The sequence below is a fragment of the Lampetra planeri genome, chromosome 21 (assembly GCF_965212315.1).
Source record: "Lampetra planeri chromosome 21, kcLamPlan1.2.h2, whole genome shotgun sequence".
Lineage (NCBI taxonomy): Eukaryota > Metazoa > Chordata > Hyperoartia > Petromyzontiformes > Petromyzontidae > Lampetra > Lampetra planeri.
The window spans coordinates 11,701,028-11,989,385 of NC_136127.1; the positions used below are offsets into that span (position 1 = coordinate 11,701,028).

The 288,358-nt window shown below is 51.2% G+C and overlaps 10 protein-coding genes and 1 non-coding gene across 16 annotated transcripts in view; 5 read left to right on the top strand and 6 right to left on the bottom strand.

Moving 5' to 3' along the window:
- Positions 1–4,569: 4,569 nt before the first annotated feature.
- Positions 4,570–30,157, bottom strand: ABITRAM (actin binding transcription modulator). The gene is made up of 6 exons (XM_078604017.1): positions 30,014–30,157; positions 25,682–25,733; positions 9,300–9,429; positions 8,795–8,871; positions 7,790–7,859; positions 4,570–5,531 (listed from the first exon to the last, which is right to left on the bottom strand). Exons 1-6 carry the CDS (start codon positions 30,114–30,116, stop codon positions 5,208–5,210), a joined length of 756 nt encoding a protein of 251 aa, XP_078460143.1. The 5' UTR covers positions 30,117–30,157; the 3' UTR covers positions 4,570–5,207.
- Positions 30,158–31,546: 1,389 nt separating this feature from the next.
- Positions 31,547–39,941, bottom strand: SARNP (SAP domain containing ribonucleoprotein). Its single transcript, XM_078604018.1, has 11 exons — positions 39,809–39,941; positions 38,410–38,509; positions 37,761–37,816; positions 37,442–37,497; positions 37,040–37,097; positions 36,741–36,814; positions 35,868–35,902; positions 35,489–35,514; positions 35,261–35,329; positions 34,015–34,101; positions 31,547–32,491 (listed from the first exon to the last, which is right to left on the bottom strand). Exons 1-11 carry the CDS (start codon positions 39,863–39,865, stop codon positions 32,450–32,452), a joined length of 660 nt encoding a protein of 219 aa, XP_078460144.1. The 5' UTR covers positions 39,866–39,941; the 3' UTR covers positions 31,547–32,449.
- Positions 39,942–52,017: 12,076 nt separating this feature from the next.
- On the bottom strand, positions 52,018–107,127 carry LOC144724695 (signal transducer and activator of transcription 5B-like). Of its 3 annotated transcripts, none has more exons than XM_078604020.1 (19): positions 106,993–107,127; positions 80,041–80,182; positions 79,112–79,268; positions 76,541–76,630; positions 74,390–74,561; positions 72,481–72,629; positions 71,506–71,657; positions 69,437–69,592; positions 68,873–69,052; positions 67,691–67,778; positions 67,050–67,172; positions 66,333–66,425; positions 65,127–65,333; positions 64,744–64,838; positions 63,523–63,665; positions 62,999–63,154; positions 62,288–62,351; positions 61,246–61,356; positions 52,018–60,626 (listed from the first exon to the last, which is right to left on the bottom strand). In XM_078604020.1, exons 2-19 carry the CDS (start codon positions 80,166–80,168, stop codon positions 60,509–60,511), a joined length of 2,382 nt encoding a protein of 793 aa, XP_078460146.1. In that variant the 5' UTR covers positions 80,169–80,182; positions 106,993–107,127; the 3' UTR covers positions 52,018–60,508. The 3 variants fall into 3 exon arrangements, with proteins under 3 accessions (XP_078460146.1, XP_078460148.1, XP_078460145.1); XM_078604022.1 differs by having other exon boundaries at positions 72,481–72,626; positions 80,041–80,185; XM_078604019.1 differs by having other exon boundaries at positions 80,041–80,185.
- Positions 107,128–116,685: 9,558 nt separating this feature from the next.
- Positions 116,686–143,468, bottom strand: TIMELESS (timeless circadian regulator). Of its 3 annotated transcripts, none has more exons than XM_078604025.1 (30): positions 142,899–143,468; positions 141,293–141,455; positions 139,812–139,965; positions 138,768–138,882; positions 137,984–138,046; positions 137,742–137,843; positions 137,086–137,241; positions 136,581–136,714; positions 135,902–135,989; positions 135,144–135,320; positions 134,230–134,447; positions 133,300–133,403; positions 132,769–132,938; positions 132,116–132,241; positions 131,341–131,492; positions 130,102–130,199; positions 129,638–129,779; positions 128,379–128,580; positions 127,867–128,015; positions 127,657–127,745; positions 127,002–127,131; positions 126,254–126,336; positions 123,921–124,069; positions 122,528–122,813; positions 122,303–122,371; positions 121,602–121,720; positions 120,866–121,319; positions 119,525–119,603; positions 118,874–118,953; positions 116,686–117,746 (listed from the first exon to the last, which is right to left on the bottom strand). In XM_078604025.1, the coding sequence occupies exons 2-30, from the start codon at positions 141,381–141,383 to the stop codon at positions 117,547–117,549; spliced, it is 4,179 nt and encodes a 1,392-aa protein (XP_078460151.1). In that variant the 5' UTR covers positions 141,384–141,455; positions 142,899–143,468; the 3' UTR covers positions 116,686–117,546. The 3 variants fall into 3 exon arrangements, with proteins under 3 accessions (XP_078460151.1, XP_078460150.1, XP_078460149.1); XM_078604024.1 differs by having other exon boundaries at positions 116,686–117,749; XM_078604023.1 differs by having other exon boundaries at positions 116,686–117,752.
- Positions 143,390–143,471, top strand: TRNAS-CGA (transfer RNA serine (anticodon CGA)). The gene has a single exon. It is a non-coding gene; the product is annotated as a tRNA-Ser (tRNA).
- A 14,482-nt stretch (positions 143,472–157,953) lies between these two features.
- Positions 157,954–164,838, bottom strand: LOC144724697 (caveolae-associated protein 1-like). The gene is made up of 2 exons (XM_078604026.1): positions 163,841–164,838; positions 157,954–159,918 (listed from the first exon to the last, which is right to left on the bottom strand). Exons 1-2 carry the CDS (start codon positions 164,294–164,296, stop codon positions 158,839–158,841), a joined length of 1,536 nt encoding a protein of 511 aa, XP_078460152.1. The 5' UTR covers positions 164,297–164,838; the 3' UTR covers positions 157,954–158,838.
- A 20,009-nt stretch (positions 164,839–184,847) lies between these two features.
- On the bottom strand, positions 184,848–199,064 carry PMEL (premelanosome protein). 2 transcript variants are annotated; one of them, XM_078604028.1, is made up of 11 exons: positions 198,853–199,064; positions 196,203–196,328; positions 195,397–195,525; positions 193,991–194,113; positions 192,894–193,055; positions 191,988–192,530; positions 189,852–190,067; positions 189,039–189,147; positions 188,059–188,288; positions 187,464–187,551; positions 184,848–186,622 (listed from the first exon to the last, which is right to left on the bottom strand). In XM_078604028.1, the coding sequence occupies exons 1-11, from the start codon at positions 198,926–198,928 to the stop codon at positions 186,412–186,414; spliced, it is 2,013 nt and encodes a 670-aa protein (XP_078460154.1). In that variant the 5' UTR covers positions 198,929–199,064; the 3' UTR covers positions 184,848–186,411. The 2 variants fall into 2 exon arrangements, with proteins under 2 accessions (XP_078460154.1, XP_078460153.1); XM_078604027.1 differs by having other exon boundaries at positions 188,059–188,291.
- A 4,278-nt stretch (positions 199,065–203,342) lies between these two features.
- On the top strand, positions 203,343–244,531 carry LOC144724798 (uncharacterized). The gene is made up of 26 exons (XM_078604185.1): positions 203,343–203,682; positions 207,747–207,977; positions 209,490–209,705; positions 210,650–210,877; positions 212,091–212,312; positions 212,587–212,802; positions 213,585–213,806; positions 214,083–214,301; positions 221,802–222,020; positions 222,134–222,352; positions 224,055–224,273; positions 225,076–225,294; positions 227,800–228,018; positions 228,817–229,035; positions 230,375–230,593; positions 231,392–231,610; positions 232,950–233,168; positions 233,967–234,185; positions 235,525–235,743; positions 236,543–236,761; positions 238,101–238,319; positions 239,118–239,336; positions 240,676–240,894; positions 241,693–241,911; positions 243,251–243,469; positions 244,269–244,531. The coding sequence occupies exons 1-26, from the start codon at positions 203,586–203,588 to the stop codon at positions 244,529–244,531; spliced, it is 5,637 nt and encodes a 1,878-aa protein (XP_078460311.1). The 5' UTR covers positions 203,343–203,585.
- On the top strand, positions 214,442–220,290 carry LOC144724775 (uncharacterized). The gene is made up of 9 exons (XM_078604161.1): positions 214,442–214,487; positions 214,953–215,174; positions 215,399–215,620; positions 216,271–216,492; positions 216,717–216,935; positions 217,586–217,807; positions 218,032–218,250; positions 218,902–219,123; positions 220,061–220,290. The coding sequence occupies exons 1-9, from the start codon at positions 214,442–214,444 to the stop codon at positions 220,288–220,290; spliced, it is 1,824 nt and encodes a 607-aa protein (XP_078460287.1).
- Positions 244,532–245,203: 672 nt separating the features above from the next.
- Positions 245,204–248,235, top strand: LOC144724799 (uncharacterized; the record flags this gene model as incomplete). The annotated part of the gene is made up of 4 exons (XM_078604187.1): positions 245,204–245,533; positions 246,433–246,484; positions 246,839–247,057; positions 247,857–248,235. Coding segments are annotated over 4 exons (864 nt in total), but the record flags the coding sequence as incomplete, so codon positions are not given.
- Positions 248,236–248,843: 608 nt separating this feature from the next.
- Positions 248,844–288,358, top strand: part of LOC144724800 (uncharacterized) — a 43,572-nt gene continuing 4,057 nt past the window's right edge. Inside the window, exons 1-22 of the mRNA XM_078604188.1 lie at positions 248,844–249,093; positions 249,207–249,425; positions 250,303–250,521; positions 251,415–251,633; positions 252,532–252,750; positions 253,648–253,866; positions 254,740–254,952; positions 255,760–255,813; positions 269,991–270,074; positions 270,567–271,394; positions 272,163–272,276; positions 274,898–275,008; positions 275,995–276,104; positions 276,476–276,692; positions 276,815–276,955; positions 278,069–278,341; positions 279,593–279,889; positions 280,447–280,488; positions 281,032–281,141; positions 282,245–282,443; positions 286,869–287,006; positions 287,489–287,555. Coding sequence (XP_078460314.1) covers positions 248,844–249,093; positions 249,207–249,425; positions 250,303–250,521; positions 251,415–251,633; positions 252,532–252,750; positions 253,648–253,866; positions 254,740–254,952; positions 255,760–255,813; positions 269,991–270,074; positions 270,567–271,394; positions 272,163–272,276; positions 274,898–275,008; positions 275,995–276,104; positions 276,476–276,692; positions 276,815–276,955; positions 278,069–278,341; positions 279,593–279,889; positions 280,447–280,488; positions 281,032–281,141; positions 282,245–282,443; positions 286,869–287,006; positions 287,489–287,555 — 4,343 coding nt within the window. The remainder of the gene's footprint in view (positions 249,094–249,206; positions 249,426–250,302; positions 250,522–251,414; positions 251,634–252,531; positions 252,751–253,647; positions 253,867–254,739; positions 254,953–255,759; positions 255,814–269,990; positions 270,075–270,566; positions 271,395–272,162; positions 272,277–274,897; positions 275,009–275,994; positions 276,105–276,475; positions 276,693–276,814; positions 276,956–278,068; positions 278,342–279,592; positions 279,890–280,446; positions 280,489–281,031; positions 281,142–282,244; positions 282,444–286,868; positions 287,007–287,488; positions 287,556–288,358) is intronic.

Consider the following 288,358-nt stretch of genomic DNA (forward strand, 5'->3'; position numbering starts at 1 on the left):
GAAATTAACCTGGCCGATTTAGGAGAAATCTTCAAGGGCATTTTCTGCTCTCGGGACGAACCGTGAACACGTCTATGGCCGCACAGCTTCTCTAGCGGGGGCAGCAGCAGCAACGACGTCTTAACAGAATCCGCGAAAACGCAAGCGGCGAGCGCCTCTCATCTCGCAGCTACGCGCCTGGGCCGAGCGCCCCGGGTTGCCCCGCGCCAGTCCGACCAAGCAGTCACAGGTGACCTTGCGCAGCGGCGCGCTGGTGACATCACCAGCGTGACCCTTTAACACCCGACTGCGGTGACGTCACTCGGACGCATCCGAAGGTCGCCCGACGGAGTTCACGTTTCTCGCCGACAAGCGGTGCAAACGTCCAGCCGGACGACCCCTGGGTGCGAAGCTACGAGAGAGGCGCCTCTAACGACAGCGGCCGCAGCGGCCGCAGCGCCCGTTACTCTTTTTTTCTCGACAGCGCTCCCACCGCGCTCGGGCCGGGACCGCGTGGTCGCTCGGCACGACGTCCGACGTTTCGTTCCGCGTGCTGGGGAAGCTTCCTACGGGGAGAGCCGAATTCTGCCGGGCCACGTGGAACGGAACGCCGGGCGTCGTGCCGAACGGCGCGCGGTCACGGAACCCGCAGCGGCGAGCGTGAACACCTACGCAGAGTGAGCTGTCGTTTAGCTCGCGTTTTTTTTTTTTTACGACAACGCCAGAGCCCGACAATACCACGCCGAACAGGTTAACAACGGGGTACAAACTAAAATCCGCGGTCATCTATCCCGGCGGAACCACACAAAACGGGATGAAAAATAAGGGAAATGGGGCCCGTTGCTCGCTCCGTTGTTGTTGTTGTTGGGGTTGCCTTTCAAGCAGAGGGTGAGAACTCTGCAGCCCAGGGAGAGAGAGGAAAGCTCAGGCAGCAGCAGCAGGCTGGAACAGCGGCGTCGCCACCCACTCTCGCAGGCACGCGGGGGGGTGAACATTTAGCCGTGCGACCCTCGGCAATCACAAATGACACGCAGCAGCAGTAAGCAGCGAGATGTGGCACGTAACCACACAGCAGCCCTGCCAATCCACCACGTACACACACACACACAGCCCGCTTGTCAATCCACCACGTACACACACACAGCCCGCTTGTCAATCCACCACGTACACACACACACAGCCCGCTTGTCAATCCACCACGTACACACACACACAGCCCGCTTGTCAATCCACCACGTACACACACACAGCCCGCTTGTCAATCTACCACGCACACACACACACACAGCCCGCTTGTCAATCCACCACGTACACACACACACACACAGCCCGCTTGTCAATCCACCACGTACACACACACACAGCCCGCTTGTCAATCCACCACGTACACACACACACACAGCCCGCTTGTCAATCCACCACGTACACACACACACACAGCCCGCTTGTCAATCCACCACGTACACACACACAGCCCGCTTGTCAATCCACCACGTACACACACACACAGCCCGCTTGTCAATCCACCACGTACACACACACACAGCCCGCTTGTCAATCCACCACGTACACACACACACACAGCCCGCTTGTCAATCCACCACGTACACACACACACACAGCCCGCTTGTCAATCCACCACGTACACACACACACAGCCCGCTTGTCAATCCACCACGTACACACACACAGCCCGCTTGTCAATCCACCACGTACACACACACACAGCCCGCTTGTCAATCCACCACGTACACACACACACAGCCCGCTTGTCAATCCACCACGTACACACACACACAGCCCGCTTGTCAATCCACCACGTACACACACACACAGCCCGCTTGTCAATCCACCACGTACACACACACACAGCCCGCTTGTCAATCCACCACGTACACACACACACAGCCCGCTTGTCAATCCACCACGTACACACACACAGCCCGCTTGTCAATCCACCACGTACACACACACAGCCCGCTTGTCAATCCACCACGTACACACACACACAGCCCGCTTGTCAATCCACCACGTACACACACACACAGCCCGCTTGTCAATCCACCACGTACACACACACACAGCCCGCTTGTCAATCCACCACGTACACACACACACAGCCCGCTTGTCAATCCACCACGTACACACACACACAGCCCGCTTGTCAATCCACCACGTACACACACACACAGCCCGCTTGTCAATCCACCACGTACACACACACAGCCCGCTTGTCAATCTACCACGCACACACACACACACACAGCCCGCTTGTCAATCCACCACGTACACACACACACAGCCCGCTTGTCAATCCACCACGTACACACACACACAGCCCGCTTGTCAATCCACCACGTACACACACACACAGCCCGCTTGTCAATCCACCACGTACACACACACAGCCCGCTTGTCAATCCACCACGTACACACACACACAGCCCGCTTGTCAATCCACCACGTACACACACACACAGCCCGCTTGTCAATCCACCACGTACACACACACAGCCCGCTTGTCAATCTACCACGCACACACACACACACACACAGCCCGCTTGTCAATCCACCACGTACACACACACACAGCCCGCTTGTCAATCCACCACGTACACACACACACACACAGCCCGCTTGTCAATCCACCACGTACACACACACACAGCCCGCTTGTCAATCCACCACGTACACACACACAGCCCGCTTGTCAATCTACCACGTACACACACACACACACAGCCCGCTTGTCAATCCACCACGTACACACACACACAGCCCGCTTGTCAATCCACCACGTACACACACACACACACACAGCCCGCTTGTCAATCCACCACGTACACACACACACAGCTTGTCAATCCACCACGTACACACACACAGCCCGCTTGTCAATCCACCACGTACACACACACACACATAGCCCGCTTGTCAATCCACCACGTACACACACACAGCCCGCTTGTCAATCCACCACGTACACAAACACAGCCCGCTTGTCAATCCACCACGTACACACACACAGCCCGCTTGTCAATCCACCACGTACACACACACAGCCCGCTTGTCAATCCACCACGTACACACACACAGCCCGCTTGTCAATCCACCACGTACACACACACAGCCCGCTTGTCAATCCACCACGTACACACACACAGCCCGCTTGTCAATCCACCACGTACACACACACACACACACAGCCCGCTTGTCAATCCACCACGTACACACAAACACACACAGCCCGCTTGTCAATCCACCACGTACACACACACACACAGCCCACTTGTCAATCCACCACGTACACACAAACACACACAGCCCGCTTGTCAATCCACCACGTACACACACACACACACAGCCCGCTTGTCAATCCACCACGTACACACACACACACACAGCCCGCTTGTCAATCCACCACGTACACACACACACACACAGCCCGCTTGTCAATCCACCACGTACACACACACACACACAGCCCGCTTGTCAATCCACCACGTACACACACACACACACAGCCCACTTGTCAATCCACTGCTGGATGAGGGCCTCCCCCCGCGTTGCGTCAGAACGCGCGGGCGATATCTGACCATACTTCACCGCGCCGGTCAATGCGGCTTGGCCAAGGCGGGGGGGGGGGGGGGAGTTGTCTGTGCTCCTCACTTCACTTGACGCTGGAGTGAAACTCGCCAAGTCCCGGGGCTCTCCGCAGTAAAAAAATATAAAACACGGAATGCGGCTGCCATCGTCACGGCCCAGCGCTGTGCCCCCCTCGCCCGTGCCACTCTTCATTCGGTTCCCGGGAAAAAGAGGGGTGGGGGTCGAGGGGGATAGAGGGGGGGGGGGGGTGCGACCCGTGGCAGGAACGCGCGTCTCCTTTGCCGTGGCAGGGTTCCCAGTCGTGCCGTGGCACCGTGGGGCAAAGAGCACGGGGGGGGGGGGCAGGAGCGGAGCGAGGCCCTCCCCACCAACTCTGCCACGGCCTCGCCGTGAACAACAACAGCAGGAGAAGCAGCAGCAGCAGCAGAAGCAGCAGAAGCAGCAGCAGCAGCATCAGCAGAAGCAGCAGCAGAAGCAGCAGCAGCAGCAGAAGCAGCAGCAGCAGCAAGCACCAACGCCTTCAGCCCTGCAGAGTTTTACACTCCTCCTACCCCCCCCCCCGCTTCATCCTGAACCACTTGGGGTACCGGTCACCAACGACTCACGCCGAAAGACACTCGGGGTCCGTGTTCTCAGCCGTGGCTCTGGCTGAGCGAGTCTGGGACCGTGCTCGGAGCCGGCTCTGGTAAAAGCACGGCTCGCTTGAGCCGGAGCCGTGACTGAGAATACGTGGCATGAGACTCGTGGGGAGAGCCACGGGCTCGCGCAGAGGGGAGTTGCGATTAAGCGAGGTTTTCTAAAAGCATAGCGTGTTGATGGTCTCGTCCCGTTCACCGTGAAGCAAAACACACAAAAGTGTGACGAGCGTAACGAACGCCGGCGAAATCCTCACGTATTTTCTCTGCCGCGCAAAGTTCACAAACGCGATAGATACCGGGACATGTTTCAAGGAATGCGAATCAAATTGTCTCTTTGCACAAACAGTAAATGACAAATGGGAGATTTTTTTTTAATAACATTTCAGATGCAGCGAACAGCTAATTCACTTGGATATTTCTGTGGTTGTGGCCGGCTGCCTCGGAGGTCAGAGGGCGACGGAGCCGGCACCGCCGGGAACCTGGGTTCGAATCCGGGTTCCAGCCGTTGCCTCCCGATGAAACCGGCTCCTCGATTGCAGCGAACCGATGCACTCAGCACCGGTCACGGTCGCCTAAACGGATCTCGGAAGTAGTTCTGCGACATCCGCTTTTGCGCGTTGTTCTTCAACAGGAAGGGGGGTTGCATCGCTGTCTGCGAGAGGTCCGAATAGAATCTTCGTCCCCACGATGCCGAAGTATTTAGTGAAATAAACCAACAGTAGATATATCAATGGAGACACGGCCAGTGCATTTTTTTGTGAATGAGCCAGAACAATGGGGGGTGGGCTGTCTTTGGCAGCAGTAACAACACCGTCGACAAATTTAAACGGAAATAAAAAGCTCCCTCGATGCTCACGGAAAACACGATGGGCGACGGCCGGGACGATCTCATCGTACTGGCGGCATCGTCGTCACAGACACCGGCGGTCACAGGCGTCGCTCGCACAGAGGCAACAACAGCGGCCACCGCAAGACGTCGGTCATCTAGACACCGATCTTACAGGCGTCAATCTCACCGCCGTCGACCGTACACGCGTCGGGCTTAGACACGTCGCTCCGAGAGACGACGTCTTGCACTTCCGTCTTGGCTCCATCGGTTTCGCAAACTTCATCGTCGGTCGGACCGTCGGCGCTTGGGGTCGCGGCGGCGGCGGCGGCGGTGACGTCGCCGTCAGCAGGGACGGTGGCGGCGGCGGCGCGTGTCGCCACCACCCGCAGGTACTCGGCGTGGTCGCAGAGGCCGCTCGTCACGCTCTTGCTCTCCTCAAACTTGGGCAGCACGACGGCGATGTAGCCCTCGCACGACGGCTGCCGGGGGGGACACGCGGGCGGTCGTCAGCCGTCGGTTCGGGTGATGGATGGTGGGGGTGGGGGGAGGTTAGGGTTCAAGGGAGTGGCACGAGGAGGAGGAGGAGGAGTGGGCAGCAGCAGCAGCAGCAACACGGGGAAGGATTAATTGGAGCCGTCAGCTTCGGCAAGATGCAGCTGCTGGCGTCACACATGGCAGGGAGCTTTGACCGGCGGCCCACGGGCCGCATCCGACCCCTAAAGGCCCCGGCAGTGGCCCTCCCGAGTGGCTCGCCGAGCTACGTGAAGAGCGACAGCTTGCCGCTCTTCTAATGTGCAACTGTGCAAGGGCAGGCTGTGCCGTCTGCTATCTCGCGGAGAAATCTGGGCAAAAATAATGGCACGTTACACCCCGCCCCCACCCCATTCATTCATTGCACAATGTTTACCAAAACCTCAACCGGCACGGGTTACAGACTTATCAGTAGAAGTCGTCTCTTCACCTACTGACACGCCCTTGTGCGGAGGGGCTTGCGTCTCACTATTCTGGACGCACATTTCAGGCGTTGCGCAATCGCGGGCATTATTATCACAAACTTCGTCATGGGCAGAGCTGAGTGGAAGGAAAGCCAGGATCACGGCTCACGAGAAGAGAGAGTGTTACATGGCCGCGGCTTGCAGAGTCCTTCATCCAGCAGTGGATTGAGCAAGGATTGCCGCCGACAACGACGGCGTAGCATTAGTGCACCTAGGCTGGCGCAAGCGCCGCGGCGACGTCACCGCCACTTACGTGGCGAGCGTCAGCCGGTGCCGTGGTAGTCGTAGTAATAAAATGACTGTCGTCATCGTTGTCATTTGGAGAGGTGGCCAAGAGCGCAATACCGCTGACTTCATTGGACTCCCCTTGCCCTGGCGCCGACAGCGGGCGCGGGGGGTAGCTGCCAGCCGAGCACGGGGGGTTGGTCGTACGCACGGGCTAGGAGCAGGCTAGAAGCGGGCTAGGAGCAGGCTAGGAGCAGGCTAGGAGCAGGCTAGGAGCAGGCTAGAAGCGGGCTAGGAGCAGGCTAGAAGTTGGCTAGAAGCGGGCTAGAAGCAAGCCAAGAGCAGGCTAGGAGTGGGCTAGAAGCGAGCTAGGAGCAGGCTAGAAGCGGGCTATGAGCGAGCTAAGAGCGGGCTAGGAGCAGGCTAGGAGCGGGCGAGGAACGCGCTAAGAGTGGGCTAGAAGCAGGCTAGGAGCGGGTTAGGAGCGGGCTAGTTGTGGGCAAGGAGCGAGGTAAGAACAGGCTAGGAGCGGGCTAGGAGCGGGCTAGGAGTGGTTTAGGAGCGGGCTAGGAGCGGGCTAGGAGCAGGCTAGGAGCAGGCTAGGAGTGGGCGAGGAGCGGGCTAGGAGCGAGGTAAGAGCAGGCTAGGAGCGGGCTAGGAGCGGGCTAGGAGTGGTTTAGGAGCGGGCTAGGAGCGGGCTAGGAGCGGGCTAGGAGCGGGCGCACGCGCGACTTGGCGTTACATAATGAGGGTCAATCAGATGCAGCCGTCGTCATCTGCGCGCCTGTGTTGGGTGCGCGCTGTTGTGCAACGCGCAGATCCCGTTACCCGCTCGCTGGCTCGCTCGCAAACACAGCGGCAGCAGCAGAGCCGTACATGCGGCTCTGCTGCTGCTGCCGCTGCTGTTTCTGCTGCCTTTGCTGATACCACTGCTGCTGCCGCTGCTGTTTCTGCTGCCTTTGCTGATACCACTGCTGCTGCTGCCGCTGCTGTTTCTGCTGCCTTTGCCGATACCACTGCTGCTGCTGCCGCTGCTGTTTCCGCTGCCTTTGCCGATACCACTGCTGCTGCTGCCGCTGCTGTTTCTGCTGCCTTTGCCGATACCACTGCTGCTGTCGCTGCTGTTTCTGCTGCCTTTGCCGATATCACTGCTGCTGTCGCTGCTGTTTCTGCTGCCTTTGCTGATACCACTGCTGCTGTCGCTGCTGTTTCTGCTGCCTTTGGTGATACCACTGCTGCTGCCGCTGCTGTTTCTGCTGCCTTTGCTGATACCACTGCTGCTGTCGCTGCTGTTTCTGTTGCCTTTGCTGATACCACTGCTGCTGCCGCTGCTGTTTCCGCTGCTGCATTTATTGCTACTGCTGCGACTGCCACTCGTAATGCTGTCACTTTCGTTGCTTGCTAGCGGCGGTACCGCCGCTGCCGCCGCTTGCAACCGTTGTCCTGCACGACCGCTATTCGCCGCTGCCGGTGCGCGTTTTGCCAGGCCCCCCCGCTCCCCGCAAATGAGGTGGCACCTTGTCTCTGACGAGGTGCGGATTTGCGATGAGGTTCTCGTTCACTTCCACGAGTCGCCCGCGGATGCAGCTGCAGCGGGGGAGACAAAAGCGCATGCGGTGACGTCAGCCACCGCCGCCGCCGCCGCACAGCCCCGCGCTCGTTTTCCAAGAAAACGGATTTTCAACGAACAAACGCTTTCTCCACGGGAGCACCCGGGCCTCGCGCCCCCCATCAAACTTGGGCCAGGGGGGGGCGGGGGCGGAGTGGGATGCGGGTGGTGGGGGGGGTAAGGGGTGCGTGTGGTGGGGGGGGGGCGGCCGCGTGTCACCGAGCTGCGCTTACACAAGCGACGGGACGCACGGATGGGATGGGAACACGACCCGCGGGCCCGGCACACGCGGTTCCAGATGTGCCGCTAACCGTCGCCGAGCAAAAAAACAAGTGAACTAACGTGACCCCTCGACCCCTGGACGCACGGCTCCCTCGCCGCCCCTGCCGTCCCCTGATGCAGCCGCAGCAGCGGCACAAGGGAGGGAGGAGGACTCAAGCGAAGCGAGAAGCCGGCACGCCACTTGTTGACAGGCCTAACGATGGAGGCCGTAATTGTGCGTGCGCCTTCACTGCCCAGGTCAGGGTTAGGTCACGCAGAGGGCCGGGGTATGAGCTGGGGAATTGCTGCGCTGCTGCCCAGTGGCATGTGGCCGTTTGTTAGCCCGTGACCCCCACGACCTTGCACCTCTCTCTCTCTCTCTCTTTCGCTCCGGGTGGACGCGGTGACGGGAAGACGGGAAGACGGAGGCTTTTGCCGGGGAGAAGAAACGCGGTGGGTTGCGCACGCCCCGTGCTCCCATGCCCTCGTGCGCTCGTGCGCTTTGGATTCTTGGCGGAATACATTTTTTTTTTTATGCTTTCGTCTTAGGGTCCGGGCCAACTTGTAATTAAATGGGCAGGATTGAAAAGCTGCGACAATCGTGACGGAAAAGTAAATAAACGCCCCGAAACGCCGTACACGGAGGCGGTACCTGTAGATCGTGTACTGCTCCCCGTCCGTGCAGGTGATGCGGCACAGAGGAGAGAACTCGGTGAGAAACTGCCCGCCCTGCGGAACAAAAACAAACGGGGCCCGAGCGGTCGGATCGCCGCCGCTCTCCGGCGACGCGCCCTCCCGGCCTGTGCCGCGTGGGCAACGGCGTCCGTGACGTTTCGGACGTCGCGCCTAAACGGCACGCGGGACGACGACCCCCCCCCCCCCCCGAACCCACGAAGAGCGGGCGACAACTCAGAGCAAGGGGGCCGCGGCAAACGGAATGCGGCGGTGCAACTCGAAATGGGGTCGCGCCACCGAAACATCGACGAACGTTTGCTGTGTTTGGAAAGCAGAGCGCCGAGGTGGTGGGGGGGGGCTGCGGTTGTTGCGTGGTGCGGGCTGCAGCGGCGGTGCGGGGGGGGGAGGATGGGGGTGGGGGTGTGCGGGCTGCGGGGGCAGAAGGGGCGATGGAGAACGGTGGGAGGGTGGGGCTTGCGTACCCGCTTGCTCTTCCCGGAGACGCGGTTGTCGAGGCGGCTGCACCCGGCGCTGATCTGGTAATCCACGGCGGCGACGTCGCGCCCCCCGCCCAGCACGGGATGCGACTCGGCCACGGTGATCACGCAAATCCTGGGCGACGCGCCGGAACCGCCCCGTTAAAAACCCCGCGGCGGCCCGCGCGACCACGCGTCTTTATGCGAGAGAGCGGGGGGGGGGGGTGGGCTTTGTCCGCCGAAAGCCGTCTCCCCGCACGCCGCTCCCGCCGTGCACAAAGGGGAGCGGCCGCGCCTTTCAGCGGCAGCGCAGCGCGCGCCGATTGTGGGTCGATCACTCAACGTCGCCGGGGCTTTTGTGCCGCCGAGGCTCTGGGGCGAGCGTTGTCCGAGGGGATTGTGGGAGCCCGCGGCCTCTGTTTTGGCGATCGCCGCCAGCGAGCGCGCGAGCCGCCGTGAATGGAGCGAGGGTTTTTTTTTTTTCCAGGTAATCTGACAAATTAAAGCAACGTCAGGGCGCAGGTCTCCCGCGGCACCCCGATTCCCCCAGTTAACCCGACGTGGGATGTGCCCCCCCCACCACCATCCCCCACCCAAACCCCCCCCTGTCACCGGATGGCTCAGGCCACGGCGAGAGGAATGGAGAGGCACATGGTGCCACCATCATTACCGCCACCGCCATCATCATCACTCTTCCATTGCTACGAACGCAGTCGCCGTTCCCATGAACTTCACTCAACGGTTCCTCCACCCGCGTTTAGGAGCCCATCCACCACCGGGCTGACTTCGCATTCTAACTTTACCCATGCCACGTTTGACTGCATTAAACCCGAATAAAGCTTAGAAAATTGATTGTGATGAAGGCTGCAGGCAGACTCGTTACATCCAAGTTACACAGACGGATTGTTTCGTCTCAACCACTACCACCACGATCACAACCACCATCACCGCACTGCAGGTCACCACCTCACTTCTCTTTCTGCTTCTTCCCTCGCTCTGCCGCACTTCGAAATTCGCCTCTTCTCCCAGGTTCTTACAACCTCCCTCGATCCGAAGAATCGTGGGAACTCGCGTTACACCCAACGCACTTCGGTCGCGTCGCGAGACCGCTCGGCACTTCGTGCCCCTGGTCCCGTGGCTCGGCAATCGTGATAAGAAAAAGTAAAAATAACACAACCCATCGTCGCACGATCGTTCACCATCGCAAAACGTGGCAGCACGCTGGCGCTCGGCCCGGCCGCTACGCACGAGGGCAAACAGCAACCGCCGTTTGAGCTACCGCTGCCACCAGGGCCCGGAGCGAGCGGCGTTTTGTTTGCCGATTTCCAAATTCTTTGGACGGAGGAGATAAGGAAGCGATAGCTCACGCCGCCCGCCGTTCTTGGAGCGCCGCGCTCTCCCGGCGCCCGCCGGTTCGGACCGGAACGCCGCAGAACCTACGCCAGGCTCGGCTCTCGGCAAACGTGCGCTTGATCGGCCCGTGCCGACACAGTGTGCCGCGGGTCGGGACGTGGGTCGCTACAACACGGACCGGTGACAGAGACGCGCTCACGGAGACGCGAGCGGAGGCAACGCGCAGGAGCCGGCTCGTCACGTTCGCTCACGCTTCCAAACTGTCGAGCACCAGCACCTGCCCACCCCCACAAACTTGTTAACACCCAGCCATCCACCTCCACCTGTCCACCACAGCCATCCACCTCCACCTCTCCACCACAGACATCCACCTCCATCTGTCCACCACAGACACCCACCTTCACCTGTCCACCACAGACACCCACCTCCACCTGTCCACCACAGACATCCACCTCCACCTGTCCACCACAGACACCCACCTCCACCTGTCCACCACAGACACCCACCTTCACCTGTCCACCACAGACACCCACCTCCACCTGTCCACCACAGACATCCACCTCCACCTGTCCACCACAGACACCCACCTCCACCTGTCCACCACAGACATCCACCTCCACCTGTCCACCACAGACATCCACCTTCCCCTGTCCACCACAGACATCCACCTTCACCTGTCCACCACAGACATCCACCTTCACCTGTCCACCACAGACACCCACCTTCCCCTGTCCACCACAGACACCCACCTCCACCTGTCCACCACAGACATCCACCTCCACCTGTCCACCAGACACCCACCTCCACCTGTCCACCACAGCCATCCACCTCCACCTGTCCACCACAGACATCCACCTCCACCTGTCCACCACAGACACCCACCTTCACCTGTCCACCACAGACACCCACCTCCACCTGTCCACCACAGACATCCACCTCCACCTGTCTACCACAGACACCCACCTCCACCTGTCCACCACAGACATCCACCTCCACCTGTCCACCACAGACATCCACCTTCCCCTGTCCACCACAGACATCCACCTTCACCTGTCCACCACAGACATCCACCTGTCCACCACAGATACCCACCTCCACCTGTCCACCACAGACATCCACCTTCATCTGTCCACCACAGCAATCCACCTCCACCTGTCCACCACAGACATCCACCTCCACCTGTCCACCACAGACATCCACCTCCACCTGTCCACCATAGACATCCACCTCCACCTGTCCACCACAGACATCCACCTCCACCTGTCCACCACAGACATCCACCTTCCCCTGTCCACCACAGACATCCACCTTCACCTGTCCACCACAGACATCCACCTGTCCACCACAGATACCCACCTCCACCTGTCCACCACAGACATCCACCTTCATCTGTCCACCACAGCAATCCACCTCCACCTGTCCACCACAGACATCCACCTCCACCTGTCCACCACAGACATCCACCTCCACCTGTCCACCATAGACATCCACCTCCACCTGTCCACCACAGACATCCACCTTCACCTGTCCACCACAGACATCCACCTCCACCTGTCCACCACAGACATCCACCTTCCCCTGTCCACCACAGACACACACCTCCACCTGTCCACCACAGACATCCACCTTCCCCTGTCCACCACAGACACCCACCTCCACCTGTCCACCACAGACACCCACCTCCACCTGTCCACCACAGACATCCACCTTCCCCTGTCCACCCAGACATCCACCTCCACCTGTCCACCACAGACACCCACCTTCCCCTGTCCACCACAGACATCCACCTCCACCTGTCCACCACAGACACCCACCTTCCCCTGTCCACCACAGACATCCACCCCCGTTATCCACCCGCTCGCCCGCCTGCCATCCCTTCACCACCCCCATCGTCCGTCCTCCCCCTGCGCTCGTCGCCGGCTCGATGCGAGACGTCGGGCGGCCGAGGGGGGGTGCAGGGGGGGGGGTGCAGGGCGGCGCGGGGGGGGGGGCGCGGGTGGGGGGCAGGGGCCATCGTGAACGCACGCGACTGTTACGTAACCCCCCCGGCCGGCTTGTGTTACTCGTCGCCGGCGGGGGCCAGCGCGCCGAGGCAGCCTCGCCGCGGCTCAGCGGTCGCGAGATTTGGCAACGCGCAGAAGAGCACCGGGCGCAGGGAGCCCGGCAGGGATCTACTGCACAGGTCCCCAGAGTTGCACCGAGAGCCACAGCCCCCGCGGAAAACGCGGCGCGCTTGTCGCCATCGTCACCGCGTGCTGCCCTCGACAAGGAAAAGCAGACGGCACGTAGCCTCGCACAGGAACCCGTAGGCAAAGGAGCCTCGGCACGTACATAGAGACCCATATAAACAGACGTTCACATACGCATTTGCCAACAAACCTATAGGCTTGTCTTGAGACCGATGGGCTTACAGAGGAAAGCGGAGAAAAAGAAATGCATCGACAGATATTGAAACCCATATATTTATATATGAAGCAACAGGGAAACCAATAGGCTTACATACAGACCCCTACAGACCGATAGAGTTAGAGATACCGAGAGACTTGCATAGGGCCCTAATAACTTTTATGGAAATCTCTATAATTACATAGAAACTCATAGACATAAACGGGAATCCATACTTAGAGAACCGGCCCATAGTCTTACACAGAGACTACTAAACTTACACAGAAAGCCATCGGCTTGCATAAGACCCAGGTAACAGACGTAACCGCTCGCACACAATAGGTATGCTCTAACACTCAAGCGTGCGTTCTAACACCCATACGCGCATTCTAACACGCTGTGCCAGTTCACTGAATAACATTGTATTTACCCAGCATGCACTCTCCGTGTGTCTTTAAGCAATTATTTTTTTAGTTTCTCCGTTTGTGGCGTTAGAACGCGAGCGCTCGGGTGTTAGAGCGACCCTTAATGTGTGTGTACATAGGTCCCTATGTAACTATAGAGGTTTCGACAGAAGTCTTTGGGGCCCTATATAAGCCTATGGGTATCTTTTAACTCGAGGAGGTCCGCCGTGTAATCTTTGCCAGGCTACGTAGGGGTCTCCAAGCCCGCGGATCGTCGAGTTGTACATTGCGAGTGCAGGTCACGTGACCAAATTTTAATTTGGTAAATTTCACAGTGCGCAGTGCACCACCTCGTGTTGCGGGGGGGGGGGGCGACGACTCCAGAAGGCGACGTCATCGTCGTCGTCACAGAGGCATCGGTGGAGTCGCACGTCCACGAGCAGCGTTGCCACGCACAGCGGTCGCGCCGACACGAGTTTGTACCTCTGTCACTGGGAACGCGCCGAGTGAAGCGGGAAATTATCTGTGACGTGGAGGGTTTTTTTTTTACCGTACAGCCGTTATTTGCCGTTAATTGGCCAAATAAAATTAATATAATTTGCCGATAGTTTTTTTTTTGCGTTTGCAGTCATTTGCTGCTGCTGCTGCTGTTGTTTATCATCGCGGGCGGCCAGTCCGGATTTGAACCCAGGCCTGCAGCGGCCGGTTGCCGTCTCTCGGCGCATTGTGGCACATTGTGGCACATTGTGACGCATCATCATCATCCCCCCCCTCCCCCACCGCCGCCCCGACCCCGCTGCCCTCCCCGCGCCACCGGGCCCAACTCTCGCAAAACGCCTCTTAAACGCGTCGTTGACGAGATAATTGAACGAGCATGTGCACACGCGTGCGTGCACACACGTGCGCTTACACACACACACGCGCTTGCACACACGCGCTTGCACACACACACACACGTGCACACACACACGTGCGCTTACACACACACGTGCGCACACACACGTGCGCTTACACACACACACGTGCGCTTGCACACACACACACACGTGCGCGAGAGCGAGCACACATGCGCGTGCGGGCCTCCCGGCACGGCGGCGATCCCGCGGAACCCAGTAAAAATTCCTTCTCTTGTTCGGCGGTCCCCAGTGCGGGGGCCCGAGGAGCGCCGGACCCCCCCCAGCGCGACACTCAAGCGCGCCGCTGCCCTTCTTCTTTACAATGGCCGGCCCCACGGCGCACACAAAGTGGCCGGCGAGTCGGCAAGATTAACGGCAGGAACTGCTCCGCCGCAACGCTCTCCGCAAAGTGTCAACCCGGCACCCGTTAACGGCACAGAAGCCCTCGCTAAGTAAACACACGGCGTGTTGAGCCTGCGAGCCCCCCCCCTCCTCCTATCTTCCGCAACCCCCCCCACCCCCCACTTATGCGCCAATGCCCGATGCGCTACCACTCTCTTGCTGCTCTAAAACAATTAGTTTTTAATTTGACCAGGTAAGGGCCCATTGAGCAATGTAGCTCTTTCTCAGAAGCGACCTGGCCACAAATGATAGCTCAACAAAGTGGCTTATCATCATTACGCAGCAGCCAAATACTCTAACACGCGCTACGTTGATTCTAAAGGTGGTAAGGAAAAACTGGAGGACCCGGAGAAAAATCAACGCGACCACAGATAGAGAGAGACACCGCAGACTCCAAATATATAGCAGGTGCCAGGATCGGGATCAAACCTACGACCTCCTGCATACCAAGCGAGGTAGTTAACATCTCCTACCCACCATGGTGCTCTGGGGGGGACAAGGGGGGTGGCGGGGGAAAGGGGCAGCAGCTCCACCACCCGGCACAATATTTCGATGGCCTAGTTGTGGTTTCAGACAATCTTTGGAGATTTAAAGAAATAACAGGTAATTCATATTTTTATTCTTGACGCGTATTTAATTGGAAGTGCCCTAGGCTGCGATTGGCTGGTGCGCACAGGGGCGGGACGGTACAGGAGGGCGGCCACTCATCCAGCAGTGGTTCGGCCGCGGCACCCCGGCCGCTGACGATTTCATTCCAGATGCAACGAATACGATGTTATGCAAACCGCAATCCGCAGTGGCCAGTGCGTGGTGAAGTATGGTGAATAAAATCACGAGCGACTAGGCGTGGGGGATAGCCCTTCCTCGATTGGCAGACAAAACATATTTGGATATATATATATTTAATTATTTAACGGAACTCTAATGTATTATATACGCACACACGCAATTTAGTTTTCCGGAATGGTTTTCCACCGCCCTATGCCACAATCCCTCCACGGAACGTTCGGCCGGGTGAGCGCCAACGCTCGGCACCACGGTACCACCTGCTTGCCCCGCACGGACCTCACTCTACGCAACCAGCTGCTCCCCGCTCTGTTCGGTTTGTGCCACGTGTTGTTCAGCGTATAGCCAGCTGCTGCTGTTGCTGCTGTTGCTGCTGTTGTTGCTGTTACTATTGCTGCTGCCGCTCATGTTGCAGGTTCAGCATCAAGAACTGGCAAAAGCAACAGCAGCAGCAGCAGCAATAATAGCAGAATACAGCAGCAATAATCACAGCAGCAGACAGCAGCGGCATCAGCAGACGGCAAGAACAACAGCAGGAATAAGAACAGCAGCCAGAACAACAGCAACAGGGTTTGGGGCGTACGAGTGAACGATGGCACACCACCAAGAACAAGACGATGTGATTGTTGCTCTCACCGCGAGCGTTCCTATCAATAATAACGGAGTGCAGGTTCAGCTCCAGGGGGTCAGGTGACGTGGAGCCAGCAGGGTCGAGCAACTGGGTTCGAATCCGGGATCTCGGACGTAGCCACATTATGGTGCGGTGATCTCACTGGTGACCGAGCAAAATAGCCCCATCACATTAAAAAATTTGAACAAATTCCAGCTGTGACAATTTTAATGTCTGGTTTGGCCCGCATGCGTTTAAAAGGCGAGGGCATAGACGACCGAAATCGTCACATCCGACGCATTACAGAGCAGTCCTCTTAGCACACAGTAGTGCACTGCTTGCTCGCAGAGTTCCAAATGCAAATTTAATTGTGCTGTTGACTCGTGCCACCGACACAATTTGGGAAAAAAAAGGCAACACGGTACTTTTACGACAAAACAAAACGGGAGCAGAAGTTGACACGTGGCAGATATCTGCCTTGCGAGAGTTCAACCTGGAAAATCATCACCATCAGCTGTGACCTCTCCACTGCTGGATGACTAACTCTGGTGTTTTAGCACTCGGGAGAGTGGTGGCATAGTGGTTAGCACACTGCGCTGAGTATTTCCCCCCCTAGGTAGCACGCTGGGTTTTCTCTGGGCACTGCGGATTGTTTTACCGTTCGTAAATATCTCTTCGCTAAAAAAAAGGCAGGTGGCCAAATGTATCGCGATACCGGAACCGTGATAAAAGGGCCAAGCCAAGACTCGGCGCGGTTTTCCTGGAGAGATGAAGACCCTAGTTCACATGGTGGCAAGATGTTAACTACCTCGCTTGGTGTACAGGTCGCGGGCTCAATGCCGACCCTGACGCCTGCTGTATATTTGCAGTTTGCGTGTCTCTCTCCCCTCTGGTTTTTCCCTACACATATACAATCGACGTGCGTTTCGAGCATTTGGCCGCTGTAAATTTCCACGCGAAAAGCCACATCGTCGGGCTATCATTTGTGGGAACGCCTGCTGGCAACCGCGCTCGCACTGCTACTGCCGCCACCTCGATCGGGAAGCCATCGCTCGATCGCCCTCCGCGGGGGACCAATCACAGCGGCGTGGCGGCGCGCTCACGACGTCCGCCCGGCCAAACGTGCGAAACCAAACGAACCGGGAAAAAAAAAATTATCCGTATAAAATTCCAAACATGGCTCATAAACGTCACCTTGCGACACCCTATAACAGGAGGCAATAAATTTCGTTTGTGTGTGGGGATGTGTGGGGCTGGGGGGGGGCAGTGTGGGGAGGTGCGGGAGAAGTGTGGGGGGGGGGGTAGGAGGTGGTGCGTATTGCGATGTTAAGGACACAAAACGCACTTAGCCTTATGTTTCCTGCTGTAAACCGGGGCACTAAAGCTTTTATCGTGCGACAAGAACGCAAGGTCATGGGCAATCACACGGGTGTCCGTTATAAAACCCTTAAGGCGGCCGTTAAACTCCCAAACGCTTCTCTTTGTGCTTCGCCTTTGGAGGGAGCTGCCGCTTCCTACACGAGCTGCCGCTGCCCTTTGAAGTGCTGTTCACTTTGAACAATTTGTCCGGCATTCGCGCGGGGATGCAACATCTGTCCCCGCTCGTTCGCTCACTCGCTCACGCACACACGCACTCGCTCGTTTGCTCACTCACGCACTCGCTCACTCGCTCACTCGCGCACTCGCGCACTCGCTCACTCGCTCACTCGCGCACTCGCTCACTCGCGCACTCGCGCACTCGCGCACTCGCTCACTCGCTCACTCGCGCACTCGCTCACTCGCTCACTCGCGCACTCGCTCACTCGCTCACTCGCGCACTCGCTCACTCGGGCACTCGCTCACTCGCTCACTCGCTCACTCGGGCACTCGCTCACTCGCTCACACGGGCACTCGCTCACTCGCTCACTCGGGCACTCGCTCACTCGCTCACTCGGGCACTCGCTCACTCGCTCACTCGGGCACTCGCTCACTCGCTCACTCGGGCACTCGCTCACTCGGGCACTCGCTCACTCGCTCACTCGGGCACTCGCTCACTCGGGCACTCGCTCACTCGCTCACTCGGGCACTCGCTCACTCGCTCACTCGGGCACTCGCTCACTCGGGCACTCGCTCACTCGCTCACTCGGGCACTCGCTCACTCGCTCACTCGGGCACTCGCTCGTTTGCTCATTCGCTCACTCGCTCGTTTGCTCACTCACTCACTCGCTCGTTTGCTCACTCACTCACTCGCTCGTTTGCTCACTCACTCACTCGCTCGTTTGCTCACTCACTCGTTTGCTCACTCACTCGTTTGCTCACTCACTCGTTTGCTCACTCACTCACGCACACACGCGCTCGTTTGCTCACTCACTCGTTTGCTCACTCACTCGTTTGCTCACTCACTCACGCACACACGCGCTCGTTTGCTCACTCGCTCGTGCGCTCGTTTGCGCAATCCTGCGCGCTCGTTTGCGCACTCCTGCGCGCAATTGCTCACATAATCGCGGAAGCCCGTGGGCAAAATTCACCCTCAGCGCACTCGATCTCGGGAGCCGAGCAGGATTTGAGCTTGTTTAGGAACTGGATGGATGGGTCGTCTGTTTATGACTCTTTTATTGCTACTACGTGTGCAGTACTTGCCGTTTCACGCCAACCTCACTCATCGATTCCTCTCCACCCACTACTGAGGACCATATTCACTGTGGAGTCTCATCACTACTTTGTTGGACCACAACCACACTGCAGGTCAAAAAGATAGGTAGCAGCAGGTAGGAGGGAGAGTTTACAAGGGCCAGATGGCCGCAACTTTGTCACCGTTTGCTGTTCGCGAGCACCTATGAAGGCCGGCACGATATACGAGGGGGTGGGTGGCCAGCACCAGGCGCACGCGCACACACACTCCACACACACACACGTCAAAAATACAAAGATCCCCCATGTAGCCTTTAACAGTCTCTTGGGGTAAGTGGTGGTGGGGGTGCAGCTGAGACCACGCTCGATCACCTTTGTTTCCCCAGTGCTGATGTTCACACAGCACCAGGTTCCCATTTGAAGCCGAGAGTCAACTTTGTGTAGGAGGCCCGGGACCGGATCAGATATTCGTCACCGATGTTGGCTGCGAGCGGGAATCGAACTGGGTTCGCCGAGTTCATAGCGCAGTGCGCTGACCGCTACGCTCCCGCACTTCACACACTCACAATGCCGCATCATCGTCATCATCATCGTCGTCGTCGTCATCGTAAATATCGTTGCGAACGCACGAATCTGCGGTCACTTCCCGTGTTGAATTTATGGACGGCAGAGACGTCACTGGCTCACTGGCGACCTGGGGTTTTTGTCCACGAGAAGAAGCCAATCTCCTTCCTAAATTCACCGCTTTTTAAGAAAAAAAAACCGCATCCATTATTCGAGACGCACGAACCGATTCGCCTCGCGCTCCGCGAGCTCGAAACGAATCTACGCGGCGGAGTTAACGATGCGTCGTCGCAACCCCCCCAGGCAGGCGGCCGCATGCGTAGCACCAGCACTGGGAAACGCACGGACAGACGCACGCACGGACGCACAGACGGACGCACGGACGCACGGACAGACGGACGGACCGAGGGCGCCGGTAGTGGCACCCAAATCTCGCTCCCTTAGCTGCAGTGCGAGTGGGGGCCCCGTGTTTACACGAGCTGTCATGGGGGGCCTTTCAGCAAGTGCAGCGCCGACCCCTTGGGGCACCGGGAGGGCACCGGGGGGGCACCGGGGGGGCACCGGGGAGCACCGCGGGGCGACGCGGGCCACCGTGGGTGACTTGGTGGGGGCGCTGGGTTCGGGGTCAGCGATCGCCGAGACCAGGGAGAGCCGGGCAAGTCCTGCCCGTCCGTGGACACTTGGCTCGAGATGACTACGCACGCGCGCACGCACGCACACACACACACGCACACACGCACACACGCACGCACACACGCACGCACACACGCACGCACGCGTGTAGCGACAACAACAACAATAATAATACAAGTTATGTAACGATGTCAAACGGCGCGCACGTTGACGGTGAGGTCGCGATCAGGGAGGAGCGGGGCCAGGCCCGGCGGTGCCTCGAGCACTGCGCGGGGCAGACGAGATGAGCGAACGAAGCCTTCAACCGCCGATTCAAAGACGGGGATGGATTGGACGCTGCGAAAGTGCAGCGGGGATGGAATTCCAGATGACTGGGGGACGGCTACGGAGCGACGAGCATGCAAACACGCACGGACGTTCATGACAAACACGAGTTCAAGCCCGCACACACGTACACACGTGTGAATATTGTCATTCACTCATCCAAACATGCATTCCTACATGCGGACTTTCAGGATACACAAGCTAAGCACGCGTAATTTAGACAATATGGACATTCATGACAAACGCCCGATTTGATACACACACACACACACAAACGAGATACGTACGCACGTTATGAACCCCCACGACCTGGGATCGTGCGAATGAGCCGATCTCATCGCTCCATCTCCGCAGCGGTGGAATTCTCACTACGTAATCTGTCTTATTGCTGCCAGCATCTTCCCTATCATCCCTTTATAGCCGTCATCCAGCAGCGGAGAGATCACACCACCCGAACCACCCCATTCACCACAACCCCTCCCCATCCACCACGACCATCCCTAACCACCACGTACCACCCCCCCCCACCAACAACCACCCCAACCTCCCCAATCACCCAACCATCCAACCACCAAACTCCCCTCCACCAACACAACCCTTCAACCACCATCTCCCCCCCCCCTCCCACAATACGACCAGAGATTAAATAAAAACACAATGCTCAGGCGCCCACGCACACAATGGCGGCGCTGTATTATCAAACTCCGCCGCTCTGGTGAGCGTTAGCAGACAGAGGTCGCCCCGACTGGCTCAGAGGTCAGAGATCCGAGCTGTCACGGCCGAGGCCCTGGGTTCGAATCCTGGCAGGCGGATGCGATTGAACCGGGTTTGAGTGCGCCGATTGAACCGGGTTTGAGTGCGCCGCGAGTTGACAATCTCAGTCCGGTCACCGATGACCGTGCAACAAAAAGAAAAAATCAACGCATTCACATTTCGTTCTGCGCTTCATTTGGCTCTCTTCCATCTCTGAACGTCACGCCACAAATGTTCCTCTCGCACGCAGAGCGGGTGGGGAAAGTGCTGCCCTCTTACGGAGGTCGCTCGAGAAGCAGAGGGGGAGCAGAGAGGGAAGATGATGGTGAGCGAGAGGGGGGGGGCAGAGTAGGGATCAGAACGGGGGAGTCGAACCACGGGAGGAGGAGAGTCACTGGAAGGGGTTCAGGGTGACGGCCCGGGTGGGAGCCGGGCGGCAGAGGGAGAGCGTGTCCCTCCCCACCCACCAACCTCTCCACCCAACCAACTCCCCACCAACCTACCCCCCAACCTCCCCACCTCCCCACCCACCCACCCACCTCCCCACCCACCCACCCACCCACCTCCCCACCCACCCACCCACCTCCCCACCCACCCACCCACCTCCCCACCCACCCACCCACCTCCCCACCCACCCACCCACCTCCCAACCCACCTCCCAACCCACCCACCCACCTCCCCACCCACCCACCCACCCACCCACCCACATCCCCACCCACCCACCCATTCACCCACCTCCCCACCCACCCACCTCCCCACCCACCTCCCCACCCACCCACCCACCAACCTCCCCACCCCCCCAACCCACCTCCCTACCCACCCACCAACCTCCCCACCCACCCACCCACCAACCTCCCCACCCACCCACCCCCCCACCCACCCCCCCACCCACCCACCCCCCCACCCACCCACCCCCCCACCCACCCACCAACCTCCCCACCCACCCACCCACCAACCTCCCCACCCACCCACCCACCAACCTCCCCACCCCCCCAACCCACCTCCCCACCCACCCACCAACCTCCCCACCCACCCACCCACCCACCCACCAACCTCCCCACCCACCCACCCCCCCACCCACCCACCCCCCCACCCACCCACCCACCAACCTCCCCACCCACCCACCAACCTCCCCACCCACCCACCAACCTCCCCACCCACCCACCAACCTCCCCACCCACCCACCCCCCCACCCCCACACCCACCCACCCCCCCACCCACCCACCCCCCCACCCACCCACCCACCCCCACCCCACCCACCCACCCACCTCCCCACCCACCCACCCACCCACCCACCTCCCCACCCACCCACCCACCTCCCCACCCACCCACCCACCTCCCCACCCACCCACCCACCTCCCCACCCCACCCACCCACCCACCCACCTCCCCACCCACCCACCACCGTGCTGCCCGGGCCCCTGTCAAAGACGCGGCGGAGGCCGTGCTGACGAGCCAAAAGGCGGGCGACCTCTCGGGCGGCCGCTCTCACAGAGGTCACGGGGTGGGTGGGGGGGGGATGGACGGGGCAGTCATCGGCAGCCTGCAGCTGCAGAGGGCGTGGGGTGGCGGGTGGGCGGGGGGGGACGGAGAGACCGCGGCAATGATGGGGTTGAGCGGGCGATGGGGTTGAGCCGGCGATGGGGTTGAGCGGGCGAGGGGTTTGGGGGAGCGGTTGGTGCGGCGGGGGGGGGGGCTCCGGGCCCACGCTCGTCAACTCGCACTCCCCAGCTCCACAAACAGCTGAGGCAGCATTTTGACATCCTACAGGTGTCGAATTAAACCCCCAGCTGCACGGGTTTATTTGGGAAAAATGTGTCCTTTGTGGGAATGTTGCCCGTCACCTGCTGCGGCTCCGAATACAGCCCCCCCCCCCGCGGCCCCCCCTTGACAGCCGTAATTTTAAATAAACCCAACGCACGCATTTTTTCGTTCAGGGACCCCTTGCGGCCTGGGCGATGTCATCGCCTCGCTGAAAAAGTTTATGTTAGGAAAAATAATAATAATGATGATGATCGACGTTCGCAAGCAGCGCTCGCTGGACAAAACACCACTTAATTAAGCTGTTTGTGTTTTGGGACGGTGGTGAAACAAAGGCTGAAATGAGGACCCCCCCCATGCGTCGTTCAAGGGGGTTCTCATTAATGCAACGGGGTCCCCCGCTGCATCGCACACGGAAACAAAGGCTCTTTAACGAGCCTGCAGATTTTCTGGGCCATCTCTGTGCGTGCGCTAAGTGTGTGCGTGTGTGCCGTTTTTTTTACCCAAATAAAAACCTGCCAAAACAAAGAACCCCTCTCCCCACCCTCCTCCTCCTCCATCCTCCACCCTTGCTCCCCACGCAACCCCTCCGCTGAAAAGCCGCTGCTGCTTTGGCTGCTGCTGCTGCGTATAATCCAGCCCTGACAAGTCCAGGGGACTCAGCACAGGAATGTTAACAAGATATAAGCGAGAGTGAAAGCTTTGCAAACAGTGTAACCCGAATCAATATAAATAGCGCAGCGTGCCTGCAACAACGCGCGCTCTCTACCCCCCCCCTCTCCCCGTCACTGTGGCGGCACCACCCAGCCCCTCGCAGTCCGGCCCAGGTGTCCGCTTACCTGCTCCGTGACCCCCTGCTTACGTTACCTGCAGCCGCCCGACTTTTTTTTTTTAAACCCGAGTAGCCTCAGCGTCACGCGCGACCTTAAATAGATCGCGACGGAAATAGACGCGCACACGCGCGCTCCGTCGACGCGTTTCGGCGATGGCGCGCGATCGTGTTGGCGCCGTTGAGCTAAAAAAGAAACCGACATGCTTTTGGGGGGGGGGGGGGGTGAGGGCAAGATAGTAGAATAAATATTTGCGTAACGATTAGCCGTGGTGCTTATCTAACGGCAAGGTGGCGTGATGAGGAAGCACGCAGGTGTGAAGTGTTGACCGCCAACACAACCACACAATCACTGTCCCTTGGCGCTAACCTGGGCATTAGAGATTGTAACCCCCCCACTCCGCCCAAAAAAATATTTGCTCTCGTAGGCACGAATATTCATTCCCACCCCGCCCCTTAAGAACCAATTCTCAGGAGGTACAAACATTTGAAAGGGCAACACCGCTCCACCGGAATATTCCCAAATACTCGTACCGCTTCACGAACGTTTGTTCACGGTGAGCGCAAGTGGTCACGGTGGACGGAGTAACTTGCCGACGGTTCCACGCGCATGCAAACTTGCGCGCACACACACAGGCATGGTATGCATGCACGCATGGGCTCTCGGATGCACGCACGCACGCACACACGCACGCGCGGCGGTCACAGCAAGTGGGCTCAGGCAGCTGTCCCGACACCAGAGTTTATCAACTCCAGCGTCCCAAACTATCAGGTGCATGCATTGTGCAGTGGCCCGAACTAGCGCAATTCCACGCTGTAATGGCCCGTCGCAGCGCAGGTTGCGACACTTTTCGAGCGCCCCTGAACTGTTGAATTCCCTCCCATCGTCTCTTTTTCCAACTTCCTGTAGCGACCCAAACGCTCACTCACTCTCGTAACATCCACCACTCGCTCACAACTGTGAACAGGAGATGAGTGCCACGTTAAGCAACATTGGCCGCTCGGTGTTTTGGGCCTTTGGAGTTGCGCTCCGAAAAAGATTGCGATGGGGAGGGGGTGGGAGGGGTGGGGTGGCATGAGCCTGGAATGGAGAAACGCCGGTCAATCACGCGGTGCCTTTCAGCTGCAGCGAACGCAGAGCGCGGAACGTGGGGGGGGTGAAAATCTGCAGGTGACACGCTTCGCACGTTTCACGCCTCGTAACCGCGCCAGCAGCAGCAGTAGGGCCAGCAGAAGCAGCAGCAGCAGTAGGGCCAGCAGCAGCAGCAGCCAAACATCTGCATCGCAGAAAAGGACCTTCAACAGAGCCAAGACCAACAGTCACCCAGGGCCAGAGGGGTTGGAGCTCGAGATTTATATATTTTTGCCATTTCCCCCCACTCGCAATTATATTCCGGCCGAAGAGCGTGTAATGGAAAAACTGGATAAGCCACAAAAGGTCATTGTCCAGGGAGCAGGGCTGGCACCTGAGAACCCGGTCTCACAGTTTCGGACCCTACTGGCTGCAGCTGTCGTCTGCCGTTGTTAAAACGCCAATTGCCACGTACCGATTATGAGAGCGTAAAATTGCTGAATGTTGTTCGCTTTCGACCTCGTAGTGCGGTAAAAGGGGCTTTAAAAAAGTGGCAGCTTAAATCGGTTCGGTTGCCAAGCAATCACGGACAGCCAAAACCCGGATTTGAACTCAGGTCCCAGTGGTGCTGGTTCAGTCCCTTAGCATGGCCCACATGAGGCCCCTCCAAACCACGATCCGCCCGCCCCCCCTCTAACCCGAGCCACCTGGCCACCACAGCAGTTTGGTGATTTTTAATGGCTCGTCTGCTCGTTTACCCTTCAGCTGAATGTTAATTAATTGTGAATGACGATCGGCGCAAATTGCTCCGCGTCATTTCCATCAATCAGGCTCCGGCCACTTTTCCCATCGGACGGGGCCCGGGCACCCGCGAGGGTCGTGCGCGATGGCGCTCGTGGGTTATTACCGGAATGAACCAAACGAGGGTTAACGAGTCGATTCGTTAATTGGCGACGAGCGAGCTCGCGTGAACGGCGTGCCGCGTGGGCGGGTGGTGCACCGCTTGCCTGTTGGAGTGCTGCAGGACGCAGTGGTCTTCGCAAGCCTTGCCTTTCATATCTGCACGCACAGCACAAACGCACACACGCAGCACGGAGCACGCACGCAGCACGGAGTACGCAGCACACCGCACGCAGCACACCGCACGCAGCACACCGTTAATTAGTTTTGTCATTCGACACCGACCGCAGCAATGTTAGTCCTGACAAGGCGGCGAGGACACGACGACACGACAGCACGGGGCGTCGAGCGCAGCAGCCCTCGGACGGCGTTCGCAGGGCGGGGGGGGGGTGCGGTGGGGGGGGGCAGCGGGCAAAAAAAAATCAATCAATCATTTAAAATAAAATACTCTCACCCTCGGAACGTAAACATTTGCACGGGCTCTTTATATTCTTTTAAAAAGGTCTCACAATTAGTACTTTGCCGATGTTGGAAAGGTCAAAAAGTCAGTATGTACAATGTCATTAAACAGGGCACTGGCAACTGCAGGGCTGTAAAGCCAAGCCACTGGCCATAAACCAGCAACTGTAGCCCTTAATTAAAACCAAACAGAAATAATAATGGGAATGGGCTTCGGCTTTCAACATCAATTTTGGATTTACTGTAGATGTGCGAGCCTCGGTCAAGCAGATTGCGCCGAAGAATTTCTCCTGGCGCCAGCGCCCGCCGGAGCCTTAATCAGCATTTTGTGGCGGCCGAGGAGCGAGCGTGGATGGAGGAAGCGGCGACGGCGTCGGTGCCCACCCGCCCGCCTGCCCGCCCGCTCCGAGAGAGGAGGCCTGCCTCTCTCTCCGGCAGGAATGCTAACAACAGTAAATCCTCGGGCCAGGGGTCTCTACTCGCGGCCATAAAAAATGTCAACAGTGACCTGCGAAGCTGCACCGTCCCGACCCCTCGTTAAATGACTTCATTCAACCTCGGGGGCCCCCCCAAGCCATCGGCCGCTCCTTCCTGTGCCTCCATTTCCCCGGGACCTGCTCGACAATAATGGAGTTTAACTGCCACCGCCGCCACGGACTGCCGATGCCACCGTCACAACCGCAACCGGTGGTCGCCACCTTGCCGAAGCCGCCATCCCATCGTCACCGCCTGCCGATATGACCACCACCGCTCCCTCCACCACCAACACCAGAGGCACACGGATAATGGGAGGGTGGAAGACGAGCTATGATTTCTGTAAATAAGGGAGCGTTTAGGGCGCCCGGTGTCTCCCGCGGGGGTTTCTGAGCGAACTCGTCCGAGTCGCTGCAAGAATACTGCCGGGGGGCAGGACGGCACCTGTAGGACCCCTCCTCCCCCCCATCCACTGGGAAGAGGGAGTGCTCTCGCTCATAACATCTGGCAACAGGGCAGCGTTTGTTTAACAGGCCTGTCTATGCTGATGAGACCCAGAAGGTGGAAAAGCAGCCCAGAGTTTGCTTGTTTAGGCAAAGCCTGCGGGGATAACATTGGTCTGCAAGGTCAATGAGCTGCATGACCTTTCAAAACACAAACGTGGAGCAAAAATGTTTAAAAGTGCACAAAGAAGCGCGGAGAAGGGCATTCGGGGAACGACACCGAGAGAGGAACACGTGCATCAGAGGGCATATGCCAGTTAGCAGCATCATATTGACCGTTGTGGACATTGTGACGATGTCCAGTGGTCGAGACTAATGATGGCGGAGTAGCAGCCAAAGTAGTGAACACGCATGAGGATACGTAGATTGGGGAGACGCAGCAATGCAAACCAGCTCGTGTGTTCAATGCAGGACCGTGACAAACCGTCACGGCTAGGGAAGGCCTTTATCCAACCTTTGATAGATCATGGCCAGGGTCTGTCTGGATCGAATCTAGGACCTCCTGCATACAAAGCGAAGTAGTTAACATCTCGCTACCGCAGCACCACAGTACCTAAAGAAAATCCCATGCAACTCTGCACAGATAGATTCAAGAACCGCCACTTGCTCTACAGACTCGCAGATCGGTGGGTTTGAGAGTTTTACAAATTTGGCGAATGCGGTTCACAAACTCAGTGCCCTACCTTATTACAGACCAAGTCAGACCTTATTGGTCCACCCCGTGCCCTTATAAATCTCAACGTTCATCCCACAAAGTCCCATCAGAAGGGAGAAACACAAAGACAAAAATTATGTTACTAAACAAAAACTGTTTTATGTATTAATTTTGATCATTAGTGTCAATGATGCTACTTATCATGCTACTACCGTCTGTGATCTTGCATGCTGCTGCTTGCTTGATATGCGGATGCACAACACTCGCATACCTGTCAACAGAGGTGTGGACTCGAGTCATGTGACTTGGACTCGAGTCAGACTCGAGTCATGAATTTGATGACTTGCGACTCGACTTGGACTTGCATAACAATGACTTTGTCCCACCTATGAGATGTGGACTCGAGTCATGTGACTTGGACTCGAGTCAGACTCGAGTCATGAATTTGATGACTTGCGACTCGACTTGGACTTGCATAACAATGACTTTGTCCCACCTCTCCCTGTCAACCCCTTATCAGTGCCGACCTTATTACAGACCAATTCAGACCTTATGGGTCACCCCGTGCCCCGATAAATCTCAACGTTCATCCTATAAAGTCTAATCACAAGGCACAAACACAAATAGACAAACTAAATTATGTGCCCGTATTGAAACGGCTGTACTCCGTATGAACCTGGAAACTCCCTGTACAAGAGCACGGGTTAAACCGTGTGGGTTTGGCAGCTTATGCGTTTACTCTGAGCGTTTGGCTTCACGTGGGGAAGAAACCTGAGAACCCGACCCCACCATGCACACGAAGCGTGGATTCGTGAAATCCATCATCGCTGTACCGCCAACTCCGTCACCCCCTAAACCCAATCCTACAAACGCGTGGAATTCCACGGCAGACTCCCGTCAGAAATATCTGAACCCCTAGGCTCAATCCCGCTGAGCTTCCCAGATCCGATGGAGATCGCCTCCAAGCAAGATGATTGGGCTCCCATAATGTGCATGCATCATGTGCGTTGATTACCACCTAAATGATGCAGTACGTCTACTACGCCTCTGGTTAAGGAACGAAACAGGTGGACTTCTGCACAAATCTGCCTCATTAAGCCAGTTGTAATTACCGGCGAAACGTCGTACTCAGATTGGCTTGGCTTTGCAACACACTGGTGTTGCTGCTCTACGAGTGACGAACTGGCCACGTTCTGTTTAGGTGACACGAAACCTTACTAATTGGCGGTGTCGGGTGGTGGTGGGTTTAACGACACATTCATTTTTTTACACGATCTAACACCCAAAGAAAAAAAACCCCTGTATTATGGAAGGTGATCATGTTTGCAGCGGGTTTAAAAAAAATTAATCACATGCCAGCGTATTATTAAATAAATACAATTACAATTCCTTATAAGGGAAACAAATACCAATGAATAGCAATTGAATGATTACCCTGATGCTGCTCTATTTAAGACCGGGAGCAACAGGAGAGCTTCACCATTCTTGCCCGTTGAAGCTGATTGTAATTACCAGCGAAACGTCGTACTACTCAAATTTTAAAATGCTGTTGATTCTCTCTGTAACATACCGGTGGGCTAAAGAAGTGAATTATTTTGTCCTTTGAAAAAAAAAAACGTGACACTTTTTTACTGTTTGGCCGTGTCGGGTGGTGGAGGGTTACGACACATTTATAAATAACGCGATCTGACCCAAAAAACCTATATTATGAATATTGATCGCGAAAGCCTACTACGTGTTAAATTCACATGTCAGCAGTTCATCCCGAACGACAACCACACGATCAAATCCTCCCTGCAAGCCGATCAGGGGGTTCCCGCTTGACCATACTTCACCAGCCCCGGCTCGCTCGGCTCGCGGCCACCCCAGCGACGTTTCACGCCCAGCACCGCCCGCAGGCCACGACACCGAGAATCCCGCGGCGCGGCTTCGGAGAGCCCCGCGGCCGCCGCCACGTGCGCCCCACGTGCGCGCCGTGGGGGGGGGGGAGGTGGTTGCTGCGTGGAGCCCGCGATGGTCACGGGCTGACAGGGCGGAGTGGCAGGCTACAAGGGGGGTGTGTGGGCAGCGAGGAGTAGGCCCGAGAGGACGGGATATCGCATTCGTGCGGCAAGGAGGCCGCGGTAGATGGCGGCGGCGGCCGGGGTTGGGGGTGGGGAGGCCTTCATCCAGCAGTGGATTGACCACGGCCCGTTTTGACCCGCGCACAGCGGCGGCTGCGTCGCGGTAAACAAACGCACGTGGGCCGGTCGGGCGGGCGGGACATCGCCAACCCACACCCCCTGCACAAGCCTCTCAAGGCCCGGCTCTCCCCCCCCCCCGCCAAAGAGAGGATGTGGGGGGGGTACCTGTCTTGTAATAGCGGGTGAAGTATCGCTCCAGCACGGTGGGGGGCCGTGACGACCCCAGATCTCTCGCGTCCCGGTTGGCGTCCCCGGCCCGGCTCTCCATTGTCGCCCTTCACGAATCCCCCCGCCGCACCCCTCCCCCCACCTCCTGCAGCCCCCCCCTCCACCGCCGCGACGGGCGCTCGCCCATTGGTCGTAGCGGCGAGGAGGCCGGCGGCCAATGGGAAGGCGGCGCGAGGAGCAAGCGCGCGCGCCCCTGCGGTGAGTGGTGGGGGTGGGTGGCACGCGTGTTGGGGTGGCACGCGTGTTGGGGTGACACGCGTGTTGGGGTGGCACGCGTGTTGGGGTGGCACGCGTGTTGGGGTGGCACGCGTGTTGGGGTGGCACGCGTGTTGGGGTGGCACGCGTGTTGGGGTGGCACGCGTGTTGGGGTGGCACGCGTGTTGGGGTGGCACGCGTGTTGGGGTGGCACGCGTGTTGGGGTGGCACGCGTGTTGGGGTGGCACGCGTGTTGGGGTGGCACGCGTGTTGGGGTGGCACGCGTGTTGGGGTGGCACGCGTGTTGGGGTGGCACGCGTGTTGGGGTGGCACGCGTGTTGGGGTGGCACGCGTGTTGGGGTGGCACACTGGGACTTCACTGGCACACGGGACTTCTCATAGGGGGGGTAGACGGAGCGGGTGAAATCGGCTCGCGTGTGGGTGCTGCTGTGGAGGAGAGACTGACTGACGCGGTACGAGAGGATGTGGAGCTGAGTGGACTTGCCGAAGACATTGGTACCAGTGGTAGCAAGATCGGCCTCTGTAGAGGAGGCTCGTGAAGGACGTTACTCGGCAATTTATAGGCATTCGCCCTCCAACAACGACCGAAGGCAAAGGAGCAACGCTCACAACAACGAGCGGAGCGCCGGGTGGCTAAAGTGCAGCAAAGTTGGCACAGTAGGGGGTAGAGCTGGTACCATCTGCCAGTCATCTCAGCCAACTCATGGCACCCACGGGTCCTGTCCCGTGGACCTGTCTGCAGCGAGCCTTCGGACACTTCACGTGGTCTTAAAGTGCACCTGGCCTGGCACAGGCGCCGTGGTGATGTCACCGTCACTAAAGTCGTGAACCGCGGGTATTGGTATATGCCTTCACAGTCGATTGATCACGGCTGATCGCCACAATGCGCCAGAACTCGGGAAGCTAATCAGAATGTTGTAGCCTTGAAAGTGCTTGGACGGGCGACTATCACGTGACGGGCAACCGAGGGTAATGCAACATTATGCGTTGTACTGTACTTCCCCACCCACTCCACCCCATCTATGCTCCCCGCCTTCACTAACCAACTGCAGTGGTTGTGGTCAAATAACTGACACGCCCGGCAACCACGCGAAGTTTGGCCCTCGCTCATCCAGCAGTGAATTCAAGTTGATTTTCTTCAACCTTCGCAACTCGAGATAGCAGTGCACCCTCATCTACAAGGGTGACCCTCACCCAACAAAGGTGTTGCACTTTACAGGTGCAACATCAACAAAATCCAAGCACTCGGTTACGTTTCATCCGCAGTCAATTTATTTTTTTAAAAATGTTTATTTATCAATCGCCACCTTTGGAAACGATACAAACAAAAGAGTTGTCGCGTCAGCTGCGTGGTAAGACGAGGTAAACGATGACACGCCATGTCATACACGTGGGTGGACAATGTGGATTCAAATAAGACCGCGTTTTCACTCTTAATTCGAGCAGTGATCGGACTGATAAAAAATACACCTACTTTTTTAAAATCAGGATACTTGCACAACTATATAGAACTAATACACGTGATACATTTTACTGACATAAATGCAAACTTATTTCAAGAAGTTTAATTGGGGAGGGGGTTTCCTCGAGGATACTTGATAACCCACAAAATGACACTTTACAAAGAGTAGGCTTTTGTTGGAGGTAGGCATATTGAATTATAAATTTTACTGGAGATCTCAGCCGAGATTATACAATAACGATCTGATTAATTGTGAAGCTTTCCTCGGGGTTGTATAGTTAAACAAATGTGGGTTATCAAGTTTTCCCTGGAGACCACCTTGACAATTTCGTCGAGTTGATTAATTTCCCCTGCCTATGAATGGAAAGCCCCAAGTGTCAAGCTGTTTCCTTCCTGTCAAACTCTGCTCGTTAACAATTCCACGTGGGCACGCATTACATTGCTAGTGAACACCCCCCCCCCGGCCGCAGACACACACACACCCCCACGTACAAATGTGATAGTGTAACGTTTCCCAGTCGCTGCTCGGACGACGAATGCTTTGTGTGTGTACAAGGCAGCGCACAGAAGAATGCGTGCCAGTGAATACGAATTGGTTGTATGAGGCAAACAAAATCACGATCCACAAACCAAGACTCGACTCGTTTGCCTTGAGGGAGAGAATATAAAACCCGAACAATAGAAATAATGCTGGTTTATGCAATGCCAAAACGCTCCGCTCTTTTCAGCTTCTTGATCTGCAAAAACGAAAAGACGCAGAAAGCCAGCGTTTCGGTTACTTTACAATACGAGTGAGCATTACCACGACGATCCACATGGCACTCACAAATACAATTTAAATCGACATTTCCTTTGCAAAATACTTATGGCCGCAATACCCTTTATTGGTAAAAAGGTACGAAATATTCCACCTGAAGACAAGAGGTTTGTATTTTTGCATCACAATTTATGAGCACAGGGCCAAAGGTCCCAACATGCCAAGCGTTCAGTAACAAACAGAACCAACTTGCAGGTGTAATGGATACAAATTGTTCCTTTGCTTGAGTGCAAGGTTATTATGAACTTGGGAAAAGAGACGATGGGAGAGAATTCCAAATTTAAGCAGCGCAAAAAGATGCGTGTTTTGTCCTGCAGCGTGGTCGCACAGTGTGGACGAGTTGAAACAGTTATCCTGGTAGACCCGAGTCTTCAGCATGGGTGGAGGAATCGAGTGAAGTTCAGCTACAAGAACATTGGCTGGAAGCCACTGCACAGCGATTCACTCAAGGCACAGTATGGAGAGTGCTTTACACGACTCGTATTTACAGAGCCAAAAAGGTTGACACGAACACAGCACACGAGCTACGGAGATGGGGTTCAGATGAATCTTAGTCACCTAAGGATGTATTGCATCCGTAGGTGACTAAGGATGCAATGCAAGTCTTCAGAATATACCTCTAGTCCATGTAATCATTCTAATAATATCATTGCTTGTTCATGAAAACCTCACTGAGTCTCAAGGCTTTTCCATGAGGGTCCTGCTATATTGGGATGTTTACCCGATTCCTTCTTACGGGGGGGGGGGGGGGGGGTGTTTCGTGTGCAAGAGCTGCGCAGGGGATGACCCTTCTTAATGAAACACAACCAAAGAAAACAAATATCCCTTACCAAACACCACCATCACCATCAGAGCAGGAGTTGTGGCGCTTGTGATGGCTTCGTGCACGCTATCTCACACCACCGCTCGATCTGCCCAACTCCTGTTTTTGTTGCTATTGCTGTTAAATTTAAATTTTAATGTGTATTTTTCATTTGGGTTTCGGTTATGCAGGTCATTACACGAAGTACCTAAAGTTGAATGTGGATTGAAATGCTACACAAATTCAAAATATCACCATCACCCTTTTCTAAAATATTACTGCTTCGATAAACCAAGGCACAAGAGTGACATTAAACGGCCATGTAACGAGTGTGATTAAGTACCACGGTTTAAATCCGGCGTCCGCCCTGGTCAATACTGCGGGCGTCTCTTTCACAGAGGATGTTCATGATCCCCTGAAGTCATTCACAAGCGTAGGCCATTGTGTGCCAGCGTCATTGTCCAATCTTTCCAGATTTAAAAAATTACCCACAAATGACTGAATTGCAATCTACACAATAATCATCGGCCGAAACTGCGAAAACTTGGCAGGACCCTCCATAAAAAGGTGTCATGAGACTCAGCGAGGTTTCCCTGGGTAAACGAGCATTATAATAATGATGAAAAGGCCACGTCACCCACCTCCGTGTCTTCGGTAGCGACAGCCGCAGCTGCAGTCACCACCCCAAACCGTTCCTTTCTCTTCTTGAGTTTCCCCTCCACCTCAATCTGCGGAAGGGACGCGCGCGCGCATATACACACACGCAAAGTGTCGTGTCGCTGGCGACAGCACGGACAAGAAACACGATGCAGCGAGCGATCTATCGCACGCGCACGCCTAAAAACAAGCCCAACGGAAAGAATGTTCAAAAAGAGCCCAACTATTTTAAAAACAAGTTTTTTTGCAAACGCGTTTGGTATTCTCATAATTTCAACAGTAAGCATTCTATTTTTGCGGGGTTACATTTGGAAGGGGGGGGAAATGTGAATCTATTTACCCGGTAAGTTGAGCTCGAAAACGTACACAACTTGGTTGCATTCTACAATTATAGTAAACCTGGCAGCGGCTCAAAGAACACATTACCAATATAGTTTACTAGTTCGGCTTCCTCTGCAAGAATGTTCCATCCACTGACTCCTCTGACCCTCCCACCCCAACTCCCCACGATCATTAAAAATGATCCCAATGCGCGCGGCCTGGTTCCAATTAGCCGGGGTCAGAGGGCATCTGCTCCATTAGCCTACGGGGCTGTTATGTGGCCCGATGGTGTGAACAAATTCATCTGGCGTGGCGGCAGCCTGCGGCTAGCCATCACCCCCCCCTGGGCAGGCAGCAACAACGAAGATCGCGTCCGAGGTGGCTATACCTCAACCCAGCGCTGCTTTAAACGAAGGAAAGTTGTATTCCACCGAGGGAGAGAGAGAGATAAATCGTGAAGGAGACATGGCACTTCGATCGGAGATTACTTTTCAAGAGGCTCTTTTTGAAGCTGGGCCCTATTGCACCATCAGCAACTGATTTAACAATCCGAGGCTTTCAGTTGAATGCGCTTCACTTTAAACACTCTTCCAAGCCTTTGTCAAATCATGGTGGGTGACAGCATCCCCACACCATGACAGTTATGGCGGTTGTCTGACCACACTTTAACAGGCTGGTAACTGTAGATTGGTCAAGTGTGGTGGAGCCGAAAATACTCGCCACTCGCGGTAGCCATGGCGGGGAATCAAACTCGGATTTTCGAAGTTGCCGAGTTCATCGCGCAACGTGCAAATCAATGTGCAACCACTCCCCCCGGGTTGTGAATACGCTGTGGACACGTAGCCCAACATCAAGAGAGGATGCTGCACTCCAGAATCTTCTATTTTAAACCGCGAAGTGAAAGCCAACCTTTTGAGCCACGGTGGAGACATTGACGCCGAATCGCTTGGCACGCTCCTGCAGCTTGGTGGTGTCCACCTGAACAGAGGTCATGCGGTGACTCACTTAAATCATTACAACAAATGTGCGCAAGAGTTATTAAAACTTAGAAATACAATATCAAACGTAAAATTGTGTTCTTTATTCAATGTACGATTTAGACGTTTTGCCCATTAATGATGAGCATTTTAGACCTACCGGCAGTTTGGTAGCGCCAACAACACCTGAGAATGAGACACGTTCATACATTAGATCAGAGAACATAAAATGACTTAAGAAAAATAAGTGGTCTCGGGCACGACACATCGCTAGAAGGGATGATGGCCACTGGCAGAGACTAATGATGGAATGGCAGCCGAAGGAGACACCCTGGAGATGTCTGCTCGTGACGGAACGATTACATTGGCTGTGTTCAGGCGCTAGATGGATTTATCATCATAAGAACACAAGAAATATTGACAGCAAGGGGAGGCCCTTCATCCAGCAGTAGATGTATCATGGCTGATGCCATTAACAGCTGTTTACATATAGGGTATTTCATATTGGATAGAGGAGACTCAGGATATGGGATCAATACCTGCTTTGTTCGTTTCGGTGGTTACAATCCCAAACCTGAAACAGGAAAAAAACCGTGTTAATTCAAGGTTCACACACTTGTAAAAAGCAGCACCTTTTAAAGCGAGGTACTACCCAAAAAATTATATTCTCTCGTAGATAAACACCTAGCGTGTGTCGCAGGCTGTCCGATTAACTTCATTCATGAAATAAATACCGTAAAGTTGCAGTCATGGAGGTCACTATGGTATTTTGAATTGGGGTACGTTAAATGACATATTGGTCAGTCACCAATAAATGGAACAATTTGAAGAATGCACAACAAAGCCATGGAGAATAGTATGGTCACACTGACTGTTACGTAATTGGGCTAGGGCAGGGCATTAAACTAAACTACTAAACTGTTTTTATTTTACCAGGTAAGGCTCACGGAGCTATATAGGTCTTTTTCAGAAGTGACCTGGCCACAAATGATAGCTCAACAAAGTGGCTTATCATCGTGTGTGTATATTTGTAAACGCATGTTTCTAAATGTGGAGGGAAAACCCAGAGGACCCGGAGAAAAATCCACGCGACCACGGGGAGAGAGACATGCAAACTCCAAATATACAGGAGTCAGGGTAGGGATCGAACCCACGACTTCCTGTAGAGATCAGGCGAGGTAGTTAACACTTTCGCCACAGTGGCATCCAGGGGATAACGGGCGATGGTAGAGACATGACGGTGACAGCTAAAGCAGGGTACACGTCCGAGAGGACATATGCGATGGAGGTGAAGTGACGAAAATCAGCTCGTGCACAGGGACATGGACAGATTGTTGCATCACGAGGCTGTGAGCGACGGCTTTATCGGGCCAATGATGAGCGACGCGGATTGGGACGCTGCGGGACCTCACCGGGCTGCGCGGGCTGCCTTCTTGGCCTGCTCGTTCATTTCCACGTTGAAACGCTTCGCTCTGGTCTGCAGCCGCTAAAAATAAATAAAAGAAAACCACGCGAGGCTGAGAGCGCAGTTTTAAACAAAGTGTGAAACCAATAAATCCACCGTTAAAGTAAAACGCATGTATAATAACCAGCTCTTCAAGGTGTTCTTTCCTTACACAAATGTGCGAACCAAACACACGTTAAACTAAATAGCGCCTTTAAATTTTTTTACATTTGTTTTGAGAGGGGGAAAAAAAATGTTTAAAGTTACCTCTGCTTCTGAAGTTAGCACCACGTCCTGGACCTTCTTTACTGCTGGCTTCTCAACTCTATGACAACAGCAGTGGCAATCAAACAAAATGTAAAGAACAAGAATCATGTATATAGCTATTGAAATGCTTTCCTCAACTGTTTTATTAGTAGCACAGAAACCGAAGAGTAACTACGAGGTCAACAACATTTTCATATTTGCAAAGTTACTTTTAGCACTGGTTTGCATCTCCAGATGTCGGTTTTGCTCATATTGGATCATCTTTATGACAGTTATTGTGACCTCACGTTACCAATGGACGGATAGGGCTAATGCATTAACACTGTCGACCGAGTAAGCAGTAAAAACTAAGCTATTTGAAGTGCAAAGCACGTGGCGGCAGAGTGAGGGAAGCTCTCGTACGGTTTTGGCAGCTCTGGAGGAGCAGGTGGCTCTTCTGTTACTTCAGATAGCTCCTCCTGTACCAACAGACAGAAAGCAGAAGTCCCATTGGCACAGAATCAAATACGTGCGGCAACTTACACACTGCGACATCACAAGGGTGAAATATCATGGTTATGAAACGTTTATGAGGGCGTATAGTCTATCAGTTTAATTACCCTGACCTGTGAGATCAGAGTTATTTGGTTGTAGCTTACTTTAACAGTTGCTCATAACGTTGTACACAGTGGACAATCGCAAGCAGAGCCTAGAGACAACGCAGTGGTGATGTAGTCAATACCTCGGTTTCTTCACCCAATGCCTCCTCTTCATTCACCTCTTCCACACCGTCATCACCTGGTAACACGAAGCAGTGAGATCAATTCCACGCTCGCCACAAGCACCCACTGAATGGACCAGTGTGCAAAACATGGGATAAAGAGGTGCTAGCAGTCTCAAAAAAATATCTATTAAGACTAATATCTGTTGAAGCTAAAACTGTTCAAGTGTTCACTTCAAAGTGCTTAAGGTAAGAATTTAAAGTGCAGTGTCTCTGTCAGACAATCTCTTTGCAATCGACTCCACTCTGAAGGAGGTCCCACTGCCCAATTTCAATCACAAGCATGGTGACATCACCTCCACGACGTCTCACAAGGGGTGGAGAACATCCAGCAGTGGATGTACAAAGGGACTGCAAATTATCTCAAGAACTTGGCAGTGTTCAAAATTAAGGTACGTTCAACTTATTTCGCACCGTACGTAGCCAACCGTGCTAATCGGAGCTGCGAGACGTCTCGCATTTTACTCGCGTTTATTTGTGCACTTCTGCCAATGCGGCGACAATTTAGCATTTTTTGCGAAGTCGCAGAAATCAGGCAAACCCCCCCCCCCGCTGCATACTACGCGCTGTTTCCAGTCGCGCAGTGCGAGCACTCGCGCCCCCGCTGTACCGTGCTCCAGGAGGAAGGACTGCAGGCGCTTGAGCAGCTCCTGCTTGTTCCCCTTCGTGTCCAACCCGCGCGTCGACAGCTCCTGCCGCAGCTCGGGCAGCTGCGAGCGCAAACGAAACAGAGCGTGTTCAAAGTGTCCTGGGCAATTGGTTTCGCGATTTCACGCGTATGCATTTCACGATTAAAACTACGGGTTTTTTCTTCCTAATTTTACCAGGTAAGGCCCACTCGGCTATATAGCTCTGGTCACGAAGTGGCTTATCATGTGGAAATGTATAGCAGCCGCCAAATACGGGAAAAACCGGAGGACCCGGAGAATAATTCACTCTACCACGGGGAGAGACACGCAAACTCCAAATATACAGGTGTCAGGGTATGAATCGAGCCCACGACCTCCTGTCTACCAGGCGATGGAGTTAATATCTCCTAATTCTAGATTTGAAGCTTTCGTGACTGCAAGGATTCATACTCTTAGGTGTTTTCGGTAAAGTCAGTCAATCTGGCTGTGACCGTCCCACCTGATGACGGAGACTTGTGTTGCCTCCGAATCGTCGTGATTTATTATTTTATTTTTTATTATTACTTTTATTAACTTTAATTTTATTATTTTTTTACCTACGTGACTTTACAGAAACAACCTAAGAGTATTAACATCTCCTAGCCACTTTATGACCAATCGGAATCATCCTCTGAACGGACAATGAGTCGTCCATGAGCTATTCACGCACAACCAGATTATTGCTTGCCGAGACTATAACTTGTCTTGTCAAGGGAGACCTGGACCACAACAAAAACCCCACAGTGCACACCGCGTTGCGATCAGTGTTTGAATCATTCGCGTGGCGGCGTTGTGCGTGCGTTGCTGTGTGTACAAGTGCGCGCGCACACGCGAATGCCATGCTGTGTGCGCCACTTAAGGGCTCAGAGGCCCAAGTTGACGCCTGTGAACAAGAAGCCGTCTTTAAACCCCTGCAGCGAAGGAGACGCGAGCCTGACCACGAGTCGCGTGTGTGCGCGACCACCACAAACGCACGGACGAGGCCGCCCTTCATCACACGCACTGCATCGTGGCCAGACGCACGGACCGGCGTAGCAAGGCCCTCGACCCAGGCAGTGGCTCTCTCGAGCGACCCACGCTCGCACGCCACGAGGGGCCAAACGTCAGCGGGGGGCCACGGCGCTCAGAGCAGTCGTGAGTCGCGGGCACGACGCGGAACTCAACAGACGGCCCCGAAGCGTCCCAGCCAACACCTCGCCTAGCGAGACCTTCGCTAGGCCGCCACCACCACCACCCCAAGGCCCGGCCCCTGGACCCCCCGTGACTTCCCCACCGTAGCGCGTCTCCTACCCCACCAACCCACCGCCCCCACGCGTCTCTGTGTCGTGCTCCCTGCGCCACCTTGAGCTTGGCGATGTCCACCACCGCCTCCACCGCGTCCACAGCCTCCTCTGCCATGGTCGTCGAGAGCGCGTGCGGGGGGGGAAATCGGATCGGCGTCGGCGGCGACTCACAACCAATGAGAGGCGAGGACACTGGAGGCGCGAGGCAAGGTCGCGCGATCCCATTGGTCCTTGGTTTCCCCGGGGGAGGGGGAGTGGGTGGTGAGTGCGGGGGGTGGGGGCGCGATTCTTGGGTTTCATTGCTGCGCGCGCGAGATCCTTAGGTGTCAATCGATTAGCTGTAAAGCCGATGAGCTGTAAAGCTATTTTTAACACAGATGTTTTACGATGTTGTTGTGAAGGACTGTTGGCCAGAAACATCGTCTTTGTGTGTGTCTTTTTTATATTAATTTAATAGTTTTATATTCACTAATGTGTTGCGTTTCTTACGTTTCACGGTGTTCTAGATTTGAAGTTTTCGTGACTGCAAGGATCCATACTCTTTGGTTCATTCGGTAAAGTCACGTAGGTGAAAATAAAATAAAAATAACTAACGAGTATGTTTCACGGTGTGTCAATGCTTTAAAGGACACGCTTGAATCTCAGGTTACACGGATCCTTGTGATTCAGAAGCTTGAACGATTGTGTGTGATTCTCGGGGTTGTGTGTGAGTCTTAGGGTTGCGTGTGAGTCTTGGGGTTAAGTCAGTGACGTCCGGGGCAAAATTAATGGCTGGGAAGGCACTGGCTCGTGTCAGAGCCAGATTCACACACGGAGGGGGGCGTGGCCTCACTGAGGGGGCGTGGCCTCACTGAGGGGGCGTGTCTAACACGCCCCCTCAGTGAGGCAGATGTGATAGCTGCCTCCCCTGGTGCTTTTTTATTGCAGTTTCATGACGAGACCAGCGAGCCTAAATATCTTTATACACATACGTGAAATAAGTTAGCTGGAGTATGGAAGGCGAGGACATGAAATGAAGGGGTCTACAAACATTACATTGGTGACATACTGAGATGGTAACAGGCACGCGCTTATTGCCCGCGCTCCATCCAGTTACTGAGGGGTTGCGCAATCAGAGGGGAGGCTGAGCTCGTCGCTGCCTCACCTCTCGTCTCTTCCTGTATTTGCAGCGGAGCTCCGCAAATTTGGCGATTTTGACTATAAAAATGATTGGAATCGTACAGAAATGACATTTATAACACAGAAGAGTGGAAAAATCTTAGTATTTATTTTATTAGATTCTTTTTTTTACTTTTCGTAACAGCTACTTTCATTGGAGTATGACAGGCGAGGCTCTGCCTCCCCCGACCGCACGCCCCTGGGTTCTAGCGTCTTTGAGTCTCGGTCGCACCGCACTGACGTATCCATCGGATTTCACAACTCCATCGTTTTGCCTTCGGTTCCAGCAAATCCTGCGACGAGTCGATGGTGTCAGTGCGAGGAAGGGATAAGAGAGGTTGGTTGTGTATTCATTTAAATCCCGTTTGGTTACCCAGGAATGCCTCGCTCAGTCCATTTATTTTTTTGCAGCAGGGGGAGCGATGTCGATGTTGCTGCTTGATGTGGAGTCCCAATTGAATCGTTTGCGGGTAGATTTTGCAGCATTTAGACAATACCAGTTGCATCGCATGGTGTTTTAGGTATGGGAGGAAACCGGAGACCAGGGGGAGAGGGAACCATACAGACTGCACACACAAAGGCTTCTTTCGCACCGTACGTAGCCAACCGCGCTGATCGGAGGCGCGGGTGTACGACAAGAAATTAAACGCTAAAATCAGTTCATAAGAAACGAGTTTTCAATCTCGATGTAAAAGTGCATGGGCCCGAGTGTTATCACTGCCTGCGCCACCAACCCTGTTCTTAGAATATTGAACTTGATCATGAAAAGCCACACAAACGCACGCACACACACACGCGCACCAAAGTGCTGAACGCGCGTGGTCTTCGCAGCCGATGTGACGCTTCGTCACGTCTTGTTTTGAGTGGAGGCCAAATAACGAGCTGACCAAATGTGTGCCGTTAAGCCCCTCCGCCACCCGACACTGCCAAACAAATTACATCGTCACGTGTACAGCCTTTTAACACGCAAAACACATCACCTGCATCTCATTGCTATGCTTAGTTGTGAGAATTGTACTCCGGCGTACGGGTGAGCTGATACAACAGCGACCGAGTACGTTCATCGCTTTGTGCACATGCCAATGTAAGTCGTTTGGCGGGATCGGATGGTGGAAGATATAATAAGCGCTCTCTCTGCCCCTTCTAGAAACATCGTTAGCATTTACGTGGCTCGATCACTCGATGAGCCGGCCTGCCTGTTTGTGCACAGCACGCGAGGCACGCGAGGCACTAAGTGTATTAATTGTAGCTTTAATGAGCCGGGTCGGGCTGGGTCGGGCTGGGTCGGGCTGGATTGGTTTCATGGGAACGGGCTCTGGTTTCACTGCTGGCGATGTAGCGCCAACAGGGGTTATCAACATCAGCTTCGCAGAGGGGGGGGTGGGGGGGCATTTACCAATTATGCGAAACGCGTCCTTAATTATGCGTGAGAGTTGCACATGGAGGAGGAGGAGGAGACGCGGGGAGAGTCATCCTTCTCCTCACATGAACCTCGCCCCTCATCCCTGCTCCCACCTCGATCCCTTCCCCGTTGTTCCCTCCGGCTCCTCCCCAGAGTCGAGCCCCACCACCACCACCACCCGACCCGCTCCCCGCTGCAGGTGGTACACGTTATGCAGGGGGACAGGCACGCGTGCGTAGGTAATTACGGTGTATAAATAGAAGCGAGTCGATCATTTTCCTAGAACCCCGTGCGCGTATTCGTGGCTTAATGGCACACGCGCCACGTGTGGTTCATGCAGAAAGTCTGAACCGAAGGTTTGTCCGCAGTCGTTACATTTAAATGCGGCAGTCACCCAAGGGCGATATCATTAACGCGCCGTGCAATGCCGTGGGGTTTGCTGCCGTAGAGTAATGGATATCACATTGGGCATTGCAACCAAGAGGGTCGCCGGTTCGATCCAGAATCGGAATATTTGTTTGTACTGGAGGAATCCGATGAGCTACAAAGCTTTTTTTTACTCCGCACAGATTTGAGCTCCCGGCGCGGTAGTTGATACGATGGAAACATTTCTTAAATCCACCCACACACCCAGGCAGGTCGCGTGCGGTGGGGTAAACCGTGGGTACTCTCTTGCAAGACTTCCTGCGAGCGCGGAGTGGCTCAGATAACCTCTAGAGCAGCATCTCCAGAGCTGCCTCTTGTGGAGGGTCGCTTCCGTGGCGTTGAGCAGGCGATTGCAGGGCCGCACCTTTACTTTTTCGACTAAATTATTGTGCTGCTCTAAATTTCCACGTGATAGGCCACTTTGTTGTGGTGAACATTTGTGGCCAGCTCGCTTCTGAAAAATAAGTTACTTGTTCAGTGGGCTTTACCTAGTGAGATACAAAATAGTTGAGTTTTATTTGTATATATTTTTTTTAAAGTGATTTGTTTACCATTCTTCGACTTTGCACTCCTACCGTGTTGTTGTATTGTTTGTTGTTGTTGCTGTTGTACCGTTCTGACCCCGTGCCCCGACTGGACATCTGTGATAAAGAGCTTAATAGCTCGTCGGATTCCTCCTGCAGTCTAAATACATATTCTTGATTCCGATGTTCCAATACCGTACGCTGTTTGTGCTTAGTGAGGGTTGCTGGATCAGGCAGAGATTGACGAAACTTCCAAACCCTGGCCAGGCAATGACTGCAGTATACAAGCGCATTCATGAACCCGTCTGTGCAGCGCAAATGTTTTGAGTGTCACCCCACCGCGGATGCGCGCGGTTTGGGACTTCTCAGGGTTCTCCGGTTTCCTCCCCCAAGGGATCGGGCCAAACATCTCAATGCGGCAGGACCTTCCCCGAGACTCGGCGAGGCTTTCCAGGGATCAGTAAAATGAAATTGCAATGTATTGAGGTCGTTTGTCAATATTTCGAGTGTCGTTCTCGAAACATTCTGACCGCGCTGTCTTCGACGCATTCGTCGCGAGCGTAAGAATCGATGTTCTTCGAACATCCTACTTACGAACTTTCAGAGATACCAACTAACCTCTCCGTATGCCCAAGTTACCTGTTCGGACCGAGAGTAGTAAGTTCAACCGCCGTGCAATAGATGGCGGTGGAGGCATCTACATCTGCAGAACGTGAAGAACCAGTGGCATCTACATCTGCAGGTGATTATACAACGTTAAAAGCCATTTTGCCCGTGATTAGTGTACACGCCGTACAACATGTTTGGAATCGACAGGAGTAAAGTTGGACTTACGAACAAATCGACTTACGAACAGACTTCTGTAACCCAACTCGTTCGTAAGTAGAGGAGTCACTGTGATGTATGTAATCGGGTGGCCGATCTAGCCAGCCACTGGAGGCCGCTACATTCACCACGAAGTAAAAAAAAACCCCTATCGATTCTGGAGTGGAATAGTAAGACACCGAGTCCGTGGTCGAAATGCAATTGTCGACGTCCATGCATGAAAAGGTAATCGTCCTGCAGCCCATGATCACTCGAATAGTAATAGGACCTCTTCTGATTAGTGTCGGGAATGGCTTACTGTTGCATACCGACCCATGTTGACCAACGCCCCGAGTACTCAAGCCAACATACGCGTCCAATTTCAATCACCTCTTCTCAAAACGGCGGTCGTGTAAAATCAGGTTCTCCTACGAATACGTGCTGCACACATGGACACAGATATGTATGTGTATATATAGATCTGACCGCAAGCATCATTAATTCAAAATGTAACATCATGTTTCCACTCATTTCCCCAAAGCCCCTTCATTCCGTGACCGGCGCCCGGGTCAGGAGTTCAACTCGAACCCGAGCTCCCACGGGTTCAGTTCGCGAGCTGCGAGTGCGCACGTGTGCGTGCTCGCAGCTGCGGGACCCAGTTTCTTTCCAAGAATTCATCCGCGCTCTCCTCTCTCGCTCGCTCGCTCGCTCTCCCTCCCCTCCCATCACTCTCTCCATCGCTTCTTCACTCTCCCTCCCTTCACTCACATCACTGCCATCTCCATCTCTTACATCACTCGCAGCACTACCAGCACTCTCTCGCACCCCCCCATAACCCCCAGCTTTTCACATATCTCCTTCGTCTCTCCCATCTCCCTTCGTATCTCCCCCCCCACTTCTCTCTCAATCCCCCTCCTCTCCCCATCTCCCCCCCCCCACTTCTCTATCAATCCCCCCCCCCCACTTCTCTCTCAAGCCCCATCCTCTCCCCCCACTTCTCTCAATCTCCCCCCCCCCCACTTCTCTATCAATCCCCCTCCTCTCCCCATCTCCCACCCTCTTCTCTCTCAATCCCCCTTCCCCCCACTTCTCTCTCAACCCCCATTCCCCCCACTTCTCTCCCCATCTCCCCCCATTTCTCTCTCAACCCCCCCCCCCCCATTTCTCTCCCCATCTCCCTCCCCCCCCACTTCTCTCTCAATATCCCCCCCACTTCTCTCTCAACCCCCCTTCCCCCCACTTCTCTCTCAATCTCCCCCCCCCCACTTCTCTCTCAATCTCCCCCCCCCCCACTTCTCTCCCCATCTCCCTCCCCCCCACTTCTCTCTCAATCTCCCCCCCACTTATCTCTCAATCCCCCCCTCCCCGCCCACTTCTCTCTCAATCCCCCTCCTCCCCGCCCCCACTTCTCTCTCAATCTCCCCCCCCCCCACTTCTCTCCCCATCTCCCTTCTCTCTCAACCCCCCCCCCCACTTCTCTCCCCATCTCTCCCCAGGGCACACAATTAGCGCCGTTACTCGGCGGTGGCGGGTGGCGCGTGAATGCGTCGCGCGCTGTTTACACGGGGGAGGTTGAACTCGTGCCAATTGGGCCACCGGGGGTGGGGGTGCGAAGGGGGGCGGGGGAGACCCCTTCTGGCATCACGTGCAGAGGCGTGGGTGCACGGGAGCAAAGGAACATACACGTGTGTGCACAAAGACAAAGATCCCCCGTATAGCATTAATATACTGTTGGGGCAAGTGGTGTCATCCGGCAAGGCACACGAGGGGGTGGGTGGCCAGCACCACGCCCGGCCGACTTTGTCTCCCAATTGGCGATGTTTACACACCGCACCAGCTTCTAATTTTGAGACCGAGTCGATCTAGGGGAGGCCCAGGACCGGTTCAAATAATCGTCACCGGTGTTGGCCGTGAGCGGGAATTGAACTCGGGTCGCCGGGATCGTAGCGCTGCGCTTCGAACGCACACTCACTCTTATACACACACACACGTGGACTCGACACACTCAAACTTACACTCATACAACATGACTGTTGGGGCAAGTGCTGTCGGGGAGCGGCATACAACGGCCACCATTGACCACCGAGTGTCGGTGACGTCACCACAGCCACTGTGCCAGGCTAGGTGCACTTTGAGGCGATCACGTGAAGCGTGGAAGGCTCGCTGCTGGCAGGAAGTCACGGCATCGACCCAGGCGACTGACAGAGATTAATGACATGTGCACCCCCTGAGATTCCACTGTGTCAACACACAGACACTGCGCACCTCGGGTATCCGACACGTGGCATCTCGGTCACCTGACTGCAGCCCTGCAATAATTACTATAATTATCAACATCTCCGATATGGAGATGTTGAAGTCCTTTCGCACGTAGCCAACCGTGCACATCGGAGATGCGACTGTTGGGGCAATTTGTAAGCGAGCTTACATTAATCCCGGCCACGGACATTCACGCGCTCACACACTCATTCGCCCACACAAGCACACACACACACCCACACCTCCATTCATTCACAAACCCACAATCACACGGGCACACCGATATACATATAGACCCACAGAGGCAGAGATCCCCCGACTGTTGGGGCAAGTGCTGTTAGCGAGTACCACCTATGAAGGCCGGAACGGTGCACGAGAGGCGATGGTGGGTGGCCAGAACCACGCCCGGCCGCCTTTGTCTCCCTCGTGGGGATGTTTTTTCACACATCGCACCAGCTACTCATTTGAGGCTGAGTCGACCCGCGGGGTGTGGCGGACGTGAAATGGTTGTGGCTGACACCATGCCCAGCCGCCTTTGTCTCCCCCCCCAATTCTGATGTTTACACACCGCGCCAGGTGCTCGTTTGAGGCTGAGTCGACCGAGGGGAGGCCCAGAACCGCTTCAGATGTTCGCCATAAGCGGGAATGAATCAAACTCGGCTCGTCCGATATCGTAGCGCAGCGCGCTAACCACTCGCAATTCCGCTCCCAACAAAGACAACGATTCCCCGCAAAGCCTTTACCAGACGGTTGGGCAAAGTGCTGTTAGCGAGCACCTATGAAGGCCAGCACGGCACATGAGGGGGTGGGTGGCCAGCACCATGCCCGGCCGCCTTTGTCTCCCCAGTGGCGATGTTTACACACCACGTACTCATTTGAGGCTGAGTCGACCTAGGGGAGGCCCAGGACCGGTTCAGATAATCGTCACTGGTGTTGGCGGTGAGTGGGAATCGAACCCGGGTCGCCAGGTTCATAGCGCAGCGCGCTAACCGCTACACTACCGCTCCCCAACACACACACAGACACACGTTAAAACACGCACGCACGCGCTCACACACCGCCGCAACACAGGGCTTCCACTGGGCCCTCCACACCTGATGCGTTTCTTGACACGTGGCTCCCTGCGCGCAGCTGCAGCAGTAATTGTGGAGTCTCCCTCCCCTCTCCCTCCCCTCTCCCTCCCCTCCCCTCCCTCCCTCTCCTCCCTTCCCTCCCTCCCCTCCCTCCCCTCCCCTCCCTCCCCTCCCTCTCCTCCCTCTCCTCCCTCCCTCCCCTCCCCCTCCCTCCCCTCCCTCCCCTCCTCCCTCTCCTCCCTCCCCTCCCCCCTCTCCTCCCTCTCCTCCCTCCCTCTCTCTCCTCCCTCTCTCTCCTCCCTCCCTCTCCTCCCTCCCCTCTCCTCTCTCCTCCCTCCCCTCCCTCCCTCCCCTCCCTCTCCTCCCTCCCTCCCCTCCCTCCCTCTCCTCCCTCTCCTCCCTCCCCTCCCTCTCCTCCCTCTCCTCCCTCTCCTCCCTACCCTCCCCTCCCTCTCCTCACTACCCTCTCCTCCCCCCCCTCCCTCTCCTCCCTCCCCTCCTCCCTCTCCTCCCTCTCCGCGTTGTTTTCACAGATGTCCGAGTGAGCTGCCTCATTTAGCGCGAACAGGCGCGCGGAGAGACGCGCTTGGACCACGTCCAGAGCAGATTCAAGTGCGTGAATGCGCGCATTTAGTAGCCGCATCGCCACCTGCTCCAGGGGGTGAGGAGGGGGGGGTAAGGGGAGAGGATGGGTGGAGGGATGAAGGACCCCAGTTAAACCCCCCCCCCCTAGCCCCCCCCCCCAACCATCCCCTCTCCACTGCCAACACCTGACTAACCCCACCTGGTCACAAACACCACCCCGCTACCCCCGCCCCCCAATCGCCTCCCACCAGACCCACCCTCCACATCACTGGGGAGCAGAGATTCCAAGAAAAGCGTGTTCAGCCCTACCGTGACCTACTGTCGCCATCACCAACGGCAACCCCATCAACATCATCGCTATCTACCCCCCATTAACAGCAACACTGCCGCCATCACCAACAGCGACATCATCAATATCACGATAACCATCTCTGTGATCATCATCAGTAGCAGTAACACCATCGCAATCCTAAAAACAGTATTCGCATCATTATCCCCAACAGAATCATCACCACCACCAACACACAACAACCGCCATTCGCCACTAAGTGGCGGTGACGTCACCACGACGCTTGTGCCAGGCTAGGTGCACGTTGAGGCCACGTGAGGTATCGAACGCCCGCTGGCAGGTCACGGGCAGACCCAGCGGGTGCCACGGGTCGACTGACCGAGATGACCGAGAGGACTGGCTGATGCACCACCTGTGCCCCCTACTGTGCCAACTTGCTGCGCTTTAGCCACCCGGCGCTCCGCTCGTTGTGAGCGTCGCTTCTGCAACGCACACCAACGCACACCAACGCACACCAACACTACCGCCACTCTCAAGGTAAAAGATACCCCGAATGGCCTGAATATATTTTTGGGGCAAGTGCTGTTAGAGAGCACCGATAAAGCCCGGCACAGCACATGAGGGGGTGGGTGGCTAGCACCACGCCCGGCCGCCTTTGTCTCCCCAGGGGTGATGTTTTTTTTACACACCGCACCAGGTACTCATTTGAGGCTGAGTCGACCTCTGGGAGGCCGAGGACCGGTTCAAGATAAATCATCGTCACTGTTGTTGGCCCGAAGCGGGTGACCCTAACTTGGGTCACCGGGTTCGTAGCGCAGCCTCCTAACCACTACACTACCACCACTATCGTCATCCACGCGAACGCGATCACCACTTAAACGTTTTCTCGTATTCACCCTGAGCCCCGCCTCCTGTGTAAAGTCCTTCACAACTCGCTCCCGATGATCGCGGCGGTGAATGTCCTCACAGCGGGGTGACGATGACCCAATTTCACATTTCCCACATTTCAGGCGGCGTCTCACTCGGCGAGTGACTCCGCGCATCTCCTGGAGCCACCGACGGATTCAGCGCTCCCTCCTTTCGCCTCCTCCTCCACCCCGCCCCGTGTCTTCTCTCTCAGCGCCGCCTACTGGTGACGGCGGCCGGTGCAGTGATGTCGCCCCACCTCGCCCCGCACTGCGCGGATTTTAATGAATGATGCCACCGCCAGCCGATGGTCGTCGTTGTTTTGGCCAGGAAAACGTCGCCGAGTCGCAGGACTATTTCATGAGGGTCGTGCTACAGGAGGACCCGTGTCTGACAGCGAAGGGTATTTGCCTAGAAATATCTGGAGGTTCACCAGCATTGTGTCGTCCTTTCCCCGCGCCTCCGATTAGCATGGTTTCAGTGCCGGACTAAGTTAGTGCGGGGCCTGTAGCATATGTTATAAAGGGGCCCTAAATAAATTAAAAAAACACAAAAATATTCAAACACAAATGTTTCACTTGCATAGCAAAGTAATTGTATTTTTCATTTGCTATACTGCCAGATAATACGACAAATCGCTAACCTTAAACACCCAGTCGTTCATAAAAGTCAAAGGCGGGAAAGTACTATAGCAATAGAGCAAGTGCAGAATCACTGAACCGGAATTGATAGCTTGAAAGCATTTAGCGCGGGACCCTTCAAAGTTCGGGGCCCGTAGCATATGTAGCTACTTTTGCTACTACGATAATCCGGCACAGCACGGTTGGCTTCTTACGGCTCAAAATAAATTCAACACAGCTACGGACATTGGTGTATCGAGTAGCAAACAGGTTACACTTTCTCTGCAGGAAGAGGACAGCCATCAGCACCTTGCATGGTCGGGACCCTCCCTCCCGAGCGGCGAACGCTCTCAGAAACTGGCCCGTGGACTGGAGGCAGTCAAACAAGAGGACTCGCGTCTGACTGTCCGGAGATGACGTCGCTACGGTTGGATAATCATCTTATTGTGGGGAGATCTTTCCGAACCCAGAATCGTTTATATGTTGTCTAAATTCCAACCGCCGTCGTGAATGTTCGAGTGGGCTGTGTCCCGGATAACCCCTCCACCAGTTTTCAATGGACCAGGAGAAATTTGAAATCCAATTATGCGAAAGTAAAATTTTCGTTTTAAAAAATGTTGTGTTGCCCATTGGCTAATACAATTTGGGGCAAGTGCTGTTATCGAGTAGCAGCACCTACCAAGGCCGGCACGGCACACGAAGGGGTGGGTGGCCAGCACCACGCCCGGCCACCTTTGTCTCCCCAGTGGCTGAGTCAGCCTGAGGTCGAATTGGACCCTGCACTGCTTGGCCAATCAAATTGGCCAATTCGGTGTACAGCCCCTGCACTGCTTATCCGAACTACCATACACAGGAGTGGGCAAATAGAAATAACAAGAATAGCCATTTGTTTGCGAATTCGTTAAACAAAAAAACTACTTCTTAATATTTCTAGATCCGCAATGCACGTCACTACGAAGCGGTTCTTACAGAGCCGCAGGCTGACGACCCCTGCCCATAGGCGAGTGGTCGGATGCATCTCTAAACTAAAACAATCTTTTTGTTACCAGCTATGGCCCACTGAGCTATGTATAGATATTTTTCAAAAGCGACCTGGCTCTCACAAATGATAGCTCAACGAAGTGGGCTTATCGCGTGGAAATGGACAGCAGTCAAATACTCTAAACGCGTGACGTTGATTTTAAATGTGGAGGGGAAACCCGGAGGACCCGGAGAAAAATCCACACGACCACGGGGAGAGACATGTAGACTCCAAATTTCCAGCAGGCGTCAGGGTCGGGATCAAACCCACGACCTCCTGCATAGCAGGCGAGGTAATTAACATCTCCGAGCCACCGTGATGATGACGATGAGAGACACGCAAACTCCAAATTTCCAGCAGGCGTCGGGGTCGGGATCAAACCACGACCTCCTGTACACCAGGCGAGGGAGTTAACATCTCATAGCCACCGTGATGATGATGAGAGAGAGAGACACGCAGACTCCAAATTTCCAGCAGGCGTCAGGGTCGGGATCAAACCCACGACCTCCTGCATAGCAGGCGAGGTAGTAAACATCTCCTAGCCACCATGATGATGATAGAGAGAGACACGCACTCCAAATTTCCAGCAGGCGTCAGGGTCGGGATCAGACCCACGACCTCCTGCATAGCAGGCGAGGTAGTTAACATCTCCTAGCCACCGTGATGATGATGAGAGAGAGAGACACGCAGACTCCAAATTTCCAGCAGGCGTCAGGGTCGGGATCAAACCCACGACCTCCTGCATAGCAGGCGAGGTAGTTAACATCTCCTAGCCACCGTGATGATGATGAGAGACACGCAAACTCCAAATTTCCAGCAGGCGTCAGGGTCGGGATCAAACCCATGACCTCCTGCATAGCAGGCGAGGGAGTTAACATCTCCTAGCCACCGTGATGATGATGAGAGAGAGAGAGACACGCAGACTCAACATTTCCAGCAGGCGTCAGGGTCGGGATCAAACCCACGACCTCCTGCATAGCAGGCGAGGTAGTTAACATCTCCTAGCCACCGTGATGATGATGAGAGAGAGAGACACGCAGACTCCAAATTTCCAGCAGGCGTCAGGGTCGGGATCAAACCCACGACCTCCTGCATAGCAGGCGAGGTAGTTAACATCTCCTAGCCATCACCGTGGCGCCCCTCTGCATCTGAACGGGCTTGCGCCATCGCGACAAGAACGCGCGAGGACGACGTGACGTGTTAAGAAAACGAAACCAAAAAAAACCTTTATTGGCAGAAAATCGTGTAAACTAGAGTCCATGATCACGAAGCATAAACCAGAGGCGCGCGCGCACAAATGGAGCAAAATCGACGGCGGCGAAGCGAGACGCCTCATGCACAGCGGGGGCGCGCGCGGGGGGGGGGGGGAACGGCGACAACCACAACTTGGGATGCCGCGAGAAAGCGAGGGCGACTCGCAAAGCACGGAGTTGCGACAGACGACGACGACGAACGAACGGCAACACGCGCGGCCTCCTGCCCGCGCCAGCCACATTCAGCGGATGGATTGTGTGTGTGTGTTAAGATGAAGGGCGTCGCCTCAAAAGCTACTCCCCCCCCCCCCCACTAAATATAAAGCGCATACAATCTAGTTCATAATATCGCGTACAATCTGGACAATGCAACTCCCTCACCCCACCCCCTCTGAATGAATACTTAACACACCTCCCTTTCAGTATATGTACTGTTGAACTCTTCTTACTGCTCACAAATAAAATACAAAATGAGAGCGAGAGAGACCCACCCCCTGCAAACTCCCTGGTATGCACACTGTAGCAAAACGCCCGGCCTCCTGTGGACGGTGCCGTGTGTGTTCCTCCACACTTCTCAACAACAACAAAACATGCAATCAACCTGAAGTGCTTCAAGGCTGCTTAGGGACAGCTCGAAATTGAGTGCTCTTTGTTGCTGGCCGCTTGGCGTTTCCGGCCTTCAGACCTATGCTCAGCAACGTCATTTACAAAACAATAAGAATCAGGTAGAATCCCTGACATGTTGCGCACCGCCTGGAACATTCAGGCGGTAGACATTCCGACTGCCTGAAGATTCGAGAGGTTGGATCGCAAAGTTCGAGTTGTCCCCGAGTCACCTGAAATGTTACAGTGAACCCATCCACGCTAAGTTTAGATGCAAGGTGCACCCATTTGAGGTTCCACGGCGGTTTCGCAGAGTGCACCCAAGTAGCACGGACAATTTAACGTCCTCCAGCCCCATTGGCATGGTCCTCGCAGTTCTAGCCGAAACTGTCTTGGATGCACTTTGCAAAAAGGGTTTCATGCGGTCAACTCAACAACACAACCATCACCCACCGTGATTCGGTTCAAACAAAAGGAGACAATCAAAGAGAGCCCCCCCCCCTACACTTTGTTAATTCCAGCAAACACAAAAACCCAAATCGAAATAATCGGTAGTCGAGGCCGAGATTCGGCCACGTGCGAACAACAAGCGACGTGAATTCCGAACGGAGAAGGGGGGAAGGGGGGAAAAACAAAAATCACAAGCGAGAAATCGCAGTACCCGCCCACCTGTGTCAGCCGCGAAGGTCAATCAAGGTTAATGAGCGAACCCAGCCCAACGAAGGCACCGTTCTGCTGGGGGGTCATTAACGAGCTTAGCGCACCCACGACACCAGCTACTTTGCTCGGGGGGAGAGGGGGGGGGGATTAGGGGGGTTCACACACGCCCCTCGGAATCAGCAGCACTCAGCTAATAATCACGATAATTATTAATCAATTAATATAATCGCAGGCTAATTCACTTGACTGGGCGATAGGCGATCTGGATCGCCGGCCCAGTAACGCATGAAGCGGTTAGTATAATAGTACTGTCTAGTCGATATGCGCTCTAAGCCTTATCTACACACGTGCTGTTGATTGTTCAGTCGCGCGATAACGTCAACAGTAACGCGTATATTACTGTGATTTTGGCATGGAAACACGTCGTCATTCGCTGTATTACTACATTCATGTGCCTATGAAGTTATGGCTTATCTCAGTATGTTTTATTTTTTATATATATAGGGCCTACTAAACCTAACGAGAAAACGCGAACGTCTCAACAAAAACAAGATTAAAACGACGACGACATATCCGTGAACAACCAAGGCGTAGACGCGCGTTGAAGCGAAACACTCTTAAATAAATGAGCGTTAGGTTTCTCTCTCTTTGTTTTACGAATGACCCCCCCCCAAAAGTGTAGCCAAAAAACCCCAAGCGATGCACAATCACATAAGAGGGAGAAGTTCATAGTAAACGAGACACAACCAGTGACCCACAAATGTGTCGTAACGTAGACCGTCACACACACGCGAAGCGCGGCCATTTATTCAGTAGAAATGTGAGGGTAGAATGGCTCAGGACAGTACAAAATTAACAATCCGTTGGCTGCAAGTTACACCTAGAGATCCTACTCTACTAGAGGCCACAGTTTTGGTGAGATACATTATACACTGGCCAGAGAAATATTCATTTTTATTTATTCAGAAGGGAAAATAGAAATTAAAACTTAAGGGGGGGAGGAGGAGGAGGAGGGCACCGCATGGGATACCACCACCCCGCCTCTCCCCTTTCCAGGGCCGAGGGAGAAATACGGGGGGATTCATTTCTCACGGAATATTTTCCGGGACACCCCCCCCCACACCCACCCACCCCCACGAACTCCACCCCACCCACAGACCCTAATATATATTTTTTCCGGAGTTCAGTCCCGGACAGCTCCAGCTGAAATTAAGCCCTGATGATAGAACCCACAATCACCATGGATGAGTTGGCAGTCGAGTTTAAAAACTAGGAGTTTCACGTAAAACTGTGTGCAAGGTTCAGTTAAAATGACGGATCTCTGTTCAGCTCTCCATTCCGAAACAGAAAAAAGCGACTCAAGGTCACGTGGTTTTTTTCTTTGTATCGGTTCACTTCGTGACAGTCAAACTTGTTTGAACGTTTTTTTTGTTTTGCTGAAATCAAACATTACTTGTTTAAACGCCCTCCAACTTCTGTGAACTTTTTCGAAGTCGGCCAATCTCTACTCTCCTCGTGACCCGCCAGCTACCCAACATCGCTCCCGTCCACTGCGTCCCGTGTAGTGAGGGTGGACATCAAAAATAGAAAAATCTGTTCCGACATGAAGTGTCCCAATCATGACGCATGCTAAAACAGAACAGAACGATTACTCGTCTTTTTTTGGCGATAAAACGTGAAGTACTGCTGCGTTAGAATGCCCTTCAAATGAGGTTAAATATAAAAATATTTAACTACAACTACATGCTCCCCTGCGGTACTATGTGGGGCCTTGAGAGCGCTCCTCAATCACTGAAGCAGGATTGGCTCCTAGGTGGCGGGGGTGTGGAGGTGGTGGTGGAGGGGGCACGACACAGGCCGCCCCCCCCCCGCCCGCCTCCACGTTCCCCATAAAAGTCGTGCGGACGGGACGGCAGATTTTCCCTCTACATTCCTAAACACGAGCTCCGCTGCGAGTCTCCTCGCAAGCACAGTATATGCCCCACCGCCACGTCCAAATCGAATCATGGCCTTTGTCCTCTCACTTCTCTCAACAACAACACCAACAACAAAACAACCTGACTGCAACTCTTGAGCAGGTCCCAACCAAAAGCCTTGCTGCTGGTGCCACACACACACACAACGGCGACTTGCGGACGCGAGATGGCGCCACGAACGGGCACTGCGCCACTCAAAGTTGTCGACGCTCGACAATTGCTTGAAATCGATGCTCCCCTGTGGCGAGCATCGTGGGTGATAAAAGCTACACCTTTAATGCATCGCCACATACAACAAATGTTTATAGTCTCTCGACCAACTTCTTGAGTCTTCCTAAACGTATGGGAAGTCTCGTCTGCCTGATGAGAGCTCCCACAAGTGATGAAACCGGTTTTTTAGCGCATCAACACATGATTCTGAACCACGCGCCTGGGAGGCTGAACAATACCGTGCAGGCTTCCTCACTTGATGTCGGCCAACTTATTTCGACGCAAAATTCGCGATGCAGTTACGCGTGTTTTAATTCACTCGGATGCGGCCCGACGTGGGGACGGGACAGCGTGCGCGCTGGGTGCGTTGCTACTCGATATGCAGCTGTCTCGCGCGAGGCATTGTGGGTTGGGGGGGGGACTTTGCGACCTTTCCAAATCGAGATTTCTCGCTTTTTTTTTTGGAACGCATCTACCGCATGGAGCGAGGGAAATCTGCGTCGCAACTTTTACGTGGAAACACCAAAGCGGACGGCGATTTTTTTGTTGTAATCGAGTGCGGGACTTTATGTTTGTCGGCTATGTTTCCATTGAATCCTCTCGGCACAATTCCCGTTCTGCGCATCTACAATTAGACAAAGCGGTAATGTGGTCGCTTCGCGTGCGCATTTCCCCGTGAGGACTACATTAATGGTGCAAAGAGCCCGATTCAACATTCGGTAGCAAATAAACAACATTTACTCCAGAAATATGCCAATGTTTCACGAATTCCATAACGCACATATTTTAACAATGTCCCACTGTTTGGTATGAAGGACAGACGACGCAAGGGGTTCATCATCTGGGCATACATCGACAAAGCTCTTGACCGAGAAAAACGTAAAGCGGCTTTTTTTGTGTGAGAGTATGAATCGGCTTCCAGGGGCGCGTGCCCTCTTCCGGAAAGAGAAGTCTTGGTCACGTCCACAGGTGTAAACGCGCAGTCCGGAATACGCAGATATCAAACAAACAGGAGGAAGAGATAACGTCTGCGGTGAGAAAAAAAAACGAATTCCGAAAGCAATCTTCTACATGTCATTTTACCGATACGCTTTACGTCTTCTGGAAGATCTTTGTGATTCGCCATGCGTTTCATCGAGCCACACAAGCGAGGTTGGGGGGGGGGGGTGCAAGAGAGATATGGGGGGGGGGGGATGGCTGCCCACGGGATCGTGAGCTTCCTGCTAGTTTCCGAAATAGCAGACGGGGAAAACGCACGCGCGACTCACGCGCATTAAGACGTGAGCCCACTGCACTTTTGTCCAAATGCGTTGACGGGCTAAACACTCGCAATGGAAACATAGCCGATGTCCGTTCGGCGTCCGTGAGCACGGTGGATGTGAGTTCGATCCCTCGCTCCCATCATTCACAAACGCGTTTCCACACCCCCACTGCCCCCCCCCCCCCAGGGAGGGCCGCGGTGCTGGAGTTCGCGTCTCGCTCCTCCGACGGCTGACTCGGGGCGCCGTGAGCACCAGCACGGGAAAAAAACGAACAAAGAAACGAGGGGCGGAACGACCCTATCCTGGACTCAAAAGTCAACCAGCCGACATCATCCTCAACACACTCGGGGTCCAAACGCACTACCCCCGAATCCACGAGTGAACTAGCGTCAGTCTCGCTTGCGCCCTCACATTGGACAGCTGACACTGGACTGCAGCGTGGCCATTAGCCCAGACCTGGTGCAGATACGGGCAGCGGACATTATTAACACTACACATCGTTTGTTGTCCTTCCCCCGCACCTCCCGCTTAGCACGGTTGTCTACGTACGGCGCGAAAGAAGTTCAACATACATACGGACACAGCCGCTAGCGCTAGGAACTACCCCCTCCTAACCCGAACACCCAACCGAACAACATCCCGACATCTAATCGTACTAGCCACCTACATCACGAGCCAACAAGACTCAATAGCCGCACGCGGCGCTAGCGCTAACCCCCACACGCCGACGAACCTCTCGGCCCTCTGACCCCTGATCAACGAGTGAAAGAGCCCTTAGCACCACTCCTGACCCCATTCGTCAACAAACTGAACTTCACACCTGACCCTATCCAAAGCAGTCGCTAATACCGTCTCGAACCACGAACTCTATCCCCTGCACCCTCTTTTCCTTCCCGTTCATTTTTTCCCTTTTGTTGCTTACGGCCGAATCCGAGTCGGCGTCAAATCTGCCGCCCGGACCTCCGACCTCCGCCCAAAACTGAAGGACGTCAATGAACAAGAAAAAAAACACCGTGCGTGACCCGGGTTGTTTTGAAACGATGTGCGACGTTTAAAAAAATAAAGGCCGGTAGGTAGGAACCGACGAACGTGAAGTCCTTAAGAGCTTGTTTTGTGTTTATCTGAGCTGCCCGAGCGTTCCCTGATACTTGAAGGTATTGAAATACTGTAGTGAGTGACACGGCCACTGCTGGTGACACCAGCACCATGCCGGCCGAGCGGCCCAAAGGCACGCACGGACCGGTAGGCCCGGCACAGGCTCAACACAGCTTGTACCAGCGCTGCGAGTCACCAGGCGCCGATATGAACAAGTATGGCCGGTAAAAACCCCAGTGTGTGGCCCAGTGTGTGGCCCAGTGGGGGCCAATGTAGGCCACAGTAGGCCAGTGTGGGCCAGTGCAGCGCCGCAGGCACGAGTGGCAGAGCTTACGCGGCGCGGCGGCCCGAGCGGGGACGGACCGAGTGATGCAACGAGTTGACTGCAGGGCGGCGGATGAGCCGGCCGCAGCCTCCGTTTTTACTGTAAAAAATTGCTTTAAAAAAACCTAAGAAAAGAGTCCCTCCTGCCTCCCCCCACCGCAGCGGTAACATTCACCTGGCACCGAAGCCGGCGGGGTTACGGACCCTGCGTGCCGCGCGAGGGAGGGCCCCCACAGTCGCAGGGTCCCCGTCCACCCTCCCTCTCCCCCCACCCCCCCACATCGTGGCGACGAGGGAGTCGATGCCGCCACCCGCAAGTGTCGGGCGAAGGTATCCGCAGGCGTAGGTCCAGGTGGTCGGCGTCGAGGAGGTCACTTGTAAGGCGTAATCGGATGAGTACAAAAATTCATTTTGAGGTTGGGTGCATGTATACAGCACGGGCTGCTTACACTCGAATGTAGTGGCTGTTCGGAAGCCAGCTAACCGGTCAGCATGAGATTTTTTTTTCGATGTGTGTAAGAGCTTGCATATGTCTGCTGAGGAGTCCTGCTTGCGTGGACAACCTCAGGCAAAGACACTTGGTAGGTACGCTGGCTAGCTCAGGATAAGTAAATGCCTGTTGAGTGGTTTTGTAAGCAGGGATTGTTTTTTCATTTGGGCCCAGCCACACCCGTGCCTAAAGGAACCCGGTCGCTCTTTGCTACGGCCCACCCATTCACATTTCTAGTAGGGAAACCCTGGTCGCCCGACAATCTCCTATGCTTTTGAACCTCGTCCCCTCTTCCCCAAATTATGCTCAGTCGAAGTGCCCTGTGCAGTCAAAAGCCCCAGCCCCAGTGTAGTCTATAATCCCCAGCCCCAGTGTAGTCTATAATCCCCAGCCCCAGTGTAGTCTATAAGCCCCAGCCCCAGTGTAGTCTATAAGCCCCAGCCCCTGTGTAGTCTATAAGCCCCAGCCCCAGTGTAGTCAAAAGCCCCAGCCCCAGTGTAGTCTATAAGCCTCAGCCCCTGTGTATTCTATAATCCCCAGCCCCAGTGTAGTCTATAAACCCCAGCCCCAGTGTAGTCTATAATCCCCAGCCCCAGTGTAGTCTATAAGCCTCAGCCCCTGTGTATTCTATAATCCCCAGCCCCAGTGTAGTCTATAATCCCCAGCCCCAGTGTAGTCTATAAGCCCCAGCCCCTGTGTAGTCTATAATCCCCAGCCCCAGTGTACTCTATAAGCCCCAGCCCCAGTGTAGTCTATAATCCCCAGCCCCAGTGTAGTCTATAAGCCCCAGCCCCAGTGTAGTCTATAATCCCCAGCCCCTGTGTAGTCTATAATCCCCAGCCCCAGTGTAGTCTATAATCCCCAGCCCCAGTGTAGTCTATAAGCCCCAGCCCCAGTGTAGTCTATAATCCCCAGCCCCAGTGTAGTCTATAAGCCCCAGCCCCAGTGTAGTCTATAATCCCCAGCCCCTGTGTAGTCTATAATCCCCAGCCCCAGTGTAGTCTATAAGCCCCAGCCCCAGTGTAGTCTATAAGCCCCAGCCCCAGTGTAGTCTATAATCCCCAGCCCCAGTGTAGTCTATAATCCCCAGCCCCAGTGTAGTCTATAAGCCCCAGCCCCAGTGCAGTCTATGTATCACTCCCAGCCTAAGCACCCAAAGCGGTAAGGGTGGAACGATCACCCCCCCTCCGACCCTGGTGATTTGACAAATTGTCTAGGTTCAGGGTCCGGATTCGCTTCAAGAACGGACCACAATTTTTCGTAACATTGCGCTGAATGTTGGCGGCGTTGGTGGCTGCAGAGGGAGTGATGTGAACCCATTATGCCCGATGCACTCGAATCAGAAAAAAAAGTCGATTCTTTCGCACGCGATTCGATGTGTGTGTCGTGAGCTTAAAAATCTAAATTTTATCGGATGCAGCGACGAGTCGTTCCACCCCTACGAAGCGGTAATCCCCTAAACCTGTGCAGCCCATCCCCTCCCTCCTCAGGCTAAGGCCATCTCTCAAACCCTGCTCAATCCACCTGTTAAACCATTGCTTCGGTTAAGGTGCGTACATTTACAAATCTGCGGGTGTGCAAGTGTGGTCAGCTCGCGGGCATATGCGTGGGTGTGCGAGTGAGCGTGCAAGTCTGCGAGGGTTTGAGTGCGAGCGAGTGCGAGTGAGCGAGCGTGCACTGGAGTGAATGAGTGCGTAATTGAGCGTGCGTGTGAGCATGCATGCGAGCGCCGTTTGCATGCAAGTATGCGTGCATGAGAGCGAGTGAGCGAGTGAGCGAGTGAGCGAGTGAGCGAGTGAGCGAGCGGTGTGTGCCTGGCTATCCCTGGCTCGGCCACTGTGAAAGAACGGGCCGGTTCAGCAGCTCCTCCATGTGACGCGCCACATCCATCGAGTCCAAGTCGAAATCCGTGTCGGGCTCCAACATCATCTCCCCACTGCACGTGTAACACGCGCACACGTGCATACACACACACACACATGCGTGCACACGCATTCACAAACAAGCATACACATACATGGACGCACACAAATATCTTAGACAACAATCTTTGACCGTGAAAGACATCTAATAGAAATAATACGTTGTCATCAATTCCTGCATTGGGGATTTTGGAATGTTTCATAATACAACTTCTAAGGGGTGAAGTGGCGACACAGTGGTGAGCACACTGCAATATGAACCCAGCGACCAACATCAATGGCGAGCGATACATTCACTGGTCCTGGACCTTTTGCGCCATTCATCAGCTTGGTGAAGTGTCGTCAAGTAACCCTAATGATTGACAGGATGTGGAGGGGGGGGTCCTTCATCCAGCAGTGCAGTGACAAAGGGCTGCACATATAATTTACGAGAATGCTCTCATATCCTTTCACCGACGTTGACCTGAACCAAGAGGCAACTCTTCGAAACAACAGATTTTTTACCATGCTGCAGTCAACAACACCGCCCACTAAAAAAACACTCCTCCCAGTAGTGGATATCGGCTCTCGTGTTGTACTTCCGAGTCCAAGACTTCGCGAGCCGACGCTTCAGTCAGCGGTGCCCACACTTGCCTGGGCGCGTAGGTGGCGAAGGTGGCCTGGGTGCTCACAGGCGACATGGAGGAGTGGTCCAGCGTGTAGGGCGTGTTGGGCGCCGAGCTATCCGAGTACGCCGTGGCAAAACTGCGCCATAACAAAAACAACGCACAGCCGCTAACCTCAGCTCTCCGCGACGCACACTCGGGGACTCGCTTTCTCCACGTCGTCGGTTCGTGCGTTCAACCCGCACACCTGCATACTCCTCCCGATGTTTGTTTTACTTCCGGCCCACCACGGAAGTGGATATCACACAGCTACCTCTGAGATCCCTTCGAGTGACATGTGGTACGTGCACTTATCACTCGCTCTGCATATGAGAGTAAGATTTGTCGCTTGACAAGTCAAGCCGGCATAGCAGAACAAAACCACATTGAACGTGATGGTTTTTATTGTGCAGTCAATGGTGACCGGGCTGAGACCATGGACTCGCTAGACCTTGAGGACGCGGTTTGATCACAGGCGGCTGCCTGGATTCAAACCAAGGACCTCAATGGTGCTGGCTCAGCGATTAAAGCTCTGATCCAACTGATCACTCCACCCCCCTGTGACCTCTTCAGTTTTTGGTAGAATTCCCATTTTCTGGCAGGGTCCAGAAATATTTTCCGGATTGCTGGTTAAGACTCCAGTACGTGGCATGTGACTATTAGCCGCAGCCACAGCGAAGGAAATACTGGATGTGGTGTACCGGGTGCGGAAGTATATCTGGGTCGCCTGCAGAGCGGATCAGTCGGCACACGTGACTTAGTAGCCACAGCCGTAGCGAGAGGCACGATGGACGTGGCGTTGCCGCGTGCGGCAATGTTTTTCCGAGTCATTGACGCAGACAGGCCCCGCGAAAGTAAAGCGCTGACGAACAACATTTGTTTGTACAAATTCAGCGGCTGTAGCGAACCGCGCTGTGTGTGCGTGCATGCTTGTGTACGCGTGTGCGTGCTTGTGTACGCGCGTGCTTGTGTGCGTGCGTGCGTGCGTGCTTGTGAGAGCGGTGCTTGCCAACAAAGCCGAGGACACTTACTCGGGCACCACCTGCTTTATCTCCGGCTTCACGTAGCCGTCGTCGTTCACCTCACGCCCGTTGGCTGTCGGGAGTAAAAACAGGCACATTGAACGTTAATTTGACTAAATTCCAGCAAACGCTCTCCCTCTCCCTCTCGCCAGGTGGGGGGGCAAGTGCTGCTCCCAACCGGCGACTGGACGTCGCGTGTAAGCGTCTCGTAAGTATCTCTGTGATATCATGTTCCCTTCGGCTGCACAACCCCACAAAGGTCTGTACAGCTCTGCCGCTACGACGATAATCACAATACACCGGTATGTAGGTCCATATATTGAACTTCAAACGTGAGACCGTTTTAAACTCCTGCCGGTCCACGGGCCAGTTTCTGAGCATTCAGTGCTGCTCAGGAGGTCCCAACCTTGCAAGGTGCTGTCTGCGATGTCTGTCCTCTTCCTGACTGGTTGCCACTCACTTCAACCAATTCGGGTTGGGCTTGTTAGAACCAATGTACGTATCTACGTTGAATTTCTTTAGCGCCGTAAGTAGCCAACCGCGCTGATCGGAGGTGCGGGGGAAGTACAACACAAATGCGTAGTGTTAATGTACGCTGCACGTATATCTGCATCAGCTCTGGGCTAATGTTCCACACTGCTGCCCAGTGTCAGGGCACCACGCCGAGCGGGCGACGCCGAATGCACCGTGCGGGATGGGGGGGGTGGCGGCGGTACGTACGCATCAGCGGCGTGTAGTACTTGGAGAAGGCGTCGTCCTTGAGCCGGTCCGGGTACAGGAACTGAAGGTGGCTGAGATCGCTGATGCGATCGGCCAGCGAGCGGATGCTGAAGTCCTTCGCGGTGTACGGCATGAGGTTCCACACGAGCCGCTCGCCTGCACCAAGCACGCGCAGGGACAGTGAACTCGCACGGAGCCTACGCGGGCGTCGTTAGCGAGCACACAACGAAGGCCAGAATGGCGCGAGATGGGGATGGTAGGCACCGGGTATTCGTAACAAAACGGATTTGACCCACGGGGGGGAAGGACCGGTTCAGATATTCACCAACGATGTTGGAAACGAGGGCAGGAATAGAATTCGGGTGGCCGGGATTGTTCTGCAAAGCAAGCCGTAACACTCGGTGACAAATTGTTGCTTTAAAAAGAACCCGGGGATGCGGCAAGAGGTTACGAATCACTGGTAGCCGACCACTTTATAGAGTGACGTGGTTGGCAAGGGCGTGCGTGCAACCGTCAATATGCACCCCGGTTGGTGGGGTTGTCGGCGACCCATGCGATGGTGATGCCACCGATCTCGGAGTCGCTGTAGCGCAGCAGGAAGGTCCCATTGGGCTTGGACAGGAGCATGTCCGACGCCTGCTGCTTGTTGGCGAACCCCAGGATAGCCCTGCGCACGGAGGGGGAAGGTGGCGGAGGCGACAATTAAACGTCGTCTCTGTACCAGACTCGGAGACGCGTTGGGCTCAGATATAATGTCTTGGACGAGCACAAAATAAATTCTGCTCCAGAATCATCAGGAAAAAGTGTGCCGCTGCAGGAGGCGACACAACTCGCCGTCACTTTTGCTGCCAACACTGCCGTAAGTTGACGCCACTTTAGCTTAAACGATTGAAATGCAAACAAAAGTTGACATGATGAATACTGTTTCACTGATGACACTTTACAGTCAATAGTGTGTCAATGGCTTGCGTAAGATTTATAATCTGTGTGCTAATTTTACTATCTCAAACTGTTATCCAGGAACATTGGTATACACACAGACTTTGGACTGATTTTAAAACTTTCTAGGTATCATCAGTAGAGTCAGGCTTGTTAAACAAATAATCATGTGCTGCGAGATGTTATTGCCAAAGTTAATTTCATCTTCACAATTGGCCTGTCACTGCAAAATACAATATTGTAAAACATGATACATTGGACTCGACTCTTTCAGGCTCTCACGAGGGCAATTTCATGGAAATCATTACTGCCAAAAAGAGTAGTTGTCAAAATCTGGACAAGTCTGATCACTGTGGGCAACTGGGCATGGCAGTTTTCAATCAGAACATAGAAAGAATGCCACATGACTACCCGATGGCGTGTGCTCTTGTAGACCAATCACTGCTCATCAAGCACACTTTTCAACACAATCCGTGTTCGTTTGGCAGGCAGAACGATAAAGTAACTCTATGCCACTGCTGTATGGAGTTGCTCGTAGTTAAATGCATTGCGGGCAACGATTGCCCAAATATTTCCCGAGAATACCGTGCCCTCGACCGTGGTATGTACGTACGTATCTCGAACTGTGCTAATGGAAGGTGCGGGGGAAGGACAACAAAACGTTCAACCACGTGGTTGAACGAGTTTCAAATTAATGGCCCGTTTTCCGATGCAGGAGTGTACACAGCGACCATGGTGGTGTACACAAGGTTTATTTAGCCCCCCGACCACCAAAGAATATTTCTTTCTCTGCCTCGGCCACTAACCCGTCGTTCCAGTGCTGCTTGAGGTGCTTCTTGGTGAGCTCCATGACCCCGTCGAACCACTGCCAAAACGTGAAGTTTCGGCCCTGCAGGCTTTCCTGGTGTCAGAAGGCGCACGCGCACAGCACAAGCGGGCACAGTCTTCAGCACGCGATGTACGGCAAAGCGAACCATTTGATTGCAATACGAGTTCAGCCTAAAGGCCACTTTAAAGACTTTTTCTCCCGCGAACAAAGTTTGAACATTTAAGTCGGACAGCCTGGTAGACACAAAAACCTACATACGTATCTATTTCCCATAGACACGTCGCTTCGACGCATCGCTGATATTGGTACGGGACTCGTTTCCATCCTAGCCCTGGCACGGCTCAGCCTGGGGGATCCTACCCTGTTGAACTGCGCCCAGGAGATGGTGAGGTTGCAGTAGTCGTCGGCGTGGGTGGACGTGCTGTTGAAAGCCTTCTGCGCCAAAAACACGATGTTCTCCTCCGAGAGGCCCCTCTGGCTCTCCACGCTGGCCTTCAGCTTCATGTTGAGGGCATCCACCAGCTGGGGCCATGCCACCTTGTCCGGCACCTGGAACGGCACGCGGCCCTGCCGGCGTGCCGGAGGGGTAGGGGAAGGGGTCCAAACGAACGTACGTATGCGTGGGTCAGTTGCGATGCTATACACAAGGGCGAGTAGCGATCTTGCTTATTGAACTTCCTTCGGCAAGCCTTCCCCGCTGATAATATGTACATTCCAGATCTTTAGCCTTCTCCGAGTTGCTCTAATTAGACCTAATCTCCTCCTTCCTTCTGAAACAGGGGTGAGGAACCCAAGGCCCGTGGGCCATACCGGGCCTGCGACTCTGATCCATGCAGTAGGGGGCAGCACCTGCCCACCAACCCCGCTACACAGCAATGATCATGGCACCGCAGTCACAGTGACAATTTTCATTCTGAGAGCTGGAATTTAGCCAAATTAAGTGCAGAAGGCAATTTCACGTGGCCTTATTTTTGTACAGTCATTGCTGACCAGGCAAAAATCATCGACTCAATAGACTTTGGAACCTGATTTAATCACAGGCAGCTGCCTGGATTTGTACCAAGGATCGGAGGCCATGCCAACTCAGCTCTCTGACCTCTAAGCCACCCCCGGCCACCTCTATTGCGCATGTTTTGTACGTCACCGCAGTGATGTTACTAGAGGGCGCCTGATACTCGATGATTTTCTCTTACCGTAAACACAGCCTCCTGCTCATGTTTGACAGCCCAGAACACACAGCCTCGTTAAATGGCAAAGCTCCAATTCACATTCGGCATTGCATTCTGTCTCAGGTTATCTAATTGCAGGTGACATGAGCCAGCGATTAATTAATTAGATTATAGGGAGAGAAGAGGCAGCACTTAATGCTCCAGTGGGTTCTGCTGGGCCATCGCCAAACCACGGAGGCTGCGTGGATTTCTTGGCTGGGAATCCAGAGGCAGGCGGCGTTCACCACCTGCCAGAATTGGAGCCGTGGCAAGCCAGTGCAAGCCTATATCCGTGCATATAAGAGATCAGAGGCTCGTGGTGGTGTTGGTGGCCGTGAGCGGCACGTGCGTTGCGCACCGGTTCGGCAAAGGCGTTGTCCCACAGGACGGTGGCGGTGGCGTTGTTGTCCTGGCTCCCGTGAACGATGACCACTACGGGCAGGGACAGCGTCTACACGCAGCACACACGCAGCACACAGGCAGCACACGAGCAACACGGGTGACTCCTGGGTTTGGCCAGCCCATCCACGCAGCGGGTTTGGAGGTCGACAGTCAACACGTGCCAGCAGTTCCTCTTGGCACAAGCTCTCGCAATGTTTAAATTATATCGTTTCATTATTTTACAAATTCAGAAATCGCTAAAACAGACCACAAAGAGGTTTCAAAGTGCTGTACGGCATAACAAAACAGCTTTAATTAAAGGTCATGAAAACACAGTTTGGAAATTACACTGCACCCTAATATAAAAAACCCCCCAGATTTCTCCAAAATTAGTAAAGATATCTTACGAAATAAAAATCTATTGAATTTAATTCTACAAGGCGAGTATCTCAGAGGTCAGTGGTGAGCTGGGTCCACTACTTGTCACCCTATCCATCCCCACAATGTCCACCTTTGTCTTCATATTACCCTCCCGCGGGTCGATTTTTCCAAGATGGAGGAGGTACAGCATAAGGACTCCCAGCGAGTGTTACAGGCCTGCAACATGCATGTGCCGGCGCGTGCATGCCGAAACCGGTAGCTCGGGGTGTGTGTGTGTGTGCGCGTGCGCGCGTGTGTGTGTGCGAGTCCTTACCCGGACTTGAAACACAAGCTCATTGCCCCCGATGCTGAAGTGCGACTGGAAGAGGATGGTGAACTTCTCCTCTGTGACCGACTCCGCCCCACGCCGGTCTGAGCGTTTGATCTTCTTGAGAGACTGGACAAAGACAAGAACACAAAGATCCTCTGTGTAGCCTGCACAGGCTGTTGGGGCGAGTGCTGTCAGTGAAGCACCCATGAAGGTCGGCACGGCGCACGAGGGGGTAAATGTGTGGCCGGCGCAATGGCTGACTACCTTTGTCTCCCCCGTTCTGTTTACACACTGCACCAGGTACTCATTTAAGGCTGAGTCAACCGAGGAGAAGCCAAGGAGTAATTGAAATCATCACCACGGGTGTTAGCCATGGCCAGGAATCAAACTCGGACCGCCGTATTTGCAGTGCAATGCGCAAAATCACTACGCTCGCGCTCCCCACTAAAACACGCACATACAAACGCACACGCGCCGGCGTGCCTGCATCAGGATTAAACCACAGAGTGTTTGACTCACCCTCCTAGCTCCGCATCTGCCCTCTCCGACAAGGGGGTGCCCCCCCCGCTGCCTGCGAGGTTGCGCGGCCAAAGCCAGAACGCCGCGTGCAACCGACGCATCCAAGCTCTTGCCGGAGCGCTCACCATGTTCCTGAAGTTGGCGGTGAGAGTCCCTGTGGCCTGCTGGAACTCCATGACGCTGCAGTTGTTGAGGATGTCTCCACTGCTCTCACTGTACGAGCGGACAAGGAGACCATTGGTAGGAGTTTAGAGCAAAAGTGTTTTGCAAATGTAAAGAATAATGAAGAAGTCCGGCGGACTCCGACGTATACACATATGACTTTAGGAAGCGCATTGTTGTATTCCGTTCAAGCGCGACTAACTTCCTCGCCCCATTAAAATAACGTCGTTGTTTCATGAACCGCATTTGTTCCCAGAAACGGTGAAGTCTCGACACCAAAGTGGGAGTCTACCAGTGTTGTGCTTTGTCAGTTTTGTTGTATAGGTACGAGGGCCTGCACATTGCTACAAGCCGATTTGGATCAGCTGCAGTCCTCCTTCCACATGCGATGGCAAAGATGCCTGTCATCTGACGGTTCGACTTTGTCAGAAATGTCACCATTGCATCTGCGACCATTTTCCTAGCGATCGAGAGCTTAGTTTGAGGGAGACAGCTGTCACTGTGTGGACACGTCGCTCCGTCTTGATGTGCAAGCTCCTGCAGCAAATTGCGCACTTCAGTTGGTGGTTGACGTTCGAAGTGGACTGCGATCCTCAAAGGAATGGCGCCACCCCCGTGGTCACCACCCACCCCCTACCCGTGATCCGTGGATCAAACAAATCACTTGAGACGCCAGTGTATGGCAGCAAGAGCAGCTTTTGCAAATACTGTCGCAAGAGGTTACACGTTTGTCCTTTGCCGACTATGCGTGATGGAGCAATTTCGTGTGACACAGATCAAGGAATCGCGTTTGACCTAAACTGAGAACCACAACATGGTCTATCAAGATGCAAGATCTCAGATCAAGAGATGCAAAGCCGTGACACAACCGCATCCGGTTCTGCCGCTCACCAACAACAAAACGGACAACACGCCCTCCTGGCTCGTGGTTGTCAAAGGCTGTGATGCAATGGAATTAACACGGGGCTGGCCCTCTGTCGAATTTCCTTTTTCGTCGCCCGGTGCTTGGACCCCCCCCCCCCGCTCCAGCCACCGATGATTACCGGCACAGACGCACCCCCTGCGTACACTCGATAACTACTCCGTTGCTCTGGCTCCCGCCGACGTCACGTGGGGCCCCGGCGGTGGCGGCAGGAGCCACTCACTTGCGCGTGTTCTCGTTCTTGAGCAGGGCTTTGGCCTGCTGCTCGCTGATGATGGTGGCCACCACCTGCGGCGGGTTCATGTGCACGTTCAGCTTTCCGCCCACCAGCAGCCGCACCGTCGCAGCAAACTTGGTCTGCGTCTTGAGCACTTGCGGCGGCTGCTTCTCGATAATGAACGTACTGCGTGGGGTGTGGGGTGATGGGGGAGGGGGATTACAGGTGCAAGCATCTCAGTCGCGTGTCTACTTCGGAAACCGACGAACTGGCATGAGCGCGTTAACGAGAGCAAAAAGGCAAGCGAGAGCATCGCGTTAGCGCGCTAAACGTGAAGCCGGAACATTTTCCGCGTGAACATTGGATGACGATAAGGTACGCGTTAACGTGTTGTCACCCAATAGGCGTTTCAGGGTGAGGAAAAGTTTCCTTACCCCTCGGCCTATCCCATAGATTCTCACGCACACGGTTCGATGCGCGCATTGCGATTGTTCAAGATAATTAATTTCTAAATCCTCGACGACTCGTTGAGAAGCGCGGCGGTGGCGGCAGGCTTTGCTCGGTGGGTACCTGGTGACGAGCGCAGAGAGCAGGGCGGTGATGGTGGAGTTGAGCTCGGTGAGGATTTCCTGGCACTGCCCCATGATGGGCAGCTGCTGCAGGTGCAGCTCCACGCGCTTGATCTGCTGCCGGTTCTGCCACACGATCTCCGCCAGCTTCTCACACCTGGCACAGCCGCGCAGGGACGGGGTCCCACGTGAACACTACGGCCGCAAAAGGCGAGCACGGGCGCACATAGCCACGTATACGTGGAAACACGTGTACACGCAGCATGGACACAGACACAAGCGTGCGCATGTACACATGCAAAGTCAAGATTCCCCCCATATAGGCGTGCAGGCTGTTGCGGCAAGTGCTGCTGGGGAGCACCTATCAAGATCGTAATGGTGCACGATGGAGCGATGTGGTTATTACCGTGGCTGGCCACCTTTGTACCTCCAGTGTTGATATTTACAGCGTGCACCAGGTACTAATTTAGGCTGAGTTGATCGAAGGGAGGCCCAGGACTGGTTCAGATAATTTGTCACTGGTGTTGGCCGTGAGCGGGAATCAAACTCAGGTCGCCAGGTCTGTAGCGCAGCACGCTAATTGTTACACTACTACTCTCCAAAAATACACGGGGATGCATACACATGAACACACAGGCCTACACAGGCACACACTGGTACACACAGACACGTATAAACGTAAACAGATGTACTCAAGAAGACAGACACACGCACGTGAATGGACATGGACGCAAGCACGCCCCATGTACACATACAGACATGGACAAGTTCACATTGATACATGTGGACTTACAGAGTGACACACTTACAGAGACACGCCACTGATGCTGGGCATGACCGGGAATAAAAATCAGGTCACCGGGTTCGGAGCAGGATTACGCAAACACATGAGAGCACATGGCAGCACACACACATCAGCATGCACACTTGCACACAAAGACAAAGATCCCCCGTATAGATTTAACAGACTGTTGGAGCAAGTGCTGTTAGCGAGCACCTATGAAGGCCGGCACGGCACATGAGAGGGTGGGTAGCCAGCACCACGTCCGGCAGTCATTGTCTCCCCAGTGGCGATGTTTACACACCGCACCAGGTACTCATTTGAGGCCGAGTAGACCCAGGGGAGGCCCAGGACCGGTTGAGATAATCCTCACCAGTGTTGGTGGTCGTGATCGGGAATTGAACTCAGGTCATCGGGTTCGCAGCGCAGCACGCTAACAGCTACACCACCGCTCCCAAACATACACACACACATATATACAAACGAGCAGATGCGCACACGTGCACGCAACCCCCAGAGTACTTGTGGTGTCAGTGAATTTGCTCAGAATAATCCAAAGGAGGAAGAGCTTGAGTTGACTTAAGTTTATTGGGGAGCTTACACGATAAATATGGCTTAAGTTTAAATGAGGGTTCATTATCAAAACCAGCTTTAACGTAGAGCGCAGGTTACATTTAAATGTGGATTACAACCTTAATAGGTGGCTCGAATTAAAAAAAGCAGCTAAACACGAATATTTGGTGACATCAACAAATGTGAATGTAGATGTGCGTGTGAATGTAGATGTGCGTGTGTATGTAGATGTGTGTGTGTATGTAGATGTGTGTGTGTATGTAGATGTACGTGTGAATGTGTGCGCTATTTTGGTATTTGTGCGAAAGGTTAACGTTGTGGTTCTAGTGCTGCACTCTCAACTGGACGATCTGAGATTCTCCGCCACAGCTAACATCGGTCGCAAATGTGTGAACTGGTTCCGCGTGTACATAACACCCGCACTGGGGAGACAAAGGTGGCCAGCATGGCGTTGTCCACACCACCCCCTCTTGCGCCATTCCGGCACTTACTAATAGACTCTGAAAGGCTACAGAGGGGGTCTTTGTCCGTTTTATGCAAGATGCAAGTGTACACAGCGTAATAGGTGCAGGAGTGTGAGCTTCACGGGTGAGGCACATGTGAGCACGTGCAGGAGTGCACAGGTGTGTGACCACAAGCAGCGGCGTGTGGGTGAGAGGGCATGCGTGCGTGCGTGCGTTCGTTCGGAGAGGAGGTAGGGTACGGGTTCTGCCCACCAGCCCTGCAGGCAGTCGAGCCCCCCCTCGGAGGGCCCCCCGTTGCCGGCCAGCTGCTGTCGGCGCTTCCACTGGATGAGCTCGTCGTCCAGGATGGTGGTCTGCAGCTTGGTGAGCAGCTGGAACGTCTTCTTGTGCTTCTCCGCCAGCGCCTGCAGGAGGATCGCGCGCCCCATTCCGCGGCAAGCGGGCGGAGGGGATGCACGAGGTGAGGATTAACACGGCGTCGCGCAGAGGGCGGGTCTCACGTGAAGGTCCGCAGTGTAGCAGTTAGGCGTCTGATGAATTGGCACGATTCAGAGCCATGTACTGTGCATCTCATTTGTATTGTTTGTTCTTACGTAGTCCCTGTTGTCGGTACCATCACATTCTTATGTCTGTACCATGCACTTTGTTTCGTCTCATTTGCACTGTCTTTTCTTTTGTCTTGTGCCTGATATACACTTTGATTGGCATGCCTCAAACTCCATTATTTCAAATTCATATCTATTACATGCCATCAGTTCAAGAAAACAAACGGACCACCAGAGACAAAATGGATCGATTCCTGAATCAAAGCAAGACCCCTCAGGGTGACAATTCACCGAACCACGGAAGGGAGGAAGGGGGCGTGGGGCGAGGTTAATCCTCACGTGCCTTTTATCAACGACGCAATTAATAAACCGTCCAAAATCACCAACACTCAGTCCCCATGGCGGCAGCCAAAACCTCTGCCGTGGACCCAGCTCATTTGCCGACGGTGGGTTGCTCTTCCGCCACGCGGGGAGAGGTCACCTTGCCGTTCACCCCACAAGTGTCAGCGAGGGCAGATTAACGAGACCCACGGCTATGTCAGTACCTGGGGGACATTTTACACCTGCCACCAATGCTCAAGCCTGCCTTAAAGCACAATGTCGTAAACAACAAACGTGCGTGCGTGTGACCCAGTGGCACTCCGAACAAACGTGCGTGCGTGTGACCCAGTGGCACTCCCACCAGGCGCAACTTCTGCAGCTGCTGAGCTTCTTGCTGCAGGATGCTGTCCATGTTGACGCGGCGCTGCTGCAGGCTCTGCTGCATGCTCTGCACCGAGCTCTGGTCCTGGGGTGGGCGCGCCGGCTGGGACAGTTGGTGCAGCTGCCCTGCTCCGCACCACACACACGCACACGCAGCCGGGGTTAGCCCTCTGCCCACAGCTTACCTCCGTGGTCCAAGGAAAACGGACTGACACCGCTGGTCAGAGGTCGCAAACGGGTTTTGATTCCTTACCCGTACCCATATTCGGCCGCACCAGGGTCGCAAACGGGTTTTGATTCCTTACCCGTACCCATACTCGGCCGCACCAGGGTCGCAAACGGGTACCCGTACCCGGCCGGGTACGGGTAGGGTACGGGTATCGGGTACCTGATTGCGACCTCTGGGATGAAGCCATGTTGCAGGCGCGGGTGGGTTGATTCTAGGAACTTGAATTGTGAGAAGAGACAAGACGTTGGGAAATGAGTGACAAACAGTTACTCACCAGTGACTCACGGCCTACCCGTACCCGTACCAGGCCGTACCAGGGTCGCAAACGGGTACCCGTACCCGGCTGGGTACGGGTAGCTGGGTATCAGGTAGGGTACGGGTATCGGGTACCCGGTTGCGACCTCTGCCGCTGGTGCTCAAGTGTCCCTGTGCACCTGGCCTGGCGCGGGCGCCGTGGTGACGTAACCATCGCTTAGTGGCGAATGGCGGGTGTTGTATTATTATTGTTACTAGCTTGTTTGCCCGTCCTAGAACGGAAGCAGTAATATTTACGAAAAATTTGTCCAGAGTATAATTGTATCTTGTGTAAATTTAACGGCAGTGAATCTTACACAAAAGTTCGTCATCAAACACTTCACTGCATTTTGCTGTAGCACTGTATTAATGGCAGTGAATCTTGCACGAAACTACGTCATAAAACACCTCACTTCACGTCACTGTAGCACTGTATATAACTGACCTTCAAATTGTTCAAATTCACTGCTCTGATACTTTATTCTCTTCTGCTTTCGGTCGCTGGGGTTGAAATAAATTTGAATTCGATACAATATCTTGAAAATCACCGAGAAATGTCTATTTTACCATAATGTAGAAGCATACTTACTTTAAGAAATAAAGACACCAAATCCACTTTGTTGCCGCGTAGAATTATTTATCTTACTCACTTTCAATAAAGAAACGTCAAACTTAAAGCGAAAATGCGAAAAAAAATGTCTTTCCGCTCGACCTTCTTCTGCCTGAGTGTAAAAATCCACCTGCTCATGAATATTAATGACGGGGGGGGGGCGGGGTTGCGGCATGTGGAGTGACGTCACGCGCATTACACACAAACAGATATTCTTGGCTCATTATAGTAGTAATTGTGAGTGTGCGTGTATATCATAAGTGGTCACTAACAGCACTTGCCCCGTCAGTCAAAGTAGATTATCTGACGGGACCTTTGTCTGTTTATATGTTCGTCAACAAAGTCATGGGACGGAGAGGTGGCGCGCATTGGAGTGGTGGCACAGTCATTGGTGCATTCACTACGAGCCCGATGATCTGAGTTCAATTCCCGGCCACGGCCAACATTAGCTGCGAGTGATATCTCAACTTTCCTGTCGCTCTCCAACCCCAACACGGTGAAGTATGATCAAACAACTTGTCCAACAGTGAATCGACAAAACATTGTTCAGAATTACTATCATCTGAATGGCAATCCCAAACAAGCCTGGGGTGACTTTGTCCGGACGGTCAAGCATCGGGATTCTTTCGTAAAATATCCACGGGTGAACTGACATGTGGGAAGAAACAGGATTTACCCGGAACAAAACTCATGCATGCCAGAGAGGTAACACTTAAAAAGGCCCGCACAGATAGACTCGACTATCCACGCACATACCTTGAATGCGCAGGCTCTCCTGGTAGTGGATGATGAAGTACTCCTGGCTCTGCTGCAGCATGCGCAGGTCGGTGTCCGTCTCGTTGGTCATGGCGCGGAGCTCCTCGAAGGTGGCCGTGATCTGCGCCTGCTTCTGGGACATGCTGTCCACGGGGCTCAGCGGCGTCCCCGGCTGAACATCACAAACACAGAGATCGCCCCCCACCCGTGAAGCCTTTAACACGCTGTTGGACCAAGTGCTGTTAGCAAGCAGCCAACAGGGCCGGCACGGCGCACGAGAAGGTGGTGTGGTGAAGCGTGACCTCTAAATAACATAAATACAGTGCTCTTATTTTCACAATGCAAAAGGTAAACATCTCTTCATTGAAGATGGAGAAAAATCTTAAAATAAGCATTATAGTCCTGATAATTGGTTGACATACTATGGCTCAGGTGAAAAGCGACATTATAATTATACTCACGATCATTCATATCCTCAAAGGGAAGCAAAAGGAAACCACCGTTGACTCTCTGAAACAAGTACGGTGCCTGAATGATTTCGATTTAAAGCTTTCGTGACTGCAGGGATTCATCTTCTTGGTTCTTTCGGTAAAGTCACGTAGAAGGGAAGTAATAAAATAATAAAAATAAAACATAATAAAACAATTCTCACGACGTTTCGGCCACAACAGCGTCGCCTCGACAGACCTGGTCTACACCTGAGGACGGCTGCTTGCGTTGTGGCCGAAACGTCGTGAGAATTGTTTTATTTTTATTATTTTATTACTTCCCTTCTACGTGACTTTACCGAAAGAACCAAGAAGGTGCCTGAATGGTTTATATAAACAGTTAAAGAGGCGAGTACGTCTTCCGTCACCAAGCCTAACGTGTTATGATATTACAATAACATGCACATTGCAATGACTAAGCGAAAAAACTCGCTGTATATCTATTAAAGTTTGTTTGAAGGTAAACAGAATTAAGATAATGAAATTAATATCTGTCCTCTAATCCGCTGTTCTTTGAAGGCCTCTCCAAGCAGCGTCGGTTACGGGAGGGTTGTTTGATCAAACTTGACCACACTGGTCAGTACGTGTCGGTGAAGGCAGGGGAGCACAGATGTTGTTGGAGAAAGTTCCAACCAATGGAGTTTCGCTGCGCTGTCCTCTGCCCACAACTTAGCCCCGCAGAAGCAAGTCGGGCATGGGACGGTGATGGGGGAGGGCACTGTACTGGGCGCCAAATGCGCAAGTCACACCTCTGGCAGCAGCTGGGCTCGCAAGAGCATGTTATCAGCTCCAACGAGCGGATGATTATCGGCACGGAAATCGTTTAAAAAAAAAAAGAAACCCGTAACGTGAGGCTTTGCAGATGTTTCACGAATGAAATCAAATTCCCAAGGCCACAAAGCGGAGCCTGTTTGCGAGCGCGTAACGCCGAGTGCGGAGCGCCCTGACACGGAGGAGCGGGCTCGATTACCGCAAATCCGCGGAGGCAATTAATGCGCAATCTCAAACGGTCTAATTATGTCGATTAATTGCACCGTTATAAAAAAAAACACAAACGTGACGCAGTGCCATGGTGGTAGCACGGCGCAGTGGGTTTACAAATCCGTCGACGCCGGTTCGATTCCCGGCCACGGCTAACATCAGTGGGCAAGTGGTATCTGCGCTGCACAAACCCGCCCACACCAACCCCTACGGACAAGTATTGTGTACAGCTACTTGCTTTTGAGGCAGGGGTTGGTGAGTCACGGAGAGATGTGTGAAGCTCCCAAACCTGCTGTGTCGCCATGAGGTGTCCACGAGATGGCAGTATAGCAAGTGGGTTTGTGAACCTCTCTGCGTGGACCCTTGCATACGATCCTCTCGCGTGTGTTGCGTTTCTATTTTTTTAATTCTATTTTTGTCTCGCATGCAAAGATGCCTTCAAATTGAAAATGGCCAAACATTGCAATGTTGGACGCTCCTAAAAAATTGTCTTTGAGACCGATTGCGAAAGAAGTTCCAACGTACATACATACGTGATGGTAATTGTGACAGTGGTGGTTATGGTAGTTGTGTCAGCAGTGGTGATGGTGAGAAGAATGATGATGGTTGAGATGGTGTTAATTGTGCCAAGGGTGGTGATGATGACAGTTGTGATGGTGGTGGTGGCGCCGCGCTCACTCACGTTGGCCGACTCGCGCACCAGGCGCTGCTCATGGAACAGGATCTGCTTCACCGTCTTCACGAGCTCCATGGGCGTGTGCTCATAGTGAGTCTGAGGTGGGCGACAAGGATGCGGCAGAGCGACACGGATTACACAGCGGAAATAAACAAACATACGCATACGTACCAGAGTACGGTAATCGAAACACACAGGTGACTCCTAAAGCAGCAGAAAGCACGAATCTGTCAATGGGATCGGTCCTCTGATCATGAGCTGCAGGTCACATGACATCAACATACCGTGTGTATAATGCACACAGCCTTGTTTTAAACACCAACTCAAAAGAGTCAAAACTGTGGCCCATATTATTCCAGACAGCAGCAGAACAATAAGATGGCTGCATACCGGTTTCATTATTTGACGAAATTGTCAGTACCGGAGAGCCATCATTGCCCACCGCTGGTTTTGCTAAGGAGGCAAGCTGTGGACAGGTTTCAACTTCTCTGAATCTCCATCAGAAGATTGCTCCCGGTTATGAAAATAGCTCCTTGATTGCCTGGTGATATAGGCAAGAGATCTGCATGTATAGTGTGGGGCCAGTTAAAAGCAGAACGTAACATTGAACAGTTATTACAGGTCGCCTTGGCGGATTGTGGCCATTTAGCTGATAAATGAATTGCAATTTTACGGCAATTGTTGATGGTCAAATAGAACATTGCGTGCTTATTTATCACCTTAATACCCACACAACACCAGAATGGCACGTAACAATTTAGAGCACCGAGGGAGGCGGTTCTAATAATAATGTTCGTTGTTTATCCAGGAAAGCCTCACTTTAGTCCAAAGACTCTTTTTCAGGAGGGTTTCCGCAGTGGGACGTTCAGCCAATTCCACTCACGAGTACGTGGCTGCACTTGGGAGGAAACCGGAGAACCCGGAGAAAACTCGCCACCCATACTATTTAAACGATAATTTGTATTTTTGTATTTTACCATGTTAGGCCCACTGAGCTCGATAGTAGCTCTTTTTCAGAAGCGACCTGGCCACAAATGATTGCTCAAAAAAGGGGCTTATCACCTGGAAATTTACATCAGCCATATATGCATATTGATTCTAAATGTGGAGGGAAAAACTGAAGTACCCGGACAAAAATCCACACGACCACGGGAAAAGAGACACGGAAACTCCAAACACACAAGCGTCAGGGTCAGGATCGAACCCACGACCTCCTGTATACCAGGCGAGGTAGTTAACATCCTGCCACTGTGGCGCCCATACGAGGGGGGGTAACACTCCAAACTCCGCACAGATGGTTTCAATCGACACGCTCTGCCGTCATCTCGTGGGCATCTCAAAAAACCGGCGAGGTTTAGGAACGCTGGAACGCACAGGTGTGCGTCACCACGCACGCCTAGCGATCACCTGAATCTGTGCACTCCCACACACTTCCATGTAACCGATAGCTCTGTAAGTTACATGGAAGTGTGTGTGGGAGTCAGGTCAACTCTGGCTGCATATAAGGCATGCACGGAGCGGTTGTTAACAAGAATTCGTCACGTGTAGCTCGGTTAACATGACCCTGTTTCATTGACTAAGCCACGCTGTTGGGATACAATCACAGATGGCTGCGACTGGGTGGTGCAGTAGTAAAGCTACAGCAGCAGCAGCCACAAGGCAAAACTCACAGCGATCATCCAATCTGTAAGGGGTCGCTCCTTCTTCTCTGCCATTAAGTTTCCACTACTACACTGACCCAGCCAAGCTGTCCGGGTATATTCACCGGTGACTGCGACTGGGTGGTGTGGGTCGACATGCAGCTGCAGGCACGTCTGCGTGCAAAACTCACAGTGAGGGGTTGCCCTGTCTCTTCTGCTGCCTGCGACTGTCCAGAAACCCATCCCACTAATCGTCTACATTGCTGCCTCTGTCCCTCCGTTAAAAGTCCAGGGTTAAAACATTCCCTGAGTCCTCCACCTTTGACTGGGGACGTCTGCAGTGACATCTTGGCTCTGGTTTCCCTACCACTACCTCCTGTGTTCTACAAGTGTTTGGTGATAGGGTCGCATTTCATACCTTGACAATCAAAACTGTTACTCAACTGTAATACGGCACCACACGCATATCTTAAAGAACACGTGACGGGATATAACGTGTTGTGCATTTTACAGGTTTTTATGGCTGATATAGTAACACCAGCATCTGCAGCGGTGTTTCAGTCATAACAGCAACACCTGCATCTGTGTTCTACAGTAATAACAGTGTCACGTGTACTATCTGTGTGTTCTACAGTAATAACAGCGCCACGTGCGTATCTGTGTGTTCTACAGTAATAACAGCGTCACGTGCAGCTGTGTTCTACAGTAATAACAGCGTCACCTGCAGCTGTGTTCTACAGTAATAACAGCGTCACCTGCAGCTGTGTTCTACAGTAATAACAGCGTCACGTGCGTATCTGTGTGTTCTACAGTAATAACAGCGTCACGTGCAGCTGTGTTCTACAGTAATAACAGCGTCACGTGCGTATCTGTGTGTTCTACAGTAATAACAGCGTCACGTGCGTATCTGTGTGTTCTACAGTAATAACAGTGTCACCTGCAGCTGCGTGGCGTAGCTATCAAGCTTCAGCTTGAGCACGAAGACGTCGTCACCCACGAGCTGGCCGGCCTTCCTGTGCAGCTCCTGCACCAGGTTGTCGAGCAGCACCTTGGCGCGGAACTCCTCTTGAGGGTTGTCCACCTCCACCTCATCCCTGCACATGCGCGCGGCAGGTGGGAGTTAGGTTTCGCTGTCCACCTCTATTCCCATAATCAGGGGATGATCGGTTTAACGATCAGCCCGCCCACCCACCCCCATTCACATGGAGATTTGATGGATTGTCGCGAGGCTGATTAGTGATTCAAATTGAGAATCAATATATTTTTGTTAAACATTGGGGTGAGTGGATAGTATATCGGTGTAACGCCGATTCGATTAATTGATTGAAATCTATTCTTAAGCTCACAGTGCATTGTGGGTGAAATTATTCACTTTTACAGCATTCCGAGGAAATCTTCCGAAACAGTCGTGATTCCATTAAAACATTTTTTGTTTGTTACATTATGGTGAATGGTAGCGTCTTCAGTGGCTGCAAGTATTGTGTGAATCCACCGATACCGGCCTCCCTATGCTGAATTGACCATGGGGTTGTTTAACCACACTTGTTGTTTAACCATACTTCACCATGTTGGTCAGTGCGGGTTGGAAAATAGACAGAGTTCCGAGCGCAGTGCGCTGAATAGAAATGGGTTAAAATGCAAAATAATGCACGGCACTTTGTCAATCCGCTGCTGGATGTAGGCCTCGCCACTAACGTCAACCACGGCGAGGAATTTAATTCACGTTGCCATGTGGGTATTATTTGAACATCCGTCATTGAAGCCCGATAATATTATAAAATCCTGCTGCTGATGGTGATTATGCTGACGAAGCTGACGATGATGCTGATGTTGATGATGTTGATCGTGCCAGGGTCGTGCCCTCACCATCTCTGCTGCTCCACCCACTGGCACACGTAGTGGCGGACCTCGATAGGGAAGTGCTGCCCGTAGAGCGACTGCATCTGCCGAAGATAGTCTCCCTGCAGCTGTTGGGCCTGGCTCCACAGTGCCATGGTCGCCAGCCTCCCTGCTACATGGAACAGAGCAGCAGCAGCGGCAGCAGCGGCAGCAGCAGCGGCAGCAGCAGCAGCGGCAGCGGTAGCGGCAGCAGCAGTGGTAGCAGCAGCGGCACGGTAAAACAGAGTTCCCGACGCGAGCAATGTGAATGCCTGGGGCACAGCGAGAGATCGCCATGCGCGCAAAGCCACGAGTTACATCGTCGAACGTATCACAGGGTGTCTATCGTGCGCACCTGCACTGCACCGTATCCACAAATGCATGCGCCACACTGCATTGCACATGCACGCTGCGTCACGTGACGCACGACGCACTCAAAAGTCAAATTGATTTCCTGCTCAATTGAGCATTGAGGTTTTGGTGTCCATCGCCTATCTACAGCCCTGAGTCCTGCGGCAAGTTTATCTATCGGAAAACCCCCCTCTGATCTTCGCACCTAATAGACTCACAGTGATAACATCTCCTTACTATATTTGGGACTGGAAACAGGAGGATTTCTTCACAATTCTGGAAAAATTGCCTGATGAAGCTGGTTGTAATTAACAGCGAAACATCATACTCAAATTGTAAATGTTCTGGATTTACTCTCCAACACACTGGTATGCTGCAGTTGTAATTAATCGCCACGTTTTCTTTCCATGACAAACCTCATTAATCGGCTGTGTCGGGTGGTGGTGAGTTAATGACCCATTTATATTTCCGCGATCTAACCCAAAAAAAACCTTTTTTATGGAAAACAACTGTTGACTACCCCACAAAGTTGTACGTATTTTATTAACGCTGGAGAAATTATGGGCTGAGTCGGCCCCCAACCACGATTTGAACTCTCACATATTACATTACATACACGCTACATTTCACACACACCCGCAGTACAATGCATAACACTCACTCACACACACATGCTACATATTATACACAAGCCACATTTCACACCAGCACATAGAATGCATAACAAGACAAAGACAATACACATGCAAGTGCTATATCACAAATACACAAGCTGCCTTTGTTCACACATGCATACACTACATCAAAGACAACGATTCATGTGTTTGCCACACAGAGACTGTTGGAGCAAGTGCTCTTAGCGAGCACCTACTAAGGCCTGAACAGCACATGAAGGGGTAGTGTGGTCAAAACCAGGCGCAGCTGCCTCAAGTCTCCCCTGTGATGTTGTTTAAAGACTGCACCAGGTACTCATTTGAGGTCAAGTTGACCTAAGGGAGGCCCCGAACAGTTTCAGATATCACATGCCAATGGTATTATCCATGGCCGGGAAATGAATCCAGATTGCTGGGATCATAACCACTGTGCCACCACCTTTCACACACACAAATACTGCTAACATTAATCCCATGCATGCAATTTGGTTCATGATTAATAAAGAAATGAAAATATACAAACACATGCTCCATCAACAACAATTGCTTTTCGCCACTAAGCGACGTCACCACGGCTGTTGTGCCAGGCTAGGTGCACTTTGTGTGCACATGCTGCGTTACACACACACACGCACAGCTACGCAAGTTGTTATTGTACGTTACGCAAATTGTAAAGCTACTCTTGCAGCTCTTTCCACTACTACCTCCCCAAATCCCTCATCTCCAAAATCCATATGATCCAGGATACCGCTGCCAGACTCGTCACCCGCACCCGCAAACGAGACCACATCACCCCAATCCTCCAATCCCTCGCGTCCAGCTCCCAATCCAAGCCTGGCTCGATTTCAAGATCACACTTACTGTCTTCCACATCCTCCACGGACTCACCCCTGCATACCTCTCTCCTCTCATCTCACTTCTACTGCCCTTCACGCACTCTCCCACCTCACCCCTTTCATCTCACTCCTACTGCCCTTCATGCACTCTCCCACCTATCCCCTTCTCATACTCTCCTACCCCTTCCCTCTCACCTTACTCTAAACTCCCCTCCATGCACACTCCCGTAGATCTCCCTTCTCATCTTGCTCTACTCCCTTTCGTGCCCTCTCCGCTCCAACAACCGAGGCTTTTTGTCGAGGCCCCCATTCAGTGTTCACAAGGAGTCAGGTAGCTCATGCTTATATGCTGCAAACAGTCGGCAACTCCCTTCCCCCAGCCACCCGTGCTGCCGACTCCCTGCCTTAGTTTTTAAGAATCAGGCTCAAGACCTTCTTCTCTTCTGTCTAGAAATTACTGCCTCTCTCTCTTTCTCCCTGTATATACAATGAACATGTTCAGGTTCAGAATCAGAATATTAATTTAGACTGGAGGAATCCGATAGAGTTATTTTTCACAGATGTCCAGGTAAAGCCCACTGGCGTCTATTTTTCAGAAGCGACCCGGCCACAAAATGAAAGCTCAACAAAGTGGCTTATCACGTGGAAATTTATAGCAGCAAAATAATCGACATAATCTCAATGCATGTTTCTGTAAAGTGTCGTGAGATGCGGTCGCATTTGGGCCTGGTGACATGAATCCACGTTGCATTGTGTGGTTTGTGCAGATCCTTTCCAGCTTAGAAAACGCGTCCACAAGCGACCGCTTGTTTTTTTCAATGCCCGAGTACTGAAATCAATTCGTATTGTGGTTGATTTGAGATGAAATGGAGGTCACATGTGGCTACTCCACAGGAACGGAATTGTAATAATAAGATCAAACAAGTTTCGAGTTTATAGTCATCTATCAGGCGAGAACTCAAGAGGGACCAGCGTGGCACCATACGCAACAATGACCACAGGCTTTAGTCGGCCAGCAGGGGAAAGTGACTGCAATGTACAATGCAAATTGAGTGATTTGCGGGGTAATTATCGAATAAGGCAAATTTGGACCCCGATAGATGCCGGCACTCAGTGGCCTACCTAACCGTGAAGCAGATGGCGCGTAGTGTTACTGCGGTTGCGACACCGGCAGAATTGATTAGGGCGGCCGCTGGATTAGAAACTGCGAACCTCTGAAACGAGCGGCGAAAGGTGCTCCCCCGCTGGGCCGTGTCACATCCCCCGTGGTAAATCAAATTATCAAATACGAGACGTGGCGATGACACTGGCTCTTTCGTGTATCACACCCTGGCCTGCTGTGTAAGAAAAATGCGTACGAACCATAAAAACCCATTGCTAGACTCCCGCGAAACTTTGTGGGTATCAGGTTTCCGTGTCCCACGCTCTAATTCCTTTACCGTAGATTTGACCGAGTGAGGAAAGGAATATATTGACTCATGTGTCAAATCCATCGGCACATCGGATTGTCCGTGTAACAATCGATTATTTACCATTCACACAAACTACGTGCCGGACATTACACTTTGGCTCGCGTGACTTCTAAAGAGATGGAACAAACGACAAAGTACAAACGGAATGGTAAAAATGAGATGATAAAAAAAGCTTCTATTCTTAAAGAGAATCGTGACCATGAATCACGACCATCGCCAGGTGGTGGTGGTGGATCGTCGCATGCCCAATGCATGTATGTTGGTTGTGTGTTAGACACGACAGGCGTAGTGAGCAGTCGCCACCCATTGACTCGCCGGCAAGATAACGTAAAAAAAAACATACGGCAAAACTATGACGGTAAATGAACACCAGACAACCCAGCCGGGTACCAGACGGACACACCTTTGTACGCAGTGGTACGAGGAATGCCCGCTCTCTCCTGTGTCTGTAATTAATATTGTGGTAAAGGGCACTTCGCGTGAGCAGACATCTCTTTACAGCGATTTACTTTTGCTGCAAAGACACGCAAACGTGCTCTTGTTTCACTTCCCCGTGGCTCCGTGCCAAGTCAATGTCAAGTGGCAATTTCTTATTCTTCTTCTTCCTGTTTGGCCTGGGGTCCTTAAACAGGGGTCCTACAATAAAAAAAATGAATCCTCAGCTTCGTGAGATGACGCGAGTCGCCCTCCACCGCCTTCCCCAAAACGCCTGCCTTTTTCCGTCTCCCTTTCATTGGAGGCACAAACCACACCGGCCCCAGGCCCAACCAGCCACCCGGTCTAGCGCCAGCGGCTAGGGCCCTTTGCCCCCCAGCATAAAGCTACTCGAAGTTGTAGGCGTCCTTTATTCACATTTTACATATGATGATGTCCGTCGCATGACAGTCAAACCGACGTTTAATACTCGGAGCTGGAATTTAGCCAAAGTGCAGAACCAAATGGTAATGTGTTTGTTTTTGGGTGTGTAGTCATTGGTGACACGTTTGAGGCCGTCAACTTACCACAACTGTGAAAGCTAACTTCCATCACATGAAATGCATTTAATTCAATATTAATGTATGATGTATGTTTTCGATTTATTTTTTAACGCCTCATCGTTGTAATTGTATTTTAAGTCATGGCTTTTGTACTTCTGGTGACCCAGGCTTCTCTTGCAAGTGGAAATATGCTGCCTCGTGAGCTCTCAGATGGCTAAATAAAACAAACTTGAAACTGTAAGCCGGTCCCGATCTGGATTCGAAACCCGGGATCTCAGCGACGACAGCTCAGGGCTCTGACCTGCGAGCCACCCAGCCACCTCTAATTTAATTGGCGCGTGTTACTCGGGATTCGGTGATGGCTACACGAAGCAGAAGCAAAAAAAGCGCACGCTGGTGTGTGAGCGCGTGGGGTCATTTCCTATGTTCCGGGGAACCGAGCTACACTTCTCGGTGGTGTGTGGCAGCAGTGCTTTTCCTGTCCGGTCCGCACCATTATTTATTTACTGCTGGCTACCACACACTCGGCGGCGACACAACCCAACGACGCTAAAGCGTGCATGTCACTGCCGTTTTTGGACGTCCTCTTAAGCTCCCCGCATTGTGATGGCGGTGGTGGGGGAGGGCAAGCACCAACTTGAATTTGGGGTTCTTAACGATGCAGCGGCTCTCTAACGATTCGATTACATTTTCATAATTCGAGGTCGCGATTTCTTTCGAGTGGCGGTTATTTTTTCGGCTCGTTTTTTTTCCCCGTCTCATCTGCAGTGGCGTAGTCACTGGGTGTGCCGGTGGTGCACCTGCACTGGGGACCAAGGCCCAGGGCGGGCCCCAGTTTCCGGGCTATGATGAGAGGAAGGAATTCAACAAGGGATCCCCCCCCCTTTCCATTTCTTGCACCAGGGCCTATGCCAACCACGTTACACTACCGCTTCTCTATCTGAATGGTCTTTTCCACTCATTAACCTAAATATAGCAACTGCACACCCATTTTGAGGTGGCCTAGTGGCAAAGTGGTTATTGCACCGCTCCGTGAACCCAGTGACCTGAGTTTTTGATTCGCAGCCTTGGATTACATCCGTCGCGAGCGATACGAGAAATGATGACCACCCCTCACCAAGCCGCACTGACCAGTGTGGTGATGTACGGTCAAAAAGCCCCCCACGAGCCATACAGTGTGGAGAGATGCTCATCCAGCAGTAGAATGTGCATACATGCACAGGGCAGCTCACTATGGCTGAAAGTCTCTTTTTGAAGGGAGGCCTGTGCCAGGCAAAACAATATAGTTACCACGTGCTAAAGAAAATTCAAACAACAATGCATAAAGTTCAAAAATAATGGATGAATGGAGCTTACTATGATAGAGCATTGGTGCTTTTGGTGCTAGTGGTGGAGGATGTGATGCTGCTGGTGGGATGGTTGTTGGTGGTGCTGGTACAGACAGTGGTGGTGGTGCAGCTGGCAGTATTGGTGCTGGAGGTGCTAGCGATGGCGCTGGTGGTACTGCTGCTGATAGTGGCGATGCTGTCGGTGATGATGATGGCGGGGGCGGTGCTTGCGGTGCTGGTGGCGGTGATGCAAACGGTGGTGGTGATGGTGGTAGTGGTGATGGTGGTGGTGGTACTGGTGGTGCATTGTCAAAGTGGCCTTGTCGAAAAAAAAAAATTGTGCGCTTAACAAAAAACTCAATCTCAATTTTAAAATATCTATCGACTCTCCAGGGTTCCAAAGGTTGGGTCACAAAATCCTTCGGGCGATAATGTAAACGCTCCTAGGAAACCCAGTATTATTAGGTTTCGTTTACCGTTCAGATTATTATTGCCGTGCCTTTTTCTTTTGGTACAGGGGTGTAATTTGAGCGCCAGCGTGGGCTCACAGCTTGTACACAGAAATCAAAATCGATACAGATAACAACACAAATTGACGGGAAAGAATAATATTACGAATAATACGAATAAAATGACGAATCCACTGCATTGAACGGCATCTGAACAATCGGCTGAAACTGTACAAAGCCACAATCGGACGTTTCAAATTCTTCGTCAAATATTTACTTAACATTTTTTTAGGCTTTTTATATATTTGCTATTGCTAAAAAAAAGAAGGCAGGACAAATGTTTTGGTGAAGGTTAAAACCCATCCAAACGAAGGCGATAAAAATGAAAATGTAATAAACAAAGGTGGTGCTAAAAAATGCAGGTGCTGTTGAAGCGGATTTTAGGTTTATGTGTGTGACATATTAAATATGTAAGAGAAAATAGTTCTACGATCGCACTGTCGAAAGCTGTTCGATTTCGGGGGATGATTGTGAAAGACGGAACTTCCACAGAAAAATGTTCCTCGAAGATTTTTTGGTGAAAACCACTGGGACTGCATCAATTCACCGATTAAAACTACATTCGTACGCACTCAACAAGTGCTTCGAATCATGCTCGTGAGAATTAATCACTTGTAATTTGTACAACATATAAATCAGTTAGTTATCTAAATTTCTGAGTCAGCTGGCCAGGATTGGGCACAACTTAGCCCACGACTTTTATCCCAGTCCACAGGACAGCACAGACTAAGTGTTTCAAACCTAAGATTAACACTAACAATGACATATTTAAGAATCACAGTTAAGAGACAAACAATAAGAGTTTAAATGAGACGCTATATACCAATGTTACATTTAGGCTAACAGATGCGATACAACTTTAGCACACGAGACAACAAAAACAGGAAATTAAACGAGATGGGGGAAAAAAACAAGGCAACAAACGTTCCCAAGTACAAATCGCAACCCCGAATCATCGTAACAATGAAATCGCTGCCAGGTGGGAAGATATGGACTTGTGTGTCTCTTAAGCAAAAAAACGCCACGGCATCGCGACGCGACTCGCAAAACACACCGGAAGAGAACAAAGCACATCGGGGCACGAATAGGGGAAGCGAGAGAGGTGTAAATAAGTAATATTTAAAAATACGTTCTTATGAAATGTACGAGTAGTGGAAGAACTCCACGACTCCAGGAAGTGGGCCCGAAGCTTGTCATAACGTAAGGGACCGTGGCCAATTACAGCCAACGTCAGTTGAGCGTGGACAGTTAGACCGAAGCCGAAGCATAACATATAAAACATTATTTTAAAAATTGAATATTTTTAATGATAGAATATAGTATTGTCATCAGTATGACATAAGTATACCAAGTTTGCAGTCGATACCACATTGGGAAGTGGGTTAAAATTGAGTTACAAGATTTGAGGATACAACAACGACAACAATAGACAGATTGAGTTAAATGAAAGCTTATAAAAAAGAGAAAAACTAAACACGACCGCCGTACGGACACAACAGTGACCCAGACGTGCACAGTAGGGGACACGGACGCTCAGCCGAGAGTCCCAGCACCAGCAAAGTGCCAGGGAAGGCCCGAAAGCTGTCTTTTGTTTTGTTTAGACTGCCTTAAAAGTCAGCAAAATATACGCAGTATAATTAATCATGGTTAAACATGGTAATTGAAGAGTGTGAATCATCACGTGGGTAAACACGTAAGGAAATATCATATCAAGCGTACGGATTTGCTCATGCAACGCTTTCCAACATGCGTTGTCTTACTGAGCAGTTTGGAAAGCGATGGGAAGCTGTCAGGGCAAAATGTGTTTGCATATTTATTGCCTTTTTCATTCTGGTGTTTAGTCTCTAAAGTTTTGAGAAACACTTTAATCAATTCAGCCGGTTTTCAATAACAGTGATCTAACCTTATGTTACGGGTTCGTTCACACTGGATCATCTTTCAGAAGGTTATCGTGCCCCCTTGTTACAGACGGGCGGAGCTCATGCATGAAGGCCTTTCGCCCCGTGCTAGACAGCGTCAAAAACAGCGACTTGCGGTCCCACCTGCCATAAAAGTGGCTCAACGTGAAAGCGACGGCTGCCATTCAATCATCTGGTGGTGGGAAAACCATTTCGAGTACTCGATGTAAACAACGTGGCAACGCTTCCATCAGGCGACGGATCGCATCGTACAGGGCAATGAATCACACAAAGGCTCGGGGCAGTCACTCACGCACGGTAAAATGCCCCCTTGCTCGGTGGCCAATGTACATATTTTGACAGGTACTTAATGGATTGTGGAAAGTGAATCGCCGCGCTCTGCCCGAGCGGCGGGGCTGGGGTTGATTTCGTACATCAATAATATTTTATTAATGTTGCCTCGCAATGCCGCACGCTCGGGGTTCATTACGTTTGTCTCCTGATGGCTACGTGGGACGCATGCGTCTCTCCCCCTGCTTCTCCGCTGCGCGCTGCCCCTGATGGCCACCGCTGAGATTTGGAGCAAAGGAAATATCTAACGGCAACGATAACAAAACGGAGCGGTTTCCTGCTGCTCAATTGCGCAGGCTGCGACCTCCTCGGCAAAAAGCCCCAGAGCCAGCTCGGGAAATTCCAAGTTTCGATTGTGAGGATGAGTCTCTCCATACAACAGCCACTGCTGGGCTTGCCCTACAAAGTGATATTCACTTTACTGCCCCCCCCCCGGCTTAGGTATAGGGCTGAGTCAACTCTCGCGCGGGACTTAAAAACTTGACAGAGTTATTATCTCTATAAAATATAAACACGTCTTCCTTGTGTCTGCACAACATCTTGAGATGCGATTACATTTAGACACTATGTAACATCCAATCTGTCTTCCACTAAGACAGTTTGGATGGTTCAGCCCTGCAAATGCTTACTCATACCACTGCTGACGGGAAGGGCCTGCGCTAACCACTTCCTGCGGAGGGAGCTGGTAGGAACGTTGGGTTGCTCGGTCAATGGCCAGGGTCAACGGCGGCGTGGTGTATTTCGCAAATATGCCCGACTGTGAGGGTGGGCACAAGCCGGCGTGAGTAGATTAAACGTTGAGTTTTATAAGGGCACCACGAGGTGACCAGCCCCTCCCCACCCCAGCCCCTCCCCACCCAGCCCCTCCCTGCACGATGGACGGACACAATAATACCCTGTGGGCTGGTGGAACCAGGAGGTTCCTACCAGTAAAAAGCGTTCCAGAGAAGCTCTCACCATGCTCGCGATCCTATGGTAATGTGGTGTCACGGTTCGACTTGATAACAGACGAAATGTAATTTTGTTGACAGGAGGTGGATTGCGGAGGATGAAAAGCATGAAGTGTTAAGTAAATTGTACCGCCTTCTGTGGGGAGATGATCCAATAAAAACTGTGCAAAGTGGCTTGTAAAGTGTTCCATGTGACCATGGGTTATATAAAAGATTTTAAAAAAAACATAGTTTAGTTTTATTTGCATATATAGTGATTTTTTACCTTGACTATAATTTGCACTGCTATCCTGTTTTTGTATCATTTGTTGTTGTTGTAACATTCTGACCCGCCCTGACTGGACATCCGTGAAAAAGAGCTTTATGAGAATATTGATTTACACTGGAGGAATCCGATGAGCTATAAAGCTCTTTTTTACTGATGTCCAGTACACATTCAATCTCCGGTTGACCCTGCCCGCCAGGTTCTCTCTGTGCGAGAGCACCTGGAGGAGGGGAGCGAGACGAAGATGACAGTCACGGCGCTTCCTGGCTGCAGCTGATTGAGAGCTGCTGTCGAGAGAGAGGGAGACCGCTTGGGGGTGGGAGGCGATTGTGTCAGGAGGAAACCCCTCGGGGTTTGCGGAGAAAAATGGATGTCATTACGTGCAGTCGAGGCAGGCGGTGCCACACCTCACTCCGCTTCAAAGTTCGCGTGGCGCTCCACGTGTGTGGAATCGCATTCGCACCGACGCCATGTCCACACGCAGGGCGACGAGAGGCGGCGTGGAATCTAACACGCGGACAATTCTACGTGACTTTACCGAAAGAACCAAGAAGATGAATCCCTGCAGTCACGAAAGCTTTAAATCGAAATGTAATGCTAAACAAGTGTAAAATTAGGCTGTTTCAACTTTTGAAATCGCTGACTCAAGTAGAGTGGAGGTGAAGATGTATATAACGCACCGTCTGCTTTAATTTCTGATTAAAAGTAATCGATTCTTACTTGCAAATTTGCTGTCACGCGGGCTTTGAGTCCAAGAGCCCCAACGAGTGAGGAGCAGTTAATAATGAAACCATTGTTGTCATGCAGTGCAAAAAAAAACAATCGCAGTTATGTTTAAGTAGGATTCATAAGCTTCAAATCTAGAATTAATGTTTAAGTAGGCTCAGTGAAAATGTTTGTGATGGGTTATCTGCTGTGTAAACGGGGCCAATGATTAACTGCGTAGCAACCCCCACGGACAGACAGAGCCAAACATTAACGGGTTTACAACTAAAACAGTAGGCAGTGTGTCCACGTGGCTTTGTGACCACACCATAATTTGGGGCCATCTCTAGAAATGCAATCCTATTTGTTGGCAAAGGAACCCCGACAACGCGGAAATGGAAACAACTCCGCACGTGAATCTTTGGCCAAATTTATGAGAGGGAAACAACGCAAGGCTGTCACCGTGAACACACAAGACCGCTAGAAAGGGAACTATCAACCAGCCAGTGCTGATATCTCAACGCTGTGTAGGAGTCATTCTTACAAATTTGGCCCCAGAAGCCTGAAAGCAAATGAACCGTCAAGATGAATGGTAAAAATGCAATGTTAAACCGAAACCATGATGCCAACTGCCCCATCGCACAAAGTGTGATTGCATAAATCTAATTAAATGAGAAATTACTTTCGAGCAGTATGGGGGGGGTTCCTGTCGTGGTGTAATGGCGAGCATATTGGAATTGCAATCTATCGGTCGCCGGTTCAAAAGTTGAAATAATGGTGCAAGTTTCTTAAAACCGCACTATTACCAGCCAGCACATTTGGACGATTGGCAGGTCGCCTGCGGTGGATTATACCTTGCCTGGCATACAGGATGTCGTGTGTTCAATCCCGACCCTGACGCCTGTATATTTGGAGTTTGCGTGTCTCTCCCCCGCCCCGTGGTCGTGTGGATTTTTCTCCAGGTCCTCCGGTCTTTCCATCCACATTTAGAATCATCACGAGTGTAAACTATTTGGCTGCGCTAAATGTCCACGTGATAAGCCCACTTCGTTGAGCTATAATTTGTGACCAGGTCGCTTCTGAAAAATAGCTACATAGCTCAGTGGGCCTTACCTGGTTAAATAAAAAATTGCTTCGTTTTAGTTGAGTGAACAGGTAACAGTAGTGCTGCACCTCCACCTCTTACTTCCTTGACATCTGTGAAAAAAGCTTCATAGCTCATCGGATTCCTCCAGTATAAATATTCTGATACTTCTTGGCACCAGGATGTATGGCAACTTACCCATGCGGCTATTATGTTCCTGGCAGACACAACGTAGTTTATTTAAGTGTTTATTTGTTCGCTCGTTAGCTCCGGCACGAACTCTTGCCGCCGGTACAGCGAGAGAGCCGTCGCGTCAACGTGTTTCTCTACGCAGGAGGGATAAGGCTTGACCAGCGAAGATGCGTGTACATAATGGTCCTAGAGCAGGGCTCCGTGGGGAGGGTAGTGGGACCGGACCCCCTTACATGGTGGCCTCTCAACTCCCACGTGCGAAGCCACCAGAGGAAGCCCACGCTTTGCAGCGACCACAAACGTAACAGACACACACACACACAGCGCGTGCACGCACACATACACAGCGCGTGCACGCACACATACACAGCGCGTGCACGCACACACTCATCTGGTGTGTTTACGACAAACGCGCTGCGGAATTCAAAGTGTATTTTGAGATAGCCCAAAACTGGCGACATGTGATTGCCGTGCGAGGAAATGTATGTAAAATGTGATGTCAAATTATAAAAAGCCATCTCTCTTCTTGCTGGACAGAAATTGTGATTGAATTTGATGGCTCCCGTTGACGAGAGCTTTGAACTGAGATAACCCCAAAGTGAGGGATTTGCAATGGAGTAAAAAGCTAATCTAAAGAGTCAACAGGGGCAGATGTAAATGCAAACAAGGGTGGTGGGGGGGGCTGCCCAAGTCAGGCTCAGAGAGGGAGGGAAAGTGTGGAGTCTTTTTTTTACAAAATAAATCAGAGCCCACATTATGCATGGGTGATGGAAGCTGAAAACTGAAACTTGTCAATCAAAGGCTGGATGAGTGGCGTCGTGGTGGCGAGATGTTAACTCCCTCGCCTGGTATGCAGGAGGTCATGGGTTCAATTCCGACCCTGATGCCTGGATATTTTGCACGTGGATTTTTCTCCAGGTTCCTGCGGGTTTCCCTCGACATTTTAAATCAACACGCATTTAGAGTATTTGGCTGCTATAAATTTCCATGTAATAAGCCACTTTGTTGAGCTGTTATTTGCGGCCGGGTCGCTTCTGAAAACGAAATATATAGCTCAGTGGGCTTTATCTGTAAAAATAATAATAGTTATAGTTACTTGAGTGAGACAGGACGTCGTCTTACAGCATTACTCTCATTTCAGGTCTCAGTGCGTGAATAATAACCACATGCAGGATACGCGACGAAAACATCTTCTGTTACATTTCAGCCCTTCAGGAGTCTGCAGACAGGACACGCACAATGACGAGTGGGTCCGTGTGGGTCGAGTCGACTCGAGGAGGCGTAATCAGGCCGCGCCGAGCGGATCTCAGGGGCTGAGAGACTGTGCGTGGACGGAGCAACAAGATCCCACCGTGTGTGTGCTCGTGTGTGGAGAGCCAGGGGAGTGGTCGTGTAACGGGTTAGCGCTACGAACCTGTCGACGCGAGTTCCATTCCCGCTCACGGCCAATACCAGTGACAATAATCTGAACTGGTCCTGAGCCTCCCCAAAGTCGACTCAGCCTCAAATGAGGACCTTTGTAAACATCAGCACTGGGGAGACAAAGGCGGTCGGGTGTGGTGCTGGCCACCCTCCCCCTCGTGTACCGTGGCGGCCTTCACAGCTACTCGCGAACATCACTTTGCCCCGACAGCCTGTGAAGGCTAAAGCGGGAAGGGATCTTGGGAGGCTGTAGAAAACGAAAATCACTCCACTTTGAAAATACCACTCTCTTTGTGTAGAATATCTTGTTGTAAACGTGCGTGAATCATAGATTCCTGCTGTGCGAGGAGTGCTGTTGTGACACCCGTGGTTATTGTTTAAAGTCAAGTACCGTTGGCATGTTGCGACGTGATTATTGTGGGCTCCTGGATATCATTTCTGGGGGGGGGGGGATTTTGAGCGATTACAACTTTCTCAAAATCTTTAAACCTGCTGCACTACTTGCACGATTGCTCTGAACTCGCCCATAGTTACAACAAGCAACCGCTGTTTAAATATTCACTTCGGTTGGGACATACGGACCGACGACGCTTTCCGCCGTGACAAGATAAGAGGAAGAGAAATCCCCCACCACACCCCATTGTCTTGTCGACGCATTATCTCGATCCGGCTCACTCATTCAATGCGTCTGTATATGAACACATTGCTTGTCAAAAGCTCGCTGGCAGTGACACACAAATAGAACGAGAACTCAACGTAATCGTCAATGCCGCCGACTTGGATTTAAAAAAAAAATTGGTGACATTTCAGAGGAGGGCCATTCCCCAAAACGTCACATTTTATATAAAATGTAAACATTTAGAGGCGTGGAAATGGTGAATGCGATGAAGTTAATTTGAGTCTATTTGTCCACTCTGGGGCTGCGGGGTGGAGGCTACATTATTCCTATCAAAGGAGCTCCAGACCTACGAGCCCGGCGGCGGTTCAACATAAAGACAAAGATCCCCCGTGTAGCCTTAACAGACTGCCGGGGCAAGTGCTGTTAGCGAGCACCTACGAATGCCCGGCAACCTTTGTCTCCCTAGTGGCGATGTTAGACATTGCATTAGGTACTCTTTTGAGGCTGAGTTGACTGAGGGGAGGCCCATGACCGGTTCAGATAATCGTCACTGGTGTTAGCCGTGAGCGGGAATCGAACTCGGTCGCCATGTCCATAGCGCAATGCGCTCCCCACGATATTACCTCTCCCCACGCGGTAGTGCAGCAGTTTAACATTTACCCTTATTTCATTGTCAATACATTTTATGATTTTTTTTAAACCCCCCAACGCCACCATGTTTTTCAAGTGCACGCACCCACACGCTAAATGGACAAAAATAGCTGGGCTTGCGGAAGCGTGTTTGCGTGTTTTCCCTCGCGCCACCGAGCAGTTCAAATCACCCCTCAGCCAGCGAGCACTCATCCCTGTTCCCTCCTCGTGACACCACAGCTTTTGTGAGAGATCTGCACTTCAGGTGTTAAACTAAAATTAAACTATTTTTATTTTAAGTGATAAGGCCCACTGAGCTATATAGCTCGTTTTCAGACACGACCTGGCCACAAATGATAGCTCAACGAAGTGGCCTATCTGGAAAGTAAAACAGCAGCGAAATAATCTAAACGTATGTTTCTGAATGTGGAGGGAAAAACCAGAGGACCCGGACAAAAATCCACGCGACCACGGGGAGAGAGACATGCACACTCCAAATATACAGGCGTCAGGGTCAGGATTGAACCCACGACCTCCTGCATACAAGGCGAGGTAGTTAACGTCTTGCCACTACGGCGCACCCTTAAGATTCTTCCAGCAGACGATCGTGTGGCTCAGACGTCAGTGCGGCACCCCAGAGAACCTAAGTTCGAATATAGATTTCAGCCAACTGTGATGAAACCGGTTTCTCCAATGTAGTTAGTTTATGGTCTCAGCCGGTCACTGAGAACTCGACTAGAGACCCACAAACTCAAATTGAGGACCCATCGACTTACATAGAATGATCTGTAATTAAACGAGGTACTCATGTATAGTTAGTTGATGGTCTCAATCCAGTTAATGATGACCCACAGAGACTCAATGCCAAACACAGAGACCGGTAGACTAACATTTAGACCCATACCACTTACACACTGCGTTGGGATTAAACTGGATTTTCAAGTGGAGTGAGTTGATGATATCATGCCAAAAAAAACCCACCACAATTCATTTGGTTTCTGCTTTCACAACTCAAAGCGCCTTACATCACGTCTCATCCCAACCATCGCAATGCCCAGCTACAGTCTATCCAAGGGGACCCCCAGCGACAGCTATCGCCGTGTGGAACAGCACCAGCCTGCAAATGGGCAATAGTCTGCCAATAGGGGGGGGGGGTCGATGTCGTTGTAGTTTTCTCCCAAATCAGTAATTTGTGAGTAATTGATAAAATTTGGACCATGACGTGGCACACAGACAGCGTGTATTTAAAGTTCAACTTCTTCTTCTCCTTTGGTATGGCAGGAGGGAAAAGCCAAGAGTTGTTAAAGCACACGCAGCATTAACCGGGGCAGCCACTGGTGCTTGAATCGCTGCAACGAGCGGCAAACACGCGATTGCTCGCTTGTGACACCGCGCCAAAAATTATGAAATTTTTATAAAAATACCATTCTTAGCAGCTTATGACTAATTACAGCGAGAGAAAAGACGGATATACACACCGGCTGAGAGGCGGTGGTCGAAAGTGCTTTTGTCTCGAAGTCCCGCGTGCCAGCTTGCAATTTTGCGGCTATGAACTTCTGTTTTGTTCATGACCAAGTGGTTTTTTTTGTATAAAAATTAAGCCGTGTGCCTGATGCAAACTTTCCATGAATGAAAAGCACAAATGAACCCTTCCCGTGGCTTTTTAGAATTTGTGAATTACACAACATTTTTCTAATTAAGCGCCGATAATGATCTCTTCTCGGTTCACTCTCGTGAAAACGAGGCTGTTGCAGTAAAGAGTGACACAGGCTGTATCGGGAAATCACCAAAAGGGTTCAGGGAGCCAGTACACCAGATTTTGGGGAAAAACAAGACCATGATTTTCCCTGCCTGCTCCGCCCTGATACTCTGATACCATGTGGTCACATCGGCAAGGCAGTCAGCCCCTCGATCGCACAACTTCAGACGATAAGCCGAGTGACCACGGTAAAATGAAAGCTGCCATGACGGGACTTGCCAGAGAAAAGGGGAAAGCATATTCTCGCAGTTGATATTTCATACTCTTTGACAGAAAATAACATTGACACGAATACCACCAGTGCCCGTGACATGATACACAGCAGTGGCCACTCGGCAATGAAGAGTATAAGAGTGCTTTCTCTGTTGCAGCAGAGATGAGAGATCGGAATTCCGAGGAGCGACGCAACAATGTTGCGGCTATGTCGAATGGAAATGAGGAGGAATGAAGCTATAAGCCTTAGTGTAAGTACTAATGCTCTCCAGAATGTAAGTGAGCATAGAGATGGATATTATTATTCTGGGTTCTTTCGGTAAATCTTGCTTTAGATTTCACACCTGATGATGAGTGCTTGTGTTGCAGTCGAAACGTCGTGAGAATTTTATTGTTTTATATTTGTATTATTTTCCTTCTACGTGACTTACCGAAAGAACCAAGAATATGAATCCCTGCAGTTACGAATGCTTTAAATAAAAATGTATGGACATTATTGTTAAGCTTGTATCCCCGAGAAAGCCGAACTGATTCTGAAGACTGTTGTCAAGAAAGTCCTGACATGTTTTGACAGTAGGGAGCGATGTTGATGTGCGTAGATCCAATTGAGCGAGCTACAGGTTATTTTCCTGAATTGAGATGTTTTGGCGAATATCAGTTGTATGTTTTGTTCGTGTAAATATTTATGACGACAATGACAAAACAGGTGGAAAATGTCTTATCTTTTAAAACAGGTGGGAAAGCATCACCACCCCCTGCTAGAGACATTTTGAAGATGCTCTGCCCCGTTTGGATGTCTGGTTGAGGTTGCCAGCAAAGTGGCCACTTGACAGACACGAATAAGCGGGACAATATCAGGGTTAGAGGAATATCTCTCCAGACCGGAAGAGGGAGAACTAAATGTGTATGCATTGTCTTGAGTGCTGTATTAATACGATGACGAAAAACCAGGACTTTTACTATTCCAAGAAGATTTGCACAATTCCCAGGACAGCAAATTCAAAAGCGGACATCCTGGGAAAACTCTGCTGGGACAGGTGGCAAATATAGTTGTGGGAGAGTGCTATAGCCAGTTATTTCATGAGCGCAGAGCAGATATTTCACTTGTCGGTACCACTCGAGTTGTCATAACGTTAATGGTTCCAACATATTTATTAATGTGATGTCCATTTAATAATAGTCTTGCAACCTTATATGGGTACCAATTTCTGCTCTGGCCCATGGCCCTAAGTGTTCTCTGCCATAGCTTTACGTCCAGGCAGCGGATGCACCACCACGACCTGCTATAGACACCCTGAATGGGCTCCACCCTGCGCGCACGTCTGGTTCAAGTCGCGAGAGAGTGCTTTAGCCGCTCTGCTCTGGCTGTAAGGTTCTTACACATCCCCTCTGTAGTCAGAGGGCACTGATCACGCTGGAACAGCGGGCTCCGCTAAAAAGTACTTCATTTATTTTTAGTCCATGGCCACTGCATTACAGGCTTCTTGGCGGATGTACTGAGCAAACGTAATATATATATTTTTTAAATACCCAGACGCATAATGGAATTAATCGCGTTTGGGCCACGCCGATCTGTAGATCTCGGCAAGGCAACGGTCGGAGCGTGGTCGGGAACGACGGTTCGCGCGGCAAAAGCAGCTAGGGGTCGCCGAGGTGGCTACAACGCACCCAGAGCGTCCACCACCAACCGCGCACGTTGTTTGCCAGAGCTGCCGCTGGACGGGGCTTACGAGCGAAGTGACAAAAGCGGGAGAGCCATGGAAACAGCACGCACTGCGCCGTCACTCCTCACGAGGGCTGCATCCCTGCTTACACAGCACCCACCCCACCGGCCCCCCGCCCCCCACCGCAACGACTAACATGAAAAAGATATTGAATAGGCGGGCAACGATTCGGGGCTGTAACGATTCACTGATTAATATGGATTGTCGAGCTCACGAAAGATGCATGATCCCGATGCATGCACATTTTCCTTAAATGATCACGATACGCAGAGGAGGTATCATGCTTGTTAACTCAAAGCAGAAAATCGCGTGCAAGAATTTTTCAGCGAGTGCTTTCAGTATGTAATGGGTTCTCGTGACCCTTGCATCCGCTGCATTCACTGCATCCACAAAAAAGATAAAGAATCGATTCTAGAATAAAAATCGGAAAAATGTATTGTGGCAAATGATCGAATTTCCACGCAGGTGAATTGTTACACCCACAATTGACAGGTTTCAGATTAGGCGCGTACCGATGCATCAATTTATCAATTAAGAGGCATTCTTACGCACACGATGCTGCAGAGACAAAAACGTGACGAATAAGAATCAATACTTGAATCCAATAATCACCCTGAACTGTTGAAATTCATCAAATCACTGGGAGGGGGTAGGGTGGGGATGAATCATCGCATGCCTCGTAATGACCATCCAGCACAGCAGACTGGAAAAATGAGAAATAAGACCAACAGGATGGTAAAAACAAGCAAATAACGAAAAAAACACATAAATATTCATCGAATCTCTAGGGGCAGGGTTGAACCATAACATGCTCAAAACAAAATTTTCCATAGACCAGCACAGAACACACTCCACGGCAGGCCACATCGCAACACAACTTCTAATGGGCAGCGCCACACTGGACTTTCAATCCAGAGGTCGCCAGTTATATCGCCCTGGACGGCAGTTGAAACAATGCTGCAGGTTTTTTTTATCTCCCTCGTCTCCAGCCACACAGCAGTATTAATAGGGCTCACCGCGGCTGTCCAATCGGCAGGTCGAATGCCGTGGGTTCAAGTGTGGATGCTCCCACCTCTTCGAAGACATCTCGTTGGCGTGTTACATCCGGCTCAAAATTACACTCCCTCGAATGAAAATCCCTCCACCGGCAACAGCGATAAATTTCAGGGCTGCACCTTTACTTTTTTACTTTATAAACAAAAGAAAGGCACAACGCACTTGCACTAGGAAATGCTGAGGGGGGGAGGGAAGCGTTGAGCTGCCCGTTGCAGAAGGTGTTGCGCCGTGGCCTGCCTTGGGTGGTAACCGCTGGCCGAGTAAACAAAAGAGGGAAACGCTGCACATGAACTCACTCACAATGCCGTGTCAGTACATTTTTTTTCTGCACCACCGCTAACCAAAATATCACGTGACTTACCGAAAACGATTTCAGCTCGCGCTCGGTGACATTTAACGTTCCAACAATGAAGCCATCGCCTTCATGATTTACATAAAAAAATCCCACATCATCATCATCAGCAGCCATGATCAATCCACTGCTGGTTGGAGGGGTCCCCATGCCGTCACCATTAACCAGAATCCTGCTGTAAGAATCCACCTAGGACGTATATACGAGCTGGTTTCACCATTCCATCTCCACAGTGGACGTACTCCTCTCGGACAGCAGTGGTTAGCGACGAGCACTTTAAACCTAGTCACCTGAGTTCAATTGTAAGCAACAGGTAATGTAAGTAGCCCCTGACATCTGAACTGAACTTTGCTTCCAACCACTTTCATCAACTTGCACTGGGCAGCTTAATGAAGATACGAAAAAAGAAGACTCCTTATGACCTTCACAGCGTGGGGGAGACCCAAACACAGCAGTGGATTGTCAACGGAATTTCAATTATTTAAAGCTATTGTTACGATTCCAATAACAATAAGATTGTGTTTTTTTATTACCACAACGCTGTAAAGTACATAAACAAATCATGCGTGCTGTGTAATTCACAAGAACATTGACTCAGCAGTAGATTCTGCATCATTAATCTACGCCGACAACAAGTAACCACTACCTTTTATGCAATGCAGACTTAATTAATGAACTCATACAAACAAATCGATATCGCCGGAAAAATAAATCAGACGGTCCTTAAGAGCATGTCAGTTTCTAAAGCACTTTGGTTGAAAGGTTGGCCTGTGAATGTTTTTCATCTCATCTCAAATACCAGTTCTGATTCTTGTGTACAGTGCTTGAAAAACTGCGCTGATTTTTGCCCACTACACTACTCCAAAAAAACGTGCCAACTCATACACTGGTGCCACGCAACATCGGCACTCCGGAACATAATCTACGCAGCTCACCCGCGTGATTCCCTGAAGTGCTCCCTGTTTGGCACCTCCGCGACGATGCCGATGATACGATGCCGATGATGTGATGCCGCGACGAGCGACACTGCGCAGCACAGCACCTACACCAGCCAGCCTTGCACTGCGGTCTACTGGAGGAGTACTTAGACTGTCTGGCACCGTTCAGGGTTTTTTGTGATGAGCTAAGCCAATGTTACCGTGACTCAGACTGACTCACGAGAACGGGCTTTATTTTTGTTTAGGATAAAGTTTATGCAAGCTTCAAGAGAAGAAGGCGAGAAAAGACGTCGATCCTCCAGATGCCACCCACTGGATTTCCTATCGCAGAAGTCAGCAGACGGGGCAAAAACAACAAAAAAACGCATGCTCTTCATAGCTCTGTCGTGACTACCGCTGCTGGTGCTGCTAACCAAGCGGGCATGTGTGTGGGGGCGGAGCGATTCGATCACATCGTCAGGGGCTCAGCTCAGTGGGACAGAGCCCACGCTCCGATTACGGCGCTAATGCACGAGCCACTTTCATTTTGCTAAACTTTTGCTGCGGCCGAAAAAATGAGCTCCAGTGTTTAGTCTGAAGCCCCGTGGTGTTTATGCTGCTTCAGAGGAACAAAGTTAAAAATACTATTTGCTCAACATCGTTGGTATTTACCACATCTGGGATTTATTTTTCTCTTACTAAAATGTTTCGCTGGTCGAAATATTTTATGTGCACATCTAACAGGGGGCTGCAGACACGCATACCGAATTACATTACCACATATGACAAGCCTATTAATTTCAAACAAAGGTCAAAACTTGAACTCTGGGGAAAAATCTCATAAGAAACAAATTGGCTATGGAATACTTTCTCGTCGCACGTTAAAATACTAAGCCTCAAATGGGGCCCCCCCTCACCACAACTCAATTTAGTTACTTCACGTCGGTCTCATTTCGGTAATTGTTAAAAGAAAATTTCGATTATACCTGCACACACACCGCATTTATTTCCATGACGGATAAAACAAGTGCAGTAAATTAAACCCGCAGACACGCCTCGCCATGTTTTTTAATATTTCGCCAGTCATCTGAACAATGTGAAAAATGTGTGTATCCTTGGAAACGTTCAGAAATCCCGTTGTTTTCAACCGGTCGCCCGACATCCTGAACTGAAATGGGGATCCGTATCGCCGGGCACAAATCTGACCAAAACCTCAAAAAGAGCGGTGTTCATTTCATCAACGAAACGAGTGCCGAAAATAGTCGTCGACGGAGCACGTTTTTGTTTTGGCCGGCCGATGACTACGAGGGGGCGAAAGTTATTCAGTGCGATGTGTGACTACGACCGCCTACCACCGATAAAGGTGGGCGACTATTAAGAGTCTAACTTAACATGAGTCAATGAAGGTGCAGGTTGAGATCATTTATATTGCAGTTCACCGAGGAAGACCAAATATGGCAAATATATATGACTTAAAGCTTTCGTGACTGCAGGAATACATATTCTATGGGTCTTTCGGTAAAGCCATGTGGCTTTACCGAAAGACCAATAGAATATATATGCATGTTAATGCCCTCTTTGGCTGACCTAACAATATCGGTATTGGGGACGGGGAGAAAAATTCCGCAGCCCTCGCCACGAACATTTCATGAGAATGGGCGGACTAAAAATTTGACTGCTTTCATCGACTAGGCTAAGGGAATGACTAAATGAAAATCCGCAGGCGAGAAAAAAAACACTTGAGTAAAATTCCACAGGATGTTGTTGGAATATATTAAGACTACGACTAAAATAATATAAATGCTGACTAAATTAACTGCCTTGGCGGGCGGCGCGGGGGTCCAAGGTATACGTCGTTTTGTTTCGTTTAAGATCCAAAACCCAGAATACACCCCACACCCGTTCCCATTCAAATGTAAAACTTACATCACAAAGGCACACTTAGCGCCGCCAGACCATGCACTTACAAGGAAGCACTTATCCTACCCCTAACGCAAATAAAAAAGCCCTCCGTGTAGCCAAGTACAGAGCATCGCTGGACCTTTCTTTAACTTACCCAGGTAACCATGGAGCATGGCAAAGCCCATTAGCCCGAGTATGTGCGTCAGGCTGCTGCGTAGGTTATCGTGGTTGTACTGCATAGCTCTCCAATCTGTTTTCGGGTTGTACCGTGCTTATGTTGTTCTGCATTATGTCTGAAATTCGCTCTATGCTGGGAGTTTCTTCAGGAACTGAATTCAGTTCTGCGTGCTGGGGAGCTTCTTAAGGCAGTCAAGCGTGGTGCTAAACACGAAACATCAAACGTCGAACAACGCACGGCATAACCAAGGAAACACAATGGAGAGGTCGTCTCAAGCTTGTTCAAGGAGGCAACACAACACCTGCTGACTAATATTCCAACCATTCTCGCTTGCCAAAAGGGCTCAAGCACCGGGGGCAACTGTGGCGAGTGGCTTGCTAGTTGCACATAGCAGATAATTACCAAGGCCCTTCATGTGTGAAAAGCTCAATCATGCCCCCTTACCAATGCTTTCCGTGGCAGAAACTACCAAAACATAAAGCATTTTTTCCTGCAGTTATGCACAGGTTCTGAGATTGCACCACAGGTTTCCGGTACACTTAAAATACTTAAAATAACCAAATGGACCAAAACAAACGTAAAACAGTTACCGTCAAGTGTACGGTTAAGTTTATGCAGGAAAAAAAAACCCATGACATTTTTAATTGACCGTAACGACTCAAAAGCGGTGAATCAGTCAGAAATGAACCCACAATCAGTTAAAATGTTGGCAGATCGATGGTTAACTGTGATGGGATTAGGGACGTGTGGCCAGATAACTGGGAGATGTTTTTGGAGGTCAGCTTTAATAATAATTGTTTTGTTCACAGAACCAACACGTTGTAAATCACATACGTTAGTGACGACTCGTATTTGGTAAACAAGCAGCAAGCTCACAGTCGTCTTGTAATCCTGTTTAACAGACATCATTACTACTGCGCACACTGCTTTGTAGCTCGTAACTCTAAAGTAATTATTCTTTCAGCTCCGTTGACATTACTTTCAATCATGTTCCATCGATGCGGCGGGCATATTTCACACGCAAGGTCCCTTGCACTCAAAATCACGGGCGTGTGCCTTTTAAAAATTCCAGCAGAGCAGCAACGAACCTTTCCGACTGCATTAAAGCAGACAGATTTCAGATTACGTCCCAGGGACAACTTTGCGGTCTCCATCGGGCGGTGCAGCTGGCATCGCTTGCTCGCCGTGAATACGAAACGCAACCTCGTGTCTTTACGCCCCATCTCAGCTCGTACGGCCGACGGCGGAAAACAACAGACCGAACGATAGTTAGCCTGTCCGCATTCCCGACAGCCACAGGCATGCAGTGACCCACTTATTCGAGAAGCCTACTGAGGGGGCGTGTGGGGCAGGCTGTGTGCCTGACCCGTGGCCCGCGCCCGTCACCACGGACCCCGTCTCCTGCTTCCCTAATTGCCGCCTGCGCCGCCACCCTGCACATGTTCGGCAGCCGCGCCAGGTTGTCCTGAGCTGCACTTGGGCTTTTCCACATGACCACACACTGGCGCGTAGCCGTGGCTGGAGTGGAGAAAGAAAGATTCTTGCTGCGCTCCGCCAGGCGTTAACAAACTAATTTTGTACCTGGCGCAAAACAATTTGACGGGGTTAAGGTGAACAATTGATTGTTTAGCTCGGTGTGCGAGTATAGTTCAGGATTGGTGTAAGTGAACAAGGGTAGGAGCAGAACCCCGGTGGCGTGCGAGGATGGAAATGTTTTAATGGAGCACGTTGTTTACGGCAGCGGAGGAAACTGCAGTCCTTCAACTGCAGTGGCACAAATTACAATGTCGTTGTTGGCTATCGTGTGGGATAGAGTTACAACTACATTGCAACAATCAATGAAACCCCGTGTTTTTATGGTCTTTGCTAATCCAACAATCTTTCACTATGTGCCAGTACTCAAACAGAACACACCTTTCCCAAGAGATAGGTAGTGGGGGAGGGAGAGAACGGAACTTCTGAATGAGGAAAATATGAATAAAAGTTGCACACTAAAACTTTACAAGTCTTTCTCTGATATTTAAATAAATATAGTAAAGGGAACGGTAGAATTGTGGTGAAAACACTGTGAATAAACCTGGCGACCCGAGTTCTATTCCTGATCAAGTCTAACATCAGTGGCCAATAGTATCCGAAATGGTTATAGGCTCCCCCATATAACCAACCTGCACTGACCAGTGTGGTTAAATATGATCATTCAACGCCATAAGCAATGCGGCATAAGGTGTGGATTATCAGGGGGCTTCATAATATCACATTATTATAAACACAGCAAAGAGGTAAACAATTTATTATAACACAGAATTCTGCAGTGTCAAGAGTTTACAGTATATTTTACACAACAGTTTATAAAAAGGAAACATTTGGTATAGATTACCGTGTACATACTTAGACATGCAGTATATGCAGTCTACACTTATAAATATACACATGCGTGTATTTTTACGACTGCACTCCATAAGGATTTCACTGTCCCCGTGATCAAAATAGCGAGGGTTATTACTCATCCCTGTTGTCAGACCTGCATGATAAACATTCCATGTTCCTATGACAGATTCCACTCTCCTCCTCAAGTAACATTCCGTACTTAAGAAGAATCAAGCCAGTCTCACAATTTATCGCAAAATATAACTCCCCAACAATGTTTATTTACATCGGCGGTCCAGAATCACTGCTTGAAATTCCACGTTAACATTCCGAAGGACAGTGTGACCACGTGAAAACAACAGTTGCCTTCTGACCAAGTGGAGAAGACGCATAAACATGTGGATGTGTACATGTACAGCCCTTTGGTCAATCTACTGCAATGACACACGGACCATCGGATTAACCAACAATGTCGTCACGCTGGTCAGTGCGAGTTGAGAAAGGGGGACAGCCAAAGACTGGATTAGCTACCACTCAGCATTGATGTTAGCCGTGGCTGGGAATACAACTCTCATTGTGTCAGAGCTGTACTGTGGTACTAATTGTATGGACCAATGAAGGATAAGGCTGACAACGATCCTGTTCTGGATTTAAATTCGCAATGTCATCACCACTCAGTGGATCGGGAAATCCCCTGCCATTCCAACTAAATTCACGACGTGCAAACACAACACACCTACTATATATACTCTTTCGAGAAAAACCCTGAAAACCTAAATTCACTAAACATACATGTAGAGGAAAACAGAAACAACGATTATGGAAGATACAATGCAAAGGGGAAAACAACCCTTAATCTTGTAGATTACGTGCGTGCCAGGGCTGTGTGTTCCGGGCAATATGACACGAGTTCGGTGATTGAAAAAAAACGTTCAAGTGACTCTCAAGACACTCTCCAGTGACATCACGGCGGTCGGACTTCCTGAAATTCAACGTCAAATGTCGTGACATCAAGCGCACGCCAAAAACTTCCCCCAAAGTACATTTTGTTCGATTTAGAGAAGCTTCAAACTAGTGTATGACTGCTCTGGAGAACACATTACAGGCTTGTTGCTACTGGAGAAGATCTGTTTGGCTTATTGATAGGGCCGCTTAAGGGAGGATGATCGGGGACAGGTCGCGCATTCCTGCGCCATGGAGCAGTGCCACGTAACGGTCAACCATAATAACAGCCTTAACAAACAGAGCAATACCAAGCATAACAATAACCACAATGTTCACGATAACCACAATAATACCTACAACGATAGCAATAACAACAATAACCGTAACAACCAAAACAATTATAACAACAATGACAAGCACAACCATAACAACAATAAACATTCACAAGGGCAGCCAGCCGCTTACAGCTACACCAATCTCAACCACAAAAATAACAACAACAACACAACAACCAAAACAACTGCAACCACTATAGGCACGACAACGCCAGTCGTAACGATACGCCGACCACAACAGCAACCACAATAACACCCACCACCACCACAATAACAACAACACGATTCACAATCACAACAACCACGTAAAGGGCAGCCAGTGGCTCTGAGCCACAATCTTTTGTAACTCCCTCAAGTCAACCTCGTAGATTCAAACCCTCAGTCAACCAACCCATTTAGCCACTCTAAAGTCACCTCCCAGACACTCAACTCGTCACCTTTGAAGCCACCCCTCCTCCGCATCACCTCAAATTAGTTACCACCTCACCCCCTTCAAGTCCTTAATCTCGTTACCTCCCGAGTCACCTTCTCCAATCGTCTCAAGTCACCCCACAAAGTCGCTCGTCTTCGTCACCCCCACCAGGTCACCCTCTGGCTCTATCCGGGGGCAACTGCACCTCCGCGGGCGAGCGCGTCCAGGCGAGCCCGAGGCTCCAAGGCCCGAGGCCGCGATACCCCGAACCGCCTCAGCAGCAGCTGCTGCTGCGGCTGCTGCAGCAGCAATCCCGACTGGGGGTGGCGGGGCTGGGGAGGCTTATCCCCTTCACCTCTCACGGCTCTCACGGACCGTGAGAACCCGGCAAGGAACGGCAGAACGCGAGGAAGGTAACGCCGCGTGAGAGACTGAACCCAGGGGCGGATGGTTCCAGTCCTCGGCAGCAACCAGTTTCCTCCTTCTGCCTCACAGCCATCGCCACCATCACTGTCATCGTCGCCATCGCGCGGCTTACCCGAGTGAGCGCGCGGTCGGAGGCGAGGAGGCGAGCGAGAGGCGCGCGGGAGCTGAGGAGCCGAGGTCCGGGGTCGCCTCCTCCTCCGCCTCCCCCCTTACTCACAAACCTCGCGCAGGAAACCGTAAACACGGCCGTGACGTCACCGCACACGCCTGTCAATCACCGCCGAGCCACGCCTACCACCGTCGGGTTTGTGTGGGGAGGGGCGGGGGAAGTAACGCCCCTGAAGACGACGTCATCACGCGACACCTGTCAATCTGCAGCCGCGAAGCCTCGCCCACTTCGCAACTGCGTGTGCAGGGGTTACGAACAAGGGCCAGGTCTCGGAACGTCGTCTGTTATTTGTATTCCTTTTAAGGGCCATACAGTGTTGTTGACGAACTTGTTGAGTTTTTTGTTCTTTTGTACCTTTGCATCACTGCCAATTTAGAGAAAAATAGCTTTATAGTCTTAGGTTTTTTCGGTAAAGTCACGTAGGAAAAAAGTAAATAATAAAAATAATAGAAATAATAATAGAAATAAAATAATAATTCACGACGATTCGGAGGCATCAGGTGGGACCGTCACGGCTAGATTTACTGTATCAAGTGAGGCAAAATTCCAAGAGACAAGCTCTTATGTACAAGCTTTATAACTCATCGGATTCCTCCAGGATAACTAAATAGGCTGATTCTAAATTTGTTTGACTGGAACAAAAATATATAACAGGCGACGTTTCGGGGAATGCCCCTCAATAGCACGTGAATATAGACACCCGATTGATATAGCGGATAATACGAGTTGCAGACTGCGCCTTACATCGTGGGGCCTTATAAGAATGAACTTTTAAAGTCAGAATCTTTATTTTTCCTGGAGGAATCCGATGAGCTATGAAGCTCTTTTTCGCAGATGCCCAGTAGGGGCGGATCAGCAAGTTACGACGACAAACAATGCCGCAAAACGATGGGAGCGCAAAGTACTGCAGAGGAAGCGGTCGGCAAGTCACTAAAAACAGGATATAAGTACAATTAAAATTTTGATTTAAAGCTTTCGTGACTGCAGGGATTCATATTCTTAGTTCTTTCGGTAAAGTCACGTAGAAGGGAAATAATAAAATAATATTAAATAATATAAATATAAACAATTAATATACAACTTTTAAAAAAATGTTTTGCTGTGGATTTCACACCTGATGATGATTGCTTGTGTTGCAGTCGAAACGTCGTGAGAATTGTTATTGTTTAATATTTGTATTATTGTATTATTTCCCTTCTACGTGACTTTACCGAAAGAACCAAGAATAAGTACAATTTACATGAGTACATAAACTCCTGTCGCTTTTTGAACACTGAAATGCAGCTAGGGCAAGGCAGCAAAACAACAACAATAACAACAACAGTCGCAGACCACACCAAGACAACACACGGCCCCTCAATAAAATTGCACATTAATAAATAATAATGATATTTATAACGCGCAATATTTTGCTAAATTAAACGATCGATATACGGGTAAGGATCAAAGACTCCCGATAAACAATTTTGAATGAGCATACGAATGGTTAACACCGTGGGTTTCTACTGAGTAACAGACAAAGTGATTTCGAAAAGTTTCTTGGTTTGGCCATGTTTGTTTGTTGTAGTACGGATTTAGATTGATGGCCTTAATCTAAGTTGTTTTGTGGTTGTTGTTGTTGTTTGACTTGCATCCCACTGGGATTTTTGCACACAGCGTTGGTGTACGGTGTTTTTCTGCAATATTTTGCTGTCTTTTCTTGGATTTTCTGTTTGCACTTAGTCACATATTCACTTTAAGATGCTTTCTTGTTCATGTTTTTGTTTTTGTTTGTTGCGGTTACACCCGATTCAAGAGCCGAATGGCTCACAAGGCTATACCTAATAAATGAACTTGAACTAAATAAAAAACATTAAAGCTACAATGGCCCGCTGTGACGTCATCACGCATCTCTCAATTGTGATGTCAAAACGCCCCAAACGTGACGTCTAAAACGCGTCAGCTGTCTATCATCGCGATAAAGCCACGCCCGCGACGTCGAACTCGTCTGGCGATTGGCCCCAGGATTGCGTCACTAATTTTCGGTTTAAAACGCTCTCAAGATAGCAAAGTTATCCAGAATGCGACGTTGCAAGCAATAGATTTAAAAAAAAATTATACAAATGCGTTTGCATTCTTGGTTATTTCGGTAAAGTCACGTACATAGAAAAAAAACATTTTAAATTTATTCTTTTTTATAATAAACTATTCGTATGCTCATTTTTATAATAAAATTTAATAAATATTGCAGTTGTATTTTTCTATCTACGCGACTTTACCGAATGAACCAAGAATATGAATTCCTGCAGTCACGAACGTTTTAAGTAATCAAATGCGTTTATTTCGTAATCATTTTTAGTTTGTTATTGAAGGGTTTGTCTGTTGCTCACATTCATAAAAACATGCATTGAGATTATATGATTTTGTTGCTATAAATGTCCAAATGATGGGTCACTTTGTTGAGCTATCATTTGTGGCCCCGTCGCTTCTAAAAAAATATGTTCGTACTTCAGTGAGCTTTACCTGGTAGGATGGGAATTGTGTAGGTTTATTTGTATGCGTTTGGGTGATTGGTTTATTTGTATGCGTTTGGGTGATTCGTGTACCTTTCTTGTACTTTGCGCTAGTATTGTGTTTCAAATCAATATTCAAATCAAGATTGTTTTTGTACTGTTTGCTCTTGGAACGTTTCTTACTCGGGCTGAACGATTAATCGATTTAAAATCGAAATCGCAATTTTAAACAATGCGATCAGCAAATTGCAAAGGCTGCGATTTTTTGCAATTTGAAAAATCCTATTACTTTCTTATTGGAATTGTTTAATTTTTTATTATTATAACTTTATTTAACTTAACAATTGTTCTATGTTTGATTGTTCTATTCCAATAAAAACATTTTTATAAATACATCTTGGAAGCAATTCATCTCTTTTAAGTTATCATCCTAGCATTAGAATATATAGAGCAGTTCATATGTTGATGGTATCATGTGGTAATGCTCCATCGCGTGTTTAAAATCTATTACACAGTGAATATTGAACTGAAGCTTGACTTAAATTTTTTTTTATCGCAAATCAAATCGAGATATCTGTCAGAAAAATCTCAATTAAATATTTTCCCCAAATTGTTGGGCCCTACTTCAAATCCCGTAGTCGACGTCTGTAAAGAAGACATTTATAGCTTCATCGGATTCCTCCAATATAAATACATATTCCGATTCTGAATGTACCTATTCATATACCAATTTAAAAAACATTCATCAGGACACATTTAACATATCTTACCTGGTCTCATGTTGCGCAGTGCATTCTCCAACTCTTATCCACTCTATCTCTTAGATCACTCTGTTCATGTGATATGTATAAGGGCAATTGCCCGAAACGTTGCCTATTAAAAGTTTTTACTTCAAGGCAACACCGTGTTTTTTTTAATGTATGTAGAACTTTTTTCGCACCGTACGTATCCAACCGCATTAATCGGAGGTGCGGGGGAAGGAGAGCAAACTAAACATCAACATAAGTTGTAAAGACATGAGTTTCCAATCTAGAACGTGTTGTTGCTTTTGTTTGTTGGGCAATGAACGAGACTCGGCCCCAATGTGACGTCAATACGCTCCTGTCAATCATCGACAGATTTTCGCCAGGATGGGCCGTGGGGGGAGGGTGTAAGCTGCAGGAGGAATCCGATGGGCTGTAAAGCTCTTCTTCACAGATGTCCAGTGGGGGCACGGGGTCAGAAAGTTACAAAGCGTGGAACACGCTCGGTAGGTGCGTTCACCGTGGCAGAGACGGGAGTCATGAAATCATCTGGTGTGCATGAGCCATCTGGATTGCTACGTCGTAAAGACTGTGAGAGATAGCAGATGGCTTTCAAGTGGCCTTCATCCAGCTATGAATTGACAAATTGCCATAGTGTAGAGGATTGGTAACGCAGTGGTTCGCGTGTGCTGCGCCATCAATCAGACTACCTGAGTTCGATTCACGGCCACGGCTAGCATCAGTGGCGAGTGATATCTGAATCGGCCCTGACTCACCTCCCACACTTCACGGACTCGTCTGCGTTATGAAGTAATGAGTATCGTCAAACAAGCCACCACGGCCGACAAACAACATCGTGGGGGGGGTGGGAGAGGAATCATCCAGCAGCGGATTGACAAAGTGGAGAGGGAGTCTGTAAACATTACATTGACTCGGCGACCCCGTGTGAACCGGGGAAGGGAACGATTCGTAATCTTTGGCAGTGCGAGCGATACGTCTCCATAACTGCGCGGTGGAATGAACGGACACTCGTGGAGAGACTTCTTATCCCCAATGAACCCGGCACGAAATGTTTGTTAAAAAACATTTTTTTTAAATTCTTTCTTGCCAAGAAACCTTCCCCCCTCCACCACCACCACCAGTCCCGCCTCTCTCGTGTGCATGGCAGTGCGAGGCTCGAAGCGCGGCGGCTGTTTTCGTTGGAACGCGGCTCTCTTTCTCGCTCCAAGTTCTATAACGCCGCGACTACTTCTTGCACGCTTACAGACGCCGCGGATTTAATATTCCAACGATTAAAATTAAAAAAGAGACTTGGGATTATTTTGTGGACGATCCGTGTAAAAAATAAATTAAAATAATCGTGGGTGCAATGGGCAGTTATTTTCGTAATTATCACCAGGGACTAATTTTATCCGGAGTTGTTCGGGGATAAGCTCCGGAAAATATTACAATGTTTAGTCAACCAACACCCGACAATTGGTGGGTGTGTGGGGTCCAGGAGGCTGGGTTGGTCCACAAAATATTGCATGAGAAATTAAGCCTTGATCATCAGCAGCCATGGCCAATCCACCACTGGATGAAGGCATTGCCAAGTCGCAGTCACCTCTCACGATCCTGCAATGTTAATAATCCACCCAGTGCCTGGGCACGATCTTGATTTAACTCCCCTCTCCTTGCTGGACGCCTTTCTCAGACGTGTCCCGTTCCTTGGCTCCCCTGCCCCCCACCCCATCATCATTCTTGAGCATCGTCCATTCTCTCTTTTAGCGACGTGTCCTGCCCAAAGCCACTTACTTATATTAACATTTACCATTAAAAAAACCCACAACGGATCTCTACAGCCGTTTATCAATCTACCGCTGAATGAAGGATATTCTCCCAACGCAGTGTCGGTTATGGTGTCGCTGGACCGTACTTTACCGCATTCATAAGTGCAGTTTTAATGAAGGGGAAGGATGGTGTTGGTGTTCAGGACGAGTGCAGACATCACCCGCACCAACTGCTGTTAGCTGTGGCTGGGAATTGAACGCTGATCGCCGGGTTCATAGCAGTGCGCTAACCCATTGTCCTCTTACCCAGTTATAGAGGTCATATATCTTCACGAAAATAAATCATTGCGGCTACAGGTGGCTGCCAAAGTCATCTTAATAATCTTGGCAACATGACATAGTGATGAATGCGTGGTATGATTGAACTGCCAAAACCTACATTTTCTTAAATACACATTCAAGTCATTTTATAAACCACGTGGTATTTATTTATTGAGAGAGTACTCGATGGTGGTGTTCATGGAATTTCACATTGTGGGAGTGTAGAATAATGCTTATATAGTACATAACCAGTGCCTACACATACATGATGGTCTGGCTACTTTATCATCATCATTGCTCAATGTCCAAATAAACAAAACGCATGTGAATTTTTTTTTTAATCAGCGACTTTTTTTAACAAGACAAAAAAGCATCGATTTTAAAACCCCTACGATTACGGAACCAAAGGCTACAAAAGCAAACAAAGCCAAATTAAATTGAATAAAATATGTAAGGGGGGTCGGGGGAGTTCAGAGATCAGAGCACTCAGCGGAAATCGCTGAGATTACAAAGCAGCCGCCTTCGATTACCCGGGTCCTCAAGTGGAGTGAGTTGATGGGCTTATGCTCGGCATCACCGATTACACAAAAACATCTCAATCGCATTTAATGCGATTCTCCCATTGGTTTTGGTAAATTTCCACCTCTGACAATTGAAATTATCGGGTATGACTGTCACGCTACGAACATTATTACCATTATTGGCAGGCCGTGCAAGCTCCCCTACTTTGTGGAACAGAGGTAACTTGAAGGGATGTCGGGAGCACGCCTGTGGGGCAATTCTCCAACACGAAGCGTCGCACTGCTATGCGAGAGATCCGAATATATATTTTATCTTATGACACGGCGCCGGAAGCACAATCAGGATGAAATTGGTAGGAAAGGATAAAAATAGATAGATGATGAATATGAATCCAGACTTGTGATGTATCTATCTGGCCCTGTGACCAAAAATCAGAAGCACGTCTTGTCTCATGAGCTCTGAACATTCATAAGCTGTCCGCTCTTCTCAGTGTCAGTTGAAGGGGAAGAGCATTCCAAAAAACACGATTCCCAGCGTGTGTCAGTCATCACCCGGGATACATGCAGGTGGTGGGGGTCACGCCATTGAAACTTTACACGCATGCTGCCTTGGTACCCAATGGCGCTCGTGCATACACATGCACTCACACTGCAGGTCAAAAACTCCTCTTTCTGATTCTTTCTACTTTGAAATTCCCTCTCCTGTCGTTTGTTTCATTGAGTGTCTTATAACTCTTGTGCAATTCCAGAAACATCAATTGACCCTTTAAGAGTGATATTTGTTACTACGATAATGAGCCAAGAATGTATGTGTGTAACGCTCGTGACGTCACTCCACGTAGACCAGCCCCCCTCATTCATAATCATGAACAGGTTACGTCCTCCACATGGAACCCCCCTCATTAATAATCATGAGCAGGTGCCGTCAATCCACATGGAGCACCCTCCTCCCTCATTAATAATCATGAGCACGTGATGTCACTCCGCATCTGCCAGCCCCCCCCCATTCATAATAAGCGGGTGACGTCACTCCACATGGGGGGCCGAGGCACCTCCTCCCCCCTCCTCGGCGTCAACTTACAACCCTCACGACAAAGGCAGAACCCTCACGTCACGTGATCTCCGTCACGCTGTTGAGACATCAAAGTAAAAAGGACGTCGTGATGAACAAGGGATTTTAACCTTAAAATGAAATAGGTCTGTGTCACCGCGCCCTTACAAATTGCACACGAATGGATGCAATGGATATCACGTCGGGGTCTGCTTTTCGCTTGCAAGTTTCAGATTTACTGCAATCCTTGGGCGGGCTAAAGGCGAGTGATAAAAAGGATCAAATCATGTACACAGCTACTACCAAGCAAATTAAAACCCAACTACCAAGAAACCACTAAACTGAATAAACAAATAAAGAAATGGCAGCAAAACACTCGTAATTTTTTTTTTAACTGTTCAGTTTTTCTCCAAAATAACTCCCAGTCCGCCATCTTCTGCAACAGTAAAGTCACGAGGGAGCACGTGTTTTCGCCGTTTCGTGAAGATGTAAATCTGCCCCCACCCCACCCAGTGGTGTCGGCTGCACCGGACATCATACACACGCTGCTCTCTGGCTGACCGCAACCGTTGGCGCTAATTAATGTCTCGTCTGCCCCAGCACGGAACTGGGCTGGGGCTACATGATCCTTGGGTGTGATGCCGTGCACTGCCCACACATCATTTCAAGGAAAAATTAAACTCGATAAAGACAAATAGCTCTTATCTACGAGATAAATGTCCAGGCTGCGTCCCGGGCCATCTGACAAAAATTTGAAGCTCCATTACTTTATTTGTTTTTTTAATTGATATCTAACGGTTCACTGAACACAACCCAAAGGCCTAAGAACAGCGGAGAGTAACAGGCAGCAAGATGAACGTTATAATGCTTGAGATAACAAGTTGACACTTTCGTGAATTGAGCAAGGTTTCAAGAACATGGGGGAAAAGAGACGATGGGAGGCAATTCAAAAGTGCATCTACATGAGGACAGAAGTAGAAACAGAAGTGTACCTTTGACCTGTAGGACACAGCATGGATGAGACAAAACCGTCAATCGTGCCAATTGCGTCCCATAACGCTGTACATTAATAATACAGAATGACCATATCATGTACACAGCTACTACCAAGCAAATTAAAACCCAACTACCAAGCAACAACCAAACTGAATAAACAAGAAATGGCAGCAAAACACTCGTAAATTTTTTTAACAGTTCAGTTTTTCTCCAAAAGCACTCCAGTCCGACATCTTCTGCAACAGTAAAGTCACTCCAAGGGAGAACGTGTTTGTGCCGTTTCGTGAAGTGTATCTGCAGGAGGACAGAAGCAGAAAGAGTAGTGCACCTTTGACCTGTAGGACACAGTATGGATGAGACAAAACCGTCATTCCGGTAGACCAAGTCCTCAAAACGGATGGAGGAATAAAAAAAAGATCTCTATATGGTGTGGCACTGCTCAAGTAAAACAAAAGCAATCAGACGAAACAAATGTGCATAAACGTTTTACATAGAGCCAGATTAAAAGGATTCCTTTCAAAACGTAGAAAATTAGAACCCACCTCAAGGTAGTTAATTCTCTAAAGAATGTTGGTCAATGTGACAACATTCATGGGTATTACTTCGAGCGGATAAGTGGTGCCACTGTTAGCACAGCGCACTATAAACCTGGCTTCCTGAATTCGATTCCCAGTCATGGCCAACATCAGTGGCGATCGATACCTGAACCAGTTCGGCTCTCCCCGTTCACCAACCCACATTGACCACGGTGAAAAGATTTGGGCAAACGACTCCTAGAAATCACACTGCGTGGAGAGACCTCACATCCAGCAGTGGATTGACAAATCGCTCTAAATGTATGTTTATTCGCACTTGCACGAAAGGGCATGTTGTCTGCACGACCGCATTGGACTAGTTTGCATGCGAAGTAAACTTACGTGTCATTCCAAAGGCAATCAAGAAGACAGCGGAGGCGACTACCCCAACCTGGTCGCCACCCTTGGCATAAGCCCCCTTTGAAAGACGTGTCACTCGACCGGGGCAACAAATGCCCCTTCATATAGCGTCAGCGGGAACCAAAGGAAAAGAAGCCAAAAAAACGCCATTAATCAATCGGACACGCGTTTCACTGCACGAAGCGCTGCCCGAGATCCTGAGATGACCTGTATTTACAATTAGTCATCCGGCTTAAGGAATCCAGATGCGCTGTTGGGTTTCATGCACGCATAACATTAAACGTTCGTTTTTAAATGTAATTTATACTCGCGTTCATCGCGCTTCGGTGATGTGTAGATTTTAGGGCATGGTGGTGCAGGCTTGTCATCCATCACTTTAGAGGCAAGAGTCATTGCACTACAAGGTGACAGAGATGGCAGTACAAAAAATTGGTTTGTGAGCCCATCTGTTTGGATCTTTGTGTGTTATCCCCTCATATGCACGGGTATTTTTTTTCTGAGTGAATAAGAAAAGACACTGGCGAAACATACCAAAGCGGGTCCCCTCCTGAAATAATCTTAAGACCCAGTGAGGCTTTCCCAGATAAATTACATTATTATTTGAACACAGATGAAGCGGGGGTGCAGCGGTGTTCAATTGTAGTTAAAATATTTGGGATGGGTTCTCCAATTTTAGATCTTGAGCTGACCCACAGTCCATTGCTCCACGTTTAAGAAAAGCCATCCAGACACTTTGTACGACATCTTGATTCACTGCAGCCAACTCTTGCTTGGTAAAACTGAACACATCCAGAGTGTGGACAACCTGAAAATTACCAAGACAATTTTTTTTATTCATGTAAAGTTATTAACACGGGCAATTTCACACAATCCAGACGAAAAACAGGCTTAGTTGAACTGAACATTACCAAACTTTCCACACACGACCCTCCAACAACAACGGGTGAAACGCTGCAAAGCACTTAAGCAATTGATGAAATGAAAAATGAGAAAATTCCAGCTGCATTAGAAAGAACGCTATACCAGCAGACTATTTGTGTTGGCTGCAAAAGACTTAACGATAATGAATGCAGCATGGTGACTGGTCGATGGCTTGATGAGAACACAGTTGCTGGTGTTGATGGCCTAAAATGACCCCATTAAACAAACACATGCGGTGCAGTAGTCCAGCTGTAGGCACAGCTGGAAGGGAACATGCAGATTTCATACATGGCCAAACCGATACACGGTGAAAATTTCCATTACCTCATTGACTTTATTGAAAAGCAATAACTTAAAAAAAAGATTCTAAACTGTATCTCGTTGCAGAAGAGTTCCATCAACTGCACGTGCGAACGCTTAAAATGCACGTGGGGATTTAACGTGGAAAAATGTAACACTTGAGTTGCATTTTTAGGCCGATGGAAGGGAGCACAGATGATTTACGGTCAACCAACCCCCACGAACCGCACATCTTGTGCAGGCCTTCAACCAGCAGTGGATGATCACAGCTGATGATAATGATGGAAAGGAGCAAATGCACTCCAGTGAAGCTTCTTCACAACTGTTTTGGATGTTCCTCGGGCGGGGGTCACTCTTCCAAGTCCTCGTTAAGACCATGACGAGCCTATGGATCACGATGCCACGACATCACCACGCGACGACGTCTCGGCCATCAGGATCTCGCTCCTCACTCGTCCTCGTCATCATCCTCGTCGATGATCACTCGCTGCCTGGGCCGGCGTCTCGCCGGTACGGCCTCGTCGCCCGAGCTCGAGTCGTCCAGACGGGTGACGACGGGACGACTTCCTGGGGAGTCCTCCACCTCATCTTCCACCTCGTCCTCCATTGCCTCCGCCCCCGGCCCCTCAACCAGCACGCCTGCTGCTGCTGCTGCTGACGCACGGAATCAATCCCCGCAGGGCCGCTCAAAGAATTAAACGCAAATAGCAGAGATAACACCTGCACGGCGCTGTCAAACACGCATGCGCTGCGTACCATTAAAGGCTCTCAAACCTGATGGGAATAATGATGATACGTGGGGTTCATTTTTCACACTGCTGCACGGGCACTTAATGAGTCAGGCCCCTGTTGCCAAGGCAGCTGTATCTGATGTGTTTTATACAATTAATGTAATGGCATGACTGGGTCCGTTTTTCAACAGCACGCATTATGGATGGATCGGTCAAAGTTGACGCGAAAGCGCGGAAAAACCCACGCAGCCTCATTTGGCTTCACGCTGTGCAGCCCGAGTTGAACCACGCGGTAAGAAATGTTCGGCGTGCGCCAGCAGGGGATGGGGTGAGGGAGACGATGCAGGGATACAGCAGACAGAGCAGACAAATAGGACTGACGGTATGCGCTCTATTACACAGAGCAATGGTGGAGCAAAAAGGTACAACACCACAATCGTCAAGAATACTGCCCTAAAAGGAAAACTAAATAGACAAGAAGTGACTTTTGTGCAATAATCCTTTGTCAGAGCAGAGAGCGACAGAGACCGGAGAGACGGAGTGAACAATAGTTGGAGATTGCATGGTACACCACGGGACCCTGATGAAAATCAGTTTAATAATGTTTATATTGGAAAACTCTTAAAATTTACATATACATTTTGCCATTAGCATATATTTAGTTATAGACTAACCCTTCAAAGGTCAAAAATGCATCTATAAACTAATTTTGTACAGAGTCAAATTATCTTGTATAGAAAGGGATTTCTAGGGCAGATAATTTCTCTTCATATATTGTTTCCTATATTCTTATATAGTTTTGCGTCGAAAAAGGACACCTCTAAAGACAGCGTCCCTTGCCTGTAACATCTGGCTGTTCACCAGCATTTGTTTAAGCAAGACTGCTGATGAGACCCCCTATGCCAAAACCGCTCCAGTCTGTTTGTGTAGAACTGACATTTCCAAAATGACGAACTCCCCAGAACGCCGTGCGACTGATGGGATGTGTAAACAAGAACAAACTTCAGATATGACAAGGAGGCGTGTTGTCTGCTCATTAGATACCCTCCGTGTCGTTGTTGTCGTCGTCGTCGCTGTCGCGCAGCAGACGGGTACGCTTCGCCGGTCGCTTCTCCCCTCTGCCCCTGCGGATGAAAGCTCGCTCGCATGAGAGGGCCGGCAACCCATTTCCCCGACTTCTGCACGTCCACATGTCATCTCGTGGCCTCAGCGGGGTAGTGCATTTGCCGCTTGTCGCGGGGTTCAGGCCCGGCAGCCGCCCTGGTTGTTACCGCGGTTTTAATATCCACAGAAAATCCACTGCGAAGCCGTCTGCTTCACCGTGGATATTTTGTTTCACAGTGGACGTCAAAGATCCCCTCTCAGTCCAAGTGATTATGCCACTGTGTGCCGGCGTCATGGTCCGAATTGGCTAAATTCGAAAAATGAATGTGCAAATTATGCACCGGGGATTACACATAGCAGCAATTATCGCCCTCTACTGGCAGACCAAGTCCTGTTTGCTGGCAAAGTGCTGAGTCCCCTTATGCCCAGAGGGATAGCTGCCACTGAGGGTGCCCTTTAAAATGTTTGACAAGAGATGTAAGTAATGCGAATCACATGCAGAGCGCTCCGAGTTTCCCCGGTGTTCTCTCAAAACAAATCATGAAACTGTAGTATTATCTCGTATGCCCAGGTTCGACGAAAACTCTTCACCTCTTCTGCTCCTCCTCCTCCTCCGAGTTGGTGTTGCGATTCCTTCTCTTCTTTTGCGGCTTGTCTACTGGCACCTTTGCTGGATGTAAACAGGGGTATAAGCAAAGTATATTTACTGTATGCCGATGGGTTGTGTGCGACAGCATGCAATGACGCGTTGAACCGTTGATTCAGAGCCATTCTCACGCTTACGGTGCATTCACCTCATCGTGCGTGTGACAATCGATTATTTGAAATTGTCTACGTTACATGCAAGTGGTTCACACGATTCCTGTAGCCACAAAGAGGCGCTACATTCACAAATACGTTAAAAGGGGAATCAGTTCTTGACTTAAATTTTATCCACGATTGTGTAAATGTATGCAATTGCAAGGCAGGGAAATCGTTACATGTCCTAGTGAAAAAATGTGGATATGCAAACAATGTGCTATGCATGACTTGCTGACCTGCCCATACTGGACAACTGTAAAAAAAGCTTCATAGCTCATCGGATTCCTCCAGTCTAAATAGAGATTCAGAATGTTCTGAATACGTGGCTTACATTCCACATTACAAATATTCTAAGCATGATAGTCTTGAGACAAGGTGAGGCTCTCCGGGTAAATAAATGGCATTATTTATGCTTATTATCACTGCAAAGCTGCAATGCTGCAGTCACATTTCGAGGGGTTCCTACCACTTCTTTTGCACGACATTTCAGCACCGAGAGACAGAAAGATGAACCCAAGTCAGAGACACCATATTAAGAACACATTGTCCTGCGGAGGGAGCTGGTAGGAGCGTTGGGTTGCTCGGTTAATGGGCAGGGTTTACAGCGGCGTGGTGTATTCCGCAAATATGCCCGACTGTGAGGGCGGGCACAAGCCGGCGTGAGTAGGTTAAACGTTGAGTTTTATAAGGGCACCACGAGGTGACCAGCCCCACCCAGCCCTACCCAGCCCCACCCCACCCTCCCCACCCAGTCCCACCCCTCCCATTTTTTGATGCACGACGGACGGACGGATGGACACAATAATCCCCTGTGGGCTGGTGGAACCAGGAGGTTCCTACCAGTAAAAGGCTTGGGCTGAACACATTTGAAAGAAGAGTTGATAGTCTATGATCGAGACTAACAATGGAGTGTCAGAAAAGGAAACTCACCCGAAACCAAAGAATTTCGATCTTGTGTAGGAGCTAGATATATTGTTCCATCACAGGACCATGGAAGACGGTGATGGCATGGGGTGACCTTCATCCAGGTGTAGACCAATCATAGCTAATTATGATATCATGACTCTGCCAAAACTGATTATAATTTGAAAAATAAACCGATGGGCTGAAAGAAAATCTGGGGACGCTTACCACGGCGTGATCGCGGTTCCCTCTGTTTGCGCCGCTTCAGGAGGGCCTGCAGGGCCTCGGCACGTCGTCCGCCACTCTGCGATATGACGCCATGTCCCCCGTCATCATCATCCTTGTCGCTGTCATCGTCGGGGACGCGGGCATGAGTGGACAGCGGGGGTGGGGACGACACTCGGCTGGTGTCGCTGTTTATCCCGCGTCGTACGGGGGACGGCACAGAGTCCGCCGCCGCTCCCCATGAAAGCTCCTCTTCGTCGGAGCTCTCATCTTGCGCCTCTCCTTCAGGGGCCGAATCGTCACTGACTTCGTCATTGTCTCCGCTGCCGGCGCCGTCGCCGCCACCAGCGTCAGCGTCGTCATCATCGCCATCATCATCCGTGGGGGCGCTCAGGCAATCGGAGATCTCGCGCAAGCGGCCAGGAGTCAGTTCTGCCGGTATTCTCCAAAACGTCTCCTGTCCATACGCACAGAAATAAGCACTTTAAGTGTGTTTAAATTAAGCAGTTGACAGCTCAAGAGACAAGGATAGTATCATATGCAAAAGAGACCTGAATCACCAAAATAACAAAATCAAATAAAAACCAGGCAAATATAAATCATAGCAGATGCAATAATTAAATGCATTTGCATAACAGGGAAGACAATTTACAGATATTATTATTGTATGGGATATATAAATCCAAACCATATTGCAATGTATCGCCATTGATCACCGTGACAGGGAGGAACAGCGTACTTCGTGATTGGCCGGCGAGCACACGCCCAGCGCGCGCAGCAACCGACGGAACACCCGGTTCTCCATGGCGTCCTCGTTCTCCTCCGAGAGCGGCACCATTGGCACCGGCAGGGAGATCCCTGCATGTCAGTGTGTGTAGGAGTGGACGGGGGTTAGAGAGATGTCACCAGTGAACCACTCAACATCACGTAAGAGCTTCGCAGGGGACGGCTGTCTGAACGGTCTCTGCTGTCTTTTGCAGCTTGGATGCCAGAGAGCCGAGCTGGCACCGCTGAGTTCCTGTGTTCAGATCGGGGTTTCAGCCGCCCAACTTGCGGTTTAACAGGATTTTAAGCATCGTGAGTTGATGGGTCTCAGCTCAGCTACCAATGACTGTATAACAAAGAAAAACTCATCACGTTAAATTTGTTTCTGTAGTTAATTTGTTTCAATTACAGCTTTGAGATAAAAAATTTGTATTTGTGTGAATGTCATGTGGCAAACATTACTCTAAGTGGCACCGCAGGTGGACCAGAGGTCATATGAAGGGATCTCAGAGTTAGCTTTGTGATACCTGTGCTTCTGTAGGTTCTTCTCTACCAAGAAGGGTGCTACTGCTCTACAAGAGAGCTGAATGCGTACTTCGTGATATGACGCCGTTTTCAGAATCGATATACAATTGGGGAAAATGTCTAAAAAGCAAATGGACTTTGGTGTCCCACCGTCCTCTTCCCGGTCATCAGCCGTCCGTCTCAGGCAATTTCCAAGCCACAGTACCGGCTCCGCCAGCCCTACCAAAGAAATTCACACACACACAGGGCATCCGATAAGTCAGCAGAATAACAAATCTCGTATTAGCTTCTATGTATCCCAGTGTTTGGGCCCCAGAGCAGTTACACCGCCTGCACGCTCATTAGCTACGGCACCGACTCGGGACGCAATAGCACCTCCTTTGCGAGCCTTCGCCACCAGCTTGCGCAGCTCAGCAGGGCTGGTCTTCACAAGCGGCCGGGATTTTCTGCGAGCATTCCGGTTGCCTCCCCGACTCTTCCCGGGGCGGACGGGCCCTGCCCGGGCGGGCGCTGCCTGGGCGGGCCTTGCCCCGGCTCGCTGGATAGGTTGATCGTCATCGCTGCTCCCTTCGTCCTCGCTGCTTTCTTTCTCGTCGTCGGAATCCACATCTAGATGATCGTGGTCATCGCCCCATGGGTCGGCATTGTTGTTTGAGTTGGCCTGTAGGTGCAATGACAAGACAACAAATGCAGTCACAGATGCACACACACATAATTGTCTCAAGGCCCTAATGTATGCTAGATAATGTCCGACGAAGAGGGATATAATGACCGATTCATTGATATAAAATAATTCGTAACTTCACAATGGATACGTCAAATCTTAAGGGCGAAGATTGTTTATATTTGAGTCACGTGTATTGCTTGTAATTGGTTCTTAGAAAACATGGAGTGAATATAGGTAGTAATCCATCACAAGCAGAAAGTAATAAGATTTGTGTATTGAATGTATGGATGTAAAAAGGCAGGGAATTCTAATAAATGCATTCCTAAGTAAAGAAATTCTAAAATAAAATCATCATCATCAGTATCGCCATGAGCCATGATTTATACACCTCTGGATGAAAGCCTCCCCAAGTTATCATCATCCCTCACACCCTGGCGCTACAAAGAATAAGAAAATACACACACACACACATGCCCAAAGAAATGAGGTGCACAGGACTGCAATATCATGGGAACTCCTTTGCCAGTACCAAAATATGAGAATAGGTTTTCCCCTTTTTTCTGGCAACAAAACAGGTGTTAAGATGTTAAAACACCAAACTGAAACCATTAACAAGGAATCACATCTACATTAACCACAATACTTGTGGTGAGAATGCAAACAAAAAACATACTCTGATAGTATATGCATTGTTTTTAAAACTGATTGGTCCACACCAGAGACAGCTTTCTTATGAGCCTCGTCTAAAACGGTGTTAGACCAGAAGACGCCAAAAGGCGGAGCTAGACCAGAGCACGCCTTTTGGCCTTTTGGCCTTTTGGTGTCCTCTGGTTGAACACCGTTTGAGACTAGGCTCGAAAGAAAGCTGTCTCTGGTGTGGACCAATCAGTTTAAAAAACAATGCATATACTATCAGAGTATGTATTTTGTTTGCATTCTGACCACAAGTATTGTGGTTAATGCAGACGTGATTCCTTGTAAAAGATTTCAGTTTGGTGTTTTAACATCTTAACACCTGTTTTGTTGCCAGAAAAAAGGGGAAAACCTATTCTCAGGACCGCAACAGCGCTGCATTTGTGTGCAAGCGGAATTGCTGCCAACCTTGCCAGAGGACTTTCCGGAGCTCTTCGATGGGCGTTTCCGGCGCAGCTGTGCCCGGTCAGATACCAGGCCCATGCTCAGCAGCTTGTCCGCCACCTTCTTGCGCGACCTCTTGGCCGTCAGGTTGCGCACGATGTTGTCCAGCAAGTCTGTGGCAGGTCAGAAGAACACTTACCACCATGAGGGCCGTCAAACACCCCCCCCCCCCTCCCGCGCGACCAGGCACCACAATCAAACGGAAGCTCCAGCAACAACACGCGCATTTGCGCGTTTAAATTCAAGTATATGTGCAGTACAATGTGTTGCACGTCCAACAGATCCATACCTGTCTTGACCATTTAAGCGGCCCCACCAATCGCAGTGAAACTGTGACACTCTACATACATTCACAAATTCGACCTTTTTCACACACAGTGATGAATTCTTAATCTTACGTACATCAGCTTACTTATATCGTACAGTGGAGCATTTTTCCATGTTCGAACCGGTTTGCAAACACATTTTGTCAAGTACTCATTTTCTCTACATGTTCACACATATGCCTACATCTAAGTCCCCAGCAAGTTGGATATGTGACATTATACTGTACAACCTGTTAGTCCGTTGTTGGATGCAAGCCTCCCCATGCTGAGCGGGTATTTGGCAATTATTTGACCATACTGACCTCTGCTAGCCTACAACACCTGTGAGGCATGGTGATGGCCCATCCGAGAACTACTCAAGTTCAAACTTGCCTATCGTCGGACACATTACAAGACCAAGCGCATTCCAGATGATTTAATCATAAGCAAATGACAGTGTTTGAATAAGGAAAAAAAAATAATTTGATGAAGAACCATAATTACAGTTTAGAGTCTTTAATCACTTCCTCTGATCATAGATACATAATTAATGCTTATTCAAAATTAAGATGGAAAATAGCCTGGTCCTAATTAAATGTTCAAGCTACGCAAAAAAACTCATTAAAAACTAATCGGCCAGTGCCGGTGGTGGACACTCCTGACAAGTCACGAGACTCGGCGAGGCTCTCCCCCATGAATCAGAATATTTATCTACACTGGAGAAATCCGATGAGCTGTAAAGCTCTTTTCCACAGATGTCCAGGAGGGGCAGGGTCAAAACTTTTAAACAACAAACGATACAAAAACACGATAGGAGTGCAAAAAATATACAAAACTAGGTAAAGCCCACCGAGCTATTAGCTTCTTTTTCAGAAGTGACCTGGTCACAAATGATAGCTCAACAAAGTGGCTTATGTGGAAATTTCAAGCAGCAAAATAATCTAAATAATCTAAACGTACGTTTCTAATTTACTTGTTCACGTCACCGTTGGCGGAAGTGGCTCTACTAGGGGCAGCATTGATGAGGCCCTTTCGAGGATATTTTGGCCTATTCTTCCATGATGGCCAGACGTCTTGGGAAGAGTATGCAGTACCCACACTTTACACCTACCACACATGACCTGCCGATCGACTGTGGTGAAACTATTCATGGATGGGCAAAGGCGGGGGCGGGCTTCAGAAACGGGGTCAATGTTGCCACTGCTGTGCCAAGAGAGAGACCCACAAATATCTGGTTTGCAAATTCAAGTCTAATAACCATGACACCACAATACATCCCTCAGTGAATAACTACATCATTCTTATTAAATATAATACCAGCTGTGTGCAATTATAGTCAGAGGCATGGTGACTTTTGAAACTACTCAATGAAAATTACTCTATTATGTGTGGTGTGTGTTTTTTTCAACACAGTTGCCATGCAAATAACCCAACGGTGCAAATACGTCAAGCAGACAGCAACAAACAGCACTTATCCTTTCAAGTTGTGATAGGTAAGCGTTAACATGTGTCTTGAATTGAGAAAGGTTATAAGAGCTTGGGGAAAGAAACAATGGGAGGAAATTCCAAAATGGAGCAGTGCGAAGGAATCATCATACTCGTTGGTAAAAAAAATGTACACACTTAAGCGGTGTGCTTTCGCTAAGTTGTCCCCGTCTGAAGAAGGACGCTTGTGTTGCGCCCGAAACGTCGTGATTTAATTTATTTAGATTTTTTACCGACGTGACTTTACCGAAAAAACCAAAGAGTATGAATCCTTGCAGTCACGAAAACTTCAAATCTAGTGCAAATCTAGTGCAAAGGATGAGAAAAAACAATCCAATTGGTAGACCGAGTCCTCAACACGGGTGGAGGAATCAACGAGTGAAGTTCATGGGAATGGTAACTACGGTAGTCGCGATAGAAGAGTGGTATAGAGACGAATGAATGCCGGTAAGCCAGTGACTGCAGTGAGAGCGTGGTTGAAGCCAAGTGCTTGCGCCAAGCGGTCACCATCGGATTCGTGGAATTCCTCGAAGAGACGTTGCAGCTCCATCTCCTGCTCCTCGCGCCACAGCACCAGCTTGGCGCCCTTCCTGCCAGGTGAAGAAAACACCTGGCGTCAGCCCACCGCACAGCATGCGTAGCATTCACCCTGCGAGATTGAGCATCCCCCCCCCCCCCCCCCCAGGTGGAACAGCTATTGAAAGACGCTTGTGCCAAACACAGTGCCACAGCCCACTGCAGGCCAATCCCTCGCCAGTTCATCATCAGGGATTAATGTCAGCTGGGTCTCAGGATGGGCAACCCAGAAAACACTTCTGCACCCGGAACACCACAATCAGAATGCCTCTTGCCATGAACGTGATTACTAGTCAGGTTCCACCTACTCTAGGCACCAGTTACTTGGGAAATATGCAGTGAAGAATTAAGGCCCCGATTGTCATTAGCCATGATCAACCAAATTGGGTGAAGGCCTCCCCAGCAGTTGCCATTTCTCATGGTCTCATGATAGAACATCCAACCAGCTCCTGCACTTGAGCCGAATTAATTGTTCCATCTCTACAGTGGACAAACTCTCGGGCATGTTCCCTCCTTTGGCTGCAACTCCGTCATTGGTATCGATCATCGACCATCAAACTTTCAAGTAACATGTCCTGCCCAAGCCCACTCTCAACCACCCAAGTGGAATTCAGCTAGGGGCATGGGTGATTTACGGCAGGGTGTGGTTGGTGGGTGTGATGTGGTGCTCCCAAGCGACCTGCGCTTGAGTTCCTTGGACGAGTTGACCAGACCCTGCCGCACCAGCTGGGTCACAATCTGTTTGCGCGTCCTCGTTGCATCCACGATGCGCTCCATGATGTGGTCTACAACATCCTTATCTTGACTCCCTGGTACACAGCACACGAGAGAAATACAGACACACATATGAACAAAGATACACACAGGTACACAACAACAACAGCTGCCATACGCTGCTAAGTGACGGTGACTTCACCACAGTATTTGTCCTGGGCGAGGTACATTTTAAGGCCACATGAAGTGTCAAAGGCTCATTGGCAGGTCACACACAGATCCAGCTGTTTTATATATTCTCAGATATGACAGGCATATGCACCACCTGTGTTCACAACAGACACACGAACAGATTCACGTAAAGTTCCCCCGTGTAGCTTTACAGACTGTTGGGGCAAATATTATTAGTGAGCACCTATGAAAGCTGACACGGCATACAAGAGGGTGGAGTATGACCAGCAGCATGCGTGGCCACCTGTCTCTTAAAAATATAATTAGACAATGCATCAAGATGTTAAAAACCATGTAAAAAGTAACACATTCTTCAATAGAATCTTCATAATTGACATTATCACAGCAGAGGTGGGCCAGCGAATCGTTAATAACATCCCACAACTGACCTCCAATCTGGTCCTGGAACTCTGAAAACAGCTTGTCAAGCTCTGCCTGCTCCTCCTCCGTCCAGCGTGGGCCCTTTTTGCTCAAGCCACTGCACACACGCGCGCACCAGCACCAATTGGAACGCGCATACAGACATTCGTGGTGATGAAATTGGGAAAATATTCGCAATATTTTTTTGACAAATACCGAGTTTGACGACTGCACCTCACCCTCCATCATGAGCAGATCCGTAACCCTCGGTCATCTCGTGCACATTGGCCGGCGACTTCCAGAACAGTAGCTCCACAAAGCTCTTGTTGTTCTGTGCCGCCACTTCGAAGAACTTACGGACAATGTGACGCGCAAACTTGGACAGCTCCTGCGACAAAAAAAACACACAATGTGCCTGAGTGTTACATGGACATTTTATCTCTGTAGAAATGTTACTGTGGCTCATGCACTGCCTATATGTTCACGTTTAATGCCATGGGACTCATCAGTGAAGGTCCCCCCATGAGAATGACCTGTGGCTCGTTGGTGCTGGCCTGGCTGTGCCAGCTATCTCTAGTGCTTGTTGTTAGTGCTGTGTCTGCCATGACGGCCCTCCCCTTAAACCCGCCCATCTACCCAACAAGTTGGTAAAAACGCAGCCGAAAAATAATCGATGTGAATCGGTTTGCCACCAATCGTGAATTTGTTAACAATTTGTTGCTGGATGGTTGAGCTGTCATGCAACTGTTACCTGGTACACGTGAGCGGCGGGGTCCGCCAGTATGGCCTGGAAGACGCGGAACGCGGAGAGCTGGAAGAGGAGCCCCTCCATGTGCAGCCCCACGGTGACACGATGGAGAATGACCACGATGCAGTGGTTGGTGTGTGTGCTGTTCTCACGGTAGCCCCGCAGTAGAGACATGCATGCCCTCATCACGGGTGCGCTCGCAAACCTGCAAAGTGCCAACATGTCAGTCGTTAGAACGGGTGACCACCGCACACCAACGATCAAAACAAACTGCGCATCCGCGCGGGATATTTATTACAGCCCTTTTGTGAAACCCACTGCTGGAGGAAGGCCTCTCCACGCCAAGTCAGCCATGGTGGTTTTACAGTGTGGGTTAGTGAAGGGGACCGGTTCAGATGTTGTTTGCCGTTGATGTTAGCCGTGGTCAGGAATTAAACTCAGGTCGTTGGGTTCGTAGCACAGAGCGCTAACCACTGCATCACAAATCTTCCCAATGGCCTCTCACCCGGTTTTAGAGGTCATCTATCTTAAGAAAAATAAATCAGTGGCCACAGGTGGCTGCCAAAGTCATTTTAATAACGTTGCCAACATGACATAGTGATGAATGTGTGGTATGATTGAACTGCCAAAACCTACATTTTCTTAAATACACATTCAAGTAATTTTATAAACCATGTGGTATTTATTTATTTATCGTGAGAGAAATAGATGGTGGTATTCGCAGAATTTCACACTTTATATCCCATGTTTACATAGGACATACAGTGTACCTATACATACATGATGGCCTGGCCACTTTATCTCCATTGCTAAATGTCCAAAAAACAACAGGAGGTGAATATGTTAAAACCAAGTAAACATTTTACAAGAAACAATAAAACATCTATTTTAAACCCACTACAATTGCTGGGTAACCAAAAGATACAAAAGATCCTCTGCACTATCGCTTCCCTTTTTTTGTTTTAAAAACTAAGAACTCACGACCTTAAGATGTAACGTGTAATAATGAGCATCACAGTATTTCTGCGCAGTTCGAGTTCGCTTGACAGAAAAAAAAAGCGCCGTGCACGCGGTGACGGGGTGGTCACGTGACCCTTGGTGCCTGCGAAGGGGCGTTGAGCAACGTGCACCACTCAAGTACAATTGCATCACTTCACTTCATAAGTCCCAGGAACATTTTAATAGGGGAAAACTGCCATCATTTTTCAGTGGAGGAATATGTCATTTCGCCCAGGTGTGTTGCAATGCAAATGACCCCGCACCGCTTAATGTATTCCGTGAAGTTGAATTCCTTCTCACTGACGGACACGGCTTCTACCTCCTCGTTCTCCTCCTCCTCCATCTCCTCCGGCCCAACGTCATCCTCCACCGGTACGTCTTCAACCACCGATGCCGAGAGGGCAGCTGGCACACCAACAAACCGCGCACGCCCACATTGCACATCTACCTCTCGACTTTGAAAATGAGTTCCTGAGCACAGGCCGAGAGGGCCCACACTGCCGAGCGGCTTCCTATAAAAAAAATATTGTGATGTACAAAAGTTCGGGCCAGGCCAGGAAGCCAAGTGGGGTTGACCAATAAATAGATAAACCTGCTGTCAGAACGGCAAAATCGAGTTTATATTTGAGTGATGTAGCTCATTAAAACTCGTACATGTGCATTTGCCTGGTTACGATTGCACCTTATGCACGCACATGTGCATGCAGGTGTGTGTGCAAGTACGTACAGGGCAGCTTTGCGGCATGGATCTGTCGCAGGAGTTCCAGCTCATCCTCCGGGGTTATCCCCACCGCCCCAAACACCTCGCCCTCGGGCCAGACCTCCCTACAATAACCAACAGCACACAAAGCCCATCCCATATCACACATACAGAAGCCACTTGCTGGGTTCTAGATCAGTGTTTCTCAATTCCAGTCTTCGTGACTATCACGATCTGCCTTTACCTGATTACCAATATTTTATATTCATAAGAAAGTTGTGCCAGTGTCTACTGCATGCAATGTATTTACAATTTTTTTACAGTTAAGGCCCACTGAGCCATAGAGATTTTTTTCAAAAGTGACCTGGCCACAAATTACAGCTCAACTAAGTGATTTTTAATCACGTGGTTCAGATAATCGTTACTGGTGTTGGCTGTGAGCGTGAATCGAACTCCTGTAGTTGGGTTCGTAGCGCAGGGCGCTTACTGCTACACTCCCCATATATTTACCGTTTTTTTACCAGGTAAAGCCCACTGAGCAATACAGCTCTTTTTCAGAAGTGACCTGGCCACAAATTATAGTTTAATGAAGTGGTTTATCATGTGGAGGACCAAGAGAACAATCCACGCGACCACGGGGAGAACATGCAAACTCCAAAATATACAGGCGTCAGGGTCGGGATGGAACCCACGACTTCCTGTATACCAGGCGATATATTTAACACGCCTAGGCAGAGTCCTGGGCTGTCCGACAAAAATTTCAAATTTCGTAAATGAGAAATTACGACTGGAGTTAAAGTCCAGAGCTTTTGTAACATCACTGAACCAGTCCAAGTGATGCCAAAGAGAAATCACTAGAGCTGAAAAGGGACTTTAAAATCTCTGTTTCTCATAAACGAAGCTTCAAATGCAAGACATACATTCGGGGACACACAGGCATTAGACAAGTAACAATTTCAAGTAGGTTGTGGTTCAAGTCCAGAACTAATGATTTATTTTGCCTCATATGTACCATCTCACAAGTACAATTGGCAAAAATATAAAAACTAATCAGTAATTTACTTTCACAATTTGATGCATACATATCACGAGCATAAGAATACACGTCATATAATGTATAGACAAATGGTTATATGCTACATATTAACTAAATAAGAGCTCCTGTTTTGGCGCCTTTTTGCCTTTGACCAATACCGCTCGCAAAATGGGAATGCAGGAGTAAGCCGACTGGTGGTGGCGACGATGGAGGGGGGGGAGTACACGCACCTCGCGGAGCGCAGCAGGCCGACCGCGGTGCCGGCTTGCCCGGCGAGCAGCGCCGCCTGGATACGAGCGGTGGCCTGCCCACGCTGCTCCTCCACAGGAACCTCCGACGCCGCATCAAACGGCACCGCGCTGTCCGGCACGGCCTCCGCACCCTGTGTGATTTCACCCTCTCGTAACCTTGGTGGGTTACTATAGCTGCTTGTAAATGTCCACAACAGTTTATATACAAAATTGGGGAATAAACAATTCGGATGGTACTTATTATTGTCACGTCTCAATCGTATTGGTGAATGAGGGCCACATCACCTCGATTCTAAAATCTGTCCAGCAGTGCCATGAGCTAGTGAACACAATTGTCAATAACATTGCCTCAAAATAATAAAATGTATAATAGCTGACTTTTTGGGCAATGGCCCTTCTTCACAGCAAGACCATCAGCCGAACACGGGGAACATCACGGGACCTTGTGCCGAGAGGAAGAAGTTCACGCATAGGTTGAACATTGACCTCCAAAACCTGGAGCTCACGCCACTGCATGGATTACGGTGAAAGGTGCCGCCCTACAATTGCTTGCTCACACTTCTGGTGGAAACGCCTCTATTAAAGGGAAGGCTATAGAGCCTCTCTTGAGGGTTTTTGGCCTACTCTTCCATGCTTGGCAGACGTAGAGGTTACCCACCGTTAACTCCACCACAAACAACCTGCCAATTAACTTAATTTGATGGATTTATGCAATACCCATCCTGCCTGTGTGTGTGTGGCCCCTTTGGCTCACCTGTGCATAGGCGATGAGCTGCTGCGACAGCTGCTGCCACTGGGCCTCGCACTCCTCGGGGCTCCTCTCACTGCTGGACGGCTGTGCCTGCGCTCTGCTCTTCTTTTTGCGCTTCACTCGCTTCTTCTGCAATGCGAGCAGATCCCAGAGAAACAGCAGCAGCGAGCCAGTGAGTGAGAGGGCAAAATGGTCCAAAGTTATCAGCCTCCAGGTCGAAGGTACTCAGGGAATTGTGTTTCTACATTCGCCGTTTTGATGGTGTATGCCTGTGACCCAGCAGGACCTTCATGAAAAGAACCTTGAGACTTTGCTGGATAAATAACTTACATTACTATTATTAGTTTACGATTTCTAAGCATTGGCAAACATGAATATGAACATACAGGCCGCGGCTAACATCAGTGGTGGGTGATATCTCAACCGGTCATGACCACCTCTTCACCAACCCACATTGACCATCCTGGTGAAGTATAACCAAACGATCCGCGTTACAAACATGACATGCGGAGGCCTTCATCCAGCAGTACATTGACAAGTCGTAAATCATGATTATTAACAATAATACATTTTCAATGCATAAATCATTGGATGGCCATGTTCCGCCAAAACGTCTGCACACGTGAGCAGGCACACGCTCGCACGGGCCCACGTGCCTGCACGACCACGGCTTTGCGGCCGCGGCAGAAGCGCTGTAGGAGGCGCAGGAAGGTGTGCGTCGTCTCCACGAGGTCGCGCAGAAACGAGCGCGGCTGCTTCGTCTCGTCGAACTTGCGGAAGAGCGTCACGAACAGCTCGCGGTACTCCATCACGTAGAACAGGTTGCCTGCGTGTCGCCGACGACAATGAGCATTGCATTATTGCAGCGTCGCCTTGGGATGAAGGGAATGTATGTGGAACTTCTGTTGCACCGTACATAGTGAACCACGCTAATTTGAGGTGCAAGGAAAAGGACAACAAACTAAACACAAAAAGCAGTTCAAAAGAAATGAGTTTTCAATCTCAATTTAAAAGTGCATATCTCCAGTGGCTTCCTAATATCGGAAGGAAGAGCGTTCCAGACGGCTGCAAAAGCGCATCTGAAAGCGCGCGATGCAGTAACCGAACACACTGCCTCTCTGACTAGCACGGTTGACGACATACGGTGTTGAAGAAGTTCAACATACATAGACTGCCGAGCGACTCACTCTTAATGACCTTGGCGCTCTCCCGCACGCTCTCCTCCTTGGACCTGTCCATCTCCTCCAGTGTCATGATGAGCTCCTGGTAGGCTTTCAGGGCCAGGTGCATCCTGCCACACACACACACACACGATCCCAAAGCAGCCACACCGTCACGACACAGCAGGAACCTCATGTGCTCCCACATTCACTTCTCCGTGCGTATCAAGATTCACGATTGACTCTCATATCAATGAAAAATGTACAAGGGATGCAGCAATTCAGCCACTACCATTTTAAAAATGATCACGATTCATGGTCATGATTCATTTAGAAAATTGATTTATGCTTGGTTGATTGTGCAGTATGTATAATCAATAGTGGCTGTAGGGTTTCCATAAAGCAACCACAATCAACTATCAAGACTGTATTAAAGAATTTTAATCAACGAATTCAAATCTTGTGGAAGCACTGACGACACCATCGTCTACATAGCAGTGAACCACCGTGAACTCCGAAAATGCGATGGAGCCATCGAAGCAATCCAAGGCACATCAACTAAGCCTTTGTCTGGCTAACTAATATGTATATATAGACTTCTACCATCAATCAACCAGACAACCTGGAGCAAGTTGATTGATGATCCAGCACTCACTGATTCACTCAAGTCATTTGCTCGTTGCCAGTCAGTCGCTTTATCACGACAGCCATGGGAATGGTTCCCATGAACAACTCATTGATTTCCTCCACCCATGTTGAAGACCCGGCCTACCACTGTTTTGTTTCATCTATCCTGTGTTCAACCACCAAACTGCAGATCAAAACCCAAATCTTTATAGTTTTCTCACACTACTCGACTTTCGAATTCCCTCCTCGTCGATAAAAACGTGTTAATCATCCCGTCATACACACAAGGAAGATATGATCATTACATGCGAGGAACAAACACACACACACCTGCGGGACCACGGCAGGGCGTCTTTCTTCTCCATGAGCATCATCTCGTAGCAGTTGGTGAGGTTCTTCTCGATGAAGTGGAACGTGCGCACGCCCACCGTCTCGGACACCAGCTCGGGGCGGAACCCTCGCAGCCGGTTGAACTCCATGAAGAAAGCGAGCGCCCACATGTAGTAGCTCTCGTCATTCTGCTGCCCCTTCTCGAGCAGCAGTGTGTCCTGTCGCCCACAGCAGGACAGCGTGATTGTGTGGATGCGCTAGTATGTATGTTGAACTTCTTTCACAGCGTACGTAGCCAACTGTGCGCATCAGAGATGCGGGGGAAAGACAACGAACTAGGTAGCAGGCTTCCTTCCACATGGCTCTTTTTATGTACATTGCCATATTTACTTTTGGGGTGAAGCACTAGAAGGGTCAATTCCCAGCCACAGCTAACACCAGTGGCGAGTGAGATCTGATTCGGTCCTCAGTCCCCACTTCACCAACCCGTGCTCATCAGCGTGGTGAAGTATGGTAAAATAACCCCTACGCCCCACAATGTGGGGAGGCCCTCATCCAGCAGGAAATTGCTAAAAGGGCTGTGGTGCACATATTACCAATGACCCACTAAGTATTGATTAGAAAAAAAATATTTTCAGTTAGTTTGAAATCTTCCCAACGCTGCATTTTCAGTTTGCCGTGCAATTAACAGGCCCCATGGATGGCCGTGTGCAGCACCCCGTGTGTGGCAAAGAGTCAATGGAAGGGACCTCAGAAGTAGTTCTGTGAAGTCTCTATCATAGGCCGTTCTCTCTACCGCGGCACAGTTGCATCACGTCGTCGCTCGTTGCAGTGTTTAAAACGCCTCTGTGCCCGAGGTGCCGCACACATATTCTAAAACATTGGTGGCTGTGAGCACGCTACGATGGCCGCACCTTCACATTGTACATGAGGCGGTTGTAGCAGGCATCCAGGAAATCGATGCAGAATGTGCGCAGGAAGAGTCGCACGTTCATGGCCGAGCGGCGTCGCTCTTCGGCCTCGGGCGCCAGCAGGCGCCGTTTGGGTCTCCGCTGGGGCTCCTTGCCGATGTCGTGGCTGTATCCCGCCAGCTGCAGGAAAACCGCCAGAGTGGCACGGGCAAAGACAATGGTTTTTAATTAAATCCTCATCAATTGTTCTACTCGTTACCAAGCATCCGTGACCTCGATGTTAAAGCTACTCCACTCTGCAATTTTGGGTTTTTGATATAACTTTGGAGAACTGTCCTTGTTCAAATTATAATACTTTCTGTTCATCTCATTCTATCTATCTCAGTTCCTTTTTCCTTCCATTAAAAATAAAATCTACATTTTTGCAGGTGTCCCCAACACACCGATATCTCTGTTGTCAACTTTATAGTTTCCCAATATCTGAGCTCCATCTAGCATTTTCACTAATCCCTGGTCGTACACTTTCATAGCTTCTACGTGCTGTCCAAGAATGCACAGTAATCTTATGCAAAAGCTGCAATCTTCCTCCTATATGCTGTATTGATCATCTGTTTCACAACCATTACAATCGCACAAAAAACTGTTTTATTGAGCTTGATTTTGTTGTGACTTTAAACAAATAACCATAACCTTTTTCAATATCCTGCCAAGGCCCGTGGTGGAATGCGATGCAAACGTGTTGTGGCCTTGGGATATCTCACCTTTTGAACGCCCAGGTGAAACACCAGGTCGTTATCGCTGATGGATTTGTGTCCTTGGACCACGTACGTGCCCACAAACCGAGAGTGCCTGCCAACACAAACACGTGCAATTTTGAATCTAGAGGTGGGCAGAAGGGACTAATGAATCCCAATGAGTGTTGAAGTAATTGTAAAGTTAATACTTAAAACTTCTGTGAAAAATGTGTGAGTTAACGCAGAAGATACTACCTGGCCCAACAATTAAAGACGATATAATCAACGCAAATATTGCTGAAGGAAGTACAGTTGGATGTGCTGGGTGATTTTAATACTTTGTCTTTTTCCACAATTGTATCGAGATTGTGTTATCGGCATCATGTCACGAGACCAAAAACCCATGCGGAAATCTCAACCCGATTGATGTGCATCAATTAATCGACGCATCGTTACAAGCCTAATGTTTCACACTGTGCGCAGTGACCGAGCAGGTTGACCGCATATGTTTTGTGGTTGCGCTGAACAACTTTCCGACGCGTTTCCGGATTGCACTGCGCGTTGCTGGACAGGATGTCCGACGTGCGTGTCGCTCCGGGTGCAGCCCAGCCCGTTAAGCAAAGAAGCCGAACCATTACGCGGTACAAACCAAAGTAACGCGGGACAGCTGCCCGAGCTGTCGCCCGCAACCACGCGCGCGCCGCACCTGGAGCTCCGGTGCCACATGCGGTTGCGCTTCTCGGCAAGCTCTCTCTGCCGCAGCAGCTCCAGCTCCGTGGTGTCGGCCTCCTTCTCCCGTTCCGGCCTCGCGCCGCCCGTGCTCACGAGCTGAGATGGGGTCTGGAAGACGGGGAAAACCGCCGACACGCGATGTCTCGCACCGGTCGGTGAACGAGCGTGCAACAATGCTGGTTTGTTCACGAGGCGAACACAAAAATCTTCGCACCTCTAGTAAATTAGTTGTCAAGACGACGGACAAACTCTTGCACTTTGAGATGCATTGACAAATGTACGTGACGTACTTTTAGATGCGTTGGCCACATTTATGTGACGTTTAAAAGTGCCGCAGTAAATATCTCTTTCAAGGAATATCCCGTTACATCTATGACAAATAAATGTATCCCATTTACATATTAAGCCGCTTTTATTTCACCAAGGTTATCATTATATATATTACATAGGCGTAGACACGCGTGTGCACGTGGCAGCACCTGCATGCGGAACATGAGGCAGACGATCTCCAGCACATGCATGCACCACTGCTGCTCGCTGGGCGCGCTGCACAGGAAGCGCAGCAGGTCGTCCATGCCGCTCATGTGCAGCGCCCACAGCACGCGGTCGTGCAAGCTGGCGTCGTCATCCACGTTCTGGGGAACACGTGCAGTCGAAACGTTGTGAGGGAGGCCGCAGCCCAAAATGTTCTATCGTAACAGGTTCACCAGAATCGGCTCACACAAGCCTAACTATGCCGATGAGATGGTGTATGACAACACTGGTCCATTGTGTGCTTGTGCTGAACCAATGATGCTAAATGTATGCATTCCAAGAAGGCTGTGTGGCTGATGGGATGTGTGAAAAATAAATATTTTCATATGGAGGGACCAAAATTAGCACGGTTGGCTATGTATGGTGCAAAATAAGTTCTATATGCAAACATTCAAGCACTGATTATTTTAAATGCACGTCAATTGGTGTCAATTATTCTTCTCAGATTGGCGACGTCTAGGGAAGGCCTTCAACAACCAGTGGACTGATCATGGCTGATAATGATCAGAATGAAGAAGATATAACAGAAGAGGATCAAATCTCACTTAACTCACAATCCGTAACATTCATTGTCAAAAAAACTATTTTGGGACATACGTACCTTCTCCAGTGTAGGATCTGGAGGCACGTGCATGACATTTCGGACAAGCAGGAGCATACGTTCTATCAGTAGCGTGTCTTCCTCTTCCCTCTGCTCCCATTCCTGTGCACAGTGAACATAGCAATTAGTGGAAAGAGGCCTTCACAACCATTGTACAGCATACGGCCTTGTGTTCAGTTATGCAGGCTACGCTACGCCGTGAAGATGTTTGCGTGAGCGAGAGTTAGTTCATGTGAACTGACCAGCTGAAGTAAGTTGTAGAGGGTCTCGCTGAGAACGGTGAATACCTTCTCGTTGGCGAACGCCTATGGAAAGCAGACACACGAGGAAGTAAAATTCACATGTTTTCTGTTTCAGCAAGCAAGACCTGTTAAAGCCCCCAGTCAACCTCCGTTAAAAGGGGGGGTTTCTTCTTACTCTTAGGTTTTTTCGGTAAAGTCACGTAGGTAGAAAAATTAAAATAAAAAATAATAGAAGTAGTAATAGAAATAAAATAATAAATCACGACGTTTCGGAGGCAAAACAAGTCTCTGTCATCAGGTGGGACCGTCACAGCTAAATTTACTGTATCAAGTGAGGAAAAATCCAAGAGACAAGCCCTTAAATACAAGTTAAGGGAGGATGAGCTTATCTGAATGTGGTAGCCAGGGAATGGAACGTGGGGGCGGTGGGCGGGGCTACAAGCGAACAATCGGTGATTGTCGACCTGTGCAAGAGAACAATCGGTATACCTCGACCTTCTTCTCCACTGCTGTCTCCACTGTCTGGAACTGCAATCTTACATTCCACAATGCTGACTCTACCCACAAGTTAAGTCCAGGCTTAATACCTCCCTCTTCTCTTCATGACAAACAATGTTCACCTTGCCAAACGTCCTATTTAGAATAGTAGACTAACTTCTTCCATACCTAAAAGTGCACAAAGGGATGTAAGGCTGCAACAAATATAGAAAAATGGTCCCTTATTTTTGCTTTGACTCAAATGTGATACAATTCTTGTACAGCAACTGCAATGCTCCCTTCCCACCTGCTTGTACGCCTGCAGGTGGCAGGTAACCGCCAGGTAATGATGGCGAGTGGTGGGGTCGGTAGGGACCTTTCCAAACAGCACGATCGCTGGCTGAGTCAGGTTCACCAACAACCTGCACACAGATACGCACGCTCAACCACCGCAAGCACGCGGACACAGGGGCACGTGGTGCCACTGCTTGTACGCACTCACATCAACGCCACGGTGTAAAGGTGTGTGCACACCTAGGTGATCTTTTGCCCATCATGGTTGCATGCAACTTAATCGCTAGGGGTTGTTCAGGGGTGCCTGTGGCACCCCTCACAACCATTTACGGCCTTCGGCCAGGAAAGTCACAAAAAAATTGCACACGAACGACGCATTCACGCAAGCATCCGATGCTCCGTTTTGAAGTTTTAAAATTAAACATTATTGAATTGCATTATGTTTTGAATGAGATCATTGTATTTCTTTATTAAAAGCTTATATCATTTTACATCTGGAAGACTTAATTGAAAACAGACATTTCGTGTGAATTTTCTCTCGCCGTTAAGAAGATGGCCTTGCTGGGGGTTCGGTTTGATGCGGACTTTCACTTGTTTGGGATTGCGGGATCGAGATAAGGTGACATAGAGCTGGCCGTGCGAGAAGACCACCATCTGCAGATCGATTCCAATGTAATCGAACATCTGTCCCTGCGCCCCCGTCATTCATGCAGGGGGCGCGTAGGTTTGCAGCGCCCCCTGCATGAAAACGACTGAAAGTGCAGCGTTCATCACAGATAAAGTTGTGCGCTTATATAAGAGTATGTCTTTGTTGCCAGTTGCACAACCGATTTCTTGATGGGGAGACAGACTCTACCTTCAAGTGATTTGCCCAGTGATTTGTAGTGACGTAGTTCATCACATGCACGTTCGTGGCGAGACAGATATATGGATATGTTGTCTGCTTATCTATTTTGCTACTGGTATTCCCCACAATGACGCTGATGATTATTTCGTGCCATGGTTAGGCAAGAGATCATTCAGGTGTCGACGTGACACAATCGGCGGTCACAGTCACCTCATTATTGCCTGGAAGAGGACCTGGTCGTTGTGGTGGTAGAGCAGGAGTGGCACCAGGTCGTTCTGCAGGATCATGGCATCTCCCAGCTGCTGGCGTATGTCCTTGCTGTCATCCTCACGGCGCAGGAAGCGGATCAGGTCCTTGACAGTCTCTTCAGCATGTCGGGGGAAAGTGTTAGATACAGAAATTGTATTTTACTCTGAGATTCAAGAGCAAAGCCACATGCACTGGCAACGCATAACTCGAGACAAAGGTAAAACATTTTTTTACATAAAAGCGATACAACAAAAGCAGTCTTTCTCAGAATTCCTTGCAGGTCATAGGTCAATATAGCATTGCTGCCAATACAAAAATTACAACAGAAAGACTGAAGTTTAACAGTTGGCTTTCACGACCAATATTATCCGTAAGAGGTTTTTGGGTAAGATCGCGTGAATATAAATGTGTCGTTAAACCCACCACCACCTGACACAGCCAATTAGTCAGGTTTGTCACGTAAACAAAACATGCTAATTCGTTACCAGTACAGCACACCTGTGTGTTGGAAAGTAATCCCAATTGTAAATATCTGTGGGTTTACTCTCCAACATACCAGTGTGCTGTACTAGTAATGAATTGGCATGTTGTTTCCGTGACAAACCCTACAAATTGGCTGTCGGGTGGTGGCAGGTTTAACAACACATTTATATTTACGCGATCTAACCCAAAAACTTCTATTATGGATAAAGACTCAAGTTAAATGTTCCCACCACCTACAATATTAGTGACTGACATGTTTGGTGACGTACTTCCGCGAGGACATTTGGCCAATACCATTTACATTTAACTTTTTTTTGCTGTGGGTAGAAACCTGAGAACCCAGAGGAAGCCCATGCAGAACGGAGGGAGAGAACACACTAACTCCACACAGAAAGGCTCCCAATGTAGGTATCAAACCGAGGAATGTCTTGCTGTGTTAACTATTAACTGCTGTGCCAAAATAATCCTAATACAGTATAACATATGAGGTATACATTTGAAGGTAATTATGCATAGCTTCATAAAATATTACTTATTTATAGACTAGGTCGAATGGTTTGACACATACATGAAACTGAATGCACCGTCTGAGTACATCCAACACCATGGCATTTGTACCAGCACATACATTTAATTTCCTTGTAACTAAATCTGGCTCGGACAAATTACTTTAACAAAGCATTAACAGTAAAAAAAATTACTTACAGTCACATCAACATAGATATAGGGTGACCATTGCACTGGTATGTAAACAAAGAAGGAAACACGTCAAATGATGTTGTAAAGTAACTGAGATGTCCATCTGGCATGGTGGAACCACCGCCCAGTAAACACGGAACGTTAGGCCGACGTTGGTCCAACAGTTCCAACCACCTCGCCCCCAACGTTGGCGCAATGTTGAATGCTTGCCGGATCAGGACCCAAAGCTGCAGGATCAATGCAAACGATCCGCCACTGACCCAAGCAGTCCGGCTCCTTGTGGTAGGTGTCTCCCTCCAGGAACCCCAAGGCGCTGCATGTGGCCAGGAGCTCACAGTTCATGGTGGCCATCCCTGCAGCAGGTTCACTGGGTGGCCCGTGGCCGGGTGGAGGGCTTTCAGCGGCTGTGTGCACGCAGTGACACTGCGGGGGACACACAAAACAAACACACATGTTTATGGTACAGGAGCCCGGAAATGAGAGTTGTTTCGGTAAAGTCACGTAGGTATAAAGTAAAATAAAATAAATCATGACGTTTCGGGCACACTTCAGCAATTGTTTCTTGCTGTGGTTGTCCCACCTGATGACGGACGCTTGTGTTGCACCCGAAACGTCGTGACTTAATTTATTTTAAACCTACGTGACTTTACCGAAAGAACCAAAGAGTATGGATCCCAACAGTCACGAAAACTTCAAATCTAGAATAAAAGTTGTTCGTACGGTAAGACCTCGCTTAACGTGTGTTCAGACTATAACGCGTTTTCGCTGTAACCTGGTTCTTCCATTAGGGTAAAAGTTTGGCCATTACAACGCGGAACGCGCCCGTTATAACGCGATACGTGCACCGTTACAACGCGGAACGCGCCCGTTATAACGCGATACGTGCACCGTTACAACGCGGTACGTGCCCGTTATAACGCGATACGTTTACCGTTATAACGCACACGCCCGTTATAACGCGATACGTTTACCGTTATAACGCGGAACGCGCCCGTTATAACGCGGAATGTGCCCGTTATAACGCGGTTTCTGGGTGGTCGAACTAATTTCTTGAGCTGCGGGATACAATACCCTCAGTTATTTGTCTCGACATCTTACTCTGTACGTTACGTCGTATCTCGCCAAACTCTATGGTTACATTATTTATAGCCAAATTGTTTTCAGTTAACGCGGCATTTTTCAAGAACGCATCTACCGCATTAAACGAGGACTTACTGTAAATCGAAACGCATGCATTTAATTTCGAGTGCTGCCATTAGGGTTCACACCATTGTATTTAACATCTCTCTCACACACACAATCTGGGACGATGAGGCGATTACTCAACTACAAGTTGTATCAAGACTACGTTTAGCGGTCGACTTTGTGGGTCACCTTTAAACATGTTCATGAATATTTTTTATTCTTCTTGGTTCTTTCGGTATTTTATTATTTCCCTTCTACGTGACTTTACCGAAAGAACCAAGAATATGAATCCCTGCAGTCACGAAAGTTTTAAATCAAAATGTTCATGAATGATCCGTATTATTAGCTTTGTTTGCCTGAGGGAAATGAGGTTATGTTAATCTGGCCACACACACACGCAGCTACCTAACTGCTACGTTATAATACGATGCAAGGGAATAATCAAGTACAGGATTAGTACACGGAGCATTGGTAAAATGTTCCCTTTCACAAACCAAGCGTTGGCCGAACGTTCCATGTTTATTGGAAGTGCGTCGTATAATCCAGTACAAAACACGCCGCTTCTGAGGAGCGCGGTGAACGTAACTCAACGGATTCGCGTACGACGATCCACAGCGACGACAAACAATACAAGTGAGGAAATAATGAGGAAAAGGTAATCATTTTAATCGTCATGTTTACCTGAAACCCGATCGACGGATCGAGTCTCTGAGGAGAAGCGACTCAGATCCAGGAACCACTTCCCGCCAAAACTCGACTCCCGGCTCACGTGGGTGGGCGAGTTCACCGCAGTGATCAACAATAAAACATGTTTTTATACCGCAGTATCATTCGGTTACAAAAACAAATTAAATTGATATAAATAATTACTTGAAATTGGGTAAATACGAAATGTTTGATTGTTTGTAATTACTGCAATTAGGATGCTGCCTGAGACAATTAAAATAATGGAATGGTCCATTCGGCTGCGTTTGTGTGGGGTCCCTTCGCGTTTGTAAACGTTTATGACCGTCAAGGTTTAATGTAACGCCCTTATTACGAGTAGGATACAAATACGTATAAAGTATAAATGTAAAACAAGTATAACATAAATATAATTTTACATACACATATGGGATCCATGTATTGGTTAAGGTATAACTATCGCTATGCACCCTGGTTTCTTCAACTGCGTCATGGTGGCCGAGTGGTTAAGGCGTTGGACTCGAAATCCAATGGGGTCTCCCCGCACAGGTTCGAATCCTGTCCATGACGAGTATTTTTTGTAACTGAAAAACGTACATTTCCAGAAGCATTCACTTGCGAAGGTTGTTGTTTGAGGATACATTAGCATTTTTTTGTAAAAAAAAAGATGCCATGTTATTGAGCAAATTAAATCTTAACCTAACGTGGCCTGCGGCTGCAGTGCACATTGGCTGCCGCAATACATGTGACCGCCAGGTGGCGCAATGGTCTACCTTTCTATTACGTCGTCTGTCCGTCAACTAAATAATAAGAATATAAATAAATAAGAGCCTTTCAGGAGGCCTGAGTTAAAAAGTTGTAGAAAGTGCACCCCCCCACAGAATTGGGGGTAAAAGTTTGATTCAACTGGTTTCCAAAAATTGTCGAGCCCCCCCAAAATGTTTTCACTCCCCCCGCCCCCACATATTTTTATTTTGTAGGCATATATTCCTACATACAATAGAGTCAGTAGTATCTACATGCCTACACACCCTACATACAACAGAGTCAGTAGTATCTACATGCCTACACACCCTACATACAATAGAGTCAGTAGTATCTACATGCCTACACACCCTACATACAACAGAGTCAGTAGTATCTGCACACATGGGAGGGGACATCAGTGGGGACGAGGCGTCAAGCCCTCCGCAGGAGTTAGAATAAGGCAGGAGGAGGTCGGCCACCTTGTAGCAGGTTTAAACGCTGCTGCTGGGATGTCACGCTTATAATTCACATTTTATACAAAACCATGATTAACAACGAGTGGCAGAGAGACGTTGATTGCTCGTTCTCTACAGAGTCTTGGGACCGTTTTAAGTTTGTCCAAAATTCAAAAGCAATATTTCATGCTTGACAATTTTCATTCACTCGGTCGGTCATCCTTGAATATTTTCGTGAATAATTTCGTAAATGAACACGAAATTGGACAGGGGGGGGGGGGTCCATTTCGTTCACTGCGCCATGCTCCCACGTTGCACCGCGCCGCAACCCATTGGTCTGTAACACGGTGGCACCTTCGCCCCATCATCCCGCGTCCGGCATCGTAACTTCACGAGCCAACACAACCGGCTGGATGGCGGACGGGCGAGAGGGATGTGGGCAGGCCTGGACGACTGGCCATTCGGGCAGCAGCCCGGGCAAGTGCTCACTGGGCCCGTCCATTCCGAGGGCCGGTGGGCCGGTCTGTGCGGGGAAATTGCAAATGAGATCAGAGTAAATAAATGTTGTAATTGAAATGTTTTATTACCTTTCACGCGTACGCCTCATTGCTTATTTACGCTCTCAGTTGGGATTAAAGTCCCCATATATTCGGCCGCCAAAAGATTCTTCCTCACCGGGCCATTTGTTTTTTTGGATCAGCCCAAATGGGCCAATGAGGATCGCGTGGCAATTTAGGCCGCTGTGTTTACAAATGCCTGGGCCGATTTTTTAGTTCACAGTCCGTCATTGGATTTGGGCATTGGTGGCACCCGGCTGAAGCAAAGGAGGCAAAAAAGCCTAAGTTGTTCCAGGGGCCTCGTATTAATTTATGGCTGCACCGTTGGGATGAGTTTCCGATTTAATAAATACATCGTATTTCAGATCTCTAAGGAAAATGTTGGATCTTGTTCAGAGTTTCGGATCGTTTACACGACGTGCTCATGTCAAACGCGGTTGTGCTTACACAAAGTCAGGACCCGGTGCCACGTGCCACGTGCTCTTGATGGGAATGGTTATGCCATGAGATTGGCCTCACGGTGACGCCACGATTTCAGACTCAATAAAAAAAAATGTTTACCCATCACCCAATATTTCAGATCTCGGCTAAATTTTCAGACATTTCAGATTCATATGAAAAGCAGTCAAACGTCCACAGTGCACCAAACATCATCTATAACCAAAATCCTTAAAAAAAACATTTGTAGAATATCACCGTAATTATTTCACACAACTGTGATGCTGTATAACCAAGTTACGCCGCTTGTCCGTTCTAAAATGTTTGTTGTCAGGCGACGCACCCAAAAATAAGTTCTGCTTCGGGCACCCAGTGGGCCGGCACCACCAATGGATGTATGGGCTGGCCATGGGGGAGGGTCCGGGTTCACCATGGTGATCTGCACCCCCTTGGCAGCAGCAGCAACAGCACCGTATAGTGTGACTACGTTTCTAAACGAGGCTCGCACGCACCATGCACCGTCTCACTTTCACCACGCACGCCAATTGCATTCGCGCAAACAACCGGGCACACGGGGGAAATGGTGCCTCCAATTCTTGCACGGCCGTGGGAGGCTCTGATGGAGTGACTGACGTTGCTGCTGCTGCTGCAACTGCAGCAGAGGAATTGGACGCTGAAGAGGTCACCAGAGTGTGGATCAGATGCACTTGCAGAACGTGAAGAGCTTATGACTAATGCGCGCACACACACACACAAAATCAGCAGACACGCAGTCAACACGCCATCAGCACATACATCTTCACACAGACGGCCCAATCGATATTTTGCCATGTGTACGTTTTCTAATCAGTGTTCCTTTTTTTAATTTGTCAATCCAATCGAGCATTTATCTATACTTCTTAGTGCACTCGTGAGTTTTTGTTCCAACTGATTCATCAATGTCCATGTTTTTGATCATTGTGTCACAACAATTATTTGGGCTAAGCTACGTTGGCAGTGACGCACAAGCACACATCGCAAAGCAATTCAACACATTCCTCAAGAACGCTGCCTTAAATTATGTAAGAGGTGATGTTTCGGGCAATGGCCCTTCTTGACAGCACACAGAGAGGCCAGGGAGATAAGTAACCTCTCCGAGCTCTCGATGATTCACCCAGGACATTCGGTCCACTGCCTCATCGCCGACCCCACCGCCTTCCTGGCTTTGACCTGCCACGCTCGTTACGGGACTCGCGAAGCAGGTCCCATACCGGCCACCCCGCGGCAAGCGTGACCAACATCCATACTCTTGATGTGGTCAGCGAAAGACCCAGTCATCGCAAATTGCCCACGAATGCCTCCCCACCAGTAATCGACGGTAGACCCAGAGACCTCCGTCCACGCTACTGATGAAGCGGCTGTCGCCTGGGTCGGCAAGATGAGCAGACGATGATAATGAATCATCATCATAATAAAGGTGTCTAGCGGATGTGTCTTTATATACGGAGAATGTGTTTATATCGCAGATACACAACATATAACCCCACGAGTCACATGTGGCAATACTCTGGGCTGTAATTATAGTTGCTGATATATTTCCACAACAATTACATTCATAAATGGGGCATCAGCGCTTCAAGTGGCACGCATTATTGCTTCTCAACCTCACCCATAAACAAGACCACGTGGCGCAAAATTTCACATCTCTCGACTCGCTCCATCACTCTACTCCCCTCCACGCACTCTCCTGCCTCTCCCCTCTCATCTCACTCTACTCCCCTCCACGCACTCTCCGACCTCTCTCCTTTCATCTCAATCTACTCCCCCCTACGCACTCCAGCTACCAAGGCCTTCCATTGGAACCCCAAGTCGAGTTTTGCTCGTGGGAGGTCGCTCCTTTCCCCAGCTGCTTCCATTGTTTTAAAGTTCCATCCACTGGTAATCTCCACTGCAGAGCGCCTCTCCCTGTTTAACTTCATGATAAACACCTCCACCTTCCTCTTCTATTCTGCCTATGCTCTCGAAGTGAATTTTAACCTCTACCATAGTTATATTTTATCCCACTATCTTTTTGGTCGTAACTTTGATTTTTATTTACCATTTCTGGGCAGTAACTAACCCTAACTATCATAAAGACTTTACCATAACCAAACCTAACGAACCTTAACAATAAAATGTGCGCTGGTGGGAACAAATCTTAATTTACATGGGGGCACAAACGACGCTTCCTTCCTTCCGTCCTGGCAGAGGGTAGCAAGCGTTGGCGAGGTGCGGTGGCATCAATAGCTTTGAACATGTGAGTGACATCTTGATCTTGACAAACATTCACTGAATGTTCATTCCGCATAGGGAGCAAGTATTCATCTGAACCAATATCAATTTACGCCGCCTCTTGGAGGCTATGACGGTGGCTGGCTGCGCTAAGGCCATATCGGACGACCGCGCAACACGCGTTTGAACGTGACTCATCGTAAACCTTAACCTTGAGCTAAAGTTGGGCTTTCAGTGGCGGCAGACGCTGCCACGTGCTCTGGCACATTTGGCTGTGGCAGGGAATGGCCCGTGACCCCACTGCTGGGAGGATAAAAAAAAGATCCTGGCAGAGCTCCGCTTGAATCTCCGGCTCGCGTCCACCGCAGCCTCAGAGGCATGGGCACGGCGCTGCGTTTTTGTCCGCGTGGGCAGTGCTGCGTGTGTAGAGTCACGACATTGGGCACGGAGGGCGATCGGTCGCTGCGAATTCCTGGTGTTGAAGCGTGCACCGAGAGAAGAGGCAGATATGCTATTACGTGGATCGGAAACGTGGACATTGGCAAAAGTGACGGAACAAAAAAATACAAGAGTGCACACAGCAACATGGAGGTATGCGTGCTTAGATGTGCATTGCGAGACAAACAGATGCACACATGAAACATTATATATTTTTTATTTTACCAGGCTAAGGGCCCACTGAGCTCTGTCTCTCTTTTTCAGAAGCCACCTGGCCACAAATGATAGCTCAACGAAGTGGTGTATCGTGTGTAAATGTATAGCAGCCAAATACTCTAAACGCGTGACGTTGATTCTAAAATGTGGAGGGGAAAACCGGAGGACCCGGAGACAACTCCACGCGGCCACGGGGAGAGAGACACGCAAACTCCAGATACATGGATGTTAGGGTCGGGATCGCACCCACGACATTCTGCGTACCAAGCGAGGTAGTTCACATCTCGCCATCGTGGCGCCCTCGGCGAGAAAGCATGCTCAGGTTAGAGAGAGATCCTCCTGCCTGTGAGAAAAGTAAGTGGGCTTGGGCAGGACTGATGGCCGGTGGGCGAGACGAGCGTTGGAGTGGCAGACAAAGAGGGGAGCACGCTCGAGAGGACATCCATTGCGGAGATGGAACGATAAAACCAACGAGACGCGATCCTTGGCCAGGGCGAACAAACCTCGTGCCAGGTGACTGGCCGGGCGCGCGCGATGGTCGCTGATGGCCACCGCCGCTATTCATAGACCCCGGGGCCTCTACTGGGGCCGGATTAAGGCATGGGGGCTTCAGGGGCTTCAGCCCAGAGGGCCTTCGCCAGCTGGAGGGCATCCAGAGATTAAGTGAAAAGTTATTTAATTTGTGAAAGCTGAATTTTATTTGTTGTTAGCCTTTTAAAAATAAATTTTCTTTTTCTTTAACTTTGTCCAGAGATGAAGTGAAAAGTTATGTAATTTGTGAATGCTGAGTTTTATTTGTTGTTAGCCTTGTAAAAATACAGTTCATTTTTCTTTAACTTTGTTTTCCTTTTGAAATTATTACTGGGGGCCTCACAGTATCTGTAGCCCAGGGGCCTACACAATCTTAATCCAGCTCTGCTCCTGGCCCACCGCCGCGCTCAAGGCTCTCCGAGGAGTGGCGGGGGACACACGCATCTCGCTCTGACTCAGCAGACGTCGGCAAAACCTGCGGCGGCTCCCGGAGCCGCATGCGGACGGCTCTTTTGATGGACTGCTTCCTGACGTCACTTGTTAAGGACCACCTTCTCGTATTCACCACCATGGTGGCATTGCGGCTCTTGGAGTATTCGAGTTTTTTGTTCTTTCTTGATTTGAAGCTTTCGTGACTGCAGGAATCAATACTCTTTGGTTCTTTCGGTGATGTTTGTTCTTGTTTTACCGAGCTATCATTTGTGGACAGGTCGCTTCGGACAAAAAGGAGCTAATATCTCAGTGGGCTTCAACTGGTAAAATATAAATAGTTTGGTTTTATTTTTCAATTTTCGTGTTACTTGCTTAACCTTCTTATACACTGCACTCATATCGTGTTTTTGTCTTCTTGTCCTATAGGACATCTGTGAAAAAAGTTTTATAGCTCATCGGATTCCTCCAGTGTGAATACAGATTCTGAACTTCGGACCGTGTGTTTATCGTTGAAATTGTACCGTGCTTTCGGTGCCACGTAATAATATAAAGGATTTAACTGAGTTTGGGTTTTCTCGTTTGCGCTGCGTAGCTCCCCGTTTGGTATCTCCGATTGTGCGGCGTGTGGTGGCGTTCAGCGTGGTGTCCGACGTTTCGCTTCACGTGCTCGGAGCTTCTTGAGCATCTGCACGTGAGGAGTTCCGTGAAGGTAGCTCCCAGCACGTGGGGTAAAACGTCGGACATCGCGCCGACCAAAACACGACGGGAACAGCCACGCAGCGCAGCGCAGAGGTGAAGACTCCATCCAGGTCCTTCCTAGAGAGGAGCGCAACCCTCTCCAACTGCGTGTGTGTTGGAGAACGTCCCACGGAAATGGATATGCCGGAACTGCTACTGAGAATAGTTTAAGTGAACATCCACCGTGGACATGTGGCGAATGACATCGTCTCGTGCGCACGGTGGCAGATAATTGGATTGCTACATTGTAGGACGACGAGAGGTGACGAGGATTTGGCGGTGGCTTTGATCCAGCAGTGGATTGAGCGTGGCTGCTGCTGCTGATGATGATGACCACTGCTGGTCGACACAAGGGTGGGGTGGGATGGGAGGGGGCAGCACCTGCTCTGCTAAAGAGAGTAATGCCCGTCGCATGACAATCAAACCGATATTTATACTTCTCAGAGTTGGAATCTAGCCAAATAAAGTGTCAAATCGACATTGTTACGGTCATCAACATCGGCTCGCTTGGCTTTGGAACCTAGTTTAATTGGAATTGTACGATGCTTAGCTTGATATATCTATTAGGATTTTAATTTAAGTTAATATTCGGTGGCTGTATGATTGTTTTGTCCGGAATCTGGGACCCCTTGAGCTTTATGGACCCTGAGCTTGTTCTTAGATGACTTATCGGGCTGCCCCTCCCTCCACACTCTCCGTAGCCTCACCCTCTCACCTCTAAACTCACCACACCCTGCACCTCTCACCTCTCCGCTCACCACAGCTTGCCTTGTGGAATTGGAGCGGGGAGAGAATGCCGGGCGCGTGCCCACGCTGCCAACTACCGGGTTATTTTTGAAGGCGAAGTCCCTAGGCCATGACTCTCACCTCTTCCACCTCGTCTCCACCTCCTCAACACATCTCCTCCACGCCATCTCTTCTCATTGATTCCATCTCCTCCGCCGAAACTCACCTCATCTCCTCCCTCCACTTCATCTATTTATATTCACCTCATCTCCTGCCCTCTATCCCACGTCCTCTGCAAGACGTCATCCTCCACTCCGTCTCATCTCACGTCCTTGGCGTCTGATCTCCTCCACCGCCTGCCTTGTCCTCCATCTCCTCTCATCTCCACCTCCGCGTCTCCTTCCAACTCCATCGCCCCATATCATCTCCTCCTCGCATCTTTCACACCATCTCTGCTCATCTCCAACTCGTCTCCATTTACACTTCCTCATCACCACAGAACTCCTTCCTATCATTTCATGCGCACCTCTTCACAGCTCCTCTTCCTCCCATCTGCGCCACATCATCGCATCTTCGTCCTCCTCCCTCCTCCTCTCCATATCTCCCCCACTGACCTCTCCGCCGCGGAGTCGAGCCGGCGACATCACTCTCAGCCCACGCACGAATATTCTTCTTTCGCTTCGCATGGCTGACGTGCACGCAGAGCAGCAGCGGCACTCTGACGTGCAGGCGCTCAGGCCAGCGGCGGGGTTCATCGCTGCGACGACTCGGGAGGGGTGGACTCCACCAAGCCGTGTCCACCTCCAGCCACTCCGCATGCATGCACACAGCGAGACGACAATGCAGACACACAGACGCACGCGCGGACACCACACACACACACGCACGCGCGGACAGGTAGCATGCACATTGTACAGCCTTCCCAAGCGCAAGTGCTGCTAACGAGCAGCTATGAAGGCCAGAGCACTAGGGGGTGGTTCGGCTAGCACCACGCCCGGCCACCTTTGTCTCCCAATCGGTGGTGTTTACGCACCGCAGGCTGAGTCGACCTGAGGAAGGCCTCGGACCGGTTAATAATGGAACGAGTGATACTAGCGAGCAGCTATGAAGGCCGCCACGGCACACGGGGTGGTGGGTGTCCAATACCACACACAGACACACTCGCACAATGCGTATGCTCACGTGGGTGAGTGTCAAGGCTGTAGGAACGTCACCTGTGTCAGCAACACGTGGCATGTCCACACACGTGTGTGGATTCGTGGCATGTCCACACACGTGTGTGGATTCGTGGCATGTCCACACACGTGTGTGACACGTATGCAGCCCCCCCACCCCCCCTTCTCGATTCTCTAGGACTCTCCAGGACTCCCTCCAAAAGATCTGCGCTCTCTGTGTGTTTGTGTCTTTTGCTAATGGTGTCTCTCTCTCTCGTCTGTCTCTCTAAACATACTCTTGCGATATCCCTCCCCGTGCCGCTTGTGTGGGTGTGTCTGTCTCCGAGACTCCGTGTCTCTCTCCCTATCTCCGTGTCGCGCTCTCTGTCCCCGTGTCTCTGCCGTTCTCTGTCTCTCCGTGAATCTCTCCGCGATTCTCTGGATCTCTCATTGACTATGGCCGCCCCCCCCCTCCTTCTCTCTGCGTCTCAGTCTGGATTCTGTGTCTTTGTGTGCGTCTCTCTCCCCCGTCTCTCCGTGATTCTGTGTCTCTGCGTGCGTCTCTCCCCCCGTCTCTCCATGATTCTGTGTCTCTGTGTGCGTATCTCCCCCCGTCTCTCCGTGATTCTGTGTCTCTGTCTGCGTCTCTCTCCCCGTCTCTCCCTGATTCTGTGTCTCTGCGTGAGTCTTTCTCCCCGTCTCTCTGTGATTCTGTGTTTCTGTCTGCGTCTCTCTCCCCGTCTCTCTGTGATTATGTGTCTCTGCGTGCGTCTCTCCCCCCGTCTCTCCGTGATTCTGTGTCTCTGTCTGCGTCTCTCTCCCCGTCTCTCCGTGATTCTGTGTCTCTGTGTGCATCTCTCTCCCCGTCTCTCCGTGATTCTGTGTCTCTGTGTGTGTCTCTTCCCCCGTCTCTCCGTGATTCTGTGTCTCTGCGTGCGTCTCTCTCCCCGTCTCTCCGTGATTCTGTGTCTCTGCGTGTGTCTCTCTCCCCGTCTCTCCGTGATTCTGTGTCTCTGCGTGCGTTTCTCCCCCCGTCTCTCCGTGATTCTGTCTCTGCGTGCGTCTCTATCCCCGTATCTCCGTGATTCTGTCTCTCTGTGTGCGTCTCTGTCCCCGTCTCTCCGTGATTCTGTGTCTCTGTGTGTGTCTCTGTCCCCGTATCTCCGTAATTCTGTCTCTGTCTGCGTCTCTCTCCCCGTCTCTCCGTGATTATGTGTCTCTGTGTGCGTCTCTCTCCCCGTCTCTCCGTGATTCTGTCTCTGTGTGCGTCTCTCCCCCCGTCTCTCCGTGATTCTGTCTCTCTGCGTGCGTCTCTCTCCCCGTCTCTCCGTGATTCTGTCTCTGTGTGTGTCTCTATCCCCGTCTCTCCGTGATTCTGTCTCTGTGTGCGTCTCACCCCCCGTCTCTCCGTGATTCTGTGTCTCTGCGTGCGTCTCTCTCCCCGTCTCTCCCTGATTCTGTGTATCTGTGTGCGTCTCTCTCCCCGTCTCTCCGTGACCCCCACTGTGCCTGTTTCCCGTCGTCTCCGTGCCTACGTCTCTGGGGTTCCCCGTCCATCCCCACCTGCGATTTCCGCATCCTTAATGAGCTCGCCAATTAGGCTGATGGGAGGTGGAATGGAGTGGGCGAGGGGCGGGGCTGCCTCCGCGGGGTGGGTAGGGGCGGGGTTCACCTGCATGAACCCGCCCCCCACCCCCCACCACACACCTGGGCCCACCACGTGACCCCGCAGGAAAGAGTCGAGTCGCAGAGGGGTCGCGTGAACACGTGTTTATTGGGATTTCGTTGCGCGACAGTCGTCAAGAGATAATTAGTTAATTAATAAACACGTCCATTCATTAATCGTGTAGACAAGTTGACACGACACCGCGGCGGTCTGGAGCACCGAGCGTCAGGGCGTGCGACGATCCACACAGAGCCGACACCGCGAGGCTCACTCCTCGCGATGAACGGACCGCAAATTGGGTTCATCGCGATTCGATTATCGCGACTTGCCGGCGGAGATTCGATTAAATTCTCGATGTGTGTTTGAGTGTTTTTTTGTCTCGTTCGTATTATCAGCCGCGATCGCTCCTTTAGCCCAAATGCGCCATCAATTTTCACGCAGTTTGCGGTGCAGGCGCTGGGTCAATCCGGATTGTATTGCATTGTGCAATTTGCATAAATCTCTGATAATAGATTAAATAGACAAATCGTTACATGCCTGGGGCGCGGGAGGTGGGGGGAGGAGGTCGAGGACAAGTGAGTGGGGGGAGAGAAGTATTTAAAAGAATACCAGATAAGGCTCACTGAGCTGTGTAGCTCTTTTTCAGAAGCGACGTGGCCACAAATCGTGGCTCAGCGAAGTGACTGAGCACGTGGACATTTATCGCAACCAAATACTCTCAACGCGTGATGTTGCTTCAACATGTGGAGGAAAAAACCGGAGGACCCTGAAATACACAGACGTCGTGGTTAGCATCGAACCCACGACCTCCTGCATACCGGGCGAGGGAGTTAACATCTCCTAGCCACCGCGGATCCCAGAATTAAAACGCGAGAGGGGGAACGCGCGGAGGGAGAGGGGAGGGTGGGGGGAGCCGAGATGCGTGGGGGGCTGGGGGGGTGAAGGGGAGAGGCAGAAGTCAAGATGCGGAGAGAGAGAGTGGGGGGGGTAAATCGTAGATGTCGGGAAGAGGGGGAGGAACGATACCAGGAGTGGGGGGTGAGGCAGCGGGGTGGTGGGGGATTAAGGAGCATGGGGGAGGGGTAGTCAAGATGCGGGGGGTGAAGGGAGGAGGAGGGGAGGGGCAGGAGGGGGGCAAGCAGCACCACGCTCTACGTCATCTAAAGCCACGCGTCACCTCGAGGTGCCACATCTGCTGACTCGGCATGCATGCTGCAAATGAGGCGTGACGCGGACGAGTCAAACCCCCGCTTGAAACCGCGGGTACACAAACACATCAGCCAACTCGAGTCAAGGCGAAGGGGCGGTGCTCGAGGGCAGTTCTCGAGGCGCTGCGGGATTAGGGGAAGACGGGACGATTATAGGGGTCGGAGGGGGTCACGCGACCCCATGCAAACCGTACGCGAGCTGCAGGGAGGGGCCGTGGTTGGACATGACAGCGCGCCGCTGCTTATCTTACAGACAGCCAAGCAAAGCCGAGCCTTCGTTGCACATACGAGACATCGACATCGTCATCAGCTATGGTCTATCCACTGCCGGATGCCAAAGCCGACACCTATCCCTCACACGAATGCACGCAGCACTTGCGCACGAGTCGATCTCATCACCATCGTCATCATCATCGCCAGCATCGTCATCATCATCATCGCCACCTGCGTCGTCGTCTGGGACGCGTTCCGCACCCCGACCGCTGTGGTCACGCGACACTGCTGGATGAAGGCCACGTGTCGCGACCGCGCTGGATGAAACGGGTTATGACTTCTCGTACAAAGCCGTAATGGATTCATCGAGCCCCAGAGGATGACGGTCTGAGTCGAAGTCGGCCAGAAATGTACATCTCTTAAGATTATCACGGTGCTCATCATCTCTGCTGGTGGCCCTGAGCAAAATGATGGACATTCCACGTTATCGTGGCGGGGGGCACGTTCGTCCATTATATTATAGCAATTGGTGTCGGCTTAAATGGTGCTATGTTGTTTGATGTTCTGATGCTCACGGGATGGTCAGGGAGGAGAGGTTAACACACTCCGCCCCTCCACTCCCCCCATCATCGCATTGGAATAGTCCAAACCGCGTGACGCAACGCAGGTGCACGGTGAGGGTGGACGATACCAGTTGCGCGCTGGGGGACGACTGATAGTCACAGGTGCTGCCCTTACACTTTTATTAACATCACGAAAAAACCCACACTCAATAAAGGAAGCAGCCAAACATCAATAGCAGGACCCTCCTGCGAAGGGGAAAGTAGACAGAAGCAACGCCCCGTACTGTCTGCACTTATACAATTAAAAAAACTCGTTGTAGTCCATCGGCCTATTGGCTTCACAGACCAATATCATCCAGCGGCAATTTGTTTAAACAATCTCTGGAGCGGTTTCAACCTTCTCGGTCTCATCAGCAGAGTCAGACTTGTTTAAAAAAAGAAGTGCTGCTGTGTTACCAAATGTTGTTGGCGAGGGCACTCCCTCTAAACCAGTGAGTGGTTCTTATTCTTCTCAACCTGGGGTGCACGCATCTCGCACCCACTGGAGATGCCCTTTCTGGGGGATGCGAGACACGGCCAGATTTTTGTTTTTTTAAAGGTAAATAATCGAAAACACAAATTAAGCGCGGGCACGTAGGAACAACTGACTTTGTTTCATCAACCCCCGATGCGTTTATCAACTTTACACATTTTTTAATGATTGAGCACCAAAGGGATACAAGGCTGCAGTCAAGCTTAAAAAGCACTGCTCTACACTAACGGGTATTGAGACTCATTGAGGCTTTGCGTGGCAGCGATTCGCATCGGCGATCTAAGCACTTTGGAGCCTAAGGGTCGGTGGATCACGAAAAGATCGGTGAGATTTCCAAACCCGCTGAGCTGCGAGGTGGCCATGAAAACGCGCAGCGCAGCAAAGTGGGTTTCGTGAACTCGCCTGTTCAGCTGTCCGAGTGTCACCCTCCTCGTACGCGTGGTGGGGTTTCTCCCGCGGTCCCACTCCCCCCACCCCAACACACACACACACAAACCAAACGCGATTAACTTACAAAAGAAATGTCCCATTGTCGCAGGGACCCTCTTGAGAACTAGTTTTGAGACTCAGTCGAGGCGTTCCGGGGTAAATCAACTCCATCACAATCATCATCAGTGGCGGCTGGTGGGCAAGTGGATTGTTGGTTGGGTACAGATTCTCTCGGGGGGGGGGGTGGGGGTAGGGGGGTGAGGAATCGGTGGGGGGAGGTGGCAGTACGTGGGGGTTGTAAAGGATAAAGGTGCAGCCCTGCAATTTCTTGCTCGCACCACTGCTGCCAGAAGGGCCTCTACTACTATAGAGGGTATTTGGTCTACTCTTTCACGCTGACCATGTATGTATGTATGCTGAACTTGTTGTTGTGTCGCAGGAGCGTGAGAGATGATCACGGCACGGATAGGTCTTCATCCGGCCAGTATCACGTACGGTGGCTGATAATGTGTCTACGCTGAACTTCTGTCGCACCGTACGTAGCCAACCTTGCTAAACCAGACGTCTTGGAAGAGGTGGGGGTACCCACACTTTACCCCACCTGCCAGATCTGCTGTGGTGAATCCACCCCTACTGCTACCAAGGGGCGGGGCTGAGCTTAGCGGTGGTGGGTGGGGGGGGGCTGATTTAAGAAACTGGCACCATTGTTTCAAGTGCCGCGCCCGAAGATCGAATCTAACTGCCCCTGAAAGTTCAGCGTGCCCACAATTACAACCAGGGCAGTCGGAGAGGGTAAAGATGATTATTCTTGTTTAATCATTTTGATTTTGGCATGAATAAAGTCCCGTAGGTTTCACTGCTCAACCCGAAGCTACCATCATCATTATTGTTGTCCTTGTTGAATCTTCATGTGTTGTTGTCGCTGCTTTGATACGTGCATCGCCTTAGTACAGTTCGCCTGTTCGCCTGTTCGCCTTCTCTGGTCTAACACTGGCGGTGGGACAAGGCAATGGAGGAGGCTGGTCTCTGCTGTAGTAGGCCAATCAGTTTCAAACACAATGCCCATATTATCAGAGCACGCTTGTTTTAATGTGTCGCCACACGTACGTGCGTGGTTCATGCAGACTCGGTGCCTCGCTATAGGTGTCTATTGGTGTTTGAACATCTGAACGCCTCCTGCGGTATTGGCCATGAAGGGGTAAAAGCCAATTCTTCTCATTTCACCATTTTGATACTGGCAATACAGGTCCCGTAGATACATGTAAAGGTTGTGTTGTTGTATTTTTGTTGTGTTGGTGTTGTCTTGCCGTAGTTGTGTTGTTGTTGTACTGTTGTCGTGTTGTCGTGTTGTTGTACTGTTGTTGTTGTGTTGTTTTTGTAGTCTTCCTCGAGTGGCGCCCGGTTCCACCGGCCCCCTAATGGCGAGCCGCCACTGAACCATCAACCTCCACCAACCTCCACCACCACCTCCACCACCACCATCATCCCTATAAACAAAGCAGCGTCGTGATCACCATGGCTCACTGCTTGGAACTTTTGCTTATAAATCTCACGCAGCACGAGTGCTGGGCCACACCTGCACCAGCCTGTTGCCTTTTGCTCAGCGGAGTAGCCCCGCAGCCTTGGAAGCTCATTTTCACATCAGTGAACATTACATCACCCCGACTCCCATAACCCTCCCCGCGGCTGTTGTGCTGCACCCATATCTGCTCCCCCCCCCACCACAAACCATCTCGACTACCCTCACCGCAACCCTCAGCTCGCCTCCGCACCCCCCCCCTCCACCTGGCGAGATTCACACTCTGCTAGGACGTGTGCGCTGCTTGCCAATGTGCGCTCGTAGGCACATGAAAGACGAGCAGGAGCCGCCGCGGCCGCCGGCAATGAGACAGAAGCGAACATTTGGCTCCATAGGTCGGGCGGATTGAGCCTCCGCGCACGTGCGAGCGCGCGAGCGAACGATGCGGAGATCATTAATGCCGACGAAGGATTTTGTAAATCGTCGCAAATCTCTCCCTCGTCCTCATCACCCTCCTCGTCCCACAGCTTCATCTCTGTCCATCCGCTCCGCGTGATCTCCACGGCGCCGCTCCCCTGCTCGACGTCACCCACTCGGCTTCTGCTCCAACCATCTGCTCCACGCGATCCGCCTCCCGGTTCCACAACCGCAGCTCTGACCCGCGTCATCCTCCACGGCACCCGTGACCCAGGCGATCCATTCAGCTCCATCTCAATCCACGCGATTCTTTCACTTTCTGATAAACCCATCTGTTCCGTTTCATCCCGACTGATTGAACCCATCCGCTCATGCCATCTCCGCATCCCTCTGATCCACGCGTGATCCAAACAGCTTCGGCTCCAGATCCATCCCGCCGCTCCATGTAATTCCCACGGCTCCCGATCCACGTCCGCGATCCTCATCACCCCCCACCTCTTCCTCCATGCCTCCATGCCACGTGACTCAGTTCACTTCATCCACTCAGATCCCAAGTTCTAACGTCATTCTCAAAACACCACTCAAAACACGCCCCCCTCCCCCCCACTCCGAGCGCGCCACGGATTCTCCTGACGGCCACGCCGCGTCGCGCGACCCAGGTCAACGTCTCTCGCTCCGTCTCCTCCGCCTCGGCGCCGGCGCCTCCTCTCACGCCTTCTGCTCCACGGAGGCGAGCGCCGCCGGAGCCTCGTCGCCGCTGCCCGGCGCCGGCGGCGCGATCCGAACCGCGAAGGTGGGGGGCCCCGCCTCGCCGTGCGGCTCCTGGGAGTCAGGCGGAGGGGTCTCCCCGCAGTGGCCGTGGTCGTCGGGCAGCGCCTCGCTGCCACTCAGGATCTCCACGTTGTTGGGGTCGATCTCGAAATCCTCCACCTCCACGGCTTCGCCCTCCCTGAACTTCTTGACGGTGAAGCTGAAGGGCGGCACCTTGAAGGACGAGGTGTTGGAGCGCGCGCCCTTCTTGTGGTCGGGCGTCAGCGACTTCTTGATCTTGTCGCGCTTCTCTGGCGGCACGATCTTCCTGCCCAGCGTGTCCACCTTCTTCTCGATGTTCTCGCGACTCATGGCCTTCTTCATGCTCTCCATGCGCTTCATGCTGGACGAGCGCTGCGACGCCGTGGAGGACGACGGCGTCCCCGGGGCGGCCAGGTCCGCCGGGACCTCGGCCGCCACCCCGTGAGCGTCCCGCGCCTCGACCTTGTCGTCGTCCTCCCGCCGCGTCTCCCCCGGAGTGGACGGAGCCTCCCCGGCCGAGGCGTCGCCCGCCGAGGACGGCTCGCCCCCGCCGTGCGGCTCGCCCGCGTCCGCCGACGCCTTGCGGCGGTGCGTGAACGTGCTCTTGATCTTCTCGCGTTTCTCGGGCGACACGATCCTGTTCACCTTCTTCTCGAAGTTCTCCCGAGAGAACGCCTTCCTGATGCTCTCCACGCGCTTCTTGCCGGTCCGGCGCAGCTTGGACGCCGTCGACTCCACCTCCTCGATCATCTCCACGTCCTCGTCCGACGAGAGGTTGAGCGCCTCCGTGTCCACCTCGAACGGGTTGGTCGACTCGTCCACGATCTCTTTGGGAGACGCCTCCGACGCCGGCGCCTCGGCTCCGTTTCGCGGCTCCGCTCCGCCGGCTCCAGACGCGGCTCCGCCTGTGGCAGCGGCGGCTGCTCCACCTGCGGCCAGCTCAGACTTGGAGCGTTTGCTGCTCGTCGCGATGGAGATCGGGGCGTCGGAGCCCTCCTGAAACACACAGAGCGTGCGCGCACGTTACACAGATTGCTTTGGTTGCTCGTCATCATCACTTGTTGAATCGTCATGATCGTCAGGACGTGGGGAGGAAGGTGCTGTGTGTAGATGGCAGGAGCGGGAATCACCTGACTCGAATTGAAACCCCGGGACCGAGATTTTGGGTTCCATATTTCAGTGCCAAATTCCAGGTTAAGAATCCAGTTTCAAGGTACTAAGCCTCACTACCCCGGTCACAGATCCCACGTCCCATCTCTCACGCCCTCCGTTCAAATTTGGGCTGCGGTAAGGGCCACCATCACCAATGGCACCACCAACACCACCACCAACACCCGTGTCCCAGCCAACGTTAAGATCACCATCGCTCGTGACTGCCCGCGTGGGTTTTCGCGGTGCTGCCGTACGGCTCTCCTAGGTGCCTTCTGTTCGTGCCGTGCGTGGTCCATGCCGAGCAGCACCAGGTGGAACCCGACCACACATCACAGAGTGATCATCGCCTGGTTCTTCCCACCCCACGCGCAACTAAAACTATTTTTTTTATTTTACCAGGTAAGGGCCCACTGAGCTATGTAGCTCTTTTTCGGAAGCAACCTGGCCACACATGATAGTTCAACGAAGTGGCTTATCACGTGGAAATTGATAGCAGCCGAATACTCTCAACACGTGTTTCTAAATGTGGAGGGAAAAACCGGGGAGAGAGAGAGACACGCAAACTCAAAATATACAGCAGCAGGCGTCAGGGTCGGGATCGAACCCACGACCTCCTGTAGACCAGGCGAGGAAGTTAACATCTCCTAGCCACCGCGGCGCTCCCCCCCCTATAAAAAAAATCAAACCTAGCAACAAATACAATGTCATACAAATCATTTGTATACCAGGCGAGGTAGTTAACATCTCGTAACCCTCCCCCCCTCATCGCCCCCACCCTACTCCCCAACCCTACCCCCCAACCCCACCTCTGCCCCGAGGGCGTCAGAGTTGAGCTGCCAATGCCTCCCACTCACCCCCACCACCCTCACTCCCCCAGAGCGGGGTGGGGGGGGGGCTTACAGAGACAACAATCAAAGCGCTGAGCCGGCACGAGGCGGGGGGCTCGAGTGGGGGACGGGAGCGGATAGAGTTAGAGATAGGGGTAGAGTTAGAGATAGGGGTAGACTTAGGGTTAGAGAGAGGGTTAGAGTTAGAGATAGGGTTAGAGATAGATTTTTGAGTTAGTCATAGGGTTAGAGTTAGTGATAGGTGAGTGTGGACTGGTGAGACGGGGCAAGAGCGGTTCAGACGTCACTCGCTGCTGATGTTGAGTATCGACGCGAATTGGAATCGGGTCACCGGTTTCATAACCATTGCGCATCCGCTCGCCGACTATATATAAGGGTTATCAATCTGTATGAAGTGCACACGTGCCTAGACCACACAGTTTTTAAAAAAATCAAATAACGCACAGCAGATAATTAGTTGATAAAAGCAATCCCGACATTTCACTTGCCAGAGCCACGCAGGGTGACGACCGTTTTTTATCCTATAGTCGAAAAAAGTTTTGCTGGCAGGCTGACGGGAGGGAGGGACGACCGGGCCACGCCCATACTTGTTATTTTCAAAAAATATATAGTCCAAAGACGACACAAAACAAACTTCAAACAAGTTGTTGCTTTATCAACTGTCCTTTGTGTCAATCCACTGCAGGATGAAATTACCACATCAAGCCAATTCACGCGCGCTGGTCACCCAGATAATTCATAATCGGCAGCCATGGTCAGTCCACTGCTGGATGACGGCCACCCCAAAACGCCCTTCATCTCTCACGACCCCCTCGTTGTTAATCGTGCACCGAGCGTCCGCTGCACGCGAGCTGCCCACCTCGGACGCGCTCCACTCCTCGGCTGCCACTCCGTTGTTACCCTTGACCACTGCCCATCGTCCCATCCAGCCGTGACGTATTACATCGAAGTCAACTCTTGGAACGGGTTGAATGATTTACACCATTGGAACCTCATTTGCCAGTAAAAAATATAATAATTGTTTTTTTACCCTTTTATCTGGCAAAAAAACGGACACCTTTTTTTACAAGTCCTTGAAGTTGATTGGTCCACACCCGAGACAGCTTTCCTTAGAGCCTAGTCTCACATGGTGTTGGACCAGATGACGCCAAAAGGCGCACAACTCAAAGACAATGCACCATCAGAGTATGAGAGCTCGGGGTTCTAAGGAAAGCTGTCTCGAGTGTGGACCAATCAACGTCAAGGACAGTGCATACATTATCAGAGTTATGTTTTTTGTTTGCATTATGACTGCAGGTATTGTGGTCTATGCAAACATGACTCCTTGTAAAAAAGGTGTCAGTTTTTTTTTTGCCAGATAAAAGGGTAAAAAAACAATTATCGGGTTGAATGATGTTACGAACATGCATAGGTTATCGCATCAACGCCATCCTCTTTCTGTCTCTCAATATAATTCCAAGCGTGTTGCGTCTTCCCACGTTTTTCTCCGCACACTTTGCTGTTGTCTGTTCAACATTGTTGTGTCCATGCTCGTGCTTGTGAATCACGCTGCCATCGCAGGTCGCTAGCACGCACTTAATGAAACAAATGTAGGCACATGGGCATCTTACATTTCACACAAATATCTCGCTCGCACTAAACGTTCTTCCACTCCATGGGCCACCAATTCCATCTCTTAGCACTAGCACGCACACACGCGCGCCCGTGTACTCTCCAATGCACCTGCCCGCGGCCGGTTTCCCACAAAACCCGGTCCGTGGATTCCACTCGGGATCTGGAGTAGCTGAGAGGGTGAATAACCTGGGCCTCTCGACCCTGGGCCCCGGGGAGGAGCGAAATGGGGCCGCGTGGCTCGAGTTAAATTTAGAGAAACACTCATCAGCTCCAGAGCGACATATGCCGCGTTCTATAACCAGGGTGTGATCCATTTAGCAGTCGCATGGTGGGAAACTCTCCCCACTCCCCCCTCTCTCCCTGTGTTGAATCGCCAAATGATTCAGTGGTGCTGCTGCTGCTGCCGCGTTGTTGGCATTGGTGTCCAATTATAAAACAACAATACAAAAAAAACTGAACACATTCGTGAAAAAAACACTGCGGCCTTAAAATGGAAAAATATAGAAATGTTATAAGTAACGTTTCGGACAATGATCCTTCGTCACAGACGACTATACGGTTTACACTTTTTCAATTTAAGGCCACAGAGTTATAGACGAATGCCGTTGGGTGATGGAGCTGATGGTGGCGAGGTTTGAGAATGGAGGTGACGTGGCCCCGTTGGCCAGGTGGTGTCTGTAGCCCGAGCCACCACGTGGCCACCCGCTGGCAGCACAGCAATGGAGCTTCTTAAATCCATCTGTGCGAATCTCTTGGGAGCGTTCCTCTCCCCGGCTTGTCGGCTTTCCCGGTTCCCTCCCACGTGCTCCCAAACTCTCGCTAAATCCAACGCATTGGACACTCGTCGCAATGTAGCAGGGCCCTCCTGAGAGGCAACCGCAAGACTCCGAGGCTTTTCTGGGTAAATCAATCTCATAATGATTATTGATCTTGTTTATGAGTGAAGCGTGCAGGTCGCTAAGAGTGTTAACATTGGCGCCGGAGGTAATGTCTATTCCCCGGGGCCATGTGCAGGTGGTACGGAGGCCCATGGAAGCCCCACTGATTGGGGTCAAACCTCATTCGCATCACCGACACCGAGGTTGCTGCTGTGAGTGGCAGTGCTAGGTGGTTGTGGTGGCGCAAATATCTCTCTCAGCGCCCTGCCCTACCGACTTTCCCTGCTCCCCCACTGCCCCCCATGCCCCCCGCCCCTCAGCACCCCTTGCATCCCAACACCCCTGTCCCACCTTACCCCCACCCCCGCGCACCGCTCCCATCCACCGCCCCTCCCCTCCGCACGTGCCCCCGGAGAACACCCTCACCTGGTAGACCATGATTCGGAAGTTGTTCCTCTTCATCAGCTCGGCGTGGTTGGCCTCCAGCTTCTTCACCTCGTGGCTCTGCTTGTCGAGGCGGACACGCACGTCCTTGACGTTCGCGCTCACTTTGCGCGCCTTCTCCAGCACCTGCCTCACCGTGCCCGCCGTGGCCGCGTGCGCCCGGCAGAAGCCCTCCACCTCCGCCTCGATGGACTTCACCGTGCCCTCGATGTCCCCCTGCCGCTGCTCCATCTTCAGCTGCGACTCCTGCACGCTCTCCACCGTCTTGAGGAGTCGCTCGAGCAGCGCGTGGACCCCCGCGGTGTCGACGGCGACGCCCGCGGAGTCTTTGGCGGCGGCGGCGGCGCTCAAAGACGACGGCGTGGCGCGTCCGTCGCTCTCGGCCCGGTGGAGCTCCTCGGCGGCCGTGAGCTCCGCCCGAGGCGGCTGCTCGCCCATGGTGGACACTCGCTGGGCTACCCCCCCACCCCACCCCAATGATCTGCTCGCCGACTCGTTGACAGCGCGCACGCACTGGCTCGCTTGCTCGCTCGCTCACCTAACCACCTGCTCACTCGAGTATTCGACCGCTGAATCGACGACGCTTCAGCCGCGCTCTCTCACTCACGCGCTCGATGTCGCGCTCGCTCAACAACAATTCACTCCGCGCTCCCTCGCTTCGCCAAACTCACGCACGCACTCGACCAATCATCTACCCACTCACCCTCTCGCTCGCTCCTCCCCTCTCGCTAGCTCGCTCACTCCGTCTCCCTCCCTACCACCCTCTCACCCGCTCCTCTCCTCTCGCTCGCTCCACCGGACCCTGCGTCCGTCACGGCCGCGCTGGAGGGACGCGGAGCGAGGATCCGTGCGCGGCGCTTTGCAATCGCGACTCAAGCCTCCTCGTGCCCCGCGGAGCTGCTGTTGGGAGGGACCAAAGGGGAGGGATGAGGTGGGAGTCGCAGGGAGGCTGGGAGGGGGGTTAGGAGGAGAGCCGGGGAGCTTGGGGAACCCACTCGGGTAGGTGGGAACTGGGGGGGGGGGGGCTCTCTCGCTGTACATGCGGAGGGGGGGGGGCAGAAGCGGAGAGCCAAGCACGCCCAGAGCCCGGCTCAGGTTTCTCGCCGCCACGAGACAGACACTATTCACAGAGTCCGCGTGGAGAGGGAGGGGGGTACGGGGGAGAGGGGTGGGGGCGGTGAGTTGCGGGTGGGTGGGGAGAGTGGACACGAGATGTGGGGGGGGGGACCGAGGGGAGGGGCTCTCTCTGGTGGGAGATGCGATGCAAGCGGTGGCTTTGAGGGCCACACCGCACACTCAGTCAGCATCGGTCTCGCTGATTCTCGCGTTTTGGGACCCACCCACCCACCCCATCACAAACACAACTCACTCACCCCATCCCCCCTCTCTTGCCTACCCCCCCCGCCTCCTGCCCCCCTCCCCCTACCGGGAATTAAAATTGAGAGCGGAGCAGAACATATTTGCGAGTGTTGCATCGGGATGTTGATGTTTAATAAACAGACGGTATCATCGCTCCGAGGGCCGGTCAGACATGATCATGGAGCTCAAAACATCGCCCTGTTTACACGCTTGCGTCCGTGTACTATCCGCAGTACTAATAATAATCATCATCATCATCATCATAACAAAACAAACTAAATACGTCGCCGACAAAAAAAAACGTGTTTGCTGTTTCCACGTGAATCAAAACACCGTCTCATCACTGCCTCTTTGTCCCTGAAGCCTTTGCACGCGCGCACACTGACGGACTGTTCCCCTTGAGTGCTCGTCAGCAGGGTGCACACAGCACCGGTGGCTCGGTGGAACGTGCAGCCCTGCGGAGATTGGAACCACCGTGAAGTGGAACCAAGGTCAGATAATGCGAACCTTGTGTCGTTGAGATGCTGGGCTCGACTCCAGGGTTCTAGCTGTCCTACCACCGTGGTTAGAGCAGTTTCGGCGAGTCGATGAGGTCATCGTCAATGACTTGCACGTGATGTCCGGTATTGTTCGGATGACAAGACGCCCCCGGAAAATAATACGCACCCCAAACGTGTACCCGATGTCAATAAAGTTAAATAAATCTGGTCACACACAAACAGTGGCCGAATTATATATAAAAATATCAGAAACACGTACTTTCTAGATGATTAAAAAACACATTATATGGTAAAGTTGCTGCTGCTATGTTGGCAAAGTTGAAAAAACACAATGAACAAAGCCACGCCAACACTTTCGTCGAAAACCAACACAACAACGCTGGGCGTGTCTGCGTGTGTGTGGCCTGATGAACATCTAACCTATTATTATAAATACATAACAGGCGACGTTTTGGGTAAAGGTCCATTTCTTCGCAGCACACAAATGCGATTGCAAGACGCACCCTGCCCCCCTGTGCTTTAACGCAAACGTCGGGTCAGGGTTGAGCCTTATGTGCCGGAGAGTTTACGGTGCATTTTAGTTTGACTGCCATGCGAACAACATCTTCCTCTCTTCCTCCGCAGCAGGGCGTGCCAGAGAGAGAGAGAGAGTTCATCGCCGCATGGTGCGTCGATGAGATATGTCGCTGGGCAGGGCTTCTCAGAAGCTGTTCCGTGGCATCAACTTCCGCGGGGCGTTCTCTGCCGCACGCCACGAAGGTGCTGCTCATTGCGAAAGTCGTCTCGTGTCGTGGACGTCGAGAGCAAACCATTGCATGGGATAGCGGAAGAGTCAAAGTCATAAATACATAATACAATACGGCAAGTCCTCGCTTAACGTGCGGTGCCCGCACAACGCGTTTCCGTGAGAACGCTGTTCTTACATCAGGGAACACTCTTTGCACGACGCGGAACGCGCCCGTTATAACGCGGTTTATGAGCGGTTAACGACGAACTACAGTGTTGAACTACGCGGCTGAGCGGTGTGATACAGTACGCAGAATGACACAGTTACACGGTGGCATACCCTAAGTGATTTGTCTCGCTATCGTATTGTGTGCGCGTGCATCGTATCTCGCCAAACTCTATCGTTTTGTTATCAATGGGAGAAAAGTGTTTTCGCTTAACGCGATTTTCGCTTAACGTGCCACTTTTCAAGAACGCATCTATGCCGTATAATGAGGACTCGCTGTAACCGAGAGACAGGGCCCACCACGCCGATGAAAGCAAATCAATCTCAACACCTCCCCTCCCCCCGAACCTCCACCCCCATAGCCCGCCCATCACTCTGCTCATCGCCACGGTCACCAAAGTGAAATCGCGCTCACTTCGAGACGATGCTCAGTCCCCTGCGTACAGCCCTGCAGAGCCAGCGCTGGGAGCCATTCCACATTCTTGTGCCGGGGCGGCGGCGGCGGCGGCGAGACTGTCCATAGGACGACCGCTGCTGACTTACGTAACGAGCTTCGCTAATTGCTGGGAGGGGCTTATTTAATGAACGAGGCCGGGCTCGTCCCGGGCTCTTGGCGACTCTTTGTCTCTCTCCCCTGACGCCGATTTCACCCGGCACCGCGTGGCCGAGGCCGACCCCTGCCCAGCGGGGAGCCCCCCATGCACCTACCCGCCCTTCTTTTATTGCCGGGATTTGGGGTGAGTGGTGGTGGGGGGCAGAGTGGGGGGGGGGGGGGTCCCAAACGGGTCCTCCACCGTGGGGAGATGGAGCCTTGAAATAATTTCTAGCGCAGGGCGCTGGGTGGGATTGCGGGATGGTGAGAAACGGCGACGGCTTGCGGCGGGAGGAGGCCTTCATCCAGCAGTGGATTGACCGTGACCGCTGACGATGATCGTGTTTGTTTATTTCCTGCACAGCTCTTGATGTGATGACACCACCGCAACCCCCCCCCCGCCCCACAACGATGAGTGTCACCTCCACGCGGTCCGTGTCCCCTGCGCACGTTCACAAACCATCACCGCGTGTACGCCATCATGGAGCCGGATTAATGGCAGCGGCGTAAGAAGAAGGGGAGCGCGGGCGTGGGGGCAGACCGACAGTCTTGGTGAGCCATGGGGGACGGGGAGGGGCGGGTGGTAAGGAAAGGCCGGTGGGGGTGGGGGAGAGAAAGGGGGGGGGGAGCTACATTCACGCGACCCCGATTCCAATCCCGGACAATCAGCACGCGTGATTGCGCGCCTAATGCGGCTTAATCCGTTAAGTAAAGGATGTATTGGGAGGGAAATCTGCTGTTGCTTGCGCCCCCACACCCCCACCCTCCACTGTTGTTTGTTTTGGAAAACAAAGAAGGGCAGGTGAGCCCATTTCACGCGTGGGTTAATGGGTCAGGCGAAGTGTAAACACGGCCACGCGTAATGAACGCTGCTCGTGCGACGCGTCATTGCTGTTTGCGGGTCTCTTGGTTTCTGCGGAGTGCTGTTGCCAGCAGCATTCTGCTCGCATAGCAGCATTTCTCACTCCAAGTCTGTCCCTGCTGGAAGCAATTAACGCCGTCTGTTTAAATAGAGCCGATCCAACGTAAGACTGAGAGCTCGGTGTGCGCGCGTCAGCACGTGTTCCTTACGCGCGTGCACGCGTGTTCCACGTGATGCGCGTGCACGTGTCGCACGTGACGCAGGCAGCGTCGGGTTGCTTAGCGCGTTACGTGGGATGCCTTAAACAATCATCGGGCGCGCGCAGCGTGGAGTGGAACGAGTAAATTTTTATTTGAATGGGGTGGGGGGGGGGGCGAGTACATTGGTGACCGCGGAAAGACGGAGCGTGGTTGGTGCTGGGTCGAGACGCCTGGAGGCTGTAACGAAGAGCCAAGCTGCACTCACGTGACTATCCACTGCTGGATGAGGGTCTTCCCAGGCCGTGCGGGTCGTGAGCGGTTATCTGACCAGTGCCGCCTGATGAGGCTGGTTGTAATTACTGGCGAAACGTCGTACTCGAATTGTATGAACTCTCCAACACACCGGTGTGCTGGACTCGTAACTAATAGAGGTGTTTTGTTTAAGTGACAAACCTTACTGATTGGCTGTATCGGGTGGTGGCGGTTTTACCGACACATTTATATATTTACGCGACCTAACCCCCCCAAAAAACCCCTCTTAAGGAGAGGAGACGCCACTTAACATTATTACAAAATCGGCATTTCGATCAATCTACTTGCTGTGCTGCCAACCCGCTCGCATGGTCAGCAGATGTGACAGGCGAAACACGCTACCCCCTCCCCTCCCCTCCGCTACCCCCACCCCGCCCCGCCCCTCACTCTCTCCGCGGTGGCGGTGGCGGGGGAGGGGGAGGGGTCACGGTGTCAGGTTCAGCGAGGAGACAAATAGGACGTGGGATGGCTTCGCAGGTTCATGATGGCCGTGTCAGGCAGGCTGAGCTACTGCCGCCGCCGCTGAGATCCTGGAATTCGGATCGGCTTGAAGTGCCCGTCTCTGATTAAACGGGGTCACTTGAACGACGGTCTCAGGCCCGGCCACCGACGCCTCGCACGCAGTAATCCGCTCACCCACCCACATAGCCGTAGAATTACAGAGAGATCACGACATTGACACACGTTCGTCCACTGACATCGCCACCCATAGGCGTATACAGAGACTCATATTGGTCTCTCTTGTGATGACTGAGTTGCGATGGGGCCGAGTTCCCGAACGATCAAACAAACAAACGCAATGCCATGCCCCCTAATCATCGACGACCGACTACATTGCGTTCGATGCATTGGCGCATCGATTGCTGCCGAACCGTGACCTTGACCCCCATTGTCAGGTGTGCCGCGTGCGGGGTCTGGCGGCGATGGGGCCCCCGTGCCCCACGTGTGTTGGGTGGGACGGGGAGAGGGGGGGGGGGTCCGAAGGGACCAGACACGGGGACCGCAATGGGGGGCGGACCGTGGTTTTACAAATATAGCGCGGCGGGGGGGGGGGGCTGGAGGGGGGGGGGGGCGAGGGAGGGGGCGATGACGAGGCCACGTGGTAGCCCTCGCCGTGTATGGAAGCGCACACCGACCCTGACCTGCCTTAGTTTGGCTCAGCGAGCAGCGCTAAGGGGAGACGGAGCAAAAGGGCTTCGCGGGGGGGGGGGGGGGGGGCGCCGCGGTGACGTCACAAAGACGATAGCACGCTCCCTGCACGTGCACTCGAAGAGTCAATACTCGACATAAAACAAGGCGCGTCGATTCGCCGATTAAAGTTACACTCGCCTGCTTGTCACGATAACGTACGGGCGCTGAATCGTGCTCGGTAAAACTTTGATAATTATTCGCGACTCCTGCGAGAAGTAGCGAATGAGGTTCGTGTGCGGCTCGCGGATTTGGGGCTGTTACGTCGCAAGCTCGCGACGGATGGCGACGGATGGCGGTGGAGGTTTATTTTTTAAATCCAGCGGTGGATCGAACATGGTCACAATAAACACGATTGCATTTACGCGGTGCGGAAGTGGCGAATTGGTCATCGCTCTGCTCTGTGAATCTGGCCGGCCACCTGAGTTTGATTTCCAGCCATGGCTAGCATCAGCGGCGAGTGACATCTGAAGCGCTCGTGGGCTCTCCCACCGTTACCCGCAGGCCCGGTTGGGCTCAGCCCTGGCTCGGTTGAACGCGGCTCGATGCGACGCTTAACTTGAGCCGGCTCTGAGCAATGGTCACAGCCAACACGGCGCTCTCAGGATTGCCGTGGAGCCGAGCCGGAGCCGAGCGGGCGGCTCACTCGACGCTCACGTGGTCTTTGTGAAACCACCGAGGGGCTCGAGCACGCGGCCCCTGAGGGCGACGGAGCGAACACAAAACTCGTGCCATCGAGACGGTGGAGGGGGGGGGGGATAAGGTCGAGAAAGCAACAATGCAGAGGAGACGAAAGTAAAGTGATTCTTGGACATTTAATTCGTTGGGATTTTTTGGGGGGTGGTGGTGAATTTGTGAATGTGTGTGGGTGGGGGGTGGTGGTGGATGTGTGAATGTGTGTGGGTGTGTGGGTGGGGTGGTGGTGGATGTGTGAATGTGTGGGTGTGTGGGTGGGGGGCGGTGAGAGGGGGTGCGGGGGGGGTGTGGCATTGTGGGTGGGGGGGCATTCCATCCGCAATGCCTACCATGGACATTCACTGCGTGACTGTCTCTGGGTTGCGAGGGGCCGGGGGGGCCCGTGGCTGTGGGGGTCGCTGTGGTTCGGGCCCAAGTTTGTCCCCCATATGGAGTTGGATACCGGACACCGGCGCAGGAATAGCCTCGCTGCCCTTGCCGGGCGCCACGCCCCGCCTCGTTATTCGTGCCCCCCGGCTGTGGGAGGGGTAACCCCATCCCCCCCCCGCCCCTCCCCCACTAACCCCCCCCCACACCCCGCCCCTCCCCCCCATCCCGTGGCATCATTGTCTCTGCCTATTGAGACAATTCATCTTCATCCCGACACATGACCTCCAAGCTCTACTGTTACAGTCCCATACTCAACCCGGTGGTGGGAATTCCACATTGCTGTGGGCGGGGGCGCGTCTGTTCACAGGACAACCGACGTCGATTGCCTGCAATGTAGTACCTATTTTATCGACCCGAGCAGGAATGGGCTGAGCTTATTACATGCTGCACCCATGGGTATTGTAGTAGCTCGTTGTGGGAAGTTAGCGATGGTCGTTCTATAGATAGACTTGCCCCGTCCATGTGAATGTGGAAATGTCACCACTGGGGCATGGCTCTAAAGAGGAGCTAAGTCCCGCTCGATGTTTGTTTGACTATAAAATAACTTTGTATTGTGGCTCAATATAACGGATAGCGATTATCGGTTAACATCCTAATCTGCATTTATTTAGCTGCCAAATGAGACCCGCGTCTCAAGACTCTGCACAGTGGCTGCATTCATTTTTCGAGAGAGAGAGGCAGTCAGTCATAGGCAGAGGTAAGAAGGGATGACCTTGAGCCTGAGCTTGAACTGGGGCAGGCCCTCGACAGCACGGGCGACTGGTGGAAGGTAGAGGAGAGCGATGTTCGTACAATTTGGTATTCGCACAAATCGAACATCGCGAGGCTCTCGAGAAGGCGCAGCGTGTCACAGACCGTGTATAGTGTGCGGGAGTTTCACAGCAGGGGGCGATATTGCTACTCGGCACACTCAATCTATGCTCAGTTTCAGTTTCATTTGGTATAGTCCTGTAAGCCATTCGGCTCTTGAATCGGGTGCAACCGCAACAAACAAAAGCATGAACAAGAAAACATCTTAAAGTGACTATGTAACTATGTGCAAACAGAAAATCCAAGAAAAGACAGCAAAATATTGCAGAAAAAGCACCGTACACCAACGCTGTGTGCAAAAATCCCAGTGGGGTGTAAGTCAAACAACAACAACTACAAGACAACTTAGATTAAGGCCATCAGTCTAACTCCGTACTACAACAAACAAACATGGCCAAACTCTGTGATTGGTGGGTATGGTTGTTGTTGTCGTCGCTGCAAATTTCGACTCCGGCACACGTGGTTACAATACTTCGTCGGATAACCTCACCGGGAGGTCTTTAACGTCCTCTGCGAAGCAAGGGCGCGTGTTATGTGGCTGCCGTGTTCTCAGCTTTACAAAGACGCTCCGGAAAGTAAAATATCAGACGCACCCCCATATTTTAGCTTTTTTTTAAATACAGGGGGGAGGGGGAAGTGCGTCTTATAATCCGGAGAGTACGGTGACGGTATTACAGTCGCGTTATTAACCAGGACGGGCACTGGGCTCGAATCACGATGCCCTGCTGCAAGTGTCAAACGCGCTGCCGGTTCATTTTCAAGTGAGTTCCCAGTCGCCTTTGTTTAACCAGGTGGAGAACCCTGGAGACCGGGATGAGCGTCTCGCTTGCAAGATTGACCTGGGGCATCGGTCTGGTGCCAGTATGCTGCTGGACAATTCCCAATTGAGCATTTTGCGGTGCCATTTTCGAATGTTGGCGACAATTCGAACCCTGACCGCGCAGATTTTGGAACTTTGACGCGGCGGCGATGCCCGGTAGGTGAGAGAAAGAGAGCGATGATCTGTGATGAAATAGTTTAATAGCTCATCGGATTCATCCACTGAGGAATACAAACAAATCTAATCAGATGATGATTTTGAATAGGCCCTGTCCGCGTGCCGCTGTCCCCCTCGTCCCGCGAGCTGCGTGGTGACGCACGGAGCCCCGGGCCGAGCTCATCTGTCGCCCCATTCAGCTGTCGCTGGCTCCAGGCCCGCTCAGGGCCCTTTCCAAAAGAGTGACATCAGCAACCCCACGCCACCACGCGTCAGCATTGTGTCAGGGCTGCGCCATCCGATCTCTCTCTCTCTTGTGCCGTGGTGGGGTGAGGGGTGGACGTGTGGCATTTACCACTCCCACCCCACCTCACGAGCATTCGGCAGCGTCTCTCGCATGAGCAACGGTGGGAACGCAATTTTAATCGTCGTCGTCATCGTGATCGTCATCAGCAGCAGCTATGGTCAATCCACTGCCGGTCTCCCCAAACCGCGGCCAACTCTCAACAACGCACCCGGCACACGCGCGCGCGTTTCAAATGGAACGGGTAAAAAGTTAAAGGGGCAGCCCTGCAATGACTTGCCCGCGTCACTGCTGGCGGAAGGGCCTCCACGAGATGACTCCCCAGAGGGCCCCTCTGCAGGTCATTCGGCCTACTACTCCCGTACACTCGCCAGCGGTCTTGGAAGAAGAAGGGAGCACCCACACTTTACCCTTCCACACGCGGCCTGCCGATCGACCCATTCATAACGCTGGATGGAGAGGGGCGAGGCGGGGTTCGGTTAAGACGCGTGCAACATTGTTTCACCTGCCGCGCCCGGGAATCGAACCCGGCGGGGCCTCTTGACGCGCTAGTCCGGTCTGCACGCGTGGAAGCATTTGTTGTTGTTGTTCTTGCCAGGCTCCCTTGAGAATAAAAGGTGAATCTCGGGGTTTGGCGTCTCGCTTAAATCAATCGTGCGGTGGAAGCGATCACGAGACGGCCGCAGGTGTCTTGCGGTAACGCGCAAAGCGCACCCAGCCGCGTTACCTGCCTGCCGTGACCCGTGCCGCGCTCCTACGTTGTGTAAACCGAAGGGCAAAGACAAAGATCCCCCGTGTAGCCTTAACAGACTGTTGGGGCAAGTGCTGTTAGCGAGCACCTATGAAGGCCGGCACGGCACACCACCCACGGCCGCCTCCGTCTCCCCAGTGGCGATGTTTTACTACACACCGCATCGGGTAGGCATTTGAGCCTGAGTCGACCTAGGGGAGGCGCAGGACCGGTTCGGATATTCGCCACTGTTGTTGGCCATGAGCGGGAATTGAACTCGGGGTCGCTGCGTTCGTAGCGCAGCGCGGGAACCTCGTGTGTTGGCGCAGTGGTGAGCGCGCTGCCCTTCGCCGCTAACATCAGTGGCGAATATATGACACTGTACCGCGCCTCCCATTGTTCGACTCGCGTGCAAGCTGAGCACCTGGCGTGGTGCGCATTCGCCGGCTCTGGGGAGACAAGGCGACCGGGCGTGGTCGCGGCCACACCACTGCCTCGTGCCCGCCTTAATAGGTGCTCGCTAACAGCGGTAACGTACTTGCCCCAACCACTCTAAAGTCTTCGCGGAGCGCCTTTGCCTTTGTGTATGTTAATGTGTGTGTAGAGTTTCTTATTTGCATTGTTAGGCTTGAGGCTTGGAGTTGTCCACGTGTTATAAGCAAGGACTCTTGACACGTGCTCCCTGCCACGTGTCACGCGTGCAAGCCGCACCTCCCGTGTGCTTCCATTGCAAAACGTTGAGAATAGAATCCCACAGGAACGTCAAAGTGATGCCCTGTCTACAGCCCGGAGTCAGTGGTGGGAATTTCACGTTCCTCTAATGAACCGGGCGTTGTGACGACGATCTGTCCACCCAAACAATAAATGTCCCGGTAATATCCCCAAATTGGCAAATTTCGACCATCCTCTGACGGGGATGAGTCTATCCATAGGATAACCACCGTCGGTTGAGTCCCTCATAAAGTGGTACCACTTTTATCGATCCTGACTCGATGATGGGCTAAGTCAACCCATTCCCCAACCAGGATTTAAACTCGCGACCTTTGGATTGCGAACCGCTCCCTCTACCGCTGAGCCACCTGCCCAGAGCCCTTTGTGATCCACTGCTGGATGACGGCTTTCCTGGATCGCCTCGATCATTGGGGTTTGTCTGACCATACTTCACCACGATGGTAAATGTGGGCTACCGGGATGAGTGTGACCCGGCTTCTTGAACGGGCGCGGCGAACATCAGTGGCAGGTGAGATACGAACCAGTCCTGGCCAGTACCACCTCATTCACGAACCCTCACCGACCAGCGCAGTGAAGTATGGTCTCACAGCCCCCCACGAACGACATGGCCCGGTGGAGAGGCATTTATCCAGCGGTGGATTGACAGAGGGGACGTAAAACGGTGAAGGTGCAGCCCTGCAATTGTTAGCTCACGCCAGTTGCTGGCGGAAGGGCCTCCACGAGAGGGAGCTCCAGAGGGTATTTGGCCTACTCTTCCACGCTAACCAGGCGTCTTGGAAATGGTGGGAGCACCCACACTTTCCCCCGCCACGCACTCGTGACCTGCCGATCGAGTAACTATGGAGCACCCAATCATGCCGCTGTGTGGCCAGGCGTGGCCTGGGTGGGGGGGGATGAATAAACTCGCACCATTGCTTCAACTGCCGCACCTGGGGATCGAACCGGCGAGTCCAGCGGGCTCGCCACATCTTGATGGGTGCGCACAGCTCCTGTTGGCCTGCACCTGGTTGTAAGCGCCATTCGAACGTTGCCAGAGAGGTTTTTTTTTACTTACACGCGACTCCCAGAATTAGCCCAAGCATCTTTTGAGAGGGCTCCGATTTCTGCCGCCGCGATATTATTATCGTCGGCGGTGGGCGCTGGCCCCTCTAGAATGCACGTTAAATACCCCCCGCACGGCAGACAGCCCCTCCCCCCTCTCGTAAGCGTTACTCCATTGAACATTTTAACAAAAATCTCAACTTGATATATCGTAGGCGACGTTTAGAGCCACAAATGGGCTCTTCTTTCTCGCGGACAGCAGAGATTGTTATCGTCCTGTGTCGTCATAGCAGATAGATTGACTCTCGACGCAGGCCTAGAAAGGAAGGCCCATTGTCCGAAACGTCACTTACACGACATTGCTTCACACGTCTAAGACTTACACGGAAACCTCTAGCGTTCCATAGAGACCATGAGACCCATCAACTTACGTAGAGACCTTAACGAGCTACAACGCCTACGCAGAACCCTATATACTGTACCTACATAGAGACCTCTAGTATTACAGAGAAACCTATAGAGACGCACAGACGCACACAGACACAGACGTTACTACACAGAGACATAAAGACCCATAGGAAAACATAACTATCCACAAAACCCAAAGACTGACGAAGACCCGGAGACTTTCAACGGAATCCACGGAGGGTGGGCGAGGTAATGAGGTGGAGGGGCGGGGGGGGATGAATCCGCCAGTCACCTCTTCCGTTTTCACTGCAAGGATGTGAAACACGCGGGGCCAGTCGAGCAAGACCTCAGACCGAGAGAGACCTGGGTTCGCACCCCGCACCCGACACCACCTCCCAACACTGGAGGCAGGCGCAGTCATCAGGGGCCGTCCATAAATGATGTCACCCCGATTTTGGAGGATTTTTGACCCCCCCCCCCCTTGTCACACGGCGTCATAAAAAGTCAGACCTCTCCTCAAATATGACGTCACAAAGCTCTGCCCCCCCCCCCCCCCAAATAAAACATGCTTCAAATCGCTTTAAACTATTGTCATATTCATGCGTATTTAATGCGGCGCTGCACTCTGATGTTGTAGGTCTGTAGGAGAAACATTTGATTGAAAAGTCTATTTAATTAAGTAGAACGTGTTGTCTATATTTATTTAAAGTTGCGCATTTTGATGTGACGTCACATTTCTCAACCGCCCCCCCCCCCCTCGTCACACATCGTCACAAATGTCTGACTCCCCCACCCCCCCCCTAGGTGCGTGACGTAATTTATGGACGGCCCCTTAGCCCCGTATGCTCCGGATTGTAAGACGCTCCCTAAACGTCGTTTGCTTTAACTCAAACGGGGAAATACGTCGTATGATACGCAGAATACGGTAGAATTGTTCTCACACTGTGTGATTTACTAATTGGTGGTGCGGTAAGTGGCCAGGGCACTGCACTGCAACCCTTGTGTCAACCCACTGCTGGCCGAAGCGCACTTGACCAATACTTTGTCAAGCCGCTCAGAAGGAGTTCTGCCATGTCCGCTTCCGCGGGGGCGTTCTCTAACACGGGTGGATGCGTGGCACCGCAGAGGCTCTTGGGCTCGTGACGCGAGGCCGATGGCGCGAAACATCTAACAAAACGAATCACAGTGCTCAACATTTGAACGCGGTCAACAACAACAGCGAAGCGATGTTTGCCCTCCGTTTCCAACGATGCTGCTGCTGTTGATGCCGCTGGATTGGTGGCTATTCGAGACCCCATTCGCTCAAACTTCCAGCTCGCTCGCGAGGAGGGGAGAGAGGCAGAGGGGAGTCGGGGAGACGAGGGGAGATCAAACTGAGATGATGGGAGATACATCCCGGAGTATGGAAGAGGCTGGGAGGAGTTGCGAATGGCGGGGAGGTCAAGTTAGACACGGGGAGGAGACGGAGAGGGAGGTTATGGGAGAGACACAGGGAAGAGAGATGATAAATGATCCTCATGGCAGTACCTCGGGGTACCAAATAACACAAAATGGCCGACGCAATTAAATATTTTATTTCTGGGACACTATTTTTTCCAGGGGTGTACTTCACTCCGCAACTGGGGGTACCAATCAATCCGAAATCAGTGCTACTCCGTGATGTCGAAACGCAGCGAGGACGATTGCGCTGAAACCCTGAACGCTCGCGTGCACGGTGGTGGTGCATCGTGTACAGCTCGTCGAGATGAGTCGACTGCCACATCGCCGATCATCAACAGACTAAAAATGACTGCATCACGGACATTGTGCGAGAGCCAGGGTACTATGGTACCCCGGGATACCGCCATAAGGTTCATATGAAAGATATGTGCGGTACATCGAGGCGAGGAGACGGGTTGGAGAGTGCTAGGATATGCGGGGAGGCGAGGGGAGGCACGGGGAGGGGAGGCACGGGGAGGCGGGTGGAGACACGGGGAGGCGAGGGGAGGCACGGGGAACGGATCGGAACGCGGCGTGATAGTCGCGGTCTCGGCCACCGCCTCTGAGCTTCAACTGAAATCTCTCCTCTGGGTCAGTGATGCATCATGGGAAGGGCGTTGACCCCTAGCCGCGGGGGCTTTTCCGGGCTCAGCACCCAGTGGCAGACCCCCTCGCAGACTCCCACCCCCCCTACCTCCATCACTCACTCACGCCTCCACGTGCACGCGAAAGTCCTGGGAAACATTATTTTTGGAGAATATTTGACATTTCGAATGTACTTCCCACGTATATTTGGGGCTTCGCTGGGATGCTTAGCGCTGGGGGATCGGTGCCCGTTTCTCGTGGGTGCGTAGTGATGGGCTCCCCCCCCCCCACCACCAATCCCCTTTGCGCCACCCACCCTCTCCCCCCAAATCTCACTCGAGCCACGCATCACGAATCTCAGCATCTCAAATCCCTCCTACATCTGCCCACATCGGTCCTTCAGTCCGACCACGTGCACACGCGGGTTTGTTATTCCGCTGGACTTACTTGAACTCAGGTCTCGCGTGCTAAAGGGACACCCCCTCCCCCCGCTCGCTCCAAAGGGGTTCTCACCTGGCCACGAAGATGATCAGTCGAGTCACGTGATCGAATGGAAACCAGAGAGGGGGGGCGGGGCAGCAGAGAACGAGGCCGTGGGGACGACCTTCGCGGAGATGGAGCTACGCGATCAGCTGGCGCGCAGGATGCGAGACGGAATGTTGCACTGCGAGAAAACGAGAGATGGCTTGAGGGGGGGGGGGGTTGCCTTCATCCAGCAGTGGATAGATCAGGGCTACTGATGGGTGTTGCTACCCCCCCCCACATCGCGCGAGCCGGGAGTGTTTGCCCCGCTACTCGGGTTTCCTCCTCCCACGCGAGTAACGATCACGACTTATCGTCGTTAATTGGCTCTACACATCTTGATGTTGTCCTGCCACCGCGCCTCCGATTACCACGGTTGGCTACGACCGGTGCGTAAGAAGTTCAACACACATCTTAAAATTAAAAACTCCAATGCAGCAGTGGCGGCGGCAGGACCCTCCTGAAAACAAGGCACGCGACTCAGCGTGGTTCCTAGGGATACACAAATAATAACATTTCGATTTAAAGCTTTCGTGACTGCAGGGATTCATCTTCTTGGTTTTATTATCTTTCATTTTTATTATTTTATTATTTTCCTTCTACGTGACTTTACCGAAAGAACCAAGAAAATAATAAAATTGTTGATGACCGTTCTTAGCGTGTGATTATTTGCGTCCCGACTGCAGGCTGTCTCCCAGCATGCGTCTCTGAAACTCTCTGCGCCGTTCGTCGCTGTTGGACGATTCGCTCCGCCCCTCCGTTCCGTGTGCTCCACGAGCCTCCCTAAGAGGATGGAGGCTCCCTCACCAGGCTGGCTTGCCGGCTTGTGGTCCCATTGAATATCTCTCGCGCTCCCCTCGGTATGTGGCACGTGGGTTCCCAACTCCTGGCTGGCTTCTCCCTATCACAGTGTATTTATCGCTATATGACGTGGGGTTGGGGGATGTTCAACTTGTATGTCGACCTTTCTTTAGCTCCGTACGTAGCCAACCGTGCTAATCGGAAGTGGGCGATGGTGTTAGGGGGGAGGGATAGGGAGGGAGGGGGGATATGGTGTGGGTGGGTGGGTGGGAGCCGGTCATCATTATCTCTGACACAGACGCAGAACCCCAACGGGACCTGCCCCGTGGTTCCCCGCAAAGTCCCCAGTCTCTGCCCCCCTATCGACGGGTCCCCGAGTCCCCGGCCCCCCGGGTTCAGTATCTCCCCGGGCCGCGCCCGCGCGCTCCCAGCAGCCGCGCGCGTGGCGGGGAGGAAGGGGCGATAAGGGGGTGGCCGTCATGGCGACGGGGTGTGTACGTGCGCGTGAGTGTGTGTGCATCTCGGCGTGTGCACGTGCAAGCGTGAGACCCGTGTGTGTATGCGTGACTGTGACTAAGCGTGTGCGTGTCATGGGGAGCGATGTATTGTGGCGGTTGGAGCTCTGTGCTACGAACCCGGCGACCCGAAGTTCTGGGGACAATCGGTGACGAATATCTGAATCGGTCCTGTGGCTTCCGTAGGGTCGACTCAGCCTTAAACGAGTACCCGGTGCGGTGTGTAAACATCGTCAGCACTGGGGAGACGCAGGCGGCCGGGCGTGGTGCTGGCGCACGGGCCTTAATAGGTGCTCGCTAACAACATTTGTCCCAACACATTACTTGGTGGCGCACAAGCACAACCAAACTCTCAACACATCTGTCAATAACGCTGTGGCGTCACAAAAGATAAAATAGTCGCTGACGTTCCAAGCAATGGGCCTTCTTCCTCGCACACTTGCCCCAACAGTCTGTTAAACAACAGACGGTGGGGGGGGGGGGGGGGGATCTGTGTCTCTGTTCGTGTGTGTGGCTCGAACCGTCGGGAGGGCTATCTTCACTGCAATTCCTACTTGCAACATAGAACATGCGTCATGCGCCACACATCATGCATCGACCACGCGTGTTACGCAGGCCTCCCGCGCCTGGCGGCGGCGGCTCGCGCGCGGTTTTCACTTCGATTTAGTTTTACCCTCATTATTTTCCCCTGTCTGTACAGCCTCTTGCGATAATATGGTTTCATATATGAAGAGGCTTGTGATGCACTCAATAAAATGTAATTCGAATACTAATAATAATGTGTGGGATGATGATGATGGTGCCGATGATGGGGTGAGACCCATCAAGTGCTGGGAGGATTGTCACGACAGCAGATCGCAGGATCGTGAAAGACGGCGGCTGTTTGGGGAGGAAACCTTCATCCAGCAGTAGCTTGCTCATGGGTGATGATGAAGATCAGCTGAGTTCGGCTCCCGCTCGGGACTTAACCTCTTGACCTTGCCACCGCGAGGGACCGCGGCGCGCTCTGACCACTGCGCCACTCATCCCCAACGATGACAATTTGGGGGCGCTTAATGAACGCGTAAATACGTCTCACTCACCCTCAGGGACCCGCTCCGATCCGCGTCTCACCCCGGGGGCCCCGTGATGAGTTAATGGGGTCCTCGTGTCGCGATGGACGTGGCTCATTGCGACACCGCCACCCTGGCTGCCACGCCAAGCCCTCGTCTCGCCCGTTGCCAGATTTTGGAGCGGCCAGAGAGAGGGGGGGGGGACAATGGCCGCTATTGTGTGCAGTAGCAGAACGGGTCTCATTAAAACTGGGGTCCAGTGGTGACGACCCGGAGATTCAGGGGGGCTCGGGGATGGCGGGCAGTGGGGGGTGGTCTGGGATGGGGGGGGGGTACGGGATTGATCCAGAAATGGAGAGCTGTCATTGAATTGGCAACTCGGGAAATGACGTTCCATTCACCCGTGGATTCACATCGATTGTTCCGCTCAATTTTTTGTTTTCAAATCTATTTCCTGCTCAAATGATAATTGATGCGGTGCTGAGCCATTGGCATGAATTCCACGTCCCTAAGGCCGTGGTGAGTCTATCCATAAAACAGCCACTGTCGACTTCCCCGCAAAGTGGTGCCGGTTTTTTTGATCGACCCCACAGTGAGCAATGATTATGGTGCTGAGTTGACCCCTAACTCACGAGTTGATCTCGCAACCTTTGCGACCGCGAGCCGTTCGCACGACCGCTGGGCCACGCGGTGCGGCCTGCGGTTACCCGGGCGATCCGTGTAATCTGATCGTGCACGTGAGAACATACATTATTTACTGCTTTATGCAAACGAGACGATGGAATTGGCAAGTGCAGCACTGGGGAATTGAGAGACGCGTGCTGCCGATGACATTGCGAGACGGAGACTCGTGAGCGCGTGGAGTTAGAAAACACGCGCCGGCTTGCGGGGCTTGGGCAGAGCCGTCGAAGAGAAGAGATAATGGCCACACGGATGGGGCTGTGGGGCCGTCCATAAATGACGTCACGCACCTGGGGGGGGGAGGGGGGTCAGACATTTGTGACGATGTGTGACGAGGGGGGAGGGGGGTCAGACATTTGTGACGATGTGTGACAAGGGGGGGAGGGGGGGTCAGACATTTGTGACGATGTGTGACGAGGGGGGGAGGGGGGGGTCAAAAATCCGCTAAAATCGCGTGACGTCATTTATGGACGGCCCCTGTGACGGAATAGCAGCCGAGGGAGAGAACGAGCCCAGAGGACGACCACCGCGGAGACGGAGCGATGCAATCGGCTCACGTTGCAGGTGCTAGCGCCAGGCGAAGCAATGTTCGTCGGTGTGACGTAACAACACGCAGCTGTACACTGCGCCATCGATGCGGTATTCGAGAGGTGCGTGTGATGATGCAGTGTCAGCAGCCACGCGGGGCTGCCATGGGCTCTGTGTGCCTGGTGCACGAAATCAATTGGGCCCATAATCCCCCCCACACACACTCCTCCCGCCCTCTTCACAGGCTCCTGTGCAGTTGCACCGCCTGCACCCTCGATAGCTACGCCATTGGTTGTCGTTGGTGGGTGCGGGCGTTGTTGTCGTTGTTGTAGTTGAGAGCAACAGTTGCCGGCAACGGAGTTGGCATCGACGCGGGAGGGTCGTTGAGCTTCTCGTGGCAACAGAGACCTCTGCTGGGGAGGAAGTCGCACGCCAGACGCACACCCTCGACAATGGTCTCCACGACGACGCCACCAATTGTTTTGTTTTCACCTCCCGATGTTGGGTTCGGCCACGGATGGCCTTAATCTAAGTTGTCTTGTGGTTGTTGTTGTTGTTTGACTTGCATCCCACTGGGATTTTTGCACACAGCGTTGGTGTACGGTGCTTTTTCTGCAATATTTTGCTGTCTTTTCTTGGATTTTCTGTTTGCACATAGTCACTTTAAGATGTTTTCTTGTTCATGTTTTTGTTTTTTTGTTTGTTGCGGTTGCACCCGATTCAAGAGCCGAATGGCTCACAGGGCAAAACCTAATAAATGAAACTTTAAACTCGCATGACTTTCGAAACGCACCGATGGCATCGATTTAAAAAAAAGAGGCGCAGCCCCTGCGAGCGCTCGCTCACGCCGCTGCTGGCGGAAGGGCATCCACCATGAGGGAGCAAATGTGATGGGAGATGTGGGAGTAACCACACGTTACCCAGTGCCGGATTATCCTCGCAGCGAAAGTAGCTACACTGGCTACGGGCCCCGCACTTTCAAGTGCCCCGCGCTAAATGCTTTCACGCTATCAATTCCGGTCCAGTGATTTTGCACTTGCTCTATTACTATAGTACTATACCGACTTCAACTTTTACGAACGACTGGGTGTTTGTCGTATTATCTGGCTGTATAGCAAATGAAAAAATACAATTACTTTACTATGCAAGTAAAAAAATTGTGCTTTCATATTTATGTGTTTTATATTTAGGGCCCCTTGATAGCATATGCTACAGGCCCCGCACTAGCTTAGTCCGGCACTGACTTTACCCCACTACACGCACTTTATATACTGCTGCTGGGTGGACAGAGGCACGGGGGGGGAGGTTTCGTCATTGTTTTGCAAAACGATAACGCGGACGGAATCGGGCTTGTGTGATTCGACGTTGCATGAGTTTCTACATTCTACAAGCACCACGGTTGCAAAATAATAAAACGAAATATAAATCGAATAATGAATCGAAAACCGATTCCAAAAAGTGACCAATTCAACAATTGACGAGACTTAAAGCCACCGCAACTACGAGCAGCTTTCGTGTAGCCATGTCCTCTTTCCGAACAATTATACCCCGTGTGCTTTTTCTTCTATCACATAACAGAGAATAATACCCTTAACCCCGCGACTCTAACTAATTACCCCCCCCCCCCCATCCTAGCCGGGACCCTGCCCTGGATCCTATCGGCCCAGACAGTGGGGTTAGGGACTTACATCGTCAGCTCAGGGGGTGCTGAAATCGGTCAGGTGGGGCCCCACTATTTTATTTGTGTCGCACGTTCGCACCTAGGCCATTGTATATCGCGGCTTCCTCTTGCCGAATCGCATCATTTGACAAGTGTTGTTGTTGTTTTTACAGTGTTGCTGTTTAAAGCAAATCATCTGGTGGTTGTCCAGTGGGGGGGGGGGGCGACTCGTAGCTTTGGCCGCCAGAGGGAGCCAAGGCACCCCCTGCCAGGGCCACGCTCGCGACGCCTCTGGATCACACACACACACGTGTGGTTCACACACACACACGTGTGTGTGAATCACATATACGCGTGGATCACACACACACACACACGCGTGTGGATCACACACACAGGATCTTATTGTACAGCAAGTACCCCTGTATCAATTATGTGTCTATAAAGATGCGTATAGCGATTCAACGGACGCAATAAGGCACGATGAATGCGGTGCAGCCAGAATCATTCCTAGAATTGTTCCGGACTTGTTCAGACCTGAAACGAATAAGCGAGTCGATGCTGTATCGCCACGTGGTGATGATGATGATTGAGAGATTCGAAGCAGGCGCGGCTCGTCCGCTCGGTGCGTTGGGACGTCGCCCCACCAAGAAGTTGCAGATGAGAAATGATTTTCTAATAAAAAAATACTTTTGTATAAATAATTTTGTTATGTTTGAAAAATGGAAATATGATTCTTTCAACGCGAATTTCCCGAATGAAGATAACTTTTTCAGTTGTTCGTATTGTAAACCCCTGCATCGGGGCGTCTGTGAAGGCGTCCTCCGAGTGGGAGAGATTTCCTCTTCGCTCGTCGCGAGTGGCTTCTGGCATTGTGGCCACGCCGTTGGAGACCCATTCAGGGCGGTGAAAAGGGCGCCCTTGGCTGTGTGTGATGAGAGACGATGTCACGACGCGAGGTCGCACCGTGCAAATAGACATTACAGCAGCAGTGGCGATGGCAGCAGGGTGCAGAAAACGAAGACTTGGCAACGAACACTGTGAGATTCACTCATAAATATTCACTCTGAAAGGATTTGTTGAGTCGTGTCAGCTGATCTTTTATTGTTCTTTAGGCTTTTGGCAGCGTCAACTTGAGGGTCATGGGGACAGCATTTGAGTGCTTTGTCTTGTTTGATATTGTTCACAAATGCTTACCGTTGGTAGATAAGATAGTTCTTTCACGGGAAGGCAACTAACACGACGAGCTTTTACCCCATTAGAACACCATCTTTTCATCCATCATAGAGGTTTGTTTGGGTTGGATCGCGTAAATATATAAATGTGTCGTTAAAACCCGCCACCATCCGACACAGCCAACTAGTAAGGGTTGTCACGTAAACAGAACGTGCCAATTCGTCACTAGTACAGCACACCGGTGTGTTGGAGAGCCAAGCCACAACATTTACAGTCTGAGTACGACGTTTCGCTAGTAATTACAACCAGCATCATCAGGCGACATCCAGATTGGTGGAGAAGTCCACCTGTTTCGTTCCTTATTTTGAGGCGTAGACGTGGTGACCACCCTTCTGCGATCAGATTGTAAATGTTGTGGCTTGGCTCTCCAACACGCCGGTGTTGCTGTACTAGTGACGAATTGGCACGTTCTGTTTACGTGACAACCCTTACTAGTTGGTTGTGTCGGGTGGTGGCGGGTTTTAACGACACATTTATATATTTACACGATCTAACCCAAAAAAACTCTACTATGGATGATATTGGTCGCGAAAGCCTCCCACGTGTTAAACTGACCATCTTTTCAGAGGGCACTCACAACAGCCCCGCCGAGTGGAAGTGTCACGAGCCGCCACTGATTAGAACGATTCCGAGATTATCACGATTTTGGGACATTGCCTTCCATCAAATCAAGCGTGTAAGATGATGTTATTTTATATTGATGGAACCTGTATGCAAATTACAAGCAAGTCATACTTCGGGATAATGGGCTAATGGGGCGAACGTGGCAGAATGAGATGGACAATACAAACGAGACAGTAACGATTAGAAACAGGACGGACAATACAAACGAAACGGTACAAACGAGACAGACACGAGCCTACACACAACAAGACAATATAATCATCATCATCGGGAATATAATTACGACCCCGAATCATGAGAAGTCAATCGGTGGTGGTGGTGGGAGGTGGGGGGAGGAATCACACGGAGTGTTTATCTCACAAAATCTATGAAGCGCTGCTTCGATCGCCAGCACTGGGGCCATCATGGTTGAGTGTGACCAGTGGGCGCAGCAGCAGACAACAGCAGCAGCAGACAACAGCAGTGGCAGCAGCAGCCAGCAGCAGCAGACAACAGCAGTGGCAGCAGCAGCCAGCAGCAGCAGCAGCAGCAGACAACAGCAGTGGCAGCAGCAGACAACAGCAGCAGAGAGCAGCAGCAGCAGACAACAGCAGCAGCAGCCAGCAGCAGCAGACAACAGCAGCAGCAGCAGCCAGCAGCAGTAGCAGACAACAACAGTGGCAGCCAGCAGTAGTAGCAGACAATAGCAGCAGCAGAGAGCAGCAGCAGACAACAGCAGCAGCAGAGAGCAGACAGCGCCGTGTCCCCTGGCGGAGAGGGAGGGGGGGTGACGGCCCCCGTCAGGCGTTGACGAGCAGGGCGTGCTTGGTGTCGCTCCGTGTGGCCAGCAGGTCGCGCACGCTGACGCCGCGGCCTCTGGGCCACCAGCGCCGCAGCCACCGCGACCCCGCGACGACACCGCCGCCTCCTCCCCGCACCGCCCCCGCCTCCTCCTCCTCCTCTCTCGGGCGGCTCCACGCGGTGGCGGCGTCGGCCGTGAGCGCTCCTCGCCTTGGCGGGCGCGAGAAGCGGAATACAAATTTAATTCTAGATTTGAAGCTTTTGTGACTGCAAGGATTCATAGTCTTAGGGTTTTCGGTAAAGTCACGTAGGTAAAAAATTAAAATTAATAAAAGTAAAATAAAAATAATAAAAGTAAAATAAAAATAAAATAAAAATCACGACGTTTCTTTTATTTATTTAGACCGGGGGAGGAATCCGATGAGCTATGAAGCCTTTTTTGTCGCAGACGTCTGGTGCGTACACACGAGGGGGGGGGGGGGCTCAGAGCGGCACGGGGCGATGGCAAAATAGACGGGGGGGGAGGGGTGTGTGCGTGTGCGGGTGTCATCTGCCGGCCATCCCAGTCAGCCCACCCGTGGCGCCTGGGTCTGTCCCGTGACCTCCTTTAGTCAGCGAGCCTTCGACACTTCACGTGGCCTCAAAGTGCACCTGGCCTGGCACCGGCGCGGTGGTCTCATTGACATTCCCACTGGATTGCAATGACCCTCTTACTGTCGTCTCAACCAGCCGATTGCAAGTTTTGTCGAATTTCAAAATTGCCGTGGGTGCAACGGCCAACAGAGCCGCGGGGCCTGCCGTCCAGAGGTCGCCAGTTCCAGGCAACCTCCTGGCGCGACAGTTGAAGCAACGGAGCGAGTCTCAACCCAACGGGAGTAGATTACTGAGCGATAACCTCCGGAACTGGTAACCGACTCTGAAAACGGTTACCGGTTTAACAACTGGTATTTGCATTATGATTTATATAATGGCATTTATATACGAATATGTGTGCAGGTGTGTTTTAGTGGGGCATCACATCTGTGCGTTCCGTATACACACACACACACACCTGTGCATGAGAACTGCAATTCCAATCACCAGAACCACCGCTAAGGCTCCAATGATGACAGCGGCTTCCAGCGAGGCCGGCTCGGAGACTGTGGAGCATGGGGAGACACGGGGAGTGAAAGGGTGATCAAGATCATCATCACTACCACGAGTCTTTCTTCACCGTCACCATCGCCGCAGCCACCACCACGTCTGCCATGATCTTAAATCATAACTACGAACGCATCTTATGGAGACTATACGCCTGTTTTTGTCAAGGAAGAACCCCTCATGCTGGATCTAGATATGAGAAGTTGAGTGTGTACGTGAGTAGGTGAGTGAATGGGTGAGTGAGTGTGTGGGTGAATGAGTGGGTGAGTAGTTGAATGATTGGATGAGTGATTGGGTGTGTGAGTGGGTGAACGGGTGAGCGGGTGAGTGAACGGGTGAGCGGGTGAGTGAACGGGTGAGTGAACGGGTGAGCGAGTGGGCGAGCGGGCGAGCGGGCGAGCGGGCGGGCGGGCGGGCGTGTGAGCGGGTGATCGAATGGGTGAGTGAGTGGGCGAGTGAGTGGGCGAGTGAGCGAGTGGATGAGCGAGTGAGCGAGAGACTCCTACTGCTCTGGAGGCTCAGGCGAGTGGTGGCGGAGGCTCTGCTGAGTGCGTCCGCCACGGTCACACGAAGGCAGTAGCTCCCCGCGGAGTGGAACTCCCGGCGCAGGACCAGGGAGCAAACCCGGGCATCGGCCGCGCAGGTGTCCGGGGCCACGGGCTCGCACGCCGCCTCCCCCTCCAGCGAGTCGGCGCAGTCCTCGGAGAGAAGCTCGCTGCACAGCTGCGTGGGGGAGCTGCTGCGGAAACGTCGCCATCATCAGCAGCAGCAGCGGCAACAGCAGCGGCAATAGCAACATTATTATTATCATCATCATCATAGTCAGTGTCATCAGCAGCAGCTTTATTAGAAGCAGCATCATCATCACACCATGATATCATCATCAGAGACATCAGCATCATCAATACCACCATCTTCATCATCATAACCACTATCACAACCTTCATCATACCACTACCACACCATCGTCAGCAGTAGTACCACGTGCCCCGTGTGCTGGAAGGGCGCCTGAGTAGTCGCCCGCATGAAGTCGTCGATTCAAACTTTTAGTCGATTAATCGACGAATGGTGCCATCTTTATCCCCGTGTCGAGGGAGAGCGAGAGCGGAAAGTGGAGAGAAGAGAGGAGAACGAGGAGAGGAGAATAGAGAGGAGAAATGAGAGAGAGGAGAGAGGGGATTGGAGAGAGGGGATAGGAGAGAGGATAGAGGGGATAGGAGAGGGGATAGGAGAGAGGGGATAGGAGAGAGGGGATAGGAGAGAGGGGATAGGAGAGGGAGGAGAATATGGAGGAGCGAAGAGAGGAGACAGGGGAGAGGAGAGATAGGAGAACAGAGAGGAGAGAGAAGAGAGGAGAGGGGATAGAGGGGATAGGAGAGAGGGGATAGGAGAGATAGGATAATAGAGAGGAGAGGGGAGACAGGGGAGAGGAGAGATAGGAGAATAGAGCGAGTAGAGAGGGGAGAGGAGAGGGGAGAGCTCTCACCCGCCGTGGCTTTCCACCTCGAAGTCGAGCAGAGCGTGCGGTGCGGAGAAGAGCGCTCCCCCTTGCGTCACCGACACGGCCCTCCGCACCTGCGCCGTGGCGATTCCATCTGTGCGGCGACACGGCCGTGTGGGGGTGGGGGTGGGGGGGTAGAAGGGAGTGGGGGAGTCAGCAAACGGGGACCGCTTAGTGATTGATGCGGGGTCGTATTGCGTTGTGGTACGTCGGTAGGTAAATAAGAACGTGGTTTGATAGGTAGGTAGTTGGGTGGGTAGGTAGATGGGTGGGTGGGTAGGAAGATGGGTGGGTGGGTAGTTACGTAAGTGGGTGGGATGGTAGGCGGATAACTAAGCAAATAGGCGAACAGGTGAGTGAGTTGGTAAGTAATTAGGTAGATAGATAAGTAGATAGAGGGGTGGGTCAGGATGTGGGTAATTACTTGGATAAGTATGTTGGTGGGTGGGTGAGTATATAGGTAAATAGGTAGCTAGGCCGTTGTGTAGATAAGCAAGTTGTTGGATAAATGGGTGGGTAGATAGATAAGTGAGTGTGTGTGTGGGTGGATTTATAGCTATGTGGATAGGTAGGTGTGTAGGTTAGTGGGCGTGTTCGTGGGTAGGCAGGCAGGTGCTTAGGTAGGCAACCATGCAGGTAGACAAGTGCCAGCTGCATGACGGGTGGGAAAACGAGGTGGATAGAGTTAGTGGGCAGGCAAGCCTCTTACGCAGAGAGGTATTTACGTATGCACGCAAGCAGGTAGGTAAGTAGGCTGGCATGCAGCACGTCTCTCTAGTGGCTTCACAGTCGCCTCACCCACGACCTCCACCGTGGTGCTGTAGGTGCCGTAGCGATAGAGGGGACAGTCGGTGGGGCGATCCTGCCCGGATGACTCCTGGCTCAGGAAGAGGAGGAGGCTCAGCTCCGGACTTTCCCGGGCAGCGGCGGCGGCTCTGTCGAGGACTCCAGAAGTCCCGCTCGGGGTGCTGGGGGTGAGGTCCCAGGTGGCGGTGGTGCTGTACGGTTGGGCGACTGTGAGAACCCCTCCAACCACCACCACCATCACCACAGGGAGGGAGAGGAGACATCGCACACAGAGGGCGAGCGTCAGTGTTCCGTGTCGCTGAACACCTGAATGACGAGAGAAGCTCGCGAAGACATCGCACGGGAGAGCAGAGGCCTTCGTCTGATGTGGGGCGGCAGGAGCGGGGGCCTTCCCGAGTGTGATGCCTAACACGTGGACAACTCTCTTCCACGGGCCCTCAGACTGGCTACGAGCACCGAACGGTTCAGGAAACTCGTGCAATATATTTTTTTACTTTTAGCTTGAATAAAAATATTTTTACACGTGTCTTGATTTCGTAGGTAGGACTACCTTCGTTTATAATTTACACTGTAAAGTATTGCGATGCCCTTTTCTAGCGGGAGCGAGTTTTTACTAAAAAATATACACTGCATGAATGAGAGCAAAAGCTGTAATATTGAGGTGATGGATGGGCCAGATGATTGCGTGAGGAGTGCGCGGAGTTGTGAATCGTCCCAACTTTGATCGATGCCTCCTGATTTGTGAACCGGGGCACGGAGTCGCTATGAGTTTCCGTGTTTCTGTTCTGGATGATGACCAACGTCGCACACCGGGGAGTGTTCTTTTTCCAGTGGAGATGGGAACCAGCTAAGAGTCGCAATATTCGCAAGAGTTGATTTTATTAAATCCTTTATATTAAGTTCGCTTGCTTGCTTAGGACCGTGCAAATCTTTCGGTCGTTTTTAACCCACTTCCCGTGATCCAATCGAGCTGACATTTTGCACACAGACTCGTTGTGCGTGACAACGCATTTTCGTGAAAAATTTTTTCCAAAATTTTACACTGTTTAGGGAATTTTTTAAAAATATTTAATTACCAATTGTTTAATGCTGCCAGACAATCATCTGACCCATAGGTGGCAGCCATCTCAAGCCAGAGGACTCTAGCCGCCCCGATGCCACGCATATAAAGAATTTATAGTGAAAAACTTTGTTTTTACGGGTTTACTTGTTTTTCGCTCTAGACGGCACGAGGTGCATTGCGACCGTAGGATCGGAACTCCCATCAGGCCCCTGCACGCGGTCACGTGTCTGTGCGCTCTCCCCTCTGCAGGGGTCAGTGGGAGGGGGATTCTCTGCTGACGTCGTTTGCCGCCTGCACGAAAATTGACGACTGCGCAAGAAGATGTTAGTCAAGCATCGTCATGCAGGAGGGTCTCCCTGGGAAAATTATAAAAAAAATAATCGTTGTCCATTACCCAGGACAGGGGATGGAGCAGTCGCGGGTGATATCTGAACCGGTGCCAAGCCCCCTCCCCTTCACCAACCCGTACTTGACCAGTTTGGTGAAGTATGACCAAACGACCCCCGTGACCGACACAGCACTGGGAGGCCTTCACCCGGCACTGGATTGACAAAGAAGCTAACAACTATGCACATCAGGGGTGGACTCACTGAGGCTCAAGGTCTTGCTGCATTGGGATGTTCGATCAAGCTCACTAACGAGCGTTGGGCATGTGAGAGGAACCTGGTGAACCGGGAGAAGACCCCCATGACGCATGTACGAGGGGAGCCACTCAGATTTTGCGCAGATTAACTGAAGAAGCCACTGCTTGGACCGCCTTCTCCTGGCCACATCGCTACGCAAGGTTATAACACTTGGCATTCTCGCCGGAAATCCCCCTTCCCAGTACTAAACAAGCTTTAGCTTGCTTAGCTACCAAAGTTGGTTTATTCAGTGATTTTGTAACAACCTCTCTCTCCATAACCTTGCTACTCACCCTGGCGCTAGCCCTAACCCGAGCCGTGATGCCAGCACATTGCCCTGCCACTGGGTCCTTCGGGCTCGTGGGGCCCGGTGCAGTTTCACCACCTGCACACTCGCTCGCTACACCACCGGCGCACACACAGCTCAACCCTGGCTCGCACCTGCGCGTGATGTGGTGGCGCTGGGCTCCTCCGGGGCAGCGGTGGAGGCGCTCTCCGTGGTGCTGCCGCCCACGGTGGCGTCAGTAGCCGTTGTCGTGGTGTTGCTGGTGGCGGCCGTCGTCGTTGTTACCGCGGCGGCTGTAGCAGCGCTGGCAGCGGCTGTCACGGTGCTGGTGGCGGCGCTGACGGCGGCGGCTGCGGTGGTGGCGCAGGGCGCGGGCACGGTGGCCTGCACGGCGAGCCGCGCCGCGTACGCGCCTGGCCCGGCGTACGAGTGGAGGGCGTGCGCGAGGCGAGAGATGAGGAGGCCCGAACCGTCCCCGAAGTCCCACGAGAAGGAGACGTCGGCTCCGCGGAGGAAGCCGCTCGGGTCGTGCAGCCGCGCCTCGAACAGCACGTTGGGCCCGGCCACGAAGCGTTGCGGCCGCAGCAGCGGACCCGACGACCGCGCGTCCTCACCCCCCACCGCTTCCTCTTCTTCTTGCCCGGAGCCCGCGACTGCTACGGCGGACTGGCTGAGCTCCACCGAGAAGGGGACCTGGTCTGAGACACGGAGGAAGGGGAAGGCCGTGGTGCGAGGGGGATTCGTGAAGGGTGGCGTCAAAGCATCGGGGGGGGGGGGGGGGGGGGGCGGGTAGGAGAGAAAATTGGGAGACCTGGGTTGAGATTGGGAGGTGGTTTGATGGGGAAAGGCTTTGGAAAGTTGTGGGGAAGCGAGGGAGGAATCGGTGGGAGGTCGCCTGCTTGGCAGCTCAGAGCATCGCTAATCGCTGCGCCACCGCTCCACCCAGTAAACGACGTACTAATTGCATTTGGATCCACGTGGTGTGAAAGCAAAACACAAAACACCTAATATACACAGTATAGATATATATATAAATGAATACGTGGAGCCGGGAGTCGAACCCGTGACGGTGAACTGCGAGGAGGCGCGTGCCACGGGCACGAACTGTCGTGATCCCCCGCGACGGTAGACCACGAGGGACACGGGGTGAGAGCCCAGGGTAACCCCCCGCGTCTCCAGCACCAGCCACGAGGTCGCGTTACCGGCCACCTGCCACGAGCGACCTGCGGCGGACAACAAAAACACGCGCTCGCTCGCGCCTTTACAATGCAATATTTAGCTGTCTTTTCTTGGATTTTCTGTTTGCACATAGTCACTTTAAGATGTTTTCTTGTTTATGTTTTTGGTTTTTTGTTTGTTGCGGTTGCACCCGATTCAAGAGCCGAATGGCTCACAGGGCTATACCTAATAAATGAAACTTGAAACTTGAACTTGATGTGCACCCATCTTCTTGGTTATTTCGGTAAAGTCACGTAGAAGGGAAATAAAAAAAAACCCATAATAAAATACAATTCTCACGACTTTTCGCTGTTTTTTCCGACAGCCCTGTTCTTCACTTGAGGACGGCTGCTTGCGTTGTGGCCGAAACGTCGTGAGAATTGTATAATGTTTGATTTTTATTATTTTATTATTTCCCTTCTACGTGACTTTACCGAAAGAACCAAGAAGATGAATCCCTGCAGTCACGAAAGCTTTAAATCGAAATGTGTACCCATTGCCTCGTGGTGCTGTGCATACAACACCCGAAAAGCCAAGCCATACGCGCTTTTACAATGTGCGCCCATTTGCTCACGGTACTGCACAACGTATAAATCCGTGCCGCGTGCGTGTTTACAAGGTGCATCCAAATGGTTTTCACTATTATACTATACGTTGCACTTCCACAAGGTGCGCCCAAAACACAGGTATGGTAACGCCGATGTGAGTTTTTACATAAAAAAGCTTGTCATCTACCTTAGAGACATGCCGATGTGACGTTTTACAAAGTGCACTCATTGTGAAGCTCGCCGTGCCTCCCGGTTGAGCCCCCCCTCCCCCTGGAAACGTGGAAAGCTTTAGCAAAGCCACTTCCGCACTGCACATTTGCAACGTACACCCCAAAAACAACTGTCTGACTGCGATCACATCGTGCGCCGCGTGACGCTGAGGCCGTCCGCACCCAGGCCGCTCCACACGTAGACGAAGCGTGGCCCCTTCCTCCCAGGGTCTCCGCTGAGGAGGTGCCCTCTGCCTCCCCGGTGGGGTCCAGGGTGCCTCCCTGAGCCGCAGTCCGGGTGCGCGTCTGCGTGCGAGGGGACACGGGGAGACCCGGGAAGAGACCCCGAGGGGAGCGGTAATCACGGGACGAGTCGTCCGATTCACGCGGAGGTCCGAGTCTTGCGCTTGAGTCGTGCGTGCAATGATTTACGATTTTTGTAAATTATGTGCAGATGTGCAATATCGTGATAATTTAACATTACGTTTTGTTGATTAATAACACCGGAAGCAGGTGCATGGCTTCACTATTCTGGAAAATCGCCCGAAGATGCTGGATGTAATTACCAGCGAAACGTCGTACTCAAATTCTAAATGTTGTGGATTCACTCTTTAAACACGCTGAAGAAGTAACTAATTGGCGTTTTGTTAACGTGACACATTTTTTACTGATTGGCCGTGTCGGGTGGTGGAGGGTTGCGACACATTTATAATAACGCGATTTAACCCAAAAACATTATTATGAATAATAATACCGAGTCTCAAGACTCTTTTTAAGGAGGGTCCTGCCAAGTTTTCGCAGTAGTGGGGCGATGCTGCTGCTGCGTGTAGTCCCGATGTAAACATTTGCAGGTTATGTTTGCGCAAACACCAGTTCCATTGTGTGGGGGGTTTATTAGCGATGACCTTTGGCTGACTCACTCGGAATGCGCCCGATACCGTCAGATCTCGCGAGCTAAGCTGATTTGAACCTGGACAGCGCTTAGACGCGTGACCACCATTGGCATGCCAGGTTATCACACCTACAGAATATGCTCCATGCCTTTTCCAACCCGCAGTCACCAGCGTGGTGAAGTATGGTCAAATAACCCCTTCGACCCCACAACAGCGTGGGGAGACCCTCGTCCAGCAGTAGATTGGCAATTAAGCTCTACTGGTGCTTGCTATATTTGGGCTAATGTGTGTACGTTGAACTTCTTTTGCACCGTACGCAGCCAACCGTGCTAATCGGAGGTGCGAATGGTAAACACGCTGCAGAGCGAGGCCATGCGCGGTACACGTGAGACGGAGGCAGGCAGTGCAGACGAGACAGACAGACAATCTATGCAATCGAGATCGTGCCAATTTCAAATATGTTCATTGTAAAAAAAAAAAAACTTATAATCGAATTATCATCTGGGCCCTCTGGTCTCTGAAAATCAGTCTCCACTCCAACTCTTTATCCTCCATTCTATCTCTCGGCAACTCTCTGTTCATGTGCTACTAAGAAGGTTCATCGCCCGAAACGTCGCCTATTATATACATACACTGCATATCATTTTTTTGTTAATGCCACAGCGGTGTGTTTCTCGTAGGCGCGTGGCGTGTTACCGTCGAGGGACTCCGCGTCTCCCCACGCCGCCTCGAGCTCCCCGGGGACGCGGAGGCGCGCGCTGAACGTGGCCCGCGCCCCGGTCAGCGTCGGGCAGTCGTTGGTGACCTCCACCGTGACCCGGGCGCCTGCGTGCGCACGGACGCAGGGCGGACGCGGCTTCTCAGTGATCCACGTGCAGACACCCACAGTGAAATTAAACTCCGAGAGAGGCGAAGCGATCGATCGCCTTGCTCGCGGGAGAATGTTGAGACGTTGGCGCGCAACTCCTGTGTACGGCCCTGAGCCGGGTGGTGGTCAATTTAACTTTTCTATGGCCGGGGCGAGTATATCCATAGGCCAGACGCTGTTGAATTCGCACAAAGCGGTACTAATTTTATCTGTCCCGGAGGGAGAGTGGGTTGAGTCATGTGCAAGACGCCGATGTTACAGATAAATACAACGTTCGTCTATTCTCACAATGTTTTGACAACGTCCTTTTAGCGCCGGTTTTGTGAATTATTTTTCTGCTCAGATTTCATTTGAATATCTCTACGCTTTGAGCCATAACCCGTTCCATCAATTGAGCCGGCTGTCTGCTAGGCGAGTCCGCTCTTGGCAACACAACCCCGACTATACTAAAGTTTGGCGTCACACCGGGACCATGTAATGTGTTCTTCTCCTCCCCTTCCATTTTCGCTCTCTGGGAAACGCTCGCGTTGGCGCTAAGCGCTCGCTAAGCCCTCCAGATTAAAGCAAATCCCCCCCACTACCACCACCACCTCCCCATCTTAATCTCCTCTTCGCAAGTGCCGTATCTGCTGACCTCCTCCGGCACCGAGCCAGCGAGGATCGTTGGTGGGCCACGCCGGGAGGAAACCGGGGTCCACGGGTCCCCTGGTCTCCAGTCGCGTCGGCCCGTGGCGGTGGTGAGGCGGAGGTCCCCATCGCCCTACGGGGCACAGGAGGGGGGAGGGGGTGGTGGGTGTTTGGGGGGGGGGGAGGCGATGCAGGGGGTCTGCACTGACTGGGCTCACAACAAGAGCCCTCCGTCATCGCCATCCTGTTTAGTTCACAAGTCAAGGTGCAGCCGTGTGATTGCTCGCTCGCGTATCTGCTGGAGGGAGGAGCTTCTCCAACGCTAGAGTGCCCCTCTCGTGGAGGACCGGTGTTTGCCGTGGCCTGGAATCGAACTTTGATCGTCGGGTTCATGGCGCAGTGCACCAACCACTGTGCTCCAGCTTCCATCCATCTACAGTCGTGTAATATAAGACATCTCATCATCATCAGCTGTAATGATCATCTCACAAGTATCATCGTTCTAATTGTTTTCATTTTTATAGCCGGAGCGGTGGCTCAGTGATTAGCACACTACGCCATGAATCGGGCGATCTGAGTTCGATTCCCGGGAGAAAATCCGTCGAGTGATTTCTGAACCGGTTCTCGGAGCTGCTCTCTTGTTCCCCTCCCTTCACAAAACCCGGACTTGGACCAGCGAGGTGAAGTATGGTCAAGCAACCCCCTTAACCGACATGGCGTGAGGAGGCCTTCGTGCAGTCGTTGATTGACTAAGGACTTTAAGTAAAGTCACGTATAAAGATAAAATAATAAATTAAATATTTAATAAATTAAAATATTTAATTTATTATTTTATCTTTATACGTGACTTTACCGAAAGAACCACCAAAGAGTAATTCCTGTAGTCACGAAAGCTCCAAATTAAGATTAAGGACTTTAAGTTATATTAATAATTAGGGGTGTTCGCCTTTTTTCTGGCAACAAAACTGAAACCTTTTGTTGCCAAAAAAAAGAGGAAACCCTTATTATTATTATTATACTTTGGTACTGGCAAAGGAGATCTAATGATGATTTAAGTTACATTATTTTTTATTGAATATCAGAATATTATAGCCTTAGCGTGTAGTTCCCAAGACGATAACTATCAGAATGTTTATTTTTACTGGAGGAGTCCGATGAGCTATTAAGCTCTTTTTCACAGATGTCCAGTAGGGGCGGGTCAGAACGTCACAACAACAACAACTACAACAACAACAACTAATAATGATACACAAACAAACGATAGGAGTGCAACGTACAGGAAAAGTAAACAAATCACTTAAAAATATACAACTACAACTTTTTTTTTCTTTCCAGGTTAAGCGCACTGAGCTATTTAGCTTCTGCTTTAGAAGCGACCTGGCCACAAATGACATCATATAAATCATTTCTTACTCATGTTTTCGGAGCCGATATGATGATTCGTAATTTAGTTTTTTGTTTGGGTTGCGTAACGATCTGACGCCTTGCACAATAACAGTTTTACTTGGCTCATTAAACCCTTGTACCGCCACGTGGCAATTTAATTTGACAGTGTCAGGTGGTGGTGGAGCCTAAACGACACAGGTTTGGTAAAATCATTACGTGGCCTAATCCATTAAATTATCATATTTAATGCGTAATTCAATAGACATGTAATCGTAATATGGTCATCAGCATCATCGGCAATTCGTATTTAACAGCACGGCTCTCCTTCCACAACAGCACAACCTCAAATAAAAAAACATTCACAGACTCCTGCACATTCGCTTTGAATCAGTGACCCACTAAACCAACGAACTTGTTGGACTAATTGACACGCGACTAGACTAACAAACACAGTCCATTTGTTTCCCCGTCCACACTAGAGGGAGACAAATGGACATCTTTGAAAAAGAGCTTAATAGCTCATCGGATTCCTCCAGTATAAATACATCTTCTGATTCTCTAATTCTGAGAGAAGTGGAGTGGCGATCGTGTTCACTGGTTCCAAGCTTGCGGTGGAAATTCCACGTTCCTTGGACTATAAAAAAACAAGTCTCCTCCCCGATTGTATCCAGATTGAGCTCTCCGTGATGTGAAGAACCAAGTTGATGCCCCAGAGGCAACTTTGAGATGCCACCAAGTGGCATCTTTGTCCACACAGTCAGGGGTCAGGATGATGCCCAAATTCTCCTGTTGCAGGTAACCATCAACGAGCCATTTAAAAATAGACAAAGCTCGTCATTGAAAAACATTTCACAAATTAAATTCTCATCAGGCCCCACGGCGTAAAGTGAAGTCTCCAACCCCATGTGCTATGCTGAGAGACCATTTCCCGAAACGTTACCAATTACATAAAACATAGTTTAAGGTCACAGCGTAAGTAACGAATGCGTTGAGGTGTTTTTTTCTGTTACTGAGCAATGTATGCCCATCGCAGTGAAACCAATCTTTTAATTTTCTGAGCTGGAATTCTGACAAATTAAGTGCAATTAGTGCTTGATGGGTTTATTTGTGCAGTCATTGTTGACCTGGCTTAGACCATCAACTCGCTCTGACCTCTGAACCACCTGTCCCGCTCTGCACTTCCACGTGTTGCGCGCATTTTGCTGCTCCATCTGTTCCATCTGCTGCACACCAGCGAGACCGAGCAGCGCTCGGAGACCGTCAAGACTTACTCGTGCAGTCGCACCGCGACGCCGTGAACGCGACTCCGGCCACCGCCGCCAGCAGCAGCACCGCCGGCTTGTCCATGCCTCCAGGGAAGAGGCGGGAGATGCAGACAGGGAGATGAACAGAGAGGCGGGCAGCGCGAGATGTCTCCAGGGGAATGTGACAGAGAGACGGACACACCAGGGAGATGACCAGGGAGACGACGGGGAGCTCGGGAGGGAGAGAAGGAATCCCTGCCCGCACCACGCGCCCCTTTATGTGTTCACATGATGGGGCTTAATGAATGAGACGTCCTCACGGGAGTAGCCATGTGACTCATTCCTTAATGCCACCGTCACATGTCTGGTTGGCACCGTGAGGAGCCAATACAAAGGATTTTGTTCATTTGTTTCGCTTTCTCATGTATATATACACAGTTATTTGTATTCACTGTCCCTTTGAGACCCGCGCTGGACGTCGCGTATGAGCCAACGCAAGGAGTCTTTGGAAAGAGTCTGGCAGGCAGCGTTGAATTATCCAGAGTCGTAGCCCTCGTCTAGTCGAGTCCACGTCTTTGGATTCCAAATGCTGACGAAGTGAACACCGAGATGCCTCCATGAGCTGTCATTCCATCACCAGTCTCGTTCATCGGCCCATCTCCCGTAGCCGGAATGTGTCCTGCCCCAGCACGCTTTACCTTTCCCTACAGTCAATGTTGTGGTTCTGATTGACTTTGTTTCGCCTGATCCACGTCTTCCCCTCTGAGTCTCTCGGTAAAATTCCCAGCGCGCATCTCTGCGCACGTCTTGCCTCGATTTAAAAACATTTGTTTCAGTTTCAGAATCTTTATGAAAACCGGAGGAATCCGATGAGCTATGAAGCTCTTTTTACTTAAGTGTTTCTTTTTTTAAACACATTCCTGCGGAGGGAGCTGGTAGGAACGTTGGGTTGCTCGGTCAATGGCCAGGGTCAACGGCGGCGTGGTGTATTCCGCAAATATGCCCGACTGTGAGGGCGGGCACAAGCCGGCGTGAGTAGGTTAAACATTGAGTTTTATAAGGGCACCACGGGGTGACCAGCCCCTCCCCACCAAGGCCCACCCCTCCCCACCCAGCCCCACCCTCCCCACCCAGCCCCTCCCCACCCTCCCCACCCAGCCCCTCCCCACCCTCCCCACCCAGCCCCTCCCCACCGTCCCCACCCTCCTTACCCAGCCCCTCCCCACCCTCTCCACCCTGCCCCACTCTCTCCACCCAGCCCCTCCCCACCCTCCCCTCCCCACCCAGCCCCTACCTCCCACCCAGCCCCTCCCTGCACGACGGACGGACGGACACAATACTCCCCTGTGGGCTGGTGTAACCAGGAGGTTCCTACCAGTATTACACAAGTATGCAAGACGTCTGTAATACCGACCACAGGTATGACCTGGTACGCAGTTTAAACGCAATGCCGCAGCATATATTACGACCCTTTGTCAATACATTGCAAGATGAAGGCCTCCCCATGCTGTGTCGGCCAGGAGGGTTGCTCGACCATACTTCACCTCATCGTCCATCTAGCACGGGTGAGTCTATCAACGGGTGTAGGGAACAAGCCGAAGCGTTGGCTCAGGAAACGAGCCGTGCCCCTTCGTACCAGGAACTGACCGGCACGGCTCGGTTCTGGTTTCCTGATGACCGTGGAAACGCGGCGTATAAAGCTCGTGAATGGCGAGGTGCTGGGGGCGAGGTGGGAAGTTGTGGGTAGCATGGGGATTTGGTGGGGGCGGTGCAGTGGTGGGGGGGGGCGGTCATGTGAGAGTTTCAAGAGCCGCGATTTCCCCCGTCAACCATTCAAGGCCACGTGCTCTCTCAATGGCCCGCATTGAGATGCTGTGGGACGGACACACGGACACAGAGACAAAGACCCCCGTATAGTCTTTAATAGACTGTTGGGGCAGGTGCTGTTAGCGAGGAGCACATATGAAGGCGGCACGGCACACGACCGCTTTTATATGTTTTGCAATATATTAAATAAGGGTACGAAATACATCGTCGAAAAAAAAACATGTAAAAACTATAAACACTAAACTATTATTTGTATTTTACCAGGTAAGACCCACTGAGCGTTCTAGCTTTGTTTCAGAAGCGACCTGGCCACACATGATTGCTCAACAAAGTGGCTTATCACGTCCACATTTATATCAGCCAAATACGCTAAAACGCACGTTTATAAATGTGGAGGGAAAAACCCAGGAGGACCCGGAGAAAAATCCACGCGACCACCGGGAGAAAGTGCAAACTCCAAATATACAGGAGCAGGCGTCAGGGTCGGGATCGAACCCACGACCTCCTGTAGACCAGGCGAGGTAGTTAACATCTCCTAGCCACTGCGGCGCTCACCCCCCCCCCCCCTATAAAAAAAATCAAACCTAGCAACAAATACAATGTCATACAAATCATTTGTAAAGTAAAGCAATCGTTTGCATAGTTCCCTTTTTGGCTCGAGGGATGGTGACCTTGGATGCAGGAGGTCAGGGCCTGTGTGTGCGCATTCCACGCCTGTTCGCCCCCCACCACCCCCACCACCCCCACCACCCCCACGACACTGTGACTTCACACAGCTTTGTTGGTTGTATCACCCCGCTGCACACAGAAACCCACCGGTCGGGTTATTTTACTGAGCCGGGGGGCGGGGGGATGCGTTCACTCACGCGTAAACGTGTTCGGTTTAAACACATCTATTTACAATCTTGATTTGAAGCTTTCGTGACTGCAGGAATCCATACTCGTTGGTTCTTTCGGTAAAGTCACGTAGGTAGAAAAAATAATAGATCACAACGTTTCGATCGCCACACAAGCAATCGCCTAGAACCTCTCCCACCTGAAGATGATTGCTTGTGTTGCGCCCGAAACGTCGTGATTTATTTTATTTCATACCTACTTGACTTTACCGAAAGAACCAAAGAGTATGGATTCCTGCAGTCACGAAAGCTTCAAATTAAGATTCAAATCAAGAGAGAGTATCTATTCACAACTTTAACCGTGCCGTTCTCGTCTGGCCCCTTGGCGTCTTCATCATTTATTTAAAAACGCCACTGCTGTACAGTGGTGGCGGCTTGGCAATGAGAACATTAAGGTGGGGGGGGGGGGGCCCTCTTCATTAAAACATGTAGAGCTGAACCAAACAAATATTCTCCCAAATGTAATTGTTAATACACATAACAAGATAATATAAATCGTCAATTAATGTCATCCCTATCGTGTCTGCATCTCTCCTCTTCTCTCATCTGACCACATCTCTACCCCTTGTCTCTATCTCTTCCGTCATCTCACGGGGAGTTTTATCATTTGAAAGGGGGGAAGGGGGGGTTTAACAATAATTTCTGCTCAGTGACCGCAATGGGTCGGCACCACCACCACCACCAATGGCCCGAATTGACACCCGCACCCTCAAAGGAGACCACATCACTCCAATCACTGCACCCCCAATCGCTGGACTCAAAACGGGTATTTGGCCTACTCTTCCAAGCTGGCCAGAAGTATAGGGAAGAGGGTAATTGTGTGACAGATGCTGGCTGCTGCCGCTGCTGCTGTGACCGCCTGCCTGCCTGCCTGCACGCAGCGCTTCGAGGCCGGGAGACATTTCACCAATTCACACAACACCCATCGTTCTGGAAAGCCATTCGAGGTATTCACAACAGCTGCCACTTGCTTGCGCAATAGCGGCGGACTGCCAAGCGAAGAGCACAGCAAGGGGGAGAGAGCACGAAGATCGAGGCTGTGGTGGAGGGTGCTGAGACCTTTAGAGTCGATTCCATGTATTTATGTTAAACTTCTTTCGCACCGTACAACAAACTAAACAAAACTAACAAGGAGCTCAAAAGACCAGGATATAGAGGGTCATCAATATGACAACATCTAAACATTAAAATAAAGTATAGCAACAATTTCGAACCACTTTGCAATGATAATAATAATAACCCATTGTTTGTCAATACAGTTTTTGCCATTGCAGTTCTTTTGTCAATCTACTGCTGGGCGCCCAGAACCGATTCACGTGATGTTAGCCGTGGTCTGGAATCGAACTGAGGTAGCCCGGGTTCCGAGGGGATAGTGCGCTAACCACTACGCCACCGCTCCTCATGCTCCTAAGTTACAGTATTTGCTATTATGTGTATCCGACAAAATGTTAATGAATTTAACCCAAACTTGTGTGGCTTCGAGACAGCGTGAGACCACGCCACCCGGTACGCGCCCAGCATCGCGAGGTCCCGCAAGCCAAGCAGGGCCGAGTCCGCGCCGTGTCTGGATCGCAGTTTCAAGTTGGTTGTGCTTCACCAGCTGAGAACTCGACGAGTTGACCCATCGCAGCTGCGCCGCCGGGTTCGTAGCGCAGCGCGATAGCCGCGACGTGACCCGCTGACCCCGCAGGTATGAAAAACGCACGCGTGGACTTTCCGGTTATGGGAGTGCCTCGCTGGTGGGGGGGGGGGATCGAGGTCGGCAGTGGTGGAGGTGAGTTGTGATGTTGACACTTGTCGGCATGCGACCCACGAAGCCGAGGCAGAACCGGTTCGTCCACATTCGGGTGGAGGAGTCAGCCAGGGCTGAAGTCGTCGCAGCTGCTGCCGCTGCGTCGCTTGACACGACTCTGACATTGCAGTCGAGGTGGCTGTAGCGCCACACACACACAAGGTAGACAGAGGCAGACTTGAGAACACTTTAAACGCCATCGTTCGTTTCCCGCCTGGTTCGTCGGCCGCGACTTCTCGAGAGAAATGACGGCGAGAGGTGCCGGGGCTCCGCTCTGCGTGCCGCTCCTCCGTCTCCTCCTCCTCCTCCTCGCCGCCGCCGCGATCCCCTCGGCTCGCTCAGGTGAGGTGGCCAGGTCATGGGAGGGGGGGGGGGGTAGAGTTAGGGGGGGCAGCGAGCGTTAGGGTTAGGGGGCGAGGGTTCGGGTTATGTCCGGTGTAGTGGCGGGGATGAGGTTTGGTGTTAGGTGAGGGTTCGGGTTATGTCCGGTGAGGCGGCCGAGTCAGGATTAGCGCTTCATCATTATGCCGGCCAGGGTTAGACGGTGAGGGCTAGGGGGTGAGGGCGAGGGGGTGAGGGTTATGCAGTGTCGGGCGAGGTGTTCAGGTGAAGGTAAGGTTGAGGGGTTAAGGAGTATGGCAAGGGTTATGGGTAAGGGTTGTCGATAATTTAGGTGAGTTGGTCATGTGACAGTAAGGATCCTGGTAAGGGTTTTGGGTAATGGTTACGGGTTAATGGTGTTGGGTTAATAAGTCCGGTGAGGGTTAGGGGGAAGTGGTCTGGGTTAGGTCAAGTTGGGCACCAGGAAAGGCGAAAGGATGGGTTAATAAGTCCGGTGAGGGTTAGGGGGAAGTGGTCTGGGTTAGGTCAAGTTGGGCACCAGGAAAGGCGAAAGGATAGGTCAGGGTATTGGTCAGGGTTGGGTTAGGGTCAGGGTTGGGTCAGGGTATTGGTAGGGTTGGGTCAGGGTATTGGTGAGGGTTGGGTTAGGGTCAGGGTATTGGTGATGGTTGGGTCAGGGTATTGGTGAGGGGTGGGTTAGGGTATTGGTAAGGGGTGGGTTAGGGTCAGGGTATTGGTGAGGGTTGGGAGAGGGTATTGGTGAGGGTTGGGTCAGGTTATTGGTAAGGGGTGGGTCAGGGTATTGGTGATGGTTGGGTCAGGGTATTGGTAAGGGGTGGGTCAGGGTATTGGTGAGGGGTGGGTCAGGGTATTGGTGATGGTTGGGTCAGGGTATTGGTAAGGGGTGGGTCAGGGTATTGGTGAGGGGTGGGTCAGGGTATTGGTGAGGGTTGGGTCAGGGTATTGGTGAGGGTTGGGTTAGGGCATTGGTAAGGGCTGGGTTAGGGTCAGGGTATTGGTGAGGGTTGGAGTGAGGATTCGGGGTAGTTCAGGTGATGAGGCGGTCACTGCGTCCCCAATCACCGCTAACTCGACTACCCTGAGCCTCTCCCATCGCGTCAGCCGCTCTATTTGAGCTGCGCGACGCAGCGATGTTGGCGGCCCTGAGCCAGCGATTAACGTTAACGACTTCCCTACAGCTGTTCGCGTGTGGTGGGGTAAAGTGCGAGTAGCCCCCCCCCCATCTCCTTCCAAGACGTCTCGCCAGCGTGGAAGAGTAGGCTGAGATCACCACTCTCGGGGCCTCCATAGGGCTCCCTCTAGTGGATGTCCGTACGCCAGCAGTGGAGAGAAGCAAGTTATTGCAGGGCTGCGCCTTCATGATAAAGCAAAATAAGAATAGGCTTTGCCTTTTATGCCAATAACTAAAGCAGGGTTTAAGCTGCTCGTGTTTTCATCATTGTGATATTGGCAAAAAAGGTCACGTAGATTGTAACTGCGCCTTGATCTTAAGTGGAGATGTCAAAGCAAAATCGTGACTTCTCGCGACTCCACGCGTTATTTACGCAAGAGGCCTTGCGCACGACTGTTAAAACATTCACCTGGCGCGTTGAACGAGCTCATCATCATCATCGCCCAATGACAACGGCCCTCATTCGTTCATCATGCCAGCGACAGCCGCGATGAATGTGATGAAACTGGTGTCGGCTTAGCAGCCGAAGGAGGGAACGCGCTTAAGAGGACGGCCACCGTGGGAGACGGAGCGATAGGAGTCGGCTTCTGTGTGTGCAGGCGTGCGATGGATTGTGGCATCGGTGCGTGGAGGCCTTCATCCAGCGGTGGATAGATCACGGCGAATGACGAAGATGAACAATGTGCAAATAACTCGTTTTGATGCACTGCTGGATCAAGGCCTTCCTTCACACACCGTGTCGGCCATAGCTAGTGGTTTGACCATACTTCACCAATCTGGTCAGGTCTCTTACGTAAACTGCTGACGGTGCGCCAACCACTGCGCCACCGCTCCCCGTATGCGTGTTAAATAACGAGACAAAAATAGCCTCAACGCATTCGTAAGTGACACCGTGGCCCTTAAAAAGTAAATATATAATGGGCGACATGTCCGTCTGTTAAAGGCCGCAGGGGGTGGGGGAATTTGGAGTGGAGGTGACGAAACTATGCAAAGCAGATTCATACAAATCAGCCGTGCCTCGAGGAAGCTGCGGATAGCCCTTGGGCTTATTCTCGTGACGTCACAATAGCGAGAGCCCCTCCCCTCCCCACCACAGCCTCCTTCTCAAAGGCGCAGTGGGGGCGGTGGCCCATTGCCTCTGGTGAACCTGAGCCACGTCTGGAAAGTCCCCGCCCGTGTGGGAGAATGGCTCGGCGGAAAGCAGAGACCGCAGAACTACTTCTGAGCTCCGCTTCCAAGTGCATTGTGGTTCACATGATGGGGGGGGGGGGGGGGTGGGCGGGGGGGGGCACATCACACATCACTTTCCCATCAGCTGTGTTCCGTCGGGAATGTTCGGCGCATGACGGGCAAACTCACGGCTTATTTATTTATTTCGCAGTTCGACAATTAAGCGCGGAGACAAATGTGATGCAGTCGTCGGCGGCCCGGCTGAGATTTGTGGTCTGGAATACTGGAAGATGACTGGGAGCGAACTTGGCTGTCGAGTGCAGAGGCGTTAGTGGTCCCAGGCTGATCCCCGGTTACTGAACAAAAGCACCCCATTGAGTTTAATTCTCGCTTCATTTGGCGAGTTTCCAGCTCGGAGAACAAAAGCAAATCTTGGCAAGACTTTCACGTGACAAACATTAGCCGCTGTGGCAGAGCGCGTCAGTAAGTGCTGCTCCCCACAGGGCACTTGTAGGTGTAATGACGACCGGTACGCGCCATTCAATTATTAATTATCAAGAGTCTTTATAGTTGACAGGAACACTGTCCTCGAGCAGAGTTCAGTCGTCTCTCCAAGCGTCCCCCCCGTGCGCTTCCCCTATTTATATCCCTCGAGCCCCCCTATTTATCGAAGGTTCCCCGACTGACTTGTCACAGACAATCCTGAAGCCCCCCCCCCCCCCCGTTCTCCAGCGGTTCTCAACCGCTCCCCTGTCAGTCGATCCCGCCCGCTGCGTTTGTGTCTCTCCAACAATCCCCCTTCAGTCCTCCGTCTCTCGCCAATCCCCTCCGAGGCCTCTCTCTCTCTGCCTCCCCTTTCTCCGTCATCCACCCCACGTGGCCTCTCCCAGAAGTGGGTCACCAAACGGAGGCCTCGCGTCGCCTCCTGAGTCAGCCACGTCAGGTTAAGTCGTCTCCTGTCTTTTGGCCTTTTTTGCAAGGATTCTAACAGTAGCTCTGCAGTATCCACGTCCGCGCGTCCTTCTCGAACACGGAGGAGGGCCACGTTGCTTTGCCGGTGGGGATTTGAACGGGGTTTGTGTCTCACGATGCAGCGTCGATGGCGTGAAGTTGTGGAAAAAAGATAAACGTGATCTAAAAAAAGAAGTGAAATTTAGAATAGGTTTTACCCGATCTGGCTATAAAACAGGTGTTTAGATTCATAATGAAGGTTTTTGGGTTAGATCGCGTAAGTATAAATGTGTCGTAACCCTCCACCACCCGACACAGCCAGCAAGGTTTGTCACGTAAACAAACCGCGCCAATTAGTTACTAATATAGTGTATAGTGTAGTGTTCAGTAGTGTAGTGTGTAGTGTAAAGTGTAGTGTTCAGTAGTGTAGTGTATAGTGTAGTGTATAGTGTAGTATACAACTTCAGCCCACTGGTGTGTAGGAGAGTACATCCACAACATTTAACCGATTTTGGGCGGCTGTGCAACCGGTTGCGAGCTGTAGAGACAGACTGGACTCCATCCGCTCAGCGATCCGTCACGGCCACACTGAACCGCGCGGTTCGTCACCATCCTGAACACGCCGCCTCAAATCTCCGTGTCGCTGCCACTGCTCGCTCGCTGCTAGGACGCAGGCAGAGCGGTTCACGGGAGACGTCGCCGTTCCGTCTCCCTCCTCCTCCCCCCTCCTCCTCCTCCTCCTCCCCTGCAGCCTGCGCACCCGACAGGTTCGAGTGCTCGGACCTCGTGTGCGTCCCGCTCACGGCGCAGTGCGATGGGGAATACGATTGCACGGACTCGTCGGACGAGGCGTCGTGTCCCTGCACCTCCAACAGCTCGTTCAGCTGCTCGCCCGGCCACGTGAACGCGACGTGCTTACACCCCAAGTTGGTGTGCAACGGCATGCCGGATTGCGCCGATTCCTCCGACGAAGCGCGCTGCAGTAAGTGGGCGAGTGCGACGTCGTGATGAGACCGCCGCAGGCGGAGCGCTGTTCGGGGCGAGGGGTGGGGGGCTTGGGGAGGGGGGTAGCCCCCCCACCGATGGAATAAAGGAAAGTGAAAGAAACCCAACAAAACCTTTTCTGCAAGTTACTCAGTTTGTAATTGGCATATTTTTTCAACGTTGAGGTGAGCAGCCAATACTGCGATTTTTGGGGGGTTTGGCCACGGAATGATCTGGTCACATTTATTGTTGGTAATACCCTCCACCTACCCGGCACGGCCACAAACAATCAAATCGGCACATGTAGCGAGCGTCTAACCACGGGACAAATACGATTGTGTCAGCGCACGTGGATTGTCTCCGGGTGCTCCAGTTTCTACCCACGTGTATAAACACTCAATAGTTGCAGTGCCGGATTAAGCTAGTGCGGGGCCGTAACATGATGTTATAAAGGGGCCCTAAATAAAAAAGAAAAACCACGTAAATATTAAAACACCTTTTTAACTTGCATCGTCAAGTAATTGTAATTTTTTCATTTGATATACAGCCAGATAATACGACAAATCGCTAACCTTAAACATCCAGTCGTTCATAAAAGTTGAAGGCAGTATAGTACTATAGTAATAGAGCAAGTGCAGAATCACTTAACCGGAATTGATAGCTTAAAAGCATTTAGCACGTGGCCCTTGAAAAGTGCGGGGCCCGTAGTATATGTAGCTACTTTTGCTACTAGGATAATCCGGCACTGATCAGCTGGCTGAAAACATCTTATCATTTAAAGGACCGCAGAGCTTGGCCCACAGCCCGACTGCTGCATTAGCACTCGTCTGCTGGACATTTGTGATAAAGAGCTTCATAGCTCATCGGATTCCACCGGTCCAAATAACGATTTTGATTCTGTTGTGCGACCAAGACTCGACTAAAACTCCACGGTCCGTCGTCGACTAGATCCGAGTTTGAGTCAAGCTCATGGCCAACAGCAATGACGAATATCTAAACCGATGATGCCCCAACCCAGGTCTACTCAGCCTCAAATGACCACCTAGTTGCGATGTGTAAACACCAGCATTGGTGAGACATTGGCGGCTGGACGTAATGCCGGCTACCCACCCTCTCGCGTACCGTGTTTAATAGGTGCTCGCTAACAGCGTTTGCCCCAACAGTCTGTAATGTGTGTATGTTAAACTTCTTTCGCACCGTACGTAACCAACCATGTGAATTGGAGGTGCGAGGGAAGGGCGAGAAACTAAACACAAAAGGCAGTTCTAAAGGAATAAGTTTTCAATCGAGATGACGTAAAAGTGCACAGCTCCAGCGGCTTCCTAATATCGGAAGGAAGAGCGTTCCAGATGGCTGCAGAAGCGCATCCGAAAGCGCGTGCGACGGCTAGCCAAAAGCCGCTGCTGCTGCTGCCGCGAGGATGACCGGAGTCCACGTGATGTTGGTCTACGCTCCTTGACGGAGAAGACGACATGGTAGGAGGGCAATCTCTGTCCTTGTATGCGCGCAGACTGCACGGGGGACGTGTTCCGATGCTCGTCGTCGGAGTGCTGGCCAGCGGAGAGGCGCTGCGACGGCGTCGCGGACTGCGCGGACGCCTCGGACGAGCTGGGCTGCCCGTGCCCGCGTGGCACCGTCGCCTGCACGAACGGCTCCTGCCTCCCCGCGTCGCTCGCGTGCAATGGCGTCGACGACTGCGGCGACCGCAGCGACGAGGCCAACTGCAGTGAGTCCCGGTGCCGTCGAACTCCTCTACACCCCCCCCCCCCCTTTACGTGGCGGGGGGTGGGGGGGGGCGAGGAGGGGGGGGGGCGTTGTGTGGGAGGGGGGGCGAAGAGAAATATATTCATGTTGATTTGAAGCTTTCGTGACTGCAGAAATCCATACTCTTTGGTTTTTTCGGTAAAGTCACGTAAGTAGAAAAATTAAAGAAATAAATAATATATCACGACGTTTCGATCGCAACAGAAGTGGTCGTCCTCAGGCAGAAACAATAATCCAGCAGTAGAACTGCTGAAACCAGTGAGAGAGCTGTTACAACAAGAGGTTATATATGTGGCGAAGGGCGAGCAGGCGGGGTCTGAGCTGGAAAGGAATTTCATCCCCCCCCCCCCCGCCATAGGAACGTGGAATTTCCACCACCAGCTCAGGCCTGTAAACGTGCGAGTTGAGCACCATCTCAATTGCTGCTCATTTGAGCGCAAAATCACTTTGACTCCTTTTTTGGGAGATGACAACAGATGAAGAGATAGAAATGTCGGGGCATATAGAGGAGAGCTCTGTGCTTCCTGTCTTTACTAGGGATGCTCTGGAGTTTTATTTTGAAATCTGGTCCTTGACTCAATTCAAGACATTGCATTCAGGGACACCAGTCTCCCAACAAAGCAACACACCTGGCAAAATACAAGGTTCGATTTCTCCCTGCATATTTTCCTGGGTTCGAAGTCAGATTTGCAGTAGGTGGTGGCACGCGACCATTCGTGGCAGCAGACATGTCGAGAGGCGGTGCACCGGACGCGCCGTGCCGGGTACGGGCCCGGTTCTTTGCGGGTCGCCGACCCAGGCAGATCCTTGACGGATCGAGCCCATTCACGTCGCAGTCAACATCCGAGCGCCGTCTCTCTCCGTGTTAAACGCAAGGTGTTTTTTTTGTCATTTCCCCGTGACGAGGCTGTGGAGCGGACGAGTTCCGCTGCGGAGGAGGCGGCGGCGGGCAGTGCGTCCCGTCGCGCGAGCGCTGCGACGGGCACGCGGACTGCGTCGACGGCTCGGACGAGCGGGACTGCACCGAGTGTGCGCCCGGCGCGTTCGCCTGCGCCAACGCGGTGTGCACCTCCTCGGCGTTCGCGTGCGACGGGGTCGACGACTGCGGAGACGACAGCGATGAGAGGAACTGCAGTGAGCGCCGTCACGTGCTTTCTCGTTCTTCCGTCTGACATTAGGAAGCCCCTGGGCCCCCCTGCACTTCTGCGTGTCTTTACAACTGTTCTTGGCGCTTTGTGTCTTGTCCTTACCCCGCACCTCCGATGAGCACGGTTGGCTACGCGCGTTGCGACTTGCGATAGAAGTTTAACAACGCGTACGCTGCTGCCAGAACAAATATCTCATTCTAAGTCGTTGTTGTTGTAACGCGTTCCCGACACAATGGCAGTCAGTGCCACGTTTGCTGTTCCTGTGCAACTTCACCCTTCCCCCGCTCGTGCTGAGGACACGGTCAACCGGACCGGCTGCTTTGTCTCACCCACCACTCTGTGTTCAACCGCCGGGTCACGACAGCAGACTCGCCCACTCACTCAAACCCTCACTCGCCAACTCACTCACCCACTAACCCAACCAATTACATACTCTCCCACCAACCCACGCACTAACGCATTCACCCACTCACGACACTGCAGGTAACAACACGTATCTTCTGTTTCTTCTCTCGTACTGCTCCACTTTGGATTCCAAAGTACATTGAGGCAGTGCCCATCTCTCTTTTAGAGCCCTGAGCCAGTATTGGGCGCCACGGTGGCTAGGAGATGTTCACTACCTCGCCTGGTGTACAGGAGGCCGTGAGTTCAATCCCGACCCTGACGCCTGGAGTTTGCGTATCTCTCTCCCCGTGGTCGCGTGGATTTTTCTCCGATTCTACCGGTTTCCCCCTCCACATTTAGGATCGACGTCACGCGTTTAGAGTATTTGGCTGCTATAAATTTCTACATTATAAGCCCACTTCGTTGAGATATCATTTGTGGCCAGGTCGCTTCTGAAACAGAGCTATATAGCTTAGTGGGCCTGACCTGGTAAAATAAACAATATGTAGTTTTAGCCGTTTAGTTTTTATAGACTATGACAGTCTCTCGATACGACAACCACTGTTGACTTACCCACAAAGTGGTACAAATTTTATAGACCCCGGAGGGATGATGGGCTGAGCCAATTCCCAACCAGAATTTGAACTCGCGACCTTTTTCGCTTGCTCGACCTCTGAGCCACCTAGGACAGCGCTGCTAGTTGCCGGTCGCTTGGTGTTTAACGCAGTTGGGCCTGTGGTCATACAATTGTGATCAAAAGTAAATTTCTATTACGCGCAAAATCAGGCGCTCCCCTTAACCGCACGTTTCCGCAGGCTGCGTGCTGGGGGAGTTCACCTGCGGAGGAGCAGGGGGCCTGTGCATCCCAAGTCTCTACGTTTGCGACGGAGACACGGACTGCCCGGACGGCTCGGACGAGATCTGCGCGCAGTGTCCACGCGACTCGTTCACCTGCGGCAACGGGGCCTGCACCTCCCCCTCGTTCGTGTGCGATGGAGCTGACGACTGCGGGGACTACAGCGACGAGCAGAACTGCAGTGAGTGCTGCGCCTCTGCGTTCGTTTCTTCTTCTTCTTGGAATAATCGCTCGACTCGCCGTCGTGTGCGGTCAGAATGGCACCTGGTCACCGGCCCACGACGAGTGAGGAGCAGCTCACGAATGAACGAGCGCGTGTGGAATAAATGTATTTTTTACAAGCACGGTTAATCCGCAAGCTGGATCATGCCGCCACGGAAAATAGAAAATTGATTGTTATTTTTAAATCACATACGTCAGCAGGGCTACATTCATGCCGTGTGTTTTCTGGGCAGGCTGTGTGATTGGGGAGTTCAGCTGCGGAGGAGGCCAGTGCATTCCATCTCTCTACCGCTGTGACGGAGACGCGGACTGCCTAGACGGCTCGGACGAGATCTGCGCGCAGTGTCCACGCGACTCGTTCACCTGCGGAAACGGCGTCTGCATCTCCCCCTCGTTCGTGTGCGACGGAGCTGACGACTGCGGGGACTACAGCGACGAGCAGAACTGCAGTGAGTTGCTGAGACGCAGAGTCCCTTAGGTTGGGCCAAACGGTTTCGCAGAGGTCGTCGTTTTGAACAACAACAACGACGACAAAAACAACCTGCTTGGTCCGCAATCACTCCCCTTACCGAGCAATGACCTCAAATGCCACCCCTCCACTTCTGGCGCTTCCAGATGCACTGCATGCGAGGCTTTAGCGGTATAAATAATCACGCTGTGATCGTTTTTTGGTTACATCTTACGTGGTCTGTACACTCTTGATTATCCATGTGTTAATCCTCAACCATGACCAGGTGGGTTGAGGATGAACCGCGTTGGTAAAAAATTTAATAAAGCGAAAATATATTTACGTGCACGCTGGCTTCGTCATTCGCCGCCCTTCACTCGTCGAGGGTGACAGACTTGTGATGGGGAAATTCCGTGAGCTCAACGGATTACTTTAAGAAACAATTAAAAACGACCGATTCTCCACGTTCATCCACATGCTGCCGAGATTAACAATAGAGTTTTGTAGCGTCACATGATCTATATCGTTGCCTTTTCGTTAACTACTCTGGAGATGTTTTGAAGGTGCTCCGTATGCCCAGTTCTAGCGCGTGCTGTCCGGCTTTATGTCCGACGTTTCGCTCCACTTGCTGGGAGCTTGATCAGGAACTGAATTCTATATCATGACAATTCAGAGCGATGTTCAGTTCCAGAAGAAACTCCCTGGCAGGTGAAACGACACACGGTACGACCAGTGAAGGCGTCGTGGAAAATGTATCAGCTCTTTTGTTTGTATCTCTTCCAGGCTGCGTGCTGGGGGAGTTCTCCTGCGGAGGAGCAGGAGGCCTGTGCATCCCAAGTCTCTACGTTTGCGACGGAGACACGGACTGCCCGGACGGCTCGGACGAGATCTGCGCGCAGTGTCCACGCGACTCGTTCACCTGCGGCAACGGGGCCTGCACCTCCCCCTCGTTCGTGTGCGACGGAGCCGACGACTGCGGGGACTACAGCGACGAGCAGAACTGCAGTGAGTGCTGCACCTCTGCGTTCGTTTCTTCTCCTTCCGCACGTGATCGCTCGACTCGCCGTCGTGTGCGGTCACAATGGCACCAAGTTGCTGGCCCTCGATGAATGAGAAGCAGCTCATCTCATGAATTAACCAGCGCATGCGAAATATCTATTTTGTACACGCATAGTAAACCTGAAACCAGGAACATACTGCCATGGATAGTCGAATTTTTTTTGTCATTTTGAAACCACATACGTGAGCAGGATTACATTCAGCCGTGTGTTTTCTGGACAGGCTGTGTGATTGGGGAGTTCAGCTGTGGAGGAGGCCAGTGCATCCCATCTCTCTACCGCTGTGACGGAGACGCGGACTGCCTAGACGGCTCGGACGAGGGCCGCTGTACCGATTGTCCACCCGACTCCTTCCAGTGTGGCAACGGGGCCTGCACCTCCCCCGCGTTCGTGTGCGATGGAGCTGATGATTGTGGAGACTACAGCGATGAGCAGAACTGCAGTGAGTTGTCAACCTTCGCGTGCTTATGCTGGGCCACGCAAAACGATTGCGTTGCACGTCATATTCTCAGCAATTATTGATGGGAAATAAATTACAGCCCTGCGCTACTTCACTGCTGGATGAATACTTGTCCACGCGCCATGTTGATGGAGATCGTTTGGCTGAGACCTGAACTCACTGTTGAGTGTGGGTCGGTGAAGAGAAGGCCTAAGGCCTGCTCAGATGTCGTGCTCCCTTTATGTTAACTGGCCATGGATCGGAATTGAGCTCAGGTTTGCCGGTTTTATATTTCAGTGCGCTAACCACTGCGCCACCGCTCCACTCCCAAACCGTTGTCTTACTGAAGCTCTGTAATACTCTGCAAAGCTAAAACTCTGCACGTTAGTCAATAAAATGAATGGATATGAGGCGACGTATCAGGAAATGGCCCTTCTTCATAAGAGAATGAAAGAAGGGCCTTGATTCCGAAGAGCGAACCATTATTTAGTTGATTGATGTTTACGGAAGTGTCATTCAGCAATGTGGTGAGCGTTTGCTGTCCGTGCTTGCGCACGACTGCCATCGCGGCAGCAGCTGCTCTAGAGTTGTTGTGAACAATCACGACATCGCTTGCACAAGTGGACCTACGTTCATTCACGTTTTTCTGGACAGGCTGCGTGCTGGGGGAGTTCAGCTGCAGATCAGGAGGCCTGTGCATCCCATCTCTCTACGTCTGCGACGGAGACACGGATTGCCCGGACGGCTCGGACGAGAGCCGCTGCACCGATTGTCCACCCGACTCCTTCCAGTGCGGCAACGGGGCCTGCACCTCCCCCTCGTTCGTGTGCGATGGAGCTGACGACTGTGGAGACTACAGCGACGAGCAGAACTGCAGTGAGTGCTGCACTTTTGCATTTGTTTCTTTTTGCAACGTCACTTTTCGGATCAATCCAATACAAAAATTATGGAACCTCTCATGTTTTGTATCTAGGCTCAATTTCTGGATTTTTCTCATTAATTTTAAATTCAGGGAATCATTAACACTGTGGGTGCTGCCAAGTCTGACAGAAATTAATCTGGATGTAGGTACTCAAGCTAACAACTTTCTTTCTGGACAGGCTGCGTGCTGGGGGAGTTCAGCTGCAGATCAGGAGGCCAGTGCATCCCATCTCTCTACGTCTGCGACGGAGACACGGACTGCCCGGACGGCTCGGATGAGAGCCGCTGCACCGATTGTCCACCCGACTCCTTCCAGTGCGGCAACGGGGCCTGCACCTCCCCCTCGTTCGTGTGCGATGGAGCTGACGACTGTGGAGACTACAGCGACGAGCAGAACTGCAGTGAGTTGTCAATCTTCGCGTGCTTATGTTGGGCCACGCAAAACGATTGCGTTGCACGTCGTATTCTCAGCAATTATTGATGGGAAATAAATTACAGCCCAGTGCTACTTCACTGCTGGATGAATACTTGTCCATGCACCGTGTTGATGGAGATCGTTGGGCTGAAACCTGAACTCGCCGTTGAGTGTGGGTCGGTGAAGAGAAGGCCTGAGGCCTGCTCAGATGTCGTGCTCCCTTCATGTTAACTGGCCATGGATGGGAATTGAACTCAGGTTTGCCGTTTTTATATTTCAGTGCGTTAACCACTGCGCCACCGCTCCATCCCAAACCGTTGTCGTACTGAAGCTCTGTAATACTCTGCAAAGCTAAAACTCTGCACGTTTGTCAATAAAATGAATGGATATGAGGCGACGTATCAGGCAATAGCCCTTCTTCATAAGAGAATGAAAGAAGGGCCTTGATTCCGAAGAGCGAACCATTATTTAGTTGATTGATGTTTACGGAAGTGTCATTCACCAATGTGGTGAGCGTTTGCTGTCCGTGCTTGCGCACGACTGCCATCGCGGCAGCAGCTGCACTAGAGTTGTTGTGAACAATCACGACATCGCTTGCACAAGTGGACCTACGTTCATCCACCTTTTTCTGGACAGGCTGCGTGCTGGGGGAGTTCAGCTGCAGATCAGGCGGCCTGTGCATACCATCTCTCTACCGCTGTGATGGAGACACGGACTGCCCGGACGGCTCGGACGAGAGCCGCTGCACTGATTGTCCATCCGACTCCTTCCAGTGCGGCAACGGGGCCTGCACCTCCCCCTCGTTTGTGTGCGATGGAGCTGACGACTGTGGAGACTACAGCGACGAGCAGAACTGCAGTGAGTGCTGCACTTTTGCATTTGTTTATTTTTGCAACATCACTTTTCGGATCAATCCAAAACAAAAATTATGGAACCTCTCATGTTTTGTATCTAGGCTCAATTTCTGGATTTTTCTCATTAATTTTAAATTCAGGGAATCTTTAACACTGTGGGTGCTGCCAAGCCTGACAGAAATTAATCTGGATGTAGGTACTCAAGCTAACAACTTTCTTTCTGGGCAGGCTGTGTGATTGGGGAGTTCAGCTGCGGAGGAGGCCAGTGCATCCCATCTCTCTACGTCTGCGACGGAGACGCGGACTGCCCAGACGGCTCAGACGAGGGCCGCTGCACCGATTGTCCACCCGACTCCTTCCAGTGCGGCAACGGGGTCTGCACCTCCCCCTCGTTCGTGTGCGATGGAGCTGACGACTGTGGAGACTACAGCGACGAGCAGAACTGCAGTAAGTTGTGAACATTCGCGTACTTATGTTGGGCCATGCAAAACGATTGCGTTGCACGTCGTATTCTCAGCAATTATTGATGGGAAATAAATTACAGCCCAGTGCTACTTCACTGCTGGATGAATACTTGTCCATGCACCGTGTTGATGGAGATCGTTGGGCTGAAACCTGAACTCGCCGTTGAGTGTGGGTCGGTGAAGAGAAGGCCTGAGGCCTGCTCAGATGTCGTGCTCCCTTCATGTTAACTGGCCATGGATGGGAATTGAACTCAGGTTTGCCGGTTTTATATTTCAGTGCGTTAACCACTGCGCCACCGCTCCATCCCAAACCGTTGTCGTACTGAAGCTCTGTAATACTCTGCAAAGCTAAAACTCTGCACGTTTGTCAATAAAATGAACGGATATGAGGCGACGTATCAGGCAATGGCCCTTCTTCATAAGAGAGTGAAATAAAGGCCTTGATTCCGAAGCGCGAACCGTTATTTAGTTGATTGATGGTTACGGAAGTGTCATTCACCAATGTGGCGAGCGTTTGCTGTCCGTGCTTGCGCACGACTGCCATCGCGGCAGCAGCTGCACTAGAGTTGTTGTGAACAATCACGACATCGCTTGCACAAGTGGACCTACGTTCATCCACCTTTTTCTGGACAGGCTGCGTGCTGGGGGAGTTCAGCTGCAGATCAGGCGGCCTGTGCATCCCATCTCTCTACCGCTGTGATGGAGACACGGACTGCCCGGACGGCTCGGACGAGAGCCGCTGCACTGATTGTCCATCCGACTCCTTCCAGTGCGGCAACGGGGCCTGCACCTCCCCCTCGTTTGTGTGCGATGGAGCTGACGACTGTGGAGACTACAGCGACGAGCAGAACTGCAGTGAGTGCTGCACTTTTGCATTTGTTTATTTTTGCAACATCACTTTTCGGATCAATCCAAAACAAAAATTATGGAACCTCTCATGTTTTGTATCTAGGCTCAATTTCTGGATTTTTCTCATTAATTTTAAATTCAGGGAATCTTTAACACTGTGGGTGCTGCCAAGCCTGACATAAATTAATCTGGATGTAGGTACTCAAGCTAACAACTTTCTTTCTGGGCAGGCTGTGTGATTGGGGAGTTCAGCTGCGGAGGAGGCCAGTGCATCCCGTCTCTCTACCGCTGTGACGGAGACGCGGACTGCCCAGACGGCTCAGACGAGGGCCGCTGCACCGATTGTCCACCCGACTCCTTCCAGTGCGGCAACGGGGTCTGCACCTCCCCCTCGTTCATGTGCGATGGAGCTGACGACTGTGGAGACTACAGCGACGAGCAGAACTGCAGTAAGTTGTTAACATTCGCGTACTTACGTTGGTCCACGCAAAAAGATTGCGTTGCACGTCGTATTCTAAGCAATTATTGATGGGAAATAAATTACAGCCCAGTGCTACTTCACTGCTGGATGAATACTTGTCCACGCGCCATGTTGATGGAGATCGTTGGGCTGAAACCTGAACTCGTCGTTCAGTGTGGGTCGGTGAAGAGAAGGCCCAAGGCCTGCTCAGATGTCGTGCTCCCTGCATGTTACCTGGCCATGGATGGGAATTGAACTCAGGTTTGCCGGTTTTATATTTCAGTGCGCTAACCACTGCGCCACCGCTCCACCCCCAAACCGTTGTCTTACTGAAGCTCTGTAATATTCTGCAAAGCTAAAACTCTGCACGTTTGTCAATAAAATGAACGGATATGAGGCGACGTATCAGGCAATGGCCTTTCTTCATAAGAGAGTGAAAGAAGGGCCTTGATTCCGAAGCGCGAACCATTATTTAGTTGATTGATGGTTATGGAAGTGTCATTCACCAATGTGGTGAGCGTTTGCTGTCCGTGCTTGCGCACGACTGCCATCGCGGCAGCAGCTGCTCTAGAGTTGTTGTGAACAATCACGACATCGCTTGCACAAGTGGACCTACATTCATTCACGTTTTTCTGGACAGGCTGCGTGCTGGGGGAGTTCAGCTGCAGATCAGGCGGCCTGTGCATCCCATCTCTCTACCGCTGTGATGGAGACACGGACTGCCCAGACGGCTCGGACGAAAGCCGCTGCACCGATTGTCCACCCGACTCCTTCCAGTGCGGCAACGGGGCCTGCACCTCCCCCTCGTTCGTGTGCGATGGAGCTGACGACTGTGGAGACTACAGCGACGAGCAGAACTGCAGTGAGTTGTGAACATCTGCCTCTATACGTTGTGACAAACATATCTATTTAATGCACAGTAGATTTTCACGATCAATATTGTGATTCGTAATTGATTTTTGGGTTAGATCACATGAACAAAATCCACGTGGTAGACCCTCCTCCACTCGACACAGCCATTTAATAGAATTGTCACGTGAACAAATGTGCCAATGTTTTTCTGCTTCAGCACACCACTGTGTCGTAGAGCAATCCACAACATTGAACAATTGGGCACGACGTTTCGCTGAGAGTTATAATCAGCAGCATCAGGCAGTTGCCAGAATTGTGACCTCCAGTGTTGGACCCTAAATAGTTGGTGTGATGTCATCAATGTGTGCCCACAAGGGAGCAGGAAGTGGCAGGAAGTGATACCTAAAGATGAATGCATTAGCATACATTATAAAATGTTAGATCACAATCACTGATGTGATATATGTCAATATGAAGGTTTATATGGTGAAACAGGTTAGTAATAGTGAATTAGCTATACTGGAGGGTTATGTTATGTTATAATATATTATTTTAGATATGTCAATATACACATAAATATAGATATACGCGGTGAGACTGGTTAGTTATAGTTATTCAGTTTAACTTAATGTAAGTTTCTTCAGAAAAACGATGACGTTAATCCAATGTGTTACATGCATCAATCTAATCAAAAGAAGCGGTAACAGCGTGGACGGAATGTAATGGGTGTAACTTCCCTTTTTGCAACATCAGATTTTCGGATCGATCAAAAACCAAACAATCTGGATCATTTGATGTTTCGTATTTAGACCCGATTTCTGAATTTTTCAGATTAATCTTCAATTCAGGAACTCATTAATACATTACGTGATGATGGTGGGTGCTAGTAAGCCTGACAGAAATTCATCTGGATGTAGGTACTCAAGCTAACACATTCTTCTGGACAGGCTGTGCGATTGGGGAGTTCAGCTGCGGAGGAGGCCAATGCATCCCATCTCTCTACCGCTGTGACGGAGACACGGACTGCCCAGACGGCTCGGACGAGGGCCGCTGCACCGATTGTCCACCCGACTCCTTCCAGTGCGACAATGGGGCCTGCACCTCCCCCTCGTTCGTGTGCGATGGAGCTGACGACTGTGGAGACTACAGCGACGAGCAGAACTGCAGTGAGTTGTGAACATCTGCCTCTATATGTTGTTACAAACATGCATCTTGTAAGTTTATCACTTAGGCTTTCGCGACCAAGATAATCCTTCATGTAGGTTTTTTTTGGGTTAGATATATATGTGTCGTGAAACCCACCACCGCCCGACACAGCCAGTTAGTAAGGTTTATCACGTAAACTGAACATGCCAATTTGTTACTAGTACAGCAAATCTACAGCATTTGTAAACATTTCTAAATGTTGACTGAAAGCTTTCGTGACTGCAGGAATTCATGTTCTTAGGGTCTTTCGGTAGAGTCACGTAGATAGGTTCAAATAAAATAACAAAAAACTACGACATTTCGATCGCAACACAAGCGGTCGTCATCAATGAAAAGGGTGACGACACACTTGTGTTGCGATAGAAACGTCGTAGTTTTTTGGTTATTTTCTTTAAACCTATCTAAGTGACTTTACCAAAAGACCCAAAGAATATTTCTAAATGTTGTGGATTTACTCTCCAACACATCGGTGTGCTGTACTAGTAACGAATTGCCATGTTCTGTTTACATGATAAACCTTACTAATTGGCTGTGTCGGGTGGTGGCGGGTTGAACAACACATTTAGATTTACGCGATCTAACTAAAATATCTATATTATGGATGCATCTTATCAATTTAACAAATGGGAGATATTCGTGACCAATATTGTGATTTGTAATCGATTTTTGGGTCAGATTGCATAGATTAAATGTTTGTTGTAAATCTTCCTTCACCCGATATAGGCCATTCATTGAATTGTCCCTTGAACAAATGTTTAAATCTATTACTGTTTCAGCACACCGCTGTGTTGCAGAGCATGCACAACATTTACAATTAGGCACAACGTTTCACTGATAGTTACAACCAGCAGCATCAGGCAGTTACCAGAATTGGTGGGCCTTAAACAGGTGGTGTGATGTCATCAGTGTGTGCCCACAAGGGAGCAGGAAGTGGCAGTAAGTGATACCTAGAGGTGAATGTATTCGCATAAATGATACAATGCTAGATCACAATCACTTATGTGGGGTACGTTCATATGAAGGTTTACATGGTGAAACAGGTTAGTCATAGCGAATTAGCTATCCTAGATGGTTATGTTATATTATAATAGATCGTGTTAGATATGTCAATATACATATATATTTACGTGGTGATACTGGTGAGTCATAGTTATTCAATTTAGCTTTACACACATTTAATCAGATAACTATGACGTTAATGCAATGTCCCATTTTAACAATTATATCAAAAGAAGTAGTCACAGCATGGACGGGATGTTATGGAAGTGACGTCACTTTTTTGCGACGTCACATTTTTGTGACAGTCCAAAACAAACATTCTGGATCATTTTATGTTTCGTACCTTTAGGCCCCGATTTCTGTCTTCAGATTAATAAAACGTTCAGGAAATAATGAACATTCTCAGTGATGACTGGGTGCTGCCAAGCCCGACAGAAATTCATCTGGATGTAGGTACTCAAGCTAACAATTTTTTTTGGACAGGCTGTGTGATTGGAGAGTTCAGCTGTGGAGGAGGCCAGTGCATCCCATCTCTCTACCGCTGTGACGGAGACGCGGACTGCCCAGACGGCTCGGATGAGGGCCGCTGCACCGATTGTCCACTCGACTCCTTCCAGTGCGGCAACGGGGCCTGCACCTCCCCCTCGTTCGTGTGCGATGGAGCTGACGACTGTGGAGACTACAGCGACGAGCAGAATTGCAGTGAGTAGAAAAACCTTGCGTTATCGACATTGGCATTCGATGAGGGAACACCCTCCTCGTGCTGCATTGCTTTCTTCGGTACACATTGACTCACCCTGAGTTTCTCTTCGAAGGCTGTGCAACGGATGAGTTCCGCTGTGGAGGAGGCGAGTGCATCCCATCCATCTACCGCTGTGACGGGGACGTGGACTGCCCGGACGGCTCGGACGAGACGAGGTGCACCGATTGTCCACCCAACTCGTTCACCTGCGGCAACGGGGCCTGCACCTCCCTCTCGTTCGTGTGCGACGGGGCCGACGACTGTGGGGACTACAGCGACGAGCAGAACTGCAGTGAGTGCCCATACTTCTTGTCGATATAGGCGAGGTGTACTTATGCATGTATGTGTTGCACACTCGAAATGAAGGACGTGGGCAGGTGCTCCAAATCGAGGGCAAGCACATTTATTGTGGTTAATCTGTATTCTTGTGAAGAACAGCACCGTCACTCTGTAAAATGCACCAGCATGTGTGTCACATACAGCAATTCTTCCGAGTCGCCATTAACCATGTGGCTGGTGACCAAGTGCAGTTAATCATTAACAGTTTTCTCTTAAACCCAATTCTACTACTGATAAACCATCTTTGTCTTTGACAATCACATTTGCACATCACTATTCGAATATTCCTTTAATCCTAAGCTGTATGTCTATCTATACCATCCACTTATATCGGTATCTTACACCCATTATATGTACTGTATGTGCACAGTATACGTATTGCATGTGTCACCATTGTACAACGTATTACTTTACATGTGTTCTATTCTCAATAGCATTGCAAGTAGTCATACTCTGGGTGCATGGGCATGGTTATAGACTAAACAGTATTAGGGTTAGAGAATTACAATGACAGTAGGTAATTACAGTGCGTCATCCTTTACAATGCACAGTGCTAAAACCACTGTAATTGCATATGTCACAAACGAACAATTCAAAGCCAAGCTTAAAGTCTAGAACAAGTCTAGAACAAGTCTAGAACAAGTCTAGAACATTTATATAACGATCAAAAACAACATTGGGTCCTTTACCTGTAAAATGCACCAGCACGTGTGTCACACAGCAATTCTTCAGAGTCGCCATTAACCATGTGGCTGGTGTCCAAGTCCGGTTAATCATTAACCCTACCAGCCACCTACAGGCCCGACTCAGTCATCACATGCTGCTGTACACACATGTATTGATGCACTATACAGCACATCAGGACTTTCACAGAACCATACTTTACTCCCTTGCTGCACAAGGACATAATTAAAAGAGTGGTCCCTTCCTAATGTGCCACATATGTTGAAATTCTTATCCACCGTACGTAGCCAACCTTGCTAATCGGAGGCGCATGGAGGTGCGACGTAGGATTTGTGTTTTTCTTTTCGAGCGGATGCTGCTGTGGTGTCACGATGAGCATCCTGGAATTGCAATCCAGAGGGCTCCGCTTCAATGTCCGGGTGGGGCAGTTGTAACGATGGTGCGGATTTATTTCACTCCCACCTCCACTGCCGCATACGTCCACCCAGCAGTTTCAACGGCAACAGCGCAGTTAATCTATTGCCAGGTCGTGTGTGATGGAGGGCTAAGAGTGTGGGCACCCGTACCTTATCCAAGATGTCTCGAAAGAGGGGAAGAGTAGACCAAACACCGTACACTAGTTGGTTTCTCCAGAGCTCTCTCGAGTGCAGGCCATTTCGTCAGCAGTGACATGAGTGAGCAATTCCAGGACTGCGTTTTTACCCTTGTATGGGGAGCAAATGTTGACGTTTCACCCATTGTTTTTCATGATATAACAATTGTTTTTGGTTTTCCCTTCAACACCAGGCCAGTGTGTAGTGTCGTGTTCACTGTGACCAGTGTTTGTGCGCTGTCAGGCACTCAGTCTTATTCACGTCCACGTGACGGAGAGCAAATATGCTGTTGTCGAACTCAATTGCGAGGGTAGAGACGGAAGGGTTTACTTTTACGACGAACGACGTCAATCCTCCTATCTCTTGTCCCCTGGCCAGGCTGCGGCAACGATGAGTTCCGTTGTGGCTCGGGAGAGTGTGTCCAGCTGATATACCGCTGTGACGGAGACACGGACTGCCCAGACGGCTCGGACGAGAGCCGCTGCACCGATTGTCCACCCGACTCCTTCCAGTGCGGCAACGGGGCCTGCACCTCCCCCTCGTTCGTGTGCGATGGAGCTGACGACTGTGGAGACTACAGCGACGAGCAGAACTGCAGTGAGTGGAATAACCATGAAGTTATCAATATTGGCATTCGATGATGGAACACCATATTGGTAGTGCTGCCATTAAGCCTGCTACCACCCGACACAGCCAATTAGTAAGGTTTGTCACGTAAACAAAACATGCCAATTCATTACAAGTACAGCACACCGGTGTGTTGAAGAGCAAATCCACAACATTTACAATCTGAGTACGATGTTTTGTCAATAATTACAACCGGCATCATTAGGCGGCAGCCAAATTTGTGGAAAAATCCTCCTGTTTTGTGCCTTAAATAGAGTAATGGATGTGATGACATCACTTGTGAGCCAATCTTGTGTGAAGTGGGAGAGGATTAGTGAATACATATGAATTACAATTAGTATCCATTACCGGTTGGGTTAATCATATGCTAATGAACTTACATCAAACATGCACATTATGCATGCACATTGTTCTTGTAACCCCTTGAGGAACAAAACAGGAGGATTTCTTTACGAATCTGGCTACTGCCTGATGATGCCGGTGCTCATTACCGGCGAAACTTCGTACTTAGATTGTAAATGTGGATTTGCTCTCCAACACACCGGTGTGCTGTACTAGTAACAAATTGGCATGTTCTATTTACATGACAAACCTTACTTAATGGCTGTGTCGGGTGGCGGTGGTTTGAACGACACCTTCATAGTTGCGCGATCTAACCGATAAATAAGCTGTATTTTGGCTGATTTTGGTCGCTAATGCCTCCATGTTAAACTGGTAGTGCTGCATTGGTTTACTCGGTACACATTGATTGACACTGTGTTTTTTTTTGAAGGCTGTGGAGCGGATGAGTTCCGCTGCAGAGGAGGTGAGTGCATCCCATCCGGCTACCGCTGTGACGGAGACTCGGACTGCCCAGACGGCTCGGACGAGGGCCGCTGCACCGATTGTCCACCCGACTTTTTCCAGTGTGGCAACGGGGCCTGCACCTCCCCCTCGTTCGTGTGCGATGGAGCCGACGACTGTGGAGACTACAGCGACGAGCAGAACTGCAGTGAGTGGAATAACCCTGAAGTTATCAATATTGGCGTTTGATGATGGTACACCCTATTGGTATTGCTGCCGTTCAACCCACCACCACTCGACAAAGCCGATTCGTAAGGGGTGTCATGTAAACAGAACATGCCAATGCATTACTAGAAGAGCACACCGGTGTGTTTGAGAGCAAATCCACAACATGTACAATCTGAGTAGGATGTTTTGTCAGTAATTACAACCGGCATCATCAGGCGGCAGCCAAATTTGTGGAGAAATCCTCCTGTTTTGTGCCTTAAATAGAGTAATGGATGTGATGACATCACTTGTGAGCCAATCTTGTGTGAAGTGGGAAGGGATTAGTGAACAGATATAAATTTAAATTAGTATCCATTACCGGTTGGGTTATTCATATGCTAATGATCTTACATCAAGCATGCACATTATGCATGCACATTGTTCTCATACCCCCTTCAGGAACAAAACAGGAGGATTTCTTTACAAATCTGGCTGCTGCCTGATGGTGCCGGTGCTAATTACTGGCGAAACGAACCCAGATTGTAAATGTTGTGGATATGCCCTCCAACGCAGCGGTGTGCTGAACTAGTGTAATGAGCGACTTCTGCGGTAGGTCGTGTAAAGGGTACTTCTTCTTTATTATTCACACTAGGCACAACACAGGCGAACACTTATTCCTTCTCACACTGAGTACAACACGAGGTATTAACGTCTCTACTGGCTACACACAGCCGATCACTCGGCGTGGTCCCATCGCCCTCACTCGGCTCCACCACTGGCTGGCGGCGTGACAATGATGGCGATGGAAACCACGCAGGAGATCTTCCACGTGGCCGGATGACGGAGAGAGATGATGGCGAGCAGCGACGCAACCAGGACCCAGACCCCACACACGAGTCCCGAGCCCTGGGTCCGCTCCCCCTTATACCCCCCAGGCGTGGCTAGGCCTCCGGCCACGCCTTCTCGTGGAACTTTCGAACAGGTTCCTGAAGTTTCAAAAAAAAAGTCAAAAGTCACTTTATTGTCAAGTGTGTTACATGCATGACATACAACACAGATGAAATTACAGTCCTCTCTCTTGGTCCCACGGTGCAACCAAGCAATTAAAAAATAAATCACAATTAACAGACATAAATAAACAATAAACAATCGGCGATCAACACAAGATAAATAATCAAAAATGTAATAGACTTAAAATAAACAACAGTCAAGAATTATAAAATGTAAAATATTATTTAAAGAAAATAATTAAAGAAATAAGATATTTAAACCGGTGTGGTAGTGTGATGTAGTTCAATGTGCAGTCCAGAGATCAGGATGTACGAGTGAATGTGTGTGTGGGGGTCGGGGTCAGGGGGCAAAGGGGGGAGGGTGGGCAGAGGGGGGGAGTGATGGTAGAGCAGGGAGGGAGTTGAGTCTCCTGACAGCCTGGTGAAAGAAACTGTCTTTGAGCCTGCTGGTCTTGGCCCGAAGACTCCGCAATCTCCTCCCTGACGGCAGCAGGCTGAAGAGGCTGTGAGATGGGTGGGTGGGATCACCTGCAATCTTGATTGCTTTGCTGGTGATGCGGGTGTTATAAATGTCCAGAAGAGGGGGGAGAGAGACACCAATGATGCTCTCAGCTGCTCTCACTATGCGCTGCAGAGTCTTGCGGCAGGACACGGTGCAGGTGCCGTACCACACGGTGATGCAGCTCGTCAAGATGCTCTCAACGGTGCCTCTGTAGAAGGTGTGCATGATGGGGGGCGGGGCTCCTGCTCTTCTCAGTTTGCGGAGAAAGTACAGGCGCTGTTGGGCTTTTTTGGCCAGTGATGCAGTGTTGTGACTCCACGACAGGTCTTCAGAGATGTGCACACCCAGGAACTTGGTGCATCTCACCCTCTCCACTGCAGCACCGTTGATGGTTAGCGGAGTATGCTGGGTGTGCACTCTCCTGAAGTCCACAACAATCTCCTTCGTCTTCTCAACATTCAAGTGGAGATTGTTGTCCTTGCACCACGTGGCCAGCCTGCTCACCTCACTCCTGTAGTTTGTCTCATTCCCGTTTTTGATGGCACCCACCACAGTTGTGTCATCCGCAAACTTAATGAAGAGGTTGGAGCTGAATGATGGTGTGCAGTCGTGGGTCAGCAAAGTGAAGAGGAGGGGGCTCAGCACACATCCTTGGGGGCAAACCCCTCATTTCATCTTTGCCCCAGATACACCTCCTTCTCTAATTGGTTGTTACTTGACCGTGCCTGTACCCTTGATTCCCCTTACAGTCCAGCAGGTGTCACCATGTCATTACACGAGTAACGAATTGTCATGTTCTGTTTACGTGACAAAACTTACTAGTTTGCTGTGTCGGATGGTGGTGGGTTTAACGACACATTTATCTTCATGTGATCTAACCCCAAAAAAACCTGTATTATGGATGATATTGGTCGGGAAAGCCTATGTGTTCAACTGGTAGTGCTGCATTGGTTTACTCGGTGCACAGTGATTGACACTGTGTTTCTCTTTGAAGGCTGTGGAGCGGATGAGTTCCGCTGCGGAGGAGGTGAGTGCATCCCATCCGGCTACCGCTGTGACGGAGACTCGGACTGCCCAGACGGCTCGGACGAGGGCCGCTGCACCGATTGTCCACCCGACTCCTTCCAGTGCGGCAACGGGGCCTGCACCTCCCCCTCGTTCGTGTGCGATGGAGCTGACGACTGTGGAGACTACAGCGACGAGCAGAACTGCAGTGAGTGGAATAACCCTGAAGTTATCAATATTGGCATTCGATGATGGTACACACTATTGATAGTGCTGCCGTGAAACCCGCCACCACCCGACACAGCCGATAAGTAACGTTTGTCACGTAAACAGAACATGCTAATTCATTACTAGCACAGCACACCGGTGTGTTGGAGAGCAAATCCACAACATGTACAATCTGAGTAGGATGTTTTGTCAGTAATTACAACCGGCATCATCAGGCGGCAGCCAAGTTCGTGGATAAATCCTCCTGTTTTGTGCCTTACATAGAGTAATGGATGTGATGACATCACTTGTGAGCCAATCTTGTGTGAAGTGGGAAGGGATTAGTGAACAGATATAAATTACAATGAGTATCCATTACCGGCTGGGTTATTCATATGCTAATGATCTTACATCAAGCATGCACATTATGCATGCACATTTTTCTCGTTCCCCCTTCAGGAACAAAACAGGAGGATTTCTTTACAAATCTGGCTGCTACCTGATGATGCCGGTGCTCGTTACCGGCGAAACGTATTCAGATTGTAAATGTGGATTTGCTCTGCAACACACCGGTGTGCTGTACTAGTAACGAATTGGCATGTTCTATTTAAATGACAAACCTTACTTAATGGCTGTGTCGGGTGGCAGTGGTTTGAACGACACCTTTATAGTTGCGCGATCTAACCGATAAAAAGCTGTATTATGGATGATTTTGGTCGCGAATGCCTCTATGATAAACTGATAGTGCTGCATTGGTTTACTCGGTACACGTTGATTGACACTGTGTTTCTGTTTGAAGGCTGTGGAGCGGATGAGTTCCGCTGCGGAGGAGGTGAGTGCATCCCATCCGGCTACCGTTGTGACGGAGACTCGGACTGCCCAGACGGCTCGGACGAGAGCCGCTGCACCGATTGTCCACCCGACTCCTTCCAGTGCGGCAATGGGGCCTGCACCTCCCCCTCGTTCGTGTGCGATGGAGCTGACGACTGTGGAGACTACAGTGACGAGCAGAACTGCAGTGAGTGGAATAACCCTTAAGTTATCAATATTGGCATTCGATTTTGGTACACCCTATTGGTAGTGCTGCCATTAAACCGGCCACCACCCGAAACATCCAATTAGTAAGGTTTGTCACGTAAACAGAACATGCTAATTTATTACTAGCACAGGTCACCGATGTGTTAGAGAACAAATCCACAACATGTACAATCTGAGTACGATGTTTAATCAGTAATTATAACCGGCATCATCAAGCGGCAGCCAAATTTGTGGAGAAATCCTCCTGTTTTGTGCCTTAAATAGAGTAATGGATGTGATGACATCACTTGTGAGCCAATCTTGTGTGAAGTGGGAAGGGATTAGTGAAGAGATATAATTTACAATTAGTATCCATTACCGGTTGAGTTATTCATATGCTAATGATCTTACATCAATCATGCACATTATGCATGCAAATTGTTCTCGTACCCCCTTCAGGAACAAAACAGGAGGATTTCTTTACAAATCTGGCTGCTGCCTGATGGTGCCGGTGCTAATTACTGGCAAAACGTACCCAGATTGTAAATGTTGTGGATTTGCACTCCAACGCAGCGGTGTGCTGAACTAGTGTAATGAGCGACTTCCGCGACACGTCGTGTAGAGGGTACTTTTTCTTTATTATTCACACTATTAACAACACAGGACAACACTTATTCCTTCTCAAACTGAGTACAACACGAGGCATTAACGTCTCTACTGGCTACACACAGCCGATCACTTGGCGTGGTCCCATCACCCTCACTCGGCTCCACCACTGGCTGGCAGCTTGACAATGACGGAGATGGAAACCACGCAGGAGATCTTCCACGTGGCCGGACGACGGAGAGAGATGATGGCGAGCAGCGACGCAGCCAGGACCTAGATCCCACACACGAGCCCCGAGCCCCGGGTTTGCTCTCCCTTATATCCCCCCAGGCGTGGCTAGGCCCCGCCTCCGGCCATGCCTTCTCGTGGAACCTTCGAACAGCTTCCTGGAGTTTCTCGGCTAACCCCACCTTTTACCTTTGCCCCAGATACACCTCCTTCTCTGATTGGTTGTTACTTAACGGTGCTTGTACCCTTGATTCCCTAAAAGTCCAGCAGGTGTCACCATGTCATTACACTAGTAACGATTTGGCATGTTCTGTTTACGTGACAAGCCTTACTAATTGGCTGTGTCGCCTGGTGGTGGGTTTTACAACACATTCATCTTCATGCGATCTAACCCCAAACAAGCTGTATTATGGATGATATTGTTCGGGAATGCCTATGTGTTAAACTGGTAGTGCTGCATTGGTTTACTCGGTGCACAGTGATTGACACTGTGTTTCTCCTTGAAGGCTGTGGAGCGGATGAGTTCCGCTGCGGAGGAGGTGAGTGCATTCCATCCGGCTACCGCTGTGATGGAGACTCGGACTGCCCAGACGGCTCGGACGAGGGCCGCTGCACCGATTGTCCACTCGACTCCTTCCAGTGCGGCAATGGGGCCTGCACCTCCCCCTCATTCATGTGCGATGGAGCTGACGACTGTGGAGACTACAGCGACGAGCAGAACTGCAGTGAGTGGAATGACCCAGAAGTTATCAATATTGGCATTCGATGATGGTACACACTATTGATAGTGCTGACGTGAAACCCGCCACCACCCGACACAGCCGATAAGTAACGTTTGTCACGTAAACAGAACATGCTAATTCATTACTAGCACAGCACACCGGTGTGTTGGAGAGCAAATCCACAACATGTACAATCTGAGTAGGATGTTTTGTCAGTAATTACAACCGGCATCATCAGGCGGCAGCCAAGTTCGTGGATAAATCCTCCTGTTTTGTGCCTTACATAGAGTAATGGATGTGATGACATCACTTGTGAGCCAATCTTGTGTGAAGTGGGAAGGGATTAGTGAACAGATATAAATTACAATGAGTATCCATTACCGGCTGGGTTATTCATATGCTAATGATCTTACATCAAGCATGCACATTATGCATGCACATTTTTCTCGTTCCCCCTTCAGGAACAAAACAGGAGGATTTCTTTACAAATCTGGCTGCTACCTGATGATGCCGGTGCTCGTTACCGGCGAAACGTATTCAGATTGTAAATGTGGATTTGCTCTGCAACACACCGGTGTGCTGTACTAGTAACGAATTGGCATGTTCTATTTAAATGACAAACCTTACTTAATGGCTGTGTCGGGTGGCAGTGGTTTGAACGACACCTTTATAGTTGCGCGATCTAACCGATAAAAAGCTGTATTATGGATGATTTTGGTCGCGAATGCCTCTATGATAAACTGATAGTGCTGCATTGGTTTACTCGGTACACGTTGATTGACACTGTGTTTCTGTTTGAAGGCTGTGGAGCGGATGAGTTCCGCTGCGGAGGAGGTGAGTGCATCCCATCCGGCTACCGTTGTGACGGAGACTCGGACTGCCCAGACGGCTCGGACGAGGGCCGCTGCACCGATTGTCCACCCGACTCCTTCCAGTGCGGCAATGGGGCCTGCACCTCCCCCTCGTTCGTGTGCGATGGAGCTGACGACTGTGGAGACTACAGTGACGAGCAGAACTGCAGTGAGTGGAATAACCCTTAAGTTATCAATATTGGCATTCGATTTTGGTACACCCTATTGGTAGTGCTGCCATTAAACCGGCCACCACCCGAAACATCCAATTAGTAAGGTTTGTCACGTAAACAGAACATGCTAATTTATTACTAGCACAGGTCACCGATGTGTTAGAGAACAAATCCACAACATGTACAATCTGAGTACGATGTTTAATCAGTAATTATAACCGGCATCATCAAGCGGCAGCCAAATTTGTGGAGAAATCCTCCTGTTTTGTGCCTTAAATAGAGTAATGGATGTGATGACATCACTTGTGAGCCAATCTTGTGTGAAGTGGGAAGGGATTAGTGAAGAGATATAATTTACAATTAGTATCCATTACCGGTTGAGTTATTCATATGCTAATGATCTTACATCAAGCATGCACATTATGCATGCAAATTGTTCTCGTACCCCCTTCAGGAACAAAACAGGAGGATTTCTTTACAAATCTGGCTGCTGCCTGATGGTGCTGGTGCTAATTACTGGCAAAACGTACCCAGATTGTAAATGTTGTGGATTTGCACTCCAACGCAGCGGTGTGCTGAACTAGTGTAATGAGCGACTTCCGCGACACGTCGTGTAGAGGGTACTTTTTCTTTATTATTCACACTATTAACAACACAGGACAACACTTATTCCTTCTCAAACTGAGTACAACACGAGGCATTAACGTCTCTACTGGCTACACACAGCCGATCACTTGGCGTGGTCCCATCACCCTCACTCGGCTCCACCACTGGCTGGCAGCTTGACAATGACGGAGATGGAAACCACGCAGGAGATCTTCCACGTGGCCGGACGACGGAGAGAGATGATGGCGAGCAGCGACGCAGCCAGGACCTAGATCCCACACACGAGCCCCGAGCCCCGGGTTTGCTCTCCCTTATATCCCCCCAGGCGTGGCTAGGCCCCGCCTCCGGCCATGCCTTCTCGTGGAACCTTCGAACAGCTTCCTGGAGTTTCTCGGCTAACCCCACCTTTTACCTTTGCCCCAGATACACCTCCTTCTCTGATTGGTTGTTACTTAACGGTGCTTGTACCCTTGATTCCCTAAAAGTCCAGCAGGTGTCACCATGTCATTACACTAGTAACGATTTGGCATGTTCTGTTTACGTGACAAGCCTTACTAATTGGCTGTGTCGCCTGGTGGTGGGTTTTACAACACATTCATCTTCATGCGATCTAACCCCAAACAAGCTGTATTATGGATGATATTGTTCGGGAATGCCTATGTGTTAAACTGGTAGTGCTGCATTGGTTTACTCGGTGCACAGTGATTGACACTGTGTTTCTCCTTGAAGGCTGTGGAGCGGATGAGTTCCGCTGCGGAGGAGGTGAGTGCATCCCATCCGGCTACCGCTGTGATGGAGACTCGGACTGCCCAGATGGCTCGGACGAGGGCCGCTGCACCGATTGTCCACTCGACTCCTTCCAGTGCGGCAATGGGGCCTGCACCTCCCCCTCATTCATGTGCGATGGAGCTGACGACTGTGGAGACTACAGCGACGAGCAGAACTGCAGTGAGTGGAATGACCCAGAAGTTATCAATATTGGCATTCGATGATGGTACACACTATTGATAGTGCTGCCGTGAAACCCGCCACCACCCGACACAGCCGATAAGTAACGTTTGTCACGTAAACAGAACATGCTAATTCATTACTAGCACAGCACACCGGTGTGTTGGAGAGCAAATCCACAACATGTACAATCTGAGTAGGATGTTTTGTCAGTAATTACAACCGGCATCATCAGGCGGCAGCCAAGTTCGTGGATAAATCCTCCTGTTTTGTGCCTTACATAGAGTAATGGATGTGATGACATCACTTGTGAGCCAATCTTGTGTGAAGTGGGAAGGGATTAGTGAACAGATATAAATTACAATGAGTATCCATTACCGGCTGGGTTATTCATATGCTAATGATCTTACATCAAGCATGCACATTATGCATGCACATTTTTCTCGTTCCCCCTTCAGGAACAAAACAGGAGGATTTCTTTACAAATCTGGCTGCTACCTGATGATGCCGGTGCTCGTTACCGGCGAAACGTATTCAGATTGTAAATGTGGATTTGCTCTGCAACACACCGGTGTGCTGTACTAGTAACGAATTGGCATGTTCTATTTAAATGACAAACCTTACTTAATGGCTGTGTCGGGTGGCAGTGGTTTGAACGACACCTTTATAGTTGCGCGATCTAACCGATAAAAAGCTGTATTATGGATGATTTTGGTCGCGAATGCCTCTATGATAAACTGATAGTGCTGCATTGGTTTACTCGGTACACGTTGATTGACACTGTGTTTCTGTTTGAAGGCTGTGGAGCGGATGAGTTCCGCTGCGGAGGAGGTGAGTGCATCCCATCCGGCTACCGTTGTGACGGAGACTCGGACTGCCCAGACGGCTCGGACGAGGGCCGCTGCACCGATTGTCCACCCGACTCCTTCCAGTGCGGCAATGGGGCCTGCACCTCCCCCTCGTTCGTGTGCGATGGAGCTGACGACTGTGGAGACTACAGTGACGAGCAGAACTGCAGTGAGTGGAATAACCCTTAAGTTATCAATATTGGCATTCGATTTTGGTACACCCTATTGGTAGTGCTGCCATTAAACCGGCCACCACCCGAAACATCCAATTAGTAAGGTTTGTCACGTAAACAGAACATGCTAATTTATTACTAGCACAGGTCACCGATGTGTTAGAGAACAAATCCACAACATGTACAATCTGAGTACGATGTTTAATCAGTAATTATAACCGGCATCATCAAGCGGCAGCCAAATTTGTGGAGAAATCCTCCTGTTTTGTGCCTTAAATAGAGTAATGGATGTGATGACATCACTTGTGAGCCAATCTTGTGTGAAGTGGGAAGGGATTAGTGAAGAGATATAATTTACAATTAGTATCCATTACCGGTTGAGTTATTCATATGCTAATGATCTTACATCAAGCATGCACATTATGCATGCAAATTGTTCTCGTACCCCCTTCAGGAACAAAACAGGAGGATTTCTTTACAAATCTGGCTGCTGCCTGATGGTGCCGGTGCTAATTACTGGCAAAACGTACCCAGATTGTAAATGTTGTGGATTTGCACTCCAACGCAGCGGTGTGCTGAACTAGTGTAATGAGCGACTTCCGCGACACGTCGTGTAGAGGGTACTTTTTCTTTATTATTCACACTATTAACAACACAGGACAACACTTATTCCTTCTCAAACTGAGTACAACACGAGGCATTAACGTCTCTACTGGCTACACACAGCCGATCACTTGGCGTGGTCCCATCACCCTCACTCGGCTCCACCACTGGCTGGCAGCTTGACAATGACGGAGATGGAAACCACGCAGGAGATCTTCCACGTGGCCGGACGACGGAGAGAGATGATGGCGAGCAGCGACGCAGCCAGGACCTAGATCCCACACACGAGCCCCGAGCCCCGGGTTTGCTCTCCCTTATATCCCCCCAGGCGTGGCTAGGCCCCGCCTCCGGCCATGCCTTCTCGTGGAACCTTCGAACAGCTTCCTGGAGTTTCTCGGCTAACCCCACCTTTTACCTTTGCCCCAGATACACCTCCTTCTCTGATTGGTTGTTACTTAACGGTGCTTGTACCCTTGATTCCCTAAAAGTCCAGCAGGTGTCACCATGTCATTACACTAGTAACGATTTGGCATGTTCTGTTTACGTGACAAGCCTTACTAATTGGCTGTGTCGCCTGGTGGTGGGTTTTACAACACATTCATCTTCATGCGATCTAACCCCAAACAAGCTGTATTATGGATGATATTGTTCGGGAATGCCTATGTGTTAAACTGGTAGTGCTGCATTGGTTTACTCGGTGCACAGTGATTGACACTGTGTTTCTCCTTGAAGGCTGTGGAGCGGATGAGTTCCGCTGCGGAGGAGGTGAGTGCATCCCATCCGGCTACCGCTGTGATGGAGACTCGGACTGCCCAGATGGCTCGGACGAGGGCCGCTGCACCGATTGTCCACTCGACTCCTTCCAGTGCGGCAATGGGGCCTGCACCTCCCCCTCATTCATGTGCGATGGAGCTGACGACTGTGGAGACTACAGCGACGAGCAGAACTGCAGTGAGTGGAATGACCCAGAAGTTATCAATATTGGCATTCGATGATGGTACACACTATTGATAGTGCTGCCGTGAAACCCGCCACCACCCGACACAGCCGATAAGTAACGTTTGTCACGTAAACAGAACATGCTAATTCATTACTAGCACAGCACACCGGTGTGTTGGAGAGCAAATCCACAACATGTACAATCTGAGTAGGATGTTTTGTCAGTAATTACAACCGGCATCATCAGGCGGCAGCCAAGTTCGTGGATAAATCCTCCTGTTTTGTGCCTTACATAGAGTAATGGATGTGATGACATCACTTGTGAGCCAATCTTGTGTGAAGTGGGAAGGGATTAGTGAACAGATATAAATTACAATGAGTATCCATTACCGGCTGGGTTATTCATATGCTAATGATCTTACATCAAGCATGCACATTATGCATGCACATTTTTCTCGTTCCCCCTTCAGGAACAAAACAGGAGGATTTCTTTACAAATCTGGCTGCTACCTGATGATGCCGGTGCTCGTTACCGGCGAAACGTATTCAGATTGTAAATGTGGATTTGCTCTGCAACACACCGGTGTGCTGAAACTAGTAACGAATTGGCATGTTCTATTTAAATGACAAACCTTACTTAATGGCTGTGTCGGGTGGCAGTGGTTTGAACGACACCTTTATAGTTGCGCGATCTAACCGATAAAAAGCTGTATTATGGATGATTTTGGTCGCGAATGCCTCTATGATAAACTGATAGTGCTGCATTGGTTTACTCGGTACACGTTGATTGACACTGTGTTTCTGTTTGAAGGCTGTGGAGCGGATGAGTTCCGCTGCGGAGGAGGTGAGTGCATCCCATCCGGCTACCGTTGTGACGGAGACTCGGACTGCCCAGACGGCTCGGACGAGGGCCGCTGCACCGATTGTCCACCCGACTCCTTCCAGTGCGGCAATGGGGCCTGCACCTCCCCCTCGTTCGTGTGCGATGGAGCTGACGACTGTGGAGACTACAGTGACGAGCAGAACTGCAGTGAGTGGAATAACCCTTAAGTTATCAATATTGGCATTCGATTTTGGTACACCCTATTGGTAGTGCTGCCATTAAACCGGCCACCACCCGAAACATCCAATTAGTAAGGTTTGTCACGTAAACAGAACATGCTAATTTATTACTAGCACAGGTCACCGATGTGTTAGAGAACAAATCCACAACATGTACAATCTGAGTACGATGTTTAATCAGTAATTATAACCGGCATCATCAAGCGGCAGCCAAATTTGTGGAGAAATCCTCCTGTTTTGTGCCTTAAATAGAGTAATGGATGTGATGACATCACTTGTGAGCCAATCTTGTGTGAAGTGGGAAGGGATTAGTGAAGAGATATAATTTACAATTAGTATCCATTACCGGTTGAGTTATTCATATGCTAATGATCTTACATCAAGCATGCACATTATGCATGCAAATTGTTCTCGTACCCCCTTCAGGAACAAAACAGGAGGATTTCTTTACAAATCTGGCTGCTGCCTGATGGTGCCGGTGCTAATTACTGGCAAAACGTACCCAGATTGTAAATGTTGTGGATTTGCACTCCAACGCAGCGGTGTGCTGAACTAGTGTAATGAGCGACTTCCGCGACACGTCGTGTAGAGGGTACTTTTTCTTTATTATTCACACTATTAACAACACAGGACAACACTTATTCCTTCTCAAACTGAGTACAACACGAGGTATTAACGTCTCTACTGGCTACACACAGCCGATCACTTGGCGTGGTCCCATCACCCTCACTCGGCTCCACCACTGGCTGGCAGCTTGACAATGACGGAGATGGAAACCACGCAGGAGATCTTCCACGTGGCCGGACGACGGAGAGAGATGATGGCGAGCAGCGACGCAGCCAGGACCTAGATCCCACACACGAGCCCCGAGCCCCGGGTTTGCTCTCCCTTATATCCCCCCAGGCGTGGCTAGGCCCCGCCTCCGGCCATGCCTTCTCGTGGAACCTTCGAACAGCTTCCTGGAGTTTCTCGGCTAACCCCACCTTTTACCTTTGCCCCAGATACACCTCCTTCTCTGATTGGTTGTTACTTAACGGTGCTTGTACCCTTGATTCCCTAAAAGTCCAGCAGGTGTCACCATGTCATTACACTAGTAACGATTTGGCATGTTCTGTTTACGTGACAAGCCTTACTAATTGGCTGTGTCGCCTGGTGGTGGGTTTTACAACACATTCATCTTCATGCGATCTAACCCCAAACAAGCTGTATTATGGATGATATTGTTCGGGAATGCCTATGTGTTAAACTGGTAGTGCTGCATTGGTTTACTCGGTGCACAGTGATTGACACTGTGTTTCTCCTTGAAGGCTGTGGAGCGGATGAGTTCCGCTGTGGAGGAGGTGAGTGCATCCCATCCGGCTACCGCTGTGATGGAGACTCGGACTGCCCAGACGGCTCGGACGAGGGCCGCTGCACCGATTGTCCACTCGACTCCTTCCAGTGCGGCAATGGGGCCTGCACCTCCCCCTCATACATGTGCGATGGAGCTGACGACTGTGGAGACTACAGCGACGAGCAGAACTGCAGTGAGTGGAATGACCCAGAAGTTATCAATATTGGCATTCGATGATGGTACACACTATTGATAGTGCTGCCGTGAAACCCGCCACCACCCGACACAGCCGATAAGTAACGTTTGTCACGTAAACAGAACATGCTAATTCATTACTAGCACAGCACACCGGTGTGTTGGAGAGCAAATCCACAACATGTACAATCTGAGTAGGATGTTTTGTCAGTAATTACAACCGGCATCATCAGGCGGCAGCCAAGTTCGTGGATAAATCCTCCTGTTTTGTGCCTTACATAGAGTAATGGATGTGATGACATCACTTGTGAGCCAATCTTGTGTGAAGTGGGAAGGGATTAGTGAACAGATATAAATTACAATGAGTATCCATTACCGGCTGGGTTATTCATATGCTAATGATCTTACATCAAGCATGCACATTATGCATGCACATTTTTCTCGTTCCCCCTTCAGGAACAAAACAGGAGGATTTCTTTACAAATCTGGCTGCTACCTGATGATGCCGGTGCTCGTTACCGGCGAAACGTATTCAGATTGTAAATGGGGATTTGCTCTGCAACACACCGGTGTGCTGTACTAGTAACGAATTGGCATGTTCTATTTAAATGACAAACCTTACTTAATGGCTGTGTCGGGTGGCAGTGGTTTGAACGACACCTTTATAGTTGCGCGATCTAACCGATAAAAAGCTGTATTATGGATGATTTTGGTCGCGAATGCCTCTATGATAAACTGATAGTGCTGCATTGGTTTACTCGGTACACGTTGATTGACACTGTGTTTCTGTTTGAAGGCTGTGGAGCGGATGAGTTCCGCTGCGGAGGAGGTGAGTGCATCCCATCCGGCTACCGTTGTGACGGAGACTCGGACTGCCCAGACGGCTCGGACGAGGGCCGCTGCACCGATTGTCCACCCGACTCCTTCCAGTGCGGCAATGGGGCCTGCACCTCCCCCTCGTTCGTGTGCGATGGAGCTGACGACTGTGGAGACTACAGTGACGAGCAGAACTGCAGTGAGTGGAATAACCCTTAAGTTATCAATATTGGCATTCGATTTTGGTACACCCTATTGGTAGTGCTGCCATTAAACCGGCCACCACCCGAAACATCCAATTAGTAAGGTTTGTCACGTAAACAGAACATGCTAATTTATTACTAGCACAGGTCACCGATGTGTTAGAGAACAAATCCACAACATGTACAATCTGAGTACGATGTTTAATCAGTAATTATAACCGGCATCATCAAGCGGCAGCCAAATTTGTGGAGAAATCCTCCTGTTTTGTGCCTTAAATAGAGTAATGGATGTGATGACATCACTTGTGAGCCAATCTTGTGTGAAGTGGGAAGGGATTAGTGAAGAGATATAATTTACAATTAGTATCCATTACCGGTTGAGTTATTCATATGCTAATGATCTTACATCAAGCATGCACATTATGCATGCAAATTGTTCTCGTACCCCCTTCAGGAACAAAACAGGAGGATTTCTTTACAAATCTGGCTGCTGCCTGATGGTGCCGGTGCTAATTACTGGCAAAACGTACCCAGATTGTAAATGTTGTGGATTTGCACTCCAACGCAGCGGTGTGCTGAACTAGTGTAATGAGCGACTTCCGCGACACGTCGTGTAGAGGGTACTTTTTCTTTATTATTCACACTATTAACAACACAGGACAACACTTATTCCTTCTCAAACTGAGTACAACACGAGGTATTAACGTCTCTACTGGCTACACACAGCCGATCACTTGGCGTGGTCCCATCACCCTCACTCGGCTCCACCACTGGCTGGCAGCTTGACAATGACGGAGATGGAAACCACGCAGGAGATCTTCCACGTGGCCGGACGACGGAGAGAGATGATGGCTCGCAGCGACGCAGCCAGGACCTAGATCCCACACACGAGCCCCGAGCCCCGGGTTTGCTCTCCCTTATATCCCCCCAGGCGTGGCTAGGCCCCGCCTCCGGCCATGCCTTCTCGTGGAACCTTCGAACAGCTTCCTGGAGTTTCTCGGCTAACCCCACCTTTTACCTATGCCCCAGATACACCTCCTTCTCTGATTGGTTGTTACTTAACGGTGCTTGTACCCTTGATTCCCTAAAAGTCCAGCAGGTGTCACCATGTCATTACACTAGTAACGATTTGGCATGTTCTGTTTACGTGACAAGCCTTACTAATTGGCTGTGTCGCCTGGTGGTGGGTTTTACAACACATTCATCTTCATGCGATCTAACCCCAAACAAGCTGTATTATGGATGATATTGTTCGGGAATGCCTATGTGTTAAACTGGTAGTGCTGCATTGGTTTACTCGGTGCACAGTGATTGACACTGTGTTTCTCCTTGAAGGCTGTGGAGCGGATGAGTTCCGCTGCGGAGGAGGTGAGTGCATCCCATCCGGCTACCGCTGTGATGGAGACTCGGACTGCCCAGACGGCTCGGACGAGGGCCGCTGCACCGATTGTCCACTCGACTCCTTCCAGTGCGGCAATGGGGCCTGCACCTCCCCCTCATTCATGTGCGATGGAGCTGACGACTGTGGAGACTACAGCGACGAGCAGAACTGCAGTGAGTGGAATGACCCAGAAGTTATCAATATTGGCATTCGATGATGGTACACACTATTGATAGTGCTGCCGTGAAACCCGCCACCACCCGACACAGCCGATAAGTAACGTTTGTCACGTAAACAGAACATGCTAATTCATTACTAGCACAGCACACCGGTGTGTTGGAGAGCAAATCCACAACATGTACAATCTGAGTAGGATGTTTTGTCAGTAATTACAACCGGCATCATCAGGCGGCAGCCAAGTTCGTGGATAAATCCTCCTGTTTTGTGCCTTACATAGAGTAATGGATGTGATGACATCACTTGTGAGCCAATCTTGTGTGAAGTGGGAAGGGATTAGTGAACAGATATAAATTACAATGAGTATCCATTACCGGCTGGGTTATTCATATGCTAATGATCTTACATCAAGCATGCACATTATGCATGCACATTTTTCTCGTTCCCCCTTCAGGAACAAAACAGGAGGATTTCTTTACAAATCTGGCTGCTACCTGATGATGCCGGTGCTCGTTACCGGCGAAACGTATTCAGATTGTAAATGTGGATTTGCTCTGCAACACACCGGTGTGCTGTACTAGTAACGAATTGGCATGTTCTATTTAAATGACAAACCTTACTTAATGGCTGTGTCGGGTGGCAGTGGTTTGAACGACACCTTTATAGTTGCGCGATCTAACCGATAAAAAGCTGTATTATGGATGATTTTGGTCGCGAATGCCTCTATGATAAACTGATAGTGCTGCATTGGTTTACTCGGTACACGTTGATTGACACTGTGTTTCTGTTTGAAGGCTGTGGAGCGGATGAGTTCCGCTGCGGAGGAGGTGAGTGCATCCCATCCGGCTACCGTTGTGACGGAGACTCGGACTGCCCAGACGGCTCGGACGAGGGCCGCTGCACCGATTGTCCACCCGTCTCCTTCCAGTGCGGCAATGGGGCCTGCACCTACCCCTCGTTCGTGTGCGATGGAGCTGACGACTGTGGAGACTACAGTGACGAGCAGAACTGCAGTGAGTGGAATAACCCTTAAGTTATCAATATTGGCATTCGATTTTGGTACACCCTATTGGTAGTGCTGCCATTAAACCGGCCACCACCCGAAACATCCAATTAGTAAGGTTTGTCACGTAAACAGAACATGCTAATTTATTACTAGCACAGGTCACCGATGTGTTAGAGAACAAATCCACAACATGTACAATCTGAGTACGATGTTTAATCAGTAATTATAACCGGCATCATCAAGCGGCAGCCAAATTTGTGGAGAAATCCTCCTGTTTTGTGCCTTAAATAGAGTAATGGATGTGATGACATCACTTGTGAGCCAATCTTGTGTGAAGTGGGAAGGGATTAGTGAAGAGATATAATTTACAATTAGTATCCATTACCGGTTGAGTTATTCATATGCTAATGATCTTACATCAAGCATGCACATTATGCATGCAAATTGTTCTCGTACCCCCTTCAGGAACAAAACAGGAGGATTTCTTTACAAATCTGGCTGCTGCCTGATGGTGCCGGTGCTAATTACTGGCAAAACGTACCCAGATTGTAAATGTTGTGGATTTGCACTCCAACGCAGCGGTGTGCTGAACTAGTGTAATGAGCGACTTCCGCGACACGTCGTGTAGAGGGTACTTTTTCTTTATTATTCACACTATTAACAACACAGGACAACACTTATTCCTTCTCAAACTGAGTACAACACGAGGTATTAACGTCTCTATTGGCTACACACAGCCGATCACTTGGCGTGGTCCCATCACCCTCACTCGGCTCCACCACTGGCTGGCAGCTTGACAATGACGGAGATGGAAACCACGCAGGAGATCTTCCACGTGGCCGGACGACGGAGAGAGATGATGGCGAGCAGCGACGCAGCCAGGACCTAGATCCCACACACGAGCCCCGAGCCCCGGGTTTGCTCTCCCTTATATCCCCCCAGGCGTGGCTAGGCCCCGCCTCCGGCCATGCCTTCTCGTGGAACCTTCTAACAGCTTCCTGGAGTTTCTCAGCTAACCCCACCTTTTACCTTTGCCCCAGATACACCTCCTTCTCTGATTGGTTGTTACTTAACGGTGCTTGTACCCTTGATTCCCTAAAAGTCCAGCAGGTGTCACCATGTCATTACACTAGTAACGATTTGGCATGTTCTGTTTACGTGACAAGCCTTACTAATTGGCTGTGTCGCCTGGTGGTGGGTTTTACAACACATTCATCTTCATGCGATCTAACCCCAAACAAGCTGTATTATGGATGATATTGTTCGGGAATGCCTATGTGTTAAACTGGTAGTGCTGCATTGGTTTACTCGGTGCACAGTGATTGACACTGTGTTTCTCCTTGAAGGCTGTGGAGCGGATGAGTTCCGCTGCGGAGGAGGTGAGTGCATCCCATCCGGCTACCGCTGTGATGGAGACTCGGACTGCCCAGACGGCTCGGACGAGGGCCGCTGCACCGATTGTCCACTCGACTCCTTCCAGTGCGGCAATGGGGCCTGCACCTCCCCCTCATTCATGTGCGATGGAGCTGACGACTGTGGAGACTACAGCGACGAGCAGAACTGCAGTGAGTGGAATGACCCAGAAGTTATCAATATTGGCATTCGATGATGGTACACACTATTGATAGTGCTGCCGTGAAACCCGCCACCACCCGACACAGCCGATAAGTAACGTTTGTCACGTAAACAGAACATGCTAATTCATTACTAGCACAGCACACCGGTTTGTTGGAGAGCAAATCCACAACATGTACAATCTGAGTAGGATGTTTTGTCAGTAATTACAACCGGCATCATCAGGCGGCAGCCAAGTTTGTGGATAAATCCTCCTGTTTTGTGCCTTACATAGAGTAATGGATGTGATGACATCACTTGTGAGCCAATCTTGTGTGAAGTGGGAGGGGATTAGTGAATAGATATAAATTACAATGAGTATCCATTACCGGCTGGGTTATTCATATGCTAATGATCTTACATCAAGCATGCACATTATGCATGCACATTTTTCTCCTTCCCCCTTCAGGAACAAAACAGGAGGATTTCTTTACAAATCTGGCTGCTACCTGATGATGCCGGTGCTCGTTACCGGCGAAACGTATTCAGATTGTAAATGTGGATTTGCTCTGCAACACACCGGTGTGCTGTACTAGTAACACATTGGCATGTTCTATTTAAATGACAAACCTTACTTAATGGCTGTGTCGGGTGGCAGTGGTTTGAACGACACCTTTATAGTTGCACGATCTACCCGATAAAAAAGCTGTATTATGGATGATTTTGGTCGCGAATGCCTCCATGTTAAAGTGGTAGTACTGCATTGGTTTACTCGGTACACATTGATTGACACTGTGTTTCTGTTTGAAGGCTGTGGAGCGGATGAGTTCCGCTGCGGAGGAGGTGAGTGCATCCCATCCGGCTACCGTTGTGACGGAGACTCGGACTGCCCAGACGGCTCGGACGAGAGCCGCTGCACCGATTGTCCACCCGACTCCTTCCAGTGCGGCAATGGGGCCTGCACCTCCCCCTCGTTCGTGTGCGATGGAGCTGACGACTGTGGAGACTACAGCGACGAGCAGAACTGCAGTGAGTGGAATAACCTTAAAATGATCAATATTGATATTCGATGACGGAACACCATATTGATAGTGCTGCCGTTAAGCCCGCCACCAACCAACACAGCCAATTAGTAAGGTTTGTCACGTAAACAAAACATGCCAATTCATTACTAGAAGAGCACCCTGGTGTGATTGAGAGCAAATCCACAATATTTACAATCTGAGTACGACGTTTCGCCAGTAATTACAACCGGCATTATCAACCGGCAGCCAGATTTGTTGAGACATCCTCCTGTTTCGTTCTTTAAATAGAGGGATAGATGTGATCACTTCGCTTGTGAGTCATTCTTGTGCAAAGTGGTAGGGGATTAATGAATGCATATGAATTACAATGGGTATCCATTACCGGTTGGGTTATTAATATTGTAATCAACTTAGATAATTATTCATGCACATTGTTCTTATACCCCCTTAAGGAGCGAAACAGGAGTATGTATCCTCAAATCTGGCTACCGCCTGATCATGTCCGTTGTAATTAGTGGCGAAACTTCGTACTTAGATTGTAAATGTGGATTTGCTCTCCAACACACCGGTGTGCTGTACTAGTAACAAATTGGCATGTTCTATTTACATGACAAACCTTACTTAATGGCTGTGTCGGGTGGCGGTGGTTTGAACGACACCTTCATAGTTGCGCGATCTAACCGATAAATAAGCTGTATTTTGGATGATTTTGGTCACTAATGCCTCCATGTTAAACTGGTAGTGCTGCATTGGTTTACTTGGTATACATTGATTGACACTGTGTTTCTCTTTGAAGGCTGTGGAGCGGATGAGTTCCGCTGCAGAGGAGGTGAGTGCATCCCATCTGGCTACCGCTGTGACGGAGACTCGGACTGCCCAGATGGCTCGGACGAGGGCCGCTGCACCGATTGTCCACCCGACTCCTTCCAGTGTGGCAACGGGGCCTGCACCTCCCCCTCGTTCGTGTGCGATGGAGCCGACGACTGTGGAGACTACAGCGACGAGCAGAACTGCAGTGAGTGGAATAACCCTGAAGTTATCAATATTGGCGTTTGATGATGGTACACCCTATTGGTAGTGCTGCCGTTCAACCCACCACCACTCGACACAGCCGATTCGTAAGGGGTGTCATGTAAACAGAACATGCCAATGCATTACTAGAAAAGCACATCGGTGTGTTTGAGAGCAAATCCACAACATGTACAATCTGAGTAGGATGTTTTGTCAGTAATTACAACCGGCATCATCAGGCGGCAGCCAAATTTGTGGAGAAATCCTCCTGTTTTGTGCCTTAAATAGAGTAATGGATGTGATGACATCACTTGTGAGCCAATCTTGTGTGAAGTGGGAAGGGATTAGTGAACAGATATAAATTTCAATTAGTATCCATTACCGGTTGGGTTATTCATATGCTAATGATCTTACATCAAGCATGCACATTATGCATGCACATTGTTCTCATACCCCCTTCAGGAACAAAACAGGAGGATTTCTTTACAAATCTGGCTGCTGCCTGATGGTGCCGGTGCTAATTACTGGCGAAACGAACCCAGATTGTAAATGTTGTGGATATGCCCTCCAACGCAGCGGTGTGCTGAACTAGTGTAATGAGCGACTTCTGCGGCACGTCGTGTAAAGGGTACTTCTTCTTTATTATTCACACTAGGCACAACACAGGCGAACACTTATTCCTTCTCACACTGAGTACAACACGAGGTATTAACGTCTCTACTGGCTACACACAGCCGATCACTCGGCGTGGTCCCATCGCCCTCACTCGGCTCCACCACTGGCTGGCGGCGTGACAATGACGGCGATGGAAACCACGCAGGAGATCTTCCACGTGGCCGGATGACGGAGAGAGATGATGGCGAGCAGCGAAGCAACCAGGACCCAGACCCCACACACGAGTCCCGAGCCCTGGGTCCGCTCCCCCTTATACCCCCCAGGCGTGGCTAGGCCACGCCTCCGGCCACGCCTTCTCGTGGAACTTTCGAACAGGTTCCTGAAGATTCTCGGCAAACCCCTCATTTCATCTTTGCCCCAGATACACCTCCTTCTCTAATTGGTTGTTACTTGACCGTGCCTGTACCCTTGATTCCCCTTACAGTCCAGCAGGTGTCACCATGTCATTACACGAGTAACGAATTGGCATGTTCTGTTTACGTGACAAAACTTACTAGTTTGCTGTGTCGGATGGTGGTGGGTTTAACGACACATTTATCTTCATGCGATCTAACCCCAAAAAAACCTGTATTATGGATGATATTGGTCGGGAAAGCCTCCATGTTAAACTGGTAGTGCTGCATTGGTTTACTCGGTACACATTGATTGACACTGTGTTTCTCTTTGAAGGCTGTGGAGCGGATGAGTTCCGCTGCAGAGGAGGTGAGTGCATCCCATCCGGCTACCGTTGTGACGGAGACTCGGACTGCCCAGACGGCTCGGACGAGGGCCGCTGCACCGATTGTCCACCCGACTCCTTCCAGTGCGGCAACGGGGCCTGCACCTCCCCCTCGTTCGTGTGCGATGGAGCTGACGACTGTGGAGACTACAGCGACGAGCAGAACTGCAGTGAGTGGAATAACCCTGAAGTTATCAATATTGGCATTCGATGATGGTACACACTATTGATAGTGCTGCCGTGAAACCCGCCACCACCCGACACAGCCGATAAGTAACGTTTGTCACGTAAACAGAACATGCTAATTAATTACTAGCACAGCACACCGGTGTGTTGGAGAGCAAATCCACAACATGTACAATCTGAGTAGGATGTTTTGTCAGTAATTACAACCGGCATCATCAGGCGGCAGCCAAATTTGTGGAGAAATCCTCCTGTTTTGTGCCTTACATAGAGTAATGGATGTGATGACATCACTTGTGAGCCAATCTTGTGTGAAGTGGGAAGGGATTAGTGAACAGATATAAATTACAATGAGTATCCATTACCGGCTGGGTTATTCATATGCTAATGATCTTACATCAAGCATGCACATTATGCATGCACATTTTTCTCGTTCCCTCTTCAGGAACAAAACAGGAGGATTTCTTTACAAATCTGGCTGCTACCTGATGATGCCGGTGCTCGTTACCGGCGAAACGTATTCAGATTGTAAATGTGGATTTGCTCTGCAACACACCGGTGTGCTGTACTAGTAACGAATTGGCATGTTCTATTTAAATGACAAACCTTACTTAATGGCTGTGTCGGGTGGCAGTGGTTTGAACGACACCTTTATAGTTGCGCGATCTACCCGATAAAAAAGCTGTATTATGGATGATTTTGGTCGCGAATGCCTCCATGTTAAACTGGTAGTACTGCATTGGTTTACTCGGTACACATTGATTGACACTGTGTTTCTGTTTGAAGGCTGTGGAGCGGATGAGTTCCGCTGCGGAGGAGGTGAGTGCATCCCATCTGGCTACCGCTGTGATGGAGACACGGACTGCCCAGACGGCTCGGACGAGGGCCGCTGCACCGATTGTCCACCCGACTCCTTCCAGTGTGGCAACGGGGCCTGCACCTCCCCCTCGTTCATGTGCGATGGAGCCGACGACTGTGGAGACTACAGCGACGAGCAGAACTGCAGTGAGTGGAATAATCTTGAAGTTATCAATATTGGCGTTCGATGATGGTACACCCTATTGGTATTGCTGCCTTTCAAACCACCACCACTAGACACAGCCAATTAGTAAGGTTTGTCACGTGAACAGAACATGCCAATTCATTACTAGAAGAGCACACCGGTGTGTTTGAGAGCAAATCCACAATATTTACAATCTGAGTACGACATTTTGTCAGTAATTACAACCGGCATCATCAGGCGGTAGCCAAATTTGTGGAGAAATCCTCCTGTTTTGTGCCTTAAATAGAGTAATGGATGTGATGACATCACTTGTGAGCCAATCTTGCGTGAAGTGGGAGGGGATTAGTGAATAGATATAAATTATAATGAGTATCCATTACCGGTTGGGTTAATCATATGCGAATGAACTTACATCAAACATGCACATTTTGCATGCACATTGTTCTTCTAACCCCTTCAGGAACAAAAAGGACGATTTCTTTACAAATCTGGCTGCTGCCTGATGGTGCCGGTGCTAATTATTGGCGAAACGTACTCAGATTGTAAATGTGGATTTGCTCTCCAATACACCGGTGTGCTGTACTAGTAATGAATTGGCATGTTCTATGTAAATGACAAACCTTACTTAATGACTGTGTCGGGTGGCAGTGGTTTGAACGACACCTTTATAGTTGCACGATCTAACCGATAAAAAAAGCTGTATTATGGATGATTTTGGTCGCGAATGCCTCTATGTTAAACTGGTAGTGCTGCATTGGTTTACTCGGTACATGTTGATTGACACTCTGTTTCTGTTTCAAGGCTGTGGAGCGGATGAGTTCCGCTGCAGAGGAGGCCAGTGCATCCCATCCGGCTACCGCTGTGATGGAGACACGGACTGCCCGGACGGCTCGGACGAGAGCCGCTGCACCGATTGTCCACCCGACTCCTTCCAGTGCGGCAACGGGGCCTGCACCTCCCCCTCGTTCGTGTGCGATGGAGCTGACGACTGTGGAGACTACAGCGACGAGCAGAATTGCAGTGAGTAGAAAAACCTTGCGTTATCGACATTGGCATTCGATGATGGAACACCCTCCTCGTGCTGCATTGGTTTCTTCGGTACACATTGACTCACCCTGAGTTTCTCTTCGAAGGCTGTGCAACGGATGAGTTCCGCTGTGGAGGAGGCGAGTGCATCCCATCCATCTACCGCTGTGACGGAGACGTGGACTGCCCGGACGGCTCGGACGAGACGAGGTGCACCGATTGTCCACCCAACTCGTTCACCTGCGGCAACGGGGCCTGCACCTCCCTTTCGTTCGTGTGCGACGGGGCCGACGACTGTGGGGACTACAGCGACGAGCAGAACTGCAGTGAGTTGTGAACATCTGCCTCTTCATGTTGTTACAAATATACATCTTATCAATTTAATAGACACTAAACCTTTGCGAGCCAACATTGTGATTAAAAAATGATTATCACGTGAAAAGATGTGCCAATGTGTTTCTGCTTCAGCACACCACTGTGTTATAAAGCAATCCATTTTATATTACCATTAGGCGTCACGTTTCACTGATAGTTACAATTGGCAGCATCAGGCAGTTGCCAGAATTGTGAAAATGTCCTCCAGTGTTGGGCCCTAAATAGGTGGTGTGATGTCATCAGTGTGTGCCCACACGGGAGCAGGAAGTGGCAGGAAGTAATACCTAGAGATGAATGCATTAGCATAAATTATAAAATGTATAGATCACAGTCAATTACGAGATATATGTTAATATGAAGGTTTGCACAGTGAAACAAGTTAGTTATCGCTAATCAGTTATAATAGAAGGTTATGGTAGATCATAGTAGATGTTAGAAATAGCAAGATACACATATAACCGTGGTGATACTGCTTAGTCATAATTATTCAGTTTAATTACATACATACTTTTAATAAGAATAACTATAACTTCAATGCCATGTTTTATATTTTTATGATGCATCAAAAGAGACGACAAAAGACTGCATTTAAAGCAGTAACAGCGTGGAGGGGATGTCATGGAAGTAATGTCACTTCTTGTATCAATCCAAAACAAAACTTTCCGGGTTACTTAATATTTCATACCTAGGCTTGCTTTTTAATTTTTCAGATTAATATAATTTTCAGGAACTCATTAATACTTGTCGTGATGACTGTGGGTGCTACCAAGCCTGACATAAATTCACCTGGATGTAGGTACTCAAGCTACCAACCTTTTTTCTGGACAGGCTGTGCGATTGGGGAGTTCAGCTGTGGAGGAGGCCAGTGCATCCCATCTCTTTACCGCTGTGATGGAGACGTGGACTGCCCAGACGGCTCGGACGAGAGCCGCTGCACCGATTGTCCACCCGACTCCTTCCAGTGTGGCAACGGGGCCTGCACCTCCCCCTCGTTCGTGTGCGATGGAGCTGACGACTGTGGAGACTACAGCGACGAGCAGAACTGCAGTGAGTTGTCAACATCTGCCTCAATATGTTTTTACGAATTTGCACGTTATCAATTTAACAGACAGTAGAACTTCGCAAACCAATGTTGTGATAACTAAAATTATCACGTGAACAAATGTGCCAATGTGTTTCTGCATCAGCACACAACTGTGTAATAGAGCAATCCATTATATTGTACCATTAGGCGCCACTTTTCTCTTATAGTTACAAACTGCAGCATCAGGCAGTTGCCAGAATTGTGAAAATGTCCTCCATTGTTGGGCCCTAAATAGGTGGTGTGATGTCATCAGCGTGCGCCCACAAGGAAGCAGGAAGTAGCAGGAAGTGATACCTCTAGGTTAATATATTCAAATAAATGATGAAATGTTAGATCACATTCACTTTCGTGACGTATGTTAATATGACGATTTAAATGGTGAAACAGGTTAGGCAGAGTTAATTAGTTATAATAGAGGGTTATTATAGATTATATATTATGTTAGATATGTAAATAAATACAATTATATTTACGTGGTGATCAATGTTAGTCATAGTTTTTCAGTTTATATTTTTTACATACGTTTAATCAGAACAACTATGACTTCACAACCATGTTGAATATTTCTGTGATTTATCAAAAGAGATGACAAGTGACTACATTTGAAGCAATAACAGCATGGAGGGGCTGTCATGGAAGTGACGTCACTTTTTGCGACATCACATTTTCGGATCAATCCGAAACAAACATTCTGGATCATCTGATGTTTTGTGTCTAGGCCTGATTTCTGGATTTTAAAATTAATCTAAAATTCAGGGACTCATTATCATTCTTAGTGATGACTGTGGGTGCTGCCAAGCCTGACAGAAATTCACCTGGATGTAGGTACTCAAGCTAATAACTTTTTTCTGGACAGGCTGTGCGATTGGGGAGTTCAGCTGCAGAGGAGGCCAGTGCATCCCATCTCTCTACCGCTGTGACGGAGACGCGGACTGCCCAGACGGCTCGGACGAGAGCCGCTGCACCGATTGTCCACCCGACTCCTTCCAGTGCGGCAATGGAGCCTGCACCTCCCCCTCGTTTGTGTGCGATGGAGCTGACGACTGTGGAGACTACAGCGACGAGCAGAATTGCAGTGAGTTGTCAACATCTTCTGCTATTTGTTATTATCTATATCCATGTCATCAATTTAACACATAATAGACTTTCACCATCAATATTGTGATGAATTAAATTTTCACGTGAACAGATGTGCCAATTTATTACTGCTTCATCACACTGCTGTGTTGTAGATCATGCACAACATTTAACAATTAGGCATCACATTTCGCTGATAGTTGCAAACTGTAGCATCAGGCAGTTGCCAGAATTGTGAAAATGTCCTCCAGTGTTGGGCCCTAAATAGGTGGTGTGATGTCATCAGTGTGTGCCCACAAGGGAGCTGGAAGTGGCAGGAAGTGATACCTAGAGGTCAATGTATTTGTATATATTATAGAATAAATGATCACAATCACTTACATGAGACCTATTAATATGACTTCATATTCATTTAAATGGTGAAACAGTTTTTCATAGCTAATTAGTTATACTAGAGTGTTATCTTAGATTATTATAGATTATTTTAGACATGTCAATATACACACATATATATATTTACATGGTGATGAGTGTTAGTTATTCAGTTGGACTTTTTTTGCACAAGTTTACTCATAAAAACTATAACTTTTAATGCAATGTTTAATATTTTAATGATTTTTCAAAAGAGACAAGTGTCTGCATTTGAAGCAGTAACAGCGTGAAGGGGATGTCATGGAAGTGACGTCACTTTTGCGACATTGCATTTTGGGATCAATCCAAACCAAACATTCTGGATCATCCGATGTTTTGTGTCTAGGCCTGATTTCTGGATTTTAAAATTAATCTAAATTTCAGGGACTCATTATCATTCTTAGTGATGACTGTGGGTGCTGCCAAGCCTGACAGAAATTCACCTGGATGTAGGTACTCAAGCTAACAACTTTTTTCCTGGACAGGCTGTGCGATTGGGGAGTTCAGCTGTGGAGGAGGCCAGTGCATCCCATCTCTCTACCGCTGTGACGGAGACACGGACTGCCCAGACGGCTCGGACGAGGGCCGCTGCACCGATTGTCCACCCGACTCCTTCCAGTGTGGCAACGGGGCCTGCACCTCCCCCTCGTTCGTGTGCGATGGAGCTGACGACTGTGGAGACTACAGCGACGAGCAGAATTGCAGTGAGTTGTCAACATCTTCTGCTATTTGTTATTATCTATATCCATGTCATCAATTTAACATATAATAGACTTTCACCATCAATATTGTGATGAATTAAATTTTCACGTGAACAGATGTGCCAATTTATTACTGCTTCATCACACTGCTGTGTTGTAGATCATGCACAACATTTAACAATTAGGCATCACATTTCGCTGATAGTTGCAAACTGTAGCATCAGGCAGTTTCCAGAATTGTGAAAATGTCCTCCAGTGTTGGGCCCTAAATAGGTGGTGTGATGTCATCAGTGTGTGCCCACAAGAGAGCTGGAAGTGGCAGGAAGTGATACCTAGAGGTCAATGTATTTGTATATATTATAGAATAAATGATCACAATCACTTACATGAGACCTATTAATATGACTTCATATTCATTTAAATGGTGAAACAGTTTTTTATAGCTAATTAGTTATACTAGAGTGTTATCTTAGATTATTATAGATTATTTTAGACATGTCAATATACACACATATATATATTTACATGGTGATGAGTGTTAGTTATTCAGTTGGACTTTTTTGCACAAGTTTACTCATAAAAACTATAACTTTTTATGCAATGTTTAATATTTTAATGATTTTTCAAAAGAGACAAGTGTCTGCATTTGAAGCAGTAACAGCGTGAAGGGGATGTCATGGAAGTGACGTCACTTTTGCGACATTGCATTTTGGGATCAATCCAAACCAAACATTCTGGATCATCCGATGTTTTGTGTCTAGGCCTGATTTCTGGATTTTAAAATTAATCTAAATTTCAGGGACTCATTATCATTCTTAGTGATGACTGTGGGTGTTGCCAAGCCTGACAGAAATTCACCTGGATGTAGGTACTCAAGCTAACAACTTTTTTCCTGGACAGGCTGTGCGATTGGGGAGTTCAGCTGTGGAGGAGGCCAGTGCATCCCATCTCTCTACCGATGTGACGGAGACGCGGACTGCCCAGACGGCTCGGACGAGGGCCGCTGCACCGATTGTCCACCCGACTCCTTCCAGTGTGGCAACGGGGCCTGCACCTCCCCCTCGTTCGTGTGCGATGGAGCTGACGACTGTGGAGACTACAGCGACGAGCAGAATTGCAGTGAGTTGTCAACATCTGCCTCAATATGTTTTTACGAATTTGCACGTCATCAATTTAACAGACAGTACACCTTCGTGAACCAATATTGTGATAAATAAAATTATCATGTGAACAAATGTGCCAATGTGTTTCTGCATCAGCACACCACTGTGTAATAGAGCAATCCATTATATTGTACCATTAGTTACAAACTGCAGCATCAGGCAGTTGCCAGAATTGTGAAAATGTCCTCCAGTGTTAGGCCCTAAATAGGTGGTGTGATGTCATCAGTGTGTGCCCACAAAGGATCTGGAAGTGGCAGGAAGTGATACCTAGAGGTCAATGTATTTGAATATATTATAGAATAAATTATCACAATCACTTACATGAGTCCCATTAATATGACTTTATATTCATTTAAATGGTGAAACAGTTTATTCATAGCTAATTAGTTATACTAGAGCTTTATCTTAGATTATTATAGATTATCTTAGACATGTCAATATACACATATATATACATGGTGATGAGTGTTAGTTATTCAGTGGGACTTTTTTTGCACAAGTTTACTCAGAAAAACTATAACTTTTAATGCAATGTTTAATATTTTAATGCTTTTTCAAAAGAGACAAGTGTCTGCATTTGAAGCAGTAACAGCGTGGAGGGGATGTCATGGAAGTGACGTCACTTTTGCGACATTGCATTTTGGGATCAATCCAAACCAAACATTCTGGATCATCTGATGTTTTGTGTCTCGGCCCAATTTCTGAATTTTCAAATTAATCTGAAATTCAGGGACTCTATCTTTCTGAATTATGACTGTGGGTGCGACCAAGCCTGACAGAAATTCATCTGGATGTAGGTACTCAAGCTACCAACTTTTTTTCTGGACAGGCTGTGCGATTGGGGAGTTCAGCTGCGGAGGAGGCCAATGCATCCCGTCTCTCTACCGCTGTGACGGAGACGTGGACTGCCCAGACGGTTCAGACGAGAGCCTCTGTTGTCCACCCGACTCCTTCCAGTGTTACAACGGGGCGTGTGCTCCACTGTCAGCTGTCTGCAATGGGTCTAACGACTGTGGAGACTACAGTGACGAGGAGCTTTGCAGTGAGTATTCATGGTGGAAGTTAGCGTCGTGCGGTCGTGGGGGATGGCGGTGGCTTGGAGATGCCTTCATCCAGCAGTGGATTGATCATGACTGATGATGATGGTGCATCTGTGCCAAGGAGGTGGCTATGCACGTGGCCTGTAATCCTGCACTGTGGAGGCAGTGAGGCTGAGTGAACCTCCCTTCCCGCGAGCCTTGAGCAGCCAGACGTCAGTCCAGGAAAAATGTGGATTCGACCCATTCAGTCGATATGGGATACAGTGTTTCTCCCTCGCACGTGTGGGTTTTCTGCAGGGGTGCTCCGATTTCCTCCCACATGTAAACATTCATCATTGGCCGATCACACATTTAACATAGAGAGGACTGCAGAGCTTGGGCAATTGTTGGTGCCGGATCATCTCACGGTTGCCTTCCCGCTTGTCAGTGGTTCCTCGGCGCCTCTGAGTCATTCTGAACCCAACGACCTGAGTTCAATTCTCAACCATCGGTAATTTCAGTGGTGAGCGATATCGGAACCGGTGCGCAACCACCGCGCCCCTTCACCAACCTGCAATGACCAGCGTGGCAGAGTATGGGGGAGGCATTCATCCAGCAGAGGATTGACAAATGCCTGTGACAGCACGCCCATGACAGGCCTCGGCCTACAAGAATTGCGCTAACACCGTACTCACCGTTGTTCAAAGGACAAGGTTGAAAAGAAGTTGGACTCCGATTCTAGGCTGCGTCCCCTCATCCCGTTTTCTCTTCGTTGTTTCCGCGTGCGCGTCTTGCTTCCAACTCTAAACAACGTGCTTTGTTTTTTACAGCTACGCAGATGACAACTCGTCCCCCAACGGGAACATCAGGCCCCAGCACTGCGGGTACCCCAGTCGCAACCGACGTCACCTCAATTGCCGTGTCGAACATAACACAACCCAGCAACAATGGCACAGAGTCTGTGCCAATACCAACTACAGTTTTTGACACCGTTGCTACACTGGCAAAGCCTAACATCAGTGTCACAGAGACTGTGCCAATACCAACTCCAGTTTCTAACACTACCACGACTACTATTGCTACTGCTGTAATGCCTAATGTCGGTGTCACACCAGTTGTGCCAATACCAACTCATGTTTCTAACACCATTGCTACGTCGGCAAAGCCTAACGTCGGTATCACAGAGATCGTGCCAATGCCAACTCGTGTTTCTAACACCGGTGCTACATCGGCAAAGCCTAACGTCGGTGTCACAGAGACTGTGCCAATACCAACTCCCGTTTCTAACACCGGTGCAACATCGGCAAAGCCTAACGTCGGTGTCACAGAGACTGTGCCAATACCAACTCCCGTTTCTAACACCGGTGCTACATCGGCAAAGCCTACCATCAGTGTCACAGAGACTGTGCCAATACCAACTATCGTTTCTAACACCGGTGCTACATCGGCAAAGCCTAACGTCGGTGTCACAGAGACTGTGCCAAAACCAACTCCCGTTTCTAACACTGGTGCTACATCGGCAAAGCCTAACGTCGGTGTCACAGAGACTGTGCCAATACCAACTCCCGTTTCTAACACCGGTGCTACATCGGCAAAGCCTACCATCAGTGTCACAGAGACTGTGCCAATACCAACTCCCGTTTCTAACACTGGTGCTACATCGGCAAAGCCTAACGTCAGTGTCACAGAGAATGTGCCAATACCAACTCCCATTTCTAACACGGGTGCTACGTCGGAAAAGTCAAACGTCGGTGTCACAGTGACTGTGCCAATACCAACTCCCGTTTCTGACACCGGTGCTACATTGGCAAAGCCTAACGTCAGTGTCACAGAGACTGTGCCAATACCAACTCCTGTTTCTAACACCGGTGCTACATCGGCAAAGCCTAACGTCGGTGTCACAGAGACTGTGCCAATACCAACTCTCATTTCTAACACCGGTGCTACATCGGCAAAGCCTAACATCAGTGCCACAGAGACTGTGCCAATACCAACTCCCGTTTCTAACACCGGTGCTATATCGGCAAAGCCTAACGTCAGTGTCACAGAGACTGTGCCAATACCAACTCCCGTTTCTAACACGGGTGCTACGTCGGCAAAGTTAAACGTCGGTGTCACAGTGACTGTGCCAATACCAACTCCCGTTTTTGACACCGGTGCTACATTGGCAAAGCCTAACGTCAGTGTCACAGAGACTGTGCCAATACCAACTCCCGTTTCTAACACCGGTGCTACATCGGCAAAGCCTAACGTCGGTGTCACAGAGACTGTGCCAATACCAACTCCCGTTTCTAACACCGGTGCTACGTCGGCAAAGCCTAACGTTAGTGTCACAGAGACTGTGCCAATACCAACTCCCGTTTCTAACACCGGTGCTATATCGGCAAAGCCTAACGTCAGTGTCACAGAGACTGTGCCAATACCAACTCCTGCTTCTAACACCGGTGCTACATCGGCAAAGCCTAACATCGGTGTAACAGAGACTGTGCCAATACCCACTCCCGGTTCTAACACCGGTGCTACGTCGGCAAAGCCTAACGCCAGTGTCACAGAGACTGTGCCAATACCAAATCCAGTTTCTAACACCGGTGCTACGTCGGCAAAGCCTATCGTCGGTGTCACAGAGACTCTGCCAATACCAACTCCTGCTTCTAACACCGGTGCTACGTCGGCAAAGCCTAACGTCAGTGTCACAGAGACTGTGCCAATACCAACTCCCGGTTCTAACACCGGTGTTACATCGGCAAAGCCTAACATCAGTGTAACAGAGACTGTGCCAATACCAACTCCCGTTTCTAACACCGGTGCTACGTCGGCAAAGCCAAACGTCGTTGTCACAGAGAATGTGCCAATTCCAACTCCCGTTTCTAACACCGGTGGTACATCGGCAAAGCCTAACGTCGGTGTCACAGAGACTGTGCCAATTCCAACTCCCGTTTCTAACACCGGTGCTACGTCGGCAAAGCCTAACGTCGGTGTCACAGAGACTGTGCCAATACCAACTCCCGTTTCTAACACCGGTGCTACGTCGGCAAAGCCTAACGTCGGTGTCACAGAGACTCTGCCAATACCAACTCCTGCTTCTAACACCGGTGCTACGTCGGCAAAGCCTAACGTCAGTGTCACAGAGACTGTGCCAATACCAACTCCCGGTTCTAACACCGGTGTTACATCGGCAAAGCCTAACATCAGTGTAACAGAGACTGTGCCAATACCAACTCCCGTTTCTAACACCGGTGCTACGTCAGCAAAGCCAAACGTCGGTGTCACAGAGACTGTGCCAATACCAACTCCTGCTTCTAACACCGGTGCTACATCGGCAAAGCCTAACATCGGTGTAACAGAGACTGTGCCAATACCCACTCCAGGTTCTAACACCGGTGCTACGTCGGCAAAGCCTAACGCCAGTGTCACAGAGACTGTGCCAATACCAAATCCAGTTTCTAACACCGGTGCTACGTCGGCAAAGCCTAACGTCGGTGTCACAGAGACTCTGCCAATACCAACTCCTGCTTCTAACACCGGTGCTACGTCGGCAAAGCCTAACGTCAGTGTCACAGAGACTGTGCCAATACCAACTCCCGGTTCTAACACCGGTGTTACATCGGCAAAGCCTAACATCAGTGTAACAGAGACTGTGCCAATACCAACTCCCGTTTCTAACACCGGTGCTACGTCGGCAAAGCCAAACGTCGTTGTCACAGAGAATGTGCCAATTCCAACTCCCGTTTCTAACACCGGTGGTACATCGGCAAAGCCTAACGTCGGTGTCACAGAGACTGTGCCAATTCCAACTCCCGTTTCTAACACCGGTGCTACGTCGGCAAAGCCTAACGTCGGTGTCACAGAGACTGTGCCAATACCAACTCCCGTTTCTAACACCGGTGCTACGTCGGCAAAGCCTAACGTCGGTGTCACAGAGACTCTGCCAATACCAACTCCTGCTTCTAACACCGGTGCTACGTCGGCAAAGCCTAACGTCAGTGTCACAGAGACTGTGCCAATACCAACTCCCGGTTCTAACACCGGTGTTACATCGGCAAAGCCTAACATCAGTGTAACAGAGACTGTGCCAATACCAACTCCCGTTTCTAACACCGGTGCTACGTCGGCAAAGCCAAACGTCGGTGTCACAGAGAATGTGCCAATTCCAACTCCCGTTTCTAACACCGGTGGTACATCGGCAAAGCCTAACGTCGGTGTCACAGAGACTGTGCCAATTCCAACTCCCGTTTCTAACACCGGTGCTACGTCGGCAAAGCCTAACGTCGGTGTCACAGAGACTGTGCCAATACCAACTCCCGTTTCTAACACCGGTGCTACGTTGGCAAAGCCAAACGTCGGTGTCACAGAGAATGTGCCAATACCAACTCCCGTTTCTAACACCGGTGCTACATCGGCAAAGCCTAACGTCGGTGTCACAGAGACTGTGCCAATACCAACTCCCGTTTCTAACACCGGTGCTACGTCGGCAAAGCCTAACGTCGGTGTCACAGAGACTGTGCCAATACCAACTCCCGTTTCTAACACCGGTGCTATGTCGGCAAAGCCTAACGACGGTGTCACAGTGACTGTGCCAATACCAACTCCCGTTTCTAACACCGGTGCTACATCGGCAAAGCCTAACAGCGGTGCCACAGAGACTATGCCAATACCAACTGCCGTTTATAACACCGGTGCTATGTCGGCAAAGCCAAACGTCGGTGTCACAGAGACTGTGCCAATACCAACTCCCGTTTCTAACCCCGGTGCTACATCGGCAAAGCCTAACGTCAGTGTCATAGACACTGTGCCAATACCAACTCCCGGTTCTAACACCGGTGCTTCGTCGGCAAAGCCTAACAGTGGTGTCACAGAAACTGTAACAATACCAACTCTCGTTTCTAACACCGGTGCTACATCGATAAAGCCTAACGTCGGTGTCACAGAGACTGTGCCAATACCAACTCCCGTTTCTAACACCGGTGCTACATCGACAAAATATAACGTCGGGGTAACAGATACTGTGCCAAAACCAACTCCTGTTTCTAACACCGGTGCTACGTCGGCAAAGGCTAACGTCGGTGTCACAGTGACTGTGCCAATACCAACTCCTGCTTCTAACACTGGTGCTACATCGGCAAAGCCTAACGTCAGTGTCACAGAGAATGTGCCAATACCAACTCCCGTTTCTAACACCGGTGCTACATCGGTAAATCCTCACGTCGGTGTCACAGAGACTGTGCCAATACCAACTCCTGCTTATAACACCGGTGCTACGTCGGCAAAGCCTAACGTCAGTGTCACAGAGACTGTGCCAATACCAACTCCCGTTTCTAACACCGGTGCTACATTGGCAAATCCTAACAACGGTGTCACAGAGACTGTGCCAATACCAACTCCCGGTTCTAACACTGGTGGTACATCGGCAAAGCCTAACGTCAGTGTAACAGAGACTGTGCCAATACCAACTCCCGTTTCTAACAACGGTGCTACGTCGGCAAAGCCTAACGTCGGTGTCACAGAGACTGTGCCAATTCCAACTCCTGTTTCTAACACCGGTGCTACGTCGGCAAAGTCAAACGTCGGTGTCACAGAGAATGTGCCAATGCCAACTCCCGTTTCTAACACCGGTGGTACATCGGCAAAGCCTAACGTCGGTGTCACAGAGACTGTGCCAATTCCAACTCCCGTTTCTAACACCGGTGCTACGTCGGCAAAGCCTAACGTCGGTGTCACAGAGACTGTGCCAATACCAACTCCCGTTTCTAACACCGGTGCTACGTCGGCAAAGCCTAACGTCGGTGTCACAGAGACTCTGCCAATACCAACTCCTGCTTCTAACACCGGTGCTACGTCGGCAAAGCCTAACGTCAGTGTAACAGAGACTGTGCCAATACCAACTCCCGTTTCTAACAACGGTGCTACGTCGGCAAAGCCTAACGTCGGTGTCACAGAGACTGTGCCAATTCCAACTCCTGTTTCTAACACCGGTGCTACGTCGGCAAAGCCAAACGTCGGTATCACAGAGAATGTGCCAATGCCAACTCCCGTTTCTAACACCGGTGGTACATCGGCAAAGCCTAACGTCGGTGTCACAGAGACTGTGCCAATTCCAACTCCCGTTTCTAACACCGGTGCTACGTCGGCAAAGCCTAACGTCGGTGTCACAGAGACTGTGCCAATACCAACTCCCGTTTCTAACACCGGTGCTACGTCGGCAAAGCCTAACGTCGGTGTCACAGAGACTCTGCCAATACCAACTCCTGCTTCTAACACCGGTGCTACGTCGGCAAAGCCTAACATCAGTGTAACAGAGACTGTGCCAATACCAACTCCCGTTTCTAACACCGGTGCTACGTCGGCAAAGCCAAACGTCGGTGTCACAGAGAATGTGCCAATTCCAACTCCCGTTTCTAACACCGGTGGTACATCGGCAAAGCCTAACGTTGGTGTCACAGAGACTGTGCCAATTCCAACTCCCATTTCTAACACCGGTGCTACGTCGGCAAAGCCTAACGTCGGTGTCACAGAGACTGTGCCAATACCAACTCCCGTTTCTAACACCGGTGCTACGTTGGCAAAGCCAAACGTCGGTGTCACAGAGAATGTGCCAATACCAACTCCCGTTTCTAACACCGGTGCTACATCGGCAAAGCCTAACGTCGGTGTCACAGAGACTCTGACAATTCCAACTCCCGAATCTAACACCGGTGCTACGTCGGCAAAGCCTAACGTCGGTGTCACAGAGACTGTGCCAATACCAACTCCCGTTTCTAACACCGGTGCTACATCGGCAAAGCCTAACGTCGGTGTCACAGAGACTCTGACAATTCCAACTCCCGAATCTAACACCGGTGCTACGTCGGCAAAGCCTAACGTCGGTGTCACAGAGACTGTGCCAATACCAACTCCCGTTTCTAACACCGGTGCTACTTCGGCAAAGCCTAGCGTCAGTGTCACAGTGACTGTGCCAATACCAACTCCCGTTTCTAACACCAGTGCTACGTCGGCAAAGCCTAACATCAGTGCCACAGAGACTGTGCCAATACCAACTCCCGTTTCTAACACCGGTGGTACATCGGCAAAGCCTAACGTCGGTGTCACAGAGACTGTGCCAATTCCAACTCCCGTTTCTAACACCGGTGCTACGTCGGCAAAGCCTAACGTCGGTGTCACAGAGACTGTGCCAATACCAACTCCCGTTTCTAACACCGGTGCTACGTCGGCAAAGCCTAACGTCGGTGTCACAGAGACTCTGCCAATACCAACTCCTGCTTCTAACACCGGTGCTACGTCGGCAAAGCCTAACGTCAGTGTAACAGAGACTGTGCCAATACCAACTCCCGTTTCTAACAACGGTGCTACGTCGGCAAAGCCTAACGTCGGTGTCACAGAGACTGTGCCAATTCCAACTCCTGTTTCTAACACCGGTGCTACGTCGGCAAAGCCAAACGTCGGTATCACAGAGAATGTGCCAATGCCAACTCCCGTTTCTAACACCGGTGGTACATCGGCAAAGCCTAACGTCGGTGTCACAGAGACTGTGCCAATTCCAACTCCCGTTTCTAACACCGGTGCTACGTCGGCAAAGCCTAACGTCGGTGTCACAGAGACTGTGCCAATACCAACTCCCGTTTCTAACACCGGTGCTACGTCGGCAAAGCCTAACGTCGGTGTCACAGAGACTCTGCCAATACCAACTCCTGCTTCTAACACCGGTGCTACGTCGGCAAAGCCTAACATCAGTGTAACAGAGACTGTGCCAATACCAACTCCCGTTTCTAACACCGGTGCTACGTCGGCAAAGCCAAACGTCGGTGTCACAGAGAATGTGCCAATTCCAACTCCCGTTTCTAACACCGGTGGTACATCGGCAAAGCCTAACGTTGGTGTCACAGAGACTGTGCCAATTCCAACTCCCATTTCTAACACCGGTGCTACGTCGGCAAAGCCTAACGTCGGTGTCACAGAGACTGTGCCAATACCAACTCCCGTTTCTAACACCGGTGCTACGTTGGCAAAGCCAAACGTCGGTGTCACAGAGAATGTGCCAATACCAACTCCCGTTTCTAACACCGGTGCTACATCGGCAAAGCCTAACGTCGGTGTCACAGAGACTCTGACAATTCCAACTCCCGAATCTAACACCGGTGCTACGTCGGCAAAGCCTAACGTCGGTGTCACAGAGACTGTGCCAATACCAACTCCCGTTTCTAACACCGGTGCTACTTCGGCAAAGCCTAGCGTCAGTGTCACAGTGACTGTGCCAATACCAACTCCCGTTTCTAACACCAGTGCTACGTCGGCAAAGCCTAACATCAGTGCCACAGAGACTGTGCCAATACCAACTCCCGTTTCTAACACCGGTGTTACATCGGCAAAGCCTAACGTCAGTGTCACAGACACTGTGCCAATACCAACTCCCGGTTCTAACACCGGTGCTACATCGGCAAAGCCTAACAGCGATGTCACAGAGACTGTGCCAATACCAACTCCGGTTTCTAACACCGGTGCTACATCGGCAAAACCTAACGTCGGTGTCACAGAGACTGTGCCAATACCAACTCCCGTTTCTTACACCGATGCTACATCGGCAAAGCCTAACGTCAATGTCACAGAGACTGTGCCAATACCAACTCCCGGTTCTAACACTGGTGGTACATCGGCAAAGCCTAACGTCAGTGTAACAGAGACTGTGCCAATACCAACTCCCGTTTCTAACAACGGTGCTACGTCGGCAAAGCCTAACGTCGGTGTCACAGAGACTGTGCCAATTCCAACTCCTGTTTCTAACACCGGTGCTACGTCGGCAAAGCCAAACGTCGGTATCACAGAGAATGTGCCAATGCCAACTCCCGTTTCTAACACCGGTGGTACATCGGCAAAGCCTAACGTCGGTGTCACAGAGACTGTGCCAATTCCAACTCCCGTTTCTAACACCGGTGCTACGTCGGCAAAGCCTAACGTCGGTGTCACAGAGACTGTGCCAATACCAACTCCCGTTTCTAACACCGGTGCTACGTCGGCAAAGCCTAACGTCGGTGTCACAGAGACTCTGCCAATACCAACTCCTGCTTCTAACACCGGTGCTACGTCGGCAAAGCCTAACATCAGTGTAACAGAGACTGTGCCAATACCAACTCCCGTTTCTAACACCGGTGCTACGTCGGCAAAGCCAAACGTCGGTGTCACAGAGAATGTGCCAATTCCAACTCCCGTTTCTAACACCGGTGGTACATCGGCAAAGCCTAACGTTGGTGTCACAGAGACTGTGCCAATTCCAACTCCCATTTCTGACACCGGTGCTACGTCGGCAAAGCCTAACGTCGGTGTCACAGAGACTGTGCCAATACCAACTCCCGTTTCTAACACCGGTGCTACGTTGGCAAAGCCAAACGTCGGTGTCACAGAGAATGTGCCAATACCAACTCCCGTTTCTAACACCGGTGCTACATCGGCAAAGCCTAACGTCGGTGTCACAGAGACTCTGACAATTCCAACTCCCGTATCTAACACCGGTGCTACGTCGGCAAAGCCTAACGTCGGTGTCACAGAGACTGTGCCAATACCAACTCCCGTTTCTAACACCGGTGCTACTTCGGCAAAGCCTAGCGTCAGTGTCACAGTGACTGTGCCAATACCAACTCCCGTTTCTAACACCAGTGCTACGTCGGCAAAGCCTAACATCAGTGCCACAGAGACTGTGCCAATACCAACTCCCGTTTCTAACACCGGTGTTACATCGGCAAAGCCTAACGTCAGTGTCACAGACACTTTGCCAATACCAACTCCCGGTTCTAACACCGGTGCTACATCGGCAAAGCCTAACAGCGATGTCACAGAGACTGTGCCAATACCAACTCCGGTTTCTAACACCGGTGCTACATCGGCAAAACCTAACGTCGGTGTCACAGAGACTGTGCCAATACCAACTCCCGTTTCTAACACCGATGCTACATCGGCAAAGCCTAACGTCAATGTCACAGAGACTGTGCCAATACCAACTCCCGGTTCTAACACCGGTGCTACGTCGGCAAAGCCTAACGTTGGTGTCACAGAGACTGTGCCAATACCAACTCCCGGTTCTAACACCGGTGCTACATCGGCAAAGCCTAACAGCGATGTCACAGAGACTGTGCCAATACCAACTCCCGGTTCTAACACCGGTGCTACATCGGCAAAGCCTAACAGCGATGTCACAGAGACTGTGCCAATACCAACTCCGGTTTCTAACACCGGTGCTACATCGGCAAGGCCTAACGTCAATTTCACAGAGACTGTGCCAATACCAACTCCCGGTTCTAACACCGGTGCTACTTCGGCAAAGCCTAACGTCGGTGTCACAGAGACTGTGCCAATACCAACTTTCATTTCTAACACCGGTGCTACATCGGCAAAGCCTAACGTCAGTGTCACAGAGACTGTGCCAATACCAACCCCTGCTTCTAACACCGGTGCTACGTCGGCAAAGCCAAACGTCGGTATCACAGAGAATGTGCCAATGCCAACTCCCGTTTCTAACACCGGTGGTACATCGGCAAAGCCTAACGTCGGTGTCACAGAGACTGTGCCAATTCCAACTCCCGTTTCTAACACCGGTGCTACGTCGGCAAAGCCTAACGTCGGTGTCACAGAGACTGTGCCAATACCAACTCCCGTTTCTAACACCGGTGCTACGTCGGCAAAGCCTAACGTCGGTGTCACAGAGACTCTGCCAATACCAACTCCTGCTTCTAACACCGGTGCTACGTCGGCAAAGCCTAACGTCAGTGTCACAGAGACTGTGCCAATACCAACTCCCGGTTCTAACACCGGTGTTACATCGGCAAAGCCTAACATCAGTGTAACAGAGACTGTGCCAATACCAACTCCCGTTTCTAACACCGGTGCTACGTCGGCAAAGCCAAACGTCGGTGTCACAGAGAATGTGCCAATTCCAACTCCCGTTTCTAACACTGGTGGTACATCGGCAAAGCCTAACGTCGGTGTCACAGAGACTGTGCCAATTCCAACTCCCGTTTCTAACACCGGTGCTACGTCGGCAAAGCCTAACGTCGGTGTCACAGAGACTGTGCCAATACCAACTCCCGTTTCTAACACCGGTGCTACGTTGGCAAAGCCAAACGTCGGTGTCACAGAGAATGTGCCAATACCAACTCCCGTTTCTAACACCGGTGCTACATCGGCAAAGCCTAACGTCGGTGTCACAGAGACTCTGCCAATTCCAACTCCCGTATCTAACACCGGTGCTACGTCGGCAAAGCCTAATGTCGGTGTCACAGAGACTCTGCCAATACCAACTCCCGTTTCTAACACCGGTGCTACTTCGGCAAAGCCTAGCGTCAGTGTCACAGTGACTGTGCCAATACCAACTCCCGTTTCTAACACCGGTGCTACATCGGCAAAGCCTAACGTCAGTGTCACAGAGACTGTGCCAATACCAACTCCCGTTTCTAACACCAGTGCTACGTCGGCAAAGCCTAACATCAGTGCCACAGAGACTGTGCCAATACCAACTCCCGTTTCTAACACCGGTGCTACATCGGCAAAGCCTAACGTCAGTGTCACAGACACTGTGCCAATACCAACTCCCGGTTCTAACACCGGTGCTACATCGGCAAAGCCTAACAGCGATGTCACAGAGACTGTGCCAATACCAACTCCGGTTTCTAACACCGGTGCTACATCGGCAAAACCTAACGTCGGTGTCACAGAGACTGTGCCAATACCAACTCCCGTTTCTAACACCGATGCTACATCGGCAAAGCCTAACGTCAATGTCACAGAGACTGTGCCAATACCAACTCCCGGTTCTAACACCGGTGCTACGTCGGCAAAGCCTAACATTGGTGTCACAGAGACTGTGCCAATACCAACTCCCGGTTCTAACACCGGTGCTACATCGGCAAAGCCTAACAGCGATGTCACAGAGACTGTGCCAATACCAACTCCCGGTTCTAACACCGGTGCTACATCGGCAAATCCTAACAGCGATGTCACAGAGACTGTGCCAATACCAACTCCGGTTTCTAACACCGGTGCTACATCGGCAAGGCCTAACGTCAATGTCACAGAGACTGTGCCAATACCAACTCCCGGTTCTAACACCGGTGCTACGTCGGCAAAGCCTAACGTCGGTGTCACAGAGACTGTGCCAATACCAACTTTCATTTCTAACACCGGTGCTACATCGGCAAAGCCTAACGTCAGTGTCACAGAGACTGTGCCAATACCAACCCCTGCTTCTAACACCGGTGCTACATCGGCAAAGCCTAATGTCGGTGTCACAGAGACTATGCCAATACCAACTCCCGTTTCTAACACCGGTGCTACATTGGCAAAGCCTAATGTCAGTGTCACAGAGACTGTGCCAATACCAACTCCCGTTTCTAACACCGGTGCTACGTCGGCAAAGCCTAACGTCAGTGTCACAGAGAATATGCTAATTCCAACTCCCGGTTCTAACACCGGTGCTACATCGGCAAAGCCTAACGTCGGGGTAACAGAGACTGTGCCAATACCAACTCCCGGTTCTAACACCGGTGCTACATCGGCAAAGCCTAACGTCAGTGTCACAGAGACTGTGCCAATGACAACTCCTGCTTCTAACACCGGTGCTACGTTGGCAAAGCCTAACGTCGGGGTCACAGAGACTGTGCCAATACCAACTCCCGGTTCTAACACCGGTGCTTCGTCGGCAAAGCCTAACAGCGGTGTCACAGTGACTGTGCCAATACCAACTAGCGTTTATAACACCGGTGCTACATCGGCAAAGTATAACGTCGAGGTAACAGAGACTGTGCCAATACCAACTCCCGTTTCTAACACCGGTGATACTTCGGCAAAGCCTAACAGCGGTGTCACAGAGACTGTGCCAATACCGACTCCTGCTTCTAACACCGGTGCTTCATCGGCAAAGCCTAACGTCGGGGTCACAGAGACTGTGCCAATACCAACTCTCATTTCTAACACCGGTGCTACATCGGTAAAGCCTAACGTCAGTGTCACAGAGACTGTGCCAATACCAACCCCTGCTTCTAACACCGGTGCTACGTCGGCAAAGCCTAACGTCGGTGTCGCAGAGACTTTGCCAAAACCAACTCCTGCTTCTAACACTGGTGCTACGTCGGCAAAGCCTAACGTCGGTGTCACAGAGACTGTGCCAAAACCAACTCCTGCTTCTAACACCGGTGCTACGTCGGCAAAGCCTAACGTCAATGGCACAGAGACTGTGCCAATACCAACTCCTGTTTCTAACACCGGTGCTACGTCGGCAACGCCTAACGTCGGTGTCACAGAGACTGTGCCAAAACCAACTCCTGCTTCTAACACCAGTGCTACGTCGGCAAAGCCTAACGTCGGTGTCACAGAGACTGTGCCAATACCAACTCCTGCTTCTAACACCGGTGCTACGTCGGCAAAGCCTAACGTCGGTGTCACAGAGACTGTGCCAAAACCAACTCCTGCTTCTAACATCGATGCTACGTCAGCAAAGCCTAACGTCAATGGCACAGAGACTGTGCCAAAACCAACTCCCGCTTCTAACACCAGTGCTACGTCGGCAAAGCCTAACGTCAATGGCACAGGAAGTGCGACAAATCCAACCGCGGCTACTAACCTCACATTGCCCATCCCCACACCCAGCACCGTCGCCACAGGTAACGCGACAATGCACGTGCGCTCATTGGCTAAGCACGTGGTGTCGGCATGTAGTGGCGGGCCTTACCGGCCCTGAAGGAGACGCATGCGTCAACGCATCGATTGTTACGCATGCACAGAAGGTGACTTATGCGTCAACGCGTCGACTGTTACGCATGCGCTGAAGGTGACGCATGCGTCAACGCGTCGACTGTTACGCATGCACAGAAGGTGACTTATGCGTCAACGCGTCGACTGTTACGCATGCGCTGAAGGTGACGCATGCGTCAACGCGTCGATTGTTACGCACATGCTGAAGGTGACGCATGCGTCAACGCGTCGCCTGTTACGCATGCACAGAAGGTGACGCATGCGTCAACGCGTCGATTGTTACGCATGCGCTGAAGGTGACGCATGCGTCAACGCGTCGACTGTTACGCATGCGCTGAAGGTGACGCATGCGTCAACGCGTCGATTGTTACGCATGCACTGAAGGTGACGCATGCGTCAACGCGTCGACTGTTACGCATGCGCTGAAGGTGACGCATGCGTCAACGCGTCGACTGTTACGCATGCACAGAAGGTGACGCATGCGTCAACGCGTCGATTGTTACGCATGCACTGAAGGTGACGCATGCGTCAACGCGTCGACTGTTACGCATGCGCTGAAGGTGACGCATGCTTCAACGTGTCGACTGTTACGCATGCACTGTGGGTGACGCATGCGTCAACGCGTCGACTGTTACGCATGCGCTGAAGGTGATGCATGTGTCAACGCGTCGACTGTTACACACGCGCTGAAGGTGACGTGTGCTTCGACGCGTCAATTGCATCGTTGGTCCGGCGCCGTTGCAGCAAAGTTGAAGTGTGACGTTCATTCAAAGTTGAACGTCATTCATGCGTACAGCGGGTACGGCGGCAGTGCGTGTTACACACGTACAGCGGCCGTACATGGACAAGCGCTTGTAAGTTCGAGTAGCTGCTATTAAGTTCGCAGTGCATTGCACGTGCATGCCGACGTGATCGTTAACATTCATTTAGCTGTGAGTGACTGGTGGGAGTGGTGACATTGCGGGGTTGTAGTGACACGATTAACATGATAAAAGTAGTTCTTATTTATTTAAATTGGAAAATGCGATGCATGTTTTGGAATGAGTGCGCGTTTTCGGAGCGTGCACGTTTTGTAACGCCTGACCTCAAAGGTTCCAAATTTTACTCCCCAGAAAAATGTGGCCCAAAATTGTCAGGATCCGACTTCCTACCTCTTTCAGAGGTTTGAAAGTTCAACACATGTACCGCCCCTCCCTTGAGCCGCCGTAGCACAACGGGTCGATTGCAGCCGCCGCTAACCCCCGCAAGCTGTCCGCCCTCACTCCAAGCGCCACTGACGCGTTCAGAGTCTTACGAGCGCTGCCCTAACGCCCGGTGTCTCGCGTGCCAGGCATCACGGTCACGTCCGGCGTGTCAACCTCCTCCAGCGCGAGACCTCCGGACGCCGTCGTCAGCAATGGCACCGCGCGTCCCGGTGAGTGAGCGACGCCTCTCAGAAGCTCCTCCCGGCGCAGTCTTCATTCATCCGGCATTTGTGTTCGGTCTTTTCGTTTGGGGCGGTCTGGACGGCGACAACCTGCGTGGAACTCCAGTTGCGTATTTGTTCGGGGATTTCCTCTGGTTTCCGTTGCCTGGATAAGCACCGCGTCCCGAACCCCGATCTTGAGTGTGGCCCACGTCCTGACTCGTCGTTGTTGAATCCACACCGCGTATTTAAATGTCACGCAGAAGCTGCTCTTGGTAAGTAAAACAAAAAAAAATTAAACGGGCTAAATTAGATGTTTTAACACGGGGAATAGTGTTTCACTTAATGGCAGGCATACGTCATGCAGCTGTATCGGCGTGAATTACCAAAGCTAACCCGCTCAGAAACCGCATTCTAATGGAAGAGCTGTGTCATGGCGAAAACGCGTGATAGTGTGCCACGGGGCGCGTCGTCACCGTGACCACCCTCCTCTTGTTCCAGACACCGCGGCAACGTCCGTGACAGGGACGCAACCCAGCAACAGCACGCTCGGCGGCGTGAACTCGACGTTGCCCGGCAGCGGTGGTGGCGACACAAGCTTCAGCACCACCACAACCCCCAGCACCACCACAAACACCAGCACCACCACAAACTCCAGCTCCACCACAATCCCCAGCACCACCACCAAAACCCTCATCACCACCACAAACTCCAGCATCACCACAATCCCCAGCACCACCACAAACACCAGCACCACCACAAACTCCAGCTCCACCACAATCCCCAGCACCACCACCAAAACCCTCATCACCACCACAAACTCCAGCATCACCACAATCCCCAGCACCACCAGAACCCCCATCACCACCACAATCCCCAGCAGCACCACCACAAAATCCAGCACCACCACAAACTCCAGCATCACCACAAATTTCAGCACCACCACAACCCCCATCACCACCACAACCCCCAGCATTACCACAATCCCCAGCACCACCAGAACCCCCATCACCACCAAAACCCCCAGCATTACCACAAACTCCAGCACCACCACAACCCCCAGCATCACCAGAATCCCCAGCACCACCAGAACCCCCATCACCACCAAAACCCCCAGCATTACCACAAACTCCAGCACCACCACAACCCCCAGCACCACCACAACCCCCAGCACCACCACGTCTGCCAGCACCACCACCACCACAACCACAAATTCCAGCACCGCCACAACCCCTAGCAGCACGAGCTCTCAGTCGCCCAGCACCAGCGCGGGTGTCATCAGCACCAGCACGCCGACCACGCCCCCCACAACCAGCGTTAAGAGCACCGGTGAGTGAGTCCGTTGCGCCGAGCCAGCGCCCTTGGGCAGGTCGGCCCCGTCGCGGTGGAACGGACAGCGCGCCGGACTGTTGCAACGCGGTGCGGTTCGGTCTCCCCGGCGTGGCGGTCGAAGGAGTACCGCGGATTGCTCAAGTTGCCGCGCCTCTGTTACGTCGATGGGCAGGGCGCGCGTGGTGGGGTCAAGTGTGGGTACGCCTGGCCAGTGTGGAAGAGCAGTGGGCCTAGATGCCCTCCACTAGAGGGGCTCTCTAGTGGAGGCCCTTCCGCCAGCAGTAGCGTGAGTGAGCAATTGCAGGGCTGCGCCTTTACCTTTAACTTATTTACAATGTTCAACTTGCAGTTGTCAGCTGTGTGTTTTATCGTGTACGCGTGTGTTTGTGGCGGGGTGTTACTAAGTTATTGTGGTGCAGTGGATACAATCGGCCGTGCGATTCAAATCAACTCGGTTGGACTCCTGCCCGCGTATGTTGGCGCCATCGTTCTGGGTATGACGCCGCTCTGCGGTTGAGGTGGCGGCGTCACCCGAAACTCACCTGTCCAGTGAGGCGAGGGGAAGCCGCCCTCGATCTCCCTGCCGTGTTCAAGGCTCAAGGTCCCCAAGTGAGGGGGAGAGGAGGAAGCAGACGGAAGGAACGCGAGCCACGTGTCTGATGTATGAATGCACCGTATGTTGAACTTCTTTCGCAGCGTACGCAGCCAACCATGCTAATCGGAGGTGCGCGCGTGTGTCTTTACTTTTTACAAAAAACTAAACAGGCTTTGACAGGTGCCTGCCCAACCCGTGCAACAACAGCGGGCAGTGCCAAAGCAACACCACCTTGCCGCTGTGCGACTGCGGGACCGCCTTCTTGGGAGAGTTTTGTGAAATCAGTACGTCCAGCTGCCCCGGCAGCCAGCCATCCGTTCCCCGGGCAGGCGTAACAATGACCGCTTTTCCACCGCACAACTGAGCTGCGCCAGGGTTCGAGCCACTGCAGTAGCCGAGCCGGTCCGCCGACGTCACAATCGACAAACCGGTCGAGACGCGCGTGTACAGTTGACGTGAGGATGCCGTGTCCTCTCTGTTTAGCGAGGAATGCGGCGGGAGCCCCGCGCCTGGCCCTGCTTGGCCCCGAGTCAGATGGTGCTATTAGGAAGCCACTCGGAGCTTTGCACTTTTAAATAATTTAGATTTCTTTAAAAGTGCATTTTGAGTTTAGTTTGTTGTCCTTCCCCCCGCACCTCCGATTAGCGCGGTTGGCTACATACGGTGCAAACGAAGTTCCACAATACAAACACACGCACGTCTTCTTGCGAGGCCAGCGCATCACGGTTTGGGTTCCGGCTCGGCTCGGCAAATAGCCGGTGGGAGAAAACAAAACCGTGAGGTCCCCGCAATGGGCTCGGCTCGGACGTGCCGGTGGAAAAGCGGTGCAAGCGCCACGGGGCGGCAGTGCCGGGCAATCGGTGTCACGCGGAGCGTGGTGAAACTAACCGCGGGCTTCTAACACCAGCAACTTGTGCTTTTCCCTCCGAGGTCTGCACATCGTCTCGCACGTCCAAAAACATGGAGAGTGCAAGGGGGGAGGCTGACAAACACGGAGAAGCCGTGGCCTTTAAACGCCGCGGGCTATCGCGTGCTCAGCCAGCAGCAAGCTTGTCCTCTCTCGTTTTATTATATCACGCATTTGCTCCTTTAATTCAATTAACAATTAACGTGCCAAAAACGAACGTCAGTGTCACGGGGATTGTCACGGAACTAACAGCTTCTAACAGCGATGTCACATGTCAGTGTCACGGGGATTGTCACTGAACTAACAATTTCTAACGGCGATGTCATGTCTCAGTGTCACAGGGATTGTCACTGAACTAACAGCTTCTAACGGCGATGTCACATGTCAGTGTCACGGGGATTGTCACTGAACTAACAATTTCTAACGGCGATGTCATGTCTCAGTGTCACAGGGATTGTCACTGAACTAACAGCTTCTAACGGCGATGTCACATGTCAGTGTCACGGGGATTGTCACTGAACTAACAATTTCTAACGGCGATGTCACATGTCAGTGTCACAGGGATTGTCACTGAACTAACAGCTTCTAATGGCGATGTCACGTCTCAGTGTCACGGGGATTGTCACTGAACTAACAGCTTCTAACGGCGATGTCTCGTGTCAGTGTCACGGGGATTGTCACTGAACTAACAGCTTCTAACGGCGATGTCACATGTCAGTGTCACAGGGATTGTCACTGAACTAACAGCTTCTAACGGCGATGTCTCGTGTCAGTGTCACGGGGATTGTCACTGAACTAACAGCTTCTAACGGCGATGTCACATGTCAGTGTCACAGGGATTGTCACGGAACTAACACCTTCTAACGGCGATGTCTCGTCTCAGTGTCACGGGGATTGTCACGGAACTAACAGCTTCTAACGGCGATGTCACGTCTCAGTGTCACAGGGATTGTAACAGAACTATCAGCTTCTAACGGCGATGTCTCGCGTTCGTGTCATGGAGAATGTGGCAGAACTATAACAGCTTCCTTCCAACAGTTGAACCACAACAGCAACATCAGAATCAGAATCAGAAACGGTTTTAATCGCCATGTAAGTTTGCACAAACAAGGAATTCACTATGGCGGGACGGTGCATACATTGAACAAGTAGGAATCTTAACTTATATAAAAGGTATACACTCTAACTATACTAACGTTACAAAGTATAAGTAATACTAAAGGGCTAAAATCTTTAAAATTATGAATAAGTAGACCTTATACATGCATCACCCAGCAACCACACATCCACTGCCAATGAGGGCCTCACACAAATCAATGTTTAAATGCACCAGCTACTAAATAACAACAACAATAATAATAACGACGTGCAAGACAGCGCCTTGCCAATCAACTGCTGGATGAGGGCCTCCTCACGCAGTGTGGGTCGTGGGGGTTGCTTGACCATACTTCACCACGCTGGTCAGTGCGGGTTTGTGAAGGCGGGGGGCATAGACGCGGGATGTTCCCCCACTGCCCTGTGCCGCTCACCACGTAGCCCCACCGCAGCCTATAGCACCTGTTATGCATGGCCGTCGCCCATCCAAGCACTGCCCAGGCTCAACCCCTTGCTTCCATTTGGCAAATGTTCACCTGTCAAGATGCGATGACTTGGGCACTGCTTAAAACTTTTTTTTACCCATATATTTTCCTTCAATATTTCCCACTAATCGAACGAGCTGATGCAATGCATCGATGGCAGTGGTGCCAGGAACGCGATCGCAGCGGTGCCGTGTGTTTCATTTCCACCCTCTCCTCGTTAGCTCAGTGCCCGGGCCCACGGCGCAATTGCACCGCCTGCACACCATCGATAGCCACTGCCGGCACTGCGTCTGTCGCGGCCTGCCTCACACGTGCGCGTTGTGTGCCTCTCACGGCCGCGCGCGCTCACCAAATGCACGTGATGAACCCCCCCCCCCCCCCCGTCTGCATGCGTGCGCGTGCGTGCGTGTGCGTGCAGTCAATTACTGCGACCAGCACCGGTGCCGTCACCGCGCCGAGTGCATCAACAAGGCCAGCAACTACACCTGCGTGTGTCCCATCGGCTTCCGCGGAGACTTATGCCAAGAAGGTAGCCGCTGTCGCGCGTTTTACATTGAGTGCACCGCGGTGGCTAGGAGATGTTATCTCCCTCGCCTGGTATGCAGGAGGTCGTAAGTTCGATCCCTGGGAGAATTTAATTACCACCACGAAACTCACTGTGATCGTGAGAGTTTACCGAGAACGAGGAAGGCTCTGATCTTAAAACGCGATGGCGAGATGTTAATTCCGTCGCCTGGTCTGCAGGAGGTCGTGAGTTCGATCCCGACTGCGATGCCTGCTGTATATTTGGAGGTTGCGTGTCTCTCTCCCCACGGTCACGTGGATTTTTTCTCCGGGTTCTCCGGTTTTTCCCTCCATATTTAGAAACGTGCGTTTCGAGTATGTGGCTGCTGTCAATTTGTACACGGTAAGCCACTTTTTTGAGCTTTCCGAAAAAAGCTACATAGCTCAGTGGGCCTTAGCTGGTAAAATAAAAATAGTTAATAGTTTTACATCGTGCAGGGGTCTCCACCTCCGGGGTACAGAAAAATCCGGGACGTGTCATGGGAAGGAGACGCCGCATGACGAATACCATCTCACATTTGTCTTGCGCATCGCACTATTAAGTAACGGGCGATGTCCCAGGAACGTATATGGATTTCTCAGGACAGCAGCTACCTCAACAAGAGGATACTCTTTGGAAATTAAGCAAGCGGTGGCAACGGCTATCATGCCCCCCCCCACCGCCTCCCCCAAATTGAGGGTGCAAACCCAACTTCCACATTCGCCGATCGTCATCGGCCACGATCTATCCACAACTGGACGTAGGGATGCGGCGCATGCTCCCGTGACGGTAAAATATCCGTCTCTAAATCCCTGCGCTTCCTTGCTCCCAATCTCCTCGGAGGACGAACCCCTCCTTCTGGGGGCATCTTCGCTATCCTGGGCTGCTATTCCGTGGCCGGTCCCGAGCCGTCGGCCATCAGGGTTTTGATTGCGCCCGATGATTCCTTTCGTTGTGCTCTGTTTTTTCAGAAATGAAAGTCTTCGAGTCGAAAACCAAGATCGAGGAAGAATTCGACAGCGATTTGGAAAACGAATCTTCGGAAAAATTCAAAACAATGAGAAATAAACTGGAAACATCGGTGAGAGGCCAAGCAGAGTCTGGAACTTGTTCGTTTTGAAAGCTCTCCAACTAAAGTTGAAAGCGTGAACGAACGCATGCGCTCTGTCTGTCCGTCCGTCCGTGTGTGTCCCTGTCACAGCGGGCACGATAACTCTCATAGAGGTGATCCAGTACGAATTAAACTTTAGTCCGGGGTTGCGTTTGCCATTTGGGGACTCGACCAAGAGAAAACCGCACCACATCGATCAAAGGGTTATCGCCCAAAAAACCTGGCGGTAAAAAATTAAACGACCACCTCGGGGTGGACAAACGCGGCGTGTCAATTGCGTCGCAGGATCCGTGCGTGCGCTTGATTTTTCTTTCCTTCCGTTTTATCCATTTACTTAACAGATGAACAGTCACTTGAAGGTTGAGTTGAAGAGCGAAAAAGTGAAGGTGGTGGTGATCTCCTTCAAGAGGGGCAGCATCGTGGTGGACAGCATCATCGCGGTGGACAATCTCGTAAACATAACCATGCAGACAGTGGAGAACGGCCTGAGAAACATCCTGCTCGCCGTGGCCAACGACACTAAACTTCCCATGAACGTCTCGTCTGTCGTGATGTCCGGTGAGCGTCGCGCTCGCCACCCCCCCTCCCCGTCGCGTGCCGTGACGGTCAGCACAGGGGGCTGCTCGCCAACAGCGCCGACGTTCTGTTCAAGGCGTTGCGGGGGATGTTTGTGCGTGCAGACTTCGACGAGTGCCAGAACTCGACGCGGAACGACTGCTCGCCGTTCGGGACGTGCACCAACACCGAGGGCTCCTTCAACTGCGCGTGCCTGCCCTTCTACGAGGACGTCTCCGTGGACTCTGTGGGGAGAGACTGCCTGGGTGAGGCCCTGCGGACGCCGCCTGTCCTCGCCGCGCGCGGCGTCGCGGAGTCGCGGCGACCGCTACTCGCAAACAGCGCAACTCTGAGTCCGTACCTTTGACGCCTGCGACCAGGACCGTCCATAGTGGGCGGGCGAGGGGGGGGTTTGCGGGGCCCGGGGCAACTCACCCACCGCATGGGCGCCCCCCACCCCCCCCCCCCGATGGCTTCAAACTACCGCCCCCTACTGGACATCTGTGAAAGAGAGCTTTATAGCTCATCGGATTCCTCCAGTATGAATACATATTCTGATTCCCCGCATACCCTGGGGATGGCTCTGCGTGCAACCTGCGATGCCACGGAGCGGATGTCGCGCGAGCTCGGCACGCGGAGCCGTTCTGCGCAGCCGAGCTTGCGATCCCGCTCACCGCCGAGTTGACGCCGTCGTAAAAATCGCCGCTACGATTTTTTCTATTTTTGTATTTGTTCGGCTGCGCCAAGCGGGGCGGGAGGGTCTCGCGACGCGAATTCGGTCAGAGCCGTCGCGTGACCCTCGGCCCCTTTTCCAAATCTCCACGTGAACGACGTAAGGCACCTGCCCAGAACCACGCTGCCCGTGCGCGCCACGACACTCGCTCAGCGCGCCGCACGCAAGCCGTCTCTTCTAAAGCTTGCGGATCGTTGCCTTCAACGTCACAGCGCCCCGCGTGTTTTTGTGAAGATGATTCGGTAAATGTTGACTGTGAGGTCGCCCTGTTTGCGGCTGCTCCCGTCTGTGTGTGTGGGACTGGGGAGGGAAATCAAAGCAACAGTTTCTGACTGACAGTCACCTAAACATGAGACCGCTTTAGTCGACTGGACCGAGCGACTGCAATAATCGACAGACTAAGACTAACATGTCAGCACTCGAGTTTGCTGTCTCCTTGTCAGTCGACACCCTGGACACCCTTGCAAACGGTTTGTTCCACCTTCAGGGATTTTGCAGTGAGATACTTTAATGAACAAAACAACAAGACTTCAACATTGACATTCTGACTGAAATGATCACTGGTCAGCACTGCTTCTGGCGTGACTCCCCACTCTCTCTTCCCTCGTCTGCTCCCCCCCCCCCATTTCCTCCCACCCCACCGCAGCGCCTCGACCCCCACGGAACGTCAGCGTGTCGTTGCAAACGACGACGGAGCTTGAGCTGAGCTGGCTGTCGCCCAGCAGCTCTGTGGACGGCTTCAACTGCACGCTGGCACTCGCAGGCAGTGGCAATCCGGTGGTTGCCTGGAAGTCGCTGCCCGCCTCCGAGCTGCGAGTCAATTTCTCGGGGCTGCTGCCCGGCGCCACGTACAGCTTCACGGTCCACAGCTACCGCGGCAACTTGACGGGCGATGCCGTGCAGCTCAACGCCACGACCAGTACGGCGCTCGAGGGGGGGGGGGGGGCGGTCCGTGGAGAGTGTGGAGCTGCGCTCTCTCTCTGTGCTCACTCTCTCTCTCACTCTCCTCTGATCACGAGCACGTGACACGGCGCTCGCTGCACCATCGTTGCGATGTCCCAGCGTTTTAACTAATCGATTGAGCCACATATTTCTTTTCGTGGCGCTGCTGCTGCATTGGCAGCGGTGCACGAGCGCACGCAACAACAACGGCGACAACAACAACGACAACAACAACAAACACGGCAGCGGCTCCACTCCCGTTGGTACCGGTGCCGTTAAAGAGGGGAGAGGATAGTTATTCATTTATTTTGACGGGCAAGGCCCACCTGAGCTATGTAGCTTTTTTGCAAAAGCGACCTGCCTATCACAAATGGTAGCTAAACCAAGTGGCTTATCACGTGGAAATGTACAGCAGCCAATTAAAATGTACAGCAGCCAAATACGTGTGAGAGAGAAACACGCAAACTCCAAATATACAGCAGACGTCGGGGTCGGGATGGAACCCACGACCTCCCATATACCAGGCGAGGTACCTAACATCTTGCCACTGTGGCACCCACTATTTGACGGGACGAACGAGGGGCTTTGGGGAGCACGCGTCGCCAGATGGGACGGCGCCCGGGGGTCGAGACGAACGACGGAGTTGCAGCTGAAGGAGTTGACGCCGCTACTCCGGAGCGCGTCCGCCGCAGAGATGGAGCGATGCGATCCGCGATAAAATAATCTCGCGTGCGGGTGTTGGGATCATGAGAGGCGGCTTGAGGAGGCTTCATCCAGCAATGGGTGGAGTGTGGTTGATGATAACGAGTGCTTAAGAGCGATAATATTGATGGCCCATGTGAATTTGTAAATACGTTTTATTCATCATGACGACAGCCTGATGCTTGATTATATGATGACGATTGATTAAAAGATGATGGATTAAATTATGATGATCGATTGATGCTGATGGTGATTGATTCAATGATAATGACAAAAATGATTATCAAATTACGTTAATTATTTAAGCAATCATAAAGAGGACAACAATGATGACGGTGACAAATACGATGATAATAATGATGATGAAAATGACGATGATTACAATGATCATGACGACGACGATCTTGATGACGACGACGACGACGATTACAATGATGATGACGATGACGACGATTACAATGATGATGACGATGATGATGATGACGACGACGATGACCCTGCGACATTGCCGTCGTCTCCGCAACAGAGCCCCTGACGGCGGTGAACGTTCACGCCAGCAAGACGTTCTCCTCCATCACCGTCACGTGGGACGCTCCGAGTGGCAATTTCGACTGGTTCACCCTGAGCGTGGCGCCCACCGACAACAAATCCTCCATGGCAGAGTGGCGCGTCTTTAACATCACCGACGGCACGGGGCTCAAGCAGCGGGTGGTGGGGCTGGTGTGGGGCATGAGCTACAGCGTGGCGCTCTTCACCGTGAGCAACGGCGTCAAGAGCTCCGCCGCTTTCCCCACCAACTCCGACAACGGAGTTCTCTCCACAGGTACGGGGAGGGGAGCGGGAGAGGAGGGGGAGCGGGAGGGAGGGGAAAGGGAGCAGGAGGGGGAGTGGAGGGGGAGCGGGCAGGGGAGTGGGGACAAGAGGGGAGTGTAGTGGGAGGGGAGTGGGAGGGGAGTGGGAGCGGGAGGGGGAGGGAGGGCGAAGGGAGCGGGAGGGGCAGTGGAGGGGAGCGGGCAGGGGGTTGGCTTTTTCCGCTACCGTATCCGAGCCAGGCCAGCACAGGCCCCTCACGGTGTGGATGGTTCTCCACTGGCTATTTGCCGAGCCGAGACATGGCCACTCCGTGATACGCTGGCCTCACAAGAAGACATCTGAATCTGGCTTGGGGCCAAGCAGGGCCATGGGCGGTACTCGCGATGCGTTAGTTGCGTGCGATGTCGGTAATTGCGACTCAGTTTGCTGACATCAGCTGCCTGGATTTGAACCTGAGCCCCCCGGTTATCTGTGTTTGGGAGTTTCATCGACCTGCCGGTGACGCGAGGATTACCGTCGGACGTCTGCTTCGTCGAGTCATGCTCCGCGTTTCTCTTTACTCAACAGAGAGCTGTCCGTCTGGAGGGTTGCCCGGTACTCATTGCAGAGGTGAGTCCTCGTCGGCCTGTGTCGTACTCCACACAGAGCAGTCACAGAGCAAAGCGGCCCGCCACCTCCTTCCGTAGCGCAGCCTCGCGACGGAGACGTTTGCCGCGGGAAAAGTTCCACCGTTTCAGGCGTACATTTTAACGTGTGGGTAGTTATTTGTTTGGGCGTAGCGTGGCCTCTGATTTGGGAGGCGGAATGAATGGGCACAGCACAGTCGATCGACAAGTTGCCAACCCACCGGACCGGTGTGGAAGAGTTTGCCAAATACGCCCGAAAGGCTCCCTGTAGTGGAGGCCCTTTCGCCAGCGGTAGCGTGAGCAAGCAGCTGCATGCCAGACTTCCTGAAAGATGCGCGATACCCACACTTTACCCCGCTACACGCGACATGCCGATCGGCTGTCTGTGGTGCACCCATTTATTCTGCTTTCCCCAGGGAAAGCCTCGCTTGAGACTCTCTCATGGAAAGGTCTGGCGGTTGAATTATTACATGAAAAAAACTTAAGATGCGCACTCGTGTTTAAAAATGATCGTGCTTCCCCGCAGATTTCAACCGGTATGAAGCGACGCTGCGGATCGACCGCGTGTTCGACAAAAACCTCGAGTCTTTGACGTCCAAAGAGTTTGTGGCACTCGCCGCAGAACTGAAGACCGAGGTAATGCCCCCCCCGCCCCCACTGGCCGTGAGCAAACTCAGCCCCAGGGAGCCCTGGGTTTGTACAGCAAGTGGGGGTCAGAACTAATTGTCAGCTCAGGTTTTAGTCCCAAAAAAACTAAACTCAATGGAAAGGTAATGAATAACTTCAACATGTCGGCTTTAACACTTGTCATTGGATATTGACTCACTCTCGTCTTTGCCTCGTTTCTATCTCTCCTCTCTCGCCTAATGCCATCTTTTTCACCGGCTCTCCATTATCGCTGCATCTGTCTATTTTCTCTCTGTCACTTCTGTCATCTCACTTGGAGTTTATAAAGGGGTTTGTGGGTGGGCACTTAAAATAATTTCTTCTCAGGGCGCCCCGATGAGGCGAGCACCACCACTGCATTCGTGCGCTCTTTTGGCCTACATCAGGCGTGGGCAGCCTACGGGCCGAGGGCCGGACACATCCCATGCCGCCACACGAGGCCCACCACTTTGGGCTAAACCCAAAGGGCTTCCTGTGACACTGCATCTGTCTGCAAATCTTAGCGGTGGTGGCCCCGCTGCACGTGGCTGCTGCCTGTAATCCAGCGCTGCGGAGGCAGCAGCAGCAGCAGCAGCGAGGGGTTGGTGGATCACCGCACACAGATGTTGTCAAACTCTCTTCCGGCGGGCGTCGAGTAGGTGCCCGTTACTCTGGCTCGCCACGAGAAGGCCGTACAGCAAACATGAACTCCACTCCTTACCATTTCTACGGCATAGAGAATTGCCTTCTCGCGCTCCTGGGATTTATCCGGGTGCTCCGGTTTCCTCCTGCATGTGAATTCTCATAAATTTATATATAGAGGACCGTAGAACTTGGGGGTAGGGGGGGAGATTTTGCGCCGGCTCACCACCTGGCTGCTGCTGCTACCTGTCCCGCTTATCTGCGGTTCCTCCTCGCCCCTCCGAGTTGTTCTCTCTATTCCAGACTGAGCGAATACTGTGCGCAGCTTTACGGCTCGAAATGATGATTGTTATTGTTATAATTATAAATGGCTCTCGTCAATCTGCCCTTCTGCCTTGAAATCTGTCTGCACGCCTCATCTCAACGCTTCGCCTCTCCAATTGCCGTTGCAGCTGGACCGAGAGATGTCTAAAAGGCTGGACTCCTACGTGGGCGTCACCGTGAAGAGGTTCTGGAACGGGAGCGTTAACGCAGACCTGAATATCCTCCTGAGTCCTGGGAATGTCTCGAGCTGGTCGGAAGTGGCCGACGCACTGTATAACTCCACCAAAAACTTCATTAACATCACCATCCTCAACGTCAGCATAACAGGTGGGTGACGTGGGCCTGGTGGTGGCACGTTTGTCGCTTGTTACGGAGGTTTCTGGTTCAAGCCCCGTGGACACCCTGGTTAACGCTACGGGTTTATTCACGCTGCGGGTGTATTAACGTTGCAGGTGTATTAACCGGTGGACGTCAACGAGCCCGTGATGTTAATTGAGAGACAGAGCAGGCCACGTGTGCCAGTATCACCGAAGGATCGTAACCTTATCGTGGTTTGTGTATTTCAATGACCCTCAGAGCTACGTCGCCCGGAGTCTTGTACTCCTGGTAGGGTTTCTCCTGGCGAACAGTTCTGGGGGAAGGTTCCAGACAAATAACATTTAAAAAATCCCCTCATGAATGGTTAAAAAATACAAAAATCAGAGAACTTCGCCTGGACAAGGTATACCGGGACACCCCCCTGGAGTCACCCCTGGGGGTGACGTTCGCCGGCCAGAGCCTTGTGGCCGGGTGACCCCACACATGACCCGGTTGGGCCCATTGTGCAATGGCTACGTGGTGCCATCCTGCGGGCCCACCATCCGAAGGACGAAGGGTGAGGGGCGGGTGTGCAATGCCAGTATCGCGGTGAGAGTAATGGTCTCAGACGGGCTGGACCTTGGCGACGGACAATGAGCTATTGGGACGTGGAATGTGACGTCACTGGGGGGGGGAGGGAGCCTGAGCTGGTGGAGGAGGTGGGAGGGTACCGACTATATATCGTCGGTCTCACCTCCACACACAGCATTGGCACTGGAACCAAACGTCTCTATCGGGGGTGGTCTCTCTCCTATTCCGGAGTAGCCCCTGGTGAGAGGCGGGTGTGGGGATACTCACAAGCCCCCAGCTGGGTGCTATTCAGCTGGAGTTTGTCCCAGTGGATGAGAGAGTCGCCTCAATGAGACTTCGGGTGTCAGAAAGGAAAACTCTGACTGTTGTCTGTGCTTATGCACCAAACAGCAGTTTAGAGTATTCAGCCTTCTTGGAGACGGTGGGTGCAATGCTCGACAGAGTGCCACCTACCGACTCCACAGTCTTACAGGGCGACTTCAGTGTTCATGTGGGAAATGATGGAGATACCTTGAGAGGCGTGATTGGGAGGAATGGCCCCCCTGATCTGAACCCGGCCGGATGAGATGTTATTGGAATTCTGCGCTAGTCACGGAATGTCAATAACAAACACCATGTTCGAACACAAGGATGCTTATAAGTGTACTTTGTAATAGAGCACTTTCGGCTGAAGGTCAATTATTGACTTTATAGTTGTATAATTGGACCTAAGGCCGTATGGGCTGCACACTCAGGTGAAGAGAAGGGCAGAGCTGTCAACTGATCACAACTTCATGGTAAATTGGGTTGGACGCTTGGGGCACCGACCAGATAGAAGTAGAAGGCCCAATCGAATAGTGCGGGTTTTATGGGAATGTCTGGCGGAAGACCCAGCATGGAAAGATTTAAATTTCCACCTCCGATAAAACTTCTCCTGCACTCCAGGGGAGGTTGTGGACATTGAGTCCGAGTGGACGGTGTTCAGGGCCTCGATTGTGGATGCAGCTGCGAAAATCTGTGACCTGAAGGCAGTTGGTGCCTGTCATGGCAGCAACCATAGGACCCGCTGGTGGACACCGGTGGTGAGGGAAACTGCCAAGTTGAAGAAGGAGGCTTTCCGAGCCATGCTCGGATAAAAAAGTCTCCCGACTCGATTGAGAGGTACCGGCTTTGCGAAGAGTGCGGCAGCTGCAGCAGTCGCTTCAGCGAACGCCCCGGGGGGCGTGGGAGGAGTTTGGAGAGGCCATGGAGAGGGACGCCTTACGGGAGGGGCCTCCGGGACGTGGCCCAGGCTGTTCTCAGTAAGGGTGGCGGTGTAACATTGACCTCAACTTCGGAGATAGTCGAGAGGCGGAAGGAACACAGAGGAGCTCCTTAACGCGGTGGACATGCCCTCCTCTCAGGATGCAGCGCTGGAAACGGCGGGGGTGGGGGGTAGGATCCATCACGGCTGCTGAAGTTTCTGCGGTGGTCAAGGGCCTTCGAAGCTGCCAGGGTGGACGAGATTCGCCCAGAGTTGTTGAAAGCACTGGACAGTGTAGGAGTGTAGGAGTTAACGTGCCTCTTCAATGTTGCATGGAAGGCGGGTACAACACCTCTGGATTGGCAAGCTGGGGTTGTGCTTCCCATTTTTATAAAAGGGGACCAGAGGGTGTACTCCAACTATAGAGGAATCAAACTCCTCAGCGTCCTAGGGAAAGCCTATGCTAGAGTGCTGGAGAGGAGGCCCAGCCCGGTACTCGAGCCTCAGATTCAGGAGGAACAATGTGGATTCCATGACGGTCGTGGAACAATGGACCAGTCCTTTTCTTTCTCACAGATGTTTGAGGGGTCATGGGAGTAGTCTTCTCTGGTCTACCTCTGCTTTGTAGACTTGGAGAAGGCATATGACCGTGTTCCCTGCAATGTCTTGTGAGAGGTGCTGCGCTATCCGGTCCCTCTGTTCCCAGAGTGAGAGCTGTGTCCGTATTCTTGGTGTTAAATCAGAGTCGTTCACTGTGGGTGTTGGACTCTGCCAAGGGTGCGTCTTGTAGCCACTCCTGTTTCTGATTTTCATAGACAGGATATTTTCATAGGCAGGTGCAGCCGAGGTATGGAGAGGTGGCGTCCCTGCTTTTTGCAGATGACGTTGTCCTCTTTGCCTCGTCAGTCTGTGATCTCCAGCGTGCACTTGAACGATTTGATGCTGAGTGTGAAGCGGCTGTGATGAGGATCAGCATCTCCACATCTGAGGTCATGGTTCACCCCTGGGAGACGGTGGATTGTTCTTTCCAGGTGAGGGGGGAACAGCTGCCCCAAGTGGAGGAGTGGGAGCGAGAGATCGGCCAGCGGATCGGTACGGCGTACACAGTGTTGCAGGCGCCGTGCCGTTCCGTGGTGGTGAAGCGGGAGCTGAGTTCTCAAGCAAAGCTCTCGGTTTACAGGTCGATCTACATTCCCACCCTCACCTATGTTCATGCGCTGTGGGTAATGACCGAAAGGATGAGATCACGCGTACAAGGGGCCGAATTGAGGTTTCTCCGCATGGTTGCTGGGCTCACTCTCCATAAATGGGGAGAAGCTCGGTAATCCGGGATAGCCTCGGAGTCGAGCCGCTGCTCCTCTGGATCGAGAGGAACCAGTTGAGGTGATTCGGTCACCCGGTAAGTTTGCCCCCCGATAGACTCCCCCTGGAACTCTACCGGGCACATCCCACTGGGCGAAGGCCTCGTGGCCGGCCTAGGACATGCTATGTCCCTCGGCTGGCCTGGAAACGCCTGAAAATTCCCCAGGCAGAGCGAGAGTCTGTCGCCAGGGAATGGGAGGTCTGGACCACTCTACCCAACACACTGCCGCTGCGACCCTCACCAGGACAAGCGGGTTGAGAAACGAAAGAAACGTGAACCAGCCCATTATGTTATTCGAGAGACAGAGCAGGCCACGTGTCGGTGTCACGGTCCAAATTTCCTCCAAAATAAAATTTATTGTAATAACCGACAGCAGCATCGCCCCCCCTATGGGCAGACTAATGGGCAATTGCCGGCCAGTGCTGCGTCACGTCGTCTCGCACAGGCACAGCTGTTATCAGGGGGTGCCCTATGCTAAACCACAGCTGGGCAACGGAATTATTGAGGTGAGATGTGATGTTAATCTTTTGAGGTTCTGGAGCATCCAAATGCCCTATTAATTTAAATCCCTATCCTGAAGTTGTGGTTCAGTGAATGCTGAATTAAGTTTCATGGGGCCTTGGGCCTGTTATAGTGTTGGAGCCCCCCCTTCTCCTTTACGGTTTCCTAGATTCACGTAGAGACTCTTAGACTTGGAGTCAAAAGGTCTGGCACAGATGGATTCAAGGATTCATTGTTCTACTGCTATCTACGATATTTCACACTTGGAAGCCCAAGCCTACGACAGCTGCTATTCCCAGCCAGTCATTATTCCATCCAAGCACGGACGAGGCTCGTTGCCGCTTAGCTTCAGAGATCTGACGAATTGGACGCGATGGACGACGGAAAGGTGACTTGTGTCCTCGAGACACTAGATAGCCCACAAAAGCTCACTGGCCTGAGAAGTAAGGGGTTGGATTCGGCGGATCAAGTGAGTTAGTAAGTTCGCCACGTGACCGTAACAATAATAGCTCTGCGGCCATTTTGTCAATCCATCGTTGTTTTTGCCATGCTTTACCGTGCCGGTCGGTGGGCTTTGGCGTGACTCGAGCGAATCTTTAAATCGCAGGGTCGGGAGAGGCGACGACGGGTTTGGGGAGCGAGGCTTTCAACCAGCAGGGGATTGCCCACGGCTGACGATGCTGATGATGATGACGATGTTGTTGAATTTAACGTGATAACGGGAACGCTGCCCGGACTTCGCCCCCTCCCCCCGCCCCCCACCTCCCCACATGAACAGACGTGGACGAGTGTGCAGACAAGAACAGCTACTGTGACCCCAACGCCGACTGCTTTAACATGAACGGCACCTTCTCCTGCACCTGCCGCCCTCCGTTCATCAACTTGATGAACACCTCCGCGGGGTTGAATTGCAGCGGTGAGGGTGGCACCCCCACTGCACACGCCCGGATTGCCGTGACTTCGTCATTCACCCCGTGATGTGAAACGCCGTCGATACTCGCGGTCGTGACGAATATCGCGACCCCAGATCGTGATTTTGTCCCTTGTAATGTATGTAGGAGTAGAGGGAGACTGAGGGTGAGATGGAAATGGTGTGGTGTGACACCATTGTGTTTTCTCCGATTGCTATTGCTTCAATGCAGCACTTTCTCTGTTGTTTGTGGGTTTCGTGACCCAGGTCACTCTTGCAAATGAGATTGATCCGAGCCCCCTTGAGTTCTCACGCGGTTCAACAAATAGACTTAAACTCACACGTCATCTCACTCATTATTTGCCCACTCACTCACCCATTCACTCACAATCCCACTCACCCACTCGCCCACTCGCTCACAATCTAACTCACCCGCTCGCTCACCCACTTGCCGATTGACGCGCTAATGACTTTGTGTCGACCCGCAGACCAGTGCCTGGGCTACTGCTTCAACGGTGGGGGGTGCGAGGTGAACAACAACGCGCTCAAGTGCAGGTGAGCAGCGGCGTCGCGTGGTGGCGGCTCGCGGCTCGCCTCGTCGCTGCGGCCACGCCTCCACGTGGAAGAGAACACCCCACGGGCACGCGTGTGCGCGTGCGGGATTTCTCTCTTCCGTTGGTCGGGGGTAGGGGGGGGGCGTGGAGAGGAGGCGCGTGCGTGCGCTTCATATTTCAGCGCCGGTTTGTAAACCCTTGGCTGCTCCTGGCTCTTCCGAGGCGAATGGCCGGCGTTGAGGAGGAGGCCAGATATCCGCTCGGGGTGCCGGCTCTGCGGAGTCTTCCCGCGGTGGCGGCGCTTTCACCGGCGGTGGCGTGAGCAAGAGCTTTCGGGGGTTGTGCCTTTAGCTTTTCAACATCGTCATCACCACCACCATCGTGATCGTTATCGTCATTATGATGATTGTTATCATCATCACTCTGATAATAATCTCAGTCCCTTCTGCGGCTCGTGTCCGGGCGCTCGTTTCACGTTAATGAGACGAACAACGATGATTTGTTGTTGATGAAGCGCACCGGAACACAATGGCCTACTCGTTTGTGAATGACGTCCGGGGGACTTTTAACGTCCAGTCCGAACCAATGCAGCGGCGTAACAACGAACGTACGGTTGATACGCGGCGCGGTTATAACCAGGGCGCACTGCCGGATCCCAAACCGCACTCGGCAAGCGGCAAACGCGTTCCCGCTGGGTCGCGTCGCCGCCGCAGACAATGTCGCCGCGTCACTGCCTCCGCCCGTCGTCTCCCCCCCCCCCCACCAGCGCGAGCGAGCGATTGTAGCGCTGACAGTCGCACGGTG

What these genes read in the sequence shown, in the direction of transcription:
- ABITRAM (XM_078604017.1), bottom strand. Translation starts at nt 30,116, where the DNA reads ATGGAGAGCCGGGCCGGGGACGCCAACCGGGACGCGAGAGATCTGGGG. An exon ending in GTCCTGCAGCACTCCAACAG is followed by an intron (nt 9,430 to 25,681) that starts GCAAGCGGTGCA and finishes CGCGTCGCCCAG; the next exon opens with GATTTGCGTGATCACCGTGG. An exon ending in TCTCCGGGAAGAGCAAGCGG is followed by an intron (nt 8,872 to 9,299) that starts GTACGCAAGCCC and finishes TTTGTTCCGCAG; the next exon opens with GGCGGGCAGTTTCTCACCGA.
- SARNP (XM_078604018.1), bottom strand. Translation starts at nt 39,865, where the DNA reads ATGGCAGAGGAGGCTGTGGACGCGGTGGAGGCGGTGGTGGACATCGCC. An exon ending in CATTGGGTGAAGAAACCGAG is followed by an intron (nt 37,498 to 37,760) that starts GTATTGACTACA and finishes CTGTTGGTACAG; the next exon opens with GAGGAGCTATCTGAAGTAAC. An exon ending in TCGCTACCGAAGACACGGAG is followed by an intron (nt 32,492 to 34,014) that starts GTGGGTGACGTG and finishes TCGTTTTTGCAG; the next exon opens with ATCAAGAAGCTGAAAAGAGC.
- LOC144724695 (XM_078604020.1), bottom strand. Translation starts at nt 80,168, where the DNA reads ATGGCACTGTGGAGCCAGGCCCAACAGCTGCAGGGAGACTATCTTCGG. An exon ending in TGGGTGGAGCAGCAGAGATG is followed by an intron (nt 79,269 to 80,040) that starts GTGAGGGCACGA and finishes GCGCATGTGCAG; the next exon opens with GGATGAGGTGGAGGTGGACA. An exon ending in CGACAACCCCACCAACCGGG is followed by an intron (nt 63,155 to 63,522) that starts GTGCATATTGAC and finishes TGCTTGGTGCAG; the next exon opens with GCGAGCGGCTCGTGTGGAAC.
- TIMELESS (XM_078604023.1), bottom strand. Translation starts at nt 141,383, where the DNA reads ATGGCCACCATGAACTGTGAGCTCCTGGCCACATGCAGCGCCTTGGGG. An exon ending in TTCACCTGGGCGTTCAAAAG is followed by an intron (nt 135,321 to 135,901) that starts GTGAGATATCCC and finishes GTTTTCCTGCAG; the next exon opens with CTGGCGGGATACAGCCACGA. An exon ending in GCAAAGCCGTGGTCGTGCAG is followed by an intron (nt 132,242 to 132,768) that starts GCACGTGGGCCC and finishes CTCGCATTGCAG; the next exon opens with AAGAAGCGAGTGAAGCGCAA.
- LOC144724697 (XM_078604026.1), bottom strand. Translation starts at nt 164,296, where the DNA reads ATGGGCGAGCAGCCGCCTCGGGCGGAGCTCACGGCCGCCGAGGAGCTC. An exon ending in TCCGAATCATGGTCTACCAG is followed by an intron (nt 159,919 to 163,840) that starts GTGAGGGTGTTC and finishes TGTGTGTTTCAG; the next exon opens with GAGGGCTCCGACGCCCCGAT.
- PMEL (XM_078604027.1), bottom strand. Translation starts at nt 198,928, where the DNA reads ATGGACAAGCCGGCGGTGCTGCTGCTGGCGGCGGTGGCCGGAGTCGCG. An exon ending in CTACGTGTGGAGCGGCCTGG is followed by an intron (nt 193,056 to 193,990) that starts GTGCGGACGGCC and finishes TGTCCGCCGCAG; the next exon opens with GTCGCTCGTGGCAGGTGGCC. An exon ending in ATTGCAGTTCTCATGCACAG is followed by an intron (nt 186,623 to 187,463) that starts GTGTGTGTGTGT and finishes GCGCCCGCCAAG; the next exon opens with GCGAGGAGCGCTCACGGCCG.
- LOC144724798 (XM_078604185.1), top strand. Translation starts at nt 203,586, where the DNA reads ATGACGGCGAGAGGTGCCGGGGCTCCGCTCTGCGTGCCGCTCCTCCGT. An exon ending in CAGCGACGAGCAGAACTGCA is followed by an intron (nt 224,274 to 225,075) that starts GTGAGTGGAATA and finishes TTTTTTTTGAAG; the next exon opens with GCTGTGGAGCGGATGAGTTC. An exon ending in CAGCGACGAGCAGAACTGCA is followed by an intron (nt 238,320 to 239,117) that starts GTGAGTGGAATG and finishes TTCTGTTTGAAG; the next exon opens with GCTGTGGAGCGGATGAGTTC.
- LOC144724775 (XM_078604161.1), top strand. Translation starts at nt 214,442, where the DNA reads ATGTTGATGGAGATCGTTTGGCTGAGACCTGAACTCACTGTTGAGT. An exon ending in CAGCGACGAGCAGAACTGCA is followed by an intron (nt 215,175 to 215,398) that starts GTGAGTGCTGCA and finishes CTTTCTGGACAG; the next exon opens with GCTGCGTGCTGGGGGAGTTC. An exon ending in CAGCGACGAGCAGAACTGCA is followed by an intron (nt 216,493 to 216,716) that starts GTGAGTGCTGCA and finishes CTTTCTGGGCAG; the next exon opens with GCTGTGTGATTGGGGAGTTC.